The sequence below is a fragment of the Anas platyrhynchos genome, chromosome 1 (genome assembly GCF_047663525.1).
Source record: "Anas platyrhynchos isolate ZD024472 breed Pekin duck chromosome 1, IASCAAS_PekinDuck_T2T, whole genome shotgun sequence".
NCBI lineage: Eukaryota > Metazoa > Chordata > Aves > Anseriformes > Anatidae > Anas > Anas platyrhynchos.
Genome location: NC_092587.1, coordinates 192,145,603 through 192,433,960, shown reverse-complemented (window position 1 = coordinate 192,433,960; position 288,358 = coordinate 192,145,603). Strand labels below are relative to the sequence as shown.

Here is a 288,358-nt window from a genome sequence, read left to right as displayed (position 1 = left end):
AATAACATTCAAAATGTCATGCATTTACCTGTATGTCAAATTTGTTTTTGACCACTTGAGTTTTCTAGGGAAAAAGTTATATTCTCCCACATCTGGGACACCACATCTTGGTTTCCGCATGAGCTCATATGTTTCTTCATCTAATTTTCCTGTCACCTCCAAGCCAAAAAAAGCCTGCATTTCTCGAAGTTTAGATGCCACTGTGTTGGCACTCTTCTTCATTATGCCAGTGGGATTCAGACGGAGATCATAGTGAGTCCTGAGGTAGCGCTAAGAAGGGAAAAAAAAGTAAGAAGCCTGATTTCCAAACAGCTGTAACTACAAAAGTATTTCTAAAAAATGTAAATTAATTATTTTATACTGTACCTCTGCAAACTGAAGGTCTTCCTCTGTGAATTCATGACTATCTTCAAGAGGAATAGGGATTGTCAGACAAAATGACAAACCCAGCAAGAAAAAGAAGACAGCTGAAAGCCTTGACTGCATCATGTTGGATTTGTGAAGTCTGAAGCCCTGATGTTTTAGAGAGCAGTTACCTTTACTTTTATAGTCTTACCCCAGTGAGTCACCACTTAGGGACAAGTTAGAACTTCCTTGTCACTGAAAGTAAACATGCTTAGATAACTACTTTTTCTTTCCTCCCCAGTGCTGTGGTTTAGGCATCTGTTGTCCCACTGAGGTCTCTGAAACAGTATCTTCACATAAACACAGTCTCAGAATATTTACATGGGTTGTGGGAATAAATGGGCAGAAGAAAACAGCAATTTTTGATTATTTTGCAATAACGCACACTGGCTTATTTCTCCTCTCTGCAGGAGTGATTGCTACTATTCTACTATTTGATAGAAAATAGCAGAGTTTTACAAAATTTTAAGTAATTCTGCAACTTTTCAGTAGTTACACAGAAGCACTTCTATTTTTAATAAATGCTGCTTTGGCTGATGAGAAATAACATCATGGAGTTTATAATAGGACACCACATTTCCTTACTTCTGTAAAGAAATATAACTCTAAAGCATTAATAATAATTTTACTTCAGGGATCCTTAAAGTGACTTTGTGTCTATCTTTCAAATTAATTTAGTTTGAGAAAAAAAAAATAAAAATGAGAGATGTTAAATATCAGGAAATAGCTTTGAATATTTAAAAGTGTTTTTGATTAGTAGTAAAGCAGGTCATGTAAAGTGACTACTTCATACAATCTATCTTCCTTAAAAACATGAATTTAATTTACTACATGAAGGGAGAATAGCTGTAGATCAATGAGATGGCTACTGCTCTGAGAGAGGGAATTTAACAGCTATGGCAGGCAGGCAATGAATCTGTGTGTCTAGAATGACAGAAATATGTGATTTTGAGTTATGAGGTGGAAAATAGGATAAATATGGCATTATGACATACATGAGTATTACTATGCTTAAAAGTTCAGTGATGACTTCTGCCTTCCCAGGGTCACTCCAACCTTAGCTGCTACTTGTATCACAACATGTGCCCATGAGTGTGGATGCCAAGTGGAGGTCCTGTTCCATCTGAATTCACTCTACTCTTTCGTGGAGGCTATTCTGGCATGGAAATCCTCAAGCAGGTTTCTGGTAGACATAGGTATACACTTTCTGGTACACACTACCCTGGAAATGATGTTGCCTTGATGACAAAACAGGAAACAGATAAAAATCAGTGTAGCTGACAGTTAAAAAGCTCAATTTGTTACTCAAACAGTATTAGGAACTATTTCCTGAGACTTTGTGAAGTTGTGAGCATCAACATATGTCAGAAATGTAATAAATAAAATGAAAAACTTTAAACTGCACAGTTAAAATTCTTGTGAACTTCAAATTCCCTGAAATTAGCTTTCTTTCATCTAAGGGAGAGTAATTGTATACCAGAATTTGTATATCACTGCCCTTTGCCAAGTTTTACTAAAAGTGTTTTACCCTTATACCACTTTTCTTTATCAACTGTGACATTGGGACCTTTGCTTCTGAAATATAAGAATTTAACTTAGAAGAAAATTGTTACTGTAAAAATGTGATCAGTCCATCGTTCTTTATGGCAAAATGACCCCAAATTATTCCTAAGTGTTTTCAGGATTGCATTAATAAATATAGGTTAGCTAACTGGAAAAAAGGCAGCTTTTCTCAAAACAATTTCTTTTTAGATTTGTGTAAGAAGAGATGCATAAAGCTGGGCCTTTACCTATTATAAGACAATGAAACAAGCAAAACCACAGCCCAATGTTTTCAGCAGATTCTGCATAGGAGTAGAAAACATTCAAAGTGAAAAAATGTAAGGACTCTGTAATTATTTTGTTGCCCAGAGTAAACAAAAATTGTAAGACAGAAATTGATTTCTGAAACAAAGTGTAATGAGTCTTCTGTGCACGGACTGTTGCTGCATTGTGTTTTCTGCACATTGTTGATTCCTTTGGGAGCCTGCACCATGCAAATATACATGATCCAATATTTCTTGCACATTTTATTTCTATTGCTATTTATAGTACACTAGTGGCAAGAGGCCCATATAGAGGCATAGATTTTGTTTGTTCCCTGTACACAAAATGAAGAGACACTGACAAAGCACTGTGCAAACAAGCATACTGAAGTGGCAGTGAAAATCAACAGTATTCCCCCTTTTCAGAAAAAGTATCACAGCCGTAGTGTGTGATTTCTTATTTTTTTTCTTTAAGGGTAGACAAAAAACTTTGACAGAGTTGAGAACTAAGTACAGAACCCTGAATTTGCTCTGTGTTACTTTAGTGCATTGACCCTAAAGCCTTTTCTAGGAAGTGGAGATTTTAAAGTTGTCAAGGACATATGGCAACTTCAAAGCCTGCCAGTCTTGGGCAATGTAAGATATTCAAGTTATTGCTCAGGCTCAAGTGATGACACTGTCCGAGTTTAAAAATTAGGGAAAAAAAATGGAGCTAAAACTGTGAAGAGAGATGTAAATAGAGATAAAAGCAGTCAGCAGTAGCTCATAGACCTTGTGCTGACCCCACTGCAAACAAGCAAGCACAAAAAAGTTACATTTTGCTAACACTGAAACCCACAAAACTGCTGAATACTATGATTTCAATAAGCACTGCAAAATTTCTGCAGTCCTGGCGTCTTGTGGGTGTGGGTAAAGTTAGCTGTGCTGATGGTAATTTTCACAGGCACAGCAGAGACTGGAATAAGCACGCCGGTTTTTCCCCCCAAAGAAAAAAATGAATAAAGAGGAATGGGAGAAGTGGCAAAAAGAAATGAAGTACGTCAAACCAACATTAAAGTACTAATTATTTGAAAACAAAATTTGTGCCAACCATATATCTTCAACATGCATTTTGTGACCGCAGATAATTGAAAGGTGTCATGTTTTGATTTACACCCTGTGTTTGGTGCTCAAAATAGTACTGGGGAGCGAACCTGGTGAATGCTTTCTAACTCTGAAACAGCAGACACTTCACTCAAGACAAATAAACTAAAACAAATAAAGTCAATGGGTCAATTTGTTAATGTTTCTTACCACAAGTTGTATTCCAAATTGGAACATCTCCAGTGCCTAGGGTTACACCATCATGTTTAAATCAGCTTCCTCTGAGAAGAAGGAAGGCATTCTGAGATTCATGGTGCAGCTGGATAAATTAAGTCCCAGAGTGGTTAAAAACACATGCCCCAACTCTACTTCTGCAGGTTTGACTCCATCTGCAGGATCTGTTACAAGAGGGGGCCAATGACATGGGCATGGCTTCCACAGGCAGGTCTTCAGCTGAGATGGCAAAGGATATTGCACCAGCCTGACTCCTTTTAAAATCAAACAGTGGCATCCCTCTGCCATTTACTGGCCAAAAGATGCAATTGGGGTGCTTGGGTGTGTTCAGCAGGGGCTAGCACCAGACGCAAAAAACATACACATTTTTGAAAAGGCAATGACTCGTGATCAAATGAGTCCCTGCAGACCCTGTGAACCACTTTGTCCTACAGAGGCTAATTATTTGGATGGGCTATCTTTCTGCTTGCCTTCATAGCAAAGCAACTTGCAACACAGCACCTGCCCAAGCTTGGCAGGACCTGGGTGCTGCCACCACACTGGGAGCTGCTGATCAGCAGCACCTTCTGTATTCATTAAGCTCCAAGGAAAGACTCAGCTGTAGAAGAAAAAAGAACTAAAATTAAAACAAACAAACAAACAAACAAAAAACACTAAATTCGTGTATTTCCTGGGTGCTGTGTCTCTAAACATTCATTGTAAATGATGAAAAGTTGGTCAATACACTTGCTAAACTCTAGAGAGCATTTCAGCTTTCTCTGAGGTAGGCACCTAGGGCTTGTAGTTGTTGACACAAACATACAATGTTGTTTGAAGGACAAACAGCTCTAGTCATTCCTTCACCATATCTGACAGTTTCATGCAAATATCTTGGGTTCCCTCCTGCATCTCAAATGCCACTGGATGCCTCTCTTGAAGGTGATGTGCTGACCCCTCACAGTTGGGCACTGCTGACTGTAATGACCCAACAGCCACCATCTGTAGAGGAGCCCCACCACCCAACACACACACATATACACAACGCAGGTGACTCATTCTGAACAAACAACTCCTGGCCTGTCAGAAACTCAACAGATATGGGAAATGGGCCCCAGAGAAGTGCAGGTACCCCAGTTAGCTACTCCATGCAAGGCAGTAGCTGCAAACTCCCCATGGTCAGACCATGCTCTGCTCCTCCTTACCACTCTGAGCACTCACCAGGACCACAGCTGCCATACAGTTCTGCTGGAATGTCAATTTTTGTACTTATGTAGTGGTATGTCACAAGGTACTGACCTGCTCAAGAACTGGTTCATTTGTTGTGCTTCTCACTGCAATCAGAATAGTGCTCCTGTATCCAAACTGCACTAACAGTTTGAGGAAGACACTTTTAGCAGTTGCTGTAATAGAATTTCATTGATTTTTGAAAGAAATAGATGGAACTTTTTTTAAAAAAAGAGATAATTATTTGAAGAATGACATCAGTCATTGTGTGCTAAGCTTGTAGAAATATTTTATTCTTTCATTGAGGTTACTTTATTTCTTTGTAAAATGTAGTACCTGGTTGTCCAAGTCCAATAAACTCTGACTGGTCTCTTTTGGATGTTCCACAAGTAGGGTTTAATGTTTAATACAAAGTTTACTTACTTGATTTTTTTTTTTTTTTGTTACATGGAATTTTGATTTAGCACAGTGATGTAGCAATACACTCAAATCACAATAAATGATAGTTACAAAGTGCAATTACAAATTACAGTTACAGAGTACAATTGCAACATTCAGCTGAATCACAATACAAATGTGATCCTTATTACCAGTCTCTGTTATACACTCACTGTAATGCCACTGGGTGTCCACTGTTCCCATAAAGTAGTACATAGGCTGAAATCAGCTCACTCTTTGCTCTCTTCAGAGTTCTTTATTTTTTTATACTTGGTGTGGTGTTGAGCCACATACACAATCCTCATGCAGGTCTGGCTAACTCAGGAATACATTTTGCACTCTTCTGATTAATTCAGGGACAAACATTTACAAAGCTGGTTGATCCACTGAGTTAGCTGGCTGATCCGCTCAGCAGATGTAACCTCCAGTCCCATTTGCATTGGGAAAAGGTCAGATTTCTTTGCAACACCCCTCATTAGTTGTGCTCTGCATTCTTCCCTGACCTACACAAGCACATCACCTTTCCCCATCTCCTCTGAGCCTGCTTCCATTAAAGGGGTTCGTTGACTGGTCACACCAATGTGCAAGTACAAAATATCCTGTTATTCCTATTGCTAGTAGACTGCAAGAAAGCAATATTTTTTTTTCTCTAGCTAACATAATTTTGCTCCTAATGGGAAGGAACTGGTTAACAATAAAAATAATGGAAAATAAAAACCCAGTAATCCAGTTCAAAAGTAAAATCTTAATTTCTATATTTGTCTTTTTGAGACATCCAACGCCTTATATTTCTATTTTTAAAATCCTACTGTTTACATTTGCTAACACTAAATCTATTCAAAGACTACCTCTATAGCACTGTGGGTCTCTGACATTCATAATTAGATCTTGGTTAAGTTTGATGTATTTTATTCCTTGTGTCAACGAAGAAATGCATATAATATATAATTAAAACATTTTAATTTTAGTTCTTCCATCATGGCAAAATATTTTCCCTGTCTGTAAACTGTTTTAGTAACATGTAACTTTATTCTCAAACCTTAAAAAATCCACTATGTATGGATAACTATTGTTCATAGAAATTCACAGTTAGTTGTAGGTGTAGTATAAATCAGCAGTACAAAAAAACAAATGGCTTGATGATTTATTTATATAGTGTTCCAACAGTTACTTCTAAAAGTTTGGACAACCAGGGTTTAAATAAATTGTTTGAATGAAACAGATATTTCACAGGATTGATGTCCAAGTGGAGTTTGAACTTCAATTTTGTGAATTCTATACCGTCAGGAAGGACAGATGGCTCTTTTAGAAATATGAAATTAAAAATGTAATATACTCTGAAAGGTTTTGGTTCAGGCAACATTTTTGTAAAATTGGAGATAGCAGCCTAGCAGAACCACACACGTCCTTCTGTCTCCACAAGGTCTTTTCCCTGATGTGTGTTAACACATTTACTATCAATAATGAGGACTTCCTATGATTTCTGACTCAGCTTTCTACTGATTGGTAATTAAGAAGAGCACTGTACCTTCTGTACCTCCCATGTAATAACAAACTAGAACAACAACAAGCATTACTGAATAGATACTGGTATTTCAAACCAATGCTGCTTCTTGCACTTAACCCCGTGGACAACTTTGTCATCCTAGGTACTGTAAGAAGAAATGTCACAGAGGAAGAGGGCAGGTAATTATGTGGATTTTGAGGAGGGGAGAGAAACCCTCTCTTTAGTGCCAGTTAAAAATATGAAAGATGTGGCTGCTGTTCACAAAATGATAATATATGCTGACTGAGGTATTACAAAACTCTTTTCAGATCCATCAGTCATTAAAAGTACAGCCTAGTTGAACCATATTCTTGAAGCCTGTTCTTTTTCCAAGTCAATACCCAATTTCCACCTGAACATTTATCTCAGATTTCTGTTCAAGATCAAAGCCTCCCATATATACAAGCAAATAATTCAACATAATGTGAAATGAATGGGAAAAAATAAATTGAAAATAAGAAAAAGAGGTAGCATCACAAATGCTAAGGACTGTTGCTTGTCCTCCACAGAAGTGTATAAAGACCCTCTTTAAGCGAAGCTTACTGTACATTTTTGATTTGTAAGCAGTTTTAGGAGCAAGCCATACATTTTAAAAACACTTACAAAAGGAAGTATGATTTTTACAGCCCTGGCTTTCGCTTGCCAACCACACTCATGTTTATACAGCTGGGCTTGTTAAAAAGCACTTTCTCAACTCTATTGCAAAAGCTCTTGAGAAGAAGGGAGGAAAACTAGATGTCTGATGCATACAGTTTTATAGGAAGTGCTACTGGCAAATGGTGAGGTCAAAATTATGGTTTGAATTACTAGTAAAATTACTGAAAGGGAATTCTTAGTGCTACCTAACAAAGTGCAGTTTTCCACTATAATGGAGAGCAGCACAGAAATAAACATCCCATTTTTATACTACAAAGAAGCACAATGTAAAGGTTTTGGTACATGTAATTAAAAATTCATCCCCCCCATATGGTCTGAGTTTAGGGGAGGCCACCAAGATGGTGAGAGGCGTATTCAAGTTCCATACATCACAGAATTTTGGGTATGAATTACTCTTGGTGTTTTGCTGCATCTGAAGTCAGAAAAAGATGGGTTTGGAAAAAAAAAAAAAAAAAAAAGGTTCCCAAATAGCTTCCCAAATGTTAGCTGGCATTCAAAATCTATCTTTAGTGGACTCTCCTGTAGTTTACACTGTGTTTTTCAATTGTTAAAATTTATTGATGCATATTTTCATGATATTAGTGGATCTTCTGTAACTGTGAAATACTGGTCAGAACCTGATATAGAAAAAGTAACCAACCAACATGGCTTGCAAATGCAAATGAAATTTAATGTGATTCAGACTTAACTTCTCTAGATAAGTAATTTTAATAATTCAAACATACTTTATTAGCCTATCCACTGTCATAACATACCTTGCATACTACAGTGCTCTATACAGATAATGTTACCAGCATTTTCAGCGATTATTACAGATCTCCTCATTCCTTCTTCTGGCATTCTCTGTCATTCTGCCCCTTTTACCCCAGCTTCTGTTGTATAGATGTCCTCCTGTATTCACTTGCACAAAAAGATAACAGATTCTATTCCTCTTTTTCACAAGACCTACAGATAAGGTAATACAAACACATGATGACCAGCATTCAACAGCAAATACATGGGATGAGGAAAAGATGATGAAGTTTTCTCCCACAGAGTCTCTGGTAAAATGTTCTCAATTTTCCTGATTAAAGTCATGCAGCTTTAAACACTAAAAACATTTTGAACAAGGTAGTTGTGGGAAGAAATTAGGATGAAAGAGATGAATTTCTACAGCATCTTTTAGCAGGCCTTAGAAATTATTTTTTTTTCCATGTGTCTCTGTTCTGAGAAGTTACCTGCTGAAAAGTTCCAGTCATGTTCTTCCTAGCTCTGGACTTCAACTTTTTTTTCCTGTACCAGCAAATACCAAAAAGTGGCATATTTCACTTGTTCATCTCTCCTCAGTAGGCAGCACTCTCTCATTCACTGCAGTGATAAAGAGCATCTGCCATTAATTCACACTGGTTACTGAGGTTAAGGGATTATAGAAAAGTAAAATTAGAAATACATCAGTTAACAGAAGATTTGCCAAGGCTGTGACATTTATCACAAATGTTTGTTCATATTGATGCTGAAATACCACAATGTCATTGTCAGAGAGACCATGTCAGTGTTACACTATGTGGAGGTTACACAGATGCTCAATGAAGAGCCAAATTTATAAGAGCAATCAAATGGAAGCTGCAAAACTGTAAAGGCAAATGAATTAGGGAAAGTAGCTCAGCTTACATTTGTGAGTAGACAAAGAAGGAGCTTTCAGCTTTCTAATCTGGCACTCCCATCTTCCTTTCCTTAAGATACCTCCTTTTCACTGCTCCTCCAGACTTATATTTTCCTGGCCAGCAGCAGGATCAGCAGCAGCTGCGAGGGTGGGTGTATTCCCACCCTCTGCCATTGCTTTGGGTCCGGGCCCCAACCCTTCTCTCAAAGCAAATTTGTATTCATGTTAAAGTACAACCATCCTCTAAAATATTTCTCTTGGCAGGCATAAAGACCATTCCGGTACTGAAAGAGGTCTCACCAGGTTTCTCACTTGTGTGTGTGTAGACACCTGTGTTGTGTCACGTATAATGGAATAACTGCAGTGTTTCTTTTTTATGTCTTCCTGTGGTGGTTTTACCTTCTAGGCAGCTGAACTCTACCACAACCGCTTTCTCACTCTTACTCCTCAGAAAAAGAGGGGAAGAAGGAAAGAAAACAAACAACTCATGGGTTGAGATAAGGATAAAGGGAAAATAATTATTAAGGTAAAATTATTATTAAGGGAAAATTAAATAATTTGGCAGAATTTGGGGCAGAAGCCATTGAGATTTCTCTGGTGATCGGAGTCACAAACATACTTCTCAGACCAGTCCCTAGTGTACAGTTTTATGAAAGGCAGTATACTTAATTGCTCCAAGCCTTACTTTAGCATTGCTGTAGAAAGATAGTTGAACACATCTTACATATATGTTACTGTTTTCTATTGGATGAATTCAGTACTTCTCAGATATACACACAATTTTGCACTGATTTCTTTTTAAATCTAGATCAGATAGGCCATCTGCACAAACCCTTGTGGTAGAGGGGATCTGATGTTACATTGCTCTGCAAAATTTCCCTTCAAATTGTCTGGGATCAGATAGGCTGCAGACTGAAATCTAGGATTTAAATCTTTCACTATCAAGCTTTCACCCATAAGTGGAAATAGCTTACCTGAAAGATGGTAAGAAATCCTTGGGCATAAAGACTTCTCATCTGATTGTCTCAGAGGAGACCATGTAAGACAGAAGTAAATTTATGAGATTCTTCCTTCCTTCATCTCACAGAATGACAGAATGGCTGAAGCTGGAATAGACCTCTGGAATTCATCTGGTCCAACCCCCTGTTCAAGCAGGGACACCTAGAGCACCTTGTCCACCATCATGTCCAGAGGTTTTTTGAAGATCTCCAAGTAGGAGACTGTACAACCTCTTCAGGCAACATGTGCCAGTGCTCTGTCATCTGCACAGCAAAAGAAATGTTTCCTGATATTCAGACAGAACCTCAAGTGTTCCAGTTTGTGCCCATTGCCTCTTGTCCAAGCACTGGGCACCACTGAGAAGAGCCTGGCTCTGTCCACATTGCGCCCTCCCTTTGGATATTTGCATACATTGATAAGAACCCCTCTCAGCCTTCTGGAAGGTGAAGAGTCGGTCCCAGCTCTCTCAGCCTTCCCTCACAGCAGAAATGCTCCAGTCCCTTCATAGTTTCTGTTGCCTTTTGTTGGACTCTCTCCAGTATGTCCATGTCCCTCTTGTACTTGGGAGCCTGGAACCAGACAGTACTCCAGGTGTGGACTCATCAGTGTTGAATAATCTCATTATGGAGCTTCTTATTTCACAGTGTTCCAGTACTATTAAAAAAGTTATGTAAGTTGTTTACTTCATTCCTTCTTGCTCTCTGACACTTTTTGTTTGTCTATATGTTTGTATGGTTTTTTTAGAATGTTTGCCAAATATATGGATAAAAATGCTTCTTTTTTATTGTCAATACATGCAGAAACATTATATATCAATCCAGAATTAGTTTTCAGCTAGATACATGTTGTAATCTGCAATTTCCCAAGATGTAAAGTAACCATTAAATTCTTTGTACTCTTCTTATGCCCAATAAGATAAGCAAGTACTTCTCCTCCTACAAAGCACCAGAAGAAAACAAATCTCAGACTGATATTTTTCCCTTGCTGAAAACATTTCTAGTTGTAAGTCAATACCTGTATAAGGAATCTTACAAAATTTACACATGTAAAACACATAAGGAAAATACAGCTCAGAAGTAATTGCTCTTTCTAGAGTATTTAAAACATCACAGCAACAAAAACTAGTTTGTTACAGACATTAGATTCATGTTCTTTAATTTCCTGTAGTCCATTACAGTTGACTTCCATGTAAACTTTATCTGTCTGAAGATTGCATACAGTGGCTTATTGAGTTTATTTAATTGTCCTAATGAATATTAAATACGAAGGCAGTATATTTATTACCTAAGGACTGAGCTAAATCAGTCAGAAGGCTTTATCTAAGATCTAGTACAGATGTCTAGTTTTTGCTCATCTCTGTAGTACATTCAGGCATCTCACAAACACTAGGCATATTAAACAGCTGCTTCTAATCACTACTACTGTGATAACTACATATACATCCTGAGAGGTGCTTACCACTCAATGACTTTTACCAGCAATTAACCTCCCAGTTAAGGCTCAGAGCTGTTCAATCATTGTAAATTTCCTACTGTCTTTCCTAGCACTTGAGGACACCTGAGCAGTAGGCTAGAGACTACTGGAAGTCATCAGCACATACTTCCAGGTGAAGCATGGTTCAGTTTACTGGAAGTCTTAGAAAAATAATTAAATGTTTCATGTGTAAGAGAAGAATACAGACAAAATGTAAGCAATCTCATAAATGAGACTTCCTGTACTATGGTTCATACTTGCAGATTCATAAACATAAAAAAGTTTACTAAGATGACACAAGGCTTAAGTCAGAATAGATTCTGAGTAGCAAGTTTGTAGACTTCCTAAAATGGTTAGAAAACCTTCTCTTAACCAGGTCTTCTGTTGAAATTGATCATGATACCAGAAGGACCACAAGACAGTCAGGAAAATGTTTTAGAAAGATTTCAAGTTGTATCATTCTCATTTTTCAGTTCTGTCTAGTTTGTTTAGTCACTTTTTGCTGGTGTGTGGTATATTATATAAGCAGGATATAAAATACCTTTCTGAAATTCTGTCAGAATATTTCAAGTTAATAAAAAACCTGGAGCTATATGTCTTTTGGTTCCCCAGGTATATAAAATGAAAATTCCTAAATGAAAGCAAACTATGACAAATGTTCACTGGAAGTTTCATAGAGCTTATGAATTTTGTTTTGTTATTGCTTTATTTATTTTCAGTGAAAAATAATTTATAAAACATTTTCCAAAATGACATGGAAAATTCTAACTATACAAAATATATCTACTATTATCAAATAAAAAGCCTATTTAAATTCCAGGCTTGGATAAATGGTTCCAAATAAGGCTTGCATATTTTTATTTTCTTTTAGTCCTGGATGAGGAAAGAGTAACAGTGTAACCTTTCAGCTTTGTTTTAAAAACAGCAAAATATTAAGAAACATCGATATTTTCTCCAAAGATTGCTTTTCTATAAAGAATTATTTGAAGCTATTCAACTAACTCTACATTAAACATTTTTCTACTTGTGTTTAGGAAGTGTCATAATTTAACTTCTGACTTGCTCCTGGACTGAAAGAATAAGTGTTGTTTCTGTGCGGTATTAATCCAGTTGATTCTCAGGAACTGAAAGTCTTCCAACTGAAGAGGACTTTGCAACATGACAGATCTTGTTTAAAGTGAATAACTTTTGGTTATTAGAGAATTTGAATAGGAAATATAATTTCAAATCCATGTAGTTAGCAAAGTAGGAATTTGAGTCTGGGTTCACCCAGACCCCAGAATACCCATGTTGCTGTAGAATCATAGAATCATTTAGGTTGGAAAAGACACTTAAGATCATCAGGTTCAACCATCATCCTAACACTGCCAAGTCCACCACTAAACCATCTCCCTAAGTGCCCTACTCACACATTGCTTAAAAGCTGTCAGGAATGGTGACTCCATCACCTCCCTGAGAACCCTGTTCCAATGCATAACTGTTCTTCCTTGAAGAAATTCTACCTGATATCCAATCTAAACCTGCCCTGGTGCAATCTGAGGCCCATTTCCTCCTGTCCTATCACTTGCCACCTGAGAAAAGAGACTGACACCCACCTCACTACAACCTCCTTTCAGGTAGTCATAGGAAGCAATGTCTCCCTTCAGCCTCCTTTTCTCAAGATTAAACAACTCCAGTTCCCTCAGCTGTTTCTCATCTGTCTTGTTTTCTAGTCCCTTCACCAGCTTCATTTCTCTTCTCTGAATGCATTCCAGCAACTCAGTACCTTTCTTGTATGAGGGGCCCAAAACTGAACACAGTACTTGAAATGCAGTCACACCACTGACAACTACAGAGGGACAATCATTTCCCTGGTGCTGCTGGCCAGACTATTTCTGATGTAAGCCAGGGTGTTATCAGATTTCTTAGCCACCTAGGCACACTGCTGGCTCATCTTCAGCCAGCTGTTGACCAGCACTCTCAGGTACTTTTCTACTGGGACGCTTTCCAGCCACTCTTCCTCAAGCCTGTATTGTTGCATACAGTTGTGTCCCAAGTGCAGCACCTGGCACTTACCCTTGCTGAATGCCTTACAAGTGGACATGGACCATTGATCCAGCCTATCCAGATCCCTCTGCAAAACCTTCCTAAACTCAAGCAGATCAACACTCCTTTCCACCTTGGTATCATCTACAAACTTACCGAAGGTGCACTTGATCCCCTCATCAAGACCACTGATAAAAATATTAAACAAAACTGGCCCCAGTACTGTGCTCTGGGAAGCACCACTTGTGACCAGCTGGCAGCCAGGATTAACTCCATTCACAGTGAGCCTTTGGGCCTGGCCATCCAGCCAGTTTTTTTTACCAAGTGAACAATAATTGATCCAAGGAATGAGTAGCCAGTTTCTCCAGGAGAACACTGTGAGAAACAGCATCAAATGCTTTGCTAAAATCCAAGTAAATAAGTCCTTTCCCTTGTCCACTAAGTGAGTCATCTGATCATAGAAGGAGATCAGGTTAGTAAAGGGATGTACCAAAGGGATGAATCTGTTCATCCTACCTTTGGTTGTGTGAAAGTAAATTAATTCAGTTTTTGACTCTACTTCCTGGAGCACCTAATTCCCAAAGCACAAAACCCTGATTGTACAATTAAGTACAGATACTTTTATTTAGTTTTGATGAATTGCTTCAGTTTCTCCATTTAACATATAAATGCATAACTGATCAATCTAGCTCAGTATTCTGTCACTTAGCAATGGTAATAGGAGATTACATCTAGGGAGAATATGAGCCTGATGAGTTTTTGACTGATGCTGTCTGCTTTAACAATATTCTGATAGCAAGCTCCAGACCAGATATTCACTTACCACTCTGCAAGAGACGTTTTCATTTCTGTGTCTTAAACCAGACTCCTACAAGCCTTTCTGAATGCCCCATAGTTAGAATACTGTACAGTTTAGAACACAACAGCTTTGCATTCAGCTTATGATTCACCTTCAAGATTTTGCAGATCTTAATTACACCAAGTTCTTGATCTCATATTCTCCAAATTCCTCATTTGGTAGGTGGTCCATTCATTTAATCATTTTAATTTCCCTTCTGGTTACTTTCTTCAATGTCATTACATTGTCACACATAAGGAGAACAAAACTGGAGAACTCAAGAACTGGACACAAGAATGTGTCCAAAATGAGTCCAGACACATTCCAAAGGACGTGTCCAGTGGCAAAACTATGCCCTTCATTGTGTTCTCAGCACTTATCCTGATGATGCTTTGTTGACTTCTTTCGACTGCCAGAGCATGTTGACCCAGTGGTTTCTGATTTATTCTTGTAGAGTTCACTTTTGCTCTTATACTGCAACTTTACCTTTCAAATACAAAAGACAGAAAGAATGTTACTTACAGAAATAAATCTGACATGATTTTAGATTTTTGCTACCACTGTCTTAGTGTTACCAAAAAAAAAAACAAAAAAAAAAACAAAAAACAAAAAACGCAAAAAAACACCAACTCTAGAAGTGCATACTGTCCTCTAACATTATCAAAACACAAGGATTGTATTACCTTCTTGTGCAATTTTAGTTGCACTGCTTCATTGTCATTTACAGGAAAAGAATAAATAACAGGAAGATCAATTTCCCATTCAAAGCTGACATGACAAAAAAAATGTGGCTAAGTGAAGTGTAACTTAAATTATAGGATATATGATGTGCTGTGCAGCAGATAAATGTGTGTGTGTTTTTTTTTCTTTTTTTTTTTTTCTTTTTCTCAAAGCTGTGTGAATAACTGATTTCCATGTTCAGTCAGAAGGAAGAAAAAAAAAAGAATGATTTTATTTGAAAGTTTTTGTATTTGTCTTTCTTGTCAGTGAATAAAGGACTTGACTTAATACCTTTCAAGTATTTTTAATGAGAGCTAAGGTCTAAACAAAACCAGTTTAAAACATATGGTTTGCATTAGCAAACATAGCTATCAGGTGCAGGGAATTGATCCTCCCCTCTTCTATTTGACCCTAGTGAGAGCATATCTGAAATTTGGGCCAGTTTGGGCCTCCCTAGTAAATAGAAAAGAGTATGAAGATGGTCAGGGGTTGGAGCACAGGACATACAAGGAAAGGCTGAGAAAGCTGGTTTTTTTGTTGTTGTTGTTTATTTGTGTGTTTGTTTTTACAGCTGGGTTTCTTACAGCATTGGTGGGTAGGGAAAGAGCAACTGATGTCTTCTACCTGGACTTGTGCAAAGCATTTAACACAATCTCCCCCAGTATCCTGGTATCTAAGTTAGGGAGATGTGGATTTGATGGATGGATTGCTTGGTGGGTAAGGAATTGGCTGGATGGTGGCACTCAAAGGGTTGGGGTCAATGGCTCAATGTCCAGGTGGAGATCAGTAACAAGTGGTGTTCCTCAGGGGTCAGAATTGGGAGCAGTACTATTAAACATCTTTGTTGGTGACAGGGACAGTGAAATTGAGTACACTCTCAGCAAGTTTGTGAATGACACCAAGCTGTGTGATGTAATCAACATGCTGGAGGGAAGGGATGCTATCCAGAGGGACCTGGACAGGCTCGAGAGGTGGGTATATGCAAACATCATGAGGTTCAATAAGGCCAAGTGCAAGGTCCTGCACCTGCGTCAGGGCAATACCAAGCACAAATTCAGGCTTGATGGATAATGGATTGAGAGCAGCGCTGAGGAGAAGGACTTTGAGGTGTTGGTTGATGAGAACCTCAACATGAGCCAGCAAAGTGAGCTTGCAGCCCAGAAAGTCAGCCACATCATGGGCTGCATCAAAAGCAGTGTGGACAGCAGAATGAAGGAGGTGATTTTCCCTTTCTTCTCTGCTTTTGTGAGACCTCACCTGGAGTACTGCATTCAGTTCTGGGGCACCCAACATAAGAAAGACTTATTGGAATGAGTCCAGAGGAGTGCATGAGGGTGCTCAGTGGGCTGGAGCACCTCTCTTATGAAGGCAGTTTGAGGGAGTTGAGGTTTTTCAGCCTGGAGCAGAGGAGGCTCAAGGGAGACCATAAAGTGGGCCTACAGGAAAGATAGGGAGAGACTTTAACAGAGAGTGTAGGGATAGGACAGAGAGTAACAGTCTTAAACTAAAAGAGGGTAGACATTAGGAAGAAATTCTTAATTATGAGAATGGTGAGGCACTGGAAGAGACTGCCCAGAGAAGCTGTGAATGCCCCATCCCTGGAGGTGTTCAAGACTGGGTTGGATGGGACTTTAAGCATCTTGGTCTAGTGGAAGGTATCCCTGCACATGTCAGGGGTGTTGGAACTAGGTGATCTTTAAGGTCCTTTCCTACTCAAACTCATTTGATGATTGTATGATTTCTCATCCTGGAGAAAAGAAGGTGAAGGGGAGACCTTAATGCTATCTACAGCTACCTGACGAGAAAATGCAAAGAATATGGAGACATAATCTTCTTTGAAATGCACAGAGATAACAAAAGAGACAATGAGCACAAATTAGAATATGGGAAATTCTTGTTAGATATTAGAAACATTTCTTTTTCTTGAGTGAAGTTAAATATTTGAACAGGCTGCCCAGAGAGGTTTCAAATCTTCATCCTAGGAGATGTTCAAGATTTGAATGGGGTCAAGTCCCTAGCAGTATAGGCTAATTAAACTTGTATTGAATGATGGGTTACACTTTGATCTCTGGAGGTCCCTTCTAACCTAAATTAAGTTATGTTTCTGTGATTGATTGGTAAGATGGATGTTATCAACCTAGTAGGTCATTGCAAGGTCTTTCAGAAGGAATCTAAGTCTTTTAAGACCTGAGATGGTGAGAATGCAGTGCACTGCACTTCCTTTGCTGATTTTTGTGGTCCTAATCTGAATTATGTTTCTTCTGCCCACTTCCAGTTCATGAACATTTTCAGGTGCACTGGAACTGTATCTTCCAGTGAACAAAATATTTACCTAAAAATTTGTTTATCTCTGAGTTTTCTTGGATTTGACAGTAATGAACAAGAAAAAAAAAGTGAACATTTGTCTTCTAGATTCAAAGTGCTTCACAAGCATTAAATAATTAATCCTCACACATATATTTATGTTACCTAACTAAGCAGTTTTTCTTGCAGTGTACATAGTAATATTGAGAAAGATTGGTCCCAGATTTAAGTAATCTGTTAATTTCAGTACACTTATTTCTAGTAGTTTTTTAAACACCTCATTTTAGTCCTCAAATTCATGCCAGTGAAAATAGAAAGGTATCTGCATAAAGGAGGAACATAAAAATATTAGTGAAATCACCAAGCAATGTTAATTTACAGATCAGTAATACCAGCAAACACGTTAAATATAGTCACAGATTTGAAAGACCAACTTTCTCGATTTTATCTTTCAATATTTCTCATGCACTACGCTTAACTGAAGTTTTTAATTTAATTCTTCAGACAATCTGATAGAATAGTATCTACTGCTAATTGTTTCCCAATCCAATCTCTATATAATCACAGTGTATTGGTATCTCAGCTCCAACCAAATAACAAGTTGACCACCCAAAATAGATTTACTATTGGTAGGTTTCTCTGTTTAAATTCTATGCCAGACACTCTATTGATTCATAGAGTGAGTGAGTAAACACCATATTTATGAGAGATGTCTGGAAAAATAAAATGAATTGTTACATTGCCAAGCCTAATAACAAACTGTACAGGAATAATTTTTACCATGCCCACTTTAACCTAAGAGAATTGAAACTAATCTCCTGTGATTTGATAAGATTCAATTGATGGTTATTGACTTAAGTCTATGACTCAAGCCTGAGGCTGAAAGTCAGACAGTATTTTTAGATTATTAAAAAACTGTGAGACAATTGAGACAGGGAACTCCCCTGTCTTGTTTACCTAAGCAATGAAGAGTAAGGTATTTTGCAGACTTTTGAAAACAGAGGTCTTTTCTGTGAGTCATGAGTGGATTTTCCACAACTGTTAATAAATAATTACTAGAAGCATGATAGCAAACTGCAGAACTCTTAAATGAACTACATACCAAAGAAGGCTCAAATTAAACTCTTCAAAGTTCAGTCTTTTTGAAGCAATACAGAACTAAACTTTGCCCAGATACAACGGTGTGTTGGCATTTTTTCACCTCAAATCCTTTAGCCAAGTGATCCATTTGACATGATGTTACTTTATGCTTCAGTCTGCTTTATCAAGTCTTTGTAGATAGGCAGTGCTCTAAACAACTTCTAAATCACTTGCAAAGAGTCAATAAACAGTTTTAAAAGATGTATCTGAAATATATAATTAATTTATTCATATTAGTATTTTCAAACAACTTATATTGAACATATATGTCCAATAAAATGCAATCAACTTTCCTGCTGTTTACCAGAATTGGTGTAGAGTGCTAGGACTTTGTAACTCAAATAATTTTGTGATTAAATAAAAGGTGTATTTCCAAACACAGTCCTACACAGACAGCATTCCCAATATATATGTATTGGAATATATAGATATATATTCAGGACTATCTTGTTAAGAATGTTGGATCCCTCTCTCATTGATACTGGTTCTCTGAACCAGTCCATACAGACACTGAAAATGTGTCATAGGGAAAATTCTGCTCAGTTAGCACAAAATACTCTCTCTCTGTCTCTCTTTTTTTTTTTTTTTTTTTTTTTTCTCTTGGAACATACTGTTTATGGAAAACATTTTCTGTTTCTACAACATGCTCTCAGTGCTCTTACTCTTATCCAAACAATCTAATTCACAGGTGACACAACAGAATTAACATTCTTTGCTGATACCAATGAAGCTACAGATACGTTGATTTCTCTGAGTAGCTGCCAAGTATCAGGAGCAACTTGTTAAAAAAGCTTGAGTATTATCTGACTCAGACTGAAACCAAACCAATCCAGACCAAAGCAAAGTCCTCACAAGTGGTAACTTTACTTGTCAGTCAGATTTATAGAGCAGGCTGTTAGATTCCAGTGTGATGACACATATCTTAACTAACAAGGGCCAGTCTTCCAGTATCAAAATACTGAACCTGTACAGATCTAGGTTATAACAAGATGCTAGAACAAATCCACCTACAGTTAGACAAAGAGTACATAATATACCCTGAAATTATATTTTTCAACTCAACCTGAGTTCATTAAATTTTCAACAGAGGTATCCGTAAAAGGAGGTCAATCCTGTTTTCTTACGAAGAAAAGCCAATAACCCAAGAGATGCTATGTAAAGCTGCATGCTAAACTTGGATTTCAAAATAAATACATTTGTTGGAGTGTCCCCCTTGATACCTCGCTTGTATTCGTTGCAGAAAGACCATCTTATCCTTCCTGTTAATCACCTGCACTTCAGGACTCCTAATAAGAATGATGTATTTCTACTGCCAAAGCACTTCCTGTCCTCCTTATTTGTTACCTTAAATCAGCTCTTAAATCAAATCTTCCCCTACTTTGAAGCAGCCTATTATGCTGTCAGTACTCCACTTACCACATGCTAGATCACCTTGAGAACTTTAATGCCTTCTCTAAGCCAATGCTTATGACTACAAAACTTTTCCCATACATATCAAAATTGCCTCAGTGTTTACCTTCACAGTTCCCTTTGCTATGGTATTGACAAAAAAAAAAAAACAAAAAAAAACAAAAAAAAAAAAACAAAAAACAAGAATTAGGCCATTAATCTATCTGTTAAAAGTGATGCTTACCAAGACTGGCATTTTCTTACTTAAACACATTTACATGTCCACTGTTGTCTTTTTTCTTACATAATAAGGCCTTTGGGGACAAATTCAGTTATTGTTCCATGATTCCAATGCCTATGTATTATTTTGTGGAAAACTTTGTGGATACAATTGAAAAAGAGGTATTGAACATAGTTTTTTATTTCATCTCCACTGCTATTTTATTCCAATATATCTCTAAAGCTCACCGAAATTAGGGAATATATAAAGTATTAGAAATTAAGCATAAAAAATCACACTAGGTCATGCAGAAGTGTTCCCAATAGTCTAACTAGAGGTTCTGTGCTCTGAGAATCTTCAGCATATTCAGATAATAAATCATCACAATTTCCCCATATCCGCCTAAAGAGCCACTGCTAGGAAATCTTTGTCTGGTATTAAACTAAAGCAACTGACCCTGCATTCTTTTCATCTGTATGCTGAATACAGAAACCAAGAACTGAAAGAAGAAAAATAAAAAATCAGAAGACACATTAAAATGTCCCATTTTAATATCTCAGCATTATAGCATAAACCTTGTGATTATGTGCATTGATTTTATTGATTCTGTGGGATCTGACTCAGCTGTGGTATGTTTGTGTCAGCAATCTGCAAAGTTCTCTCAAAGGGCGTTGCACTTCTGGAGCCTCTGTCTCAGAAATCAGAGTGTGATCTACCTCATCACCACATCTACCTCATTACCACGTCTACCTCTCGTCATTGAGATCTGAACGACATGACAGATTTCCAAGACTCAAATTCATTATCAGTTTACTACTATGTACAGTCTGAGAAAGAAGGCATTTTTTTTTTCCCCCAGTCAGCCAGCAAGCATTGCACCACCAGAATCACTACAAAAACAAATCTCTCTGTCCTAAATTTATTTCTGCTGCTGCCAGTATCGGGATCTCTGCAAAATATCTGCTCTAATGACAGGTAGCTTATCTGTTTTTTCTTCTCATCGATAGGATAGAGCAGAGCTGGCACCAGCATGGATCAGGCAGCCAGATTTGTCACTTTGGCACTCAGTTCCTCACATCCAGTAAAGGCAATATACTCACAATAGCCATACACTTTGTAATCAGGCCTTAGAGTGATCAGGAGCTAGATTTTATATTCATCTCAACGTGTCTACTCTAGCCAATTTGTTTATATTTTTGAATGGATTTTCTGTATATAGATCTGTGTACTGAAGACAGGAGCCACGTGAAGGAATCAAAGGGCTCATCCTAATCTTTCTGATGACATGAGTACACATAAAAGAGGCATTAATGATGAGAGCTTTCTGAGTCTAAATGTACAGCAAGATCAAACTAATACTTTAATGCAAGGTTCTGATATTTTTAATTCAAGCTATCTCTAGATTTTTTACAAAAAACAAAAGTCAAATAAGTCCAAATACAGTGCAGAGGAGATAGGTTAGCAGAAACAGGTCAGGGAGAAACAGCTTTTCCTACCCAGAAAAACAAAACAACATGAAATAGCAGTATGAGATAGCGAAACACAAAGTCAGCCTTTGAATAGGTAACCACTAAAACAAGAGACAGACCACTCATTAAATAAAATAATTCAGATTGCAAATATTTATTGAAAAAAGTCTTTAGACTGTAAGGTCTGATTATATGGTTAGTTGAGCAGACAAAGAACTTTCTTATGTACATTTATCTGCCTCCCACACCATACTTATAAATATATAAAGTCTACAAAATATATATGTATCAAATATATGAAGTCTTCTAATGCAGAACAAAGTTTTCAAGACTACATTTTACATTAGCCGGGTTGCTAGACAGGCCTGAGGTATGAAAATGTACAAGAGAGAATGTGTTTTCAAACTATACTATATTCTATGATTTGGGTATTAAGAACATAGGGCAATCGGAAGATGAAGAATTGCGAAACAGACAGGATAACAGTGTATTCTATTCATAAATGGACTAGATTAATTAATTTGGGATGATGATTGTCATTAGACCAAGAGAGAAAGATCTGATGGAATTACTTCTTCATGTTCAGGTGAAAGAGACTACAAGTTGTCCCAAGTATAGTCCTAGACTTCTGCAGAGTTAATCAAGCAGCAGTCTTGCTAGTGGATTTAGTTATGGATTTATTTTTTTCACAACAGGGAGACAAAGAAAGAAAGCTGATTTATGGCTTGAAATCTTTTCCCCACATGTTCATGTTTTCCTCTCTATATTTCTCTTGAAGAACTGGTTCTAGTTATATGAAATTGTGCATGTTCTAGTTGTAATTCACAGCAGAAGAGCATGTTAAAAGTGAGAGGTTTTTCTGAGAAAGATTTGTCTCATAAATTATTCTTAGTTAGATATATCGGAGTAGCTTCATAATTAATTACTGGCATAAAATAACTTTATAATAGATATAAATAAAACAATCAGAACAAAATACAGTGTAATTGTGCTTTCTATTTGAAGTCTCCACCAAGAACAACAAATAAAGATTAACAGCGTGAAGCCATTAATATTAAAGAGGAAGCATAGTGATGGCAGAGGAGACTACAGCCCCAAATTTGGAAAGGTGAAATATCTGTAATCTCAGATGTCCTGGATTATGGTCTGCATTGTGTCACAAAATGAAATAAAAAGACTGGTAAACACAACACATGATTCATATCCTGGTAATGAACTCAAAATACCTATAAATAAAAAAAAAATAAAAATAACTGATGAAACATCAGACCTTGCTTTCTGAGATACCTTGAACTTTCTTTGTTTTGTCCTCCACTGGAAATATTTTTTGCATTCCAAGAAGGAAATATTTACGGTCTATTAGAAAACAAGAACATTAAAAAAAAAATGGATATGAAAACCCCATATCTCACATGCGTCACTAGTCATCAGAAATTAATGATAAAGAAAGGAACAGACAGTTTTAAAGCAGCAAAGCAGCTGTTAAACTCTACTCAGCAGTTCCTACGTTGTCAAGCCAGTTACTTACCTCAGCACAGGTTATGAGCAGTCGTAAGTCCAGATGTTGCTCTTTTCAGGTCTGTAGCTTATGAAGGAGCTTGAAAACCATCTGAAGCAGGGATTCAGGTCCAGCGTACAGAGTCCATAGTTAAAATCCAAGTATGCAAAACTGAATGCCCATTTAAAACAATTTACTTATAAATATAGGTATTTGAGCAGCGTAAATACTGACCGCAAGGATGAGCTTTTGCAGCCACAGGGAATATAAAACTACTGACTCAGGGTGGTATGCTGTCCTCAGCCTGTAGCAGCTGGGCCACAAATACAGGTTAATCATCCCACAGATACTTTGGCTAACAGAAGTTGACATTTTAGATAAATCACAAGTTTTTGTCTGAGGCTACAAATGTTCCAGGATGGATACCCATGGCCATTTACCAATTCAGACATACAATGACTCAAACTTCTGTTCTTTAACAGAATCCAAAATGTGATGGAGTTAAAAGACTGTATTAAATGATAATAACTATTGCAATGCTTTAGGACTAATGATACTAGCAAGAACAAAGATTTCAAAGATTTCTTTTTCCCTATTTGATTACCTGATGATTTAAAAACTACATTATATTTCGAGTCACTGGACTGTAATTACCGAGGGTTATAGATGACATTTAATTATTCTGTGTACCAGAGGTGATATCTATTTTCAGCAAAAGATAATACATGAACATAAAATTACTGATATTTGTGCTGTTCTAAATCAGTCAATAACAGAAGGCCATAAAGAATTAAACACATTAGAGTTTACTAATCACATTAGTGATAACACTAATGCCCTTATACATCTGAGTTACAGGGCAAGGTCTTGTATGATTTCAATAGGTATTATGAAAACTTAAAATTGGAAAAAAAAATTCTGAAATAGGAGGAAGATTTTGCAGAGGGGTGAAGTTCTACAGAGAATTAGGGTCAACAGATGTGCAAGAGGGCCTTTATTGGATATTAAACACCTTCTCTTTAGATTGGTATTTTATCTATTGAACATCAATAAAAATATATTTGTACATAAATAATCATAAATTTCTGTCCTATCACAGTTCACTACTATAAGGAATCTACATAGTTATTAGAGATATATAATCTTTTTGACTAACATGGTTTATCAGTCTTTTTCTCTTTCATCTCCTGTTTGCAGATATAATATCTAAAATGGGATTGAGAACTACATTTTCAGATTGGAAAGAAGATATAAGATGAAAAACAGACAATTTACAAACTTGTTTTTGTAGTCTGCTGAAACAAAATTGAGTAATTCCATCAGTCTGCTTGTAATTTCATTAATTTATTTGTAATAACTTCTTTATAGTCATAACAGGGGAATATCTTTCCCAATACATACTAGGGATTTATTTTTTCTAGAACAAAAGGAAAGACCACGATTGTAAACCCTGAACAAAGAATTGTCATGAGACTTTTAAGGCTCATTCACTCCCAGTGTAATTCCATGGTTTGCTACTGGGTGGCACCACTGTGTTTCCTTGTGACTTGGGTTTACTGTGTGTGGTTGTGGAGTGTGGTGAGAATGGGAACTCATCCAGTTAAAAAAAAAAAAGTGTTTTGACAGGAAGGGGACAATTCAGGAGCTATGTAGTCTTGGCAGAAAATGAGGCTAAAGTTATGGCCAATTGTAGGAAAACTCAGGCCTGTGCATACAAAAGGATTACATCTGGATCACACTCGGTCTTGTCAATTGTATTTTTAAAATATTAACAATAAAGAAAGATAATGGTCTGAGATCAGGAGGAAGCATTTTCAGCAGGGCTGGGACAGAATTGACTGAGACCAACAGATTTTCAGATTTTTTAGATAATTTTAGATTATCTGTTCTTTGAAGGACAGATAATGCAGGATATCAGCAGTTTTGCATGAGTAAGCGAAAGACAGGCTTTGCTGTCATCCATAAACATTGGAAATGGAGATGGAGCCTGCAAAGTGGCAGGAGCTGAAGGGGCCTCATGGCTTCCTGCAAGGATGGGCTGTGGTGGCCTCAGGGCCCACAGCAAGTGAGGTCAGGGTGGCTCAGGCCCCACAGAAAGAAAGATCAGGGTGACATGGGCCCTTTTGTGAGGAGAGTCGAGGTGGCTCAGTCTCACAGTGAGGATGGCTGAGGTGGCTCAGCCCCTGGCAGGCCCTGCATGGTCTCACAGAAGCATCCAGAAAATGCTGCAGCCAAATCCGAGCCAAACCATAAGTGTTTCCTGGCTGGCCTGTTTGGAAATTTGTGAACCTACTTCTTACAACACCACAACACATAAATGTACGTCTCTACCTGAATTATTCTGAGGAAGCATGGTTTACAATTCTTTTTTTCTTGATTTTCCCTTTGCTTTCCTGTCTCATGCTGTTCAGGCTAAGGACCACTCTGAAGTGACTCTTCCTCCCCAGCTTGGCTGATCTCCATCTCAAACGCAGTGTAAGTAAAGTCAGCTTTCTCACAATTAGAAGTAGGACGAATATATTCCACTCCTAGATCTGTTTATCACTCACCCAAATGCATTTCAATATTTATAGTCATACATTTCCCGCAGCAGCACTTTCCCCCAAGCCCAGCTCCCCACAGCAGGACCCAACAGGATTTCTTTATGGCAGCCTTTTTCTACTTGTACACATAGGAACAAAAGACACCTTCTTCTGAACAGCCTGCAACTGAGAGAGAAACCCAGGGGTGAAGGCACACGTTAGTGCCAGGGCTGCAGCAAAACCCTTTGTCCTGGGTTCCTCCACCACAGCTACCGAGGTGCTCATGAGGCAGAGCTCAACAGGGGCAGAACAAAAGAAGTTTACCATTGTTTTATTACTTGAATGTTGTCTGAGAATAAAAACCGGCAAATACAGAGTTCTGTAACAACAGTTAATTGCTCCATTTTTTTGTAGTAGAATCACTGGATTACTTACAGGTAAATCTTGAAATGAAACATTATTGTCTGCAGACCTGAGCACACAGTATAACAAAACATGAACCCTACTACCTGATTGTAGTGAAAGCCATGCAAAATAAAAACATGAAACTGTGAGTGCTATTTTTTCATGTAAAGAACCAGGGGAAAATGTAGTAAACAAGAGAAGTAAATTTCCTATGAAATGGATGCTGAGGATGCTGGATATTCATTTCCTATGAAAATTGCTGAGGTCTCTACTCTGTTTTGTGGTCTCCAAGCATAATTTGACTCTCAATAGCAGCCTGCAGTCCCAACTCAAGCCAACTTCTGATTAAGCATTTTACCAGACAATTGACGTAAGAGAATAAAACAATAATAAAAAGTGCCTCAAGGTTCCTCTCAGCTCCAAAATCACAATTACAGTTAGGTCCTGCATGATGTGGGATAACCCTTAGCAAAGGCATAAACATAATCATTTGGCACTGAAACTCATGAAGTGAACGTACTGGAGCACATGAGGGACAGGACTGGTGGAGTTGTGCTACTGTGTGGGCACATCTGTGTTGTGTGCTGCTCAGTAGGAGGGGAGCAGACATGCCATTATGAGCTGTGTTAGTGGAGATGTGAGGCTTTCTTGCATTTTTCTGTGCCCTTTGGGAGTAGTCTGCTTGTATATGAAGGTGCACAGTAGACAAATAGGAAAACTATGGTCTGGAATCACATATTCTGAAGTCTCAAGTTGCACAAGGGGAAGTTTAGGTTGGATATTAGGAAGAATTCATTCATGAAGAGGGTGTTTAAGAATTGGAACAGCTGCCTGGGTAAGTGGTGGAGTCCCCATCCACACAGGAGTTTAAGAGACGTATGAAAATGGCACTAAGGCATATGGTTTAGTGATGGGACTCTGTAGGTCAGGTTGATGGTTGGTCTTAATGACCTTATAGGTTTTTTCCAACCTAAATGATTCCATCACTTATTGGGGTTCATCAGAAAAGAATGGGAGAGGTAGAGAAAACAGCAGTGATTGCAGGTTTGAGAAGGCTGGCTTGAAGAAGAGAGCATGGGATGGAAGGAAATGCAGTGGCAGCATGCTCTGGCCTGCGACCATTTAACTGAAGTCTTTCATAATCTGCTGTCTCACTGTAATTTCACATCCTGTTCTAACTCATCTGCCCTGAGCCTGGGCCACACCTCTCCAGGAAATAATTTGAGAATCACATCCCATGCTCTTTCTTGTCTCACTGCTGACTGACATCACAAAATATCATTCCACACTCTAAAGTTAGTACTGTAGCTTGCTGCAAGATCAATTCCAACTCTGTACAGGGCATCTAAAAACTCATTTTTTATGCTGAGCTGGCAGAGATAGGGATGGAGCACTAGGCCTCGTAAATGTTTTTTCGCTGACATTAGGCCCCATAAATTTTGTTTGTATTCTTAGGAATCATGTAGTGCATCAGCAGATTTTTGAGTGGCAGTATTTCTTCATTGGTTTAAAATCTATGCATTATGGATGCTGTAATACAAACTCCTGAGTGGCTATCACTGCTCTTTCCCATTTTCCAAGCAGAGTTTTTGTTCCTAGAAGCATTGCTTTTGCCAAGAAGGATAACCACAAAATTGCTGTTTACATCACAAACTTGTAGGGGACAGACAGCAAGTCTCTTTCTTGTCAGAGTAGAGAAGAAAAGAAGCTTGAGGCCCCATGTTACCTTAGAGGGGAGGTGACCGGCCATCTGAGCTAGTGTGGGAAGCATCCACCACAAGGAACATGACACTAGAAGTGGTTTTATTGCTGCCAGGAAGGATTGCAGAATGCCCTGGAGGACAGCATTTCTTGGCCTTCCTTTGTTGTTATACACTAAGGTTTAATTGAAAAATACCACCCTCCTCAACAAACTTTTCCCAGTTTGAGCATCACAGAGATTATAAGCAGCAGAATTGACAGTAGTTACTGACAGTAACCTGAACCAATAACAAAGAAGCCAGCTTTGTGGGAAAGAAGCAGCATGCCAGTACACAAAAGCAAGAGAAATCAGCACATGCTTCTAAATATGTCATTAAATTTGTGTCATTCTCTGTTCTGTTTAAGATATGCAATACTACTGAGGAGAAAGCAGGTTTGTACAAATACTTCATTGTGGGTTCAGTCCTGCCATGGTGCTGAGCAGTGGAGCTTGCAGGGTTTCAGTGGGTACAGATGCCAGGTGTGGGACCACAGTATTCATCGCTGCAGAACTGAGCCATGTGCTTGAAAAAACTCTCTGACAATGCTGGTGAGACTCATTTCCAGGCAATTGTAATTTGTTTCTTTATCTATTGTAATAAAGCTGAAGGATGCAACTACATTGTAATACTAAATCAGCAAAGCACATTTTAATCCTTCAGCTTTCCATGACGTGTAAATCGCAGCTCTTGCAGTTTCTTTCTTCTTTTCTTTTTAATTTAGTTGAGATCTTCAGAACTGGATTTGCCTGTGATAATTAAAGATCCTGTGAGAGCCTTCATGAAAATACAGGTTACTTTTGGTTTTCTTGCCCAAAATATTTATTTCATTGCTTTGAGAGTGTATCACTCAGGTACCTCATCTGACCTCTACATTCCAAGAATTTCTTTGTGCATTGATTTCATCCCTTTAATATTTTGAATCTGCTGTTTAGCATTTAGCATTCTGTAAAAGGAGTTCAATTATTTAATAAAAATCCCTGGTTGTTTTTCAAATGAGCTTTAAAGTATCCCTCTGATGTTTTTCATTCAGATTTAAATAAATAATTATGTATCTACATCTCAGATTTATTAATTTCATGGTTTCTCATCCCCACTACATTTGACAATGTTCTTCTGTCTATCTTTAAATGTTTTAGAGATCGTAGAATCATAAAATTGTTATGGTTGGAAAAGGCCTCTAAGATCATTTAGTCCAACCTTCCATCTACCACCAATACTGCACACTAAACCATGTCCCTAAGTACCACATCTACCCTTTCCTTAAGCCTCAAGGGACGGTGACTCCACCATCTGTGCAACCTGTTCCAATGAAGATCCTTGGAAGTAAAAATAAAACACCATGATTATAAACATCAAGAGAAATTAATGATAATACTTTGTTTCATCCTCTTATGCATACCTGAAAATGAATATGAAAGAAAACCTTCAGATTAAAAGAACGCTAGAAAATTACTCACAGATCTGATTACCCATCTAGGTCATTACCTAGCAACTGTAGTGACTTGTATTGTTTGCTACAGCTTTCTTTCCATTTTGCTGTATAAATGAAGTTTGCTCTTGGAAAGAAAGAATAGATGAGAGCAGCTGGAATAAGAATCATTGGTTTCAGGAAAGCAGACCACAACAAAATAAGGCAAATGGTAGATTATTACTTTTGAGAAAATAATCTACATCTAAGAAAATAGTTTAAGAGTGTAGGACAGAAAATAATTTAAGAGTGTAGGACATAAATTCTGTAAAGCAAACTCTTGAACAAGAGAAGGGTTAAAAGAAGATACCACTGTACTTTAAAATACCTGAAAATATGAAGGAATTGAATATAACGTGAAAATACTATCAAGTATGAGTGTAAAGTAATAGCAGTATTACGTGGACTCAGAACAAGAAAGATTAAGACATGAAATCACATTTGATTTTTGAGGGACACAAAGGGCAAATAAATGTTTTGGATGGTTTTATCCGTCAAAGGACTGAAACATCTTTTTCTGTTTTTCTTTTTTATTATTATTATTATTTTTTTTTTTTTTTTTTTTTTTAAGATGTATTTCTTTGCTCTTAAAGGTGCAGAAGGCAACATACTAAAAATGAGGTGCTGCAGAATTTGGCAAATTGGCAAAAAAACGAGAGAAGCAACCAACAAACAAGTTTTAATTTTATAAGTGACTGTATGCTTCCAATACCCGTTAATCCCAGTCAGGCTCAAAAAATATTTACATTCAGATGATAATACTGGGCTAGATACATAGTATAGAGCAGCTGAACTGAAAGCAGGTCTGTAGTAGGTCACACCAGCTAATGACCATGTTGGAATATTGGAAAGGTGGAAAGACAGGACGGCTGTGCCCTGTACACTGCTCCAACCACAGGTCTGAAGCCAAGTATATTACTGAATCTTTCAGTATATTACAGATGATGAAAATTCCCTTATTTTGCAATTTATGAATATTCCAAAAGTGATTTTTTTTTTTCTTGGAGGGGGGGGGGGGAGGTCTTTTGAAATAATGTGAAAATACTTTGATTTCTTAGATTTCTTACAACTTCAGCAGACCAGACTGCTGTCCGTGTTCTTTAAGATCGTAAGCTCTCGCTTCACTCAGGAATATGTGGTTACTTATTGTGCCAGAATAAACTAATGACTACATGAAATGATTGCTCTCAGAAACTCCCATTCATGGTGAAATGAAGACATTTTGGATCCAGGATCTTTGCATTTGTAAAAATAGCTATTGGCTTTTGTTTTCTGGCATGCTGAGTGGCATTTGCAACTCAGCTCTATTACATGATGACTTCAGCATTCTCTCATTGTGCTATGGAAGTTGCTGGTGCTCAATTTTCTTTTTTATTTATGTAGATACTACATTATAGCTAATATACAAGCAAAAAAAAAAGAGTGTAGCTTCCTTTGAGGATAAATTTCTTTACCCAGATGGAACAGAAAATGCAAATATTTATGTAAGTCTGACTAGTAACAGTAGTACTTGTCAATGTTTTTGGCTAAAAAATATATCACACACAAAAACACTGACCAAGTCTTTCTAGAATTTCTGATTATATTCAGTGCCATAATTCATAGGCACTACCTCAGATTTGTGAGATAATCAAATTGACAGCAATGTTGTTAAGATGAAGGATTGCTAAGGCACACGGGTTTGTGCAATAGCTTTGCCTATTATCCTTATAGTGTATTTTATGATGAATGCTGCATACAAAATATAACATGGATCCAAAAGTCAATCCTTAATTCACCTTCTTACGTGCACTGTGATTAAAAGTAATGAATACCGAGGACAGAAATGCAAGAGGGAGTGTTTTTCTCCTCAGTTATTCACCTATAGCACTCCAATAAATGAGACTCATTCTGAACACTTCAGATTTAGCAGTGGATACTGCAAACCTTAGTTCTAGCCTATCTCTGCTGAAAGCTTCCATTGTTCTACTTTTTCTCTAAAATCTTTTCTCAGTGCATACATTTGAAACAAGTCCAGGGTTTGTATTAGAAAAAAAACATTTATTAAATTCTGATTTAAGAATAACCATAAAAGTATTAAAATGTGTGTTTATTAATGTCTTTAGAGCTGCCCAGTGGTGCTGCTATTCAGTAACTGCTGTGCTTTGGGAAGCTCTGAAGGATTTGCTGTCATACTTCTAGATGAAAATGAACATAATTTTGGTCTCAGCTCTTCTCAGAGTTAAGAGACTTCAGATCAGGTAGTGCTTGATGCAATGCCAGCCTCTGAAAAAAACAATAAATATTATTAATGTATTTCCAGGAGAGATTTGTGTTATCACAGCTATATGGTTCTGCAAAAAGGTGCGATCCTTCTCCCTGAGCTTCACAAATTCAAAGTCTGATCCTGTCATTCATAGTACTTGGAGAATCCATGCTAATATGATTTGCAGTTCCCAGTCTGGAGAGGACAAACAAGCAAAGGATGAAGAGACAGAAAATAATACAAAGTAGTGAAAATGATGATAGAAGTAATTTATTTATTTTATATGTTCAATTCAAGTTACAAGAAAAGTGATACTACATCCGAGAAAAAAAAAAAAAAAAGGAATGGGGAGTAAAATGAGCAATAAGTCTTGAATTCTAACTGTTTTTCCCTAAACAGAGAGCTGTGACTTCGCAACTCCTTGGAATTCAGAAGAAAAGTATTTTTCCAGTTACAGAAGGACAGACAAAACTGTTATTAAGCACTGCTATAAACATTTGGAAATGAATTGCAAAGCAATAACTGACATTCAAACTGGAGTGTTATCACATGAACTTGTGCCAAACTGAACAATACAAAGCAGGAATTAGTTTAACCTGAATCACTGATTAGGCCCTATTACTCAACACAGAAATAGAATAATCTGACTGTAGTCCTGACTGGCCTTTTACAGTACAGAGCTAATTTTGTCTGTTCATTGCCCTGTTCAGTGCTCCAGATCACCACCAGTTCTAAAAGCAGAAAGAAAACAGGAGATACGGTGGTTGCAAATTAGGAAAGCTCTTGGTGGAGTGACTGAACAGTAAACAAGGGACTAGACAAACTCCCAGGCTGTAAACCAAAGCCTAGCCCTGCTGCCCGCCACAAGAGGGTGAGTGGTTTTGGTTTTCCTTCACCTTGCTTGTGCTAAACCATTCTGTTTATAGAGTACCTAGAGGTACAGGAAGATACAGGAATTTGGATCCAATATTCTGCTCTTCTCTGCCAACAAAAAGCAGCCCTCTGCCAGAATCATAATGAAAATCATAGAAACAAGAAATGTGGAGGCCTGTTGTCAACAAGTCATCTAATCATACTTCCTGCCAACACAGGATTGTTACCTACTGTGCCCAAACTAGAGTTTTGTGCCAAGTAACTTTTAGGAATCCTGAGCTCAGGTTTGTAGACTTTTCCCTGGAAAAAATCAAATTTACTTACTTTGTAGCTTAAGTTTTCAACTTTGTCATGTCATTGTCAATTCATCCTAGGGTGATTGCTTGTAAAATGTCCAAATATCCTCAGTCTTCTCAATGGTTAGGTTAGAGGTTGGACTCGATGATCTTGAGGTCTCTTCCAACCTAGAAATTCTGTGATTCTGTGATTCTGTGGTATGAAAATAAACTCCTCAAGAACTGATTAGCCAGCTCTCACCAGGACTTGTACTCTTGGTTGTATGCTCCAGGCCCCAAGATACTGAGCTGATAGGGATAAGAATAAGCACTGACATTTGTGACATTTGTGTTAAAAACTTTTGTTCTTTGGAAGGATTGGGCTTAATCAACATGGCTCAATGTCCTTTCATTTATTTATTTATCACTTACAGGAGAATTAGTCACTTCAGCAAATGTACCTAGCAATTCAGACATCCATCTAACTAGATTTTCAGAAATATGGAGTCAGCAAGGGGTGCTGGGTATTCAGGTTCTCTACATATTTAACACCAAGTCGCAAGGTAAGCACTGGCATGTTTTTAAGACATGGTCAACAACTCAATTACCAGCTTAAGACAACTACTGAATTGGAACTTCCAGGAAAAACATATTTCTTGCTAGAATGTCTGTATGAAAATACAGTGGCTTTTAAAGTCTGCACTTATATTTCTTTTTATGTTATGAAGGCTATTATAGCTGTTATTGACTTCAGCAGGAACAGGCTCTGCATTATGCCTTTCTTGCTCCCTGAATACCCAGTTAGTCCAAGAATGCCCAGCTAGACTAATTTGTAACATTCCATGGTCTTTATGCTTAACTGACAGTTCTCTAACAGTTCTCTAGCTTTGTAAGAATAAGTCTCCTACATGATATTGTCATATTGTTATGACAATAACAGAGAATATATGAATTTTTCTTTTTTTTTTTTTTTCTTTTTCTTTTTTTTCTTTTTCTTTTCTTTTATTTTTTGAGGAAACCATTGCAGGAATATGAGACCAAATCAACAAATAGGCATGACTTGTTGCCTGACTTAGTGACTAACTGTCTATAAAGGTAGATAGAATACAGCAAGAATGGTAATCACAGAAACCAGCCTTTAAAACACGTTATTAAATTTCTAGTCCCTTTTATTGTTAAGATAATTGGGATTTCTTTGTGTAAGTTTTCTATTATACTTTTTTCATGCTATTTTAAAATGTTGCAAAGTTGCTTCTGCTACTCTCTTTGGAAAACTGTAAAATAAATCTCACATCCAAAACATTTTTACTATTATGCCTTGCAATAACATAGTTCTTTTGTCTCCACCAAAAATCAAATCAAAATCAACAAACACAAAACACCAAAAAGTATCATTTTTATTCATGGTTATCATTAAGTTATAGGTAAAAATTGGTATTAACTTCCACCCTAAGCCTTATTTTCAACTTTTTAGTTAGTTTCTTTGTTTGTTTTGTTCTAGGGCAAAATTTGCAAATGTTTTAAGAATTTTGATACCAAGATGCTTTGAGAAACATCCACTTTTGTGTTGTGTTGCTCTAAATACTTTGGATCACTGAAGATTACTTTCTGTTGACTTTCAGATGAGGCTGCTATGCACTCAAAATAGCAAAAATAAGACCTTATCCATATCCTTGAGTAACCCAGAAGAGCCCTAAAGCTGGTTTATCTAGTGAGAGCTATCAGAATCAGATACTTTAATATGTTTCTGAATTCCATGTGTCTAGATTACATTTCAAAATGAGACTTAATCAAGTAACTCATTGACGTGTTGTAGTGACGCTTGTCCTACAGATAAACATTATTTAAAATTCTGTTTTTATTCATTTTATCCTTATGAAATAAATACCCCACCAAATATAGACAGAAATATCTAGATGTGTAGTCTTGCTATGTGCTACGCTTTTATTTCCTGTTTAGACTAGAACTAAAAGGGGAAAAAATAGTGACTTACAAAAAAAAAATAAATAACAATAAGGTTACCTGGGCTCATTGACGCCATCTCCCGGCACTGAGAGAGTTCAGTTAGAGCTGAATTACGTGGTAGTCAAATTTGGTCTGCTCTCTAGGGTTGAGTCTGAACTCTGAAGTCCAGGAGACCCCTAGTGGTAGCATCTTTGTTAAAATGTCGTTAATGAAACAAATTGTCATGAGTGGGCTCCTTGCACACTGCTACTTGTTAGTTTGGGGAGGAACAAGGCTGTTTTAGTTTCTTTCACAGGGCACTAATTTTACGCTAATGTTACAATGTTATTGTTATTACAATTGAAAAATTAATTTATTGAAAATATTCACAGAACTTCAACACTGCTCCAATATCAAAAATTCAAGATCAGATGTTACCCTTGAAGAACTAGGTAAAATAATATTTACATCCATAGCAAGAATCACTAGAGAAAACTCTACTACCATGCTGCCAGTGTCATCGAGAGGATAAAACTAAGTAATCATTTTGTTTCAAATGGAGATTTTAGACAGATGAAAGCAGACAGCAATGGATTTTAGGAAGGAGGCATAGACACTTGGAAAAATATGTCAGGGTATATTTTGGTAGGTCATATTTTTTTGGTGTAGAGTACCATACATCAGCGTTTTACTTTGAAATAAAACCACCAAATAGATATAGAATAGTTCTATATTTGCTTAGGTTTGCAACTATATTCTTTAGCACTACTCTTCAAACAACAACATTACACATGCTTAGTGCATTTGTAGTACTAACAGATTTAGAAGTGGACTTTGAGAATATTGCCCCACGTGTATTCCTGTATCGGTCATTTTAGGAATTTCTGCTTCTCTGCATAAAGATAACATTCCCAGGTCTCTTTGAAAAATTGTATTTAAATTTTTAGCATTGCTGGTAAGTCTCTAACTGTGGCTCCTTGGAGTTTGTAGCAGGACTCTGCTAGTCATCACTCATTTTTTTCTAGGATGTTTTTTGCAAGAAGACAAACGTGAAGGCTTTTGTCCCATTAAGAAATTAGATTGATGAGAATCTAGGTTACGCTGTTATTAAAAATAATCTGATTGTTAATGAAAGCAGACAATTTTAAAAATGCAGACAGGCAAATGTCCTTCAGTAAGTGCAAGATGTTTGTTTAATGCATATTATTTAATCAGCAGATGATTGTTCACCGCAACTTCTCTGGTTAGATCTACCTAAAATTTGATTTGCTCTGTTGTATTGTTTAAAATTCCACATTCTCCCTCTTTGTTAAAACTGAAAAGAACCTGTTATATTTCACTGTTCCAAAGAATTTCACACACTTCTCTTTGAAGACATAAATAGGACAGAGAATGGTGATGACAATTTCTAATTTAGTCACAATAATAGCTTGCCTTGATAGCAGAAATAATAAAACCCATTGTAGAAAGCAAGATAGTTGCATTAGACCTAATTATTCTCTTAACACACTGAGATTTAAAAAAAAAAAAAGTTAATTGGACAAATTTTGAATTTATGGTTTAAAAAGAAGGAAAAATATTATTTCAGAACAAAAATATAAAATATATTTTAACCTATCTCAATTCATTTTTAAAAATAAATGTGAAATGTTTGTCCAAAGTCAAAATAATGCCACTGGTGGAAGCATGAAGTACTGTAAAAAATTTATAGCATAAAGAATTAGTAAAGATTTTTTGTGGATTTTTTTTTTTACTTGCTTTAGCTAAAAAAAAACAATTGTAATATTCCTCCAAATACCAATTAAAACCATCCCTGCTCTCAGACTCCTGCATCAGATCGCTTTACTTGAATTGTATCTATCAGATTTTCACATTTATATTCAATCATACTGCTTAGGTGAGAAACCATTCTTTCTTGTTTTTACAACATACTTTCCTCAGATTGCTTATGCAAGGGAAAATTGGGAAAGACCAGATCCATGGTGCAATTTCTGATGAAACAAAAAAACTCATTCTTTGCTTTGATAACAGTAGAATTCAAACAAAACAAAACAAACAAACAAACAAAAACAAACTTGAAAGATGAGATCCACTAATATCTGTTACTAAAACAGTGAAGCAAAATATAATTTTAATATTAACTGCGAGCAACCTAATCTCGTGGAAGATGTCCGTGCCCATGGCAGGGGTGATCCTTCCAACCCAAACCATTCTGTGTAACTTCACCCAGATGTTTACAACACCCAGCAATGCTATGCATTGTGATACTGTAACTGTAGTTCATTACACTTTGTTTCTGAAGCTTAGCTTCCAAACTTGTAGTCTTTCAAGCAAAGTATTCAGTAAAATGATAAATAAAATAAAACTCTCTAGTCTAGTCTAATTACTTTTGTGTTTATTTCAGCCTTCTGAAAATTTTCTTGAGGATTTTTCCATTCTATGGAAGCTATACACGAGAAAGATGCATGATTGTGGGGGTGAAGAACCAGAAAGGAAAGGAAAAAAGGACAGAGGATTTATTGTTGTTTATGTGTAAATTCGTGTTTAAAATAGTTATATATATATATATATATATATATATATATATAAATATATAAAACTTATTGCTTATTCACTATGTTTTGGCTATAAACAGCAAATACTGGCAATGTTTATACCAGTAAGGAACATTTAGTAACAACTGTAAGCACATACATGCAGTATATTTTGCCCCCAAATCTTACGATTTAAAGCCTCTCTGCTTGTTGAGAAGGTAAGTGAATAAACAAATTCCTAACCATAATTGCTTCTCTATTTTATTTCCTTAGGCACCGTTATGTGAAGTGGTGCTGAAAGTTACAGAATTAATAGATGTACACATGCAGAACAAATTCCACCTGTATGGCTGGATCAAAGTCCCTCCATTTCACTTTCCTGCAAGCATAAAGCCAATGAAACTTTGACAGGATGGTAAAGGTTCGTTAAGCAGGTGATATGCCAGTGACTTGCCCTATGACCTCTGGCACAGCACAGTCTATTAAATGCCAAATAATTTTGTAGCTACAATACTGTGAGCAGTAAGGTTCCACTCATTAATGATTATAAAGTGCTTTCATATCAGTACATGACAGGCATTCTGTAAGTGCTTATCTAAATGCAAAATAAAATAGCCTTTAGCAGAAACCTGTTTTATTTTCTTCTGTGTATATAAAGTTGTATCTTATATAAGCAGAAAATGTATGCATTTAGATGAAGAAACCCATTTTACCTCATTGCATTTAGTAGTTGTATAGAACTTTTGGCTACATTTAACAAGTTTATTAGTGCAAGGCTTTCAAACTGAGTATATTCTGGTATTGATGTGCTTAGTTAACATTTAAATACATCTGGTATTGATGTGCTTAGCTAACATTTAAAAGTCACCTAATGTCTCTGGAATAAGAACAAAAAAGTGAGATAAAGTGATAAAGCAATCTGTGTTTTATCAGGAACTAATTCATAAATCCTTTTGAAATGGAAACGACTGAGGCATCTCTGGGCTGCAGCGACTGTGACCACAGCATAGTGTAGACAAACTCAAATTACGTTCCACGAAAGGGCTGAGACCTTTAGCTGTTTGGCCGTGATTGCCTGCACTTATGCATGCCACAAAGCCTGAGCAAGTCACTAGAACGACTCGGTTACTTAGCCTGCAGCAAGCTCTCCATTGCTGCACTCCTGGCACTATTTCCATGAGCACTGATAATACAGCCAGCTTTACCATTAACAATGGCAAAGCAGGAGAAAACAGTTACATGGGAATTTCTGTGTCTGTGTACAAAATTCTGCTCTAACATTTCAGTTAGTATCAGTTGCTCCCCTTCTGTGTGTTGGTGTTGACTCATTGATTTCATGGGACCTACCTGTGCAACTCTGGTTTGTGTTGATGAGCAAAAAGTGAATTTAATGGAGTGATGTAAAAATGACTTCTAAAACCAGATTAGCACCATTCAATAAATCAACTATGTAAGCTGCCCTCTGACAACAAAAGTAGTTCTGGATGTAAAACCATGTCTACCTATTCTTCAGCTATATTTTACTGACACCGCACCACGATGGAAAACCATGATCAATTCCTTGTTTACAAAATCTGTTGTATATTCGTTGGAAATATTTCCAGCTGAAAACCCACAGAGCTAACTCTGTAAAAATTTGGAACTTTCTGAACTACAAAAATGCAACTTCAGTCCACAAACAAACTGAAACACACTATTGCTGGTTAAATCTAGTTCTGCTTCATTTAGATTTGAAATGGGTATTTGAATGTTCTTGCTTTTAGATTAGCTACAGAGCGTTGTCATGTCACATTTCCACAGCACACAGGCGTTTCAGGAAACTTCTGTTGGGTGCGTCACTCACCGACTCCTTTCTCCAGATCAGATCTGTCAGAAGCTCACTGTCTCTGGGTCACACGTGGCTAGGGACAGCCAAAGTGCATCTACCTCAAATATCCAACATGACATTTCTAACAAATGTGCAAGTGAAGAGGAACGGGATTCCAGTGGTCCTATGTCCCCCGTGGGCTCTGCCATATTTGGGAAACTGTAAGCAATTAAATGGTTACCTTTTCCTTGCAGTCACCAGAATGCTATTAAGGGGCTACATGAGTGCAAAGGAAAAGTGCCATGATTTTTGATACCCAGACCTTAAAAACAGGCCCTCTGTGTAGCATTTTAGGCATCTGCATTAGGAAACATCCAAAACCTAAAAATTTATACCAGATGATTTTGTTTGCATAATGCACTATACCAGCCAAAAGTTAAGCATCTCATACACTGCCTGACACTTCTGTATGCTTCCTTCTATTTCTCTATGTCCCACCATTTCTAAACCTAAGAGTTTGAAAAATGTAGCATGGCAATCTTTATTTGTTTCTGAAACATATATATATATATAAATATATATATAAATATATAAAGCACAACAGAAATACAACCAATTCCACACCCATTTCAAATTGTAGCTCAAAGCGACGCACATATGAACCTGGCCAGCAATTCAACCTGAATGTGAGCACTCCCTGTGTGCTGGGAACCTGGCATTCCAAAGTAGTTTACAAAACTAGCATTTATTCCTTCTGTAGTAGTTATAAGGTGGCCACAATTTGAAACTTAATTATTTTACTCATAGCTACTGACTTTTATGTGATTTCAGAAACCAGTGATTCATTGAGCTATGTATCATCTTCCATACATATCAAAAATACATAAACCATAACAAACTAACTCTGTATCTTTAAACCTGTAAGCATTTCAAATTGTACACTGATGAACTTCAGTACTCAGTTGTACAGCATAGGTAAAATAATACCCTTGCAAAATTTAATACCTCGCCCAAAATCACAGCTCCATAAACAACCTAAACCAGAAACAGGCTAAGGGTAGGTCTTGGCACGTAAGTATCCTGGTGGTTCACTCAAGTGTCAGCAACAATTACTGTCTTCCACCAAACACTGTTATGCTTGGCATCTCCATTTCTATGAGGGCATTTTTCCACAGCAGGCTGTTCATTCCTTATACAATGGATCACCATCCCATGGGGAAGGGGGAAAAAAGAAAACAAAAAAGGTAACATGAAAGTAAATGGGTCTTAACAAGCTTCTGTTGGAAGATTCAGGAAGGGTGCAGCATTTCACTATCAAAACTTTAAACTAACTCTGAGGTCAGACCCCTCAGAAGACATTTGGGATTTGCTTAGGTCAGAAAGGTAACCAGCCCCATCCTGCAGCCCCCAAATATATATATATATGCTATAGGAAAGCATGAGGAGAATGAAACCTTTTCTATTTCTCCTTCTCCTAGGTCAAACACCAGATGGAACACTTTTTTTTAATATAAAATCTTGTGTATACAGACTAAACTCTGAAACAGGAACAAAGCATTCCCCTGGTTACACAAACAGAAATGGAAATGATTGGAAAAGTGGTAGAATATGACCATATTTTATTTTCAAGTGTTTCCTATTCTTTCCCTTGCATGCCAGAGAGATTTGTATCTTACATCAAAGATCAGTGTCATGACTCATGCCCAGCCCTTGGCACTCCAGTACTGCTATGTTTCATATAACAGCTCCAGCCCTTATGCAAAAAAACAAATGCATGTGAGGGAACTTGCTGCATTTTGTAGATCTATGCAGGTAGGACCAGTACTCCAAATTACACAAGAGTAACTCAGAAGCAAGTGCCAGATACACAGAGGACCTATTCCTTATGTACTTGTTACTTTCTACTATTACATACTATCAGATGATTTATTTCAGATGTGTTCTGAATTATGCAGGTGTCTTGACCAACAATTTCACATGCTCAAATTATTTTGGCTGGATAGATATGATATTAGCTGTTAAAAGTTTAATCATATTTCTTTTAAAAATGATTATGCAGAGGCATTGCATCATAGGGTAATATTTCAGCTTTCAAAGAAGGATTTGGAGGTAACAGATTTTAGATGCAATTACTGTAACAGGCAATTAAAAATACTGCAATAGTAAACATTTCTGAAGTATTAAATATTAAAAAAACTAAATCACCTGACTAGTATACCAATCACTTAAACTAACTGGAAATACTGTTTTGTAGCCCTTAAATTTGTTATAATAAGACACACAGTGCAAATAGAACTTACATAATTATTTCTATATGCTTTTCAGAATTAAGTTCTGTATTATTTAGAATTTAAATCAGCCAGAAATACCTTTAGATGTTTTTGTTATCAGCACTAATTCACTATCAAGCTGATAAAAATTACATATCAATATACTGCACAATGATGTTGGCTAGTGCCTTTTTTTTAAAACAAAACAAAACAACAAAGAAAACACTTAGAAAAATGAAGTTAGTTTTACAGATTTGTGTACCACTTAATTTAAACTGCAAAATGTAATCTTGTTCATGTTTTTAGGCTAATTAGAGTACAGCATTCCCTATAGGTTAGGGTCTCCCTCTTAGTTTTTCTTTTCCAGGTGAAAGTTATTCTTGAAAAGTAACTCACAACCATAACAGTGGCAGGAGGTGTAAGTTAAGGAATGTTTGATAGGCCTCAGTAGTAGACAGAATTTTATCTCAATGATCTGAGTACGATTTCTTCATCCCTGTGTTATTAAAATATTGTAGTTGTCTTCTTCTACATGCCCATTGTCCTAGCACAAAACATAAACAGAAGATCCAAGACAAGGGGGGGGGGGCGGGGGAGGGGGGAGAAAGAACTTCATCCTCTTCATTCACATGCATTTTAACAGGCTGTTGGAACAGGGCTGATCCAATGCAAAATTCATGGCAGTTATTTATCAAGACCCTCACCTTCTATCAATAGATACTAACATGGATATAACCAAGGATGGTGTATGTTGTTTCCAATTCAGGGATAGTTCAGGTTCTAGTATCTGCAGGTGCACATAGCAGTGAAGAAAGCATTCAGGTTTAGTCTAGAAATTAGACTATTTCTAATTAGAAATTAGACTATTCCATTTTGCTGGAATTAAGTCTCTCAACAATCAAGAACAGATACATACACAACAGAAAAAAAGAAGAGGCAGCATGACAAAACTTTTCTGCCCTATTACATAACACTTTTATTCATCATACTTAACAAAACTAAACCTGTACAAGTTTGTACACATTGCATTGAAAGAACTGTTCACCAGCTTAAAAAAATTCAGAACATCAGAAACATTAGTCTTATGGTCCCTTTCGCAACTTTTTTCAGTCAATATCAATATATCTGCTCAAAGCTTCGAAAGATATGAAAAAAATTAACTGAAATATAGACTACAGGGTCCCCTTTTGGGGGATCTGTGATTGGTACCAAGTTTGTATCTACATCTCAAATGCAAAATCCTAATTCCACTATATAGAAATGTGAAATTACAGCCATTAGTAAAGAATTAGATGTTTAAACAGTAAAGATAAACTGGATCAAAACTACAGTTACAGTTAAAGACACAGGTAAATGTACATGACTGTTTAATTCAAAATCACATTTTTACATAGAAGAAATATTACATTCTGATCTACCAGTATGGCTTTTTCCACAAACAGCTGGGTGTTTTCAGATTAAAAAACCAGAACTGTTAGTTGTCTAAGAACTTAAAAAAAAATTTAGTATGTTAGGGAGAATTAGTACCAAGAAATGAAAGTGAGATTAAAGCGAAGTTTTTAACATCAAAGTAGACACCACTATGATTTATTTTTGGAAGACATTTCACCTTCGCTTTTATTATTTGTCTTAGCTATGGCAGCATTTCTCACCTGTGAACTTTCATCATAAGAAACGGAAAATAAGGTGTTATTTTTGATAGACTAAAATGCACCTGAACAAAGCAAAATTAAAATTGAAAGGCTAAAGAAAGCATTTAACTGAAGCCAGTTTTGGCTTGTGGATGTGCATGAAATAAAACAAAAATGACAGTTTTTGGCACGTATCCACATTAAGCTGTAAGGTGATTTAATAAAAGATAGCTAATAAAAGTGACCAGCTCACAATGAAACTGTACAAGCCATTAGTTCACATTTAAACAATAAATCTGATTGCAGTTTAGAGCACAAGAACATAACTTAAAATCCTATTTTATTCAAATTTGAAAAACTATATTGATTTTAAGTAGTTTAAATACATTCATTCCCAGTCAAAGTCTTACAGTAACTGATGATTTTCAATCACACACACAACCAAGTTATAAATCCCTGAAACATGGATTTATTATAGGAATACTGATAAAACCTTAACAGAGATACAAATGATACATCACATAGTGTCTTACACCTTAATGGTAAGTACTTGACTATGTTGAATTGGTAGATGCATCACTCCTACTGTTAGACACTAATACCATCCTCTAGAACCAACTGGTTTAAATTGAATTCACAACAGTTTGCAATTACCTAAAAAAAAAAAAAAAAGAATCATTTCTCCCCGTTCCCCCCATCACACTATAAAATGTTCAATTTCTAACCTTTATTTCAACGCTGGGAAAGAGAATCGCCCAGTTATGACAGGAACATACTAAGCAAGGAAAGCCATTGAAGTGAATTTTAGAAAGTCATTTCAGAATCAGTGTCCTTGCGGAGATTTAATATATAGCAGGACTTCTCTAGAAATAAGTCAATTGGCGTATCTTTATCCTGTGCATCTTAGGGCTTTACCCTATCAGTTGATCTCAGGATTCTTGAGGTTTCTCTCATTCTGGCACTGAGTTTCTGTAGATTAGGGCAACTTCCAAATGAAAGGCACTCTGTTATGGGTGAAATCAGAATTATCAACAATGCAAATGGACAACCTGTAACATACTTAAGAGAACTGTTGTAGTCTACATGAGGTTTAAAATTAAGTACTTTCCTTAAAAAAGGTGGAAAGATATTTAGATCGGCTATAGAGCATGTGTCTGCATGCACAGACACTAGCCACTGTACAAGCACAGTGATCTGCCAGTATCTCAACTGTTCCTCCCCATCTTCCCTCCCCTCTCTTTGTCTTCCCAAAGCTTTTTTGGATTGGGCAAAACCAAAAGCTTACAAAGTTCAACTGCACCATCAGGTGACTTGCAGAATGGCTCAGGGAACACCACTGACCAGCGCTACCACCTGCAGCAAGCAGCTTTGGAGAGTAAGTAGCAAAGGTGATCCCCTAGTAGAATGAGAGCATGGGCACACAATTACTTTGTCCCACTCCTTTCTGCTATTTCTTCCCTTCTCATTACCCTTCCCCCCCAAGTCCCACTGTAAAAAAAATCCATCATCTTGGGAATAAAGCTTTCCTTAGTGATAGGAAAACTCATGCTTGTTAGTCTGAGTAAGGGATGTGCAAAACAGAAGTCATTTCCCTGAGGCAAAGATCTTCAAGTCATGCCTATCTTACATTGTCTATTCTTATTTCAAGCTGCTGAAGTATTTGGCACAATGAGGCCTTGATCACTGACTGGAGTCTCATGGCATTATCACAGTCTAAATAATATAATTATACAGTAAAGTAGAAGATACAAATGTTTCATTCTCTCCTTCTATTTTGGTTTCTCACATTTACTTATTAAAATCCCTTTCCTTCTTAAGGATGGCATTCAGTTCCCTGTGCAGAAAGGTTAAGTGACAAACTTCAACTGTATTTAAAGGTTACCACAAATACTGAGTGCCTAAAAGGGGCAATCACAATAGTTATTGGACTCAGTACATGAATAACAGGGTAAAAGTTACTAGCCTGTTATATACAGGTCAAAATTGGATGATTTAATAGTCTCTTACATCATGGAAAAACTTCCAGGGAGATAAAAAAAAAAAGTCATGCTGTGAATGCTTCCGGTCTAAAACACGTAAGAAGCAAAGCCTGAAGCCAAGTCTTTCCAGATTTCCCTTTTAAAATATAAATTGCACTTCTTATACAAAGCAATCCGAAGTCTAAACTGCAGTAAAAATTTGAAGCTGCTTTTCTGTACCACAGAGTACCTCTTTGTCATTTGAAGTACAGGCAACTTGTTTTCAGCTGTTCTGCTTGTAGAGCCATATGCCCTACACCTTTCTGCTTAAAAAGTGTCTGCTGTTGAACGCCATGCCACTGGGTGGGTACTGAACAAAACAAAAGAGTTTAAGGCCTTTATCTCCACAAGGAGCTGAAAGTTGTGGTACAACCCATGACCAATACTTAATATACAGCACACCCCCACCCAGGGCTCAAATAATTAGTCATTCTTTCTAACATTTGTTGCACAAGACAATCATACCAATCAGCAAGCAACAGTGCCAGTTAAGCATTTTTAAGGTCTCAACAATCCATAGCAAAGGGCACTTCCGAGAAAAATAATCTTAAAGATTTGGTTTTAAAAATAGACACCACACTCACATTCAAGGGACATTCTTCACTTTTAGGCCTTTGTCACCAATTTTATTGTTCTGAAATAAATGCTATAAACATAAGACTTAAAACAAGAACTCCAGCTTTCAGTCTCAGAAGAGGTGTTGTTCAATGCCCATATCACATGTAACAAGAAAACTTCCTTAAAAAAGGAAAAAAATTACTGTAAAGTCTTTCATAAGAATGAAAATGCAATCCTTTTTTCTCATTAGTTTGTGTACAGGCGGGCACCAAAAAACTTGCATTTTCTTTTAAATTCTTGCTATGACGCTTGACGAACTTTTTGCCATTCAACAAATTCATCCAGAAGCACAGGCCCTGCAAATAGACAAAACCTGGTGTTATATTTACCAGTGTCTTTCAAACATTTCCTCTTAATGTATGATAGTTAAAACCATTAGTCTAGGTAACATCCATGTCAACCACTATAGCTAAATACTTACGAAGACTCAAATACGCCTGCAATCACTGTCGTCCAAATTTCAGAATTGCACATAATTAAAAACAAAGAACACAATGGGACGCCTAAAGCAATTCAGTCATAGTAGGACTGACTATCAGCTAAGTGGAGATTCATCCTCATAAGTCATTTGTCACATATTAGTAGCTAGAGGACTTTATAATTTAACAAGAATTTAATACATATATAGCAAAATACAAGTTGATGTTTATAGTTTTGTTTCCAAGTCTACAGTTTCACCTAGCAAGTCTCTACACTAGATCTTTGAACTGGATACAAGTGCACTCTGCCACTGCCCTATGAGCAAAATTAATATCTGCAGTTTGAAAGCATGTGATTATTAGGACAGTTTCTCTATGTATTGTTGAAGCATTATTTTATATCTTACAATATTGTTTCCGTTACAGGAATTGAATGTACTCATGTTACATGCCAACTGAAAATACTAAAAATAACAGTTGAATGAACAAAGTTATTAATACTTACATGCACCATCTTCATCGTAATTGCTAAGATCTGCATGGACAGTTCTGCTGAACTCTAGCACGTTGTACCACTGATCCTTGTTCATAACTCTATACTTCGATTGCTAGGGAAAACAATTTAATTTTACAAAACTGAAAGTGTCAAATGACATCTGACAATACTGTATATTATTTCTAGCTTCTCTCATTTTGTTTTCTGTCAGTTCCTAATAGACAATTCAGTGGATGACAATGGCTACTATTCCCTTGTTTGTCCAACCTTTTCACTACACAGTACATATTTGGTAGTTCTAGAACAACATAAAATAGGTTCTCAAAAGAAGATCTGAGCAAGATTGAAATACCAGGAAATCGATTCAGTGCTCTGATGCTTTAAAAATTGGCAGATTGCCATTTTGCCCTGAAGTAGGGTGTACTTAGTGAAGACATTTCTAGAATGAATAACTACAGAAATCTCCAGAGTACATATAGCATGGTCATAAAGACACACACTTTCCAATGTTAATATTGATTTGAAGCCAGGGAATAGTATCAAGCCAAGCATGCTCCTCAATGTATGCACATCCACACTACCAAGTTGCTTATTGCTGAGCAAAATCTTCCAGAGCTACCCACAGCTTTAGTCACCTACATATCACACAAAAAGCAAACTTTAAGTTCAGCACAGGTGTAGTCACAGTCACAGGTGTAGACCTGTTGACAAACAGGTCAACAAGCATGCCATCATCCAAAAAAGTCAAGGAAATGTGTACCTCCAGGTATTGATAAAATACTGAAAACAGTGGCCAAGTTCTTCCAAGCAAAAGAGCTAACATGGATTTTGCAGTATCAATATCAAGACTTCGCTGGTCTTTATCCTAAGGTCAAATAAAGAAAGCACAAAAAACACTGAAGTACAAGTTCATTAAGTAATTTAAATTAGAAGTTCTTTAACATTCCAGTAGTCTTACCCTTGCAAAATCAAAGGCATATCTGTAGATATTCTTAAACGATGAAATGTCATTCAACTGTGACCGCAAGAAATCAAATTTACTCTGTAACTTTTCTGTACAGTCACACCTTAAAATAAAGAAAAATGTGTTAGAATTTCAAAGCAAAACATTTCAACCATTCCAGAAAGTGTAAATCAATTAAAATCACCAAAATACAATCATCAGGCTTACAGTAGTAATACCTTGAAAGTGACTGGAACGCTGAACATGTTCAGTATTTTACTGACACGATGAATGCTGTGGTTCAATACTATAAGCAAGTTTAAAAAATAATTTATCAGCATCATGATACAGTCTCAACTTTACTTCTCAAATAGTCTTTCTATGCCATACTCTGCAGTTTATATTAATATCCAGAACTATTTTATCTTTTAATCATTTTGAAAGTTTGCAGACAAGAATATTCAATGTACATTAAGGTGATACACAAAATCCTTATTTATAGCTGGATTTCCTGTCATATTTCTCTGAAAAAAACAGTAGAAAACACTTCAAATCTGTGCATGTTTATGCCTGGTGGACTGAGGAAGCACTCTGCAAAAACTTAGAGGTCTGTGAGTGGTTTATGACTGATAAATTCAAGCTCTGATAAGCCTATCACCTGGACTAGCCAGTAGCTATTCAACAGAAAACTCACGGTTGTACTACAATTTACAGGTCTGCTAGTTGGCATGAAAATCCTTTGCCAAAATATTGCCCTTTTTGGGCCCAGAAATTATTTCTAATCCCAGAAATAAAGGTCTTCACGTATTTTTATTTAGCAATGACTTCTGTTTCCAAATAAAAAAAAAACCTGTTAACTTCACCAACACTGGCACTGGAGAACATAACTTACACATGTAAATCCTCCAGGAAAGGCTCACTCAAAAGAAGAGGTATTATACTATGACCACATTTTATTTTTATAAGATAATGGATGCTTTGAGTAAAAAAAATTAACTTCCACCTTGTCCTGTGTGACAGAAACAATGCTTTCAGTAACACAGGGGAGATGCAAACATGCCTATGTATTTACTTTGGTGCACATGTCCCTCTGCTGGCAGCTTGCCTCTCTGAGAACACTGCATCTTTCACAGCTCCTTCTGGACTTGCAACACAAACCCACAGCCAAGGGCACTTCAGGAGTACTGCAGCACATTGCTAAGATGTTGCACTTCTGCTGTGCTTCCTGCTCCTCAGTTCTGCTAGCCTGTGCATGCACCTATGGCTGTCTCTATCAGAAGAGCTGCAAGGAGAGTGTTTAGCAATTTGAGCTGGTGGGGCCTTTTTGTTATTGACTCTAGCAGCACTAAGTCCAAACTAAGGTCAGTGTTAAATAAATAAGGCTATTAGCTAATTAGGCTGCCTAGTTAAATGACAAGAGCTAACATTTTACAATAAGAATATATTAAATTAAGAACAGTTCAAAAAAAAAACTTAGGTAAAATTGAAGGCATTTTCCCTGTCTTCAACTCAAACGAGGGTGGAAAGGCCTTGCAGAGGGATCTGGATAGGTTGGAGAGCTGGGCGATCACCAACCACATGAAGTTCAATACGAGCAAGTGCCGGGTCCTGCACCTGGGACGGGGAAACCCTGGCTGCATGTACAGACTGGGCGATGAGACGCTGGAGAGCAGCCTAGAAGAGAGGGATCTGGGGGTCGTGGTAGACAGCAAGTTGAATATGAGCCAGCAGTGTGCCCTGGCAGCCAGGAGGGCCAACCGTGTCCTGGGGTGCATCAAGCACGGCATCGCTAGTAGGTCAAGGGAGGTGATTGTCCCGCTCTACTCTGCGCTGGTGCGGCCTCACCTCGAGTACTGTGTGCAGTTCTGGGCACCACAGTATAAAAAGGACATGAAACTGTTGGAGAGTGTCCAGAGGAGGGCTACGAAGATGGTGAAAGGCCTGGAGGGGAAGACGTACGAGGAACGGCTGAGGGCACTGGGCCTGTTCAGCCTGGAGAAGAGGAGGCTGAGGGGAGACCTCATCGCAGTCTACAACTTCCTTGTAAGGGGGTGTCGAGAGGCAGGAGACCTGTAAGTAAAACTTACTGTCTACTGTACTACTGGTAATATGTGTTATAACAAATGATTTTCTTGACATAATTAGTGTGAAAGTGTGCTAATTACCATGTCTCAAGACTCTTGAGCTGTTGTCAACCTATTTAAAGCTGATCAGTTAAACTGATCATATTCAGACATGCACTACTCTCAGGACAAATCTCTTAAAGCCACTTAAGGCACTCCCACACCCAGGCAGTGATTTTCTTTACACCAGTGCACTAAGGAATAGTCTATCTTTTTTTTTTTTTTATACAGCAATTTGGGTGGCTGCACCATGAACAAGATGACCGAGATCACCCAGAATCATATTCATAACTTAAAAAAAGCCACAACGGCCTTTTACTTAGCATAAGTAAAGTGACAGCAAACTAATGTACAGAGACATGAAAAATACATGAGTTCTCAAACTTGCTTTGATGGAAAACGGCATTAAAAGCCACCTCAAGAACAACACAATGACACTAGCTTACCGTATTCTCTTCACACCCCTATATAGTATTTATAACACAGAACTTAAATTAGCATCACAAAGCAGTCCTATTTTCGCTTCTATTGAGGTAGAGAGCTCATCTGAGGCATAGCTGACATGGGCAGAGTAAAGGTAGAGAATCTCCTACTCAAATATTCCCACATTTATTCACACATACTTGTCTTTTGTTCAATTAGGAAGAAAAATTAAGAGGAATGCAATCATTAAACTAAAAGCATCTAGTAATGGTAATGTATAAGTAGTTTGAACGGTCTATTAGTCTACAAGCCATTCCCCCTCTCTCCCTGAAAGACATTCAGCCCTCCTAGGAGAGGAAAGGAATTAACGAATCATCTTGCCTATCTGTTCTTCATGTTCTGACACAGGATCTTCTGAAATTTAGGTTTTACATAGTAACTGAAGCACAGAGAAGCCCAAGGAAGTATCATCTTAAAGAGCAAGGGTGCATTTTTTCCCCCCATGTCCTGACAATGCCAAAATTTTGTTATGTAAACTGATCTATAGGTCTGGAGACCAGAAATCAGACTAAAGCATACACTAAGTAAGTATTTACATGATGCTTTGCGTTAGCACAGCAACAAAGAAAAAGGCAATAGCTACAAAAATTCAAAAGCCAAAAATGAGCTGGTATTAGGTTTTCAAGAAAAAAAACAACCCAGGTAAGTTTTTACTAATAATTGCAAACAGACAAATTATAAACCTGGCTTTCCTACGCTGTGCACCCCCCTCCCACTGCCCGTTGACTTCTCTCAGAAGAGTTTCTCTCAGAAGAGTTTGAGACAACCAGTTCTCATATATATGTACAGGACAGTGCTACCAACACAACACACTAGAATCCTCACTGATGTACTCAAGTCTAATAAGCTGCCATTTACTGCTTGAGCCACCTTCATTTTTGATGGTATATCACATACTTATTTTTCCTACTCTCTGAAGTGGAAGTCTCATCAGCATATCAGAAAGCTACAGGTTAAAAAACACGAATTTTGGTGGTCACTAAGATTCAGGCACCCAATGTTGGCATCTAAACGTAGGTAAGACTTCAGATTTAGGTGTTGCCATTCACAGAGCTCTAGTGAAGAAACCCTTAAAAGCAATTTGGGTGACCAGTCACTAGGCCTTAGCATACACTGAATACCTCCCTAGGCTCTGCTACACTGACTGGATCTCCAAAGTCTGCAAAAAGAGCTTAAGAAATCCAGCTCTTGCATACAAACCACACTTGTTAATCTGGAACTGAATTCCATCCAGCACTGTTCATGCACTTGCATTATGCGGAATTCCATGTGTTTTAGAATAAGGATTCTGTAATATAAGTCAGACTTAGAACACACACGGGGCTTTTAATGCATTCTAATGTCATTTCTTCAGGCAAAACTGAAACAATGCTGTGCAAGAATGTAATAATACTCTACTGCTTTAAGCATAAATCCTTCTCTCTGAAAAGATTTGTCAAATCTATCACAGGAAAATAGATTCCCTCCCCTTCCCCCCCATACAATATTAAACGATTCAAGCCTACATATTTATGCTCTTTTTAAGATACTCAGTCTTCAGTTCCCTCATATGAAGGTCACAGCTTTATCCAGATGCTTAGTCTACAAACCTATGACTAGCACAACCTGTATTGTTTTGCTCCCCCGAGTAACTGTTTAGGCTTAGCAGTTGCTCTGATTACATGTCCGTTTATGTAAGAGCGCACATCAGTACTGCATTTTCTCACTTAAACACATTAAATGTGAAGCATGACAAGCTCTGTCTTGAAATGAATATTCCTAGCTACGGCAGATTATTAGATAGAAATACAATCTACAATATTGGCTCTGAAGAGCTGCCAGACTTCATGCATTTTTGTGCTTACCTTCTTGCTAGCCTGTCTGACTTTTGAAGCCTTCTAGTTGGGTGAAAAACTAAGTACTTCAGAGAAGTGACTCAATCATATCCATTTACACACTGCATCCAAAAATTCATGCATCCAAGTTTACTTGAATGCAGTATCATAACAAGTCACCCTTAAAACCACTTGTGTATCATAAGTTTCATGAAAAACAGACAAAATGTGATGGCTGAACCAAGCCTCACCAAAGCAGATCAGTTTCATTAATCATGCTCTTTAGCCAGAACATTATCTCACCAAGAATTCCTACTCACTGAATGATGTGAGGAGTGTATTTATAAACCAAAAGTGTTATTTTACCTATGTATTAAGCATTGCTTCTGACCTGTATCTAATAAATAACAGTAATGATCAAAGATTATCATCAACAGTCCTTATCTATACAGCTTGGAAATCGGTAACAAACTTCTCAGAATACCAATGCTGAGATGTTCACGGACATATCCAGATCTGCTTACATGTGTCTGATAACCAGCCTGGTATTGTGACATACCTTTTCCTAATAAGATGTCGCCAAAGCCTGATTTAATTAACATTAGACAAAACTCTTGAGTGAATGCATTGGATTCACAATCTGATGAAACACACCAGTTATTTCCAGTTGGTGACTGAGACCGGACCCCAAACCAAGAGGTTCTGTGTCTTATTGCCAATGTACACAAGACTGAGGGCAAGAATCATTAAGCTACAAAGAAAAATTGAACACACACATGCAAAAAAGCCAAAACCACTTACTGTAACGAAGTCATCCCCTTTAACCATTCTTCCTTGGTAAAGAACCCCATGCTTTCAGCCTCTAGCTTCCAGGCTAAAACCAACATAATAATCTGGAGGGGAAAAAAATGAGTTAATATGTAAGACTGATTTCTAGACGCCAATGAAGAAAATTCCAAGCATTTAAACACTCCAGCAATTGTACATGCTTGCACTTTACTTGCTAGTAATAAATTAATAATTCAGCCATGTGCAATCATGCCCTTAAATTTAAATTTTTCTGAAGATGAAAGTGCTGCTACAATAAAATAAACAAACAACAGCTGCACATAATTGATGTATTCAGACAAAATCTTAGAACAACTCCTGAACGCAGATACATGACGCTTTGCTTAATGAAGTTAAGATTTGTATACAGAACTAAATCTACTAATGCAGTAACTCCTTTTAAAGGGTTGCTAGTATCGTAGAAACATACATTTTCAGGCTCAACACCGATGTCTTCACAAAACTTTTCCATTCCTTCAGGCCCCACAACTTCATCAGGACCTTCAAAACAAAAGGAACCAGACAAATATAAGTAACATTCAATGAAATGCAAGTAACATTTGAATTGCATCATTGCAAAGGTTACACACAAGAATTAAACTACATTTCATATAAGCTATCTGTAAAAACAATTAATTATTCTATGAAGTAACTATTGCGTTAGAACCATTACGTCATCTACGACTTGGAGGTGAGTACATTACCTATGAAATAACAATATGGACTATAAGGAAAACTGAAATAGAACTGTTGTGAACTACCTCCCTAGAACAGCAAACATTTTGCTTATGTGAGTTTTCATAAGCCTCCAGTGAGCTTCACATTGACACAGCAAAACTCAGTGAGTATCTCTGCTCTAAAAATAACATTCTTCAAATAGTTATACTGACAACAACAAAAACCTCTATTTCTGTCTGAGTTACTGATACGGATATTACGCTTTCAACAGTGTTAGCATTATAGGTTTACATTAACACAGCAGAGGATGAATCTAACAATAATTATGTTAAATTCTTTATGATGCTAAATTATATAGGGAGAGGAGTAAATCTGAAAAATGCTATGCATCTTAACCACGTATAAAGCAGAAAAAATCTTGACTATATTGAAATTACCTTGACTGGGGCCACAACAGTTAGAATGCTGTCACTTTTCCCTTTTAATACAGAGAATACTTCCAAAAAGCAGTGATACAGCATATTTAAAGAGCACATACGGACATGGTGTACAATTCAGTTTTATCTCTGAATCCCTCTTGTTTCAGTTAGTTCTGTTAAGCCTGTTGCAAAATGACTCCTGCTCAGCATCCAAGTATTATCAAAAGGTTTGCTGACATTCTATTTTGATATATTTTGGATCATTATGTTAACATGGTTTTAGTGAATACGAACCCATGTAAAAGTTAAAGGCTATATGTTCCACACCAAAATACCATTTTGTGATACTTTTGGCAAATGTTGCTACTTAACAGAAAACCCTATTTTATTTTATTTTTTAAACTTGATATCTGTCTCCCCTTCATCTGCATCTGCTGTTACTCTAAGCAGAACTCTTCAGGAGTTTGGACAATATACTTGGAATAATAATTCACTACAAGATAAGAACATGCTAAATAAAAAGTTATTGAGAATGACTAGTATTGCAGGAAAATAAAACAACTGACATTTAAGATCACGAACCCTTACCTCTTCAGAAACATTGCACAACTTTTTTTTAACCTAGCTAATAAAGCCCTTATATAGAACATGTTAAACAGCCTGCAAGTTTAAGGTATGACGTACTTATGAATTATTACACACACAGAGGAGTTCTCTGGTAAGGACGTCAAAATATGAATCAGTTTTCTGGCACAGAAATCATGTATACAATTCAGACATTATGCACTGTATGTACACACAGAGGTACACTCAATACAAAGATTTGATTTCTCTACTTGCTGAGTATATGGAAATATATATATTTAACTGTATAATTTCACTAGAAACCCATTTTATGCTAAAAATGTTAGTTAATTGATAATCTAAATATGTCATATGTATAATTTTGTATACTCAGTTCTTAATTCAACGAGAATATTTATAGGCATTAAAAACTATGTGCAGGTAACTCAATACCTACAAACTTTAAATGAAGAAAATCAACAAAACAGAAAGGAAAGTTTTCCTAGGAAGGACTGATTCCAAAAGAGCATACCTCAAATGCAAATTAGAAAGCAGATTACTAGAACCAGCAGTAGTTCATTACACTGGAAAGACTGCCAGCAAGGTATCAGTTCCGATTCACATATCTAAACTAATTCCTGGCAGATAAATCATTTCATACTAAGAACTGGTCAATAATGAGTTTTAGCCTCCAATTAGGTATGGTGAACTTCAACTAGTGACTAGACAAGAAACTCTTAACAGTTCACAGATCTAGAATTTCTAAGCATATAGTTAAATGGAGTAACAGTTTAGTAAGTAAACTGCAGTATACACTGGATGTTTACTGAAGGCAACTTATGCCCCAACTCTCTCATTGTCCTTTTAAAATCAGAAGCAGAATCATTCAGTTCAAGTGTAATACCAGTTATTTCATTTTGAAAAACACCATAGGAAATTATAAAGCACAGAGGAAAGAAGAAAAAAAATATAGAAAAACAAATACTGAGAATTACTATAGCTTTTACTAACAATTTAAGTGCATTTTATAAGGAATTGAATATGGACATACCTTTTGGGCCTACATGAGCACAAAAGTGCAAATAATATGTTGTGTTAATTCGTTTTAGACAAAGCCGTATCAGTTTAATTACCAATACACTATGTTATTACCTGCATATTCATAAAACCAAGCTAGGCACTTCTTGCTTGAAAAGTGTTCCTCTCCACTCATTACTTTACCAGGGGCTTGTGATCTGCAATAGCTTAGAGAAACACAAGGGTAATAAGTGTTATCTTGAGAAATGGGAAATAAAATTAAATTCTAAGTGTTTATTATTAGTTCAAACTAGGTAAACTGTTTCACAAAGTCAATATACATAAAAAGCTGAATTTGTTAAGAGACAACTGTCAGTCATCCTATTTCAACATTTGTTGAAACAGAAAGTTACCCTGAAATGCAACCTTCTCATAGTCCAACTTACTGCAAATATTACTTTTCCTGAACTGCCAGAATATTGTCACCTTGTAGATATTAAGCCAAAATCCCCACATGCAGATATTTAAAACATCACTGCTCAGTAATTCAAATGCTCCATTATCTACTTATATTAATATATACAGGCATTTAAAGTCAGGTCTCTAATAAGCAGCATGATCTTCAAGGGTGCTGAATATGCACAGATCCAATTTAGGTCAACAGGAGCTGCAGAGTTTGACATACATAAAAGTCAGGCTATTTATATTTAGGCATCCAAATTTGGAAAGAAAATTCAGTCAGTTTATTTACATTAAACATGTAACTAAATCTCCAAATTCTATAGCTGTTTGGTACACATACCGGAATAGCAATATGCAATCTATGGAAAGACCAAAACTGCTCTGCAAAGGCAGCTCCCACCCCCCACATTATTTTCCTTATGTGACATACAATCCCATTTTCCTAGGAAGTGATTTTTTGTTGTTGTTATTCTTTGAAAGAATAGAGAAAATAACTGATTTCTTCCAGTAAAACACTGACTCATGAAAGCATCTTTGTTCAGTAAGGAGTTACAGCACCTTTACAACATACTCTCCTCTCAATACAAATTACATACTTTTACAGCATGCTAAAATTTCTAAGAATGAGGTGAAAATTAACACTTCCCATGTATTGTTTTAAGCTTTGCTAGAAGGAAAAGCAACACTTTCTAAGATGAAGCCATATGTGCTGAAACCTGCAATTAAACATGTACTACAGACAACCATCCATTAAACTGCCATTAAAAACACAAGTCACTAGAAAGAAAGAGAGCCATACTTTTGCTTGATGCTTTCACCCAGTATATAACCATGTATACCCATCTGTAATCAGTTTTTATTTTAAAAAAACATTATATAGTTATATAAAAATGTTATATTAAAAATGCTTCTATCTTTAATATTTTGTTATTAGCTAAAAGAGACTTATTTACTTCATAGTTTTTGCCCCATGACTACTACTTTCATGTAAAGCTTTTTATTAAAAAAAAACAAAAAACATTTTGTAGAGTCAAAAGAAGTCTGAATAAAGTTCTGGTCAGCAACAGTCAAGAAAGATGAACTGAAACTGGAACAGCTGCAGAGAAGGGCTAGGATGGCCAAGGAAACTGAAAATCTCTTAGAAACCAGAAGAATTTGGCTTAATTTAAAAAAAAAAAAAAAAAAAGCAAGCAAGCACTCCCTGCAAACTCACATGGAGGCAGAACCATGAGGAAGAAGGATTAGATATAGGATGACTCAGTGATCCTGGGGATCTGCTTCAACTTGGAATACTCAGTGATTCCATAATAATGTTGACACAAGAATGGTTACCAAGCACTGGCTGTGAATAACCTTAAACTGAAACTACAAGCTCATTAACAAGTGCAAAAAGTGAGCTCCGGAACAGTTACCCAAAGTAATCAGTCATAACTAGATAAATGCCTAGGGACTTCTAACCTCAACCTCTAAGGTCAACCTATGAGGAAGGGCACACGCCACAGCTTCTTGCAATAGCCATTCCCACAGCATTGATTTCGTAAGTCTTCTGTATTCTTATGTCCTCAGGATGTTTGTCGTAACCACTATTTCACTGACATACTTGGAAAGGTCTAATAGATTAAGGAGGCAACAGTTCCTGAGGAAAGCCCTGCTGGAAGCTCCTGCTACACCGTGCCAATGCTTTATCATGCTAATGGCCATTTCAGGTGCAGAAACACAGAATCATCTAGATTGGAAGAGACCTCAAGATCACCAAGTCCAACCTCTGACCTAACACTAACAAGTCCTCCGCTAAACCATATCCCTAAGCACTACATCTAAACGTCTTTTAAAGACCTCCAGGGATGGTGACTCCACCACCTCCCTGGGCAGCCTGTTCCAGTGCCTCACAACCCTTTCAGTAAAGAAGTTCTTCCTAACATCCAACCTAAATCTCCCCGGTGTAACTGTAGCCCATTCCCCCTCGTCCTGCCACCAGGCACGTGGAAGAACAAACCAACCCCCACCTTGCTACTGCCTCCTTCGAGGTATCTGTAGAGTGCCACAATTACCATGATATTAATAAAAACGCTGCAGATATTAACGGCCTTCCTACGCATTTTAATCAACGAAAAGCTTCGAGATGCTTCGGGCTGTGGAATTTATTAACGAAGAACGCCTTGATTTTGTTTTGAGGCGTGCTGAGGGCCACGAGCGGCCGCCCCGGCCCGCCCCGCCGGTACCTGCCGAGTTTACACTTCTTGAAGCCGGCCTCGTCCTGCGCCGCCGCCGCCCCCGCCCCTGCCGCGGCTTTCCTCTTCTTCTTCACCGGCATCGTCCTGCCTCGGGGCGGGGGCCGCCCCGCTGCCGGGGGCCGCGGCCGGGGCCCCACCGGGCTCAGCGCTGCGGCGGCCGAGTGCGGAGAGAGGAGCCCCGCGCCGCGCCGCTGCTGCTGCTGCTGCCCCCTTCCCTCCCTCCCCCCGGGCCGCGCAGGCCCCACGGGCCGGGAGCGAGGAACCGAGCGGCGGTCGTTGAGGGAACGGTGCGCGGCCCGGACACAGCCACCGCTGGGCAGGAAGTGACGGCACCGCCGGGGCGGGGCATCTCCCCTTTCGCCCCGCCCTCAGCCTCGCGGCCTCTCCCCGGCACGGCACCAAGGGGGCGGGGTCTAATCTAGGCCACGCCCCCAACGTGCGGGGCATCGGGGCGCCCGGTGCCGCCATTTGCCGTTACCATAGCAACGGGGCCTGGCAACGGCTGAACCGCCGCCAGGCTCGGCCTGCAACATGGCGGCGCCGGGAGACCCCCGGCAGCGCTTCCTCGCCGCCACCGCCGCCAACTACTTCGGCCTCAAGCCCGCCGCCGCCGCCGCCGCCCTCCGCGGCCGCCCCGAGGTGGCCGGCTTCCTCGACGACGGCAGCCAGGAGCTGCTGGCCCTGCGCCGCTCCGACGGCGGCCTCAGCGCGGCCACCAAGGTAACGGCGGCGCCCGCTGCGCCCCGCGGAGGGCTCTGAGGCGTGGGGTGGTGCCGCGCAGCTGTGGGGCGAGGAGCGGTTGTAGGGTGCGGCGTGGTTTTAGGGTGAGGCGGAGTTTTAGGGTGATGCTCGGTTGTAGGGCGATGCTCCGTTGTGTGGTGACGAGCAGTTTTATAGTGCTCTATAGTTTTAGGGTAATACCGCGTATGTTTAGGGTAGTAATAACGTTCAGGGTAATACTGATGTGTAGTTTTAGGGTAATATTCAGTTATAGGGTGATGCACAGTTTTAGGGTGCTGGGTAGTTTTAGGGTGATACACAGTTGTAGGGCAATGCACAGTTTTAGGGTGCTGGGTAGTTTAAGGGCGATGCACAGTTGTAGGGCAATGCACAGTTGTAGGGTGACAAGCAGTTTTAGGGTGCTGCCTAGCTTTAGGGTGCTGCATAGTTTTAGGGTGACAAGCAGTTTTAGGGTGCTGCCTAGCTTTAGGGTGCTGCATAGTTTTAGGGTAATAGTTGCAGGGTGATGCACAGTTGTAATGCAATGCTCACTGGTAGGTTGATACACAGTTTTAGTGTGCTGGGTAGTTTTAGGGCGATACTCAGTTTTGGGGTGCTGTGCAGTTGTAGGACAATGTGCAGCTTCAAGACGACGAGTGGTTTTAGGGTGCTGCATTGTTGTAGGGTGCTGTACAGTTGTAGGGCGATACACAGTTGTAGGGCGATGCTCACTTGTAAGGCGTTGCGTAGTTTTAGGGTGCTGTGCGGTTGTAGGGTGATGTGCAGTTGTTTGGTGCTGCGCAGTTGTAGGGTGATAGATAGTTTTAGGGTGCTGCGTATGGCGGCCTGTGGGATGGCTTGTTGTCTCGCAGGTGCCAGGGGAAGCCTGATGCACAGCTCGTTTGCAGGTGACCCTGCAGGTAGGTGACAGGAAGAAAGACCACATTGCCAGTACCCATGCAGCACACACAGCCCAAAATGCGGCACCTGAGCTTCACCGTGCAGAGTGACCTGTGCTGGGTGCCAGATGAGTTCTGTGTCCCATCATTCTGCGGTGAGAGCAGGGCCATGGTGGCTGCTGCCTCAGTGACACTTCCTCGTGTAGTGGCAGGTGGTGTCAGGAGTTGGTAACAAGTGAACTGCTCTGTGGACCAGTGGCTTGCATATGGCTGGTGTCAGCACCTCTTCAGACTTTGAGGTCTAGTGCACACTACGTTCATGCAGGGGATGTGTACGTATAACAGCTTGGAGCGTGCTACTTAGCCACTGTCTAATGTACAAAGCCACTGTCAGCAGCTGTGGAAGGTACAACATCAGGTGTGTACAGAGGCCACAACATTCAACTGTTGTCCCACTCAAATGATGTTTGTAGAGTATGGGGAAAAGACATGGCGTTGGACCTTAAAAGTCATTTAAGGACCTGATAAGAAGGTAAGCCTGGCACTGTCTGGTCAAACTGAAAGCTGTTCTTGCTAGCTTTCCACTTCTTTTAAAAGAAAAAAAAAAAAAGTTCACAAGTGTTTGCAATTCCACAGAATTTGGGATTTCACCTACTGTATCATTTGCTAATTTTTTTATCACCTTAATAATGTTCTTTTGTTTCATGGATTCTTCTTTGCCCCAAATAATTTCTGCACTTGATTTTAAGGTAACGTTTAAAATTTTGTCCACAAGTAGGACTGTGAAAGTAACAAGAGTTCTGACATCTGCAGATTTTACTGGTGAACAAGCCTTTCTCTTTCCCTATATAGTCAATGAATTACAGTAGAGCTCTGTATCTGCAGACTTACAAGGTCAATATTGAATACTGAGAAAGTTATTTCCAAAGTAATGCTGTATAAAAATGCAGTAAGAAAGTTTACATTCTTCACATTTATTCTTCTCAAGGCACGCGAGTTTCTGTTTTGTCCTCACAAAGCAGTAAGCAAAGCTTTCAAAATAGAATAAGTAACTTTGGTGTTTGTGGATGGTTTATGATGAAAAAGGCATTACATATTCAATGTTGTAAATTACATATCAGGTTCCTGTCAACTCAAGAATGAGTGTAATAAAAGTTTTGATTTTCTGTGCAAATCAGGTACTACCAGAATGTTATCAGAACACACATGGAATAATGTGGTAATTTATCATTTTTTCTTGATGTAAATTGTTTGTGTAAATGGTAATTTAGTGTAATATGCAGTCAATCACAGTTTTATAGAAAAATAATTTTTTTTTTTTGATTTTATTATTGCAGATTGAAGCTACCGATTCAAAGAATAATGTGTTGGTATTCTTTAAGCTGCGACCTGATGTAATTACCGAAGATAATCTTCACAGTAATATCCTTGTGTCATCTATGCTAGATTCACCAATTAACACCCTTTATCAAGCTGTTCGACAAGTTTTTGCACCAGTATTACTGAAGGTGAGCAATATACTGATTTAAATGGTCTATAGATTTAAATTGAAAAATTAGAGTTCCACTGTCTGTATTACTTATTCTGACAAAATATTTTATATTATAAAAATAAAGTATTTTAAGTTCTTAAATAATGCAAGATATTTCTAATTTCTGAGTTAAAGAAGGTGCTTTATCATATCATCTCACTGAGGATAACAGGAGGGTTCTGGATATGCGTGTGCCAGACTAGAAACATGGAATACACAGTGCTGTGGTTTTTGGAGACAAGGGCTCCTTACCTCCCTTTCCACCAGTAATTCTGATTTTGTATATTTTTTCTGTTTTAGATGTTTTATATTTTATCTAAAATGCGTATGTCAGTATCACGCAAAGTATGATTCCTACAGAATGTCAGATAGGTGAACACCTGGCCTCTGGATTAGTTTGTACAACTGCAGTTTTCATAGATCTGATATTTTAAAATGTTCTTAAGCTTTTGCTTCATTTCCATTAAAGAACATGTTTCTTTTGTGGACTTTTTTTGTCAAAAACAATTATCATGTCTATATTTCATTATCTTTACAAGCAGAATTTCAGCAGTTGCATGTTTTTAATTTCTTGCACATTACAACATTAATAAAGTAATTTTAGGAAAACACAACTTTCAATATTTGATTATAGCAATTTGCAGATTCTTGTCTAGAATTAGATTTGGAATTCATTCTTCGTAACAGACAATTATTAAAGAATTCTGAACATGCTCAAAGTCCTTTTATAAATCCAACAACTGACTTATGAATTTGTGATTAAAAAAATTACACTGTATTATTCTGATCTGAGAAGTAAAAAGCAGAAAACGTTTTTCCTTGGCCTTAAGAAAAATATTATGGTGTCCCATCATGTGGGTAACTGGCACTAATACGTGTGTGTGTGTATTTAGATTAATGGAAGGAAAATAGTAATGGTTCAGTCATGTGAGTCATATTTTTTGAAATCTTCATTGCAGGATGAGACATGGAGTAAAACATTTGATCCGAAACTCCAGAAGCTTCTAAGTGAGCTTGAGACTGGTTTGAGTACTGTTCTCAGAAGATCAGATCCTAATTGCATGGGAGAAAAGTTCAGTGAAGATGACGTGCAAGGTTTGTTTGGCAGTTATGTTTTTATAACAATCAACCTTATAAATTATATTACTATAATCAATTAATTTTAAATTAGGAGTAAATCAGTGTTTTATAAGTTGAATTTCCAGTCTTTGTGATCCCAGTGCCTGCAGAGTGTGAAATACAACAGCTTGTGTTGAGTAGACTCAGCTTGTGCTGAGTAGACTGGGCCTGGTGATGATCGTCTCTGGTCTCTTCAAGTATGAACTTGATACTACGTTTAGTTTGAGTCAGAAGTCGAAGGGCAATCACATAATCGGAAGGCAAAAAATTGCTTTAGAAAGTATGTTCCACCTGTAAATATTTTGTTACCTTTCATGTGTTTTATATGTCAACATTTTCTGTTCTTATTTGCAGCTATACTCACACCAACAGATGAATTTCAGTTCTGGATAGAATGTGCTCGGCATGGAACGAAATTGTATAGTAAAGAGAGAGCTTCTCATTTTAAAGACCTATTTGAGGACATTGCAAAAGTATATTTTCTTCTGTGTAATAAGTGATGTATTTGTAGGCTTTAAAAAAAAACAAATTCTGTCCTTTTGAAATCAGTATATGTCCTTATGAATATCAGTATATGTACATGCTTTTTTAAATACATGAATATATAGCTATTTTATAGCAAAATTTTACTTTAAATGACATGTAAGTAGTTCCTAGTGACAATGATATGGGGGAGTGCCATAAATTAATGGGGAACAGATTTGACCATTTAATCCTAAGAGCTGCTGTGGAAATGTATGCTACAGTTTGTTCCTGCTAATCATGAATTTGTTAAAAGGGAAATTGAAAACGCAGAGGATAAGAACTGACTCTGTTGTGCAAAATTTTAGGCATGTGGACAGCACTTGCTTGAATAGCACTACAGATATCAATGCATTCCTCACATGAATAAAGTTAATATTTAACATTTTTTGAGAGGATTCCTCCATATTCTTTTAAGCAATAAAACAAGGATACATAGCAATTGCTAGCTTCCATGAAGTATCGTTGTTTCTACAATATGAGTTGCAAAGTGATTGTATTAATTTTTTTTTCTAGGATTATTGTAACTTGGATAGTCTCTCTTTGTTTGAAGTTGTGGATTTAGTGGAGACTACCAGGGATACTGTTGACAGTGTGTGGAGACAAACGGAACATGATCCTTATCCACAGCCACGCATGCATAATCTCTTGGATGTAATAGGTAAAGCTTGATGCAGTCTTTATTAAATGAACATTTGAAAAAAAGTAAAATGAATCCTGGAGCAGAGACTTTTCTCTTTTCTCCTCTAAAAGACTTTGTTGATAGCCTCCAGCATTAAAGTACTTGCTTGTTGTAATTATGATCCGTTAATACTGCTTGCTCTGGGGTGTCCTGCAATTCAGACAGTTCAGGTCGATGCCTTCAGGCATGCCTGGGAGGACGATAGGTAACACCAAGGTGGAGTTTGATACATTTTGAACCTGTGGATTAGATTTGTTTCACTTCTTATCTTTTTCCTAGAGGAGAATGGTTATTTGCATAAAAACCCATTTGAAAGTGAATTTAGTTTGTATGGAAGAGAGCAGGACGTACAGAGAGACTGCTTCCCTCATTCTCATTACAGCAGTCCTGTGTTCTGGGACAGACATAGGACAGCGGAGCTTTCTATCTGCTGTCAGATTTCTGTGTGCACGAGGAGGACGGCTGTTTGTATCAGGATGGCTGGGGGCAGACAGCTGCCATCACTGCTGATACAGATCATGCTTGTGCGTGGATTCCAGATTCAAAATCCATCAGTTTCTGACACCAAGCCAACCTCCAGTTGGACTAACTTGGAGATGTTTAAGAGATTTGTTGAAGCTGAAACAATGTGAACAGTTGCTGACATATTTGTGTTGTTTTAAATAATAATTTTATAATAGTTTTTCAAAAATATTGTTGGGACTTGGTGTGGAGTTTAAATAAAAATATTTTGAACAAACTGTATACTGTTTTCATATACATTTTTGCATTCTAGGGAGCTGTCTAGGTAGATTTGTTCAGAGAAAATTAGCAGCTTTGAACCTATGGGAGGATGCTTTTCACCTTGTTAAAGAAAATCTGAAGGCTGGCATTTTGATTTGCGAGCAATGGGCATCAGCTTGTGAGTACTTAACTGGACAACTGTGGCAGCGTTATACTCTGCATCAGTGGAAAAATGAAAAGTATTTCCCTGAATCTTTAGTCAAACTTGGAAAACGTCTTGATGAGGTATTATTCACATTCATTATTTATTTATCATGTATTACTATTATTGAATAATAATTACTATTTATTGTTATTTATTTTTATCTATTTCATTAAACAGAATTAAGCACCGTTATTTAAAAGGAAATAAAAATAAAGTCATAAAAGGAAAGTAAAAACACTTTTTATAGCCTTTTTAGAGTGAGCATTCTGTAATTCAAATGCTTGCCTGAAACTTTCAAAAACTTTCTGTAAAAAGTAGAGGGGTGTCATGTGCTGATTGTGCTTTTTGCTTTTAAATGTAAGTTTTATGTAAAAGCATGTTGACATATCATATTTTCTTTTATAGGTCTTAACTGTTAGAACACTACATGAAAAACTCACATTCTTTTTGCCATCTGGAGAACAAAATGCTTTACATGTTGCCCAGGTGTTTGAGCCCTTTGCTGGCCTAAATCCTGTACACTATAATCCTTACACAGAGGTATAATGCTTATTTTTAATTTATTGATACTCCCTGTGTGACTTTTTAGTATTTAGATGAGCAGTCCTAAAGTAACATGTATATGCTGATTGTCTTCTAGCCATTATGGAAAGCAGCAATTTCTCAGTTTGAAAGAATTATTGCACCAGCAGAAAAAAAGGTGGCAAGCAAACTAAAGAAATTTATTTCAGACATTCAAGACAGCCCTCAACAGGTACAGGCATTTTTACAGTCTGAAAACTTACTGATGGGAAAAAGTTACTGAGTACTTAAGTAGTCAGTTTTGAGTAAAGGGATAAATACTTACAGGTGAAGACTATTTATGAACAGCCATAAAGAATGGTATCAGAATATGTTTCATTTTTTTCATTGTTTTAACTTCATATTCTAGCTTCTTCAGACATTTCAGAAACACAAGGAACTGATAAAACATCCAAATATAAGCAAAGAATTACTTTTAGAAAGGGAAACATTGCTAGCAAGACTTCAAGATTATGTCAAAGGTAAAAATTGTTTAACTGTTCAACCACTTCAGTATTTTTGCAAATAATATAACTGTTTATTTACTTTAGAATTATGTCATTATACCTACTATGTTTTTATAACTATAATAATACATTTAAGCTTGTTCAGTTAGGTTTCTGGTCTAACATGAATCTTTTTCTCGTGTTAGATTATCAGACAGACTTTGAAACTCGATGCCACGGTGCTCCTGGTGATGTTTCTGGACCTCTGTCTGGCAAAAACCTTTCTGAAGTTGTCAATAATATTGTATGGGTGCGGCAGCTGGAGCTGAAGGTAACAGCTTCCATTACAAACAGAATTCATTCCTAGTTATATATAGTGTTATTATATGAACATAAATCATACATAAGAGATTGTGGAGATAAAAGCTGTAAGAGAGGGTGGAGAAAAATAATATTAAAAAAATCATGGACTTCCGGAGTTATAGAATCGGGATTCCCTATCTGTGGTGCCATATGCTATGTTGAATTTTATTAACTGACACAATAAACAGTCTTTTCATAATAAACAGTCTTTTCATAATAAACTGAAACCTTTTTTAATGACTTGCTGTTTTCTGGCAAAACAAAACAAAGCAGAAAAAAATTCTGAATGGAGATGACTTTTAAATTTTATCCTCCAGTTTGCATTTTAAAGTTCTATTTAAGATTTACATATAGCTAGATTCTGATATCGTAATTCTTATTTATTATTAGCCTCTGCAGTGTCCCATTGAAACCAAAGGGATTTCTTGGTAATACTTTTTTGAGTCAGTGTCTGACAGGGAATTTACATTGCTAAATTAAGGACTGCAGTTTATTTCTGTGTAGTAGAGGTAAATGGCAAGCAATTCTCTGTTCTCTTACCACAGAATGAGTTTAAGACATACTTGATTCTGTCTTAGCTTCTGTTATTTTAATCCATTTGTATTAAAACTTCAGTTGGAAACTCTGGACCTTTGTTTTGGAAAAGTGTGAGCTGATTAAAAGCAAAATGTTTCCTGTAAACTTAAGAGCCATTGACAAAAACTACGTATTTGAATGAGAATAGCTGTTATCCATTCCCAAATAACAATTAGTACATTTTTTTGGGTCACCTATGATTTGCAGAAACTCAAGGGCCCATTTCAGCTGAGTGTGGCAGAAGTGGAGGTCTTAAGTATCTTTTTTTGTGCCTGTGTGTGTGTGCGCGCGCGCGTCCTCCAGCGGGAAAAGCATCAGATCAGGTTTCACAATGATTTCTTCTGCCTGGTCTGCTAAAGCATCTCAGAGGGCAACTCAGCTGATCTGTGTGAGTTGTGTGTCTACCTTAAGCTGAGCTGAATTTTTGAATTCCTCTCATGCCTTCACTGATTCAATCGACTAGGGTCTTGATTCATTTGTCCACACATAGGTGTGAAATCCTATTTGAAATGCCCTTGAGCATTGGCACGAACCTTAAGGATACAGCACACGATGTGTTGTCATTTGATAGGAGACCTGAAACTGTATGGAAAGTGAACAAAAGACCACGTGGGATACCCCAGGATATCCAAGATACCCCAGGATATCTGTCTACCACAAGTGGTAGACACTTGTGGTGGACATCTTACTCAAGCCAACTATTTCAATTTACTGTAATGGGAATTTTAATACATAGGACCCAATTCAGTATGCACTTGTTTTTTCTAATCTGTTTTTGAATCCCACTAGGATGTGTTATAGGACTGATTTATATTGTGGTGATTCTTCTTTTCTAATTTAATAGCATTTAAGTTTCCTTTCTTTGTGATTGTATTCAAGGTGGATAATGCTATCAAGCTTGCAGAAGCTCTCCTCTCTGACTTGTCTGGATTTCAAAGTTTTCATCAAAGTGCAGATTCTTTTCTGGAACAGTTAAAAGTATATGAACAAGAACAATTTGATGACTGGTCTAGGGATATCCAGTCAGAATTATCAAATCCCAAGTCAGGACTTTGGTAAGCATTGAAATTTTCATTTGAATAATGCTAATGCTGAAATCTGTACTGTAGGCAGTTTGACTGATTAGAGAAGTACAGATTTTCCTGAATGAATGCAGAAATAAAGAGAAGCAGTTCATGATCATTTCATCATTCTGCCAGGGTTGGTTGTTAAGATGAAGCACACAGGACAATGCTAATGGCTAATCTTGCAGTTTCTACTGACACCTGGAATGAAGTATGTTTGTTTGGCTTATTGTCACTATATGTTATCCATAGTGTTAAAATGTCTACAAACCAGATGAGACAGGAATATAACTGTTGATATACAGATCACACAAGTAGAGTTACAAATAAATTGCTATTCACAAGAAATTCTGTGGTCTAAATTGAGCAGATGAAAGAAGGGTAGGAAAACCAGTTTAAATCTCATAAGTTGTAATCAACCAAAATAATGAAATTCAAATATAGTTTTTTTTTTTTTTTTTTTTTTAATTTACTGGTTTTTGTTTGTTTGTTTGTTTGTTTGCTTTTTAATTGGGCACATAGCTTCTGTCTGCATCCAAGTATTGCAAAGTGCTCGCCAGGGAAGGTTTTGGTTGGATATTAGGAAAAACCAATGATTCTCTGATTCTGTGAAACTTCTTTTGAATGAAGTGAGGGTTTGTCCATAGTTCCACTGGACACAAGTGTTGTTACTGCTGTGCCAAATTTTATTTTATGAAAAAAAAATCATGTAACAAATTAGCAGATTCAGAACTGCAGTACATAGAAATGACATTATTGATTAGTACCATAAAAATTTGTTTTTGTGAGAATTTTTTTAAAAATATTTTTTTAGCTTTCTGTAAAGAGATTAATTGAAAGGAAGAGAAAGGAGGTAGCTCACTGTAAAAGGGAATGCAGTAGATATGTGAACTAGAGAAAGGTAAGAAAAAAAAATGAAAAAAATGAGTAAAGCAGAAGTGTTTATGAAGGAATCCTAGGAGGATGATGGTAGAAGCATTACTGTAGTCAAAAAAATAATTGGAGTAAAATCTAATGATAGTGATGTTTTTTGTTAGAATTGTTTATTAGATTATTATACAGTGCACCTAAGAAAGGACCAATATCAAATTGTGTTCATGAATATGCTTAATTTGATTTTGACTTAGCATCCAAGCTAATAGTCCAGTAATGGAGTTGGATCATGTCTTTGGAACATTAAACATACTCTATTCAGACCGTTTGGTGACTCTCCTAAGAGAAGTACGTCAGCTGTCGGCACTTGGTTTTGCTATACCAGCTAAAATACAGCAAGCTGCAAACACTGCACAAAAGTTCTATAAGCAGGCGGTCATCCTCAAACAGGTATAATATTTAATGTAGTAACAGGTAATTCATTGATACTGTGTTTTATTTTTAAATAAAATGCCATTGATATCTGAGATGTTTGCACAGCTAGGGCAGAGGTGGCACAGCACCTACAAGATACCCATGCATCTGGATCATTGACAGGTGTTCAATTGGAAACCTTAGGCATTTTAAAAGGTATTAGCAGTCTATGCGTCAGCAGCTGAAGCAAGTTGTAGGATATCCCTGTTAGTCCAGCTGTCAATGTATAAGGAAATAAATTGGTTTTAGGTCTTTTATTGTGTCCATGCAGGATGTCATGGATACTTGAAGGCATCTGAAATGGTACTAGATGCCTACGTTTGCATAAAACAGTGGTATTGTTCCACTTGCAATAAACTAGAGACTGAAGCCATTGCACTTAAGGTGAGGTATAATTGCAGACATGTAAGTAGTAGGGTTTTTTAGCTATTAGAATTCATCACTAGAAGAAGATATGATGACATTACCACTGAGTATGTACATTATTTTGGTGAACATTTTACTATTATGGTTAATTCTAATTTCTTAGTTGCATTAATTTCACATTATGTTCAGAAATACTCTGTGAATGTTAAATGTACTGATATACAAGAACCGATTACATTATTTACAAGTTTAATTTGTTCATTTTTACAGGTGGCACATTTTTATAATTCTATTCATCAACAAATGATTGAGAGTCAGAAGCCAATGATGTTACAGTCTGCCCTAGCATTTGAACAGTTAATTAAGGTGAAAGAATTCCCCTCCTTGTATTTGGAATTTCAGTGGTATCTGCATATTCTGTGATGCTTTTTCTGTGTTTTTACTGCACTTTTTAAGTACAGTATTCCAATACAAGCAACACCATCCATTTCATTAGCATTTGTTGAAATCAGCAGGCCTTTCTTTTTGAAATCATGAATTACAGTTTCAAGCACTCTAACCTCTTTCAACACTCTGTGATGTGAAAATGGCTGGAGAATTATAACATTCCCACAAACTCTATTGGGCAAGAAAATGTCTCCAGAGAAAGCATTGCAAAAACTGTTGGAAACATGCTCCTGAGAACCATTTTGCAAAACAGAATACATTTGTTTCTGAAGGTAGAACAGAAGTTTGGGGTTGGGGTTATTTCATACAAAATGGTGTAGACCAAACTGTAGGTTCAGAAATATTCTGGAAAAGTTTTGCAAACTTTTTCCTTGGTTGGGCTGCTGATCGTGCCACAATATTCACAATATTTTTTTAGTGTGCAGACCATAAGCTTGTGATTGTGCAGAAGTGTTCTGAGCCACAACATAGTCTTCTCCCTGGCATGATTTCTGTGCTGTATCTTTTAGGAATGGGTCCAGCTGTGGAATTTTAAATGCTTTTGTGTTACTATTTTCTACTGTAAACTGCAAAATACCTTTAAAAAAAACAACCAAACAAACAAAAAAAAACAACCAACCAAAAAAAAAATATAATATTGATTAAAAAACAAATGAAAAGGAGCTCCCCAAAGCTGTAATTTTTGCTTTTGAGTCAGTGGAATTTTACAGCGGAAATATTATTTTTACTGATAAATAAATGCGTTTTTCAAGCATTCAAAGTCTGGTCCTGGAGGAGAAGCTCAAATGACATGGGATAATCCCAGGGAATTGGAAGCTTATATCCAAAAACTCCAAGCTGCTGCTGAGCGACTTTCCACTGAAAACAGGAAACTGAGAAAGTGGCACACAAACTTCATTGAAAAGGTATGTTTTCCAGGTGAAATTACAGTTGTGTTTTTTAGACTTACTTTACTCTTTTTTTAACATTTATGAGCATGTTTATTATCCTTTACAATTTTTTTAACAGGTTGTATCTCTTATGAATATTGATCTACTCCGGCAGCAGCAGCGTTGGAAAGATGGACTCCAGGAACTCAGAACTGGTTTTGCAAGCCTCGAGTCACAGGCAGGGTTTCATTGTCATATTCCAAGCAGCAAACATCTGATTTTTCAATGCTTATCAAGATTTAAAACTCAAACATACTATGATTTAATTAATTTTTATTAATGAGTTAATAGCTCATTACTCAAGATAATAACATACAGGTGTCAATTTGTTAAAATTTTTCACTTTTATCTAAAACCTGTATTTGTAATTGTCTTAAGATTTAATTGAGACAATTTCAAGTTTCCTTTGTTTCTGAAACACTTCTGTTGGAAGAGTTCCATTGGGCAGTCTCAAATTGCTGGACAGACCTTAAATGTATGGCTTCCTTAGCAGCCTTAGTCTGACTCCAAAGCCCTGACTGAAAATTACTGTCCAAATAAATAAGAGAAACTGTTAAATTGAAAGATGTTTCCAATTTCTTTTTTGGCTTGTATTGCCATTTTGAAAATGCTTGGGTGGCTTACCAGTGACCATTTACAGACTTAAGTGTATGGTACTGCTTTGCACATTCCATTAAGAATGTTCAGTGTAGCACATTCCAAGGAAATTTTAATTTAAGATAAAAGTCTTGTATTGACTTATTAGTTAATACTTATCTGTGGAAACACACAAGAATTTTTTTTCTGAAATACAGGGTTAGAAGGTAGCTTATGTATCACAGGGAAGTAAAAGGTGTGATACATATTTAGATCTCTCATTCAGCCATCCTTGCATCTTATTTCTAGCAGAATTCCATTATTTTAGGGTAATCGTGAAGAATCTTGTAATAGACTAATAAAGTTGGTGAAGTTCTTATCCTGAAGTACAGACTATGTACTATCCTGAAGCAGACACTGCTTTGATAAGGCCTTTCTTTTTTTATTCCTATGTTCATCTGAAATACATTCTGTATCTTCTTAATAGTCAAACACAATATTGCTTTGCATTTTAGTACGATCACTATCTTCAATCTCAGTTTCACTTAATTACAGTTTGAGGAGAAAGATTACGTAAAATAACAAAATAAATGTTATATTTTAGGGTTTCAAATCATGTGATATGAAAGCTTGGAGACAACACTGGAATCATCAGCTTTACAAAGCTCTGGAGCATCAGTATCAGATGGGCTTAGAAGCACTTAATGAGAATTTACCAGAAATAAATATAGATCTAATATTCAAGTAAGATTTTTTTTTTCCTAAAAATAAAATATTCTGGCTCAAATTGTATTCAAATATTTATTTTTTGTATTATTTGTTCCACTTTTCAGGCAAGGCCAGTTGCAATTCAGACCTCCTTTTGAAGAAGTACGAGCTAGATATTACAGAGAAATGAAGAGATTCATCTCCATTCCAAATCGGTTTAGGGGAGTAAGTGAAACAGAGGAAGAGTCTATCTTCACAGTTATGACTGAAAGAAATGCAAATGGACTTCTGACTGCTTTTAGTAAAGCAGAGGATTTGTTCAGAAGGCTGGCAGAAGTTTCTAATCAATTCAAGGTATTTTCAGTATTGGACCCATACTTTTTCCTGTAGATTTTTATCTTATTAGGCTTCAGACATTGTAGAAGTAACTGAGCAATGAAACCTGTGCATTATTGTCCTTTTCTGCATGGTATGTAAGCAAAAGTTTATTAATTCTATCCATATTAAGCCAACTACTCAAGCACATGCCTAGCTTGAAGCATGCATACAGTTTCTATTGAAATCTCTATATTACAGCAGTCTTATTACCCTTGCTCAAAATGTGTTTTGGTCTTCCTTAAATGAGTGGATACATCAAACCATTCTGTACCTCCTGGATTTTGTATTAAGTGAATCTGTAGGTAATTGAAGGAGCATAATGGTTAAAGAAAATGCAGCTTGAAAACATTATTAAAATATTTTAATATTATTGAGAAACAGAGTTTTTTAATCTACTAAATATTTCTTTTCCATGAAATATAAAACAATGTTGAAAAGGAATGGATTGTAATTGGGCAAGTAGATATGGAATCTCTGGTGATGACGCATCTTTCTAGCAAACAAGATTGGGAAAAAAATTTCAAAGCATTAAAAGTGAGAGGCAAAGAAGCAGAACGGCTTCCAAGGTACAGTGCAACTGTGTTCCTTTGTTTCAATAATGGATTCCATCAGATAATAAAGGTAGTAATAAAATAGAAATACTGTTTTTATGTAGAGATACAAACAGAATTTCAAATGTTATTTAAATTCAGTTGTACTTTTTAAAGGTTTAGATTTTTGTTCTTTGGTTTTATTTTTAGACATTTACTCCCTTTTATCCATGGAGCCCTCTCAAAAAGCTTTTAATGACTTCCTTTGTTATGACAGGAACCTCCCTCTAAATTCAGGGCTGGTTCTGAGGTACTGCTAAACAGGGATATTTTAACAATTCTTTAAGCTAAATCATGTATACCTACAGTATATGTGGCCATTGGAAACTGACTTAGCAGATGTTTATACATTACATAATTAATGTATTTAAGCACTTGATTAAATCCTGCAAGTAAGGTAGGCTAGTTTAGGCTTTTATTCTTAAATGCATTCACACAGGATTCTGTGTGCTGCATGGTTAGTGTTATCAAATGATACTGGAGGGAAGCAAGTTCAGAGCAAGTAGTCATGTTTCATGCAGGTGGATGTTCTGGTGGAAGTTGCTGGCAAAATTATATTCTCAGTAGTAAACATTTACACACATTTGAGGATAGACAGGGTGAGTAGAAGAGAAATCAGGTGATGGATCTTATAGCCAGAAAGCACATGGCTACGCAGTGGCATGAGACAAAAAATAATTGGTGTTGAGGCAGGATACTCAGGAAAGTATAAAGTAAGGTACACTTACAGTTTGATAGTGTCCTTTAGTCTTCTGCTTATGGTCACTGTTGGAGATAAGATGCAGGGCCTTGATATAGCTCAGTGTGGCTTTTCTTATTTGTATAGGACTATTAAAGCCTGGGTTAGTAAATTCTCATGGAAATTAGAGGCTTAAGGACATGACTGCGCAAATAATTTTTCTTTTTTTCCTTTTTTCTTTTTTTTCTTTTTTTCTTTTTTTCTTTTTTTCTTTTTTTCTTTTTTTCTTTTTTTTCTTTTTTCTTTTTTCCTTTTTTCCTTTTTTCCTTTTTTTCTTTTTCAGTATAAAAATAGCCCTTTTGAATTTAGTGACATTAATTATATAAAATCAAGTGATTTTCTAACTATTTGGAAGACTGAAGCATTAGACCTTAGTCTCTGTAAAATTGGGTGTTTATGCCTAACGGTTAATATGCCTTTCAGTATTATGAGTAACACAATTATTTGTCCAATAAGCTGCAACTTTTACTTGTAGAATTATGTGGGATTTTTTTTCCCATTAGGCTGTAAAATCAGGGTAAGCTGTAGACATGCATTGATATTAGAGCTGTTGAGACATATATATATACTTCTGAATATTTGCTATTTTTTAAATCTTTTGTCTTGAAGCACCATCAAGATAGATTGTTTAACTGTTAATTGCAACCCTGTGAAAACTGCAATTGATGATTTTATCCAGAAGTTCTACGATGTTCTTGTCATTTCTTTGAGAAAATCTATACAAGGTAAATAACTTCGATGAATAGTAGTTTTTTTTTAATTTCTGCTGTGGGCATTAGTGTTACTGTATTTATTAAATACTTTTTATTTTAGAAATATTTTATTCTTGAACATAGTGAATTGCAGAAATCACAGTGGAATAAAAATAATCTCTCAACAATTTTTCACTACATGCCTAATCTCAGACCCTTTGGTATCCATATGCATCTGTTCCATTCACTTGTTTTGACAGTATCTGTTCCAGATGTTAACAGAATAAACAGGATACATATGGATATTCTTTTGATTGTTTCTTTTATGTGGAGAATAATTTCTTAGTTGTTTGAATTTAATTGAAGTAAGCACCGCAAAATGTTGCATTCAAAAATAGCATTTGTTTTTTCTTTTAAAAATTTAAATACTTCACCAGGAGTCTTAAATAACCTAGGCTTATTCTGTAAAATTACTTGTCAGTTAGATTGTCAAAATGCAGAGTATCTAAGAGTGCAAAATATTTCCCCATTTTTTTGTGATCTGGGTACAGATGATGAGCAATACCAGTGTTTTATGCTTTAAATGTACCAATCAGCACAGGAAACTTAGAACAGGGGTCATGCAGAGAGTGAATTAGTTCTGTAGCCTGGAAGTCGAATTGTTTCCTGGAAGATGCATTATTTCCTGCAATTGTGCATTTCCTTGCTAGGTGCTGTGCTTTTGCTGTTAGGAAAATGCGATGTTATAGCTCAGTCAGGCTTTTGTTTGTGAATCTTTTCACTGTTTAATGCAAGGTGCTTTATTTAGTTAATTTCTTTTAAAACAAACCAAAACTCCCAAATTAAAAACAATTTTCACGTGTTTTTCTCTTTTTGCCATGAAAAGACATGCATATTTTGAAAGTGTACAAATAAATGCACTGGGTCTTAATGTTTCATTCTCAGAAGAGACTGATACCTACATTATAAATCATACTCTGAAAGTAGTGGATTAAATTTAAAAATCTATGTGTAAGCACAAACATGCAATCTTTGTTGAAGCAGCATGTAATATTGGGGTCAGCAATTTTTAAAATTAATACCTTGTGTGCAATATCATAAATTATGATAGTGTTGTATCACAGTACATTTGTCTGACTGATATTTATTACTACAAGTATTTTTTTACATAATAACTTCATGTTCCACCTTTCTTTATATAGCTCACCTACACGATGTTTCTTCATTTCTTACTGATGCCATGGAAACACTAGTGGTTAGACCTCAGACTGTAGAGGAAATATCAGAAGACAACTTAAAATACTTAAAGCTACATGAACAAAAAGGAGGGGTAAGATCCTATTTTATCATATCCAATACAAAAACTACCAAAAAATGTAATTGGTTTCTGGTCTGGAAACTTATATTTAATATAACTAGTTTAGAACATGCAGTGGCATTATAGGGTCAGGGCGGTGGTCCATATAGCACAGTATTTTGTCTGGGGCAATAGAATAAAGTGACTATGTAGGGAAAAAATACAAAATCAGGACAGCGTGTATGATGCATTCCCAGACTTCTAGCCCTTAACCAGAATGTTTTAGAGCTTTATGTGGTTCCTCTCTGTATAGTAACACTCAGGATTTCTCTTCCACAGCCTTACCTAGTCTCCTCTTGATAGCAAACACACCCTTTACATCCAAAATATCCCCTAAAAAAGTGTAGGTTGGTCACCCTAATACATGACACCTCCTTTTATTATTATTTTTTTTCACCTGCCATCTGTTAAATTCATACCATTCATGTCTTACGTTAGAAGAGATATGGAGCAATCATTCCATATTCTTACTTTTCAGGACACACAATTGTATTGTTCTTTATTGTATACTGTATTAGCCATCTGTTATCTAGATGGAAGAGTTTTAGTTTATCTCATCTTAAACATAAGCATATTCATAGCTTTCATCATCCTTGTTACTCTTTGGTATGCCTTTCCCAGTTTTGCCATAATATTTTTGTGTGGCGCCAGAAGAGTTTTGCACTTTTGTAAGATGCAGACAACCATAGATTTATATGATGATATAACAATATGATATCTTTTATTCTTTTTTTTTGTTCCTTACTGACTCCTAAAATTTGATTTACTTCCTACTGGTCAGAGTAAGCTGGTGTTTTTTAAAACTGCCTGTTGTAGACCGAAGATATCAATCTTGCACAGGTGTTAACTCAGAACACAACTTGTCTATGTGAAATTAGGATTGCTTTTTCATATATGTATCACTTCATGATATTGCCACTGGTATTGTCAGTCACTATTTCTTCTAAGATCATTTTCCTGTTCTTCACGTGTACTGGTTTAATGCCTTAAATAACACAGTTGTCATCAATAAACATTATAATTTTACGAATGTGTCTTTTTTCAACTCATAAACACTTGGAGCAGTCCAACACTGGACAATTTTTTTCAATCACAGGAACTACCCATTTCCTCCCATCTCTGCTTTCTATCTTTTACCCAATTATTTACCTGTGGGTGGACCTTTTCTCTCATGTTGAGATTAATGTGTTTCCTTAAATGCCTTTGGAGAGGGATTGTGTTACCAGATTTTTGGAAATCCAATATGATTTTAATCTCCTTTATCCATACCCTTACTAATGCCTTTAAAAAACTCTTGTAGAATTCCACAGTTTTGCCATATTTGCACTTCCCAACTGGACAATGTATGTCCGTAATAGAATTCAGTTCTAAATTAATGCATCTTGAATGTAGGTGTCTCTGTGCTTGTGGTCATAGTGCATGCACTATTAATGCACATCGTGGAACCCTGGTTTAGTTGTCCACAGGTACAGTTTTAAGAGTTACTTGAGATGCGTATTCAATATCTGCGCTAGACTGGCTGACATAACAGAAAAGCACTTGGAGGCTTTACCTTTCTATAGTTAGAGCTGGAGGCCACGCAGGTGTTCTTGGGTATCTCAAATGGCCCTAAACGTGTATATGCGAAACTGAATCAAGTCCCTGGCAAATGCAGCCAATCCATTTGTAGAGAGCAATCAATTTCACCTTAAAATAGACACCTTGTGGTTGATTTCCCAAATTGATTTATTAGCACCGTTAAGAGCAGTTGTTCAGGCATACATGTAGGTGCCTACTGTTTTGAGGATGTCCTGGCATATCTGAGAGTTTTGTATGTGGCTGGGAGACATATGGAATACCCATAACTTTTGTGGCAGCAACTTTAAAGCAGATGGGATAGAGTAGGGAACCTCAGGTAGTGCTGCCAACCTCTGTCATTAAATGAGGCAGTCTTGATTTCAATGATCTTCATTAGCAATAATGAGATTTTTATGCCTACTTAACTAGTCCATATACTGACATATAATTTTAGCCCAATCTTTATCTTGGATGCAGTTTGACCTTTTGGATGTTACTTAACTCAGTGAAGTCTGCGTTAAGTTGAGTGTAAGTATTTTGATTTTATAGCAGCTCTCAGGGAGAACTGTTGGATATTGAAGAGAATTAATTTTCTGTAATTTATAAAACAGTATTGACCCTTAGCATTAGGGCTTGTTGTCACCACTTAATTTTTAAAGGAAAGCAGTTATAACAGGACATTTTGGAAAATATATAAAAAAACTATGCATTCATTTAATTTTCTTCCAACTTTTAAAAGTTTAATTTTTGTTCTTTAAATTTGGTTGGCTCTTATCATGTGGAAAAAGAATTGATTTTTTATTTTCTACTATCAGAGAAAAAAAATATCTCTCTTTTATATGAAGATAGTATCTGTTTATTCAAAGTGTCTCCGTTCTAGCTTTTTGTTCTTCCAAATTGTAGTAGGTTAACTTTGGTAGGCAGCTAAACAACACACAATCCACTCACTGTTCGTTTACTTCTCCCCCGACCCACTGGGATGAGGAAAGAGGAAAGGAGGAGTAAAAGCAAGAAAACACGTGGGTTGAAATCAAAACAGTTAATAAAGGAAAAGTGGAAGCAGAAAGAAAGAAGTGATGCAAAGGCAATCACTCACCACCTCTCTTGGGTAGAGCAGTGCCCAACCAGTTCCCATACAAAAGATAACTAACCTCCCTAACTTCCCAGCTGCTCTCTTATTGCTGAGCAGGATGTTATATGGTATGGAATATTATTGGTTTAGTTTGCGTCATCTGCCTGCTTGTGTCCCTTCTCAACCGTGTGTACACCCCAAATACATTCACTGGGGAGGCAGAGTTAGAACCAGAAAATGCCTTGATGCTGTTCAAACACTGTTCAGCAATAGATGAAACATTAGCTTGTTAAGTGTATTGTTTTGCTCACAAATCTAAACCATAGCACCATACAGCTGCCATGGCAAAAATTAACTCCTCAGCCAGACCCAGTACATGTATCTATTTACTGAATTTCTGTTGCTCTGATACTGCTCTTGAATCTGGTTGATAGGATATCTGCAAAAAAATAAACAGCATTTATCTGTTTCATGGTAAGCACTTACTTCTGTGTATCACGTCTCAGGATCAAGATTTTCTTTAAATACATTGGATACCATTTTCCTAGTGCTTTACTGTTATTATATAAACAGTATTAAAAATCAGATGCATTTAGACAAATAATCTGGGTGTACACAAGCCATGATTCTTATGTTTTTATCCATTGTTTGGATAAACAGATTTTACTGAATTTTTATGTGTACACATAAGTATTTTTAATCCATTTGAATTTAGGTTTTTCTCCTGTTGCAAGAAGCTGAAGGTAAAAACAAACTTTTGCGAACTGTGGCTGGTGCAGGTTTGGACACCATCAGAAACCTGAGAGCTACATGGGATAAATTTGAATTAATGATGGAAAGCCACCAGCTTATGATAACAGAGCAGGTAACAATGAAAGTTTAGTATTTTATGTAAAAATTCTGAACTTAGAGTAAATAAGTTTGGAGAAATACTTTTTCTTGAATTATATAAAATCCATAAATATTCTCAGTTCAGTGTTTACACCAACATTAATGACTTGGGTGTCAGCCTTTATGGGAAGAATACTGTTTAAACAATAGCTATGTGAAATTTCTATAGAAGCTATGCGAAAGTGAATATTACCCTGTCCTTCTGTCTCAAAGAGCTACCTAAAGACAGAGATGGCTTAGTGAATGCAATGGTTAACTGAAGAAAACAGAATAATAGTTAAAAAACTAACATCTATTATTTAATCATGCTTTTAGTACTGATGCTAGGTGTTTTTTTATTTTATTTTTATTTTTATTCCCACAACTTGGCTAAACTGTGTGCAGCCCTGTAAGTGCCAGTCCATTGGCATACCACTGAACTCATTTGTTGTATTACTGAAGATACCAATATGTGATAGAAATACAGCAGTTTTTGTGTGTCCAGGCTAAATAGGCAGTATAGGCCAAATACATAGTTCTTAAATACCAGCATAAAAAGTACCACTTTTTTGAAACAAAACCAGAAGAATAAAGCTGACCTATCTTAGAGTATTACAAAAGAAATTGAAACAATGCGATTACTTTGATTTTGATTGGATACTTCATGTAGTTCAGACCCATTGAAGGAATTCCATTTTAACACTTGCTTTACAGATTGAAATTATGAAGGGAAATGTGATGTCACATATTAATATATATCTCCAAGATCTGGAAAAATTTAAAGCTCGTTGGGATCAACTAAAGCCAAATGATGATGTCATTGAAACAGGTGATCATGATACACTTGAGAAAAGTGCTCAGATCATAAAGGAAAAAAAGAAAGAATTTGATGAACTTGAAACCACAAAGGAAAAACTCATGTATGTTTATTTCCCTGTATATGCTATTTATTAATGTGTGGAACTTTTGCAGTAATTGTATTTCAGAAAATATCTAAATTTTGTCACAACAAATAATATAGGTAATTGAATTTTTTTTCTTATTACATGTTTTTGTTCTTCTTTTTTCTAGGGTTCAGTTTGTTTGTTATATAACAGGAATTTCTTGAGTTGAAGTTTTTTTTTGTTTTTTTTTTTTGAAATGAAAAGATTGAGAAGTGTAGTAGGCTTCCAGTTAAACGAATGTGTAAAGCAAAGGGTGGATTCTGACTTTCAAACTTCTCACCAAGAGGAGGTTTGCCATATTGGCCCAAGAAGGGGGAGATATTGCTTCGGTCCACTTATAACTTTAGTGGGCTAGAGCCCACCTGTCTCATTTCTTGAGCACGTGTCTTAACCACTAGACTGTTGTGCAAAAGGAAAGATTTTTTTTTCTGAGTGCCTACTTTTCAGTAAGTTCATCATTGGATATCCTGAGTGGACAAAGTTTTCTATTTAAATTCTTAGCTTGGTATTTAAATATGTAGAAAATAAAATTATCATGTTCTTTCTATCTAAAAGGAAGAAACAATCCATTCAAACTCATTTTATTTTAACCTTTTTGTGGGGGACACAAAGTAATTAATTTCATAAATAAAGAAATTAAATTTTATGGAAAATAATTGTGAATATAGAAAAGATTGCTGTGTAAGAAGGTTATCCCTATTATTGCTTTATAAACATGTATAATGGAATAACATAGTGTATGTTGCAATTATTTTTTTATTCAGTGAAGAATGCCATCATTTTAAATTGGAAGAGCCTGACTTCTCATTGTCAAAAGTTGTATGTCAGGATATTAACAGTTGTGCACGAATCTGGGCTTTGTATGAGGAGTTTTATCAAGGTTTGCATGAGAAAGCCAAAGAAGACTGGATAACTTTTAGGTATGATCTTGCTACTTTATTTTTCATGGACGCTTATGTGTGGTTATAATGCTGTGTTATTATGACTGTTTCTGTATTTGATTTTAATGCAGGAGTAAAACAAACCTATTTGAAGAATTTTTGTTTAACTGGAATGAAAAAATTAGGAAAATGGAAGAACATACTGTAATGACAGTAAAGCTGCAAAAAGAAGTGGACAGATATAAGGTAAGATGCTAACTATAAAAAAGTATATAAAAATAATAAAAATATTATTGTATTATTGGGTAGCATACTTCAACGTGTTGTTCATTAAAAGCTTTAAACTTAGAGGTTTGGATTAGATAAAAAAGAAATTCTTTACTATGAGGATTACAATTTACATGAGCACACACTTTACAATGAGTTTTCTTGAGCAAATTCATAAAAATTAAACCTAGGAATTGTAAGGGTAAAAAAGAAGTGCTTTAGTTGAAGAATGGTTACTGAGTGAGAATAAAATTAACAATTTGCATAAACACAAGACAGATTTACATATGAATTTTTCCTATAGATGATAATTCCAATCCTAAAATACATTAGAGGAGAACATCTTTCTCCAGACCATTGGCTGGATCTCTTTCGCCTTTTGGGTCTTCCGCGAGGTACTACACTTGAGGGGTTGCTGTTCGGAGATCTGCTTAAAGTGACTGATGCCATTATAGAAAAAGCAATGGAACTTAAGGTAGGAATAATGACATGTAAAGGCACTGTATTTTTAATTTAAATTTTATCTAGTGGTCTTTTGTAAATGCAACAGCATCTTTTAATGGAATATCTTGTTCTATACGCATATTTATATTTTTCTCTGACTGTAGAAATAGAATTTATCCTTTATTTTTGAATGAAAAGTTTATTGCAAGCTCTGTAGTTTAAAATTAAATGTATTTGTGCTTATAAATAGGATTTGAATTGTCGGGCCCAAGGAGAAGTTACAATCAGAGAAGCATTACGTGAACTTGAACTCTGGGGAGTTGGAGCTGTCTTTACGTTAACAGATTATGAAGATAGCCAAGGCAAGACAATCAGGCTTATTAAGGACTGGAAAGACATAGTCAACCAAGTTGGAGATCATCGCTGTCTTTTACAGTCCGTCAAGGATTCTCCGTATTATAAAGGTTTTGAAGATAAAGTGTCCATCTGGGAGAAAAAAATGGCTGATTTGGATGAGTTTTTGCAGAATTTAAACCTAATTCAGAGGAAATGGGTGTATTTAGAACCCATATTCGGTCGTGGAGCTCTACCCAAAGAACAGGCTCGTTTTAACAGAGTTGATGAAGACTTTAGGTTAGTGATATGCAATGCAGCTCATTTTCTACAGTATCTTTTGCACTATGCAGGCTACAGTGTTCTTCATGGTGAAAATATAAGGAACATCTGTAATTATATGGCGAAGAAATTCAGGGACAAATTCAGGAGGTATAGATGCATGACAGTGCGTAAGTCTGAACAGAAGGGGTAAGACAGATTTTGTTTAGTGGAGTATGGGTTTCACATATAAAGGATTTGCGTGAAACATCAAAGATCTTGAACAAGGCATGCAAACAAAAGATTAGCCTTGTGAAATGAAGCAGAAGTGATGTAAATTGTTTTTCAAGAATCATTTCTTGCTGAAAATAAACGTTTTCTTTATTTGCTAAGAAAGTACACAGATGGGCAAAATAGGTGAAACAGAAAGCTTATTTGTTTTGAACAACTCATGAAGATAAGTAAGGAAGAGATTTTAGAAATGTAAAAAGATGTGTACCATTACTTGTTCTGGGTTAAAATGACTTCATAGAAGGAGATAAAAGTCAAACATTTAATTTTCTTGGTTTTGGATGGAGATATTTTAACAAAATACAGTTGTTTACATTGATGTAAATTCTGAAGTATTTCATCATAGATAGTGAAAACTGAAAGTTGTGTCGGATATTTGTACAGCTTACCTTTGCTTTAATTTTTATTAAATAATTCAGTGCATACTCTATTCAGATTAAAACTGAATATAAAACTGGTAGTTTTATGAATTAATATTTTTTTTTCTTTTTTTTCCTTTTTTTTTCTGTCAAGATCTGTTATGTCAGATATCAAAAGGGATAATAGAATAATATCACTGAATGCCCGGACAGGATTAAGAAGTACCTTAATCGCCCTGCTTGACCAGCTTCAGAGGTGTCAGAGATCTTTGAATGAGTTTTTGGAGGTAAAGCTCACATTAATAAAGTTTTCTGTAGAGAAAGTAAGTTTGAATTTAAATCAACAGCAACAAAAAATCTTTTGTTTTTATACAGGAAAAGCGCTCAGCTTTTCCAAGATTCTACTTCATTGGAGATGATGATTTATTAGAAATTTTAGGACAATCCATGAATCCTTCGGTTATCCAGTCTCATCTCAAGAAACTTTTTGCTGGTAATGCAGTTACTCTTCATTTGTGAAATGCACTTATTTAGAAATAAGTTTCTTCAAAAAACTATAAGTTTCTTCAAAACTAATTTCTTGCAGATTTTTTTCTCCCTTAATTAGACTTTAAGGAATTAATGTTTAAGACCTTAATGATATATGACTTCATTGCCATTTTCTAATTAATAGGCATTAATAGTGTGAGCTTTGATGAAGAATTTAAATACATAGTTGCCATGAAGTCAGTAGAAGGAGAAACTGTGCCACTTAGAAATAAAGTTCTTCTGTCAAGTGATGTGGAGGTAAGAAAATTTGATCCAGGTATATTTCTTGGAATCTTTGAGAAGTTAATTTGTTATGTAACTAGAGCTTCTTTTTTATCTTTTTCTCAGGTGTGGCTAAATGGTTTGGCTTTGGAGATGAAGGAGACCCTAAAAAAAATGTTACTTGACTGTATTGATGCTGGAAAAAAATCACAAGGTTCAATTGATCCATCACTCTTTCCTTCCCAGGTAGTAGATGATCCAATAGCACCATTGTGTAGTCTTAGATACGCCAAATAAGTTATTTTTGAAGGCTTATAAGGAAGTATACATATGGATTTGGAGGAAAACTCAAAAAAATCCCAAATTCTATTTATTCATATAGAGAAATTCTTTAAAATATTCCTTCTTACAATTCTTTTGTAAACATTTGAAATTCTGAAGTCTTTTACATGGCACTTGACTTAACATCCAATTTATTAAATTTTATGTAAATCTTGATCATAGTTAGATGTGGAGCTACTAAGATGTTGTAATGTTAAAAAGAAACCACTTTTTGAGTGTAAGTATAGTATACTTTCTAAATATTACCCGTATAAACAAAAGTAGTCATGAAAATGGACTTGTTTTATGCTTGTTTGGACCAGCAGCACATGTAACTTAGTTACTGTTACAAATCTTCCAACTGATATAATTGGTGGAATTTTGTGATACAGTTCTTTCCAGTTCCAAGTTTGACTGAATCTTTATAGCTCTCACAGTGTTTTTCCAGTGAACTTAAAGTACTTGAAACATAAGTGGTGCGTAGAAACCAAAAGACAAAATAGTTGTGTTAGCTGGCCAGTAATACAGGAAGTCAGAGGTGCTCCTGAGCCTGTTGACTGTGGCCTCAGTGTGTCTAAAAAGTGTTAGTTTCTGTATTGCACATCAGTTGTTGGGAATTGAAGCTTTTGACAGTTTTGGTGCTGTGTGTTGTGCAACAGCTAAGGAACTTGCTACATTAGATTACATTGCAAGGTTTTGCTAAATTCTGTCAAGTTTTTAAAGGTGGCTGTATTTGTTCTTAAGAACATAGCAAATTTATCACTTCATTTAAAAATGTGGTAAAATACTTCAAACATTGATAATATTTTTATAATAAGCAATAATAAGCAAACTGAAACACTTTTTTCCTTTTTGTCTTCTGTATTATAAAATATAATTTGAACTTTTTCTTTGGAAGATTCTTTCCTTGGCAGAGCAAATTCAGTTCACTGAAGATGTTGAAAGTGCTATCAGAGACCACAATCTGCAACAATTAGAGTTAGAACTCATGGCTAAACTGGAACATTATACTAGCATCGATACTAGTATGGAAGATAGTGGCAATACAGGTACAAAAATGATCTCTAACATATAATACCTGATAATGGCTTTATAGTTCATTAGCATTTAGCATCCTGTTTATTTAAACAGGAAATTACAAGTTATCCACCTATTTTTGCCAAGATTATGTATTTAATATTTCAGCAAACAATGGATTTTCATTTAGATGAAAAACTATCTTGGAGCTTTTTCATATTTGCTAACGTAGTTAATTTATATAATAAAAATGAATATATATATATCAGCTAAATATAAAAATTAATATATCTGTATATACAGAGAGCGCTCCTTCTCTCCTTCCTGCAATCCTGCTCTTCTGAGGTGAAGGCTCAGATGCATCAGTTTTCAGAGACTCAGCATATCACTTAACAGATTATGCTCACTGGTTACTAAAGAGGACATAGCTGAAAACGCTTCTGGAATAAACTGCTTTCTGGAAAAGCTTCTATTTCTGTTGAGCTTAGAGGCAGACAAAAATCATGTGGATTAGGATAGTCACCTGTCTATCAAGTGAAGTCATATGATGATTCTCTTCTTCTGTCAGGATCTCATTTTATGCTGATTAATAATCTTTCTATGTATAATTGAAACAAGATCTGAATAAAATCAGTTGATAATAGAAAGCAGCCCAATGCACTTGAGAATGCCTAATGTATCTTCCTTAGTACACTGTTATGATTTTTTTTTTCCTTTTTTTGTGGTTGTTGGCAGAATCGTGGATCCTTGAGCTCAAGCTGAAAGCTTTAATTCTTGATATTATTCGTAACATTGATTTGGTGAAGCAGCTAAATCAAGCTCAGGTTCACAGTGCTGAAGACTGGGCTTGGAAAAAACAGCTGAGATTTTATATGAAAGACCAAAAATGTTATGTACAAATGGTAGATGCTGAACTCCAATATACGTACGAATATCAGGTGTGGTATTCTTAATTTTTGTTTGGTGGCTTTTAAATAGGTACCACACACTTTCTCATTTCACACATGCTGCTAGTTGCCTTCCAACTGTTGCCATATTTGTTTCAACTTTGTTGTATCCATAGTGTCCATTTTTAGCTCTTGATATTGATGGGATAAATGTAATGGTGGTGTGAAAAGCATTTCCAATACAATATCATGTAAATACTTTGTAATATGCTTGCTACTTTGATTAAAGGGCAGATACATAGATACATTTGATTTGACCCATTTTTCATCCTCTTTTAAATACACTTTCTGTAATTCTTAAAAAAAAAAAAAAGCATAATGCTTTGGCATTTTATATAATGTCAGGAGAACTTCATAACTGTGAACAAATGCATATACTTAGAATATATTTAGAGATAATCTTGGCAATTGTGCTATCTGTTTATCTGTTTTCAAATTATTTTTTTAACGGATGTAATTAATGAAATTACATCTTAACTAAATTCTGTGCACCAATCCATATAATTTTTTTTGTTTTTGCAGGGTAATTCCCCAAAACTTGTTTATACACCTTTGACAGATAAATGTTACCTAACTCTTACTCAGGCCATGAAGATGGGCCTTGGAGGAAATCCTTATGGTCCAGCTGGAACTGGAAAGACAGAATCAGTAAAGGCCTTGGGTGGACTTCTTGGAAGACAAGTATTAGTCTTTAATTGTGATGAGGTGAATATAGTCCTGCATGATTTACTAAATGGATATCTATTCATGTACTTCATAGTACAATATTACATTCTAAAAATAATAATTTGTCAGGTTCCTTTTGACTCTTTTTTTAATAGTTGGGAGAACAGTCTTCTATTACTTTTTTGTTATTTAAATTTTAATAGTATTCTTTTTAATTTTAAGGGCATTGATGTGAAGTCAATGGGGCGCATATTTGTGGGTTTAGTGAAGTGTGGAGCCTGGGGCTGTTTTGATGAATTCAATAGACTTGAAGAAGCTGTACTATCTGCAGTATCCATGCAGATTCAGACAATTCAACATGCCTTGAAGAAACATAGTCCTTCATGTGAATTGCTTGGCAAAAAGGTACATCAAAACTTATTGTTTTCTTATAAAAACAGTCTTTAAGGAACTGGGTCTCTACTAACCTAAAGATGGCTACCATAACTAAACATAGTACACCCAACATTTCTCAATGCTTTCTTGTGACAATATACTACTACGTTTGCATGTCTAATGCCAGGTTGAAATGGATCATAATTCTGGAATTTTTATCACTATGAATCCTGCTGGAAAAGGTTATGGAGGAAGACAAAAACTGCCTGATAACCTCAAACAACTTTTTAGGCCAGTAGCTATGACTCATCCAGACAACGAACTCATAGCAGAAGTGATTTTGTATTCAGAGGGCTTTAAGGATGCTAAAACACTTGGTAGAAAATTAGTGGCTATTTTTAATCTAGCAAGGTAAGCGTGTTTTATTTTTTTTTTCTTAGCATGTTTGTAGTTCTGTTCCATGCTGCTTTTATTTTTGCATCAGTCGTTATGGCTATTTTCTTAAAATGCTGTTTCTTCTCTGTGCAGTATATGCCAAATTATGAATGTAGGGATACAATCTACACATATTTATTTTATTTTCTGTAATATTTTATGACTTAGAAATTGTGGAAAGCTATGTGTCAAAAACAAAGCTAGCCATAGAAGTGCAGGTTTGGAATCATATGAACTTTTACTTTCAATACAGCCCTTAAATCTGAGTGGTGTTCCATGCAAAGCTCTGTCGCTACTACTTTAAAAGACTTTTAGAGTAAAAATATTGCAATATATTGGGAATTCAGGTACGAAAATAGCATTTTAAATGGACTTTTAAATAGTATTAAAATCTCAATGCATAAAAATCTCAAGGTGACAAAGTACTGATTCCCTATTCCCCTCATGAAATATGAATATAAGCACATGACTGCATGATTAAGTGTTGTGTATTTTGATTATTGAGGTAGTTGAAATGCACGTGACTATTTGGTTATAAGTATGCACATTAGAGAGAACATATTTATAAACTACTGGAGGTTTTAGTTAATGCGGTTAGAAATAATAATACATTAGCTGCTAAATATGCTCTCTCTGAAGATTTAAGGGTAACATTACTTACATGTATATCTCTGAAATGCATTACAGATAGTGCTACAGATATTCATTTATTTTTCTTTTGCCCAAAACCATGTTGTGAGCATAGTAATTGGCCATAAAAGAAAATACTCCAGTGCTGTTGCCTAATGATTGTTACAACGTTTATGTTTTTAAATTTAGGGAGCTTCTGACACCACAGCAACACTATGATTGGGGTTTACGAGCACTGAAGACTGTTCTGAGAGGCTGTGGCAGTCTTCTTCGTCAGCTGAAGAAAAGTGAAGTAAAGCAAGAAAGTAAGATTGACCATGTCAAACTTACAATTATTTAGGATGTTGTACAGATACCACTCTCTATATCTTTCTTAATCACTGAAGTTTTGAGAAGTCATGGCTTGGATCTAGAAGGATTTAGCAAGGAAAAAAACACCTATGAAAGTCTTTCTTTGTCAGGAGATTACAAAAGACTGATGTCATATTCTAGATTGAGCTTTTATTTGAGAAGGATATAGTTAGATAATTTTTTTTTCTGGGATGATTCTAAATAATTCTCAGAAACTGTTGTTTTCACTTTGCTTAGGTCAGGAGTGTTGATCCTCTGATGCTGTCATTATTCATTAGTCATCGGACCATTCTGATTTTATTTGAGGTTAGCTGTAATTGTCACATGGCAAAAAATAAGGATCATATTACTTGGGTGCAGATTGGTAGACAGTAGTAGATACAAGGACAGATAGAAATAGCAGAAAGTATTTGTTATAAATGGCAATATCTATAAAAGATTATTATAAGATTATTATAATTAGCTTCTGGGGTCCAGTCCCTCCTACTGGAGCATGCGCATCAGTCTCCTCTGGGGGTCTCTAGGGGTCTTTCATGCTGAAGGCTCGTAGTCTTCCTCTCACCCTTTGTACTCACTCGGCACTATTCCAAGTTTATGGAACACTCTCTGTACACTCTCCACAGGTCTTGTCTCCCAACCGTCCTTCAGCTTCTTTTTTCTCCCTCTTAATCTCTTGGCCCCCCTGGCCAGATACCAAGGATCCTCATAGTATCCCATAACAGTCACTAGTTGTTATCAGTTGTTCTGAAACTCCCAAACAGGTTGACGACTCACGAACAATTAAAACATTCTTTCCCAGCTATTTACAGTCATCTACATAACATCTATAGCAGTGTTAAATCAATCTCGAAGAAGACAGAAAAAAAACCTGTAACTGTTAGAACTAGAAGTCAGGAATAACAAAAGCAAACAGGTTCATAAATTTAAGGAGTGTTTTCTGAAGACGTGATAAATTGACTAGAATGAGGGGGAGACTGGGGCACACTGCATCTGTGGTTCAAGAATTAAATTGCCAGTGCAGGGCCCAGAGGCAGACAGGATTCAAACAGAATTATTCTTTATGGACACAAATTTATGGACACGAATTGGAATTGTTAAACCATTCCTCACAGTATTGGATTAGACTGTAACATTGTATATTTTTTAGATTTTTTTGTTGTTTATTGTTGTTTGGGTATTAAATGTGTGGTAATTAAGAATGTAAGGTGGATGAGCATTTTACAGAATCACAGAATCATCTAGGTTGGAAGACACCTCCAAGATCACCTAGTCCAACCTCTGACCTAACACTAACAAGTCCTCCACTAAACCATATCCCTAAGCGCTACATCTAAACATATTTTAAAGACCTCCAGGGATGGTGACTCAACCACTTCCCTGGGCAGCCCATTCCAATGCCTAACAACCTTTTCAGTAAAGAAGTTCTTCCTAATATCCAACCTAAACCTCCCCTGGCGTAACTTAAGCCCATTCCCCCTCGTCCTGTCACCAGGCACGTGGGAGAATAGACCAATCCCCACCTTGCTACAGCCTCCTTTAAGGTACCTGTAGAGAGCGATAAGGTCGCCCCTGAGCTTCCTCCAGGCTGAACAACCCCAACTTCCTTGGCCACTCCTCATAAGACTTGTTCTCCAGACCTCTCACCAGCTTTGTTTTTTTTTCTTTATGCTTACTTGTGTTGTTCAGCCAGAATCATTTAACATATCAGAATCTTGGCCATGCCCTTAAGCATTGCTTAAATTTTGTACTGCTTGCTTTGCTGTCTTTCCCCAAAATGTTCCGGAGTCTGAGAACTAGTATATTCTTCCAGGATTTGGAAGTTCAAGCTTCTTCATCCTGGACAACATTTTTATTGCAAATATTTCTATAGGCAAATTTTCTAAATACTGTGATAAATAAAAAAAATCTTGACATTAAGAACTTAAGAAAATTTGCCTATTTCCGGAACATTTTGGGGAAAGACACAGAGGAAAGGGATATTAGGGAACAGACACTTTCTGTCCCTTGGGTTGAGTTTAGGTTAGAGTGCATTCTTTTTTTAGGGCAATCATGCTTTCAGAAGGAGGACAGAAACAAAGGGTGACTTTCACCTGTATTTTCTAATCCCACTCTCTACAAAGAGACATTTTACATGAGATAGTAATTTCATTAGAAAAGCAAAAAACAGAGGTGAGAGCCCTTTGCCTTTCCTGTTATGAAAATCGTTATTTTTCTGGCAGAATAAAGCTTTCTTGTGGCTGTTCTTCTAGTCCCAAAACATTTACATGTCCATGGTACTTCATATTTGAGAGGAGTTGTGGAGAGTGTTCAGTTCTGGAGTATTTGTAGGTAATTAGGATGCACTTGAGAGATGTGACTTCAAACTGCCTCTGGCAGAGGAAGATCTAAAATCCAGGTCCTTCATTTCTTACATGAATCCTTCAACAAGTAGGCTATTGTGCACTGCTGTTCTTAGTGCTGCTTTAATTATTATGTAATATCTAGGCAGTATCATAACCATCTCCTGTCTGCACAGAATGCACTTGTCAGCATATGATACTTATGATGCTTACTCACTCATTTAACTTTCATGTAGAGTGTTACAAAGACTGGATTGTAGTCTCCACTGTGATTTTGCCTTCAGTGTGTTAGCTGTACGGATTCAAACACTGATACGTTGAAAGCAAACAAACAAACAAAAAGCTGTTTAAATTAATCTGACTTATTTCTTTTTATTTCCAGTTAATGAAAGTCACATGGTGGTTCAAGCTTTGCGGCTTAATACCATGTCAAAGCTTACGTTTGCAGACTGTGCACGATTTGATGCACTGGTTAAAGACGTCTTCCCTGGCATTGACTTCAAAGATGTGGAGTATGTCAAGTTAACTACAGCTTTGAAACAAGTCTTTGAAGAAGCACACCTGGAAATTATAAACACTCAGGTAAACATCAACCACAACAGCAAAACAAAACTAGTTATTCAGAATTAGGACTAATGAATATTACATTTGTTTAATTTCTTTCTACTTTTGAATGAAATCTTTTATTAAAAAAAGCAAAAAGAATAACTGAAAGTTAAATTGTTTTTAACTGTATAAATCAGATCTGTATGGTTGAAGAATGGGATTTGTTGTGTAACTGAATGAAAAACAGTGCAAGAAAACTTAAAGATGTAAACATGTGATACACAGTTTTGTTCAAGCCACATAGAAATTCCTATGAATGTTTTGGACAATGAAAGAATTAAATATGTGAACAATTTTTTAACAGTCATTTCTTTATCTCAGCTATATTTATTTATCTATTTATTTAAAGCTAGCTAAAGTTTTGTGAAAGTTTTTTTTTTCAGGAAAAATTAGTATCCAAACAGTGCTGATATTTTCATATTAGTAATTCAGTGAAATGCTTCTAATGTTAAAAGTAAGTTTCTTGCTGCTTTTAGGTATCAGAATTTGAACTACTCCCATGAATACCTATTATTTCAAGATTATAGAAAAAAAGTGACTGCAAAATATATTGGATTGGTTTAGCTATACTACTTTACATAACCTTTATTTCTTTTATTATCTAGATCAAGAAGGCTTTGGAATTATATGAACAACTACGTCAAAGAATGGGTGTAGTTATTGTAGGTCCAAGTGGTGCAGGTAAATCAACACTTTGGCGGATGTTAAAGACAGCACTTGGTAAAATCGGCAAAGTAGTGAAACAGTATACTATGAATCCGAAAGCTATGCCTCGTCATCAGTTGCTAGGCCATATTGATGTGGATACAAGGGAGTGGTCTGATGGTGTGCTCACAAATAGTGCTCGACAAGTGGTACGAGAACCCCGAGGTATGTTTATGAGGGAGTATATGGATCATTGTGCTTAATTTACTGAAATTGTTTGTTTATTTTCAGTTAAATTTTTACAATATGTTATTAATAATTTGTGGATGTTGTAAGTTAAGTAAAACTTTTGGTGACAGTTGTACTGGAGAACAGACACTGGTGTGCGCTTTCTAGTTTTTATGACAAGAAAGCAAAATTAGACATCAGAAGGTAATGTGAGGAATATCTTTAAAGAGCTTAAAGTTATAATGAAGGAAGAGTAAGAAATAATGTTAGAATAGCTGGGGCAGTATTCCCTAAGAATTTTTCTTGGGTTTGATATTTTATTTTTGTGTCTGGAAATAGATACTACTTCATGGATAATTTGTGATGGTGATATTGATCCTGAATGGATTGAATCCTTGAATTCTGTTTTGGATGACAACAAATTGTTGACTATGCCTAGTGGGGAAAGAATTCAGTTTGGCTCAAATGTCAACTTTGTATTTGAGACTCATGATCTTAGCTGTGCTTCTCCTGCTACAATATCTCGAATGGGAATGATCTTTCTAAGGTAAGTTACAGAGTATTGCATACTCTTAAAGTAAACAAATATTCTTAATTTTTATAGAAAGGTAGTCTAAATGGTATGGAATAATTGAATTACTCCTGTGCACTTAAAAGCAAATCACTGGGAGAATTTGTTTTAGGTTGCATGTCCCTTCTAAGCTGTGCTGTTAAAACATTTTGGCTAATAAATCATACTTGTTGAATGAGAAACACTGTGTGTGACCCTTGGAAAGCCAAAATATTGGTTGGAAGTTTTCCTTTTCTGAACTTTTCCTGGAATTTTGTTGTTCCATTTGAACCTGTCTATGTGAAGATGTGGAAATACTGTGTTGGTTTAAATCTTCTTTTTTTGCTTGGATTTAGTGATGAAGATATAGATCTTAATTCTCTCATAAAGTCTTGGCTAAGAAGTCAGCCTGAAGAATACAGATACAATCTTGAAAACTGGATTGGAGACTATTTTGAAAAGGCTTTAAACTGGGTTGTGAAGCAGGTTGGTAACTGAATGCTTGATCATTTTTCAACTTTTGTTAAGGTGATACATCTATGAAGTTTAATGCTGACAAGATCATTCATATTCTTAAATATAAAGTTAAAAAAAAAAAAACAAACACAACAGTGCTTTTTTGCTGTCTGTTTTCTTAATAAGATTAGTACTGTAACCATTCTAGTCTCTGTGAGTTTCTAACACCTGATTGTCGTATTTAAATTTTTGAAATGTTTAATACAACTTTAACTGGTTAAATTCATGTATTCCTGTGAAACTTAAATATTTGTCTTCAGATTTCTGCATCGGACTTTTATTTGTATGTTTTCAAATATATGAAAGATATGAATGTCTAAAGTAAAAAAGAAAAATCTTAAAGAATTTTTTTATAAACTTGTCTGTCACAACAACAACAACAACAAAACCTAAAATTTGAAACATTGCATAGCATAGAGCTATGGATTAGGGGACAATATAAAGTTAGACACCTAAAAAGATTGATAGAGGGATATCTAAAAAAGTAGTCTGATTGTTCAGAATGCTGTATCTTCACAGCTCCCAATAACCTGTCCTGCATTTAAGTATATAACATCAGCTCTCTAAAATTCTACTCAAAACTTTGACTGGAAGAGGTTTTAATAGGCAGAAGGTAATTTGCAATTACAGTGTAAACAAGGATTTTCCTTAAGGGTATATTTAATTTGATTTTGTCCAAAACCTTGTACATTATCTGGCTTCTGTGATGCGAGGACATGCACCAGGATAATTGTTCTGTATGTGCTATATTTTTTTCTAAAGAGTCTAGATCCTTCCCTGCCTCCCCTTCATATTAAGGAGTTGTATTTGTATTGATCAAATGTTGTATGGTGCACACGGTATTATTAAGGAGAAATCCCCACTGTTGTAGCCAATAATCTGGTATTTGGGACACCTGCATTATGTCATCTTAGGGAACATAGATGGTCCTGTTGTTTTTTAAATACTACTTTCCCTCTAGGTTCTTTCACCCATGGATGTTTTTCTACTTTAAAGGTATCTTCAGCTGGATACCAACAAAAAACATTATATTGATCTTGAGGCTGCAAATCCTGTGGTGCTAAATAACAAAATCCATAAAGAATGTATTCATGAGAGAGATTTCTGGTATACAGTTATATTGGTTTCTTATAGAGTCTCAAAATCCATAGGAAAATTCTGATTAGTATATTACATCAATACATAATTAAATATGGAATTAAATATGGAATTAAAATTTACAAATCTGTGTTTAAAAGTAATTTCACATCAGGTGAATTCTCTAGAAGAGCAGGGTTGGGATCATTTCTGGAAGAGTCATTGGGCAATGAGGGGTAGTTTGACAGTAAAACATCTCCTATTTATTAATAGGAGTATGCTTAAATGTACTACAACTCTCTATTTACAGAATGACTTCGTGGTAGAAACAAGTTTGGTTGGAACTGTGATGAATGGACTTTCTCATCTTCGTGGGTGTACTGATCATGGACAGTTTATCATTAACTTGTTACGGGGTCTTGGTGGCAATCTCAACATGAGGTCACGGCAAGAATTTGCAAAAGAGGTAATCTTTTTCAGCAAGTTTATCAAAAAATTCTCAGTACAGTTAAAAGGAATAGTGATTTTCTGTCTGCTGACAATGAAAATTTGTAATAATAGAATATCTATGCTCTAATTTCTTTGCAGTCTGTGTTGTTTACAGGGAAGTAGCTCAGAAGTAATTAAATGTTTTGTGTGTCCTTGCTAAGTGCACCAAGCCCAGACAGCAATCCTTTGGTGCAGCACCAAGTCATACAGAACAGTCTCTTCTATACTGTCTTGTGCAAGAACCGTCTAGGGTCCACATTGTGTTTACTGCATCTCTAACACATATATTTTGTGTTTTGTGTGTGTGTGTGTGCTCATGATATGTGAAATAATAACATGGGGGCTTTGCACCTTAACAGGGATGTGCTCTTACAAGCATTACTTTGAGATTATATGCACTGGGGTATGGTTCTGTCTCTGCACACTTGAGGGCACAGGTGCTGGAAAACTATGTGGCATACTGGTCCATAGTGCTGACATAAGGCTGTCTCCGGAGAGAGTTATATCCACAACCACACTTGGATTTTGTGTTGGAAAGAACAAAATACTTATTTCCAAATGACAGCTTGTAATTTACATGCAGGGCAGATGGTCAAGGATGGACTCAGCTTCTGGAATTAGCTGTTCCTGCATGGGAATGAATTATCTTGTTTTTTATCTTATTATTATGAATATTGCCTAATAAGCAGATGTCACCAAGTTAGGTGCAGATGACACCAGGTTAGGTGCATGTGTTGATCTGCTCAAGGGTAGGAAGGCTCTGCAGGAGCATCTGGATAGGCTGGACTGATGGGCTGAGGCCAACTGTATGAAGTTCATCAAGGCCAAGTGCTGGGTCCTGCACCTGGAGAGCAATAACCCCAAGCAGAGCTACAGGCTGGGAGAGAGTGGTTGGAGAGCTGCCAGGCAGAGAAGGACCTGGGAGTGATGGTGGATAGTCGGCTGAATATGAGCCAGCAGTGTGCTCAGGTGGCCAAGAAGGCCAACAGCATCCTGGCTTGTATAAGAAGCAGTGTGGCCAGCAGGGCTAGGGAAGTGATTGTTCCCCTGTACTTGGCTCTGGTGAGGCTGCACCTTGAGTACTGTGTTCAGTTTTGGGCCCCTTGGTACAAGAAGGACATGGAGGTCCAAGAAGGATGATGAAGCTAGTGAGGGGTCTGGAGAACAAGTCCTATGAGGAGCAGCTGAGGGAGCTGGGCTTGTTCAGCCTGGGGAAAAGGAGGCTCAGGGGCAACCTTATTGCTCTTTATAAGTACATTAAAGGAGGCTGTAGCGAGATCAGGGTTGGTCTACATGTATTCTCCCATGTGCCTGGTGACAGGACGAGGGGGAACAGGCTAAAGTTGTGCCAGGGGAGTTTTAGGTTGGATATTAGGAAGAACTTCTGTACTGAAAGGGTTGTTAGGCATTGGAATGGGCTGCCCAGGGAAGTGGTGGAGTCACCATCCCTGAAGGTCTTTAAAGGACGTTTAGATGTTGAACTTAGCGATATAGTTTAGTGGAGGACTTGTTAGTGTTAGGTCAGAGGTTGGACTCGATGATCTTGAGGTCTCTTCCAACCTAGACAATTCTGCGATTCTGTGATAATAATAATAAAAAGTTTATATAAAGGTTTGCTAAATACACTTTATTTTATATCTTTAGATTTCAATGAGTTGATGATTCTTTATATTTCCAAAAAAAGAAATATGTGGAAGAGAATATATTACTGTTTCATTAAGGTCTTCATTATAAAGCATGGATAATATGATTGAATTCAGTTTCAAAAACAGCCTTAAAATTATAAAATGGATTAATGAAACGCTTGTTTTTATACAATTATTATTCATACGTTCTTTATATGAATTTCAATTCATTGCTCTTGTCATTTGGAATATGGAATTAACAGAAACCTTATTTTACTTTATTTTATTTTATTTAAAGATCTTCACTTGGGCACAAGAATCTCCTCCAAATCCAAGAAAGCCCCTGGACACGTATTATGACACCAACACTGGACAACTAATGCTATATCAGCTGAAGAAATATGAAAATTTAACAGCTGATAATTTCAGTAATCTTCAAACACTTCCTGTCATCCAAACCCCTGACATGCAGAGGGGGTTAGATTACTTTAGACCCTGGCTAGACTTGAACAATAAGGAACCATTTCTTCTTGTCGGTCCGGAAGGATGTGGAAAGGGGTAAAAAAAAATTGCTATTTTAAGAAAAATATTCTACTACCTGTTTGAAAAAGTTTGTAATATGTTGTATTAATGGGTTTATCATGCTGTATATGTTGTATTAATGGCTTTAATTATTTAATTTTTTGTTATTCATTAATTATTTTTATTACTTAGTTATTAATGGTTTATCATGTTTGTATGCTGTATTAATGGTTTTGTCGATATGTTGTGTTTTTTTTCTATTTTTTAGTTACAGAATATCATTTATTTATCATTTATCAATGGAATGAAATCTTCTATCGTGGCAAATAGATAAATTCAGGGAAAGCTCAAGCTGCCACTGTGTAGCTAAGACATCTGCATGAGACTTCTAAATGTGAAACAGGACCTTTTGAAACACCTGTAACATCATGGGGCAACAACTGAAAAGCACATGAGATAACCTGGTCTCATCTAGGTGCCTGTGTGTAGGCAACTGAATTGAACTCATTATGTTGCCTATTTTAGGTTTCTTATTTAGATGGGTTGGATCAATATATACAAGGTATTTAGACTAGATATTTATTTTGTGTAGCTGTATATTCTGCTTTAATTTAGTTTTCTTGAATGGAAAATTATACCATTTAAAAGGTAAGAATATTTAATTCAGCAAACCTCATGCAGCACCTCTAATATTAATATAGTATGCAGTATATTCATTTTAATTCAAAAGCTGTAAACTATCTTTGGTTACCCAGTATTTTAATGCATTTATGTATTATTTATGCTTACATGTATGTACATATTTGTTATTTTAGGATGCTGCTTCGTTATGCATTTTCTCAACTCCGATCCACTCAGATTGCTACCATTCACTGCAGTGCACAAACTACCTCTCAACATCTTGTACAAAAACTCAGTCAAACTTGCATTGTAATCAGTACAAACACTGGACGAGTATTCAGACCAAAGGACTGTGAAAGGCTTGTTTTGTATTTAAAGGATATCAATCTACCCAAACCTGATAAATGGGGAACTATAACTCTCGTGGCTTTTCTGCAGCAGGTAAACCCTTTGGTCTTTGTTATTTATTAAGAGACTTAGGTATACTGTAAATAGTTTAATGTAGGTACCTACATTGATTATTTTCAGAGTTAGCATCCTGCATCTGTATTGACGTTATTTTTATTTGTACATGGATAGAATATGTATATATCAGCAGGAAATAGAATACCATTTATGTTGGGCTTATGCGTAAACAATACAGTGCTTACCTCAGCAAGTTATAACATAAGCAATGCTCAACAATTTAAGTTTATTATGTGACATACTACTTTGGTCAGGATAAAGTGGAAGTTCAAATGAAACATTTAAAACCAATTTTATCTGGATTTTTATATCTTTTCCTGCTTATCACATTCCCTTTCTTTTCCTCCACATTTCTTTGAATGCCTAGTTTGGAATAACCCATGTGTGTCATCCATTTCCTTTCTGGATATGTTTCTTTCTAGTATACTTTTAGACATAAAACCTTCCAATACTGAAGATCTGGAGTAAGTTAATGCCTTCTTACCACCAATAAACTTTCTAATCTCCTACTAAAGACAGAAAACCTATATTTGTACCTTATTGTCGATGCTTTTCTCTATGGAGAGTTACCAAGTAATTATGGACAATTTTAGCCAATACTGACTTTTCCCTTGACCTCACAGCACGTGACTCATTTTTCTCTACAGGATTTTATAATTGGTTAAGAATTTACATTTCAGACTCTATTATCGAAAAAGATGACAGTACTGAACATACCACTGACAGTTAAGAATGTAATAATGTAATAACAATGGTATACTTGTCACTAAGTATTTTTTGTAAGTTATGCTGTTGACTTTCTTTTAATAAAATGCTTATGTAATTATGAAAGGTTCTGACATATCAAGGATTCTACGATGAAAATCTGGAATGGGTTGGTTTAGAAAACATCCAGATTGTGGGTTCCATGACTGCTGGAGGGACATTAGGAAGAAATAAACTTACCTCCAGATTTACTTCTATAGTTCGTCTTTGTGCAGTTGAGTAAGTATGAGAAAGTAGGTTTTACTCTCAGAACTTAGATACAATCTCTGTTCACGGGGCCTTGCTGAATTTACTCTTTATGAAGATGTGGCTGTTCTAGTCTTTTCTAACATTTTGGGTTCTTCATAGTTTGAAGAAGGTGACTCTCTCCATCTACTCTGCTATTGCGAGACTCTACTTGGAGAACTGCATTGAGCTCTGGGGTCCTCGATATAAGAAAGACATGGACCTGTTAAAGCAGGTCCAGAGGAGAGTCACTGAGATGATGAGAGGTCTGGAGTACCTCCAAAGACAGGCTGAGAGTTGGGATTATTAAGCTTTGAGAAGAGAAAGCTCCAGGGATACCTTATAGCAGCCTTCCGATATTTAAAGAGGGCCTAGACTAAAAAAGATTTAGATTAGATATAAGGAAGATATTCATTAGTCAGAGGGTGGTAAGGCACCCTCTGTGCAATCCGGAACAGATTGCACAGAGAAGTGTTGAAGGCCAGGTTGTATGGGGTCCCTGCCCATGGCAGGGGGGTTGCAATTAGATGATCTTTAAGGCCCCTTCCAACCCAAACCATTCTGTGATTCTATGATTTGGTGTTGTTTGGTATCTCTGCATTAGAAACCACTTAAGGAGCAATCTGTAGCTACCTGTTGGTAGTGAAATGATTAAAATATGTTTCCTATCAGATTATCTTACTTTTCTAAACTGCTTTCTGCATCTTTCAAAGTGCTTTCTACATCTATCAAAGTGCTTTTTGGCTACAGAGTTACAGAAATTGATTTTTTTTTTTTTTTGTATGAACACATTTATAGGTGTGTTTATAAAAATCTAAGGGTAGCAATAATGTTACTTAGCTGCTGGATGGAGATCTTATTTATTGAAATATATCCATAACAGTGGGTATAATTTTCAATCTTTTTAATAAAGAAAATAAAAATGATAGTGAATAGCAATTCTTTTTTTTTTTTTTTTAATCTCCGTGTAGCTATCCAGAGAGAGACCAACTGCAAACTATTTATAGTGCCTATTTGGAACCTGTACTACAGAAAAGCCTAAATAATCACCCTGTTTGGGGTTCTTTACCAAAAGTACATCAGCTAGCAGGATCTATGGTTCAAGTATATGAACAGGTATGGAAATTTAAATTTGTTTTTCATAGAGATGGAGAAATCAGAAATATATTTTTTAATAATCAGGTTTTTAACAAGAGAATAAAAAGGTTGATAAGTATTAAAATCTAAATTTTTATCTTTTTCATGAAATACCAATTTTAGAGCTACTTTTTGGAAGAGATTTGTAGGTACTAGAGGCAAACAGAGTAAGTGGTAAGAGCTCTTGCTTTGTATGACTTCGGTAAGTATTTATCCTATCTACACTTTCAGTTCCTGATTTATAAAATGTGGATAATACTATTTTCCTACTCACTGGATCAAGAGATAATGTTCTTTAACAGACAAGTTCATTACAAGCTTTAAGAATGCTAATAGGAGATGTGACGGTGGAGTCCCTTACACACATCAAGTGTGTATTTATCATCTGTCTTTGGCTGTATAAACTGTTTTTTAGGCACACAAGTTTATTTTATCCTCCCAGTTAAATTTTTAGGATCTTCTGTCTAGGAAAACATTTAAGTAGTTCTTTTTCTTAATCATGTGCATAGCCTAACTAGGGAAGGTAGGGGAGGAATGTAAATGCTCATTGTATGTTCCAAGAATGTATGCATGCCCCTATCTAGACAGAACCATTAAACAAAGCCTATCTTTATGACTGGAATGTAGATATAGTCACTGGCTGGCATGCACCAGTTGACATGATTTTCATATAATATTACTGATGAATTCTAAGAAATCTAAATCTAAATTTCATCATACTGGCACCAAATAAGTGATGATCGCAGTTATTCTTTGCATTAAAGATACAGTTGTAAACTTAAATACACCTTCTGGGTGAAGAGACAGTATTTCTGTAAGACATAATTTCTATTGCTGTTATTCATAAATATTAATATAATAATAAGATATCTGAATATGTAGCCATAATAGACTAATTTCCCTGGTATTTTAGAAAAATTGAAAAATATGTTTCCAAGTGCTTTAAATTTTAAAATATCACTTTCTTTTAATGACTTCTTTTTTTTTTTAGGTACGAGCAAAATTCACGGTTGATGATCACAGTCATTACCTTTTTACACCATGTATTCTTACTCAGTGGGTACTTGGTTTATTCAGATACAGTTTAACAGATGGTAAGGCATTTACTTGATTTTCATTGATACAGCAGTTCTAAAATAGCCTAAAATATTACTGATGTTAGTCTTACTGTTGACTTCATTTGCAACTTGTAAACCTGTGGTACTTTTTCTAAACTGTAAATTCTGTTATTCAGTAGAGAGGAAAAATGTCTAACGGTTCATTCTGTAACATAGTACGGATTTTTATTTTTTTTTAAAGTATGATGTATTAAAATACATATGGCATCTATATGTAGATTAAGGGAAGTAAGCAGCATGGGGTTGCATTTTCTTCTGAAGGATCTTATAGTGTCCCTCCTATTCCCCACTTATTTATATTTTTTTTTCTGAGACTACATCTTGTCTTATGAATTCCCATAGGCTTGCCTCCCATGCTTTTCTTTTTATAGCTGGTTGTGTAGAACTAGTGATGTCACTGGAACTACAGCTGCTACACGCCATCTATGACCTACTTAATAAGTGAATAAAAGCACCCTTAAACATATTTAAAACTGTATCATTTATATGAAAACTTACAAGTATCAATATAAAAGCCTAAATATTATCACAATTTGTGAATGCTTGATAATTACAGTCCAGTCTCAAAGTTCTTTTTTTTTTTTTTTTTTTTTTTCTAATTGGAAAGCGTGAAATTTTGAAAGGTATTCAATTTTGTGTGCTGTTCCAAATAGCCAGCCTGAGCTTCTTATTAGTCTCATCTTTGTCTTTCCTTTGAAATAACCATTATTACTAGGTTATGAGCAGTTCCTCCTTACTGTAGTTTAGCTCTTACCTTAATTAAAGTAAAGATTTACATAAAGGGCTTGCTTAAAGAATATAAAAGAGCTAAGAATGTTATATTTGTGTTCTGTTTATTTTATTTGATCATCAAATGGTATAAATGGAGCTTGGATGAAGTCAGAAAAGCTACACCGGTAGGAAGGAATGGGTAATCTCAGCCTCTTAAAAACTACATTGTTGTATCTGAAGGTGACAAATGCTGATGCTTTTTCAGTGATGAACAATACGGCATGTAATTTACTATACCACATCTCACCTTCCTTCTTCTGTGAAGATCTTTGTATTCTCTGGTGGTATTTTATAATACAAACAATTTGGGGGATTTATTTTTATTTTAGTGTGTGTTATCAGTCTTTCCCTTTAAAAGTCTCTCTATCTTTTTTTTTTTTTTTAATTACCTGGAATTTTATCTTTTACTTTGTGTGCAACACATTGTTTGTTTTAATGAGAATGGTGGCACTAAACTGGAGAACTTTCTTTAATAAAATATTTTTCATTTTATCTTGTAATGACACACAAAAATTTTATTTAAAAACACTTTCTAACGTGTTTACTCTTTCTCTTATTTCTTCCTTACTGATGCTCTCCTGCTGGTATGTAATTTCACTTACTCATTTTCAATCTCATATTTTGAAATGGGAGTTAGAGAAATGTAAAATTATTTTAAAAAATATAAAATCAAATCTCTCATTATCTAAATTTTGTAGGACCATCTACACAAACTGCAGACTATGTATTGGAAATCGTTGCTTATGAAGCATGCCGTTTGTTCCGTGACAAGCTTGTAGGCATGAAAGATCTACATGTATTTAATAATATTTTGATGAAAGTGTTTCAAAATGACTGGGACTCAGACGTTCTAGACAATATGGCAGGTAAAGCATTTGAGGTATATTACATGAGCTTGAAATATTAAATAAGAAATTGCCTAATAAAATTACCTTAATCAAGTTAGATAGTGCATCAGTTGAGGATCTGACGTTTTAAGCGTGTTTCATTTTATTTTCACAGATATCTTCTATGTAACTTGGGGAGCTTGTCAAGAGGCATTCACTACTCCAGGACAAGCACTACCACCACACGGGAGACCACTTGGCAGACTAAACTCAACAGACCTGAAAGATACTATTAAAAAAGTGAGACAAGATTAAAGAATGTACACAGCAATGATTCATAGCAGTGATTCCAAGATGGTTTTTTTTTTTTTTCAGGATTAAATACATAAGCTTACATAAGATTTAGGGTGGATTCTGCTTGGGTGAAGACTTGGTTAAGGAATTATTTCTGACATTTGGTCAAGTGAGGGAAAGTCTGTGATGCTATCTGGGAGGTAGCAGTAGTATCTTATAACAAGGTTGTTTTAAGAAATGGCTGTCAGTCACATTTGCTGTCCGTTAGGATTTACAGCAGTCTAATAGACAACATTTTGAGAAACACTGATGTACACTTAAGTTTGTTTGAGTACTAAAGTGTTTTATTAAATGTTTTCTTTATGAATTTGTGATTTGCAAACATAATTTCTATTTGAAGAAATACAAATACATTGTTTGGATATTTCACATGTTTTTAAACAGTAAAGTATAAAAAATAAAACTGATGAGGACATGCAAACATGTTACCTCTGCTAGGTTGATTGATTTTTCATAAGACCCTTGAGGTCATCTGCCCCGTATTAGTAGTGTTTGATGGACTGGTCTTCTAGATGGGAAGCTGCTCCCTCTCCTTAATGGCCAACTTGTGACCAATAGACTATATAGGAAATGATGACGTTCAGTAGCCATAGTAATCAAAGGTTTTTTTTTTTATTTGTGTGTGTGTTTTTTTTTAAATCCAATTCCACAAATACGTTGAAGATAAAGTTTTGCTGAGTATAATGAGGCCTGAATTTAATCTTAGGATCCATTATTAAATGTATTTGAGTAGAAAATTTCATAATCTGCAATTACACAGCAATTAGCTGCCTAAAGCACCGTTCTGTGTTTTGCTAATATTCATCTGTAGTCAGAGACACAGATCAGACTTTATTCTGACCCATTATTTAATTCTAATGAATTCAGTGGTAGATTTCTGTTCCAATACATGAAAGAATACTAGGAGATAGCATTGCAGGGGGTGTTGCATGATACCCTTGCTAAGGTAATGGGATCTACTCATTGCTGGAAAAGGGCAAACAAGGTATATAAATTCTATCATATAAATAATTTTTTTGTAATAAATGCTAGTGTGGCCTCTTAGGCCTTCTTCTCTAAACTTTTAAATATTGGATGCTTTCATATCTTACTGGTTGTATTTATTATCAATTAATTCATTTCTTTCTTTTTTTTTTTTTTTAATGTTCTCAATAGGGTGTTATTCATTATGGGCGAGACAAAAAAGAGATAGAGGTCTTACTGTTCCAAGAAGTCCTCAATTATATGTCTAGAGTGGACAGAGTGCTAAGTTTTCCTGGAGGATCACTTCTTTTGGCAGGACGGAGTGGTGTAGGTCGTCGAACAGTTACCTCTTTAGTTAGTCATATGCATGGAGCTGTTCTAATTACTCCCAAAATTTCCAGAGGCTATGAGCTGAAGCATTTCAAAAATGATCTTAAATACGTAAGTCACTCAATGTCTTACAAGTTGAAGGTTTGTAAGTGTGTATTTAGAAAAGAATATGGGAATTTTGAGGGACACAGGAGTGTTGTGTGAGAGCGAGATTTTAGGAAAAGCATAATGTCAATGGTCTAAATGTAAGAGATTTTTAGAAGGTCTTAGTGTTTAGAATGCATGCTGTTCTTCATAGCACTTTCCTGAGACTCTACTGTTTTGAATACTACAGCAGTTTTTCTGAGTGTTGTGAACATAATAATTCTAGGCTTATGCGAATGTTGGATTTTATTTTTATTTTTTCAAAGAACACCTAAATCCAACCCCCTGCCATTGGCAGGGACACCTCCCAAAAGACCAGGTTGCTCAAAGCTCCATTCAGCCTGGCCTTGAACACTTCCAGGGATGGGGCATCCACAGCTTCCCTGGGCAACTTTTTTGCCAGTGCCTCACCACCTTCATAGTAAAACATTTCCTCCTTATATCTAATCTAAAACTACCTTCTTTTAGTTTAAAACCATCACTCTTTGTCCTATCACTCCACTCCCTGACAAAGAGTCCCTCCCCAGCTTTCCTGTAGGCCCCCTTTAGGTACTGGAATGCTGCTGTAAGGTTTCCCCAGAGCCTTTTCATACTCTGCTTGTTCATAAGAGAGTAGCTGAATCAAGTGTTATTTTAATGATTGATGAAAGGATGCACACTGTTTAAAAATAAATGCACCTTGAAACAGGAGCTCAGAACTGCTAAAGAAAACTTTACAGATAAGCCCCCACAAAAAGTGATGCAACTCTAGAAATGAGTCACATCTAGGGCATAAATATACCCTACAAAAAAGTCTGTTTTGTTTTCATATTACCAAGTTGTACGTCTAGGGTAGACTGTTCTTTATATTTGATCTCATATAACTGAACAACGTAGTAATCTTTTGTAAATGTATCACAGTTTAGATGCTGTGGAAAAAACACAAAACAAAACAAAACTGTGATTTATAGCCATTCTGTTATTAACAAGATATACTCTGTATACTGAGATTAAAATACCTTCTCTGCTTGTAGGTGATGGAGCTTGCTGGCATCGAAGCACAGCAAGTGGTTTTGCTCCTCGAAGACTATCAGTTTGTTCATTCCACATTCCTTGAGATGATCAACAGTTTACTGTCTTCAGGTGAGATGAATCCAAAAAGATTTGGTTCTGCTTTTAACACAGAGTTGGTTCAATAAGGCAGAATTAGATGATGTTTTCCACCTTTATTTCCATACCAGATAGCTGATTAGCTTTCAGGTCAGGCTTGGCTAGAGTGAGGAAATGATTTGAAGTTTGCTTTGCTATCCTTTAGCCTACCCTGCAATATGAGTGCTTTTGACTCAACATTGCAAATTAAGCAACTTATTTCAAAGCATTTTTTTGAATAATATAATAACAAAATAATAATGTATTCAGCTCTATAATTTCCCTTTTTCTAATCAAATTCAAAATTGAGAGGTGTCCTAATGTTTTGCTAGATTGTACAGAGTAATTCACTTAGACTAACATCAGCAAAGCCCCCTTTTCTAAAAGTAACAATGTGATAAATAATAACAAATAACAAGAGTGACTTTACTTTGTTATCTAGCTTTGTTCCTTGATCAGAGGAACACTTAATTTGATTTATATGTAGTATTGAATCACTGTCTTTGGGTAAGCTTGAATGACTTGTAGAAGTATATTTCATTAATATTAACAAAGTAGGCTGTTTAAGTTAAATGGAATTACTATCATTTAATTGGTCATTTTCATGATATGAAAAGGATAGAATTCATGTGATGAAAATCATGAAAAAATGGTGGTAAATACTGCCATACTAAAATTTTGTATGCAAGCTGTTCAAATGAATTTGAATAATTCTAGTGTGTTTGATCTGACGTTTTAAATTCATTCTTCTAATAGGAGAAGTTCCTGGATTGTATAAAATAGAAGAATTAGAACCATTGCTATCTCCTCTAAAGGATCAAGCTTCACAAGATGGATTTACAGGACCAATTTTCAACTATTTCACATATAGTAAGAGAACAGAATTATAATTTATTACAAGGTTACAAAAGCGATATAATGGAAAAATAATTACTAAGTCTTTTTTGTGTATATTTTGAACAGCCAAGTAATTATTAAAAACCAGGCAGGAATAATGATTACAGTGTGATATGTGAGGATACAGAACTCTTAGCTTAAAATTCATTCCTCTATCTGATTTTTTTTTTCCATGAATGTTCTACAAAGGTATTGCAAATTCTGCCGTTGAAAATAATTAGAAGGAAGAAAGCTTTTGTCTCCATTGTTTTCTGGTTTGATTAGGTTATGTAAATCATAACAGAGTTTCCTTCTATTTGTCAATTTTACCTACAACTCTCTTTGGATTTTGAGTACTTACAAGTAAGTTCATAGATAGGTTTTTTAATTATTTGTATTTCTTCTTGGACCAACAAGAAGATAAAGTAGTTTACAAATAAATAAATTAATGTGACTGAAAGAATACAGAAATTGTCAGTCATAGTCAAGGGCCTTGGAACTAGTTCTAATTGTTTTTGTACTGATTGGAATGTAAACTGGTGGTATCCATTTAAATACTGTCAGCTCTTCTAAATGAAAAAATACTCTAATATGCATAATGAGAATATATAATCCTATATTAAGTTATTTAAATTCCATTTGTAAACATTCCTGCCCTACTGTGTTGTAGTGCGATAGTGTCTTTTTTTCAGAAATTGTTTTCTGGTAAGTATATGAAGGACAGTTGTATTGGAAGTAAATCTGTCATGTAGTCAGATTGATAGTTATTATATATGTTGCATTTCCTTAGGGATCCAACAGAATCTGCATGTTGTACTGATCATGGATTCTACCAATTTAAATTTTACAATAAATTGTGAAAGTAACCCAGCACTGTACAAGAAATGTCATGTTTTGTGGATGGAAACCTGGTCCGAAAACAGTATGAAAAAGGTAAAGATTTAAAAGTGTAATGTTTTTAAAGACTTAGACTAAGGCATTGTTTAATTTTTAGTAATTGTTTAATTCTGGACACCTTTAAACCACAACAGTTGTATTTAAGCTACTCTATAATTTCTGTTGTGTAGCTTTTTACATCTTTGAAATTTGTGCTGTTGTAGGTGTCTGAGAATTAATTGTTCTTTCTTACAGCCAACAAAACTCTTCTGCCAGACATAACAGGAAGTCATGTATTGCAGGCAATTGTAGAATTGATCTATAGAAGGCTCTAAATATTCTATAAATCCCTTATTCTGAATACATTTCTAATTTTCAGTCTTTTTAGGTTAACAACTAAATTGATTTTTTTTTTTAATTTTAATTCAAATTTTAATTTTATGTAACGTCATACAAAAAATCATTTTGATTTTCTTAGATACCTGAAATGCTTTTGTATGATTCAGATGAACAAGAGAAGACTGGAAAAGCACATAAAGAACTTAAGAAAAAACATTCAGGTAATATTTTGGTGGATCAGCTATTTGTTACAACTTTTTATTATTCACTTACTCAGGTCTTTGTCGGCCATAGACAATAGCATAGGTACTTTGAGTAGGATTTTGCCAGCATATTCATAAACTTCAGTATTGTCCACATGGGAGGCATTTTTCATATAGGAATATTAACTTGGAGAGAGCATTCTGAGTCACCAAACGTAGTCTCCTCTTTCACAAGAAACCACTCTGTATACTCAATTTTATAAACTGATTAAACTATAACTTGCTATGTTTTGCATCTTCCTTCTGTGTGGATGGTATTTCAAAGCCTCAAATTTTGAGGCATTTTGAAAGCTTTTATACTTTGTGGTCTATATGTTTTCATTTTTTCATTAGCATAGACATGCTTTCAGACGTTCATTATATTTTAATAATTATTTTCCTTTCAGAATACTTAGCAGTGGAGAGGTTTATAGAGCTGAAAAGATACCATCCTCTCAATCTTTGTGATTCCGGGCCAAACAAGTCAAGTTTTAAACTCTACTGTTCTGTTTATTTTAATGGCTTTCTTGTGAGCCTTGGGAATAGTGGAGAAATGCACAGGTTTGTGCACAGTGAATTTCAGAAACAGTACCAAAGGTTACACTTTGGTGGCAAAACTAGGGAAGGAAAAGTTAATGATGGTGCTAATACTGGTGATAGAATGGAGAATTAAGTGGTTCCTCAGAGAACAATTCAGATAGGATAAGTGTTCCCCTTGATGATGGGAAGAAGTTACTAATGCACAGGAAAAAAAAAACACAGGACAAAAATATATTCTTATAAGGGAGGGTGCAATGTTTAAACCATATTACTGTGGTCACTCATAAAAGACAAAAGCAATTTACCAAATTTTACCAAACCCATTTCAGACATATATGTTATTAATTATAAATGGAGATAAGGTAGAATATTGAAGGATTAAAAAGTTGGTGAAATACTATTTTAGGATTGGAATTTAGAGAGAAGTGTTCAGATTTTAAACATGTTGAAGGAATAGGAATGTCAGTGAGAATCTGGTTGCTGACAATAAATGGAAACGAGTTAGAAGAAAAGGCATGGTGTCGTAGATACCTTTGCAGAACATAAGAAGGGAAAAATATATAGGAAGAGAGAAGGAAACAGTTTTTGTGTATTGAATTCATGAATATAGTAGAACGTCCAGAATCATTTATCAAAAGGTGAGAAACATTAGACTTTACCATCAAACAGCAACTTTTGTGAAGAGGTAAGTTTTTAATTTGTCACTATGTATAATTGGAAGTTGCATTTTTATAGGCTTGAGATGAATAAATCAGGGAACTGCCTTTATGCACAGTGACAGAAGATGAAGTAAAAGAAATCTCCCCTGTACTCCACACCAAGTGGAGTATAGCAAATAATTAGAACTTCAGATAAGGATTTAAACTAGTATCTTTGGGCAGTAGTCGCCATGTACTCTCCATTCAGACAGTGTGATAATAAGCTCCTTATTCATCAAGAGTGGGATTTTTGATTTTTTGGTTTTCACCCACCTTTAACCACCTTTATGCTTAGAATTTGAATTTATAAGGCAGATCACATGTGATACCATTTAAATTCTTTCCAGTTTTCTGGTGAGTTGAGGTGCTACTTTATCAACCTTCTGACTACCCAACTAACTACTGTTTTTCTTTCTTTCTCTGAGAGTCAGTAATTTCTTAATAATTCATTCAAAAGCAACCTTTAATTTCTTTTATGGCAGATATTACTTTTATTTGTATAGATTTCAGTGCTCACTGTAGCCTATGGTACTGTCCAAGCTGTGGTGCCATTTTCTGGAATTAATTTTTTCACTTCTGAAAATCAGATCATGTGGAAAAAGCCCAGTCTTTTTCCTCTGGAGGAGACATTGTTACAAATCTAAGATTTGAGCCCTAAAGGGATCTGTGTAATACTGACTCTTCCCATTAGAGAGGCTGTTTTCCTTTGACTATGATAGTGCTTAGGTTAAGAATTGTTCTGTATCTTTTTCATCTGGAAGCCTATTCTGGCTGCTGCAAACTGCTTTCATGGAAAGACTCTCTGTCATATTTGGAATGTTGTTAATTCATATCTCAAACCCTTCTGTTACTCATCCCTACTTTAATATGAGGTAAGAATGATTATATTATCTGTATGACACTTTCTCTTGTACAGGTGATTCAGATTTTTTTAAGTCATTTCTGGCAATCCATGAATCATGTAAAATGTATGGAGCAACACCTAGCAGATATATGACATTCCTTCACATATACAGTTCAATCAATAACAGTAAAAGAAGAGAGCTAATAAAAAGGCAGAATCACTTGCAGGTATGTATTTAAAACATTTTTAACAAGCAGTCTTTCAATATACCATTTGGAAATACCTTGTGTATTATGAGCTGTAGCTACTAACACAGTTGTGTGGGGTGACTCCTGTTTGCCTGTACTCATGCTGTGGCTCTAAAAGAGGAATAAAATGAATCTTAATGGAAATCTCTGTTCAGAAGTTCTAGGGTTTAGAATTGTTACTTGTTTTCATTAATATTTTATCTCAAGCATGTATCAGAATGGGTATGTTTTCTTGTAAAAGTAAAAAGGACTTACAAGCACTTTAAATTTATTCACAATTTTATGGAATTGTGTTGCAAACAACACATCCATCTTTTGATCAATTTATATCTCTGCTTGTATACTTTTCCTTCCCTGTAGCTACCTACTCCATCCCTTTCTTTATATCTCTACAACAACTTAATTTGTGTGATTCTTGCATCTTCCTAGTTTAATAAGCTGTAAACTCTGTAATTTTGTGGTTACTTCTGTAGCTTTGGCCAAAATTCCCTTTTTTGTGTTTTTCCCTCATTTAATGTTTTGGAATTGATTTCAAACTTTTCCACACATCAAAACTTTTATGCAACCCTAGACCAAATACAGTTCACCCAAAGATGTTACTTTAATACTGTTCTTGATGAGTAACTTGCTTATTTTTTAAAAATTATTTGCTATCTTTTCATTAATGCTTTCTTCTTTGTTTGCTTGTTTTTCCCTTTTCTTTTTCCCTCATAATATTCCCTCCCATCTTTTAGGACATAATACTTTTGGCTTTTCCCTTTCCCCTTCACTTTCAGCTCCTTTTCCTAGTAATCCCTGGTACTATTCTGAAATCACACTTGCAACTTCTTGCCTTGAATTCTATATTCTTTTTATTCTGTCTGCTAATATTTTTTTTCCCATAGCTTACAAATTGCATAGTAAGCATATTAACAAAGAATTTAAGTTTGTAGTGATAGAAATTACTTTTGTATTTATAGAAAGATAGGAAGTTTTTTTCTTAACTTTTGTTTTAAGGAAGTAGCACTGATTTGTTTGTAACAAACACACATTTACTTTATTTACTAGTTGAATTCATTGGGTAGAGAAAAGTAATCATCTACATGTCCATGTTACATCAAATATTTATTTTATCTTTAATATTTTTTCAGATGTGTTGAAATAATTCTGTTTTCTTTAAGTACATAATTTAGAAAGTGTGAATAAAGAAAATAAACATAATTGGTTGAGGCTTTGTTTTATGTTCATCTAAGTTCTTTAGAGAACATACAAATATGTAGAAATAGGATAATATAGTTCGTTTCAATTTGTTTAATTACTGTAGATTTGCTATTATAGGAAATAAAAGTGTGTGGAGTTAATATAAGTCAACCAAAATGTTATTGAATTTATTAAAAAAAAAAAAAAGGGTTCAAGTTGCTGATTCTTCAAAACTTAGTTGTTTTGACGATTTCATTTTCAACTTTCGGATGTAGTAAAATACCTTAAACTGACGCATCTAGGATTGTCAACTCTCCTTTTAGAGTTAATTAATACCAGGAAAATGTAAACAATAGTGAGATGATGTGGAATATAAATTTTATGAAAAGTTGAACATGACAAATGAACCTAAAATCTGTTGAATTTTTTATTGACATAATTAAAAAGTAAATCATGTTTTTTGAGAACATGAGAGAGAATGGGTTATTTGTGACTCAAAGTTTACAGGTGAGAAGTAAACACATCTTTTTATAAAGAAATTAAAAATGAACTACGTTAGTCTACATCACTTTTAGTCTGTATGTATTATTTCTAACCAAAATTCATTTAAATCCACTTAAAATTCCTTGCTAAGCAATTGCATTTTATAAACTTTTATAGGCAGGTGTTTCAAAGCTGAATGAAGCTAAAGCCCTTGTAGATGAACTGAACAGAAAAGCCGGAGAACAAAGCATTCTACTCAAAACTAAGCAGGATGAGGCTGATGCTGCCCTTCAGGAAATTACAGTATCTATGCAGGTAGGATCATATAAAAAGTGAAAAAAAGAAATGCTTTTCTGTTTTCCATCTCCATAGCTGCCTGTGCTTGGTGTTCTTTTCAAGAAGTGCTAAACATGATGCTTTTACAAGAAGTTGCCTAAGGGACTGCATGAGCCTTGGGGTATGAATAAATTTGCAACAACAGAACAAAGGACCTTAAATCAGGTCTGAACTGATTGAGTAGGAAGAGAACACTACCACTTCCTGAGTAGCATTTACTGCTGTAGATCAGTCTGTAAGGTTTCCTGGAAGATCATAAATCCAAACTGATAGGTTTTTTGATGCTTTTTAAAAATAGGAACTTTCAAGAAAACACTGACAAGTAGCACTAATTATGTAAAAAATCCTGTTGAATTTGTAGACTATGATAAAGTATGTATTTCATGAGGTTCAGTCTTACAAAGTTAACCTCAGATAAAGTTAAGTAATTGTGTAGTGTTTTTCACTCCTTGAAATTTTTATCCTTCAGCTCAAGGGTAGACCTTTTCTTTGAGGAGGTGATTTTGTTTAGTAGTACATTCTCAGTTAAATACACTAACTGTGTAGAAAGTAGATCTCTACATTGATACTTCCAGAAATAATAAATGTAGGTGAAGCCATAATGAATCTGATCTCATTGCACTGTGTTTGTTTTAGCATTGGTTTAGTCTTGTCAGTCTGAAACAAGCTTAAATAAATAAGCTCAAAGAAGAGGTATTTTGATAGATATGCAGAGATATGAAAGAGATATGCAGTAAAGTAAATGCCTGTTCTTTCAAACCATTTGTTCTACAAGGTGCATTACTTTCCATTTTTACAAGCCTACTTCCTGTTAGCAATTTTTAAATATTTTTAGCCTCTGGCTGTTTACTGTATATGTGTTTGAATAGTGATGATTGGCTTGGTATATATTCACTGCTGGCCTCAAAGAATTTTTGTGCCATTTCTCATGACTTCTCTTTTAAACCTGTATCTGCTTTTGTTCAGTAGAGGAATCTGCTACCCATGCACATCTATTACGCTGTGGAACAAAAGTGAGGATTAAGCCAAAAGCAATGAAACATGATGGGTGATGGGCCTGTGGATATCAGAAAAATTATGATAGAATTGTGGCTCAGATTAGCATAAAGTACAGGTGCCCTCTGACATATTAATGTCACTTCAAATGTTCCAATTTGTGTAAGAGATAGGTCTTTAATACATAGGCACTTTTTATCTTCTTTCAGAGCAAGGCTTTTGACCTACAACTGAATTTTAAGGTTTTCTTACTCAGAGCTATCAGTCCATGTACGTTTGCATGAAATATCTAAGCTAGTTTTATGTAGTTAATGTTCTCTGGATAAGAATGACATACTTTTATGGATTTCAGTGACATACTGTCTATAGCTTAGGTTAAGCACTCAGAAAGATTATTATTAATCTCAGTGTTTTCTCTGCTTTTATACATTTCTTACTTTATGCTCAAGTTCAACTCAGATCAACAACTGCTGGTTAAAATACTGTATTGCATACAGGAAAATATATAAAAATATGAACTATGGGCTTCGATGTCTTGCATCTGTTAGTTGAATTAAGCCTAGAATATTACACTTTAATGCATTTATTTTATTTATTATTTATTTTTATTATATATATATATATATCAATTATTTTTATTATATATTTATTTTATGCATTTATCCTCCATTATTTGTTTTATGACTGTTTTTGGTAGTTCCTGTTTTTATGTTTACTGCAGGCTGTAAACTTTTTTTTTTTTAGTTTATATATTGGGTATTTATTTTTGCTTAGGAGTTCTGGAGTTGGCTAATGGTTGCTATCCCTCTGTGGTAGGCACAATACAAATTCAGGAAAACAGAAAAGATATAAACCTAAACAGCTTATAATATATGTGTAGGATGTCAGGCAAATATCCTTACAAACAAATAAATGAAACTTTACAAGTAAATCTTGCAATAGTATTTTTGGCTAACAGGCTGTAGCATGAACAGAACAATTGCTGCTTTTATGAATGTCACAGAGAAGGAGAGTTTCAGTGGTGTCATGAAAGAAGTAGAAATTTGAGCAGCTACAAAAATAAAGACAGGATGATGCTACTCCCAAATGCATTAAGTATGTTAGAGGCTGCCAGTCTTAAACTTTTAAAGAAGGTCTAACATCTTCATATGGAATGAAGAATCATAGGCAAGGGGACAAAGGTATAATAAGCATAAAAAACAGGTACAGATCTTGTCTGTGGTACAGTAAAGAAGGAGATGCAGTAAAAGTAAAAGGTGCTTATTCTGTATCATTTAGTTACATGAATATAAGCTTAATACTTATGCTTATTAATATTTAATGCTTATGTATGTATTTAAAGCTTATGTATGTTTTTGAAACTACCTCTCTCTTATCAAATAGTTTCAGATACTATTTGTGACTGGTATTATGGTATTATAATGAAGACTAAAAGAAAGGAGAACAAAATGTAGGATAAGATCTGTGTAAATTTGAAAAGTAAAGATATTTTTTACAGAGCGCTAGTGAGCAAAAAACAGAAATGGAAAAAATAAAACAAAGGATAGCAGAAGAGGCTGCAGAAATAGAAGAAAGAAAAAGAAAAATTGAAGATGAACTAAAGGAGGTTCAGGTAAGAACTAATACAGAAAAGTAATATTTTGTGGTGAGATTTTATTTGGCTTATTTAAGTTCTGCCACGCAAAATGATTCTGTACAATTTATCCTAATATTTCTTAAATTTTGCGTTAAATTATTTGAATATAAAAACCTTTTGGTATTAGAAAAAAGTTAATTTTGTGTGTCAGAATGCAGATTGTCACTTTGGCATTTAAATTGGCATTATATTTGATCTTAATTGAAGAAAGACTTTTCAGGTCAACTCCAGTTGCTATTTCTGTGGTGCCATGGTGTACTACAGCTGATCTCTGCAGACCTAATGGAATATTTTTGAATTACTAATCTATTCTTTAGACCTACTGTATTTATTCTCCTTGATGAAGCTGGTAATATCACAAAGCTTACACTATGAGCTGAAGGGAAATGGTTTAATGAGGGAGTTTCCAGTTACTACTTAATTCTAACAATTATATGTACTATATATAGATATATATATATATAAAATCCTATATCTCCTTTACCTGGAATACTGCATTCAGCTCTGGGACCCCCAGCACAAGAAGGACATGGACATATTAGAATGAGTTCAGAGGAAGGCCATGAAGATGGTAAAGGGTGGTCTTCTATGTAGGCAGGCTGAGGGAGCTGGGGTTGTTCAGCCTGGAGAAGAGAAGGCTCTGGGGAAACCTTACAGTACCTAAAGGGGCCTGCAGGAAAGCTGGGGAGGGACTCTTTGTCAGGTAGTGTAGTGATAGGACAAGGAGTAATGGCTTTAAACTAAAAGAGGATAGATGTAGATTAGTTATGAGAAAGAAATTGTTTACTCAGATTGGTGAGGCACTGGCACAACTTGCCACAGAAACGCTGTGGATGCCCCATCCCTGGAGGTGTTCAAGGCCAGGTTGGGTTAGGCTCTGAGCAACCTGATTTAGTGGGTGGCACCCCTGCCCACGGCAAGGTTATTGGAACTAGATGATCTTTAAGGTCCCTTCCAACACAAACCATTCTGTGATTCTGTTGCATACTGTTCTTCAAGAGACTTTACAGCTTTTATGCATCAGTTTTTTGGTAGAGGTATGTGTCTCGAGCCATTGATTTTAGTCTCTATTTTTCATCCCATCCATTTTAAAATTGTACTAAAGAATAAGAAAAAAGTACAGCAAATTATTTTTCTTTACTTTTGAATATCATAGGTACCAAGGGATCACATCTTTGCAGTGAAAGTACAAGTCTGTGGAGCCTGATGCCACACATCTTGGGTCCTGAGGGAACTGTCTGATGTAGTTGCTAAGCCTCCCTCCATCATATTTGAAAAGTTGTGGCAGTTGAGGTCCCTGGTGACTAGAAAAATGGAAACATCACTCCACTTTTTAAAAAGGGTAAAAAGGAGGAGCCAAGGAGCTACAGACCAATGATCCCCTCCTCTGTGCCTGAGAAGAGGGGTTGGAACTAGATGATCTTTAAGATTCCTTCCAACCCAAGCCATTCTGTGATCCTATGATTCTATTAAAGTAACATAGAACTAAAGGGTTTGGTTAAAACCCTTTTTCTAGACTTTGATAAATATGCAAGATGTGCAGGGTGTGCACAATCTTTAATAATTCCTTAACTTCTGTTTCCTCATTATTTTTTGGCTTTGTTGGTAAGGGTAAAAGGTGCCTGGATTTGCTTAGCTACTGAAAAGAGCAAGCTCTTGTGACTGTACTTCTTGTACATAGATATTCTTAGGTGCTTTTGCAAACAGTAATTGACATCGTTATTAAACCATACCAACAACACAATGAACTTTTAAGCAGTGGAAGAACAAATATAATTAATGGTATTATATACAAATATTTATGAAATACGGTGTTGAATGTAAATTTAGAGAATGCTAGGATTGAAGTGTGTTTTATATGGAACCGTACTTATCACAGGTAGCATTTTTGTTTTAGTAACTTTTGTACATGAATACATATCAACAGTATTTGGTTAGGTAATGAAATATTTAACGCTAACATGAAAATGTATGAAAGCCAAAACGGCAAACTTTCGGTTTCTCGTATCTTCATACATTTTTTGATATGTTTTTATGTTTTAAGCCACTGGTTAATGAAGCTAAGTTAGCAGTTGGAAATATAAAACCAGAGTCTTTGTCAGAAATTCGGTCATTACGGATGCCCCCTGACATAATCAGAGACATCCTAGAAGGAGTTTTACAGCTGATGGGGATTTTTGATACATCATGGGTGAGCATGAAGAGGTGAGGATTTTATTTAAGCTTCAACCTTAGACAGTAATTTGCAATATGAAATGCTTTCTGTTATATTCAGGAATTATGTGTGTGCAGAATTCTTTATATTTCATATGGAAAAAATCTTTTGAACGTTTGTATTTTCTTTACTTTTTACAGTTTCTTGGCCAAAAGAGGAGTGAGGGAGGACATAGCAACCTTTGATGCCCGTAACATTCCAAAAGAAATCCGAGAGAGTGTTGAAGAACTTCTTTACAAAAACAGATCATCTTTTGATCCTAAGGTAATTCTTTATTGCATTACATAAAATGAAATAAACAAACAAAAAAATACAACAAAAACAACCACCATCACCAAAAAAACTCTTAAGTCTTAACATTACATGCAGTTTGTTTTTTTTTTTTAAAAAGGTGAGCTAATGACAATTAATATATTGGTGATCTTTGAGAACAAATTTGGGAGTAGCTATATGGAATTCACTAGCTAGTAGAATTCTTAAATACTAGTTCCTTAGTTTTAAGAGGACAGTTGTTCCCTGGGAAGGAACACAATGAGTTTGCACTCATTTAGAACTTCCTTATCTCCTGTGGAGCTTCACAGTTGTAAAGATACACATTATTTTCTTTACACAGATTGATGGCCTACAATATAATCTCTTAGTAACAATATAAAAGATAAGTTTAAGAGAGGAGTTGGCTAACTGGCATATTAAAGTTGATAAGTGGTAAATCTGTTGCAATTATTTATCTTGTATTTCTCATGTACATCATATTTAAAGGACTTGCTTTTTACTGTTACTGATTTTTTTTCAGAATGCTAAACGAGCCAGTGCTGCAGCTGCTCCATTGGCTGCTTGGGTAAATGCCAATGTCCAGTATTCCCATGTCCTAGAGCGAATTCAACCTTTGGAAAAAGAAAAGGCTGGCTTGGAAGTGTGAGTTAGACACTATTTCAGGATAAATGTTCTCAATTCCAGTGTTGACAGGAGAGACTTAAGAGGACTCAAGTTGGTTAAAAATAAGAAACTGTAGCTCAATAACAAGTATTAAAATATTCATGCTGAGACAGTAAAAAGTGTGTAACATATATATATTTCTTGCCAATCACTAGTTACCAGTCTATGCTGAAATACGTCTGTGAGATGTGAACATTGCAGATATGCTTAAAAAGTACTCTGTCAATGAAAGCTGTGCTATAAGAAGTGTGGTTCCTCTCTCTTTTTTTTTTTTTTTTCCCTCAGGCATCACTAATCAGTGTCGGTTTCTCCTTGTAATTACAAAGATATGAAATATTCTTACGACCATCTGTAATTTGAGAAATATATACCGATTGTCTTAAAATAAAATATTGGAAGAATTTGATCTGATCTTTAAGAATACACTTGCATGTGGTTGGTTTGCATTTCTAAAGATATGTGATAAGAATTACTCAAAGCTTTTAAACATGAAAACAGATTTTTATTAATACAAATCACAAGAATTATCTCTGGACTATCTGTATATAAACAATTTTTCTGCTACAGTCCCCACCCTTTTTTTTTTTTTTTTCGAGATGCATATTCTTAAAATAAGCATTATATCTTTCAGTAATCTCAAGAAAACTGAAAGCAGAAAACAAAAGTTGGAAGATCTTCTGAACTCTGTTGGTCAAAAAGTATCAGAACTGAAAGATAAGTATGTTGTGTTTGTTTATTTCAAGATATAAATAAAAACATTGATGAATTTACAGTATGAATAATGATATTTATTATAAATAAATGGGAGAGGTGCAGAGTTCTGCACCTGAGGAGAAATGACCCCAGGCACCAGTACATGCAGGAGGCTACTCAGCAGGAAAGCAGCTCTGTAGAAAAGGACCTGGGAGTCCTGTTGGACACCAAGTTGAACATGAGTCAGCAACATGCTTGGCTGCATTAGACAAAGTGTTGTCAGCAGATTGACAAGTGTGATACTTCCCCTCTGCTCAGCACTGGTGAGGCCACACTGTGTCCAGTTATTGGCCTCCTTACAGGAAAGACAGACATACTGGAAACAGTCCAGCAGAGGGCCACCAAGATGATGAAGGGAGTGGAGCACCACTGAGGGGCTGAGGGAAGGCTCAGAGAGCTGGGACTGTTCAGCCTGGACAAGAGGAGGCTCTGCGAAGCATCTTGCCAATGTCAATATATACCTGAAGGGAGGGTGCAAAGAAGACTGAGACAGGCTCTTGTAAGTCGTGCCCAGTGCTAGGACAACAGGAACAAACTGGAACACGAGGTACTGTCTGAACACCAGGAAGCACTTCTGTGCTGTTCAGGTGATGGAGCACTGGCATAGAGGCTGTGGAGTCTCCTCCTTTGAGATCTTAAAAAGCCACCTGGATGTGGTCCTGAGATATTGGCTATGGGTGTCCCTGCTTGAACAGGGGTTGAACCAGATGGCCTCCAGAGGTCCCTTCCAACCTAAAACAGTCTATGATTCTCTGGTTCTATGAAATGCACCTCTCTGCACTGTGAGATGTATAAATCAGAAGAAGCCATACTTAGGCTATCTGCAGCAGGTCATCTCATTGATCAGATGGAATGCTCTTTCAAAGTACTTGTTTCTTACTACTGAGTTGGAAGCCTCCAGTGTAGACACAGCAGATATCAAAAATAGAGTGGTGTGTGTCTCACCTTTTAAATCTGAGATGACTTCAATGTCTTCTTAGGACTAGACTAGTCCATCTCAAGAAGGCTCTGGGGAGACCTTAGAGTGGCCTTCCAGTACCAAAAAGGAGCCTAACAAGAAAGGTGGGGAGAGACTCAGGAAGTGTAGTGATAGGACAAGGAGTGATGGTTTTAAACTACAAAAGGGGAGATTTAGGTTAGATATTAGGAAGAAATTCTCTTCTCAGAGAGTGGTGAGGCCCTGGCACAGGCTGCCCAGAGAAGCTATGGATGCCCCATCCCTGGAAGTGTTCAAGGCCAGGCTGGATGGGGCTTTGAGCAACCTGGTCTGATGGGAGATGTCCCTGGACATGGCAGGGGTGTTGGGAGAAGGTGATCTTTAAGGTCCCTTCCAACCCAAACAATTCTTCTTGTCATTCAACTATATAATGATGTCTCAGATGCTGTATCTATTTATAATTAAATACATTAATTTTAAAAGCTTTGATTATGTGTTAAATGCATTAGTTATCCTAATGTAAATAAGTATTAAATTATTAAGGTGTTAAATGTTACAACATAATATCCAAACCTTGCTTGTTGTGTGGGGCATATTGCTGTTTTAGAGTTGTTCACAAAATAGAGTACTGTGTATTGGACTTTAAATTTAACAGTTAAACAATATTCTCCTTTAGAGGAGAATATTTACCAAAGAGTTACAGATTTGTAGCATGTTGTTGAGTTTGCTATTGTCCTGACTATGTGCGGAACAAAATATCAACCACTAAAATAAAGTCATGCTGTTTAAGTAGATGAAGGAATGATTTTCAGACCTTATAGTCTATACCTGTGTATCTAAATTTTGTTAGTGGAAAGTCTAACAAGCTCATTTACCAAAGAGTAGAAGACGGTATAAAGAACAATTGTTGTTGTATTCTTCATGAACCATAAGTGAGGGATTCACAAGTTCAGTCAATTAAGCTGCCTTTGAAGTAACTGTCCATAAATTTAGTAGTTCGTGACAGCAATTTTAAACAGTAATTGTTTTACAGGTTCCAGTGTAGAACAACTGAAGCATCAAAACTTGAAGCAGAACTAAGTAAAGCTCAGAAAACATTGAAAGCTGCAGAGGTACTGATAAATCAACTTGATAGGGAACACAAAAGATGGAGCACCCAGGTTAGTGAAAATTTTCATAGCATACTTCTTATAGCTGATATGTTGATAACTCTATTTTAAAGTGAAATCATGTTATATTTGGGAGAAATTGGCAACTGTTTGGACACAACTCTTCAGTCAGAAGCAGAAAAGGAAAACTCCAAGATACATATAAGCTGAAAATAGCTGCCACCTCCAGAAAGTGATACCTAGCTTTCTTTGGTACTTTAAGATGGGATAAATATCCCTGCTGAGAGACAGTTGCCTGTCTCTTCATAGACATTAGAAAAAGCATAAACAATTAGCTTAGGTTGAATGCCTTCATTTTGAAGAACTAGAGTTAGTATTGGATGAATACTCTCACAGGATGACCAGCAGGATTGAAGGAAAAGGAAGATCTTCCTTTGCAAGTAGCCTTTTAGATACTCCATCTGCTGCAGTAGGGTATGGGCATATTCGAACCTGAGTTCTAAAAATGACCCTTCACATTTTTCACCCTGGTACATTATCCCTCTCTTTAGAAGTATACCCTGCTCTATTAATGGTATGGTGTAGATATATTAGCATACCTAGCAGAATAGTGGGTGGTAGTCAGGTAGTCATTCTATGTTGAAGATGGTGCTTTATTTAGTGCTGAAAATGCTGTGTTCATCTCCCTTTAAAGTAAGGAGATAGTAGTAAAAAGTTTCTTGTGTGTGTAAGCCTTTTTTTTTTATTATTTTTAAGGTCAGTTTGATTAGACGCAAAGGTGACATTACTTTTTCAAGGCAATTATGGCAGTCTTCTATGTTGTTTTGCTATGCTGTATTTTTATTCCAAAATACTAGAAGAGTTCAAAGCATAGGCGGTAAATTGCAGGTAGCTTATTCAAAGATACATGTTAAATGTATTTTATCTTGTGAGTCTTCAGTGAATCAAATTTCTGAGTACGGTATTTGGTATGTACATACGTATTATGACTAGCATTCACTAGCTGATACTATAAGATCACATATTCTTATTTTTCTTATAATGTTATGATTTATCCAGTTGCTCACAAGTGACAACCTGAAGCGTTCATCAAATCCATAGTTTGTAGGAGCTAAATTCTTAGAAACATCTGTCCACATTGTAGTTGAGAGTTAAAAATCTTTCCTCACATTTTCACTTATATTTTCACTTATATTTTGCAGTGAGTTAGCTAAATACAGATACTTTAAATGCAAGGAGAGAAACTCATTCTCAGTTGTATTCTTAATGGCAGACAATGTAACTCTGACTACTAAATGAATTATGAGAAATATTAACATAGTTTTTATTTATAATACAGATTTTGTAATTTTTCTTTTTTTTTGAAGGTGTCAGAGATAACAGATGAACTGTCTACGTTGCCTAAGAGAGCTCAGTTAGCAGCTGCATTTATTACCTATCTTTCTGCTGCTCCTGAGGATCAGAGGAAAACCAGATTGGATGAATGGACCAAATCAGCAGGCCTTGAAAGTAATTTGTGTGGGTGTGGGTGTGTAAGTCAGCTTGACTGAGAAAGTGAGAAATGCCAGTGAGTTCTGATGAACAGACTCCTTTGTCTTGGTGTTCCCGTATGAAAAATGACAACATTAATTTTTATTCAAGAAGTAGTTATACATACAGATACAACTATTTCTTAGGATTGTTCTGTTATTTCTTAAGATTATAACTACTTATATATATATATTTAAGATTTTGTTCCATAGCCCTTGCTTAAAAAGTAAAGTTTATATGAATGAAAGTATTCACATTAAATGTTGGAAATTTGCCTATGGGTTCTGAATGCTTCTTGTTTTTCAGTAATCATTTTTATCTGTGTTAACAGCATCATTTTTTTTGGAAACATCAGATAGAAAATAGCAGTACACTCAAGAAATAATGTAAGGGCAATTAACAGACCTGCACTGATTTAAGGCAGACTCTCCACTGTATATAAAGTGATGAAGGCTTAAAATGTGCAAGCTATAAATATTAGCACAAACTTATGATCTTTCATTTATCAGAGTTTGATTTACGGCGGTTCCTGTGCACAGAAAGTGAGGAGTTAGTTTGGAAAAGTGAAGGCTTACCTTCAGATGACCTTTCAATAGAAAATGCTCTTGTTATCTTGCAGGTAAACTTGCTTTTCTATCTTATCTTAGAAGTATTTCAATTTCTACAAATTTCAGTAACATGATAGCTTTCTGGAATTTTGAACAATTTCATTTTCATTGTTTTATTAGCACCATAAAACATGCACAGAGAAACAAATATTTATCTAACTCTGGGTACTCCGTACCAAAAGGAAAATATATAGTGAAAGAACATCCTTTTTATTTTTCTGCTTTTATGGTTTTCTTCCAGATGTTGAACAGACAAGACCTGCTATTAGTCTATTACTAATCATAAACACTAATACAAGGAAGATTATGTCCTATAAGTGTGCACTTGACGTATCATTTCTCATACTTTTTTGGTCTTGAAAAAGTAAAAAGCTATATGCAGATGCCTTTCAAAATATCTAGATCTGAAATCTTTAAAGCTAATCATTAGCTTATCTCTGTGATATAGGACCTAAAATGTCATTCACTTAAGGCCAGTTGCTAATACCAGATAGAATAATTATAATAAATTATAATACTGTACTTATAACCATGATTCAGTATTACCACATAATAGCATATAGATATATATGACAATAAATGTACATATTACGCAATTGCACATTTATATAACATAATACTGCAGTTATAATGTAGTTATTTCTTCTATCTGATAGAAAATAAAAATGTAATACCATTTAGGAGAGGAGAATTTACATTTGCCACTGGTTGTTTGCTTGGATGATTAATAATTCGCACAGACCAGTTACAGCTTTTTTCCAATTTAAATAAGTCTTGCTTTATCATCTTGATATTAGATCTAGCTATTACTTTCTCACTTTGATTAAAAAGCTCTTCAACAAATATGATTTTTTACTCTCAAAAGTACTTATATGCTGTAATCAAATCTTATTTTCATCTTTTTCTTAGTTAAATAGATTGAGCTCCTAAAAATCTCATTGTGCATTAAGAACTTTTTCAAGCCCTTCCTCAGCTCAAATCCTTTTGCTTGTGCATGTATTTTGTTCAGCATCTTTTAAACTGGAATTAAACACAATATTTTACAAAATAAAAAAAAAAAAGGGCAAGAAAATAATGTTCTTACACTGTTCTTATACTGTTGTTGTTTACTGTCATTTTGTTGTTAGGTCATTAGTGTTTCTTTAAACAGTTTGTTAATGAAAAAATATTAAAATGCGCATAACATCAGTTTGGGGAAATAAAAGAGGACTTAATTCATTGTGCAGTATTCATTTGTTTTACCCATTCAATTTAATTCTTAAAATAGATTTATGTAATTTTCTAATTTTTTTCTTAGAGTAAAGTTTGCCCATTTCTGATAGACCCTTCTTTCCGGGCTACAGAATGGTTGAAGACACATTTGAAGGAATCACGTTTGGAAGTTGTTAACCAGCAGGTCCAGTATTTACTCTTGGTCTTACAATATTTTTCTGCTTGTTACCCTCAGTTCCAGACTTTAGAGAGCAGTTTATTTGTTGTGAAAGCTATCACCAAATATGAGGTCATATTTCATGAAGCATTAAATTTCTCACAGTTTTTGTTTATGGTGATTCTATCAGATGCTACTGATAATGTATTTACTCAAGAAGGAAATCAGAGTATTTAAAGTTGAGGGTCAGCATTATTGTAGTTTTATTTCTACAAGCTTGTCCCTTTGTGCTGCCCTTTTCAAGAGTATCAGTATTCCCTGCTGGGAGAGAGATAGTAAAAGATTTCTAAAAATAGATTATTTATGTATTTATTTATATTTTTTTTTATTTGTTGCAGTTCATAGGATTTCGGGAGTATGTATATGCTTCTTCCTTGTGATTTTTGTGTTTTATTATCTACATTGGAAGTACTTGGATAGGTTTCAGTTCAAGATTAAGACACCATGTCAGTTTACATGAGTGGCTAGGCTTGTTTCATTTGCACAAACATAGACGAACTTGTGGTGCCATTCTAAAGTCCCTTATTGGATCCCATCTGGCCTCAGAGTATTGCTTCAGCAGAATGTGTGTCTTCTAGAGATCTGTGCCAGCCATATATAGGCACTTTGGATACTCACAGAATGTACTAGTTAAGAGTTGAATACTTAACCTGCTAGCAGGTTGGCTTGATTAACTTTTGGGCTTGTTGACTGCATTATCCAGGATCACCACTGACTTTAATGGAATCTTAAAAAACAAGTGTGTGTTTAGATACCTACAGGCAAAAGCCTGCATTTAGGTATCTTAGTATCTGTGAATCCTGGCTTTAGGTCTTGATTCCCTTTTGAGGCACAGCTACCTATTAATATTTGAGATGTACTAACTAGCCAGGTACACCTGACAGACATGACACAAGACCTGTTGCAGACCTGCTTTTTTCTGATGTAGCACAAGGAGAGCTAGGCATGTTAAATTGGTTGCTTGTATGCCAGTAGCTGAAGCAATCCTTTAGTTGCATCAAACGAATTTAAATTAAATACTTGTGGCTACCATATGATGCATGTAGTAGAATTCTTTGGTTATACTACTGATATTTATGTTCAGATTCCTGGTATAATGACTTACTGTTCATTCCTAAAATGAATTAAAAGTGTCTATAGAGTTTTCACTCTTTAACACTGCTGTCAAAGTGTTGGTATTTCAAAATAACATGAATCAAATAAATTTGTTTTCATTTGCATAGGACACCAACTTCCTAACATCTCTTGAGCTGGCAGTGAGGTTTGGGAAAACACTTATTATACAGGAAATGGATGGAGTGGAACCTGTACTCTATCCGTTGCTAAGAAAAGATCTTGTAGTCCAAGGTAAAAAACCAAAATCTTTAAAAATGCTTGTTCAAGCCTTGTGAAGGTTAGATCCATATACATCATATAATACCTGATTTTTCTGAAACCATGAGTATTCCGTTGTCTTTTCCTCTTTAATATGCAGCTACTATACATGCTGCTAACACTTCAGTGCATTAGTTATGTTGGAGTTATGCTCTTGTTTGCTAAATTGAAAAATACTGAGAAGTATTTAAAGATTTTTTGCAACTGGAATTAGAATAAAACGTCTTTATGAATTCTTGCAGAGTTTAAATTTTAACTTAATTTCTAATGGCAATTTCAAACACATGGTCTTTCTTAGGAATTTTGACAATGAATAGACCAGAAATTACACTACTGATTATGCAGTTAGAAATCAGAATTATAGAAAGTTGATGTTGCCTTTTGTCTTTTGTTTGTCTGAAGACTAAAGAAGATGCTCAGATCTATCCCTGATGTGACTTTGGAATGGGAGTGTAAGGGGTCATAGAATTCAGTGAAATACGTCCCCTTTACTGATGCAGTGAAGCAGAATAAAAATATTTGTGGAGTTCTTAGATGTAGTTATCCCCTATACGGGGACAGGTCTGTAAAATAACAAGTTGTTAGTTTAGATCATTCTTCCATTACAGATGTGCTTACTTTTTTTTTCTCCTCAGTAAGAGTTGAGAGCACTACCTGAGTGGCGACTTCAAGGTTCTGTAGGAGACAGATAGAAAATCTTGACAACTGTTTTATTTCACTAGCTTCTGCTGAATTTTGGAAAGCAGAGATACAGTATTATCAGAGATACATCTCAAAAGGAATCAAATTAAGAGATAAATGTGTTTGCAGAACTGTGGAGAAAGCAGATTAAATCAAAAATGCAAGTTTATTCAGGGAAATTGCTCATAATACCTCAGGCAGCCTCTTCCATATGAACTCCGTTAACTCTAGATCTGTGCAAGTCCAAACCAGGGAGCTGTGTTTAGAAATGGGTGAGCTGGTCATTCTTTGGGAGAGCTGGTCATTCTTTGAGTCATTTCAGTCATTTGGCTATGAAGCGCACAATTGTCAAAATGTGGAAGTGGTAGTGGAGGCCTCTCTGTATTATTTTGCTTGTGATGACTGCATCTTTTCACTACTTGGAATGAAATGAAGTTAAGAAAAAATGTGAATTTATATACTGCAGTTACTTTGTCCTTGTACAGCTTCCATTTTCTATTTGACATTTTTACAACATAAGCCTCAAATTTATTCTGATCCTTGGCACAGAAGCAAAATTGGTATGTGCTTTTCATCTGTACCAGTGTTTTAGCAAGAGATTTATACTTGGAACATTTCTGATCTTCTGCTCCTAGTGCTAATAATAGAGAAGTACCTAACTGCCACCTCAGAAATTTCTCTGGAAGAGAAATTTTCACTTTGAAACTTTTAATGTTCCATTTCTTTCTTCCTTCTGTTTAGTATCAGGAGGCAAAAATCTTATTCTAGTCGTGACGGTTAAACTTTATTATTTTCTGACATGGCTGTAATGGAAATTTTCTGTGGTGGAAGGAGAGTGGTGAGAAGCCATATATATGGTTTAATTTTGTGAGAAGTGTATTGAGAAATGTCAGAATCTCAATAGTATAAAAATAGATTGAATACATGACAACAAAAATGAATAAATTATTTTTTTCCCACTGTGAGTAAATTAAGTGTATTTATAGTAATTAATGAATTTACATTATTTCTTAATGGAACAGTTTTCTTTTAATCTAATAACTAGATATTCCAACATCTTCAGTTTTATAGTCTGTCTTTCTCCATAACAATATCACAGAAAATAGTATTTTAATGGAATTACGATTGTAGAGAAGCATCACATTTCTGCAAGTAAATGTAACAGATTCAGAAATAAAGACTGATGTTTTGGTGTTGCATTCAGAAAATATTGCACCATCTTAGTTAGCCTATATGTATTTATGGCAAATGTGATTTTATAGAGTGGTATACCTATATGGCAAATTAAATGAATATGTTTAAATAATGACAGGATTCTTAGACAAAAGCAGAATTATCTAGTGTGTCTTCTGTGATGTTTTGTCTCCTGCCATTGCTAGAAGATTTCAAATATTCATTCATATTACTTTTACATCAAGTCCATTTTTTGCCATTTGTGCGTTTTTATTGGGGGTGATAATTAAATGAAACTCGTTAATTTTCACCATATAACTTTCACACACTGTTGTTACACTATTGCATTTTTCTGTCTAGCAATGCAGAATAGCTTATGTTTCTTACGTTTTTATTTATTATTCTTTATAAAAATAATTTATAAATTATTTGTAAAGTATCTTTTAACCTATTGGTATAAAGTATAACACAAATACCATTATTTTCAGATAATTCTAGAACGATTAGAATCTCAAATCAGAGTGACTATAATACATATATTTTTTTTATCTACAGGACCCCGCTATGCTATACAAATAGGTGAAAAAATTATAGATTATAATGAAGAGTTCCGTCTTTTTCTATCAACGAGGAACCCAAATCCCTTCATTCCACCTGATGCTTCTTCTATCGTTACGGAAGTAAACTTTACGACAACAGGAAGTGGCTTAAGAGGTCAGGTATGCATTTAGAGTAAAAATAATATAGGTATTTATAGATACATCCAGCCTGTGGTAGAAGCCCCATGGTGCAGTTTGTGTTAATGGTCACAGAGATGTTTTACAGGACACAACTATAAATGGAAAAATCAACGCTATACTAATCAACGCTGATACTAAATTAAAATTTTAGAAGATTGTTTTTATGCACTTTGGAACCAAAGAGCAAGTCCAATAATGAAAATAGAAACTCATTGATTTGAGTTACACGAGATTAATTGCTACACTCCTGTTCTCTGTTCAAACCCTCAGAAGTCTACTTTCAAAAGTAGACTATAAACTGGTATACAGTGAATGCTATATGATTAATTGATATATATTATGAAATATTAAAATATCTTCTACTACATTAAACAATCTCCTTTCTTTTTAGCTTTTGGCTTTAACAATTCAGCATGAAAAGCCCAATTTGGAAGAGCAGAAGACAAAGCTGTTGCAACAAGAAGAAGATAAGAAGATACAACTAGCTAAGCTGGAGGAATCTCTTTTGGAGGTAAAAATAAATTTACCTGCTGTATCTGTTAGGTCAATAAGATAAATTTGATATTTTATATGTTTCAATGTAAAAAGAAAGTACCGAAATCATGACCCCTCAGAATTTTTGATTTGAGAAAATAAAAGTATTATTTACTTGGGGATGTTGGTAAGAAAGAAATATAAATATGTACATCAGTCACCTTTACTAGATGGCTCCCTTAGTACTTGTACCAAGATGATCCTGTCCTACTCTTTTCAACTAGATAACCTAGTGCGTTCTTCTATTCTAGCTGGTGAATCTCTGCATCCAAATATCCTGATGTGCTGTCCTAGGAAGTATTGGTTTGACTTCTCAAAACATGCCAGGATATACAACCTGTAAACCAGCTGTACAAAATAATCCATCACATTTTGCTCAATACTGATTTTGACTTAAAATATGGAAATAGGGAATACAGTTTGCAGTCAGTTAAGCAGATCTGGAATACAGTTTGCAGACAGTTAAGCAGATCTGAACCTTTGATGTGGTGTCTAAAGTGCATTGCTTTCTGATTTTTTTTTTTAACTATATAGTAACTATTTTAATTTTAAAATACTAGGTGTGTGTTGCATTAAGATGAGGAAAGCTCATGGCTCTTTTTTTTTTCCCTTGTCTGTCTTTACAAATCTTGCATATTAAGGTATTTTCATAGCCTAGTAAGTTAATATAGTTGCAGGTATATTTTTATTTTTATTTTTTAAAGATAAAACTTTAAATTAACTGTCTACTGTGTTTAAAACCCATTTAGTTTTCACTTTCAGATGAAACCTGAGAGTAAAAATTAACCAAAAAAAAGCCAATTTTGTGTTGTTGTCTGACCACAAAATGAAATGTGTTTACCGAGAGCTAGTTTAAAAAAAAAGCAAACCTTCAATGCCAGGGAATCACTCATTTTCCCTCTTCCTATTAAAAGTGAAAGTATTTGTACAGGAGAACTCAGGAAAGAGGTGGGGCAATCAAAAGCATTTTGAAGGGATCTCTGATTACAAAACTTGGAATGTTGTAATCATTAATATTTATCTCTCAGTTGGAAATGAGGACAAAATTGTATGGGAATGTTGGATTTTACTGTTTCAAGGGAAAACAAATTTATGATTGATCAGGTACAGCAAGTTACTGCAAGAAGCCAATTTCAGGCTAAATTGGTAGTGAAATTGAAAAAAAAAATCTGATTTGTATTTGCTGTTGGGATGTTAGTGCAGAAGAATCTGATCATACAAATCATTCTGAAAGGCTTAATGACAGCATGTTTCAGAATTTGTCAATCAGGATTCTGAGAGCTTGGTCCTGAGTTTTATTTTCCAACCTTCATTAATACATCATCTGAGTTTTTGGAATAAACCACCTGCATTCACTATTCAGAAATATGCATGTCAGCTTCTAAAATGCTTACTTCACAGTTGTTGTTTTTTTTTAAATGTAACATAGGTGACCTTTTTTTTCTTTTTTTTTTTTTTCTGCAGACACTTGCAACATCACAAGGCAACATACTAGAAAATAAAGATCTGATTGAATCTTTGAATCAGACTAAAGCAAGTAGTGCCCTCATCCAAGAATCACTTGCTGAATCTCACAGACTTCAGAGTTCCCTTGATCAGGTAGACAAAAAAAAGATCTTTTATTGCTGCTCTTTTCCTGCTGAGAAAAGTTATCTTGTGTGTGTAAATAGAGTATATGTACATCTGCAGGAGAGAAAGATCAGTAACATACTGAATTCATCTTTTGAAGTAAGAGATACTTGCATAATGCAAGTACAGAAAGCATTTTCAGTACTTAAATGTCTTTAATTTGCATTTGGTGAATGTTACACAATTTAAAGCCTGCCAGTTTGAGTTCAATTTTGTTTTTTTCCCAAGGACCTATCGGCGGGTATTAGGTTTTGACTTTGTTTTTTTACTTTAACCATCAGCTATTGCATATGACTGATTTTCAAGGCTCAAATGGACATTCTTGTTTAATAAATCCCTCGCTATTGCAAAAAAAAATAAATTAATTGGTGGTGTTATTCATCTGGCATGGCTGGGTTTTGTAACACTTTACAAATTTTTCTCCTGTGTCCTATTTGTTATGTTTTGAATTTGCTGCTGAGTTATGGGAAGTGCTTTGTGGTGGGAGGAGACCTCAGTGCCCTTAGAATTAATTTCCAAGGTGTTCTGCATAACTTAAAAAGCTTTTCACCTAACTGTTTTCTGCCAAGTTTAAAACCTAAAGATAGTGTTGAAGTCTTGAGTACATGGCCGTCAGTTTGAAAAGTTGGAAGGGATTGTGTTTTTTCAAGCAGTAGTGGGACTCATCTGAATTTTTCAATAGGGTGAAAAAATGTTTGTGTAGTATCCAGTAGATGGCAGCAATGTACTGTTTTGATTTACACACACACACACACACACACACACACACAGAGATATATATATATATACACAACATATATATGCTTTTTTTTTTCTTTATCCACAGGAGAGGGATGCCTATCTCCCTTTAGCTGAGAGTGCTAGCAAGATGTATTTTATTATCTCTGACTTGTCCAAAATTAATAATATGTACCGTTTTAGTTTGGCGGCCTTCCTACGGCTTTTTCAAAGGGCCCTGCAAAGCGAACAGGTATTTTCTCTTCTTCTAAAGCTGTGAGTGCTGCAGATGAATCACTCTGTTTTGATCTTCTGAATTTTTTAGTTGCTCTGAACATTTTTAGGGAATAACGTATAATAAGTAGTGATGCTGAACTGTTGTGCTTTACATATTCAGAATATATACACATGGATTTTTTTTTTTTTTTGCCATTTACATTACATATAAATTGTAAAATCGCTAAGCCATCTAAATCCAAAGTTGCTCTTATTTGTTATTTCAGGCTTGCGCCTTGTCTGAGGTAAATGAATTAGGACATGCAAGTTTGACTATAACTTCAGCTCATTACTGCAGGCTTTATTTAAAGAATATCCAATTAATTCTAGCAACAAGGGTTAGAATAAGAAAAGAGCTATATTTCTACATGGTTCAGTTATTGGAAGGAAGATCAAAAAACTATCTTGATACAGTTTGTAAGCATGCATGTCTTAGGAAAATGTCACTTTTACTTTTCTGTATTCTCACGGCCATTACATTTTTCTTACCGAAGTGCAGAATTATGGATTTATCCTTTGTCACCTCACTCTTTAGACATAAAAAACCCACTCTGACTAATGATGTGCTTTTTTTTTTTTATTGAGCATCTCCAAAATTCATCTTTTTTTTCTTTCCTGTTTGTTCCCACTTCAAAAATGAATTCACATGCCTTTTATCATGTCACTTTGGATTGCCCTTTATTCTCATGTCCATGCTTACAAGATTCCTTCAGCTCCAATCACTCGCAGAAATGTCCTTCCAACTATGCAAACTTGCCTTCTTTAAGGTTTTTTACCTACTCCTTCTTTTCCACAACATGAAATTTCTAACTTCTTGTTCTTACTTTCACAACTTTTCATAATTTCTTCCTTCCTTCCTATTATGATAACCTATTTAAAACTCAACTTCTGTCTTTGCTATTCATGTCCTTCTTTACTTTCTTCCTTTTTATTCCTCCTTTATACACTTCTGCATTTTTCCTACACTGTCTTTCAGACTTAGGGAAGGGGTTAATGAAATCAGCTTGTGAATCCACATTACCCTCTTTTATAATCTCCAGAAAGGTAGAAAGGAATTTTTTTTTCAGATAAATGTCACAGTACCTTTGAACCCCCTTGTAAACCTCCTTTTTATATCCTCCTGACACCTTTATTCCCTCCTGTTTCTCTTCCTCCTCTCTCTCCACCCCACCCCCCCTTTATTTCCCCTGGTGAAATTCACTCGATAATAAAAGTGTTTTTACTTCCACATGAATTTTAGAAATCCAAACTTTATTTTTAGGATTCAAGTAATACTGAAGAAAGAATCAAGCTGCTTATTGATGCATTGAAACATACAGTGTATGAATATGTTTGTCGCTGTTTGTTTAAGGTAAGATTGTAGTGCACTGGGTTTGAAAGTATTCTTTCAGCAACCAACACTGATCTAGTTCAGATAAGCAGTATTGTGTCAGTACAAATGCAATACATATAAAAAACTTGCACTTGTAATATTTAGCATAAAAAAATGAGGACAGAAATTTAGACTACGACAAAATTAAGCTTGCTTATGCACATTTTTTCCACAGAGCAGTGTTCTAATGGGTGAAGCTATTCTCAGTGCAGTCATATTTCTGCTTTACCTCCGGTTTCTCATCTCTCTATCATTCTGTCCACATAGCCAGTTCCAGGCTACTCAGTATTTAGAGTACTCTTCATTCTGTTCAGTTTTATGTCTAGCATTTCCAAAGTATGAGTGTTTGACTTAGCTGTTGTGGTAAGGTTGTGTATGATCTTTGCTACTTTTTTTTAAAAAGGAAGCAAAAACAAACAAACAACAAAAATAAAAAATAATTGTAATATTTTCTTTCCTCTTTTCACCTCATGACCCAAATCTCTATTGGATAGCTTGTTTGTTTTTCCATTTCTCTCCTCTTTCTCCATACAATGTTCTTAATGTATTTATTGTTTGTTCTGCATCTCTGTCAGATGGCTTTTCTCTTATTGCTTTCTTGGTGAAAACCTAGGATAGATAGGCTCTTCACTTCCACTTTTCATTTTCACTTTCACAAGGAGCAATTATAACAGGAGGTCTCATAGTACTAGGATGAAGATGACACAGTAGGTCTGCATAGACCATATGAGCAGTAGTAGAAATTATGCAAGACTGAAGTTTGGTAAGTGAAAAAAAATGGATAAATCTTGGAAGATTTTACCCCTTCAAAATCTAGCAACAGTACATTGAGGATGCAGAAGTGGCAACGTTTCTAAGGATTTTGATTTATCAAAGTTCAGCTGGACTCTTATGTAATATTCTCATAATAATTTAATGTCTGTGTTTGAAGTGGTGACTCTGTGAAGTCTTCCAGTAAGTCATCACATCTTTTCAATGTTGGAAGGCAAGCTATTTTTATATGTCAGAAAAGATGAAAGATTTCAAAAACAAGGTGCAGATAGATTTCTAGTAGGAAAGATTTTCACCATGAATGATCAGGCTAAGGTTTAGAAGATACTGGAAGTGTAAGAGTTACGATGCAGCTTCAGACTAATGATGCATCCTGCTTAGTATCCTGCTCTGATACTGGATTTAGAGAAATAATAAGCTCCTCATGCCATCGGCAATCTACTACTAATTCAGCCTTTTATTCACATTTTTAAAGACTACTGTGGCACTGAGGCTGTACTAGAGTTTTCATACATTGCATAGCTGATAAAATTTTTACATCTGTATCTGACATGATGTATCAGGCTAATAAAAAAAGAATCTGGATGAGAAAACAGTAATAATGAAAACAAAAATAGTTCGGCCCTCTTGCGTAATTTTGAACCTAAAAATGTAACAGACATTAAAATGAGGAAGACAGTATCAGTCAAGTAGTTCGTCTTATACCTCATAGTAATGTAGTTATATTTCCCAGACTATGCTTTAGTAATATTTCCCAGACTATGCTTTCTCAAATTTAGTCCTGTCTCTTCTGATGTCTCATGCAATTCATTTTTCAGTAGTAGTCTTGGGAACCTAATATTCTTTGGAGTTGTAAGTCTCATTGCTATTAAACTATTTTCTGATACTTAAATAAGAAATCATTTTAGATTTTTGTCTTCAAGTTTCAGCCTAATGTTGTTCACTTATTTAAACAAATAATTTTACATTCTGCAATGTATTGATAGATAAGATACACAAAAAAAGAATGCAGTTTTCAGAATCACAGAGTGGTTTAGGTTGGAAGGCACCTCTAGAGGCCATCTGGTCCAACCCCCTGCTCAAGCAGAGCAGCTTGCCCAGAACCATGTCTGGGTGACTTTTTAAGATCTCCAAGAAGGGAGACTCCTTGAGATGGATCCCCTGATAATCATGGTGACCATCAGGCAAACTCTTCAGTTTATCAACATCTTTCTTGTACTGAGGGACTAAAACTGAATGCAGCATTCTAGAGATGAGGTCTAGCATCTGTTGAGTGAAGAGTGGATAATTAGTTCCATTACTTCCAGTTTCCTATCTCAAGACCCTGTATCATTACAAGGGCTTCTTCCTTCTCAGGGACAGGACTTTACACTTGTTGAATTTTGCAAAGTTCCTGTCAGCCACTTTCTGCAACATGTCCAGGTCCCTTAGAATGGCAGCCCTGCCTTAAATGTATTCACTGGTCCCCCCAGTTTGATGTCATTTACAAACGTGGTGAGTTGTTACAGATTGCAGAGGCTGGTTCATTTGCTGACATCACTATCAGAATTTCTGTCATCTGAAATACTTGCTATTATTTCTTCCCCTAATATAATATGATGAAGTGGTCTGCTCCTTCAGCCTTACAAAGCGGAATATGATGTGGTTTAACCTTACAGACCGGTTTCTTCAGTTGTGGGGAGGCATCATAGTGGATTTTCTGTTCAATTCATGTATTCAGGCATCTTTTTTTTTTTCTCAAAACCAGCGTGCAAGAGTGGTAAATGTTTAAGGCACTCTCTGATATGCAGACAAGACATGACTAGTGTGCACCTCTGGGTCCAGGGTAGCAGTGTTTCTGGTGTGTCTAGATCCCTTGTGGGATCTGAGTGCCAGGTGTCCACCAAGTGGCAGAGCCATCACAAGATGCAGGTAACCATTCCTGTTCAGGAATCTGTGAGATTTGGTTTTACAGCTCAACAGCAAAAGACTCCAGAGGTGTTGAGTATACACTATTGCCCTATTGTTTTAAGGACTACATGGAGAAAGTAAGAGGATTCTTATGTAGATGCCCTTGAGCTAAGGACAATGAAGCTGTCATTTTGAGGTACACATAAGGCATGGTATGTGGGAAACCACACTATGGAAAATTCAAACAGCATTGTTTAGAAGTCAAGAACAGAATTAATTTGTACAGGAGTGCAGGGGTGTTGTGTTTATCCGCTGAGACTGCTAAGTTCTGCAGCTTTAATACAATGCTATGCGTTGTTTTCTGTTTCCTTCTCTTGTTCTTTCCTGTCACCTCTGCTTTGTATTTTTAATTACATTTCACCTTATTAAAATGAAAAGAAGTATCAGCTTCAATATGCTTCATGCTAACTTACATTCTAATGAAAGAAAATATGTGTATCTTCTACTGTCTGGTAAAATACATCTTCCAGGTTACAGGACAGTCCTTGGAAATTTGAGGCCTCAATCTAGGTTTCTGGGTGCTCCTGATTTTAAAGAGTATTTACTTTCAGTGTTTCACATCAACTTCACTATGTGGTAATCTGTGCTTAACAGTACCGCTTTGGAAAAACTGATCTTTTTGTGAATGTTTCTGTCTATGGACATAAGAATCCCAGTTTTAATAAGCCAAGATTATTTTCATAAATATTGTTTTAAGTGTTTGTGTGGTGTATCCAAAAGTTCCAAAGGATCCTTATTCCTGGTTTATTGCTCCAGTGCTCAAAACTGGCAGAAATTTAAGTGATGCAACAGATCTAGGATTTTTTTTTTTTCCAAATTTCTGTCTTCTCTGGCAGTTTTGAAGCCTTTACTGTCTATGGTTTCAAAAATAATGTACTCTGTTTAGTATGATTGCTTTGTTACAAATACCTGTTTTTTCTTCTTCCCTTGAATTTTAGATGTAGTTTGATACAGGTTTCAGGTCAGTGTTTGTCTCTAAGTTGCGGAAATAATTAGCAGTTTGGAATTAAGAGGTGTAATTAAGTCTCTGCTATAGAATTAGAGGTGTTTATTAATAAAATGTTCTTACGTTATAAATAAGAAAGCATAAAGGTAATGTCTGATGAACATACAAATGCAATTTTTTCTGCTTTTGTTTCAGGCTGATCAACTAATGTTTGCTCTGCATTTTGTACGAGGAATGCACCCTGAATTATTTCAAGAGAATGTAAGTGCTAGAGAAGAAAAGCCCCCAGTTCCCTCAGCTGCTCTTCCTAAGACCTGCATGTTCCTCTCCTTGGGTGTTAGATTAACGCTGATGGCTGATTAGCACAAGTCAACATTTAATTATCCAAAATACCTATGCAGAAAGGAGATACAGAGCGTACAGGACATCCATGGCTTTTTATAGTAGAAGCTGAAGGCCAGAAGGAGTACAAAATGTTAGTAGATACCAACTTGCTAGAGAGTCAACTCAGTAAAGGGAGGAATGTAAACACCAGATAATACGTTTGAAGCAAGTTATGGAACTTTGTTATGTGAAGTATGTGGATGTAATTAGCAAGGTTGAAACTTTTTGATGTTATGAATGCAGTCTAGTTTTATTGAAGGTGTATGGATTGACCAAGTGAAATCCCATAGTCTGTGGGATTCATTTCCTCAGTGAAGCTGCCTGATAAAATTAACTGGAATTTGTCATGTTGGTGGTAGTTGTGGTTTTTATTATTAGGACTTTCCTAATTCATATACATTACTTGTCTTCAGCTTCTGAAAATACTGGTTTATCTTCCTAATCCTTGACTTTATAAAGTCATGAAGGCAACAATTTGCAAGTAGTTTTCTGACTAAACTAAAGCTTGACTGCCTAGACTTCTTAAGTGTTGTAGATACTGATTTTTTTTGTTGATTGCTGTTGTTGAGCATGTATTTCCATCAACTGTTAGAGTTCTTAACCCACTTGATACAGATTACATGTAACGCACATTCCTGAGTACTCAAGTATCCAAGTATCTCAGTACTCAGAAGTCAAAACAAATAATATCAATAATCCTCTTACTTCACTGAAAGGTAGAAATTATTTTCATTAAAATTGCTAAGAAAAGAGTTCTTGTGCAAAATATTTATTGAGGAAAATTAAGGTGAAATTCTTCCTAGATACTTCTTCGAAAGCTTTTAATGTGATGAGAACAGAAGTCTCTTAACTGTGCTGCTAGGTGTGCCTCACCTGACATTACCCCTTTCTTAATGTAACCAAGGGGTTCATAATACCAATCTATTTTACTAAGTATTCCTTTTGTTCTAGTAACTGCATCGTTTGGTTGCAATAACATGAAACAATACTGAAACATGAGGCCCATATTTATGGGCCTGACGATAACCAGTCAGGCAGTACGTGTCCTTGTAAGCCAGGCATGTTACTCCTCGAGAGTCTGTACATGGATGATCTGGGTGGAGGCTGTGGGTCTTGGAAACAATAAGGTTTCTCCTTTGGTTTATTTGCTTGTAAAGCACTGCAGTCCCTTAGCTTGAATTCTGCAAAAGGGGCATACTGTTACTATTATGTGGAGTTTAAAAAAGGCTGTATAACTCTTTCAGAATCTAGGTTTTAATTGCTTATCCTCTGAATTATTTCTGTTTTGCCTACATGCTACTATGCATTACTTTTTTATTCTTGAAGATGTCTGGTCATTTATCTGAGTCGTTCGTTTATTCCCCCTAGGAATGGGAGACTTTTACAGGTGTGATCATTGGAGATACCATAAGAAAATCAGTAAGCTACTTTTTTCTGTGTTTTTTTGAAAAAAGTAACATCTAATTAAATCCAGAGAAGTTAAGATTATGTGCTTTCTACATTGTTTTATTAATTGTATTAATACTTGAAAGGAACAGATAACCTTTGAGGTAGTAATATTATAAACCTATCTGAATATGGCAACTTGTTTTCTATCCATATCTTTTTTGTCTTTGCTGCCTTTTTTTTCTTTTTATTACTGTTAGCATGATTACTATTCATTTTATTCAATTGTGTATTTAAAAAGGTTTTAAACCCTCTTCTATAACTAAAATAAGTGTTTCTTTATCCCTCTTTTCTACAGGGTTATACATGAGTTGTAGTCTTTGCATGGGTTAATGCAATTGTCCACACTTTACTACGTTTGATTAGCTTTTTTCCAGAGCTTCAGTTTCGCATCTGGAGATATACTTACCTACACCTAGTTTACATAAGCTAGAAGCATCTGTTTCTTGCCTGAATAATTATTCTACAGTTATTAAGCGTCTTTCAATTCTACAGAAGCTGTATATTTTCAAAATAACCTTCATTAGAAAATGGTAGAGAAACGGAAAAGCTAGCACTTCCTAGACTTAACCATTATAGACATTCTTTGAACCAGATATTCTCGCAGTTTTGAAAGGGGTGTGAAGAAACTAGAGATTGGTCTTCGCCTCTGCTGCTGCTAATCTCTTTTCTTTTGCTTGGGGTCAGGCTAGCTTATTTCTATCAGTCTTGGCTTCAGTTTTCATTACTCCCAATTACTTTTAACCTTTAATCTTGTTTACATATGAGGACTATGCAGCTAGTTATTAACAGGAATTGTACCATAACTTTCCTTATCATTTTTTTTTTTTTTTTTTTTGCATCTGGTTCTGATGTATACTTTTGGAGATCTGTGGGATCAGGTGACAGGGTACAGTAGTGACTCATATGGTGGCATTGTCCTTTAGTGAATAAAGAGCCTCCTGATGAAAGAGATTCCACTGCAGCTTAGACTATATTGTGGTTCATCCTTAACATTTCCTTCATCGCCAACAACTAAGAAATAGAAACATAAAGCTGTGGCCAAACTTTACTAGTGCAGAGTTGTCCAAAATGATACTTTGCATGGTGAATTACCCCAGAATTGCCCTTTGTGTGAAGAGCCATCCTTTTCATGACTGTGAATAAATGTAATTAAGTTATTTTTTGAAGTCAGTTGATTGGAGTGCATATGCAAATAGTCAGTCATTTGGGTCACTTGTCTTTATACAAAAGAAAACTACTTAGGGTTGAGCAGGACTTACAGATACACTAAATAATTATATTTTCATGCTCAAGCAGTTAAGCAAAACTTGATGTGATCAGTGTATCTCTAAACTGGTAGCTTTTATTTCCTTATGCCATTTATGATTTTAGCAACAGCCCACAGAAAGACTCCTGTTAGGAGCAAAATTTTTTATTAAAAGTGTGTTTTTTGCAGTCTTGCTACTGAATATGGTGTTTCACAAAAAAAAAAAAAAAAAAGTGTAACTTATTTGTCCAATGTAACTTGTCTCAATAAGGATTCACAAAGAAGTGCTCGTGACCAGATTCCTTCTTGGATAGAACAGGAGAGAGCCTGGGCAGTAGCAACTTTGAAGGTATACATCACATAGCAGTTTGAATTTACCTTAAATGTCTTTGCTTTTAGCAAATGTAATTTGGACTTGAGTACTCATGTATGCATTTGTCAAATGGAAGCATTTTGTTATATTAAATTGTTACATCTTACAGAAATTGTGATATATCTCTTTGAACAAAATTCTAAATTGATTTGCTATTTCATTTGTTCTGAAATCTTTTGTGTGCATCTCTACCCAATTTCACAATGAAATATATGAGTGAACATATCATCTTAGATTAGAAAATATTTTAAGCCTACCCAAAATATTATAATTTGTAAAAATAGAAAATTATACAAAGGAAAAATTGCAAAGAATACTTATGTTACAGGTTTCTCTTGTATAATGTCTTTTCAGAAACCACTTTATATTGTATTAAAATCCATAGGTCTTTAATTGGGAAACTAGTTTTGTAGTTACCAAATTTTCATGCAAACATTTAGACGTATTTCACAGTTTGTAATTGCTCAGATCAAGTAATTTCGTATTAAAACAACACAACACCTTCTTGGCTTTGATTCATCCTGCAATGGTCGTTGTTGAAATCCCTTCATCTAAGGACAATTAAATGAAAATATTAGTCCCTGAAATTCTGTTCTAGTATGCAAGGACTTTTGGTGCTAAATCTACAGATGATTATTTTTCAGTTCTGTTCACCAGACTCAAAACAATTACAATAACAGTGTGGCAAGCATGATTGGTGCTCACTGTTTTTTTTTTTAAACCCTAACTAGGTCAATCAATAACATGCACTAATAGAAAAAGAACCTTGTCATGATGAAAGGAAGGAATAAATTTAGGTAGGGCCCAAAGTTTGAAGTTGAGCCTAGAAGTTTAAAAACTGAAATACAGAGCAAATACAGACTTAGCATTCGCAGAAACTAGGTAAACAAATGGTTAATTTTAAGTTCTAACCTTTTGTTTTTGAACTCCAAGATTAAAATTGAATGGAGTTATGTGATATGCACAGTTATTTACAGGTTTAGGATCACAGTCATATTTGTGAATGACTTAAAATATATGATGTCTAAATGACTATTCTTTATTGTTAAATATTCATTATTTGTTCTGTAGACATCTCTCCCAGGTCTCTATCAGACACTTTGCCTTGAAGATGAAGGTCTATGGCATACTTTTTCTCAGAGCTCTGTTTGCGAGCAAGAATTTCCATCTACTATTGTAAAAAGAATTTCTTTATTTCAGCAGGTAATATACCATATTAAATTATTTAAAAATAATTGTGATTTCAGCATTGAATGTAAGTTTTACATCTCAGAAATTTAGGCTTCAGACCTGGATGAATTATAAGCAGTGATAATATCTATGCTGTTTTATAGCTCAAATAGTTTATTTAATCTAAGGATTTATTTCTACAATATATATCTAGTTCTCTCATATCTAAGTCTAATTTTTTTTTGTGTTAGTGTATTGGCTGCAGCTGAGCATACCCTGCAGGGTAACAAGATCTTTGTTAATACACACAGAATTGATTTTATGAATAGGTATTGAAATTATTTCATAGTTGCTTTGTTACTGCAAAATTTCTCAGCTTGTTGAGCATCATTAATTTAGATTGTCATTAAATGCAAACTTAGTCACCTGACTGAAACCCATAAAATGCTGTAGCAGCCACTGCTTATTAGAAAAGTAGTCTTGAAATACTACTCTTCCTTGATTAAAAAACTCACCTAGAATGTTGGAGAGACAGGTTCCTTACTCCCTTGTAGGATCCTTCTTCCCAGGAAGGCAAAAATGTTATCCCTCTTGCGTTTATGAAAGAAAGGGCGTTGCTAATTATTTTCAAAATTAAGTAATTTTCTTACAGTCATTTTTCTATTGAAGAAACTCCATGTAGAATGATTGCCCTTCTCAATCTGAAGAAAGGATGGGGGTACAAGACAACGCATTTTCATGTCGGCTAGCTATTGAAAGCTCTCTGTTTGGTCATTTTTGTGGAGGAAACAGAGAATTTTTAAAATACTGTACACAGAATGTAGGAAGAATCATTTTGCAAAGGTTCTTGTCTGAGCCATGTTTGATTTGATGAAGTGCAAAACAGTTAGTCTTTTGTGTGCAATGTACCGTCATTGAAGTTCTACATACAGGAAAATAAGTCTGGAATGATTGACATAGTATATATCTAGTTCCTTGCATAGGATGCATTAAGAAAGTTTGTCATGATGAAGTCTACTGAAACAACCTAGTACAGATTTATGTGCAACTTATAAGTTATTTTCTTCCAAACTGTATGTTGAACACTCAGCATAGTTTCAAGCTTAAAAAGTAGTGCTTTCCTAAAAATTTAACAAAATGTATGTTTTCCTTCAAAACCAACAAGAGGTATTCCAAATTTTGAAACTGGAATATGATGGCTGGGTCAGAATTGTGGTTTTGTGTACAAGTCTGTGGATAAGTAAAGGGGTGGGAGAAGGGGTGGTGATTTTAACAAATCATTTCCACTGAAGTGTTGCCTGTACTGATGGAAGTTGCTGAAAAAGAGGTAGCTAGTGGGGAAACTGCTAATTTAATTTTATCCAAATTGTTTAGGTGTTCGTGTTTTGTAGTCTTTTGAAGAACATAAGAAAAACATTGAACCCATTTGTTCTTTTTGAACCCAATGTTCTTTTGAAGAACTTTGAACCTCCCTTTGGCAGGGGGTTGGACGCGAGGTCCCTTGATGTTCCAACCCCTACAATTCTGTGATTCTGTGATAAGCATCTGCCTAAGTAGGAGGTTTGCAAGTCTGAGTATCTCAGTAAGTTAAAAGAAATATAAAGCTCTAAAGCTGCTCTTAAACAAAAGAAATTATTTCAAAATTAATTATTTTACTCTATTACAGCACTAAAATCAGAAACATTGATGTTCCATTTAAGGATTTACTTTGTAAATATATGTATAAAATTATAGTTTAGAAGAGCTGTATAAAGTCAAGTTGTCAAGTTTGGTTTTTGTTGTTCCTGCTACCCACATGGTGTATACCTTTATTCTAAAACATGATATAAAAAGTTCCAGCTTACAAATAGGCATTTGATGTAGAACTATCCTCCAGTTCCATTCAGAAGACAAACTGCTTACAAAGGATGTTTGTATTAGGTTATATTGGAAAGGAATGATTGGATAGCTATACATGTATATAGAAAGAGAAAATAACTTAGTTCTAGAGTGAAGTTAAAGTTTTCTTTGAAGAGTCTTGCTTTTTTAGTTGTTACAGTGTATTTTTATAAAAAAATTTCTCCTGAATATATTTTATTTTAAGGTACTTGTGGTCCAGGCTGTTAGACCAGATAGACTACAGAGTGCTATGGCTCTTTTTGCATGTAAAACCCTAGGTAAGTTCATTTTTCACCAGGGTGCCTCCACGCAGCAATTAAATACTGTGGTTATTTTGGTCATACATTTTATTTTATAGTTCTTACAGAAGTTTTATAATTTAAAAATAGGTTGTAAATGGAATTTCTGTTTCTGTTTTTGTAAAGTGTTGTTGCAAAGTACTTGTAAAATTGTTTTTTGCTGCATTGTGATTTTAAGAATCTGTGAGATGAATTTATTTTTGAACACTAAGCTAAAGCATAGTGTTCTAAATGTTGTGTCCAACTTTCTAAAACCCAAACTTTTTAATGGAAGAATACTTAGGCAATTTATTTTCATAAGTGGTGCATCTCAAAAGTGCTACAACATATTCGGCTAAGCAGTTACTCATTTACAAGGCACCTCTTTTAAATTATCACCATTTCCATAAATGTGGAATACATTAATATTACGTAATAACATAAGCTGCAGGTGTGCAGATTCCAGTCCATTGCCCAATCATGGCTTTTTATGCTATTCCTCTGTTAATGCAAGGCCAAGTTTTAGTCTCCAGTTAAATAAAATTATGTAAGATATCAAAACTTATCAATGAAGCTTTTCAGGAATCTGGGTGCATCTGCTTGCACTGCTAAAAATAGTAGCACTGCCATTAACTTCTGGTTTGTTTTGGCTGTATTATATTCTGTGCATCTGTTTATAGAAGCTAAGCAGTTTTAGGAATAAGAACTTAAGGATGATTGAACAAATGAAGAAGAGTGGTTGGTCTAGCATGTTACCATCTTTGGCAATGACAAAAGATAAATGCCAAGGAAAGAGTATAAGAACATCACACACCAGTAGTGAAACCTTTTGCAGTGACCATTGTTTTCTGAAAATGCATCCATATTTCTAAACTCTTAAAGAACAACTTTAGCAACATCAGGATGTTTTGGAGCAATTTTTTTTTTTCCCTTGCAAGTAATGTAATTCCTCAATTTAAAGCTTGTATATGTGCTTGTATTTTGAAAGTTTCGGATTGTCCTCACTCAGATCCTGATAATTGAATTATTTGAGTATGTACACATGTATATTACTGTTTAACCATACTAAAGTAATAGATTATTAATGGAATTTTAGAACCAAAATTTTGGCCTGTGGATTCGTGGCATGCCAGGATCTATAATAATAATACCTAATTATGTGTCATACTGCAGTTTAATTTTTTGATAGTCAATTAATATTCTCATTTGTATACCAAAAGGGTCTTTTTTTATGAATTGTAAATCAAGTAAAAAACAAAGCAGAAACAGTACAAGTCTTAGAGCTTCGAAGAAATCTGACTTAATTCCAGCAATTTGCTAGCTGATTTTATTTGAATAGTAGAAAAAGTCTTTTGAAGAGCACTCCATCCTGTGTAGTCACTTTATATTCATAATATTTCTGATTACAGGAATAAAAGAATTATCTCCTTCACCTCTGAATCTGAAACGTCTGTATAAAGAGACTCTAGAAATTGAGCCCATATTGATTATTATTTCTCCTGGTGCTGATCCTTCTCAAGAGCTGCAAGAACTTGCCAGTGTTGAAAGAGATACTGAATGCTACCACCAGGTCAGACTTAGATGAGAATAAACGGGAGAAATGATTAAAAAACACAATGTGTAATGTAAAATTTTACAGTAGTAATATCTGTTTTACATTCCCTCCCCAATTTATTATGTAAAATCATAGTTTGATGTCTGTGTGTTTGTTATTTCTGCCTTCTGAATCCATTGGCCAAATAGGGTAGAGAAAAGAAATGCCGTCAGAGATACTCAGAGAAACAGAATCCACATCAGAGGCATTTCTCTGGCTTGGAGAAGGGAAACGTGAGAAGGTAGATGGAAGAGAACAAAAGAGAATCTTTAGTGTGGAATAATCGAACCATGAAACAAAATCCACTCAAAACAAGACTTCATAATTTCCTTATAGAACCTATGTATTTTTTCTTCGACAGAAAACATACATGTAAATAAGACGTCAAGTATTTGTGAATATCTTGGTATTTTGTGAAATTCTGGAAAATATTTTGAGGAACTTTGGAAGTAAATGTTAACCAATTAAATTGATGGGAGTTCCTGAACAGAACTCTTACATTTCATGTCTGTTGAAAAACATGTTTAAGGTTGACCATCCAGGAAACAATTTCTAAGAGGAAGCCTTATAGTACTGGCCTGTACTTAACGAGATCTTCCTCCATCTTATCCCTCATGAAGACTGACGTAACATTTGCTTTTTTATCAGGAAACACCCAAATCAACATGACCTTTAGAAGATGATACCAAGTAGTCTTGCAATGACATTAGCTGGCCCCCCAGCACTTTTTGATGCATCTCATCTTTTCCTGAGGACCTGTGTATTTCTAAGTGTGTAGAGTGACTCCTAAATCTCTGTCTCTACTGTGGGCAGTGCTTCACTCTGCTAGTAAGCTTGGGAAACCTGAGAGGCCTGGGAACAGGACCTACCTGTGAAAACTCAGGCTAAAAAGCCATTGAGTATCTCAACCTTTTCCGTGTGCCTTGTCACTAAGTGTCATGCCGGCTGAGCAATGGGCTCACAATGCTCCTTAGCTTTCCTTAGCTGAAAGGAACTGAACAAAACTCAACAAGAAGGACGAGCAAAGTCCTGGCCTCGACAGTAAGAACCCTTTGCAGTGATATTGGCAGTGACCTGAATGGTTGGAGAGCCACTCTACTTAAAAAGATCTGGAGGGTTTTTGTAGGCAGGAGGCCGGACATAAGCCAGCACTGTGCCTTGGCAGCAGAAAATCTTTGTGGTGACCTAATTACAGTCTTTCAATACTTGCAAAGGAGGTCACTGAGAAAATGCATTCAGACTTTCTGCAGTAAGGCATGATGGGAAGGCAAGGAGCATTGAGCATAAATTGTAACGACTGGTTCTGACTTCATGTAAGGAGAAATGTTTTCAGTCAGGAAAAAATGACAGTCAGATTGTCTGGTTCAGCCCTTGGAATTTTCCTTAAGCCTTAAGGCCGGTCCTGGTCTTATCACTCATTGCTGATCCTGCTTTGAGCAGGAGGTTGGACCTTCCAAGATCCATTCCAACTTGAATGTATACCTGTCAATAAAACATTCTTTCCTTCTTTCATTTGAAATACTCGTGGGAGGGGAGTTACCTAGCTGATCACTGGTTAGTATAGAAATAGGAAGTTTAATGTTGCTTTTAGATACTTGTAATTGTTCTTTTCCTGGAAAGTGCATAGATGAAAAATACGTTTTTACCGTCAAATAGTAAAGATTTACATCTTACTGCCATTGGGTCTAGTTTTGTGAGTGTTTAAGAATGCATGTTTCTTACTTTGCCACACAAGTCTTTGTGTTTATGTCTAAATGTCCTTTACATATTCAACATGTAAAATGTAACATGGTACAGTATTTGATTAAGGAGGGGTACTCAAAGGGGTACTCATCTGAAAGTTTTCCTATTAATGAGAATATTTTGGTGGTGGTATTTTTTTCCTGTACTTTCTCATGCATTTTGAATAGAATGTATAGTATCTGATTTTTATTTTTATTTTTTATTTATTTATTTTTTTCTCTCTGGAATAATGTCTCTTATGGTATAAAGAACAGACACCTAAATTTGTGTGGTACACAAATCTGGTGACTTTATTCTTTCAGTTATCTTCTTTTATCTATTTAAAGTGATTTCAAGATACTCAGTTTTGTGTAGGCAGAGTACATGCCTGTATCAACATGTAAAGCTAAAGCCACAAACTTCTTTGATTCAGTGGAGTTATTTGATAAAAAGATGTAATGGATTTATTGTTAAGATATTTGGTAAAGTTATATTAATCATAACGGTTCTATTTTGTTATAGCAGTAATGCCAATTCAAGATTTTTCATATCACTTAAAGCCACTTTCTTTTCAACCTGTTTCATTCAGGGTTTTTTGTTATGTACAGCTTCCAGTTAAATTCTAGGGGAGAATTAAGGTGAACAGGTGAACATACTATTAGTCCAACATTAATTGTTGCAGTAATTGTGCTGCAAAACAAATCTTTTTATTATTTCCAGTTTTCACTGATTTCTCTTAAAATTCAGTTTTGAATCTTTGTCTTTCCATTTGATTTCCAAATGTATTCTAGCAGCAATATGGTGCTATAAAAAATATGAAGAAAAGACTTCTTGCTAAGTTATTCATATCTCCCAGCTGGAAAGAGAAAAACCTTAGTTTTTCAGTCATGTCAATATGAAATTGATAGTTTCTCTTCAAAGGAAGTACTCCTAACTTAAAGTCAAAAGGAAATTTGTTCCCATTTATCTTTCATTTTTATCATATCAGCAGTTCTACAGTAATATAGTTCAGTCACTGATATTTAAATTACTTCTGAGTTCCCAGGGAACGCCATCACTGTCACTGAGTGATGTATGTATTTTTCCGTAAAACGGTTAGGTAATGTTGTTTCTTAAGAAGCTCTGGTTAGATATGCTGCAAAGAAAAAACTACACTTTCATCAATCTTTTCCCTACTTTAGTACCCTATTAACATTAGAGAAAATTTTGGTTATGGTTAAATCATTTTTTTAATTTTTATTTTTTTTTTTACATATACAGTATATATACATACACATACTTGGAAAAACTGTTTTGTATTTAGCTGTGAAATGAGTCATGATAAATTCCCGATACAATTTTTTTTTTTTTTTCTGTTTCAGATTGCAATGGGCCAAGGTCAAGCTGACCTAGCTATTCACACTTTAAAAGAATGTGCACGCAATGGAGAATGGCTGTGTTTAAAGAACCTGCATCTTGTTATACCTTGGCTTCCTGTATTGGAAAAGGTAATTGTGGCTAGACAAGAATGTTTTGGAAACAAGACAAAATTAGGAGGCAATTTTGAAACAATCATGCATTTCCATGGTGATGCTTAGAATTCCAGCAATTGAAAAATAAACCTTTGCAGGTTTCTCAGTCATGAATAAGGTGAAATGCTTCATATCTAAGCAACTGCTTTTTTTGTGTGATTGCTTTAATCTTCATACAACATAGAGTATTTCTGCCACAGTGAGTGTAAAAATGCTTCTGTTAGGATTTCTGATACTTTACAGGATGCAGCCTGTGTTTGCTGAATGATGAATCCTTGTATACTTGATTATTTTTTTCTTTATATAGTAAAATTTATAAATTTATACATATATTTACGCTTCAGTTCTAGAGCTATCTTATTAGTTCTTTTCTTGTTATTTTTAAATATAGCTTGTTTCTCAGTCACTAAGAGGTGTTTGCAAATTTGAAATTAAACTATTTTTTTTTATAAAAACGCACTTACTGACTCAAAAGTGCATTGACTTGCTAGCTTTACCTATATGTCTAAAATCCAAAGAGATAGAACAAAAAAAGAGGTTTCTTATCAACAATTACTACAATCTTACTTGTCCTATTTCTAACAGTTGTTCATAAAGTGTACTCCATGCACATCAGCTACAAGTCTCTTTGTGTCCAGTGAGAACCATGTAATGTGCAAGTACCTTTAACATTCTTATAATCCATTATGAAAAAATGGACAGGCAAAGCAAGATAATGTTGATGTGTGTTAATCTAATTTGAATATGGTAATGAATTGCAAGGAAGTGTTTGTAAGCCTCTTACTAATTATAAGAGTAAAATTTTAAATCTTATAACTACATATGGTTATAAATCAAAAATTATTCCTTCCACAAGAACAAAATTCTGAAGGTGTTAAAGTTTCTGCTGAACTTAATATAGACTGAGATTCATTGAGGTTTGACTCAGCACAGCCACTTTTCTGTTCTGCATGCCGTTAACAAAGTGAGGCTATCTTATTCATATATTTGAACATTTTAAGAGAGATCTGCCTATTTGTAATTCATTTCCATCCAAGTACTTAAATTTAGTTCTCACAGCCTTTCCCTTGGAGCAGATGAAATATATCTTCTAACACACTGGTCAATGTGAGCTTTATCAATATGAAGGTTAAAGTCTCACTGCTAACAGCTGACCGCCCTCAGCTGTCTTCTAGCTAAACACGGTATACCAGAGGATATATGCAGCTGACAATTTCACTTAAACCAGCGTATAAATCTCTCCCCCCCCGCCTCCCCCCTCCCCCCCCCCTTTTTCTTAAATGCTTTCTTTCCTGCTTCCAAGGCTGTGGATCATTTTCATATCTTAGTTTGTCTCCCATAACATCCTCATAGTCAAGATGATGAAAATACAGTTGTACCACAGCAAGGTAGATTGAAAAGTAGCTGAACTATGGGGCTCAAGGGGCTTTCTGTCAGCAGCACACAGTTCAGCTGGAGGCCAGTCACCAATGGTGCCCTCCTGAGATGGATAGTGCAGCCAACATTGTTTAACATCTTCATTAATTACATTAATAATAGGACAGAGAGCATCCTCAGTAAGCACAGGTAATACAAAACTGGGAGGAGGCATTGAGAAGGACCTTGATAGGCTGGAGAAGCAGGCTGACAGGAACATCATGAATTTAGCAAAGAGAAGTGAGTCAAGTGCTTCTACTGGGGCATAAAAATCCTAAACCACCTGGACAGCTGGAGGGGGGAGTCCTGGCAGGTAGGAATCTGACTATGAGCCAACAGTTGCAATTGTAGCAAAGAAGGCCAACAGCCTCTGGTGCTGCCTAGCACAACAGAAACAGTGGACATACTGGAGTGAGTCTTGCAAAGGGCCCTGAAGGCAATGAAGGGACTAGAGTGTACCTAGAGGTATTTAAGAGATGTGGATGCAGCACTAGAGGACATGATTTAGTGATGGGACTAAGTAGTTTGGGACTAAGTAGTTGAGGTTGAGGTTGATGGTTGATGGTTGAACTTGATGATCTTGAAGGTCTTCTCCAACCTAGATGATTCTATGATTGCATTATAAATGTGTCATCTGAGGAGAGGTTACAAGCTATGGGACTGTTTAGGCAGGAGAAGAGAGGTTTGGGGGAATCTTATCAGTGTGTGTATCAGAGAGACATTGAAGGAGACAGACAGACTTCTCACTGGTGTTCCATGACAGGACAAGAGGCAATGGGCACAAACTGAAATACAGAAGTAGTACAGGAATTTCTGTTTAAACATGAGATATTTTTTTAATTTTTTTTTTTTTTTATTGTGAGGATAGTGAAACACTGAAACGGGTCACCCAGAGATGTGGAGGTGTCTTTGGAGATATTGGAAACCTGACTGGACACAGTTCTGGGCAACCTGTTGTAGGTGACCCTGCTTTGAGCAGCGTTTGGGCTAGACAATCTCCAGAGGTTCCTTTTGACATTCAGTATACCAGATAGAGGTGTTTTTGTTTTGCCTAAAGAGAAGAATGATTAATGGGTTAAGAGAATATTCTTTGCTAAAACTACTGAATACAAAACAGTTATGTCCTAGAGATTACCAAAATGAAGGGATTTTAAGCAAATCTGCTAGTGTTTATTGAGATATGAATCTCCTAAGGCACACGCACAGAACTGTTGCCTTTGTTCTCAAGGCATTCGTCAAGCAACTTTGCTGGCTTCATACATAACGCATCTGTGATTCGCAGTTTTCTGTGAATCATAATACATGAAGTATGCATATAACATAAACACTTAAACAACAACCAAAATTAATATAGGTGGAGAGTTACTGAAATTAATTGAGATCTGTGGTTGATACGCAACCGACAGTCCAAGCCTTCTTTTGAGACCTAGCGTTTTGGTGTTCTTTACTGAAGAGAAGTAAAGAACTGATATATATATTTTATGCTCTGAATTTAGAATCTAGGATGGAGTTGCAAATATTTTGACACAGCTAGGATGAACTTTGAACTTGAGAATAGCAAGCACATAAATTATGTGGAGACACACCTTGAACTGTAGTCTTTTAAGTAACCTTTACTTATAAAAAACAAATAAGTAATTTTTAGACAAGCATAACTTTTTAATTCAAAATATCATTTTGTAAATGCTTTTCTGTGTATTAAAAGAAAAACAAAGTACAAAACCTACCTCAATATATAATGTTATCTTTGACAGGAACTGAATACATTACAGCCTCAACCAAATTTTCGCCTTTGGCTTACTACTGAAGTTCATCCAGAATTTACTCCAGTTTTGCTTCAATCAAGTCTGAAAATAACCTATGAAGTAAGATCTGTTTGGAAAGCTTGTATTGGATGTTTAAAAAGAATAAATTTTAATGCATAGTAAGCTATATATTCAGATAGACTGAAGTTTGGATAATGTGGTCTATTTACAAACCAAAAAGAAAAAAACATCTTTATAAACAAGAAAATGTGATTTAAATCTCTAAAAACACTACCTAATATTAAGTCAGAAGACCAACATTTTATCATATTTATCTACCATATGCTAGCTAGCAGAGAGCTGTGATGGCATAAGGCTCTGGTCACAAAAATAGTAATTGGTAGTTGAGTTTGTAAAACAGAAGAAAGATTCCTGTGCATGGGAAAAAAAAGAATTAATATTTAAATTTACATATTTTGGTACATTACTATTCCTTCTACTAAGTTGTTTTACTGTAGTTCAGTCCTCCTAACAATTGGTTCTGGTTATAATTTAGTTGAGTATGCTTACATTATTTTCAGTATAAGATTCTGTTGTTAGGTGATTTATTATAGGCAGTTGTTTATCTTGAATTTTGTTTGATTAAGTACTACTTGTCATATCATTAAGTTATAATTTATAACTTGGAGTTTAAGAAAATAAAACATAAAAGCATAATTTTTTTATTAGAACAAAGTGTTTTTATCTCCTTTGCAGGCACCTCCAGGCCTTAAAAAGAACCTCTTGCGAACCTATGAATCTTGGACACCAGAGCAAATTAACAGAAAGGGAAATTTGTCTCGAGCCCATTCTCTCTTTTGTTTAGCATGGTTTCATGCTGTGTGCCAAGAAAGAAGAAATTACATTCCTCAGGTAATATTTTTTTTTGATGGCTTTTTAAAAATTTACCCCATTTACTGCTTTTTATATCGAGAAGTGTTTTTCATCTTGTATATGTTGGATCATGCTCAGAGATGAGAAAAACTTGGATACTTCTGGTGCCTGCTTTTATTATTGTCTTTGAATTAATTTCAGAATAACATCTTAGTAGCCTAAATTCCTGTTCCTCTGAAAATTGCCACTGTCTGCATGGAACTATTGTGTGATTTGTATACTAATGGATGCTGAGGAGTGAGGTCACATTGGAAATATCCTGTGAATCTTTTTTGCTTGGAATAGAAAAAATATTTGGAAACAAACAAATGAATGAAAGTCATAAGAAAAGAGACACTTCAGTGGAAAGGAGGATGCAATGTTTTCTACTCTTTATGCACACAAATCCTATTCAGAGCAAAGGAAGAACAAGGGAATTTGCTTAGATTTTTTTTTTAAACAAACATTTTTTTTTTGTTCACACTTAAGCTAAACAGGGGAAAAAAAAAAAAGAACAAATATACCCAGCAAACTATTCTATGTCTTGTTTATTTTATTTAGACTAGTGATGAAAGTAATCTGTCATTCAAAAGACTCAGTCTGACAGAGCCTGGAATGTTTAAGAGTTTGGGCTTTTTTGTTTGTTTTAACTTTATGAATTATAGAGCTGTCTGCCTCTTGCAGGAACAGGCTTTGAACATAGTGTTTAAAGAAGAATAGATGAAAATACTTAAAGTAGTGATCTGTTATATGATCTCGTTGTCTTTGTTCAAATTAATGTTAATTTACCACAAGCTTTCCAATTGACACAAGATAGGGTTAGTTCTCTTTCCATAATGTATAACTATGTTTGCTTCATTCAGACTTAGTGATGATTTTATCATTTATTTTATTTTATTTTTTCCCCCTAAGATTACCAGTTTGTTTTGGGTTCATATACAGATCTGTCAAATCAAATGTGATAAAAATATTGAGAGACTGCAGCATCTTGGCAGTTTATGACCTTTAGGGTGATTGGCTGATAGCTAAACTGTGATGTGTGGTGCAGCTGAAGTCTTGACCTGAGACTGAATTCATCTCACTGCATATGTGCGTGTTACCTGATGTATTAGAACCTTTCTCATCATAAGTCATACACACCTGTTCCTAAGATCAATATGCAAAAGTACAACCATAAGAAGGTACAGCAACAGGAGATGCCTTTGAGATCTGGACTTCCTAAGTTCTTTGTTATATACCAATATTTATGTGTAGTTATCCATTCACATTGCAAGACTTTTGTCAGAATTACACTGTACACGGTAATGCTATATAAAGAATAATGCCACCAAGAACCAAAAGAAGTATGAACTGACAGTGATCAAAATATGCATGCAGTGGTCAGCATTCTTGCTGTAATAGTAGCAGTAATTGTTTTTGTCCTTACAATATTTTCTGTCAGTAGAGAAGTGATGTGAAATATGGAGTAAGATGATTAAAGTATAATATAGACTGTATTTGAGGAATCAGACCTCTTTATTGAAATCTAAATGAAACTGAAATAAAAAGAAGTCTTCAGAAATAAAATAAAGACATAATTCAGTGAGTGACCTAGATAAAGCTGTCAGCAGGTTTGAACTGCATTAAGTACTGTTAGGAAAGAAAAGAATCCTAAGTTTACCTTCCTTATTCTTCATGGATTCTAGTAAAATTAAATGAAATAGTAGCATTATCTTATTTTCTTTTTTCTTTTTTCTTTTTTTTTTTAAATAACTTAATGTTCTAAAGATGCACTTTATAAGACCTAGGTTCTCTCCTTTTTTCACTTAGCACTAAGCATTATACAGTATTCAGAAGCCATATCATGTCTGCATTTTACTTTATGATCATCATTGTGTGACTAACTGATTCTTAATATTTCTTTTTAAATGGCAGGGTTGGACAAAGTTTTATGAATTTTCTTTATCTGATCTCCGTGCTGGTTTTGACATTATTGATGGACTCTTTGAGGGTGAGTCACTTATTAAGGAAAGTTTTCTCACCTTTCTAGCCTAACCTTTCTGAATGTCTCTCATTTAGAGTTCTTTATAATGTGAAAATTTTTCACAGTAATTTTTATAGATTGGCTTCTTTGTACGATTGTTTTGTTTGGAGTGGTGTTTTTCTGCTTAAAGGCTGTTTTGGAAGTATTTAAATTTTGCATTTGAATCTTCACTGGAACACTTGTGGACCATTTCAAAAATATAAACACCCAGAACTATTCACTAAATTTCCCAAGTCCAAAGGAATAAGTAGGAAATGCATAGATGAAGTCATCTGTCTCCATCCCTTCCCAGTATGAGCTCCTCCATACATTGAATGAGTGTAAATTGAGTGAGCATGAACTCCTTTGTAATGAAATTCATTCTTTAATGGAACCCAAGTCATTTATCTGTTAAGTAGCTTAGTAATTCTTCATTATAGTTAATGATTAATATTTAGTTTTTATATAATTTCAAAAAAAATAGTTAGGAACTGATATTTAGAGAAAGTTTACAATCTTTGACTTAAATGAGATTTATGGATGATTAGTAATTCTGGAATTGGACCTTAGCTACACAGACTTGAAATGTACAATGCTATAAAAAGCTTGAATCATTAACTATCAATGATAATCATTAATCTAATCATTAACTATTGCTGAGAAGATATGGTTTCCTATAAAGGAATGATCAAAGTGCTTGTAGTAGTACACCAGTCACCACCACCACCACAAGAACAAAAAAAAAAACACAACACCAAAAAACACTTAAAATAATAATTATTTTTTTTTTCTGGAGATTTTGAGAAGTACCTTTCTGATCAAGCTTTCATATTAGAAAGCTATAGTGTATAGATGTAGTTATTTTTCCTTCTTTTTATCACAGTTGTCCAAAATAAGTTATTCTGAAGTTGGGAGATACAGCTATGCCTGAAAAATGTAATTGCAACAGAAGTTTGACCAGAAAATTAATTACAACATGGTTAGTTTTATGTACTATGTGGTATGATTTATAATGATATAAAAAGTACCTAACCTGAACCTTTTTTGTTTGAAAGATGACATCTCCAACAATGCGATCTATTTAACACATGATCTGGGTTTGGTTCAATGAGCTTATTTTATGAGATCAATGTGTAGAAATTTTGAAGAAAATATATTATTTACAGCAAAGGAGCACATAATTAAAACTTGAATAGCATAATCTCTGAAATGAATAAATCAATTTTTTTATTGTGTATTTTATTGTGTATTGTTTATCATTTATTGTGTTGCGCATTATAAGAAAAAACACTGCAAGAATTATGTAATATTTCTAGTATGTTTTGAAACATAGCAAATGTTATATCAATTACAAATATTGACAAACTTATTGAAGCTTCTGCAACTTTTATTATTTGGCAATGGAGATGAAGAACAATTAGAAATGAAATGTTACATGTTTTTGTAGTTTTTTTTCACTGAATAACTACAATGTCAGAAAGAAGTATTTATAAGGCCATTCTAATTGATACCAAACTAATATTGATATATTTATAGGTTCCAAAGATTTTCAGTGGGAATTTGTGCACGGTTTGTTTGAAAATGCAATTTATGGAGGCCGTGTAGACAATTACTTTGATATGAGAGTTCTTCGGTCCTACTTGGAGCAGCTTTTCAATTCAAGAGTCATTGGCAGTTTAAATGCTAGAGGCAAGAAGATTAGTTTCCTACATTCAATCTCTTTACCAAATTCCTGCAGTATTTTGGTATGTATACATCTTCTGTTATCTTATATATGCATTGAAGTAAGTTGTTTTCAAGAACCATTGTATTTGCAAAGAAGGACAGACATATGATATATATGATATATTCTCCAGTTATTTGAGATTCTTTTGCACATATCAGTAGTTCCTAAGTTGTCAGGACTATTCTGCTAGTCTATTCAATCAGACTTTTTTATGATACCTGATTGGACTGTGGTGCAAAGCAGCATAGCTATGGAGAACTAAATAAAAGAAATTGGGTCATCTTATGACAAAGAAGGACCTCAGTAAATTTATTATATAAATTTATATAACTTTTTATATAGCTTGTACGGACTGTTAGGCATTCCTACAACTTCTGAATGAAACAGGAAAATAGTAATGTATCTCCTTATTTACAAAATATATCAACATTCTGACATAATTTGTTGGCATGCTGTGGACAACGTATGACATTTTATTTGGAGATAAAAATAAGTTTTTATGCAGTATTCTGGAGGTCAAATTATTTCACTTTATATGAATGATAATATCTTCACAGAGATTTAAATAGAAGTGTGTTCTTCATTGTATAAATATTTTTATAGGCTATTCAAACTCCAAATGCTGAAATCTTTCTTTCTGTTTTATATTGACATTAATCTTGCTCTTAATTGCTTTTTAAATGCTTAAATTCTTGTTGCTCTTTTAGAAAAAGAAACACTGTTAAAAAAAATTTTTTTAATAAACGAAAAAAAATCCAAGATACCTGGGTTACATGCACTTTAATCTTTGCGTCATGCAGCACTTAACAAAATTCTTGTTAACGTACACTGTTAATTTCATTAAATGAAAAAAACAATATCCTCAGTTATGTTTATTCTGTTATTTCAAATGTAGGATTATCGTCATATTATTGAAAGCCTTCCAGAAGATGATAAACCAGATTTTTTTGGCCTGCCTGCTAATATTGCACGTTCATCACAACGTATGATCAGTTCCCAGGTAAAATTATGTTTTTCATCTACCTCTGATTTTTTTCTGCCTTTAATGTAAACTAGAGAATCCAATCACCTGTTCATAAACGTGGATTTCCATAGGAAAGACTAAACGGAGGGATTATGTATTTAAGACATAAATATATAGGAGCTCCTAGATACGACACAGGACCCAAGGGAATACATTTACTTGTACCAGCAGTGGGAAGTCAAGGCCAAAATGGCAGTAATAGCTAGTGTTCAAGCATCTGATTCCCACTACTAGGGTACCATAATGCAGTAGAGCATGGATCTTCCGCAGGTCCTGTGTTTTATCTGCCTATCCGCACCATTTTCTTGGACAACATACAGAGACTCGAATGGCAGTATGTGTAACAGTTGGATTAAGCCACTAAGGCCTTTAGTTTTGGGAGGAGTTTGACTAACAGTGGCTGTACCTCAGTCTGAGTTGAAGTTAGGCAATACTTATAGGCAGATCAAATTAATGTTGTCCATCCTTTGCTTATTCTGGTATGCTGGAAATTCCAGTAATATTCAGCTCCAATATGGAAAAAGTTTTGCACTTTGAGACGAAGCTTTAATTTTTTGTTCTATAATTTTTGTTTTCATTGCTTTTCTGTTGAAGAAAATATGGATGAGAGCATACAATTACTGCATAAGTACAAATCGTCAGTGATTAGAGTATTTTATTTGCCCGGTAAATGAATTATGTCAGGTAACATTGAAAATTGATTGAATTGTGAATCTTATTATCAGAGCTGTGAAGAGACCTGGTCTGTATATCAAGACTCACTTTAATTTTCTGCATATCCATAGCATGTTGTCTTTTATAGGGAAAAGTTACAGGGAAATAAAAAAAAGATTAAATTAATTGGAAGTACAGTGCATCCCCTATTATTTAAAGATTTAAAGTTACTTTGTTATATATAAAAAATGTTTGCTCGCATTTGCTTAAAATTGCTATGAGACCTTTTAACTGTAAAATAAGTAAATAAATCTTGCCTTTGAGTATTGCATTTCTTGAATACCAAATATATCACTGATAAATTTGTTTAAATGTGTTCATGGAAAGCTATGTTTTCAAATGATTTGTTTTATTATTAGGATATGGTACTGTAAAGCTTCACAAAGATATCAGTACAATCAGGGTGCATAGGATAATACATTGAGCTCAAGGACTCCTCCTCTGTTAACAAAGCCAAAACTTGCACAGAGTCTCAATGTACCTCAGTGCTTTGTCTTTATCTGATAGAAAGTGTTATGACTTCAAAATGCTATCTTGTATAATACCCATTTCACATATCTGTGTTCTTTGAAATCGTATTTAACATTTCCTCAGTTAGAAAAATGCCTTCATACCAGATGGAACACAGACCACAAAATACAGTGGTTTTTAATGCAATTTGAAAACACGTGAAAATATTTTCCTTATATCCTGGATTATTCTATACCTATGCTAGCATTAAATCGATTCTGAGAGGCTTATTCAATATCACTTCAATATGTCTCTTTGAGTATTTCTATTGATAGCTTTGCATCCTAAGCCTTTAGATGCAATTTCAGAGTGCCTATGCTATGTAGTGGAAGCACTGAATTTATGGAATTTAAAACATTTGCCCCTCTTAAAAAAAAAAAAAAAAAGTGAGAAAATGTACTGGTTATTCAACTGCTTATCTGCTTATTAAATTAAGAACAATTTTTTTTACACCTTATTTCTAAACACACTGAATCCAAGAACTACTGCTATTGACAAGCCCTTGACAAGAGTGAGTTGAAAGGCTCTTTTATACACAAAACCAGTTACAGTATCTATTTTTTTGCTGCATCACTACAAAGTGGACAAATATTAAATATTTACTTAGAACATCAAGAAAGTTTCTTGATGTAGCTGCTCTCCTAGATTCTAATGCAGTGTATTGAAAATGAAGTGGTTGGTAATCTTCACTACAGAAGACAATGTGGTAGCAAAAATGCTGTCAAATTGAAAAACTGACTAAATGTTCTAAATATTTCTTCTTTTGTATTTAACAGTGAATAGATTTTGTTTTAAAAGCTTCTTAAAATCATTTACATAGACATCAACTTCGAATACTGTCAGATACGCTATAAACTGTTGATTTTTTAATATGTTGCAGCTATGCTTATATAACTTGTTAAACTTCTCAGTTGTTAAACATGCTGGTATTTGAAAATAAATCCTTAGTAAACCTCCACAAAATCAGAATACATTCAGAGTTACTGTGTGAAGGGAAATAGAAGGCAAACTTCTCCCTTACATCCAAATTTGTACTCTACTGAACTGTTCTGTTGAAGCATGGATTATAATTTATAAATTCTGGATTGTAATCTTGAAAATATGAGATTGTTGATGTAGATAAAATGAGAGATTTTCTCATCCTTCCAATAATAGTTTGTTGTATTTCTTTAAGCCTTATGCAATTTAAGTAACAAAACTGGGAGATATTTTTTATAAACTGAGTTTCTATAAAACTGTCATTGTACCGCCATTCCATTTCTGGTAGTTTGGTAGTCCTAGGTCCACAGATGATTCCATGGCACACAATGTAAAATTGGATGATTGCCTTCTAAAACCTGGTTGGTTGATGGTTGGTTTCTTTTTGGTCAGCAAGCCAGAGCAGAGAAAAGCTGAATGAATTACAGAAGTGAGAAATAAATTGGCACCAGCCCAAACAATCACCCTGTTACTAACACCAGAAAGACTGAATTTAATACCTTCTGTGTCCTGTGCTTCACCAAATCCATGCTAAATATGTGGTGTATTCTCTTATAATTTATATCTACTATCCCATATAGGTTCTCATCTACAAGACATTATCCTATCTCAGTCTATATTTTTACTAACATCTTCTTCCTTATGTGGAGATGCACGGAGTTGTACTGTCTGTCCTACTGAGCTGGAGATTATAGAAGGCAGTTTTATTTAAACAGACATACTTTGAAGTCATTTGTCTAAACCAACTGACAGCAATTGTGACTTCCTCATCTAAGTGTTTACTTCAAACCTCAGAGACTATTCAGATGTACACTGTTTTTAAGTCAATTGCATTTAGCAGTCTTATATTGTTTCAAAATATTTCAAAATAAATATTAAAATACTTAACACTGATATATGTTACTAACTGTGAAGTTGTACTAATGCAATTCTTTGATAAGAAATCTAATTTCTTTTTATCATTTTTTTCACTACACAGGACAGAGAGCTTAGATAATAGACATGTACATTTGCCATAGACTTTCTATGAATATTATTTATGTTTCGTGCATATGAATGATAACTTGTGTTGCTACAGCATCACATTTTTCTGCTGTAGTAGAAATTTGCTGCAGCACAGTGCAGCATTTTGCAGTTATGCAGAGATCTCCTACTGCACTGCTAGTGTTTGGGTAAGCCTAAACCATAGCATTAAAAAGAAATGGACTTTTTTCAGCAATATAAAACACAATTATTAACACAATTATTGAATATATTTATAGCTTTTGTTTTGTTTTGTTTTTCCAACAAGAAACTTCAATTCTAACTTAAGACCAGAATAACACTAGCTATATTATTTTAATATTGCTCATTACTCATTTAATTGTTAGAAATTATGTCTTAAAATGTTCTGTTCTGCTCAATTCAGAGCATATTAATACTGCAAGCATCCTGGTAAGAGCCATTTTCTTTTTAGAAAATATTTGACTTAAGTATATATATGATCTTTTCAGCAGCATGACTTAAAATGTTTTTCTAGATTTTGTGCTTAATTGCTTTCTGTAGATAGAGCCAAGTTAATTTTTAGTGGCTGTATTTCTATAGTTCACTGTGTCTCTTTGGTTCTGCCTCACGTACTGTTACAAGACACAGCATCCCATAGGTTGGATATGACTGCGAGTAATCTCCTGTCTCTTGTGATGTTTTCCCTGCAGAACAGTGCAGGCAAAATAGAAAACAGCTCAACTGACAATGCAGCTACAACAGTCATCATAGCTCATCCTGTTTTGTTTCAGGCAGAGACTTCAGGCACAGCTGCAACTCTAGTTCCCTCACGCTCACCAGGAGTAGTTACCACTAGGTTACTGTCATGCTCCTTTCTTGTGATCTGATGAACACTGTATTTTTGCCTGTGTATTGGCCTGTATTCAGATGGTTTAATCTCCCAGTCTAACCTATAATGTCTAACCTATAACTAATGATTACAGCAGTCTATTAAACTATGTGAAGGTCTGCTTAGTATAAGGTCCCATAATTTGGATCTTTCTTTAGTCACCTTCTTACAGAGCTGACTCTTGACTCCATTGTAGTCTCTTATTTTGGGACTATATTTCTCATTTTTATGAATCCTTATGAACCTATTTAATTCTTTATTGTAATTTTAATAGAATAATAATGAAGTGCATTCAACAAAACACCATTTATTGTTTGAGATAAATAGAATTTCTCCATACTGAAATGTACAGGCCTCTGTGCGTATTTTTACACCTTGGAAAAGCAATTAAGAGCTACCTTGTTCAGTGCAGGACTTAGCAAACAAGTGTGAATTATCACCACTAAACACCATGGGCAGATGAAATGAAAATGCAGAGACATTGTTCTGTCTCCTTCCCTTCTTTGGACAGCAGACTTTACTCGTTACAGGCACTTAGGAGAAAGTCTTCTGTTGCGTGAGTCCATCAAATCCTGTCAAATGGCTATGCTTGCAAATGAATATAGCCTACACAGTAGCTATATATGGTCAGCTGAGCGGTTAATCAAAATACTCTTTAATAATATAGTAAATCACTTTGTCAAAAAGGCACATCCAGTAGCCAGCAGGTTATCCAAGACTCCTCAGATATGACTGCCAATAATAATCAACACAGCTAGCATTTAGTTTACTTACTATTAATTTTTTCATAGAATACTGTATATAATAATAATATCTCTGTATCAGGAGTTGATGAATGGTGATTCTTTTACATGTGTAGATTCATTATGCTTCACAGAAATAAGTTAGGCTTTATCATAGAACCATGGAAAGCTTTGGATGTGAAGGGACCTTACAGATGATCTAGTTCCAGCCCCCTGTCATGGGCAGGGACACCTCCCACCAGACAGACCAGGTTGCTCAAAGCCCCATCCAACCTGGCCTTGAACACTTCCAGGGATAGGGCATCCACAGCTTCTCTGGGCAACCTGTGCCAGTGCCTCAACACCCTTGTAGTGAAGAATTTCTTCCTACACTGTCACTACAAACCCTGATAGAGTCCCTCCCTTTAAGTACTGGAAGACTGCTATAAGGTCTCCTCAGAGCCTTCTTTAGGTTAAATAACTTCAAATCTCTCAGCCTTTCTTCATAGGAGGAGGTGCTCCAGCCCTCTGATTGTCCTAGTGGCCCTCCTCTGGACTCTCGCCGACAGGACCATGCTGCTGTTCATATGTTGGAGGCCCCAGAGCTGGATGCAGTACTCTAGGTGATGTCTCACGGTAGTGGAGTAGAGGGGGAGAATCCCCTCCCTCGACCTGCTGGCCATGCTTCCTTTGATGTAGCCCAAGACATGGTTGGCTTTCTGGGCTGCAGCTGCAGCCTTCTGGCTCATGTTTGTTTTTTTATTCACCAAAATTTCGTATCCATCATATCTCATGAGACAGGTCTCAGTGAGGTTGAAGAACATATTTTCATGGACAAGTGAGTACACTTTTCTTACACATATCATACAAGGAGAAAGAATAATTACAGTCTCTCCATATACACTAGTACAGCATCTTGAATCTTCTGTATTCGCCATCTCAGAAACAGCAAATGGAGGACAAGTCAGTGGCTTTGCAGTTCAATTTTTACGAACTTTAGTGAGCAGGGTTGGGAGGGCTGTATATGCATAATTGACTTCTTAAAGTTCTTCAAAGTGCTTAAGGTCTTTATAAAATTAAACAATCTTTTGAGCTTCAAATTGTTGAAGAGTCCAGAGACTGTAGTTTCTTGCCAACTTTGCAATGAAATACTATAAAATTATTTGACACTTTATATACCAATTAAAAATGTTGAGCTGTGAATACTTAAAACTTCAAATAATTGGGTTCTGATTTATTTAAACTGACATTGCTGGAAGTCTTTCACCTGCTATTTTTGTACTTCTTCATTTTACGGGCTTTGAACCTAGCCAATGATTTTGCAATAGCTTTGCAATAGCTTGCTTCAACAACCAGTTTCAGAAAAATATTGTAGTCTTACATAGCGTCCAAATCTGACTAGCATTTTCTGTGGTAAGGTAGAGAATATAAGATAATTTAATTTCCCCAGATGCATTTCTCTCAAGCCCAGCTTTAGATTTGTCTTACCTATTTTGTTTCAGAGAGAGTGATGCGAATCACTCTCACTGCTCCCAGTTAGCCACTCCATTATTTTTATTATCTGAAGGTGTTTGCAGAAGGATGGTTCCTTGAGATACTCCTTTTTCTTTTAATCAGAGATACTTATCTCAGCTCCTTTGGTAATTATTGATTCTGCCTTAATGTCCCATCTAAATAACCTCAGAATGTCTTCATGAATCCATTTGGTATTCATGAAGACACCATTAAAAAGGGTTGAGTTGAACAATTCCTGTCATTTTAATGTGCTTTTTTCTATTGTTAACAAAAGAGACAAATTTACATTTGACATATCTAAAGGAATGTCTCTCCCATCATGTTATTCTCTGAGTGCTTTCTTCTGGCATTCTCTTTGGACTTCGGTTGTTGCTGCCTACAAACCTAGTTAATTATTAGGTTAACAAGCCTTCTGGAAACATCCCAGCTGTGCAAACAGGTATTGTGACTCGTGGGATGCTGCATCCACTCCTGATATGAATATCCCTATGGCCAGTTTGGGTCAGCTGTCTTGGTTCTGTCCCCATCTAGCTTCTTGTGCACCCCCAGATATCTCGCTGGCAAGGCAACACAAGAAACAGAAAAGTCCCCTGTGTGAGCATTGCTCTGCAGCAACTAAAACATTGGTGTGTTGTAAGCATTATTTTTGTCCTAAATCCAGCACCATACAGCACCATACCAGCAACTAGGAGGAAAATTAATTCTATCCCAGCCAAGACCAGGACAAACTACCAAAGCAAGTGACTGGTTCACTCAACTAATTGTGGCATCCTTAGGCAAGGCCATCATTCACATTGTCGAAAGAGAATAGGCCTTTGAGACTGACCTGATGATACCTGTCCACTGTCAGGAACTTTTCTAGAGTGAAGTTTAAGATTGACACATTTTTTCCAAAACTTTATTTCAAAATGTAAATGACACTTTAATTTGAAATTGATGCATGAGAAACAGGGAAAGCCATGCATGCCGATATAAAATGGCATGAAAGGTTGGAGTCTGGGATAGAAAGTTTTTTAGATCATGTAATCAGAGAAATTTGTTTAGAAGGGACCTCTGGAGTTTATGTAGTCCAATCTCCTTCCCTTAGTGGACCTGTTGCCAACACTGACCATAGCTTTGTCTAGGCACATCTCGGAGGACCTCTGAGGAAGGAGCTTCCACGGCCTTTCTGGGCAGTCTGTGCCAGTGCTACACTTCACAGATTGTGAACACTTCTTCATGTCCTGTTTGAACCTCCCAAGCCACAGCTTATAGCCATTGTCTTTTTTTATGTAGTCTGAAACTAGTAAGACGAGATTTTCTCCACAGGCTTTGCAGTTTCCCTGCAAATAGTTTTAGGCAACTATCATGTTATAAATGAGAATCCTCTTTGCTAGAATAAACAGGCCTTTCAGCTTCTCCAAGTTCACATGTAGTAGGATCCTGACTATTTTGATAGTTCTGCTACAGACTATTTCCAGATTTTTAACATACCTTTTGAATGAGGGATCCCCAAAGTGAACAATGGTTTTCAGATGTTGCCTGTATAAGTAGAAATGGATAATATCCTCAGCCTTCCATTTTATGAAGGATATCATCAAAAGATTGGCACCACCTGATTTTAAAGCTCTCAATTTATTGTATTGTGCACTCCTGCTAATTTAGTGTAATCCACTGATTTGTCGAATATTTACTGTATGCCATCGTCCAGGTTGTTCATGGAGAAATTGAACAATGTGGGCTCAAGTATCAGCCTGCACATTTCCTTCTCACTAACTGCAAGCCAGATGCCAACCCTTGATTCCTTCCAGCATTCCAGCCAGCTTTAAACCCAGTCCATTCTTTGAAATCATGCTTCAAGCCTGTGCTTCCTCAGCTTCCAAATAGAAACATGGTAGGAGAGGATGTCATCAGCTTTATTAGTGTTATCCCTCACTCTTCTCATTCACATAGTCAGTCACTTCATCACAAGAGGCATTTCAGTTGATCAAACATCCTATGCTCTTGGTTAATCCATGTTTGACTGTTCCTTATTCTCTTCTTTTTCCCTCTGGTGTTTGGAAGTGGATTCCACATGGATGTTCTCCTTGATCTCTCAAGGGACAAAGATAAGGTGAAATAAGCTGTTGTTGCATGAATTCTCCTTCCAATTTCTTGAGTTGGGCATGTTACCCATCTTACCATGAGTAAGGATTTTCCCTGATTGTCATGACTTTTCATGTGCAGTACAGAGCAGCCTTTCCATCACTTTGGTCAGCAGCCATAGACAAATCTCATCTAGATTTCATCGATTTGAATACATTCATGATTCCTAAGTATTGTTTCTCTTCCAGTATTTGCTATCCATTTCTTTCCATGCAAGGAGGCCATTGAATACCTTCAGACCCTCCCTCACTTATGGTCTCTTCCATTCATGAAAAGCCCAATGTTTTCTTTGAATTTTTGCATATGTGTTGAAACACACCTTACCATTAAAGTTACTTGCTAGCCACAGACAGGCTTTGTTTTTTCTTATTTCATCCTAAAGTGCTCTAGTAGTACTTCTATCTTCCTGCTTTGTCTGTCTTTGATTTTGGTTCTTGTCTGTTACCTTTTTAGTATTTATTCCAGTGAGAAGCTCCCAAGAATCCATTAAGACTTCTGAAAATCCAGGTCTTTCTGCACATTGAGATGGTTTGCTCTGAGTCTTGCTCAGAAAAACTTGCATTTTCCTCCTTTTTAATCAGCTGAAAGTCATGTGTTGTCCACTAGGCTGTCTCTGATTTTACTTCTCCCTTATGTTTACTTCCCAGGTGATCTTGATAGCAATTTCTTGAATAGACTGGTGCCAGCTTTCTTAAAGTCCAAAATCTTAACTCTGCAGTTTACCTTATGCCCATTGTTAATATGTATAAAAAAGTAAATAATTCATGTCCGTATTTGCAAAGTTGTCTGTTAACTAGGGCTTTAGAAATTTCCTTTAATGATGTCATAATGAATAGAGTACAATAAGCAGCTTTTTCACTTTGAAATGTAAGGATACACATTTACAAGTGATGGTATTAAAAAGGCTTCTCTGACTGAAAGGTAACTCTTAATTCAAGTTAAAATTGAATACGATTGCAGGTCTCCTGTGAATTTTATTCAGGCTTTTAAGATATGATTCCCATAAAAGAATTGTTGATGCGATTCTTTGACATAATATAAAGCTTGTGTTTTATTTCTCAGTAAAAATCTCATCTTGCAGATCACTGCCATAAATATCAATTTAGATATGTACTGTAGTAGAACGCACATTGTTATAGGGAGTATTTAAAAGTGTGTAGAAATGACCTATCTCTGTATTTCACACTTATTTTCATATATTCATATCATGACATTTCATACTTAGCAGGAGTGGCAGCTGAATCACTTGAAAATTTAAGAGCTTGTTCTAGAAGAAACTCAACATACCAAAATAGCATTCACATATTATATCAGAATGACTTAAGTAAATTATGGTATCTGAACAAAGTCAGATTCACGAATTCTGGCAAAAAAGTGTCTTGCCTGTGTACTCCAGAGAAATTACACAATCATAGAGACCTCACACTGAATGCATTGTAGAAGAGATTGCTTAAAAAGAAACAATTTAACAAGATCAGTTAGAAGCCTAGAGGAGTAGTCTGGTGGTTTACCAGTGGTAGGTAGCTCAGCACCACTCTTTCATTCCATCTTCTTGAAAGGACAAGGGCAAAAATATGACTAAAAAAAGTTGTAGACTGAGATAAGGACAGGGAGATCTTCACGGATTGATAGAATCATTCAGGTTCGAAAAGACCTCTAAGATCATCTAGTCCAACCTTTAACCTAGTACTGACAAGTCCAGGGATGGTGACACAACCACTTACTTCCCTGGGCAGCCTATTCCGATACCACACAACCCTTTCAGTAAAATTTCTCCCAGTATCCAACCTAAACCTCCCCTGGTGCAAATTGAGTTGATTTCCCCTTGTCTTATCACTTGGTGCTTGGGAGAAGAGACTGATCACTCACCAAATACTGTCACGGACAACACAGACTCACTGGAAGGGAGATTAATGTAATTTATTACACACTGCTATCAGACTAGACCAGTGAGAACTGAAAACAAACTAAAACCACCCTCCCCCCCCCATCCACTGACCGTTGCCTTCTCCCCCTGAGCAGTGCAGGGGAACAGGAAATGGGGGCTGCGGTCAGTCCCTGGCGCTTCGTCTCTGCTGCTCCCTCGCAGTCCCTCTCTGCCCCTGCTCCCCGTGGGGTCCCTCCCATGGATGCCGTCCTTCCCAAACTGAGCCTGCGGGTGCTGCCCACAGGCTGCAGCTCTTCAGGAACTGCTCCCACACGGCTCCGTCCCACGGGGTCCATCCCCCAGGAGCAAACTGCTCCAGCACGGGTCCCCCACGGGTGGGCAGCAGCTCCCCCCAGACCCCCTGCTCCTGCGTGGGCTCCTCTCAACGGGCTGCAGCGTGGAGATCTGCTCCATGTGGGACCCATGGGCTGCAGGGGGACAGCCTGCTCCACCAGGGGCCTCTCCACGGGCCGCAGAGGAACTTGTGCTGCCTTGTGCCTGGAGCACCTCCTGCCCTCCTGCTGCACTCCCCTTGGGGTCTGCAGGGCTGCTTCTCTCTCAGCTCTCACCCCTCTCTCCCAGCTGCTGTAGCACAGCAGAGTTCCCCTTCCTTCAATCTGCTCTTCCAGAGGCCCAACCAGCGTCGCTCATGGCTCAGTTCTGGCCAGCAGCGGGTCTGTTTGGAGATGTCTGGAGCTGGCTCTGATCTGACCTGGGGCAGCTGCTGGGCTGTGCTCACAGAGGCCACCCCTGCAGCTCCTTGCCAAAATCTTGTCCTGTAAACCCAAACCAAATAGCAACTTAGATAACTGCAAAATATAATACTCATTTAAAATAATTACTGTTGCTATTCAGCCTGTGCTTGAAAATTAGAAGTTTTGTTGAAAAACTCTATAACCTTTTGTTATAGCTATTTTTTATTTTATAGAGAATACTTGTGGAGTTAAAATGAATGGTAAACTAATAATGGAAAACAGTGCAAAAGCAATCTAGTAAGATAAGCAAGTATGAACCAGGGTCAGGAAACATGAAGTGTATCTTGTCTCATTAAATGTAGTTGCAATAATCTCCCTGACTTCAGGAAAACAACATTTTATCCTTTAGTTCTTTTCTTTTTTTTTTTTTTTTTTCTGCCCTGCTCTCATTTTTAGCAAGTCACTGACTGATCCTATACCTCATCTCACGATTCTTTATAAACCTTGTGGCTTACATTCTAACTTCTTGGTATCTTCCTAAATTGCAGTCAGTTTCATGATGGTAGCACAGATTCAGTGCTGGTTTTTACCTTACGAATGACAGCAGCAGAAACAACATGGTTAGTGGAGGGTGGACAAGGCCACCTGGAACTCTGAGACTGCTAGGTCATGCTCGAGGTTAAGATGAATACATCCACCCAGTACTAAGTTATACATACAACTGCAGTGTTTTTACTATATATAGAATACTGGGGCTGTGGGTTGTGGTTATTTTTCAAGATGCAATTGTAATATAACGATAGCTGTAGCTTCTTGTCTGTTCATCAGCAGACTACATTTTCCTTTTCAAACTCTGGATCTTTAAAGGGTTTGAGAGCATTAGTACTTAACTTTTTATCTACTACACCCCCATAATTCTAATCATGGTACATAGAGTAATATGAGTGTAATTACTGTAAAGCATGTAATTGAAATTATTCTGAACTTATTATGTTATTGCTATTGATGTCAGGATGAACATAAAGCTGTTTTCTTAAAATAATTTTGTGTTATATAATTTTTGTATCAACTGTGCAGAGCATATAATTATTGACATTTATTAAATGCATCCCACATCACAAATATATGACTAATAGGCTCTAGCAGAAATTGATGAGTAATTCCAAACTCTATTTATTATTACCCTGTAATTGAGCAATTTGAGTACTTAACTAGAATTCTTAAAATATGGGAAGTATTTTATATATATCAATGGTGCTGCATAAAAGATGTGCTGTGCCAAATAATGGAATGGAACCCACAATGCTGTGCTCCAGTGGAAAACACAGCCCTTTGTCATTGTAGTTTAACAATGCAGTACTTCAGTTAACCTTATTAATTCCACAGCATTGGCACTGTGTATATGAGAATATATTTGTACCCTGTATATGAAAAGTTTGTTCTTTTCTAAGAACAGGCTGCAGCTTTCCGGATTTCTTATTTTTTTTCAGGGTACGTAATGAGCTGAGGTCATCCACCTCTTCTAGCCTTCCTTTTAGTTATGTATATTTTCCAGGTAACAACGTATCCTGGAGGCCTCTACAACTTCAAACACCAGTCAGATTACAAGGAACAATATCGAAGCATATAGTTTTGTCAGAAGCTGTATCAAACTGGAGTGTATTCCTGCCTTGATACACTATGATCAATGAAAAAATAGTCACATTGCCCTGAGTTATTACTTTGCCAGTATTTATCAAGGTGACTGTTATAACTTCCTATTTTAATTTAAGCTGTAAAGTCTTATAAAAATCTAAATATCTCATTGAACAAGTCTTACTCAGGTTTGATCAGGTTTTATTCAGAGAAATTAAAGGTATAAGTGGTTTCATTGCTAAGACTACATCCTTTTAAAGCTGGTAGATGGCAGTAGAGTATCTATTTTGATATTTTCTATATATTTATGGAGAGTTTGTTAGCTTTTTGTTCAAGAATAAAACTGTTTTTATCTGTTCTGTAGTCTTGGAGAAAAATAAAACAAAACAAAAAAAAACAGAACAAGTAGCTATCTGACTGGCAAATCCTTTCTGCTTTGTATTCTTAGAGCTGTTAACATATTAAGTTCAGAAGTGATGTGTCCTAGAATTTTTTTATTTTTCTAATTTATTGACATGGAATTTCACACTCCCTGCCCATGGCAGGGGGTTTGGAACTAGATGATCTTCAAGGTCCCTTCCGACCTGAGCCATTCTGTGATTCCACTCTAATATGTTTTAGGTTTTAACTCATTTGTCTTTTGCAAATTATAAAACCACATGTAAAATTTGACTTTGTAGTATAATTTTTTGAGTGAATTGCTTATGAAAAAATACAAGACTTAGATATAAGCCTGGTTTTTATTATTTATTGAATTTGTGGTAGCAGTTTTTGCAGTAGCTGTGAATTACTGAAGCCAAGACTTTCTTCATGTTGTGCATGAGTAAAGAACCGAAACAGATTTTGTGTTGCTGGAATTCTGTTTTCCTGGAATTCTGTTTTTATCAAGATTAAAAGAAGGAAATGTTAAAATCTTGACATCACCTCATTTTTATTTTTCAATCACATTTTTATTATTTGTTTTCAAGTCTGACATGACTTTCTTGTCATTTCATTTGAAGGTACATGGGGATCATTCATTATCTTTATTGTTTTCCATTCTGTTCATTCTCTCTCTTAATTTCTCTAAATGTGTTTTCTTTTACTATAATACAGCGGTCAATATTAGAACAGCCTATATCCAGAGAAACCCATAAAGGGTGAAATAGATGTAAAAACTGAGTTGGTCAATTAGTTTTAATAACCGGGTCAATAAATATTGACATTTTAATCTTACTACCCCACCTTTACTAATATATGCAATTTACATTTTCCCATGCTGACAATGCAAGAAAGCATACAGTGCATGAATTTTCCACTAAGAAGGCCAAAAGTATTAGGTAATAGTTTCTGTGTACTGCCCATAGTTATTAGATGCTCTGTTCACAAATAAATTACTCTATTGAATTTTTAAATATAAATAGTTTTATGATTAGTTTACCTTACGTAAAACAGGCAGTTTCTGCGAAGATTGATTTTTCTGAGTAATCTTCTCACCTCTCTTTAAGCAGACAATTATTTGTGATTGCTTTTATTTTTTGATTATATTTATTTCCATCCCTCTCATATTTTCAGTCATGGTATTGCTCTCCTCTTTATGGTGGATTTCTCCCCCACCCCCTTATTCATTTATTCAAAACATTTAGATTGTATTTGGACTGCACTAGAACAACATACAAGAGCTTTTAATGTAAAATATATTAAAAGAATATGTTGAGATAACAAAGGTAAGCATTGAAAGGTATTGTAAAAGTACTGGGATTTTGAGTACCCTGTTTTATACAAATATGATTAGATTTTCACATTGCTTAGTATTGTAAGTACATCTGTAACTGCTTGGTAACTTTCCAAAATAGAGTACAAAGGATATGATTCAACAGACCTAGATGTCTATATCTGGGTCTTGTCACTTTGTGGTCATAGAAGTATCATTTTTAAAGTATGATTAATCTTGTTGTATTTAAAGTATGATTAATCTGAAGTTGATTGTAAAGCAAGCTGAGCTAACTGCCTCACTTATTATTATAATACAGCTAGAGGAGCTGAGTTCTGCTTGAGGTTTGAAGTTAGGTTTCCAGGAAATAAAAACCATTCTAATTTCTACAACATAGACCCATCTGTCTGAGATACTTAGGTAAGGAACTTAGTCTTCCTATGTACACACTAGGAAGGACTTTTGAAGGACAGTTTAGCCCACTTAATATCTGTCTGTTCGTTATGTAGGGAGACAAAGGTGGTAATCTTTGCAATTTAGATGCTTTTAGTAAGTTCCTAAAAGTAGCTAGGATAAATTTGAATTTGCACTTGTCTGCTCTAAGTTCAATTTAAATGTCTATACACAGTGACCTCTCACAGCACAAAAATTATTTCTTATCTGTAAGTATGGATTCCTAATCACATTCCCTTTTGCAACTGAGTCAAGGTCTCATGCTAGGTACTCATTTCTGTCCTGCCACATCGTAGACCCATTTTTGTCTTTCATATGACTCCCACACAAGAGACAAAACTTACTTGTTTTGCCTTGAGATGGAAACAGTTCCTGTGCAGGAGCTGCAAACATACCATGTAACCTGGAAGGCTTTTGTGATATACCTTGTAATACTAATACAGAAATAGATTTAACTCCTAGTTTTTGTCAGGTCATTCCCAATCTTAATACATTGTGAGTATTATTGGTATATAATACCAATGTGAGTATTTGACCCTCTTGTTTGTACAGAACCTAAATTGAAAAGAGAAAGATCCAGTTTAGATATTAGGGGAAACTTTTTCATCGTTAGAACAGTAAAGCAGTGTGGAACAATCTCTCTCTCTTCGGGAGAGACTGTGCAGTCTCTGTACTGGGGATTTTTCAAGATCAGACTGGATATAGCAGTGAGCATCCTGGTCCGATCCTAGAGCTCACCCTGCTTCAAGAGGACAGACCTTTTGAGGTCCTTTCCAGACTGATTTATTCTATGACACTGTAAAAACTCAATTTGTCTTTTCATTTGCGTAACATTCAGAAAGAGACTGATTTGAAAGCACTGAGGAAACCTTCTCACAGGCTTTGGTTTCATGGGTGCAAAAAAATGGCACACTAAACAATGTCCATCATATTTAGTCCCTTACCAAAAGTTTGGACTGTTGGAGCATTTCAATGAGAAGGTCAACCTGAGTTGTTTGACACCCATAAAACATTTTCATTTACCTCTTGAAGATGAATGACTGTTCTAAGGTACATTTTTCAGAAAGTATTCAGGCTGAAAGAGCCACCTGTACACAAAGTTGCAGCACAGCCCATTATTTTTTAAAAATTTCAAGTAAGTAAGTTATGCTACCATCATACCTGTTACACTTGAGAGAAGAAATGAGAAGGAATGGAAAAAGTTTAGACTTTTATAGCTTAATTAAAAGCTTTTTTTTGTTTGTTTCAAACTTATTGTAAAAATTGGTTTGTATATTTTACAGGTAGATTTGTATATATTTATAGTTTATATATATATATATATCTTTTGGTTTATGTCTTGTAAAACATTTAACATAAGAATCAATTATAGTAAATGTTATAAAAGTTAGAATAACAGTTCAGTGTACTGTCATCTTGTAGTGCTTCATAGTCCCTATCAAAGCTGATAAACAAAAGCTGTTTGCTTCAGCTAAAGAAAATGAAAACAATTTATGAGAAAAAGAAAAGCAAACATTTGCATATCTTTCAATAATAGAAAGTAAGTCCAAACTTAGCAGAAACAACTTGACGTCAAGTGCCTGATTCTGGCTAACAGTTCTGAAAGACTAATGAATTTTTTGTTACCAAGTTTTATAAGTTAAGCAAAAGAGAATCAAATTAATAAATCTTTCTCTAAAATTTATTGTAAATAATGTTCTGTGAAAATTAACTAAAATTTTACCTAAAATAGCTAAGATGCTTAATGGACATTTTCATAGAATTTTTTACTGAAGTATTATTTCTGTATAAATATATATATATATATGTATGCATATGACCAGTTTGTGTGGAGTTATCAGGGTTGCTAAGAAGAAAAGGCAGTTGAATCTGATGAGCTGGGCACTCCTCTTCTTCATGAGAGTTTTGCAGTTATTCTTTTAATTGGTTTCTTTCTTTCTTTAAGTGAATAAATATACATTTAAGTAATTTGAGCTAGCATGAGTAGCTAAGTAAAAAAGAGATCCATGGGAGAATTCTCTTGGTGTTTTGATGCCTGATAAGTACTGTGTATTTAGTAACACACTCTGTTGTTTTATTGACTTTTTAAAAAAAATATTTTTATGTAGATTTTGTGGAAAATAAGATTTTTAATGAATTATACACCTCATTAGTTTTCAAATTATAGTTGAACAGAGACAATTAAAGTGATAAGAAAAGTATGGACTTATTATGAGTGAGGCTCTAGTAAGTATCTGAATATGGGTATTGCTTGTGTTTCAAATAGATCATGATTAGTAATTAAGCATGCAGAAAAGTGTGGTCCATAGATAAATTAAGAGTATTTGCTGTTTGCATTCTTGTATATTTTTGTTTATCCTTCTTCAAGCTTTGCTTTTGTATTCCCATCACTCAGGTCATTTCACAGCTTCGGATCCTGAGCAGGTCAGTAAGTGCTGGCTGCAAGTTTGACAGAGAAATATGGTCAACTGAACTTTCTCCTGTTCTCAATCTATGGAAGAAACTTAATCAGGTAGGAAAGTAGTTTATTTGAAAAGACAACTATTTTTTTCCCCCAGCAACTACATTAAAAGTAATCTTTAAGAAATTATCTTGAATATTGAAACATAGGGAGTTAAAAGGTCAATGAAATGCATTTGAGATGGGAAGTATAATGTTACATGTATGTAATTAAATATGAAGTGTACTTGTGGGGTAATAGCTTACACTTTCTCCTTCATATGGAAGTGAAACCACACGCACAAGATATGACTAGCATCTTGTATCTGTTTACAAAAAGAACAGTAATATATTAGCCTTTAACTTAGTCTTTTCATTTCTCTGATATTCACAAAGCAATGTTTAATGATTTTAAATATTGAATTATTTCTTCTATGATATTGAAATATGTACATTACCCTTAGATTGATGATTCATTGTGACCAGAAACGTCATGACCTAAAAACATATCTTTTACACAAAACATTAGAATGAGAAAAAACCTTCCTTTTAACTGCATAAAAAAAGTGACACAAAAAAGTTACACATTAAAATTCACAATTACATTTTGTAATTGCTCACTACATTCTTCTTTATTACACGCTAAGTGTATGATAAATCAACTTTTTGTTAAAATAATCTCTTGTTACTAAATAACTTTGTGATGAATCTGCCGCCCCTGAAATGGGCTGTTGTTAACCAGGTCTGTCATCCTATAAAGAAAAGGAATATATTTCAATGTGACACTTTCCGTTATACTTTAGTAACTACACATTTAAGTCTACAATCCTTCCGTACAAGAGCTCTGATGAAACAGTTTCATATATGTATACACAAACAATCAGAAAATTAGAGATTTTTGATTATAGTGTTTGGAAGATTGATAAATGAGACTAGTTTTAAACTGTACAACATAAATATACATTAACAGCACCCATAGCTAACGATTAGTTCCATGGTGTTGCTAGTCATTAGCACTACATTAGCACTTGTACTTTATAACTTGTGTCATAAATTAGCTGTGACCATACAGTACCAGGAAGCTGAAGCCACATATTTGGTGCTGATTGCTATGGTCCTTGATGATCTTAGTCACAGACATGGGGGTAATCGAGCCTTAATGTTCCTTGACAAGGAAAGCTGGTCCTGAACCACGTTTTGCCCATTGGCCTCAAATCTGCGATCTCCTTTTGTAAGAGTTTTCACTCTCAGGAGGGCTCTTAGCCTTTTTACCCTTGTTCCTGGACTACGGACTGCACAGTGCTGTGGTGAGCTATAGGTGGTACCTTACTTTATGACTTAGATGTTTATCTTTCTTGCTTAACTGCATCTTCTTGTCTTAAAGCAAAAGTCTTGTCAGATCTTAACATTGCCGTTCCCCAGTGACTAGTAGGTAACCATCAGCTAGTTGTTCATACGTCTCAGACCACTCTTCTTAACCTGTGCACAATACTTTCATAGCCTTTACTGTTATCCCATGCTTCAACTTCACATCATATCAGGAGACCTGGTACTGAATTCCACGTCAAACAGCAAGCTCTCTTAACGGGTTGATTACCAAGACTAGAAGGCCAGTACTGGGGCCTCACACAGTTATTAACATAAAGCCTAGTTAGTGTGGCCTGTTCCTAGCAACAGCAAGTTTATTTGTGCAGGACTACAGGGTACAAAATGTTACAATTGTTTGCAATCTTACTATATTCTCTTTGAGTTCAGAAAAAACAAACAAATAAATAAATATTGATTAAATCTTGTGCTTAGTGTGCTTCTATGGATGCAGGAAACCTTTGGTTTAGCTAGAGAACCATTCTGTTCACTAAGGATTAGCTTCAACCTTACTGATTTACACAGTCTGTAAGATCTCTTATCACTGACCATCCTGCCATTCTTAAGTTTTCCCGTGTGAAAACTTAACTTTACCATATAGCTTGTCTAGTTCAGAGAACTGAGCAGATAGTTTCTCTCTGACATTTGGGTTTACTGATATTCTGTTCTTGTTACACTGCACCTGAGAACTTTTAAGAAATGCAAAATGCTCTCTGTGATCTGTGCTGTAATAAGGGCTCAGTTTAGTTACCTAAAAATGAGGCTTCCAGTACTATTTCAGAAACCATCAAATATTTATGGCCTGGCAGGTATAACACAGAAACTGTAGGAGACCTGTGATCTGCTGGAGTAGCATCTAGAGGCAGAGTGAAACATCCCAGATGTCACTAGATGACTGCCTGAATCAAGCCTGTAGTGCTTATCTGTCCTTCTGTGTCATTTTAAATAGATGCACCATATGCATCTAGAAAGGAATCTGTATTTGACCTACATTTTTATTGCTCATAATATTTTTTGGGAAAAAAAAAAAAAGACTCCTGTATCATCTGGAACTTTTTTCTTTTTATAACGTTTTTATGCTGTTAGCAGATTCTCTCTCTCTCTTTTTTTTTTTTTTTTTATATATATATATATATCATTTGTAGATCTCATTTAGAATAGGATGGCCTCTGACTTGATGTAGCATTTTTGGAGAGAACTTCTGACTAAGTTTCAAAAATATAAATAAATATGCCCTTCATCAAAAGTTGCTTTCATAGGCTGTTTACTTTAAGCTTTGAAAAGGCTGGACATGTATAAAAATTCTACATATATTCCATACAGATTTACATTCTAATTCTTTATTCATTGCTCGAAGAAGGCATCACCTTTGTTTTCAGAATTTTTAAATAAAGTCCTAGAAATCAAAATAAAATCGTTGAATTGCTACTCAAGTTAACATCCACACATTATTTTATTTATGCATGAATAGGTACAGAATATGAGCTAAAATGATCTCCCAATTACAATGAAGTAAAATCAGAAATAACTTTTTATTCCTGAAACCTGTAAATTTATTTTTTTTGTATTCTCAATTCTGGAAGCATATCATTTATGTGTAGCTGCAGACTATTATCATTTTTCTTTTATCTCTTGGATACAGATAATATTAAAGTAGAAGCAGATGGGATAGATGCTGAAAAGACCTTCTATTCCATTTACAAAAAGCAAATGTTAGTCTTCTACCTGTCAAATGTAATTATTACCAGCAGTAGTTGTGAATAATGATTAACTATCTGTTTCAAACTGTCTGAAGCTCAGGAAGTGTCCAGTATAGATCTGAATTGATTCTAGCTAATGTATTTATAAATTCAAAGCCGTTTTTAAAATCAGCTACTTTTTATTCCAAAGGGCAAAAGAGCTACAGAAGCTTGTTAGAATTAATATGTAGACAAAGATTAACTATGTTTTAAACATTTTTATTCCAGTGCAGAGAATATAAAACAAGGATTAATTCAAAAAAGTTTTTCTTACAAATGCCTTGAAAATAGTTATTCAGCACTTAAGTGCTGATGATTCTGAAGCATAACAAAAATATCCACTTCACAAAGGTTTGACCTATAGAATTTCTGCTGAAATAATTTGTCATAGTCTTCAAGTGTGGACATATGTTTGTCCGTCCACTCTTAATATAATGTAGTGATCACTTCTGTATGTGGTGACACACTGTCCAAGTTTAGGTGGTACCATGGACAGCAATTGACTGCATATTTCTCTAAACTGAACATCAATGCTTCATCCTATAAAAATTGACATAGAATATATAAGAAAGACAAATTGAAAGAATGCCTGTGACAGAATGATAGAATTTATGCAGTCAGTGAATTTGAGAAATCAATCAAAAAACACACATTATACCTGATACTGGCTAATGCAGTGGTTTTACGCTGATGGCTGGCTAAGCTCCACCATGCTGCTTTCTCGCTCCCCCTCCTGAGCAGTCCAAGGGAAGAAAATATGACTGAAAAAAAACCCTCATGGGTTGAGATAAGGACAGGGAAATCACTCAGCAAGTGCTGTCATGGACAAAACAGGCTCAATGTAAGTGAGATTAATGTAATTTATTGCTTACTGCTAACAGACTAGAGCAGCGAGAACTAAAAGTAAACTAAAAATATCTTCCCCCCATCCACCCTCTTCCACCTCCTCCCTCTGAGCAGCACGGGGGAAAGAGGAATAGGGCTGTGGTCAGTCCCTGACGCTTTGTGCCTGCCACTCCTTCACGGTCCCTCTCTGCCCCTGCTCCCTGTGGGGTCCCTCCCACGGGATGCTGTCCTTCCCAAACTGAGCCTGCAGGGGCTGCCCACAGGCTGCAGCTCTTCAAGAACTGTTCCCACACAGCTCCGTACCATGAGGTCCATCCGTCCCCCAGGAGCAAACAGTTCCAGCATGGGTTCCCCACGGGCAGTAGCACCCTCAGGATTACAACCCTGCTTCAGGAAAGTAGACCTTGGACAGTTTAGTGGTCTACTTGGAGGAATCCCATGGGACACTGTTCTGGAGAGTAGTCCTGCAGAGCTGACTGCTTTTCAAGGTTCACTTCATAGAATCATAGAATATCCTGAGTTGGAAGGGACCCATAAAGATCATCAAGTCCAACCTCCTCCAAGCTCAGTGGTCAATCTCAACAAGCAGAAAACCAATGGCAGCAGGAGGCCTCCATGGGTGAGCAAGGAGATCCTTGGAAAACTCAAGCATTAATAAAAGTGTAGAAGAGGTGGAAGCAGGGACAGCTGGCATGGGAGGAAATGCTGACACAGAGGTGCTGTCTTGAGCATGCAAGGATGAGGCTAGGGAAGCCAAAGCGTATCCTGAGCTGAATCTGTTGAGGGATATAAAAAGCTGTACTAGGTATGGCTGCCATGGAGTTAACTTTCCAGCCCATAACCTTAGCAGCAGTAATGGTGCTGTCAACCCACCACAAGACCAACAAGAAAGGTTTTACAGGTATATCAGCAATAAAATGAAGATTAGGGAAAGTATCAGCCCACTGCTTGAGTGGGAATGAGGGCCTGGCCACAAAGGACAAGGAGAAGGCTGAAGTACTGACTGTCTTCTTTGCCTCTGTTTACTAGTAAGATCAGCCTTCAGCGATCCCAGGTGCCCAAAAGTGATGGGAAAGTACAGGGCAAGGAGGACTTACCCTTTGTAGAGGAGGATCGGGTTAGGGAATGTTCAGACCAACTGCATATAAACAAGTCCGCAGACCCTGATGAGATGCGCTCATGAGTGCCGAGGGAGCTGGCTGCCTCCACTGTGAAACCACTCTTGGTTTTCTTTGAAAGATCAGGGTGACTATTGCAAGTTTCTGAAGACTGAAAGAAAGGAAATTTTACTCTTGTGAAGGAATGGACAAAAAGGAGAATCTGGAGAATGATAGGCCAGTTAGTCTTACTTTGATCCCTGTGAAGGTGTTTGAGCAAATAACCCAGGAAACCATTTCCACGGGTTTCCTGGGACCATGAAGGTGATTAAGGATCTCTGTGATAGGAGGAGCAGATGAGAGCCTGGATTGTTCAGCCTTGGGGATGAGAAGGTTTAGGGAGATTTTATCAGATTGTGTATTTGCTATTGGGAGGGAGCAAAGAAGATAGAGTCAGACTCTTCTGAGTGATGCCCACTGACAGCAAGAGGCAATAGGAACAAATTGAAATAGGGGAAATGCCATTTAAACACAAGACAAAACTTTTGTACTGTGAGGATGATCAAACACTGGAACAAGCTTCTCAAAGAGGCTGTGGAGTCTCCATCCTTGGAGATACTCAAAATCTGACTGGACACGGTTTCGGGCAGCCTGCTGTAGCTGACTGTGCTTTGAAGTTGAACTAGATAATGTCCAGAGGTTTCTTGAAGCTCAGATATTTTGTGATTCTGTGAATAGCAACCCTTCCTGCTCAGTTTTCAGAGCTATCTCACACAAACTGAGCAAAATGGGAAATATGGTTTGAACCTTTTAGATATTTTGGAATAGGAAATCATTATTATATATTAATACAGCAATGAGATCTTAAATGCTTTAGCGTTTCCAAAAATATTTCTGGAAACTTGAAGGGCTGTTTTTCCCGTTAGTGCCATACATTTCACAAAGACCAGTTAAATGTAACTGCCACTTATTCAGACAATCTGCAACTGTTGAGATGGGGAGTTTATTATTTTTAGTCTATCCATAGCAACAGAATCATTGAAGTTGCCTCTCTTTCATAATGGTTTATTAATCTATCCAGGATGAAGACTCTGTAATTAATTTTTCATTGATTTTTACTTCAAATTAAGTAGGTACTTATAATTGGGTGCAAATCAATACATCAATGTGTTCAAAGTTACACAAGTTAACTTTCCCTTTCTATTTAGCTGTTTGGGACTAATGCAGAATCTCTTGACACTTTCATTTATGTTAGCGTCATTTGAAAATACACTTTTTTATTCTTGCTGTTGGAGAATATCCTGGTAATAAATGCAGTCCTAAAACTGCTTCTGCAGTGCCTTTCAGCATGATTTAATAACAGTTTAATACTAATCAAATTAATTATACTCTCATGAACCTGCCATTAAGTTAAAAACAAACAAACAAACAAACAAAAACAAGAAAAACCCACAAAACACTCAGATGCTCAGTATAAGCTTGCATTCAAGATTATTTACTGAATAAAATGAAGGCATCGCTAAATAGCTTGCCAAGCAGTTGTTACACAAAATTTAAAACAAATCTTCCTTGATGTTGAAGGATCATAGAATCATAGAATGGTTTGGGTTGGACCTTAAAGATCATCCAGTTCCCATCCCCCTGCCATGAGCAGGGCATCTCCCAAGATCAACAAGTTGCCCAAAGCCCATCCAGCCTTGAACACCTCCAGGGATGGGTTACCAACAGCTTCTCTGGGCAAGCTATGAGAATCCTCTGACAGAAGAACTTCCTCCTAACATTGAATCTAAATCTCCCCTGTTTTAGTTTAAAAACATTCACCCTTGTCCTGTCATTACCTGACTGACCAAAAAATCACACCATCTTTATTATAAGCCACCTTTAAGTACTGAAAAGCTGCAATGAGTTCTCCCTGGAGCCTTCTCTTTTTCCAGGCTGAACATCCCTTGTTCGGTTCATATGGGCCCACTTTTCTACCTTGTTCTGGTCCCTTTGGATGCCGCACCACTTGGTGCAGACTGCTTGGTGTCATCTGCAAACTTGCTGAGGGTGCCCTCGATGCCATTGTCTATGTCACTGATAAAGACATTGAACAGTACTGGTCCCAAAACTGATAGGGCGATGCCCCATTAGAGCGTGTTCGCCAGTTCAGGGCCATCAGAGTAGTTCAGCAACCTTGTGTCCTGGAGTCCGTTCTCTTCCCACACAACCTTCTGCCATGACAGTGTAGACCAGGCCCCATATAAGCACTTAATTGTCACATAACTGAATGTGCATCACTGTCCAACATAATGCAGGCACCATATTTTAGTTTTCAGGGAAGCACAAACATTTTGGGCTGCATCTGGGGCTGCGTAAGTGTTCCATCATGTCCAAATGGCTGTTATGAACAGAGAGAGACAGAAGGAAGGGCTGTAATTTGTTTGCAAGGTGGATGCATTTTCTGCCTTGTTTCAGGGAAATTTTTATGTGCCTTAATGAAAGATAAAAGGCCCACTCATGCTAAAAGTGTTGAAACTGTTTCAAAATGATATTTGCTGAATAGAAGATCACAGGCTGTCATGATTGCCAAAATCATCATCTGTTCTGCCTTATCATCTGTTGTGTTTGTAAATTGAAGGTTAATCAATTATTTTCATAAAGTTGCATAATGCTGAAAGACAATTGCAGAAGTTTTCAAAATCAACAGGTTGCTGCTGTTTTATCTAAAAAATTAGGAACCTCACCTTTAGCAAAAGAGCAACCTTTTTTTTCACTGAAGAAAATCAGTAAAATGGGAGTATAGGGTCATTTTTGGGGGGGGGATTTTCAGCAAAGGAAGGAAGAATCAGAATAGGTGTATCAAAAGACCAGTGGCATATTCCAAAACCAAAAAACAACAAAACAGAATTTTAGAATCAAACACAGAACTAACCAAATGCAGAAAATATATTTTCATTATATTTCATTTCTGAGGAGCAGTTTTCAGAACATACAGGAGTTTGAAACAGTTGTTTATGAAAGTAATGAAGAAAAGCTTAGAGCAGCTTAGGTGAGGCTATATGAAAACTAAAATTGTACAGACATAGTAACAAGTACAGAAGTCAAAAAGGGAAAATGATCAAAGTTTCAAAATAGATCTAATTTAATATTGGTAATATAATACAATTTTTAATGTTAAAGATTAGAATCTATATTCAAGTTTCTTATGATTAGGAAGAGCACTCTACTTCAGAAGTTCTTCATCTTAATTTTCAGGCAGGTCACGAGAATGTTTTTAAAGCTGATGTGAGTTATATACGTAATGGATTTTAGGGGAATGTAATAGAATATTAAATGTATAAGATGATATTGGTATTCATGTTTAATTTTGCTATAAAAACAACAGATTGGTTGTTTTAACAAATTCCCAGGAGAAATCATTAAAAAGCGTTATGAAATGAATATGCAGTTCATAAGAGACTTATGTGAAGGGCAGTACTGAGGAACTTACAGGACTCCTCCTTTAGTAAGCTTTTCATGAATGAAGACAGTATATGTGAAAGACTGAGCAAAGCATGTAAGTTGCAATGTCTTTTTTTTCTGTCCTTTTTATGCAATTAAATACTCCAACAAGAACTAATCAACTAGATTGTGCCACAGAAACAAGAAGGAATTGATATCAAATATGATCTGGATCCCAGATGAGTTAATTACATTTTTATATACTGAAACTATGGTCTCAGAAAATACTGAAGTGCAATTGGTCCTGTGATTTCAGGGTGCATACAAAGACAAAATTCAAAACATTACTTTTATAAATGCGATGTATGTATTTTATACTTTGAATCATGTTTGTTGTATACCTTTTTCATAGTGCAGGAAGGAAGACTTATTTTTCACTTTTCTGTGAGTCGCAAAGGAAAGTATCTTTATTAATCTTTCATTTAGCTTTTCTCAATTTTTTGTTTGGTAGTTGGGTGCAGCATAAGCTGGAAATGAAAAGCACATGAAGGTTCTGACAAACTTAGAGTGCCTGTGATGTTGCAGGTAAACATCCCTTGTGTTCTGGAAAGCAAGATATTCAGTTACAATTCAGAAGTTCATCTGAATAAAAGTGAAAAACAGTAAGTTTTAAGAGAAAGAATCTGATTTTATCATTAATAAATTATTATTGATCTTTAATAAATTACTATCTAATATAAATTGCTATTACTAAAAATTGAAATGGCAAAACACTTTTTCCCCAGGGTTAAGATTTTTTTTTTTTCAATTTGTGACTTGCAGACTTTTTCAATAAAGATTTAAATTCCATGGAATTCAGTGCAGCCTCTTTTCACATCTAGCTGGCAGTTTCAGAATACATACTAAAATATATTTTTGTAATCTGCATATGAATTAACATTTGCAAAATGGTATCATGCTTTTGAATTAATGAGTAAATTTAGATTTTCAATGGCTCTAATGGAATATTAGTAAGTAATAACAAATGGCAGTGAAAATGAGAGCAGCAGTACCTCTCAGAGTCTTAGTTACTCGGTCACTCAGGATTTATACATAATACTGTATCAGAAGTATTTGCAGTTTGTGTGGAAGCTAGGTTTGAAAATGTTTGTCTTCTAAACAAAAGCTAATTAAATTTGACTATGTAAGATTTGTTCCATAAAATACTTAAAATATTTCAATATAATGCAATAAACTGATTATGTCCATTGTTTCATAGTGTAAACCATGAAACTCTATCCATTGAAGTCCTCATCACCGCTCTGTTTGGTTGTGCTTGAGGAAAGTTTAACTGTTTCAAGATTGATTAAGTTCTTTAGTCACTCAGTACAGTTTTTTTTGTTTGTTTTGTTTTTAAGTGCATTTTTTTTCAGATAGTGGGTATTTGATTTTGGAGATTCAGTAAAATTTGCTATATTTTATTTTTAGTGAAATAGATGTGTGTTCTAAAGCTATTATGTACCATATTAGCTTGTTAAAATACCTGCTGTTACTCCGTAACTACGGATAAGACAACACATTCCAACTGATACTGAACTTTCTACATTGCTATTCCCACTTTTTAGTATTGTTTTTGCTAGTGCTGTGGTTTCACTGCACAGTTAAAGAAAAAACATCAACAAGACATTTAGAAAACTGTAGCAGAGTAATTTCTGCTACTACGTTCACTTAACAATAATTTGCTAAATTACAAGTTTAAGAAAATATAGTATTAAGGAGGAATAATTCTTAAATTATAGGATAAAACCCATCCACTCACCCACAAAGGAGCACAGAGAGACAACAGCAAGTAGCGGAGCTCAAATTTTACCCTGCCTATTAGTAGTATTGTTAGTAGTACCCTACTATTCCCAGGCCCATCGCAGAAGCCTGTCAAAGGCACATCACAACCCCATAGGAGTCCAAGGGCTCAGCGGCAGGTGGGAACCCAGATTAAAGACTGAGAGGAAGGGACACCCTCTCCAGGCAGTCCCCCTACAGCAGCACAGGTTCAACTGTGTGAATCACAGAAAAGCTGTATTGAACTGAGATTCCTCTGCACAGCTCCTGTCCATCAGTTGTTTTGAGTGTGTGGTGTCTTTTTTTTTTTTCCCCATCTGTTAATGTTTGATAAATAACTTGCTAGATGGCATTTCTTAAAATTGCTGATCAGTTAGTATCAGTGGATCTGTTTTTGTCACATGAGATGGGATTTGTCTTGAAGTGTAACTGAAGTTTCCACTTCTCTCATGTAGATATGTTAATCATAGAAACAATTGCTTCCATTTTCCTGTTACCATATGTAATTTTCTAAGTAAAACATTTCCTTCTATCTCTAGATAATAAATGTCAGGTGTAGAGACTAAATGAACATGAAAAGAAAAAGAAATATATAGACTGTATATACCTAAAATAAAGTACTATATGGCTGTGTATATATCTTGTATATACAAGTTATATATACAGCCATATATATATATCTTGTATATATATATATATATATCTTGTATATCTTGTATATATCTTGTATATACAAGATATATATATTTATATTTCATTGTATATATAGAGATACAATGATCCAATTAACCAGTTTTGGAAGGAAGTGTGTGAGTTCTTTGCTTTACGTGTCATAATTTATACAATCAATGTGTAGTCTCATCAAAGGGAAAGCTATGATGTATAGTACCCAATGCAGTCATATTATGCTGAGTACACTACTGATAATTATATTGAAATATTACTACACAGTAATTACTACACTATATTACTACACAGTATTACTTCAGTACTAAAAGCAGTGATTCAGCTAAATGAAGAATTTTCAGGAATCCCAGTACTTTTAAAGTAATAGGGTAGACAGAGTTGTCTGAGAAGCATGGTGCCTTTGCTGAACATCTCAGGGACAGTATTGAAAGCATTATTACAGTTTTGATCCAAAAAAAGAGTTATGTCTGAACTACTTTGAAGACAACATAAAGTCATTTGAAGTATTATGAATTAACAAAGAATATGTGGCATATAATGTAATAGTTTCTCTGAGTTTATTAACTGGTTATCACATGTGTTTTTTAGAACTCTAACCTGATTCATCGGAAGGTTTCTCTTCCTGTGGAGCAGCAAGGATCTCCAATCTCATCATTCATTACTCTTGAACAATTCAGTGCCATTCGCCTCGTGCAAAGTGTCCATCAGTCACTTGCTTCTTTAAGTAAAGTTATTAGAGGTACCTCATTACTGAGTCCTGAAGTACAAAAACTAGCGAATGCTCTGCTAAATCAGAAGGTAAGTAATTTTTAATGAATTTATATTATAAGCAATGAAAAAAATAAACAACAAGAAAATATAACAAAATTCTGGTACATAATTTCATGTCACCATTTGCTCTAAATTCCTTTACTGATAGTCACTGTAAAATGAATTAGTGAGTTCCAGAGGTTCTTGTTCTTTTATGGATCTTCCAGGTGGTGATTATAATCAGTTCAAAACTGATTCTCAGATGTACCATGAGGAATCATTACAGTCTGAAGATATTCAACGTTTTTTGTACAGAGCAGGTTATTTCTGTCTTCTTTAACGAATGACTGTCTGCATTACAAACAGCTATTATTAAGCAGTCATAAGCAACTTCAAAAATTTAAACAAAGCTGTTTTACAGATTTGGAGTTTAGGCATATGTGCTGTGCAGCTTTTATGGTTGACAAGTTGCTGCTCGATAAGCTACATGTTGTTTGGAGCTAAGTAAATTCATTATCTGGAAACCTTCTAGATGACATTGAGTTTTCAGAATGCTTTTTTGATATTAAAAAAAAAAGGATTATCCATTAAACAAGCCCTCATTTAACTGTATATATAAAGGTTGCTTATATATATGTGTGTGAAAGGTTTATATATATAAATATATTTAATGTACTTACTAACAGAACCATTATTTTGAATTAAACACAGAAGAATATTGCTTCAAGTATTTGCAGAAGCTTCTGAGTCTATTATACTTTCATCAAGCTTTCTCTTAAGAACAAATCCGATAAGATTAGAAGTTGCTAAATAGTATTTCCATTTCAAATACCAAATTGGGCTAGATAAGTTGAATATATTAGCCAGTAAAACATGTAAATCTGTCCCTTTTCTCTACTTTTAATGTTTCTTAAAATGTAAGTTGTACTGCAGTCATAATCACTATTTGCACTCTGCATTTATTCAATATGGATTATTGCCATATCACACCAGACAAGTTGCAGCCATCATATCAAATATAATCTCACCCTATATTCTTCATATTAGAAAAATATCAAAAATTTACACATTTTCTCCATGTTTTCTGGTATCAAACTGGTTATGTTTATAAGCAAGTACAATTAGTGAATGCAAATATTCACACACTGTCATTAATAGAAAAATAATTGGAATGAATCCAAAGATAGTCAAACATTTATGTGAAACTCAGTGTTTTTTTTCACCTGCAGCAGTTTGTCAGTTGCTAATGCATAGATAGTGAGACTGCCCCTACAATGAAAAGTAGTCCCTACTAACATATTTTGTTTATCTTCATGAGCGGAACAAGTACTGTATCAAGTATTGTTATGTATTTGTTGATCTGTCAAATTTCTAATTAAAACAATAATTAAATTCTTTGTCTTTTTAGATCAGCAAGATAGCATTTGTGAGCAAAATTGCAATACAATTTGAACAAATTAACATTTTTGTGTTAGCAATCTCATTGCCTTTTTAAACACGTTTTGACTGTGTAGTAGAAATTGGTGCTACAGATAAGTCACAGTGAATGCAAATGATACATGTAATGGCTGTTTTTTAGTATTTACAGTCACATTTGTTGCTACTGAGCAAGAGTATGGCTTCCTTGTGTGCTTAAGTTATACACTTATATTGGAAGCAGCAGGAACCATGAAGCCAATCACTGTCACAAAAATGTACTTAAAAATTCTGTGTTTTTATTCCTCTTGAATATGAATTCAGTGCTTCCTGATATAATGAACAAAGTGTTTCATCTGCATACTTACCCATTTACCTTGACACAGATCACTTTGTTGGATTTTGATCATAAAGCAACCTTTTCAGCAGCCCTCCAGAGAGACTAATTTTAGTTTCATATAACCATGGCAGATAGACCTCAGTAAATTTATCATCTTAAAGTGATTTGTTTAATGTATTTTCTATACACAGTTCTTGTTTCATTTAATGCGGTCATGCATTGGTTAATAAAGGACTATTTACAAAAAAATAAATTTTGAAAGAACCACGATTGCAGTTCTTTTAAGATTATAGCACCTGAAGAAGCTGCTAGAATATGAATGAAAGTTTGAAACTCAATAAATGTATGATTTCTAATGGTTTCAACAATGTTCTTTATTTATGCATTTATTTATGTTAATGTATATCTCAAATATGCTTCCATACTAATAATTAGCTAAGCTCTTTTAAACTTAGAGTAACTTGGAGTGGTATATTAGCAATCTAAGTTGAATGCCTTCTAAATGACAGATAGAGGAGCTGCCTGTAAATATCTAGCAAGAGTCTGCAAAAATTGAAAGATAGTGCTTACTATTCTGAAAAATCATAGTTTTGCAAAAAAGTTTGCAGCTAACCTACTTTATCTACTTTTTCCGTATGTATTCTAGTTTATCAATTCATTATTATTGTTCATAGATATTTTCATAGATGTGAAAGATTGTTTGGAAGATATATTTTTTATGAACTTCTGTGGTCAGATTTTGAAAATCTGTTCAGCACATACGCAGTTACATTGGGAACCTCCTTGAAAATGCAGCTGCAAATTTAACCAGTATAAACTGAGACATTCAACATCTTGAGTATTGTGCAGTATTCACCAAGTAATGATTTACACTAATTCTCTTTTAAGTAGAAGAATCTTGCAGCGTTAATTTCGGTGTGCTTTACAGATGCCTGTGGAGTTGGTATAATTAATGCTTTTGTTCTTCTAACTGAACAATGCTGCAAGGTTTTCTTTTTAAGTCAATTAGAAATTTGTATGTTGAAATCTTTCAGGATTTTGTTCTTGGGTCATTTTCTACAAGCTCTTTAAGATCATAAATAAGTTATCATGTAGAGGAATTGTATGAAGATTCACTTTACCAGAGCCACACACCTGCATATTCTTGTATGAGAAGGCAGCAGCAAAGGAATGGGAATGTGTGACTGCAGCTGAAAAGATCATATTATGGCTTCAGAGAAATGATAAATTTAGGCCTTTTTGAAGTGTTTGTGCAATCTGCTGATGTTTCTTTTTTGAATAGTAGAGTGTCTTGTAAGTTTTCCATCAGCAGTGTGTCTTTGTGGGCCACATAAAGAATTTGCAAAAATAAGAGCTTCCTATTAGTGGTTATATGCTTTAATCAATTATTGCTTGTATTGCTTTTTTTTCTTTATAGAAATATTTTACTTCCAGATTATTTGGTTTCCTTCAGATTGCTAGATTAAAATTAAATAATTTTGGAAGTACTTTCAGTAAGTATATTTTTTTATTTCAGTGTCCCCTCGCATGGCAAAGCAAGTGGGAAGGTCCAGAAGATCCTTTACAGTATCTCAGAAGCCTTGTAGCTCGAGCACTTGCTGTACAGGTAATTTGAAAGAGTCATTTTACTTCTGTATACTGCTGTTCAGTGACACTGTATATTATGTTATGGACGTTGCATTACAATAGGCCTTTCCAAACTTGAATCGGAAAGAGTTTTCGAAGCTGTGTGAAAAGGCATGTTGAAATGTGAAGATGGATGATATATGTGGAGACAGCAGACAAATCAATTTGAAGTCATTAACTTTACACACAAACAGTTTACCAGATAGAGTAATGGTGTTGTTTACTTCACAATAGACTTGCACTTTAGATTTTAGTCATTAGTCTTTCTGATGAACTGTGGGACAAGAAGATACTTGAGTGTATCTAAGTAAAGACACACTCTTCGGTCTGCTGGAGAAACGTGTATAAAGAAAAGCAATTCCAATAGAGGTAATGTACAAATTAAGAAAAAACTAGTTTTCAAAGCAAATAAAGATAACATCTGCATCCCCCAGTTTTACAAGGGGATATAACAGACAGTGCAGAGTCTGACAACTTTATCAGTCAAGAATCTGACAATGAAGAAGACGATTTTGAGAATTTAGAGTTTAGAATAGTTCACATGGAAGAGATCTTCAGAGATCATTGAGTCCAACTGGCTGACTACTTCATCAGGGCTAACCAAAAATTAAAGCATAATAATAAGGGCATTATCCAAATGCCTCTTGAACCCTGATAGGCATGGGGAATCAATCACCTTACTAGGAAGCCTGTTCCAGTGTTTGAGCAACCTCACAGTAAAGAAATTTTTCCTCGTGTCCAGTCTGAACCTCCCGTGGTGCAGCTTTGTGCCATTTCCACACATCCTGACAGTGGTTCCCAGGGAGCAGAGAACGGCACTTCCTTCTGTGCTTCCCCACCTCAGGGAGCTGCAGGGAGCAGCAAGGCTGCCTCTTAGCCTCTTCTCCAGACTGGACACCCCAAGGATCCTCAGCCTGTTCTCGCAGGACATGCCTTCCTGCCCTTTGACCAGTTTTGTGGCCCTCTGCGTGCTTTGAAGCACCTTAACATACTTTTTATTGTGGAGCCCAGAACTGCACACAGTATTCAAGGTGAGGCTACACCAATGCTAAATATGGTATGAGAATTACCTCTTCTGACTGGTTGTGTTCTTCTGACATGCTGTGTTCAATGCATCCCACAATGCGGTTTGCCCTCTTGGCTGCCAGGGCAGCCCTTTCTTCTTTCTTCTTACAATCCCTTTCTTCTGAGCTGTTCTCCATCCTCATCTCCCAGTCTATATCTGTCTGGCACCACTCTGTTCCAGCTGCAGAACATGGCATTTACCTTTGTTGTTGCACTTCATGCCATTGATGATTGTCCAATGTTCCAGTCTATCTAGATCCCTCTGTGAGGCCTCTCATACCTCTAGAGAGACAGCAGCACCTTGCAGCTTAGTATCATCAGCAGACTTGCTGAGGATGCATTCCACTCATGCATCCAGATCACTGATAAAAGTGTTGAACAGGACTGGGCCTAGAATTAAGCCCTGGGGAGCACCGATAGTGATCGGCTGCCAGCCAGATTTGTAAGGTGAACCTTGGGCAAGTTATCCAGAAGAATGCCATGAGGGGTGGTGTCAAAGGAAACGTATTTCAGTATTGTGGATATATAGATAGAGGAAAGTTTTTTCAGGAGTGAAAGTATTACCTCCAGGTGAAAAATAGAAAGCAGTTGTTAGACCTTTAGTAATACAGTATGAATACTGTACAATATTCATATTGTATATAATACAATATGAAACATATTTCTGTGAACATTAATGTTGACTGTCATATTTAGAAGGAAGATTAGAGGGGAACATGTTTTCTAGGCCTTATGTTTTTCTAAAGAAATTATTGATTTGGATGTTTCCAAAGTATTCATAAGATTCTTGTTATGCAAACCATTTCATTTGGCTTTACTTTTTTAAAATCTTTTCCTCAGGCTCAAAAAGGCTCAAATTACAAACAATAAAGTGTAAAAAATTATAGCAATAAGTAATAGTGCATGTTCAGGTGTTACTTGGTCGTACATTCAAACTGGGACATAGTCCCCTAGGCCTTTTGATTGATTTTTATATTCATTATTATTAAAGAAAAAAAAAAAAAGGCATCACTTGTTGCTGTTTCTGACTCTGATTGATGCTCATAATCCTTCAAAAGTACCTCACAGTTAATGACTTCTAGCTTTATTTGGTTGTGACCAAGTAGCATGAGATTTTCTTTACCTCTGTGAGTTTTCTTTAAGTAGAAACCTAAGATTAGAGCACAAGCTTGTGTGTGGAGTACACCTCCCCGTACAAAGTGCAGATAATGTAGCACAGTGTAACAGAATGAAATTACTGGTAAGCAACAGCAATAGATGGTTTTCAAGCAAGCATATTCCAAAATTTTGCCTGTATTACTCCAGCCAACTATTAACAAATGCACTGTATTTTATTACCATGATAGTAATATTTCTTTCTTATTGTTCAAAATGCTGACAATGTTGGGCATTTGAATTACTTGTTTTTCTGTAAAGCTGTTATGATTAAATTGTTTACAATTTTTAAACACCTATTTACTGTTAAGGGAGGGACAGATTATTAAGGCAGACTTTTACAGTAGATATTTAATTGTATTCATAAGCAGTGAATTATGGTTTTTTTTTTGTTTGTTTTTTTGTTAGCAACAACAGAAAATAGTGGCGGATGAACGGATACTGACTATTATCTTTTTGATATGATTTTATGATGTCAAATATATAATACTGTTTTATTTGAAGCATTTCTTAACCAGGCTGTTTTGCTTCTCAAGCTTCTAGTCAGATCTCATCTAAATTTCTGTGTTTTTATTTTTGCTGAATTTTACCAGAGAATGTAGATTATTTCTAATTAAGCATTTAAGTTGAATAATCTTTTTCCTTAAATGTTATTCCAATTCATTTTTATGCATATTACACCAAGATTTTGAATAGCCTTAATCATTTTTTAATTAGCTTTCCTTTTTTTCCCCTGACTTTTCATTATTAATTTTATAACTGTAATTAATCATTTTTTAACTATAACTTTAGTTTTTCAGGAATTTAATAAAGAGAAATAGATGTTCTCACCAATCTGAAAATCATCTTCAGATTTATATTACAATGAAGGCCCCATTTTTTGGATTGGTTTAGTTTTATACGACCAACTCCATCATTACATTTTTCTTCATAGTTACTCATACCTTGCTCTATTTTATTCACTGTAAGATAATGACTTCTACCTTCACTATTTGATACAGTTTGATTTAGTACTTCAAGAGGTAAAAGGAGACATGGAAACATGAAAGTGGTACTGAACATCTGCATCTGCTAAGGATGCAGTAAGTCTATACTTAGGGCATTAGTTAAAGGCTGCCTTGTCAAGACGTTTGCTGCCAGTGTGGAAAATAAAAGCATCTGCTTTGTTACAGAAATTGAACGGGGATGGGGAGGAACCCAAAATATAGAGCAGATGGTAGAATAGTTATAGCAGAATTTATAGAAGTGTAGAGATGTTCTGAGAGCATTATATAACAACAGGCAGAAAAATAGCAGGTGTTTCATTTTCTCAGATCTGAATTCACTCAGTAAAATATTTTTATTTTTTATTTTTTAAAGGAAATTTTCCCATATAAACAAATGAACAAATTGGTATATACAAAATGCTACATAGGCATATTTGCATTGTATTATTCTTTGGTGACTGAGCTGATGGAAATAGATGATTTTTAGCATTTGGAGGTTCAATATTTGGATGTTAGCTTTTCCTCTAAATTAGAGCAGAAATTTTGTGTATTGAATATTTATTCTTGTAAAATGAAGTGTTCTGAATAATTAAAACCAGCAAAGCTGACATTGAAAAAAATTCTGTTTCAGCTTGTCTGTCTACAGTGATTTATTTGTGGTCCTTATAGTTCTAGTTTCCTCATAGTGGCATCTTTAATATATTCTGTGGTTTGCCTCTCTCATGGTACGTGGTTGTAGCTAAGCAATAATATATATCAGTGTACAATGGAAATGAAGTCTATCCCAGTCTTAAGATAGCATCTTTTCATGGCTATAGATATCAGCAGAAGAGAAAAGAGTGAAGACACTCAGAAGTACAGATACTATGAGGCAAAACACAGTCCCATGCAAATGTGAGAAGAATGTCAACATTTAAAAAAAACACAAACATTTCAGGTCAACAAATTGAAACATACTTTTTGTTTCTTGAACAGCTAAATACAGAGCTTAATTTCACTTCTTCTGAAAACAAAACAAAGAAAAAAAAAAACACAGCAAAAAAAAAAAAGGACACAGGATTCTTCTTTCACACCCAAGGCATCTAGGCAAAGAGGTTCAATTTTCATTCACCAGTAACAGGCAGAAAATCTGTTCTTAGAAAGCTGAAGAAGTCAAGTCATTTCCATTTTCACTGAGTTAAAGAACTCAGGACCAGCCTATAAATCAGGCTTAATGCAGTAGTAGATGATATGCACATAAACTCTGAGGAATAGAATGGGGAGAAAAATAGGTTTCTTTTATATCTAGTTAAATATCTTGGTTTCTTTGAGAAGATGTTTTAAAATTTGGAGAGGCTGCTAGTGATAGCTTCCTGGAAAAGCTTAATTTGTTAGAAAAAAGTGAGATAAAGTGAGCATCAAAGGCTTTTTTGAAACACAAGGTAAATCTAAACTGACATGGGAATTCCCAGTGGAAGATGTTTTGAAATCATTATTCACTGCATTTGTTGCTGTTGGATCCATAAATTTTTCTCCAATCTTATAAAAATTCTAGGAATCTAGTACTAAATAGCTAAATTAGGATTAAAGCATATATTATTCTGTATCTTACAAATTGTCAGTTTGAATAAATATTACAGCTGTAAGCTTAAATTTACACAACGAATGAATTTGGTTAACAACATTTTGTTTTTATTGCAACACCTTACTTATCTGTCTTTCTTGTGGTGACTTGTCATCTTAGAAATTTCTATAGCACAGTTTTGCACTGTTCACAATGGTGATACATGGGCTGGTCTGCTATTATTTTTGTTCATTATATACTAGTCTTCCATTTTAGTTCAAGAGGCCCTGGTTTTCTGTGATGTGACCTACTAAAAGATATGAGGGAGGAAAAAATATATATATGGGTCTGTTTGAACAGCTGTTGCCATAACAGCAAAACAAATGTAAGAGAAGGGAAAGTAAGGGAATGCCGCTTCAAAGCAAAAAACACCCTATGGCTGAACAGTAATTCATTGCACATGAATAACATCTCTGTTAATACGTTACATTATTAGAGACTGTATCTTTGAAAAGGATTCTGAGCTGGTGCCTTGGTGTGTGGTTCAGGACATTGGAAGGGAGAGCAGAATCCTTTAAACATGTTCTGTTGTGTTGAGTTTATGTGGCAAGGGTTTGGTAGCGGGGGGGGCCTGCAGGGATAGCCTCTGTGAGCAGAAGGAGGGCAGGAGGTGCTCCCAGACCTCTCATCCTATTTACTGGCTGGTATGGCTTGAAGTTTATTAGTGGGTTCCCTCTCTGCAAACAGAAAATACACTTGCAGAAAAAATAATTAAGTTAGAGCATAAGATAGGACAGGTCAGGACAGGGTAGGATAGGATAGAATAGGATAGGATAGGATAGGACAGGACAAACTCTGGTGATCCCATTCTTTTTCATTCGTTATCCACTCTGATTGCCCCTTTTCCACATCTTTTCTCCTACCCCTAAGTATCTTGTAATAAATCCTGTACAATATCAGAACTGTTGTGTTACCCAAATTCACCTACCCTGGCACTCCATAAGTCCTATACCCCTTTAAGTATCCTGCTTAGTTTGCATAGCATTTCAGAGTTTCTTCTGATAAATTGCCTTAGTGGATTTTGCAGCAGGGACAATAGTTTAATGTCTTAATAGTTTACCTTTTACAATCTTAGGAGTAGCTGATTCTGATGGGTTATATTGGCTGCATTCCCCACCTCATCATTGTTCCTCTCATCACTCACTAATTGAACAGCTGGTTTCCAGGTATCTATACAGTGCAGAATACTTCAGATTTAGTATTTAATATTCAAATGCAAAAACTCATAGAAATATTGTTTTAAATCCACTCATTCCATTATTTTAAATCAAAGTTCAAAATGCTGCGAAGAGTCCACTTTATTCTGGAGAATTAACATTTTCCTGTTCTTTCTCTTGACTTCTTTTCAATTGTCACAAAAACAAAAATACAACCACAGGCATTTACAACATTATCTGCTAAGAAACCGAGCCTTAATTGGTTCCCACAGCTCTCATCATGTTTCAGTAATGTATTTTTTTCATTTTGTTCAGAATTTATCAGACAGGGTTCAGCTTTAAAGGACTTTTTTTTTTTTTTTTTTTTCTGAATTCTATCTGCTTGGTAAAAATTGGAAATAGCATCACAATAAAAATGTAGATGTTTCCTTTCTCTCTCATGAAGTAGCCAAATTTGAAGCTCCAATAGATCCTACTGTTGTGTCGTCCTATCCCTTTTCAATCCCTGGCTCAGTTAGATTAGTAGCAGACTGTATAGAGTAGTAGTGATTTGTCCAAACTGGAGGTCTGAAGGCTGCAGTGAATTGCCTCACATACATGTAATGTAGGATGAAAGTATCAAATTATTACAAGTCAGAGGAAGTTGTCCACTGGAATAAGGTCCAGCTTCCAAGGAAGCTGAAGCGTTTTTTTATGTTCAGAGAGTTCATATCCTCACAGATCATGTATTGGTGCCTGAGGTGGAAGGGTTCCTTAATTTTTTTATTTGTTTGTTTGTTTTTTTGCTCTGTGCACTAGTTGCAGGCTTTATTTTCCGGAGATATCTGAAATCACTGTTTCTTCTAATTAAACTTTTCTTGCAGACTACTTTGACTTTTTGACACTAAATCTACAAACAATGCAGTTTTAAATGGAAATATTTTTTTTGTTTGTCAATGAGCAAGGATTATCCCAAGTTTGGGAAAAAATATTGGTCTTATGCATGGGAAAACAGTTTTTAAAAAGCAGCATTGGAAAAGATATCTCAACTTGCATGCTGTTTGCTTTCATTGTGAGTCGTTGAAACTCAATTGTAATGAAATGTAGACCCTCTGTTAAGTGAGACTTTCACAAGTTATGAGCTTTTCTCTGAACTTCAGCCTTAAATGTTTTGAAATGTAGTCTGTTTCAATAGAATTCAACTCATGTTGATTAAGTTCTCAATTCTAAGCATGCTTTATGAGAATGGCTATTCTTTTTTCATTATTAAATACTACCTTGTAAGCAGAAGTTTGAACAGCATCCTTTATCATACCACTAAACAGTAGTTCAGCTCTCTGACTGTAGAAGATCGATTGCAAAAGGTGATCACTCATAAAAAGACTTGTGTGTTGCATAAAAAAGAAAACGGCAAGTTATTGTTTCTATGCACATTCTAAGAAATTAAATGTTGTTTTTATTTTTCCTTTTTTAAATGTCTCAGTTTAAATAACCCCCTAGATTTAGTGTTTTTATTTTTTTTCCAACCTATAGGTGCAAGTTACTCTTTATATATTCCATAATTTACAAGAAACTGAGTCATATATATGTATATGATTTAAAGATGTAGTTTATGTACTTTATTAAATCTAATAAAATAAACAGCATTTACTGATTTTTCTCTTTAAGATGCAAGATACATTTCCACAATACAGGAAAAAATGCGAACAGATTAAACGATAAATATAAATAAACTATATGCATTTAAACCGATAGAAATTAAAGTGTAGATTGTTCAATTTTGAATAACTTGTTTTTCACTATATCTGCTTCCTTCATCATGGACAAAACTGAGCTGCAAAATACAAAGAAGAGAATAAAATGGATAGACTAGTCTAACAAAATATCAAACAAAAAAAATGTTAATTATAATACAAGTGGAAGAAGAAGAGGTTATTATCATTTGCATGTGAAAATGATTCTCTCTCCAATGCTGCCAAAATATTGGTAATATTAAATTCTGGCCATTAGTAAATGAGAAACCTGCAATACATGCTAATAGATCAATTTGCAGGTACATTCCCTAAATCTGCTTTGCTTTCTTCTAGGCAATTCAGTTGCAGTAACTTGTTGTTCTGATTACCACCCTATTGCCACACATATTGGGTCTACTAGTATTTAGCAATCTATTCAAAATCCTCTGTTGCTTAATTTATAATCTTGATTTCATAGTCATACATACACAGAAATATTTTTCTTACTGTAATGACAGCTTTGAAACTAAAAAGTAGTTAGATTTGTTCATGGCAGTTTGGTGAAATAAACAAAATATTTCATTTCTTAATTTGAGATTTTAATCCATCAGGATCATTGGTAACATGATATAACTACTACTCAAATAGCATTTGTATATATATATTTATATATGTATATATACATTTATCTAACATAAGCCAGTTTTCTAAGACAAACATTGCCATTCCACAAGCAAACATCATCCTTAAATAGCAGAAATGTAGCTATATGTTAACCCATCTTTCTTTTTGAAGGCTATTCCATGTAAGTGAATTTGAAATGATAGCAAAGTTTCATATTGTATTCCTATAGAAATATAAAAAATGATTTAAAGTTTCAGAGCTGCCATTTGGAATTTAGCTGCTGAAATAAAAGCAGAATTTCATGGGAGTCATTTTTGTCTAAATCATTGTTTATCTGTTGTGCGTGCAGTAGTTTTACTCTAGAGAATTCATTTTCAAATGAAGCAACCGGTGCAAGTTTTAGGTGTATTTAGCCACACTGTTATCATCTGTATGTTTTAAAACATGGATAAACACAAAGGCATTCCTTTGTACCTTTGCATTTTCTTTCCTGTCTTCTATTTTTTTTATATTTTTTTTTTGGTCTTAGTAGTGTTCTTCTTTGTGTGGCCTGTGTCACTGAATGTTCAGCAAGGTACATAATCGAGGAAAAAAGACAAAAGACAAAAGACAAAAGACAAAAGATTGAGTCAAAGGAAAAGAGTTCTTAAGTCTGATGGGAAGGTTAGAATCCCATGTTAGGCATTAAGAGATGCTTACAGGCAGGAAGGATAAAACCCTTGATGGTCTTTAGTAGGGAGTGTAGTATTCAGTCTATTCATCAGAATAATATAATTAGCAAATAATTTAGAATGTTTGCCCTTCCTGGAGGAGAATGAGTAAGAGCACATTTGCAGGCAGTAATATTTTTGTATTTTTAATTCCACATAGTCACCTCTGAACTAGGATTTATGATCCACTGAGGAATCTGTTTTCTACATCTAGGCTTGAGTTTCAAAATTCCCATCAGGTCTGTAGCATTGTATATGATTTTCCTTATAGGGACAATGTATTTTATTGCAGGCCCTCTGTAATTACCATTTTCAACACCATGTCTAATATTTCATGATCCTGTATGATAAATTTAATCAACTGAAATTATCCACATAGTTGGTAAAATGCAGTAAATAATTCAAAATTAAAACAAATACTGTTCGTTATTCAGATATGTAACTTATCAAGCTAGAAAAAAAAAAAAAAGATTTATTCGGTTATGTGTATTTGTGTATTTCATTCTCATCAGACTGAGAAAGTAAAAATTGATGGTTTGAATATATTAACAGAAGAAGCCATCAAGTAAAACATATTAGAATAATAGAAATAGAATTATGTATTGCTTATTAGCCATACATTTATTAAAAATATGCACCATCCTTGATATCATGATATCATAGAAATGCAAAATTCTTAAGGAACCTGTTAAAGGTCAAGGACAGTTATTAGTTTTTCCTATTCTACACTTTTGAAACCACATCTGAAGAATTTGACCAGTTTTTGGCTGTTCAGTATATAAAAAGAAACGTTGTTGTCCTTGGAAATATATGGAACTAGAGTAGACATTGCCCTGAGCAATCTACTGTGACATTGAAGTTGGCCCTGCTTTGAGCAGGGGTTTGATCTGATGACTTTCAGCAGCCCCTTCCAACTTAAATTCTGATGCAATTTTAAAATTTAGAACCTCTCCACTATGCCTTTTAAGAGATCTTACGCATTTCATTTAAAAATTATTTTTAACTGCAACACCAACAAATCTTGCACAAGGTACTGTTTTTTTTTTGTTGTTGTTGTTTTTTTTTCAGTACTGTGATGTGATCTGTTTTTGAAGGGGTAATCTAATCAGTGCCTCAAAGAAGATTGTCTAATGAATCAGCTAAGTTCTTAATTCTGTCAAATCTGTTCTAAGGAATATACACTTGATTTGTACCACTTCAATATTGCATGTCTCTCATAAATGTTAAATATTCAATAGTGGTATAGCTAGTTATATGCCCTGAAAATTTAAAATTTCTCACGTATTGCTTAGACATACATAGTGGCACTTAGTAAGATCAGCCATGATAAAATGGACAGAATTTGCAGAAAGGGAAACTCTGGTTAAGCATTTGAAAGAAAGAAGTTGTGGTGAGGGTGGTCAGACACTGGAACAGGTAAGCCAGAGAAGATGGCAGAATTTCTGTCATTGGAGATATTTAAAATATCACTGATAAAGCCTGTGAGCAGCCCAGTGCTTCTTTCAGGGTGGGCAGTTGGACCAGAAAATTACTGGGGTCTTCCAACTCTAATTATTCTTGATTCTGTGATACTGTAAAAAAATATAAAAATCTTAATCACTGTGTTTACACAAAGTTATTTTTGGTTAAACAGATGTCTTGATAGTCTGAGCAGGAATCCCAGGTTGCAGAGCTCTGCTCAGTGGAGTGTGGGCAGCATTAACATGAGCTGACGTGGTGCATCGCAGGACGCAGTGTCACAACATGACTGTGCTACCACGTGGTTCCTTTCTTAACACTAGAGCTGCATCTGACACAGCTTCTGTTCTGTGATCTCCTTTTCTTTGTAGAAAAATATATTTCTTTGTTTGCTTTTACACTGTTGTGTGTTTTGGGGTATGCACCCCACACAGTTAAACAATTTCTGATTAGGTTGCTTTAGTATGTCTGATAATCCTACTGTACATACATGAGAGTATGGTCAGGCTTAATAGTTACTAATACAGAAGAGTTCCATTACACAGGCATGGTCAAGAGATTTTATTTGAATTTTGGCAGCCTCCAGAGAGGGTGTTAACAAAACAAATGACTCTGGTAAACACATAGAAAAAAAATCCAAGGGAATGATGACTGCAGCCCAAGGAGTTGTTATTTCTGAAGAGGAACAAGGACTGTGAGGGACATGCTTAATGGAGAATCTGTATCTCATGAGATGTTCACCAGAGAAAATGAACTGGAGCAAAGGAAGCATCTCTCTGTTGGCTCTCTTTATCATAACATAGCCTTTAAGGTGGTACTATAAAAGTTACTGCTGTGCATCCCATCACTGACAGTGCCAAGTACACGGAGTATTCTGTACAGCCATGCTATTACCATCAAAACTGCATACACTTCAGCATCCCTACTCCAGAGCTCTGCAAGGGAATTAAGACTCACCTTGTGGTCTTGCACTATGGTAGGCAGACTTGTCTGTTATCTGCAAATAAACGTTATGTGTGACCGTCTCCTGTGTCCTGCAACTTCTTATCAGTGAAGATAAGAAGTAGGACCATAGTCTGTGTTTAGTGATCATGTAGGACATAGCTGCCAGTAGGTATTTTGGGCATATGTTGATCATCAACTTGTTAGAATGATGTCCCAGCCCTTATGCAGGGCAATCATTTTGGTATTCCTTTTTTATGTAGGAATCTGCAACTTGCTGGAAAGTTAAGTTCCTGTTTTGATAAAAATTAATTAATACAGTAACTAGAATGAGTTTGCCTTTGCTAATGTTTCCCTCAGCCATGCCTTGGTGCACATCTGCTTCTGGCACATTGTTAGCTCGCATGTTGATGCTAATGGACTCAGAAATTTTATGCTCTACACTGTGCTGCTGTGTTAGCATTCAGACTCCCTGAACAAACATGGAGCTTCTGAGGCATGTCAAACTGAAATGAAGAAATAGTATTTAAAGCAAAACAGCAATTTTGGTCGGTATGCTCCAAAATAGCATATTGAAATCCAAAACCAAAATAAATTAAGTCTCCAAACTAAATTCCGTTGTGATTTACCATTCAAAATGTAGTGTGTGCCAACACCTTAACATATACCTGAAATTCTGCAGTGTTCATGTGTTCAATTAATAAAGAATAATTACAACAGCTCAAGGATTTCAAATACAAAAAAATTACCTCAAGGGGACAAATTGTATGCCACTTACTCAAGAGTTACTCAACATCGTTTGCTGTCAAACTAATCCATAGTGCTGCATTTTTTCCCTAGTAACTTTGAATCTAAAACTTTCCCTCTAAAGCTAGCGGAAAAACAGAATTGTACTATATGCAGTTCCTGGCTAATACTGGATACAATTTTCTGCTTAGGCACAAAAAATGAAATCACTTCTGTAGTGATTTATATTATTTTCTCTTTCCAAATAAAAAAAAAAAATCTCTTCTGGGATCACAGCAAGGGAAAAATAGTGTGGAAGAGAATATAATCAGAATGAATTAAAACAGGTGAAGGAGAAGTACTTGATTCATTGTTGAGGAGTACTGTGATGAGCCTAAAATTGCATAAACGATAATGTGAAAATCCATCAGCCTCTTTATTCCTTCCAGTGCTCAGTAAGAAGTGCTCAGTTTGCTTTGGGATTATAGAAGATAAGGAAGACTTCTTCCTGAAAATGGAATAGATATTGGATGTCAAGTTACGTGAAAAAAATAGTATTTGAACCACCTGAGACTGTGCATACAGATTTATTGTGGCAAAATAAATAAATAAATAAATTCCTTTTATTATACAAAACAGAAACTCAACTGAAATATTGAAACATTCTGATACGAATTGCTTTGCAAAGCTTTTTGGGTACTGTTGATAAACTTTGATACTATATTTCTAATCATCGTATCCTATATTAATCTGTTGTGGACAGCTCAAACTTAAATTCTCACTTAATGTAACAGTAACATTTCGAGAAACATTTGGGAAATATTAAAATAGTGTTAATTTAACAGTTAAAAAGAAGAGTGTATTATAGATTTTTTTTGTATGTGCATGTGATATAAATGCTTTTGGTGTTAGGATCTTCAGACTTCTAGACCACATTACTGGAATACAGGAAATTATTGATATAATGGGAATTTACTTTTAAAAATAACTTATATACCATTCCCAAGACAGACTCGGGATTCATTTAATTTAGTTTCATAGCTAAATGCTGTTTATCAATAGTGCTTTGATTTCAGCTTTCATATGCGTTTTCCCAGACTTTATTAACTGTCAGATATAACACAGTGAACAAAAGCTGTATTGTTAATTCATATGGTGAATACTGTGTTCAGTGAATTTAGATCTTGGCTATTAACTGCTCTGAAGATGAAAACTAAATCCTCAGTTGCAGCAAACCCGCTATAGACCATACTATGGGCAGTGGGAGGGAGGAGGCAGTTGGGAGATCATGGCCTGAACCATAAAGGGGTGATTAGCTAAATTTTACACCATGTTGGCGCTGATGATAGTGTTGTTGTAATCCAGCTGGCAAGTGACAAATGCATTATTTTGGCCTACCTGGCATGAAAAGCAAGGTTTTCTGCTGAATGGTGATAGAAGAGGTGATAGAAGAAGGCACCTCAGACTGAAATGGTACATGGCCATCCAAGATCAATAAGAAGTCAATCTGACAAATGAAGACAATGTGTATTTTTGTTGCAGTGGGGGTAGGAGAGGGAAATGAAGATATAGCTAAATAGTTAAGGAGTTCTCCTTTTCAAGAAACTTTACTTCAGTCTTTCCACAGCTCAGCCTAAGCTTCTTCCCCTTCAAAACCTGATCATTTTTATTGCATTTAACACTCTTTTTGACTGGTATAGAGTTATATTCTTTCTATTAGCTAGTTCGCTGCTCTGTTTTAGATTTCATATTAAAATAGTGGTGACAACACGCCAATGGTTTAGTTGTTGCTGAGCAGTGCTTACATGAGTCAAGAACCTTTTTGCTTCTTCTGCTGCTCTGCCAGTGAGTAGATGGGAGGAGACACAGCGAGGACAGCAGACCCATACTGACCAAAGGGATGTCCCATACCATATGGCATTGTGCTCAGCAATAACAGCTGGAGGAAAGAAGGAGGAAGATGGCATGGTCAGATTTATGGTGTTTGTCTTCAGAAGTAACTATTAAGTGTAGTGAGCCCTGCTTTCCTGGAAACTGCTGAACAACTGCCTGCCAATGGCAAGTAGTGGATGAATTCGTTACCTTACGCTGCCTGCACATGCAGCTTTTGCTCTACCTATTAAAAGTGCCTTTAACTCAACTCATGAGTTTTTTCCCTTATACCCTCCTCATTCTCTTCCTCATCCCACTGGGGGGGAGGGAGAAAGTGGCTTTGTGGTGCTGAGATGCCTATGGGAGTTAAACCACAACACATTTAAATCTTAAATATTTAAATATTTGTCTTAAATATTTATTAAACAATGTGAATGAGTTATGTCTTCTGCTTTATGTAGACCATTTCAAGTAGCAATTATAGACTTTGCTTTTGTGATCTAATGAGAGTTTTTGCTATTGTGAGTTTCCTAGTGCTACTTAATTATATGAGTTCAGAATTAATATCTCCCATACTGGTCTTTTAATTGGATGGAACATAGGCACGTATGTTCCTGATGGTGTTTCTCTTTAGCAATTACATTAAAAGTTTATTTGATGACAGCAGTAGAATGATTATATTAAATACAAGTTGAAATAGTTGTGTCTACTTGTATTATACAAAACAATTTACAAAATATGCCCTAACCTGATAGCAGATTTACTGCTATACAATAAAAGAGATTGTTGTTATAAAAACTCATTGAAAAATCAGGCAGATGAACCATTAACTGTGTACATTTAGCTAATGAAAATGGAAAGCAAGAATCTCCTAACTGATTCATAATCATTTGAGTTGAAGGCTCATAAGCTGTGATGTGATAGATAAAAAGGTCACCAATTAAGTTTTTGTGCATGGTGGAAAAATTATGGAGATGTGTTTGACATAGTGACAAAAAAAACAACTCACCACCACCACCAAAAACAACAAAGCCCACAACACAATGCTTGTGTGATATTCACTTGTATTTTGGATGATTTTTTCAGTCTGAGGTGCTTCTATTAAATTAGGTTATCAGCAGTTCAAAGAGTATAGTAAAGTAGTTTTCAAATGAGACATGAATGCGTGGTAGGTACTTTGTGTAATGAGAGCATAGCCTCACTAATATGCAGTAACTAGAGTAGTTTCATAATCTTCTAGTAACTGATAATTTAGAGAAGAGCGTTTTATCTTTCTCTGTTCAGTGATAGCACATGGAAACTTAGTATCTGAGTATTTTTTGCCTTAGTATGAAGTGTTAACCTGTGCAGAAGCATATGACTTGCTGGAACTCAGGGAGGCAATTTAATGTTTATCCTACAGTACCACAGTTATACCATGCTGTATACTCTGTAAAGAAATTGTACCAAGCATATACAATACATGTATATGACTCAAAACTTTCAAAACATCAGATTTTGGGTGTGGACTGTTATGTAACCACTTGTGGTTACATACCACTTGTGTACATAAATAACTGGTCTGAACAAATTCTTTAGTCTGAGATTGTTAGTGTTTAGAGGATTAAACTTTAAAAAAAAAATAAAAAAAAAATAGAGAATAAGAGTGCCAAATGTGAGAAAACAGTAGGTAGTGCTAATTTTTTTCAAGTTGAAAACCAAATCCAGGGATTTTAAAGTAAATGAAAATTAATAAATAAAATTTAATGATTTGACTATATACATTGGTAATTTTTTTAGAGCTTACTGTTTGCATATTTACAGGAGTGGGAAAATAACATGTCCTTAGTGCAAACACAGATGACCATTGGAATTTTCTTCACAAGACAGTAAAGCACATAGTCCTCCCTGATGAAAAGTTACCTGTTTATGTATACTGAGCTATTTGAGTTTTTTTTTGGTTGAGGTTCCTTCCCATCCTCCTAGCTTTCTGGATTTGGGAAAGAATTTCATATAGACTGTTTAAAATGGGAGTAGATCTTCCACATCCCACCTGGTCTACAAGAAGGCTGCGAAACAGACTTTGGCAAACTTTGCTTCTTTAGTTTGGAAGACGGTGGATTGTTACAAGACTTATAGAAACAGAGTGCATCCTTGACAAAGTGATAGAAAATGTGGGAGTTAGCAGTTGAGGTTTCATTTATTAATACACATGGTTTATCGAGATTGCAAAGTAAGGTACAATGTGTGTCTTCTTCTCTCAATGGCACAAAAGGTAATGTTGTTGATGGGAAGTTTCAGGCTTGCTGTTTGTAGTGACAGGCTACATAGCTGTGTGAAAAAGTAGGCTGGGGCAACATGTTTGGTAAGGATAAATGATACTAGTTATTCCCTCCACTCCTGTTATTTTCATTTACAACCAGCTGTAAAAGAGGTCAGTTTTTACCTTATCAGAAATTCTGTGAATTCATGTCTTCAACTAGTACATCTGAAACATCCTTTGAAAGTTCACCCACTAAAAATGACAGTGTCAGCTCAATACTGAGAGATTTCAAAAAAAATTGTTGGCTATTACTTACAAAAACTTTTGCTGCAGATTGAAAACTAAGTGCTTCTTGAATTTAATATGTAGTTTACACAAAAGAGAAGGACAGTCTTAAAGCATGCTTGAAAGGAACTCAATTATTTGTCTGAACTCATTAAAGCAAAGACGGTAATGATAACCATTTTTATGGAAAACATGAACTTGCTTTTTAGTAAAGGTGAAATAGCATTTCAACAGACTATTAGGAACTTGGTAAAAGTTTCATCATACAAAGTAAGCTGCAGTGCACAAAGAATGGAAAAGAAGCTTATTTATTTAGAATAGGTGAGTCACATTGCACATTACACAACTGCTAGCTTTCTTTCAAACTGTGTTAATTTTCTGTTTGCCAGTTTGAAGTAATGGAAATCAATATTCATCTTTGACATTACAGTATATTTACATAATAATTTGTCATTAATCATACCATTCGACAAATCCACATCAACTCAAAATGATGAAAAATCAGGCAATAACTTCAAGATTAATTTTTCCTTTTTTTTTTTTTCTTTTTCTCTTTTAGAACTGGGTAGAAAAATCAAAGAGACAGAAACTACTGTCAGATACCCTTGACCTTTCAGAGCTATTTCATCCAGACACATTTCTCAATGCCTTACGCCAGGAGACTGCAAGGTGAGGGAAAAATAATCTACCTACTTATGTGTACAAATGTGCCATTACTCCACATCATGAGGATGGTTACCTTATTTTCAGGACACATACCCAATAAATCATGTCAATTACTGTCATTAGTCATCTCTATTTTATCACTTGCACTGAAGTAGAATAGTTAAGAGTTTCTTGTTTAAGTGCTTATTATTATTATTATTTTTAAATAGATAAAATTCATAATGTATTTTTCTTCAGAGTAATCCATGATATGGTACACACTGAAAATACATTGGTTTTGTTTTGTATTTTATTTTCTGTGGTTATATGTCTCTAAGATTTACTGTATATGTGTTTCCCTTGCAGAGTAATGAGCTGTTCAGTAGACAGTCTTAAATTTACAGCATCATGGAAAGGGCGAATACAGGAAGGCAAACTCCAAGTGAAGGTATTGTGTTTAGCAGTATTTATCTTTTTCATTTGCTCCTAAATGTTTTGCATATAATAATAATTAAAAAAAAAAAAAGATTATTAGAGGTATTGTATTACTGAGATATTTTATTAGTAGTCCAAGTTGTAGTCGTAGTCCTAGTCCAAGTCATCTGTCTATAAACTTTCTGGAAGAGTGAACTATAAATATATAGCGATATAGTGGTGTATCAGGAATACAAAGGCTTGTTAATTGTAGACAGCTACAAAAATGGTAGTACAAAAATTCTGTAGTAAATTCTGCAGAGAAGAAAGGGGGTTATATTTTTATCCCTCCTTAGTCAGATTGCTTATTTAAAATTTCAGAATTAAAATTATTCTTGCTCCATTATCTTCACCGGCCTCTTATATAAAATTGAAGGTGATACTACATTAGCTAATATCTGTTGTCCGGAAAGTAGTTAAAAGAGTTGTGGCACATAGCAACGGGAAATACATATAGAAGTTTAAGTCAAAGGCCATGTCTCAGCAACTCTTGAATCACTGAAATGAGACTTTTCAGGAAGTAAACAGAACAAAGTGAACTATGATATGACTAGCTTTAGATATGACAAAGTTCCAACGATTTGTTAATGAACACTTAAGGCTACAGCCAGCAGCTATAAAGTCATTACTGATTGCATAGACAGCAAGGTACAGATGAATCCTCAAATGATTAGTTTAGCTTCTTAGCATTTCAGATGTCACTGTCATTTTGGCTAAATCCAAATCTCTTTGCACCTGTTTTATGCTTAAATTTGTAGGGAATTTTGAGTATTGATTCCAGTGGATATGTTGGGCCCATGATAATACCGCTCAAAGAGATATGTTCAGCACAGAATCATAGAATCAATCACAGAATGGTTTGGGCTGGAAGAGACCTTAAAGATCATTCAGTTCCAACCCTCCTGCCATGGGCAGGGACACCTCCCACCAGACCAGGTTGCTCAAAGCCCCATCCAGCCTGGCCTTGAACACGTCCACAGATGGGGCATCCACAGCTTCTCTGGGCAACCTATGCTGGTGCCTCACCACCCTCCAAGTCAAGAATTTCTTTTTATATCTAATATAAATTTACCCTCTTTTAGTTTAAAACCATCACTCCTTGTCCTATCACTACACTCCCTGACAAAGAGTCCCTCCCCAGCTTTGGTGTAGGCCCCTTTTAGCTACTGGAAGGCTGCTGTAAGGTCTTCCTGGAGCTTTCTCTTCTCCAGGCTGAACAACCCCGACTCCCTCAGCCTGTCTTCATAGGGGAGGTTCTCCAGCCCCATGATCATCTTCATGATCCTCCTCTGGATTTGTTTTAATACATCCATGTCCTTCTTCTTCTGGAGGTCCCAGAGCTGAATGATGTACTCCAGGTGGGGCCTCGTGAGAGCAGACTAGAGGGGGAGAAGCAAGTCCCTTGACCTGATGGCCATGCTTCCTTTGATGCAGCCCAGGATACAGTTGGCTTTCGGGCTGCCATTATACATTACTGGCTCACATAGTGCTTTTCATGAACCACAACCCCAGGTCCTTCTCCTCAGAAATGCTCTCCGTCCATTCTCCACCCAGCCTGTATTTGTGCTTGGGATTGCCCTGACAGATGCAGGACCTTGCACTTGGCCTTGTTGAACTCATGCCTCTCAAGCCTGTCCAGGTTCCTCTGGATGGCATCCCTTCCCTCCAGCATGTCGACAGCACCACACAGTTTGGTGTTACCAGCAAACTTGCGGAGGGTGCACTCGATCCCATTGTCCATGTCACCAACAAAAATGTTAAACAGCACCAGTCACAATACTGACCCCTGAGAAACCCCACTTGTTGGTGAACTGATGTTCACTTGGACACTGAGACCACAACTCTTTGAGTGCAACCATCCAGCCAATTCTTTACCCACCAAGTGATCCATCCATCAAATCCATGTCTTTTCAACACAGAGACAAGGATATTGTGGGGGACAGTGTCAAATGCTTTGCACAAGTCCAGGTAAATGATGTCCATTGCTCTTCCTCTATCCACGAATGCTGTAACCCCATTGTAGAAGTCCTCCAGATTTGCTCCACACAATATGCACGACAAAAATAAAAGAAACACAAAAGCTACAGCTGCATTCTTTTCAGAAAGATGAGTGAATAATGCAGGACTCTCATCTTGTGACTATGTACTGATGTACTGCTACAGCAGAGTTCTGTGGGATTAGGAGAGAGAAAGCAAGTGGCAGGACTCCTTGTCTAGTCTGATAATGCAGGCAGATGCAAGACTGTGGGAGATATCAGAGTTCTCAGTCAGCTGCTGACACTATACAGAATTATTAATACAAAATGCATGAGAATTTCATGTTTCTAAAATATTAAGGGATTGTACATCCAGCAAAGATAACTGTAATTATCTAATCTGTCCTTTATCCAGTACAGTCTTTTCAACATTTTCAAATTATTTCCTGTTGACACTGGGAAATATCACTTAGAAAATGAATCATTGCTTTAGTAATAATAATGGTTGTTTACCTCATTTAATGAGAATCAAACAGGCACCTACAACTTGTGGATAAATAAACCAAGAGACTTTCAGGGTACTCTATCTCCCTATAAGTCTGACAGCCTTCCAATCACATGTTTTGCAGTTCCACATTCACCCAAGACTTCTAAGTCCATAGAAGTGAGCAAAAATTGAATTTTGTTTTTCAGACCATTTATTCTAGGTTAATTTACAACTGCAGATCCCAGAAGCTTGGACTTTTTCAAAATCATCCTTCCACCTTTGACAAATGTCAGAAGTCAATGTCAACAACATTCATATCTAGGTGTATTGAAGGTTATCATTTTTTTAATGTGTAAATTTATATGGCACTTTTTTAGAAATACTAGTAAAGTAAGAATCCTGTCAGTGTTGCTTGTTCTGAGTATTTTCCTTTCCCCAGTAAGAGCTATGTTCATTGAATCTGTACTATTATGTATTCATCAATATCTTCACTGCTACATCGAATCTTTGATGTACAAAAGGGTGTTGGGACCCTTTGCCATGCTGAACATTCCTTTCCATGAATCTTTTCTCACATGGACATGAAAAACTGGGAACAAACTTTTGCATTAGTAAAGCTAAATTCTAAGCATCTTATTTATTTAAAGTGTGCTGTAATGAAGGCAGAAGAATGTCAGTGATACAGAAAAATCATCCTCTGAAACGTGTCTCCTTTGCTAAGGATCCTCTGAATTACACATTAAGCTTGGTTCACATAAGCAATATGAATTTTAATCCTTCTAAAATTAGTGTTGTTTATACAGTTTCAAGATTTCAGGCTAATCTTACAGAATGGGAAGCTCTATTTTGGAACATGGACTCAAAAAGTACAATTCAGACAGCAGAATACATCAGTCCTTGAACACATGCTGTAGTGCGGTAGCTGGGGCCCTATTATATCCCATCCGTTTAGATGCTTAAATCAGAAATTTTAATTTATCAGCTGTATTTTGTCAAGGAAAGGACGTGTACCAATTCAGGTCTTAGAGTAGCTAAACCACTTTCATGAAATAACCATCTTTCTCCTCCGACAGGAAAAAGAATGCAATTGTGGTGGTCCTGCCACAGTAATTTTGGTCATTTGCCTGAAATTAAATTTTTTTTTTTTTTTTAAATCCCTGCCACATTTTGGAAGTTTAAGTAAACAGGTATCAAGGAGACATAGGGTTTAGGAAAGAGCTATTTTAAGACTTTCCAGACTTAAGCTTATACATTGTTGTTATTAGAAGCACAATTTAGCTACTTTAATAAAGATTATATCACTGTATAAAAGCAACAGTGCTGATTAAGATGATCTCTTCTAGTACACAGGACTTTAATGTAGTAAGAAAAGGTGTAACAAAATAGCAGGAATGGTTTTTCAGGAAATTCCAACTAGAATAAATGTACAGCTTTTTACAGAGCGCAATTCACCAATACAAACATTTACATAGGACTCAAATAGAATAAAACGTGCAATCACAACAGGATGTTTTGTCCTGTGAAGGCAAGGTGGAAAGTGTTAGCAAAAAGTGGTGTCTACTTTTGCTAGCTTAGGCTATGTATGGTCTAGTTAAATACATGTGATCCTCAATGGATCCCCAAAATGGGCCACAAATTTGACACTGTGTATCTCAGCCATACACTTTACTGTTATTCCCTCATTTGATAGCCTTCTTACCACAGACAGGACTGCTAAGAATTTTATCCCATTTAGAAAATTCAGTTAATAAGCAAAAGAAAATCTGTTTCCATTTTGGCTCCGTGCAGAATATAAAAAATAAATGCAAAATGTTTCCTGGCATCCTATAGTGTATGCATCTATAAATGTAAATAGTTAATAGTGTATGGACATAGACATACTTTCATGTCTGCATAAAAAAATGTTTTTTGTTACCTTTGGGAATTTTCCTCTCATTCTGATTTACCATTTCAGTTCAGAACCTGCCTGATTATACAGCTGTCTGTCTGTAAGATAAACGCAGATATACCCAATCCTGCTGTTTTTCTTCCTCTTGGTACCTGTCAGATGTTCAGATGATACTATTGAAGTAGTATGAACTCGAATTTGTTTCTCTTTCTTAAGTCATTCTATTATATGAAAATATAAACCAGGAAGGCTGGTTAATACTCAAGGATCCCCTCCTCCAAACTCAGGAGTGATGTGTCCCAGCAAAGAGGAAGTTGGTGTGGTGGTTTTACTGTGCTGGGCAGCTAAACACCACAACCGCTCTCTCACTCCCCCTCCTTTAGATGAGGAGGGGGAGAAGTAAAGCAAAGAACAACTCACGGGTTGAGATAAGGATAATTTAATTAAATGGAAATAATAATAATAATTAAAGAGAGATTATTATGAACTAAACAATTTAACTAAAGGGAAAAAAAGGGAAAGGAGAAAAGGGAGGGGGAAAGGGAAAAAAAGAAAAAAGGGAGGAAAATAAACAAATAAAACAAATAAAACAAGTGAAGGCTATGTGGAAGTGCAGAGGAAAGAAATTACTCTCTACTTCCCACAAATGAGCGATGATTGACCACGTCCTTGAAGCAGGGCCTCAACGCACATAGCTGGCGTTTGGGAGGAGGACCAACGTTTTCACGAGAGCCCACCCCTCCCCTCTTCTTCCTGTTTCCACCTTTTATTGCTGAGTGTGACATCATATGGTATTGAATATCCCTTTGGTTGGTTTAGGTCAGCTGCCCTGGTGATGTTTCTATTCTCACTTTTTGCCCACCCCCTAGGAGGTTTAGAGAGAGGCCCGATGCTGTGCCAGCACTGCTCAGCAGTAGACACAACACTGGTGTGATAACACTGCTGTTCCAGCTACAAGTGCTGAGCTCAGCACTGTATGGGCTGCTGCAGGGAAAGTTAACATTCCAGCCAGACCCAGTACAGTTGGGCAAAAATACCAGGAGACCTGCATGGATGAACAAGGAGCTCCTGACCAAGCTTAAACTGAAAAAGAAGGCCTGTAGACAGTGGAAGCATGGACAGATAGCCTGGGATGGATACAGAGACAATGCCCAAGTAGCCAGGAATCAGGTTAGGAAAGCCAAAGCCCGTTTAGAGTTGAATTTGGCCAGGAACATCAAGGGCAATAAGAAAGTGTTCTATAGGTACATTGGTGATAAAAGACTGAGGAAATTGTGCGCCCTCCCTGGAAGGAAATGGGAGACCTGGTCACCTGAGACATAGAGAAGGCTGAGGTAATTAATGACTATTTTGCTTCAGTCTTCACTGGCTAGAGCTCCAGCCGCATGGCGTGGACCCCAGAAGGCAAAGGCAGGGACTGGAAGAATGATGAACCACCCAGAGTAGAAGGTCAGGCTCAAAACATGCTAAGGAACCTGAAGGTGCACAAGTTGACAGGACCTCATTAGACACCTCTGTGGGTCCTAAAGGAACTGGTGGGTGTAGTTGTCAAGCCACCGTCCATGATATATGAGAAGTCATGGCAGTCTGGTGAAGTTCCTGCTGTCTGGAAATGGGGACCCCCCCCTTTTTAAAAAGGGAAAAAAGGAAGACACAGGGAACTACAGGCTTTTATTGTCTTCAATTATAAAAATTTTTGTGGCCTGAAATTTGTCTTGATTAGGAAAAGAAGGTGGAAATCTCACTACGATCTGTTGTATTGGGCTTTCATGGCAAGGTTTTGGTAGCAGGTTGGCTGCAGAGGTGGCCTCTGTGAGCAGAGCCCAGCAGTTGCCCCAGATCAGATCAGAGCCAGCTCCAGATGGCTCCAAAAGGGACCTGACACTGGCCAGAGCAGAGCCATGAGCAACACTGGATGGGCCTCTGGGAGAGCAGATAGAAGGAAGGGGAAATCTGCTGTGCTACAGCAACTGGAAGAGAGGGGTGAGAGCTGAGAGAGCAGCAGCCCTGCAGCCCCCAAGGGGAGTGCAGCAGGAGGGCAGGAGGTGCTCCAGGCACAAGGCAGCACAAGTTCCCTTGCGGCCCGTGGAGAGGCCCCTGGTGGAGCAGGCTGTCCCCCTGCAGCCCATGGGTCCCACATGGAGCGGATCTCCACGCTGCAGCCCCCCCATGGGTGGAGGAGCCCCTGGTGGAGCAGGTGGATGTGGCCTGGAGGAGGCTGTGGCCCATGGAGAGCCCCCGCAGGAGCAGGCCCCGGGCCGGAGCTGCAGCCCGTGGAGAGGAGCCCACGCAGGAGCAGGGGGTCTGGGGGGAGCTGCCGCCCACCCGTGGGGGACCCGTGCTGGAGCAGTTTGGGACTGGGGGATGGACCCTGTGGTACAGAACCATGTGGGAGCAGTTCTTGAAGAGCTGCAGCCTGTGGGCAGCCCCCGCAGGCTCAGTTCAGGAAGGACGGCATCCATGGGAGGGACCCCATGGGGAGCAGGGGCAGAGAGAGACCGTGAGGGAATGGTGGAGACGAAGCGCCAGGGACTGACCGCAGCCCTATTGCCCGTTCTTCTGTGCTACCTGGGGGGAGGAGGTAGAAAAGGATGGATGGAGGAAAGGTGTTTTTAGTTTGCTTTTAGTTTCTAACTGCTCTAGTAATCTGACAGACTAATATATCAAACCTGATATTAATGTATCGGTATTAATTTAGATGATAGTTTAGAGGTATGATGCAGAGTAGATCCCTCTTAGTAGGATGTGCTGAATATTTTATTTAGAATCATCTGCATGAAATTACACCTTCTTTAACATCACTTATGGTTACTTTAACAAAAGGTACTGAGAATGTGTATCTGTTCCAGTATAATTGATGTGCAAATACCTCTTTTATTTTCTGTGTGCACTGATTGCTCTATCGTACAAAAGCAGGTATTCATTCCTTTTGATACTAGAATCTCATTTTCTGTCATTGTGAAAAAAAATGAAAGAAAAAAGACACATGATAAAAGACTTTCTGGGTAGTAAATGCTAGGAGCTCGGATATGGATTAATATAAATAATGAAAAACAAAAATGCGTTGTGAGAATACCATATTCAAATACATAACATCAGCATTAATATCAAAGCTGTGCTCTTAGCAATTGTCAGAAATACTATTACAGGGCTTCCTGAGAGGTCTTTTTTTACAGTATACCTCCATCTGGAATATCAGGAAATTCATGATACAAGCCTGGAGAGGTAATGGACTAAAAATATGACTTCCTGAACTCTGCAGTAGTCTGTATAATTTCATGGGAATTTGCGGCATTAAATATTAAGGAAAAAAATAATTTTGTGGAATTTGAAGTTTTTGAAACTTTGTATCAGCACACTTTCTACAAATGTATTTTAAAGAATTATCTGTTTCATGTAACAGCCTGATTCAAAACTAAACTAGCACTAATAGTTGCAAATGCCAATTACGTTATCTTTTTGAGAATTAAAACTTTTAAAATCATGGTCAACTCTAAGCCATTGCTCCAAACTGGACTGCAAAAATACTACGCATGCTAATTGTAGATACTGCGAAATCCAGGTACTTCATAGTAGTTGTAGTTTCTCTACACCATTTATCATAGAAAAGGGAACGTGACTATGGGTGTACTCAGCCAACCGGTATCTGAAAATGCATTGTTCCAGTATTTTTTCTTTCCGATAGCTTTTAATATTGAATCAAAGTCAAAGTTTTGGTCTTCAGCTTCAAAGGAGTTTCTATGATTGGTTGAAACTTTCCAAGAGATCAAGCTGTGTTATTTTACATAACTACAATGTCAAAGGAACTGCCAATATCAAGAGAAGAAATGTGTGTGCTACAGAAAGAGATTTTTCAATAGGCGACCCAATTCTACAGAAATCTCTTTTAGAGATGTTCAGGATGACCAGACCTTTGAACACACTAACAATAAATTGTAAAACCTCTTCATCAGACCATTCTTCCCTCAATAACTGCCAAACACACATATTTATCAAACTAACGTCCATAACCAAACTTCCTGCAGAATGCATGAAGGACAGAAAGAAAAAACATGAGAGATGAATCTTTCTAATACTTTTATGATAGGGATAAATAAGTGCTTTGAAAGCAGTCAATCAGAAGTGTAGTTAGATAAAGCGTATTCTAGGAATTGTGCATATGATAAAGTGAGGCCTTAGGTATCAAGGTTAACAACAGGGAGCAGTAGGAAGAAGTCTGTGGCAAATCTCAGTATAATCATTAGTACAATATTGTTCCTTTTGTGCCTTTATAATGTTTTCCTTCATGTTCTTTGTCCTTGCAACACAGAAGAGGTTGTACTGGAATGTACATAGGCTATCATTAAAGACTATTGACACCCAAACTGCCTTTTTTTCTAGATAAAGGCAGCCTTTTCCAGCCTTTCTGCGTGGAGAGGTTTTGATTTTGAAAGGAAATGGTACAAAATACCAAATGTTAACACTACCTTAAAAGTGACAGACCTGAAAATCTTAGGGAAGATTCAAAGGAAAGGTCACAAGGAACTTGGCAGGAGAAGGGAGAGGAGAGTCACACTTTCACGAAGAAGAAAAGATCTTAAGCTTTTGACAAGAGGTTGAAGGGAGGAAAAAATGTTTTTGCAGTTCCAAACAGAATGTCTGAAAAATTGAATTCATTTCAGTGAGGCCTTGTTATAACACTCGTAGAAGTTAATGAAGATAGAGAAGAAGTCATACTGCTGTGGGCTTGCCTCTTGTGATTCTTAAGAGTCAGGTTTGCCACAGTTTTGAAAGCTTTACTGTGAATCTTATTCCGTGTGTAGCGCATGTTACTTCAAAGGATGTTACTGCAGTCACTATCTTGCCCAAGGACCAAACAAAGCTTTTTTTCCTATTGCTTTTTTAAATGCATTTGCAAATGTTAGAATATGTATATACATGTGTATATATCCTGTACATTGTAAGGAAGAGCCCTCGGCCCAGAGTTAAAACACAAGTTTAAAGAAGCAAGTTTCTGAAGTAAAGACTGCATTAGTCTAACTACCATCAAGAGAACAACTATTTATTAAAAATGCAGAATGTATTCTTAGTTACTGTACAGTTAGTAGAGTATTGACATAAAACAAAACCAAGAAATAACACCCATCACTTGGGAGGAAGACATTGCCTTTGAAGCATGACAGTTAACCCTCATTGTATTACTGTTTATCTGCAATTTCTGTGTCGAATAAATAATTTTAGAACACCGTAGTTACCTAACTAAAGTATTTTCACTGCATCTTGTCTACTCCTGGCTTTCATTGTAACATCACACATCTGTGCCATGTACACTTCTAAAAATTCTAGCAGGGGAAAATGGATTAGAAAATGATAGTTTTCTCTATTTCTTGTCTGTTGTTTTGGTTATACAGTGACTCATCCAGTTTCCAATAGCATTGTATAGCCTAGTTCCAGCACCACTTCATGATCGTTGTATTTGGTGAAAGCCTGCTTCATTTTTATTTTTTATTTTTTATTGTATTTAATACAGGACTTTAATATGATATTACAAAAGACAAGCAATTTTCAGATGTAGGTTCCATTAGACATATGCTCTAGTTTTAGGTTTAGCTTTTTGAAAAGCTGCATGAAAGTTATTACTGAGTTAAATCTTACTAGTACTAAAATTGAAGTTACCACATTAGCAGGCCAAAATGATTATTACTGTTATTTATACTGGCAAACTATTATTATTTGTACTAGCAAAATAAAATGGTGAACAGGTATGGTTTTTTTGTTTATTTTTTTTAAGAAATCCAAAATAGATATCATTGTCATTAATTTATTCAGGACTTCAGTTAAAAAAAAAAAAAAGAATTAGTTCAGAGTCTGAAAATACTTGTTTATTAAAAGTAAGCACTTTAAAATCTTTAAAATATGTTACATTTAAAGCATTGCACAGTTACTTATATAAATGTTTCTTAATTATTTCTTTTTTTCAATTAATGCTTTAACTAAGAAATCTTGAATTGTAATAAATAACATTTTCTCTCATATTATTTGAATATTATTTATTTCCCTCTGCAAAACTGTGCAATAGTTCATTGCATTCTTTGAAAGCTGTGCTCAGACTTCCAAGCAGGAAGTCATGCTTATTTCAGTGATTGTTCTTTTCTTATTCTTAACATGGTAATAATTGTGGACTTGGCTGTTGCTATCATATTTCCATTAATCTAATGCCAGGCTACTGCAGTTTCATAAGTGATGACATTTACAGGTATTTTTCTCTAGCATTTCAAAGAATGTGAATCCAAATCAGAGGAAGTTCACACCGAAGCATGATGCAGATTGAGCCTTTAAATCATGTTTCCTATTCTCACACATGACGTTACAATAATTGCCTTCCTGTTATTTAAAAATTTGGTCACAGTAAAAAGGATTGTTGTTTATTGAAGCACAGTGTAATCATTACTAACGTTTCAAGTCTTTTATATATGTTTCAATATTTCATATTTCCATGGCAGATCAGTGGCTTACAAATGGAAGGCTGCAGTTTCGATGGAAATCGACTTTCAGAAAATCTGCATGATTCTCCCAGTGTGTCATCTGTTCTCCCTTGTTACATGGCCTGGATTCCACAGGTACTAAATTATTAAAAGCCCTAAACTTTCAAGACCCATAATTTGCTTTTCTCTGTGTAGTAGCTTTTTAGAATGACATTGCTGACCTGTTTTTTCCCTCATCCTAAAATAAAAATCTGTATATTTAATAAGTTACTTCTTTTATGTAAAACAAGAACTTATTACCACTTTGTCAATATTTTTTATTTTTATTGTGCAGATTAAAACAAAACTTTATTTCAGTCATACTTTTTTCTTTTTAAAGAATTTTAACATTTTCAAAAATGTATTTACTAAATGTATACGTGAGTTTGGGAGAGTATATCTAGGTAGAGTATATTTTCTTAGCATTTTAAACATAGTACTAAGACATAACAGCAATAAAGAGTCAGAGAACAGAATGTGGTCTGTAACCAAAGAAAGCCTTTCCCCTGTTTACACTGATATAAAAAAATGCAAACACTTGGAGGACTATGTAAGATGAAAATTAAGCAATCCAAACAGTAAAAGTTGTTACTGCTTCTATTCTCTAATTATAATAGCAGTCTTCAATAAATAAAGGAAAAAGTTATGTAGAACTTCTTCAAGAATATATAGCATTACAATTTCATATACTTACATTCTTAAAAGAAAACTTTTTGTAGAATTCATCTCATCTATACTTAGAGAATCACAGAATGGTTGAGGTGGGAAGGGACCTCTGGAGGCCTTCTGTTCCAACCCCTGCGCCATCAGGGACACCCAGAGCAGGTTGCCCAGGACCATGTCCAGGCAGATTTTGATGATCTCCAAGGAGGGGACCCTGCAGCCTCTCTGGGCAACTTGTGCCAGGGCTCCCTCACCCACACAACTGTGTAAAAGTTACTTACCCATGTGACTTAGTTACCTTAGGCTCCTGTTTGGTCTCAGAAAAAGACGGGCATCACAGGAAGTTCATTCTATCATAAAGTACCTGGGATGAATCTCATTAGATGATAATGCTAGGTTTGGTCAGAATGTTAAATAAAAAAGCTCACTGGACTCCAGTAGTTGACTTTTCAGTTAGAATTAGCTTGGTAATTATAAAAAAAAAAATGATGATGATATTGAGATTTATAGTATCTAGTAATAGATATGTAGGGAGCTCCATTGCTAGTACACTGCTGTATCTCTACAATTATTTTTTTTTTTTGTTCTCACTGTTATTTCCAGCACTGTAAACACGGCATTCCTTGCTAGTACAGCATTGGAAGTATAACAGTCAAGATTTAGCCTGAGAACACACAAGTAGATACTAGCCAACGTCTGCATTACTGCTTCCAGCTTTGATGGCAAAGACTGGATTTTTTTTTTGTTGTTTGTTTTGTTTTGTTTTTTTTTTAAAAAAAGAAACACACACAGACAAAAACCAGCAACCTGACTCAGTGATGGGAGGGAGAAGATGGCAATATACTTTAAGTGGTAACAGCAAATGTTTATCTTATGCTCACTGAAGATGAGGATTATAAGTAACCCTATCTTTTTTTTTTTTTTTGAAAAGCATTTAGCTTCTGTTAGAGATAAAACAGATTCCTAAAGTGTTTTTCTGAATAAAAGTCAATATTCTTCAGACTTCAAAGGTATTATGTGGCAGTAACAGAGATCTGCCTGTAACGATGTACAAGTGAGATCAGTAATTAGAGAATGATGCTGCTTCCAATGTACTTCATACTTGAAAAGAATAGCAGCTGAAGTTTTTGTGTTGGAAAAAAATGTTTGATTTTTTTTTTTTTACAACAGAAGCCAATACTTGTCAACTGCCCGGATTTTAAATATAATGTGTCTCTAAGGAAAGTATTTCTGATTTCTATGCCCTTTAGTTGTTTTGCTATAGGCTTCGCAGTAGGAATTGACCATGATCAAACATCATGCTTTCAAACAGAAAGGTAGATCTGGGGCATCATTCTGTACTTCCCCTGATCTCATTATCCTCTCCATAGGAGAAGAGTATGAAGTAGAACATGCTATCTTATGGTTTGTTCCCCATATGGAATTCTCTTATGGAATCTAGTGAGCAAAAATCTGTGTATTTATAAAGCAACACTTTCAGATCATTTTCAACCAAACTAAAACAATGTGAACTGTCTGAAATAATAAAATAAAAATAATGGTCTGCAGGATTTCTCTGATATACCTCTCCAGAAAAAGGCTCAAAATGCTAAAATGTTAAAAACGGAGTATTTTAAGCAATAACATAATACTTATTAAATTGTGAGGGCCTTTTCTGGTTTTAATTCATGGATTGATCCCAAGCTGTAATGGACTAAATAGGATAAAAATGTGTGAGGCAGTCTAGACAAAGCACATTTTGGAGTGTATGTAAGGAAAGGACATATGGATTTGTGGTTCATAAAGCCTTTCACAGAATGGCTTTAACCCTCAAATAATGTGATTCTGTAAAACATCAGTGGAATTGAGAAAAGCGTGTGAGCAGCTACTTCAACACAAAAAGGGTGTAAAAAGAAGTCTTGCCAACTTCGGGCTTCCCAGCTTTGGCTGTACTTAAAGACCATTCTCTGGCTGACATTTTCTTCTCAAATTTGCCAGTATTTTGTCTTTCTCTGTAGTGTTAACCAAGGGATAAATGTGGTAAGGTTTTAAACACTAGTGTTCAAAAGACAAGGGAACTTGATTTTCAAAAGGAACAACAAAACCCTTCAGAAATGGCTTAACACTTAACATGCAAGGCAAAGTGCTCGAAACAGTCATTGTTTGCATGTCTCCTTTTTCTGTTTCTAGTTATTTTCTAATAATAGAGCTTAACTAACTTGCATTTGATGTAATTTGCATTAAAAAAAGCAACTAATTTTTATGTCAGATTCCTTTATGAGACATGTGCTACTTTATTGATCGATTCTTGAAAACATTTTCACAATTTCCTGTTGACAAGAAGGGAAATCTTGATTGTTGAGGAAAACATGCTTAATATATATGAATTGAATGAAACCTTGCATTACTTATACAAAATAAGTGCATGATGGGTTGAAACCTGAGTTACATGCTGTAGGAAGTCTAGTCAGTCTTTGAACTCAGTTCTATAATCATGCAGAGGTACAATGACCTATGCAAAGCCTGAGGAGGAAATTACGTCCAAGGTGCACACACTTCGTAGTACAGAAAGTGGAGAGGAACTGGAATTGTTCTCAGGAGTGCAGTATCAGGGTACAGACTGAGAGGTAACACTGTGGCTCCAACTGATGTCCTTCCAAAAGTAGTGTTTACAGCATAGCTGTAGTCTCTGTAGCAGCAGTGCTGTTAATACTGTGCAGTAGTAAAGTACATGCACAGGAGAATACAAAATTATAAATGAACTCAGCCAAAATGTTCAAATCTGAATGCTTAAATTTAACTTGAAAATTTCCTGTTTAGTCACTTAATGGATACAACCTGTTCCCCAGAAGTGCCAAAGAACCCCAGCTGCAACTGTGATCAGTGTTGGTATGAAAGGAATTAAAAAAAAAAAAGAGAGAAATTTCTACACATGCATCTGTGTCTTGAAGAGCAAAAATTATATGGAAAGGATTGGGGAATTGGTGCTTTTTATTTTTATTTAAAGTCCTTGTCTGACTGAATCGTGGTTAATACTTTTAGTTTCCCTCTGAGGCTCTGATGTAAGGTACAGTAGCTCTGTATCAGATGATAATTTCTTTTTATGTGGATTATTTTTTTTTAAAAATCATTTTTAAACACGGAAGGTAGCTTGGGAAGACTGGCTTAAGATTTTTTTGGTGCAGCTCTTGAAGTATCCCACTTGAAGTAGCTTAGGTGTAGATCACACCTGGGGCTGCATTGCAGGAGGAGCAGCAGGGCTTGCCAAGACCACTGGTGCCCCAGAACTGCCCCGGCAGTACAGCACTGGTGCTGCTGAGCAGCTTCTACCCCCTGGAAACTGTTCCCTTGTCTCTGCTTTGCAGAAGCTTATGACATGTAATTTTTCTTTTATTTTTTATTTTTGGCTGAATGAAGATTTTGATATGCAATTTAAAATATCACTCCTGTTAGATACATTCTTCTGTTTTCAGTTTAATGAACTGGAGAGCAAACTTAAGAGGCTTAGTTACAGAGTAGTCTAGTGAATTTTCTAGTCTCTGCTTTGTTAATAATCCTTCTCCTTTGTAGCCTGGACCAAGGGTTGTGTATCAAAGGCTGCTGTGTCTAGACTTTATCTTAGGATCCAACTTTGGATACCACATCACTGAAAATTACTCTTTTCTCATGTTTTGTTCTCCAAGTGATAACTAAGTGCTGGTTTATTGACAGGATGCATACGGTCCATATTCTCCTGAGGAATGTATAACTTTACCAGTCTACACTAGCATGGAGAGAGACCGTGTGGTGACAAATATTGATGTACCTTGTGGAGGAAACCAAGACAGGTGGATTCAATGTGGAGCTGCTTTATTCTTAAAAAATCAGTAATCTGAATATGCATTAAAGTAACTCTTGAAGTTAAGAATTGTTTAAACATTTCAGTTGTTTGTTTTTAAAAAAATCCTTTAGTTACATTGCTTATAGATTTTTAAAGCAACAGTTCATAAAACTCTACTTGAATGGAATGTCATTGTATCTTTATGAGATATTGTAAATATTAAAACAGCACTACTAAGCAAGCTGTTAATTTGGTTTATTTCTTTAGACTGCAATGTAATGTATTTCTTTCTCAGAATTGTTGTAATCTGCACTGTTTTACCCGGTACAGTCCCATAAATATTTTATATAAATGCAAAGCCAGTGTTTTTGATCATTTTTTCATGATACTTTCTGAACTGTTATTATTCTTACCAACCTGTAATAATTCTTAAACCCCATTTAATAAAAGCATATGATAAAACTTACCTGTTCTAATTGAAATTGAATGTTTTACTTGAATATAAAAATGAGAATAAATATTTCATTCTGTTTTAATGGTGTTTTACTTCTAATGCTATTTCTTTGTGTTGGTAGTAAATAACAGAGGCTTCATAAACTTTATGTGAAGTTACAGACTCAGATTATCATCATGGGTGTTATCTAGGAGTTATTGAAAAAAAAAAAATCGTTTTATGAAACTGCACTAAGTTCCAGTAAGAATGTGCACATAAATTAACAAGTTAGGCAATGCCATCGATGATCAAAAGAGGTTTTCACTCAGTTGTTAGGTGATTAACAGAGGGATATAATCATGCTCTTGGTTTGTGATGTGAAAGACCCCTGAAGAATGGTAAAGTCTCAACATAAGAATAGAAGGTGTCTAATTTTTAACTGCAGCTACAGAATGATTTCATGAAGATACTTTTGGAAGGCAATAACATGAAAACACTTTTTTATTTTGCTTGGAAAACAAAATATATGTCTTGGCTCTGACACTTCTGATTTTGTATTTTGTTTTTTATGTAGCATTTAAATTAAAACTGTATTTCACTTGCATGCTATCTTTCACTAGTGGTTTGAAGGAGGGAGAAGGAAGGCAGTGAAAGAGTTGGCTGTATGTCCAGGTTAGCTTCCCAAAGAAAGTCTTTTTCTCTGTCTATTCTATTGTTTTTCCCTTAAATTTGGTCTTTTTTCTCCTAATTGAAGATCAATTAATCTGATGCCCAATTTAACTCTCCTCCAAATAAAAAGATGTTCTAAAATAATTTGTTACAAGTGCACATACATTTCTAAAATTTAATCCAATCTAACAACAGAATAGATTTCCTTGCAGCTTTTCAGATAATTCTTTTGATTATTGAATATAGATAAATTGAATATGAAGAATAAAATGTAGCAAATTTAGAAAATACTTGTCTGTTAAGAAAATTTTGGAAAAAAATGATGATGTTTCCAACAGATCAGAAATCACTCTATTTTTTGGAGCGTGTACCTGCCCCGAAAATTCTGTCGTACTAAGTTTTCTTGGTAAAACATCACTGGGAGAGGAAATAAGTTTTAGTGAGGGAGACTGTGCTTTCAATTCACTTAAAGCTGAGGATCTATTGGCTGTTGCTAGTGTTTTTTTTTTTGTTTGTTTGTTTGTTTTTGTTTTGTTTTGTTTTGTTTGTTTGTTTGTTTTTTTACAGATTGAGAAATACTGCTATTCAGATAACTACCTAACATATGGCAAAGATGTCTGGAAAATAAAAGTCAATGATTTAAGCTACCTAGCAGAGAAAGTGGAGATCAGAAATGTAGTAGGTGGTTTTGATAACCTCTCTTGCTTGTTATAGGAAAGAAAATATACTGTGGTGGGATGTAGAAACCCTGAAAGAAAAACATCAGTAGGATATTCTGGGGAATTATTATTATTATTCCTATATGCAGCTGTACATGTTATTTAGACACGCTTGTTTCAAGTCTCCTTGTTTTATATATTTAGTCAGGAAAACTTTTATTAGTATATAGATAACTGATCCTGTCACATAAAGCAGATAGAAAAGAAGCTCTTCTAGGCCTACCACACTATTTATATTTTGTGATGACAAACTAATTGAGTTTCTTGCCGTTAACTGACCAGTATCCTACCTCCTTAGAACTGGCCTGCTCTTTACCTGTTATATCTATGAGCACCTACTGCACAAGATTTAGAACTACAGAATGTTTCTCAGCTCACACCAAGACTTTTCAGAGACAATCATCAATGCCCTTCTGTCAGTGACCTCTTTCTGTGAGCAGAAAATACTGTTAGTCACCTTGATTAAATCTCCTTTTGATTTCTTCACATCTTGTTTTTGAGCTCTTTGATATTACCTAAACAAACTGTTTACTTGCTTATGCTCATTCTGAGTCTTTCCGTGAGTGACAGGAGATAAATTCTTAATGTAGACACACTGTCTAAGTCACAGAAGGCAAAGGCAGGGACTGGGAGATTGAAGAACTGCATGGTGTAGGAGAAGATCAGGTTCAAGACTGTCTAAGGCACCTGAAGGTGCACAAGTTCACAGGACCTGATGAGATGCATCCGAGGGTCATGAGGGAACTGGCGGATTAAGTTGTATCCTGGTTTTGGCTAGGATAGAGTCATTTTTCCTCCTGGTAGCTAGCATGGTGCTGTGTTTTGGATTTAATATGAGAATAATGCTGATGACACAGGGATGTTTCAGTTGTTACAGAGCAGTGCCCACACAGAACCAAGGACTGTTCAGCTCCTGGTGCTGCCCTGCCAGTGAGGTACTTGGGGGTGCACAGGGAGCTGGGAGGGGACACAGCCAGGAGCTGACCCAAACTGGCCAAAGGGATGCCCCATACCACATGGCATCATGCTAAACAATTAATATAGTGTGGCTGGCCAGGCTGCGGAGGACCACTCCTCTGGGATAGGATGGGCATCGGCCAGCAGGTGGTAAGCATTTGCATTGTGCATCCCTTGCTTTGTACAGCCTATTGTCATCATCATCATCATCATCCAGTTCTTTTTCTGTACTATTAAACTGTCTTTATCTCAACCCATGAGCTTTTACTTTTATTATTATTATTTTTTTCCTCCCAATTCTGTCCCCCATCCCACTGGTGGGGAGGGAGTGTGGCTATGTGGTGCTGGGCTGCCTACTGGGTTAAACCACAACAAGCTGCTAAACTGCTGTCCATCATATTCGAGAAGTTGGGGCACTCCAGTGAAGTTCTCAACAGACTGGAAAAAGTGGAAACACAACCCCCACTGTTTAAAAGGTGGAAAAAAAAAAAAAAAAAAGGAAAACCCGGGTACTACAGGCCAGTCAGTCCCACCTCTGTGCCTGGAAAGATCACGGTGCAGATCCTCCTGGAAACCATGCCAAGGAACCAAAAAATAAGGAGGTGACTGGTGGCAGCCAACATAGCTTCACTAAAGGCAGATTGTGCCTGGCAAACCTGGTGGCCTTCTACTATGGGGTTACAGTATTGGTAAAGGGGAAGAGAACAAAAACTAGAGGGTGGATGTTGCGCTGGGTCATGTAGCAAGGTTTTGTTACTGGAGGGTGGCAAGGGTGGCTTCTGTGAGAAGAATCCAGCAGCTGGTAGATGTTAGATAAGGGCCAGTTTCAGCTGGCTTCAAAGGGACCTGCTGCTGGCTAGAGCTGAGCCAATACGTGATGATGTATGAGCCTCTGAAAGAGCAGATTGAAGAAAGGGAAAAAAAACCTGCAGCTGAGGGAGTGAGGAGTGAGAACCATCCATGCAGCCCCCAAGGTGAGTGCAGCAGGAGGGCAGGAGGTGCTCCAGGCACAAGGCAGCACAAGTTCCCCTGCGGCCCGTGGAGAGGCCCCTGGTGGAGCAGGCTGTCCCCCTGCAGCCCATGGGTCCCACATGGAGCAGATCTCCACGCTGCAGCCCCCCCATGGGTGGAGGAGCCCCCGGTGGAGCAGGTGGATGTGGCCTGGAGGAGGCTGCGGCCCATGGAGAGCCCCCGCAGGAGCAGGCCCTGGGCCGGAGCTGCAGCCCGTGGAGAGGAGCCCCCGCAGGAGCAGGGGGTCTGGGGGGAGCTGCCGCCCACCCGTGGGGGACCCGTGCTGGAGCAGTTTGCTCCTGGGGGATGGACCCCGTGGGACAAGCCGTGTGGGAGCAGTTCCTGAAGAGCTGCAGCCTGTGGGCAGCCCCCGCAGGCTCAGTTCGGGAAGGACGGCATCCATGGGAGGGACCCCACGGGGAGCAGGGGCAGAGAGGGACCATGAGGAAGCAGCAGAGACGGAAGCGCCATGGACTGACCGCAGCCCCCATTGCCGTTCTCCTGTGCTGCTCCCATGTGCTGCTTGGGGGGAGGAGGTGGAAGAGGGTGGATTGGGAGAAAGGTTTATTTAGTTTAGTTTGGTTGGTTGTTTTTTGTTTCTTACTGCTCTAGCTTGTTAGTTCCCTTCCAACCCAAACCATTCTATGATTCTAATGCTTAGCTATGGCTAAATCCCTGAATTCTATTTTTATTTGGATAGAAGTCCTTTGGGAGCTCATCTTGACAGGCTGGTGTTACAAGTAGAAAAGACTTTCTCTTATTAGATGCTTTTTTATTTCATTCTTTGATGTGTCATTTTTTAGTACAGGACAAAATGCTGAGTTAAGTAAATCTCAAGATAGTCTGGCAGCTTGAAATCTAGTAAATTTTTTGTGATATTATCATCACAGAAAAAATAAATAAATTAGACCTGTATGTTTTCAAGATCATACAGTTACAGTGTATTAAGCAGTAGGTTTTATATCTATTTCGACTAATTCACTGATTTCATTTGCAGTACTCTAGACATAATCCTGATGTTTGGGATGTCTCCCAGGTGACCTAAGGAGGAAAAAGAGATTATTTATCAAGTGTTCTTTGATATTTATTTTCTGTAAAGATCGTATGATGTGCTTTCTTTCTACACAATGTTGTAGTCTAAATGAAAGATACTTTAGGTAGCTATAGCTACTAAGTGAGAGGGATTGCATTTTTGGTAGTAAAAGACAGAACTGTGGAATATTTATGAGTGCCAAAGTGCACCTGGATCAGAAACACAGGCCAGTCAGAAATATGAGTCAGGAAACATAAGAAATAAAAACATCAGAAAAGCCTTAATGGTCTCGCTAGTGTTCCCACTAGCCTGCTGCTTTTCAGTTTCAAGGGTAAAGGAACTTGTAAGCCTAAAATAGAGAGATCTCAGAAAACACAAATTTCTGCTCTGCAAACACCCTCTTTTGAAGACTTGAAATAGAGGCATATCTTAAGTAAATGCAAATTGTTACCATTAGGAATCAAAGTTACAAAATGCAAAGTGAAGAAGCCTTCATCGAGTAAATACAAAATCTGTGAAAATAATGAAGATTCTGCTGTAATATTGCTTTAAAAATACACACATATATTACAAATTTATTTCTCTTATATTTAAAAGGAAACAGTTTCCTCCTTTTACACTTCATAGCAGTCAAGTGTTTGTCAAGTATTGGTGCTGTCATCTGTCAGAAGACAAGCTGTTTGGTGCACTTAGCAAGTTAACAACAAGTCTACTGTCACAGGGCACGCTATGTTCCCAAACAGAAGGCACATTTGTTGAAGAGTCAAACTCTAGTCTTTTTTTCTTGTTGTTGTTTGAGATAAACTGCTTCTCAGAAACAAGAAGCACATTTTAGCTGTTCTCAAATTCTCTGTAGTTTACAAAAGATGAAAAATACTTACTTTTTGTAATTCTTTTCACAGCCTGTAAGTCTTAACGTTAGATACTGAACTCCCAGTGAAAGGTTTCAGAAACAGAAAAGTAATTGAGTGGATTGCCTGGTTAATGGCATGCATGCTAATTTTATCAAGTGAGTGACCTATGGTTACGATAGAATACCTCAAATTGCTGTAGTGCTAAGGTTGATTTAAGATTTTTTTTCCAGAATATTTTTAGATTTTCACTGAAATCTAAAAACTGCTGTGGAAGGGAAGTTATGTAAGTTATGCCAAGTACAAATAGAAACGATCATGCAAAATAGCTGTTCCCTCCTATTTCCTTATTTCAGCTTTCAGAGAACAGTGTTCAGAAGAGCAGCAATTTCTCCCAAAACAGCAATATAATGATTAGAGCTGGAGGGAAAAAAATGAACTATGCTCAAAAGGATCACTTATGAATCATTTTATGACCTCTTAAACTGATGTAGCATCTTTCAGCAACAAAAGTGGGTTTACATAAAATATACATAATACTGGTTGCCATACTAAAAATATGCAGGCTTAATTAGGGCTAGAAATCCTTATGTGAAGTTTTACATTTATATTTGAATCCTTTTAATTTTTACATTTTGTAATCATTTGAAAACAAAAGCTGTGAAAGAGAAAATAGGTATAGAAGAGTCTGAAGACAAAGTCTGAGTCACAGCTGACAAAATAAGCTCACCCTCTATGAGTCCTTAAGCTACATTCTCCTCTGAGGGGTACAACATCATGACTGTGCTTGACTTCATCATGTGTAAATAACTTTCTTGGAAACTCAGCCAGTTTTATCCTTTTTCACCTCAGCTCATGGACTACTGTGTGTGAGGCCTCAGCTCAGCGCTGCTTCCTGTGTCCTCGTTTCATTTTAGCCACGGAAATTGCTTATAGCAGAACTCAACTGATGTACTTCACGGAATGCCTCTCTTGAAAGTCTGGGGTTTTTGTTTCTAATTCTCATGACCTCTATGTAAGATGCTTAAAAAGCAACAGAACCTTTTATTTTTCACTTTCAGTAGGTTTGATATAGAAAGCCTTTTCACTAATGTGTTTTAGAGGAATAAAATCTGTGTTACTTATTTGAACAGCTTCATGACAATCACTGAGTCACAGAATGGTGAAGCTGGAAGGGACCTCTGAGTCCATCTGGTCCCACCCCTGCTCAAGCAGGGACACCCAGAGCAGGCTGCCCAGGACCATGTCCAGGCAGATTTTGAAGATCTCCAAGGAGGGAGATTCCTTAAATAATGCCTTACAATGACTACTGTTTGCATGGACGGCAGTTTGCCTGAGGAATAGTTCCTAGGTTACAGATTTAAATACCAATGAATTGTCCTCTCCTCTCCTCTCCTCTCCTCTCCTCTCCTCTCCTCTCCTCTCCTCTCCTCTCCTCTCCTCTCCTCTCCTCTCCTCTCCTCTCCTCTCCTCTCCTCTCCTCTCCTCTCCTCTCCTCTCCTCTCCTCTCCTCTCCTCTCCTCTCCTCTCCTCTCCTCTCCTCTCCTCTCCTCTCCTCTCCTCTCCTCTCCTCTCCTCTCCTCTCCTCTCCTCTCCTCTCCTCTCCTCTCCTCTCCTCTCCTCTCCTCTCCTCAGCACAATAACATGTAAGGAATTGCTGCAGAATTTCATGAAAGCTTTGCAGTCTGATCCTAGAATGGCACTCTAGGTATGAAGATGCTATTTTAAGAGTCTAGTCAATACAAAAAATGTGTACTCAAGTGGTGTTACATTACATTGCTATTATACTTTTGGTAATCAAAACCATCCGTGTTCTCATTCAATACATAAGTTAACTGAAAGCACATATAATTTGAGCACAGAGTAAACATACTTTCATTCATTCTAAGTTGATGATCCTGTAAAGGACGTTACCTAAATAGCAATATCCAGATGCCTAAGATGAGTATCAGGTATATAAGTTCTCTAACAGAGCTGTTTCTAAATATGAGTATGTCAGAAGTGCTACTGGCTTTTCATCTCAGGAGAAAGCAAGCCCCCCAGGTTGTCCTGTGACAAGGAATCTCAGAGTTGTTCCTCATATCTATATCTACTGTTAGATTGACTTAATTTTGTGTATATTTTTCAGATCAGCAAAGAAGAATCTTAACAGGTCATCTTGAAGAAAAGTAATTAGTAATTGTGCTTATGAAATCTACTGGATAGGTAATTTGATCGTCATGGCTCTCTAACTCATCTCACTCACTGACAAGGTGAGTTCTTTTCACACTATCTCACATGGTACTATTTCCAGGCAGAAGATGTTTCCTATTATCTCTCTACTGAGATTGCCAAGAAATGTCAATAGTTAAGGGCTTTTTTTTTTTTTTTTTTTTTTTTTTTTTTTGTTATGGGTAAGGTCATATCAACGCCTACCACTAGATGGTACTGTGGCATAGACCCTCGTAAGAGAGAGTCAAACAAAGTTGGGGTTTGGAAGGTAAAGACAATTTATAGGATACATAACATTACATCAACAGCCTGTTCCAAAGGAAATTTTCTTATCAGCACTGCTGAATAAGCAGCTGTGTCTTAAAAAATGCTTATACTTAGTTGTGATGTAGTTCTTTGTAGAAATAAAAAAGAAGTGTTTCACTAAGTGAATTTCTCAGTACTGAAAGACACCTTGGTTGTGGGAGTGGATAAGGCACTGACTGTCCACTTTGGCCTCTTTGTGGCTATTTCTGCAGGTCTTCAGCATCCACATGGGAAGAAGGAACAGTGAGGAGACATTTGCCCCTGCAGCATGGAAGACCAACAGCCTCCTTATCTGCATGAGACAGAGCATTGCCAGCAGGTCATGGGAGGTGATCCTTCCCCTCTACTCAGCCCTGGTGAGGCACACCTGGAGTTCTGGGTCCAGCACTGGGCTCCAAAGTACAAGAAAGAGACATGGACACACTCTGAAGTGAGTCCAGAGAAGGGCTATAAAGGTCACTAAGGAACTAGACATGTGAGGAGAGGCTTCAGGAGCTGGGACTGTTCAGGCTAAAGAAAAGAAGTCTTGAGCAGCTTCTGATGAGGGACAGGTGGAACTAGGCTTTTCTCATTGGTGCCCAGGGAAAGAAAAAGTGGCAATGGACACAAAATGAAATGCATAGAAATTAATTTAACATCATAAAAAACTTTTATTTTTTTATATACTTTTTATTTTTTTATTTTTTTTTTACACTTAAGGGTGAACAGCCACTGGCAGAGATTGTCCAGAGGTTATGGGGTTCTGGAGTCTCCCTCCTTGGAGACTTTCAAAAGCCGCTTCGAGCTGGTCTTTGATAACCTGCTCTGGATGTCCTTGCTTTGAGTATGAGGTGCTTTCCAACCTCAGCTCTTCTGTGATTCTGTAATTGCAGTGCAATAGCTGGAAACAGGGAGGAGGCATGTAAGCTACTGGTATCAGGAACACTGTGACTTGAGAACAGGAAACACCTTTTAGTGAGACGAGTGCAAAAATACTGAGCCTTCCAGTTTTTGTATGCAGGTTTCTGAAGTGATGCTTCCATCTTTTGGGTACTAAGGATGGGATGAGTGAAAATCCCAATATAATCTACTGTTACCCCCCTGCCCACTCAATTTTTTAATTTATTTTTTCACAGTGATTTTTTTCTTTGTGATTTTCATTACAAAATTCCATATCAAAACTAAGAGAACTTAGTAAACTAGAATTTAAAAGTGTGCTTGGAATCCAGCACATTTCTAACAAAATAACAAATACCTCACTTATACTGTGAAGACAGCACTTTAATTAGGTATACAATTTGTGTATCTCACTAATATTTAGCATCTATAAAAATAATTTCTGCAAATCATGAGAAGACTGTATGTCAAAGAAAATGTCAGAAAACAAGAAGTCAAAAGCCAGCCTATATTTACTCCAATTTCAGCATTTTCAAGGTGTACTCAAGAGTAGATACTTGTACTTGAAATTGTTTCACTGTGAGCTCTCTCCATTGGAAGGAACTGTGTCAGGCCTTGGGAAAACATGAAATGTCCCTTGTAAAAGCACTCCTGGTTTTCCTCCATTCAGAAACATTTTTTGTTCATCACCTTGAACATGAGTGATGACACATTGGGACATCTAGCCAATGTCCTCTGAAGGAAAATTTCACCTATGGTTACACTGATGTTGGGAAATAGTCTTCAGAAAAGACAAAGAGGGGATGAGACACAGAGGGATACGAAGGAGTCAAAGTCAAACCTATCATAAAGATTTGTGTGATCTGTTACTTTCTCAGTGGAGTTTAAATGAAAACAGATGCTGGCAAATTATGTTCCAGTGTCACCTTTATGAGACCATCTCTTCTTTTCCAGCTTTTTGCTTCTATTTTTTTCTTTCTCCTCTTTGTAGAGGTTGAAGAAGCTTTTCCCTCAAGGACTTGCTCTAGGGTTTACTTCACAGGGCTTCCTGAAGCACCATCCTCCCCAGGTTCTGCCTGAGGAAGAGAGATTACACTTTTCCTTTTGGCATGAGAGGATAAATGATATAATTTGTTGTTGATAAAGACATTTGCACTAAAGAAACATCTTCTCACACAAATAATTCCCTTTGTTGTCAGAATTCCATGAAGTATGATCAGCAGGAACAAGTAAGACCCTAAGTAAATGTGTTAATTGTTTTTGTGCCTTTGATAATAAAAGGGAAACACAAACACATCAGTAGGATTGTCAAGGGAAGGTACTTCATTTCTGGTAGTCACACATTAAAGTTAGGTACCCATGATTAAATTTTTTAAATAAAAGCAGGAAACAATGACATGGTTGCCTCTCAAAGCAGTACAAGGATATTAATAAGAAGCTAACATCCTGTTTTGACTGATTCATTAGACCTTTTGGAGTTGTACTTTCAGCATCTGCAAACAGGGATTGTGAATTACAGTCCCCACTCCCCTTCACATCATATGGATTGCACCTACACCGTATGGCAACCCAACATCCAGGTTCCTTGCTCTTTTCTGTAGAAATCAGCATGCAAGAGTGCCAGATGCTCACTGCTAGGGAATGGGAATGTGTACACAGTAATAAGGGCACACTCCTAGCTTCCCTGACCTAGGCACAGATCTATTTCACAGATCCCATTTTTGGCTAAGGCTGTGGGATACTTAGAATCTGCAGTGGGAGAAATGGAACTGCATTCAGACACTAAAAATTATGGCTTACTGTTGAGAGGGAGTGGTGGAAGCCAGCAGCTTGCAGGGGAAACACAGGAATGCTTAGCCCAAGAAAGACTGGACTGTTCTAAGTTCCTCCAATACAAGGTAGACAATGAAAAACTTGAGGCAGTTCAGTGGAGGCCACTAGGGTGCTTAAGGAACCCACTTTGTTCAGACCTGAGGAGAGAGAGGTTTGTGATGAAGGATAAGGGTTGTTACGATTGTATAGGGAGAAATACTTTCACCATGAGGACAGTCAGGCAGTGGCACAGGTTGTCTAGAGAAGCTGTGCAGTCACCACCCTTGAAGATTTTGGAAACCTGGCTGGATAAAAAGCTGAACAACCTGGTCTGATCTCAGAGGTGATCCTGCTATTGGGGATCTCCCAAGGTGCACTTCAGCCTAAATTATACTGTGCTTCTGTCTCTTAACAAAAGAGTGTTGGGTTAGTTACATGTTCATCATTCTAAGCAAAGTATATAAATCACAGAACATAACGCCACTCTATTCTTTCCACCTTGTGCTCCATATAGAAATGACCTACAAGTCCTTCAGTTTTACTGCTGCTTCATAAGCTATCAAAAAGTTCAGGGGTAAGTCAATGGAAAACAAAGCAGTTCACAGAATAAATGGATGAATGAAATGTAAAACCATAACAGGGCAGGCCAAAAGCAATTTAGATGAACTACTCACTTAAGGCATAAAAATAATAATAATAATAAAAAGTAATAAAAAAATAAATGTTCTGAACACTTCAGAAGCAGGATGTCTGCCAAGATGAGTATTGGGTTATTAGAGTACTGAGGTGTAAAAGTAATACTGGAGAGGATACCGCAATACAAAACTAAATTCTTTAAATCAGTATTCATTCCAGAAAGGATAAGGGAAGCTCTCACACTGATTTTTTTATTTTATTTTCTTACAGGGGATTACATACAACTCAAATGTTCAAGAGACATTGACGTACTGGGAAAAGTCCAGTGGAGGGCCACCAGGATGATGAAAGGACTGGAGCATCTCTCCTGTGAGATAGCTGGGGCTGCTCAGCCTGGAGAAGAGGAGGCTCAGGGGGATCTCATCCTTGTCTGTAAATCCCTGAAGGGAGGGTGCAGAGAGGACAGAGCCAGACTCTGCCCAGTGGTGCCCAGTTCCAGGACAGGAGGCCATGGGCACAGCCGGGCACCCAGGAGGCTCCCTCTGAGCACCAGGCAGCACTGCTGTGCTGGGCGGGTGACGGAGCCCTGGCACAGGCTGCCCAGAGGGGCTGTGGGGTCTCCTCCTTGGGGATTTCTATAAGCTGCCTGGATGTGGTACTGGCCAGCCTGCTCTGGATGTCCCTGCTTGAGCAGGGGTTGGACCAGATGGATCCAGAAGTCCCTTCCTACCTCAACAGTTCTGTGATTCTGTGAAATTGTCCTGTCAATTTAGAAGAAATTCTAAAAGAAACGGATAAAATGATTAGTAAGAAACAAGTTGTTAGTGCCAGATACTCTTCATCTAAGAGTCCTGAAGGAACTCAAGGAACTCACATATACTGTTAACTCACTACTCAACATGCCGTTTTACCCATCATTTATGCGGGTTGTGGTTGTAGAGGAATGAAAGATTCACTTTCTTTAACAGTCCTTTATAAAGACATCTTACTATTTTTACAAAATGTATTGAAACTGTATAACAATTAAACTGCATACTCAACGATTTTAAAATGAAGAAAGGCCAACATGGATTTTAGGTCGATACTGAGATTAACTGTTTGCTAACTTTTGGAAAAAAAAGAAGAAAAAAAAAGCTTTAAGCTTCTTTGAAGGAATCAAGAAAATTATTTTTATAGCATGTGCAGGGAATTGCAAAATGTAGGAGATGCTGGAAAAAAAAAAAAAAAACAAAAAACAAAAAACAACTAAGTTGCATAACAAGAAGAAGGGGGTAGAGGTGGGGTTGGGAGGGAGAAAGTGGTGGTGTGACATTTTCCACCAGCTGAGGATGTCAATTTCTTACTCGTTCTTTGCCAAAGCAGGAATCCCAGGCCACAATATTTAATGTCCCTCTTCAGTACAATGGCATACTTCTCAAGGAGAAGTCTGCATTAATTTGGCTGTTTTTGCTATGTTCAGCCACACCATCCCCAAGGGTAGGTTATCTTTTAACCCAAGTACCCTCTGTGCCTCTCCCTCAAACACTGTATAATTAATCATCCTGAAAGGTGGCTAAGAGGTAAACAACCAATTTCTGTATTGCAGATGCTGCTGCTTTGTCAAATAATCGGTGCAAAGACATGTTAACAGTACGAAGGGAGATTCACGTCTTTGTTCATTCATTCATTTCACTAAGCTGTCCATTATTGGTTGTCCAGTAAGGTAAGTGAAAATGAGGGAAAAGCTACCCAAAATAAGTGTTAGGAGAGAATGAAGGATCTTTCTTTTATCATGGCATCTGTGATTCAGCTTGTATAAAAACAATAGGCTGGATCACACCCGCTTCTAGGGATTGCTTGGAGCAGAAACAAAGTAATTATTAGAATTAATATGAACAAAAGTATCCTGGCTGATCTTCCTGATGGACTCCTGAAGTAATAAGAAACAGACCTGAAGGTTTCAAGCTGGTCACTTCCTAGCACAAAGCTGCTTTTGGGAGCGAACTGATGAGATGTGAAATTTGTATTGCCACAGGCAAGGCAGAATTACCCTGCCATGTGTCTGTGATGCTAATGTAATTAATCCCAGTAAAGCTCATTTTTAAATAGCTTAAACTAGAAGTTTAAATTTATTTTATTCTGCTACTCATTGAATGCATTCTGATACATTGAATGGAAATGGAAAGGTCCAAACTGGTGAAACTGGAAACCCGTCTAAACTGAAGTACAAGATGGTCGTACCCTTCAAACAAACAAGTGAAAATTGATAATTCCCAAATTAATGAAAATTTGTCAGTAAAACTGAATCAGATTTAAAAACTGAAAGCTAAAAATGAAATGAAAGTATAAAGTCATTGAAGAATCCTGAATAATGAATCTGCCCTGATTTTTGAGGAATGCTGGAGGGTGCCTCACTACTTGAATCTGATGCAGTTACTGAAGACCCAGTCAGCCACTGGCATGGTGCCTGCTGCCATGAAGAATGGAATTTAAAAAAATTTGGAGTGTAAAAACATGGAGTGTAAAAACATTGACTTGATGAAAAATTCTGTGCCTTTCCACACAGACAATACTTGTGCAGTAGAATAATGTAGAATTTCCTAAAAAATCATGGTCTTCCAAAGTCTCTTGATGAATAAAATTTGCTATTTTCTGGCTTATCATCTCCAACTTACTCTGAACGATCTGAATGATCTCTCTCTCTCTCTCTCTCTTTTTTTTTTATTTTTTTTAATCTTCTTTTTTTTTTTTTTAATTTATTTAATTTGATATCCATACATTCAAGGAAATTGCCTCCATACACATTTCACATTCTGTTAAACAAGGCTATTTCAGTGCTCCTTCATTCCTTCATTGACAAGATAAACCAATTATTGTAACAGCAGAGGTTATTATGTTTCATTAGACTAGGAGAGGTTGCCAAGTTCTGTTAGGTTAATACTTTCTTAGTTTTCACAATTTTACTTTAAAGCACCTTACTTTTTTTTTTTTTTTTTTTTTAATACCTTTTTATTTTAAAGCTATTTTAGATCACATTTCATTCCCAACTATAGATGGAACTGCTTCAGAGGTAGGTGATGTCATTCTTAATTTCTCTGCAAAAATTACTCTGAATTAAATTCTTAATTATTTTGTGATTGAACTGCATAGTTTTCTTTGGATCTCTCACGGGAACTGGCTTTCCTTCAAAGCCAGAGGCATGCTTCTGAGGCCTGGGCTTTCCTCTGCTCATTGCAGAGCTTGCCATATATCTGGTGGTGTTGCAAGTTCCCTGTCCTCTGTCTGCTTTGTCTGCCTTGTTCTCCAGAAGTTCCCAGCAGCTACAAATCTTTGGTTATTTCCAAGGCAGAAGGTCCCCTCCATTTTCCAGTGGTTCCAGCTTTCAGCGCTGGCAGACAACTTTTCCCACTGCTGCCAGGCCCCAGCCTTTTAACAGAAAACAAACAAAGACAAACAGCAGATACACTTTCTGTCTGCATTTTTTTTTCAATTCTTAGTGTTTTATACATAATCATTTTTAAACATTATAATAAAAATACTTTAAACATTATTTTAACATTATATTTAACATACAATTTAACATAATATATTTAATATTTCGAAAGCATAGGAAAAGCCTTTGGGTGGTTTTCATGGAGGTCCAAGAAAGAAGCAATCCTCTGTTGAAGGACCATCTTTGCTCTCATCTTAAGGAATCTGCTGATAATTGTTGCTGGAGACAGAAGACTGTGAGGTGGGTCTTTGGCCTGACCCATTATGTGGGTTGTTCAGTCCATGTAGGATTTTATAGTAGATCTCATATCAAAGAATTTGCTAGCTGTCTTCCAATACGACCATCTTGAAAACCTATCTAGGGAAGCATCATTCACATTAACCATCAGAAGGATCCTAGTAAAGGATCATGGAAAAACTGAGAAATCAGTTACATGAACATGCTCAGCAAGCCTGAATCAACATAGCTCTGTTGGCTTCAGGGAGATTGTGCTGGTTCACACCTGCTGATCAAATGTCTCACTGTATTAATTTAATCTTAAATGGCACTGTGTACTAGGCCATGGTTACGGTGAACAGCAGAAGCTATTGGCCTGGGTATTTTTCATGGGGCTGTTTAAGAAACTGGTGATGATATATATATATAAATATAAATATAAATATAAATATAAATATATATATATATATATATATATATATATATATATATATATAATATATATATATTTTATATATTTTTATATATATATTTTTAATATATATATATTTTATATATATATATAAATTTATATATATATATATATTTTTTCCCATTGGAAAATGATAGTTCAATGCTTTCCTGAGAAAGAAAGTATATTGAAGCCAGTCCGAAATGAAATAATAAAAAACAAAAGATTTTTAACACTTTAAAGAGTCCCACTAACTTAGCTGCAATAAAAAAGGTGTTACTCAGTTCTAAGCAATTTTCTGTTTCAAAATCTGAATGTATTTCTTCATGTCTGAGAGGCTATGCAAATGTTTAAGAACTTAGTACCAAAATAATTAATAATTAAGTGAAATGTCTAGGATGAACCTGATCCAGTTCTTTTACGTGTTACCCAATCATAAAATAAAGTGTCTTCAATCAACTAATGACAAAATTATATGTCAAGAGAATTAATTTGTTTTGTAAATGGGACGTGGTTCCATTCAAGACACATGAATATATTTTTGTGGACTTCAGGGACCCACTTCTGATGTTGGAGAACTTGGCTTCCAGAATCTGGGCAAACTGAATATATGAAGCATAACCTTTCATCCAAAATGTCACTAAAATTTTATTTTATATTTTTCTGGAAAAATTATCTGTCTGATTAAGATTCCAAAGCCTGTGGTATCTGAAACTCTTTGCCCAGACTCTTTTAGCACAGGTAGCACTGCACAGTGAAATAGGCCTTTGATATGAGATTGTATTCACTGTTTGTTAGGTCACGTGCCCTGTTCTTTTCGTAATATATTGTTCCTACAGTTTACTGCGTTTGTTCTGGGTGCTGGAACAAATTTTTAAGAATATATATTTTCAGAAAGACAAGGAGCCTACTAAAAAATTTAAATTTAGCTACTAAATGAATATGTCCGACAGTGTAAAATACAATGGGTTATGCTGAAACCATAGACACTAGCATTTTCCCTCAGAATTCAGAATATGGTATATGATGTTTTGATAATTATAAACAGGGCTTTTAGGAATACCTCAGGCTCAAAAATCCCGTGGAATTAAGAACCTTTTGAAAAATCTTGTGCTGTGCTTTTAAGGTTTTCATGAGGATTTGGTGCTCAGCAAAATGCTGATCTTCCGTGTTTTTGCTGCACTATCAACATAAGCTTTTACTTATGAGTAATACCAGGGTATTTTTCTTTACATAGAATTACTCTCATCTGTATGTCTGAGTTTTCCATTAAAGTTATCTGGTCCAACCTAGGAGCAGATAAGGCTCTCACTTTGCCTGGCAAGTCACAATATGACTTGAAATCCTAGTTGCAGCTATCAGTCCAGAGAACCTTACACCGTTCCCCTGTCCTCCCCATAGCCAGGATGCTACCCCTTGACCAACATACAGGTCTTACTGACCATGACCCTGCTTTTCCAAGTTGCTTCTCCAGGATCTGTACATGAGTGGTGGATGGCAGACCCATAGCCCAGACCTTCAGCCATGCCACGTCAGAGCTGCGGACACTGCACCCAAGTCAACACCCTGGGCACTGAGAACAGGATTCAACACAGTACAAGGCTGGTAGGAAAAATATAAGCCACTGGGTACCAAATACTTTTTCAAAAACTAATTCTGAGCATTACCATAGCTAAAGATTTATTCCCTCTGCTCTGTCTGAATTTTCCCTTTTTCATACATATTTTGTTACCACTCACATCTGAGAATACTCTGACATAGAATGCAGGAAAACAGATTTCTGTTTCTTTGTCTATTGACATCATTTGTTACTTTTTCTTGCTCCTATGAACTACATCAGTTAGTAATCAGCTTCCAAGCAACCACTTGTGAGAGTTTCTCATGAAGCAGAATAGAAAAATATTTTACCATTTTTATTTGTCTCACTTCATATAACTCTAGCTGTTTCAGAATTAGGAATGGACAGAGAGAGCGAGAGAGAGACCAAAAGCCCACAAAAACAACCCTTCAGCAGTCCTTTCATCTACAATAAAATTAGTATGTGAAGTAGGTGGAATGAACCATCTCATGAATTTATAAATATTTTCCTCTGTGAAGTCTTCAGTTAAAGGTCTCTTTGCAATCTGGAGAGATGCCTCTTTCTCTCCAATTGCTTCAGATAAAGTCTACATGACCAGCCATGATATTTTGACACCTAACTTTGTGAGCAATAATTTATGTAAAATGAATCACATCCTTGGTGACAAAAGGCATTTGCTACTTCAACTGAGACACTTTTGCAGGGACTGCTGCACAAAGGAAGTGAGTTTTCACCTTAGAGGTGTGTTGAGCAAGATAACCAATGCATTGGGAATTGTAGAAAATGTGCTCTTCTATTGCTTTTTTTCTGTATTAACTAAATAAGTAAAGTATAAAATCACAAAATTTGCATAGAGCTTAAGTAGACAAATACACAAATTATTTAAAAACTCTTTAAAAAGGGATGAAGATTCAAGACAAAAGTATAGCTTAAACTGAGTAAGGTAGCAACATTCAGCAGTTGAAGAAAGCTGTCCCCAGAGCTCAGGCTCCACAAAAGTAGGAGGCTGGGCCCTGAAATATTAGAAAATTCTGTCATATTAGAAAATATCTTAAAAATCACTGAAGACTGGTGTATTGGAAATATTAGATTATTCTCAGAAGTAGTGAATTAAAGCCTTTGGTAGCTCAAAGTGTGTGAGATTTTTCCTCTTTTCCCTTTTTTCACTCTCTCCAGTTCCATTTAATGGTTAGCATACTTTTCTGTAAAGCCAGACTGACTGTTAAAAGCAAATGGATCACGCCTATCAAGCTTTGGTTGTAGGAGACACAGACCTTTTAATGTCTTTTAAATCCCAACATAGGCAAAATTAATTGGCTTTGGAATGTTTTGGTATTGTTTTCTCTAATGCTTTAAGTCTAACCTCAAACTTGGAGATCCCCATTGTGATAAAAGAAGGATTTCAGCCACAGCTCATCAATTTCACCAGGCTCTGTTGGGCACAGAGGGGCATTCTGCCAGAAATAGTTGTAAAAGGCACTGTCCCCATAAAGGGCAGTGGAAATTGTGTTTTCAAAAACCTTCAGTTGTGACCAATGCGTCCTAAAGACCTCTTGGGGGTTTCCTCAGAGAGAACAGCTTAAGGGATGTACAGAGGCAGTAAACACTTGCATTTAAGCATTGTAAATACATCAGGTTGCAGAACCACACCAGCAGCAAAGCCCCACTAACACTCCTGGACCATAAATTTTGATTGGAGTCCTGCACAGCTTAGAAATCGTAAATGGTACAGGAGAGGGTGTGGGCAGTAAGTGCTACCATTAGCCACCACAGTGAAAAGGAGTAAAAAGAGGATGAAAGGCTTCTCTGAAACTTGTGCAGTGAGAAATGCAAAACATGGCAGATAAAACCCACTGCATGCTATTCCTGCCTTGTCCCTCTCTCTCCAGGACTATCATAGCGTGAAGATGACTTGCCTTAACAAATTGCTCTATTGTGATGGTTTATGTTGTATTGAGTTAGATTTTATGCTCTGTTTAACTGAACTAAAATAATAGATTAGAGGTTTCCTGTACACAAAAAATAATTGAAGGAGATGGCATTCCTACAAATAAAATCTTCTTAACACCAACAGAGAGAGGAGTCTCAAGATACTGCGGTGTAAAAATATAATATTTTTAAAATCACACATAGCTCTGGGTGAAACCTTCATTGTGATTTTATTGGAGGAAATGAATAGCAGCTGGGAAGAGTGTGTTTAAGAATACAGTAGATCAGACCTGTATTTACCTGAATCATCAGGTAAATCCATCACCTCAAAGAGACAAATTAGGTCAAGTAAAAGGAAGTGAAAGCCTGTAAGGTACAGACAGAGTACCACCTTGCCTGCATGACTGGACTGTTGGGTTAACTCCTATAGCCAACATAGTTATGCTACAAAAATGAGATCAGACATTGGGTTTGAAAAGTTTCTATGCAGTGCATGGAGCCATACCCTAACTAACATGAGTCAGAAAAACCCTGAAGTTAAGCAGTCTGGTTTTTGCCAGCATAGAATTTGACCCACTGACTGTGAATGAAAACTTCATGAAAATTAAGGACTGTAATAACAGCTCTGGTACTTGGGAAAACAAAACTGCAGCCTTTAAAATTAAAGCAAAAAAAAAAAAAAAAAAAAAATCCAGCAAGGCACCATGGAACCATATTTGTGCCTTTCTATATTGAGTTTTCTATTATAAGTCTGCCCTCGTTCCTACAGTGTCACTTTACTTTTTGTATGCAAGCAGAGCAGAACAGAAATTGTATAACCTGTTATGTTTGTCCATGATTAAGTTAATGGCTCCCCATATTGGTGGCTGTCTAGGCACTGCTTTAGTAAACAACATTATTACAAGAAGAGCAGGATTCACTGTTTCTATTCTCTTGTAGGTTTGGGAATACATAATTTGCTGTATATTTGTTTGCCTTGCTAAGGTTGTATCTATTCATCTTTGCATGTTGTGATCTAAATGCTCATCTTCCTAGAGATTGTTAAATCTTCATCTGTGTCTGGATGATTCAATTATATTCAAGTCACCCTTTAAAACAGCAGAAGTTACCTTCTTCTTGCAGGAACTTGATACCTGAGACAAAAATATTCATGAGCACAACTCCATATGGATGTGCTTGGTGGAGAAATATTTTTATCTTGTTAAGGAAAAAGCATTAATGCAAATGTGAATACAAGAAGTTATAAACATTAAAGGTAATTCCATCTCAAAGCTACTTACAGAGACAGAAAATATTACACGGTCTTTATAATGTTGTAAATTATGTCTGATTTGAACTTCATTTTAAACTCCATAGTGAAAGAGAAATCAGAATTTCCAGTTAAATACAAAAGCTTAAATGAGAATTCAGCACACAGGAGACAGCAGGCTGACAATATACAATCTCACTGAAGCTTGAGTGTGCATAGACTAGCACAGTTAATCAAAAACTCTACTCATCTGCCAACTCTTTATGCATTCATCAAAGCTCAGCAGAGTTATCAGCATAGAAGATTCATACATCAAGGCTTCAGCTCCAGCTTCTTTGACGTCCCAAGCAGATTAGTCTGTGACAGATTTCTGTAGCGCAGCAAGCATCCCAAAGTGAAGCTACAATGGAGATGACAAGCAAATCCTAGGCATCTGATGTCATCTCCACTTGTTCCATCAAAGCCAAACAGGCTCCACTAAGGTTATTGAAGTCACACAGGTTTAGGACCTGTATTTTGATTTAGACAATGTGACAGGACAAGTCCTTGGTGGCTCAATGCAGAAGCTATCTCGTGATTCTCTTAGAGATCATATGAATAAATAAATCCCATTTAGGCTGCTTTCAAAACAGCAATGTGTCTCCCATGCAAACAGACCAAAGGATGGCTGGCTCACAAATAACTTAAAAAATGCTCTTTCTGCCCTGACAAGATATTCTGAAGGGAATCACTGGTCACAGAATCACTGTGCCACACGGAAGCTACAGCAGAGCAAACATCTCTACACTTGTCTGTGTGCCTCACATAGCTGATGCTGGGCACATTCTGGATGAATGCAGATCATTTGATCATGGTTTGTAGCCAGCCATTAAGGAGCTTGTTGCCCGTGTTGATCCCACAGTCTATCTACATAGGAGGTCACACTGTCTTTTCAGCATAGGACCAGGGTCTGGCGTTGAAGAAAGGACCATTTGGACCTAGGGATATCAGGTAGGCTTTGGGCAGCAACAGGTAAACCTGTCTTGCTCAGTATGTGAAAACCCCCATCCAATTCATTTTGTTTCTCCAAGCAAGACTCTAGCATCTGTGTCTGCAAAGACACTATCGTACCTCATTACTTTGCACCACAGGCATCCATTGGCACCACCATCTCTCCACTGGGAAGTCAGAAATCTCTGCCTCTGTAGTAACAGCTGCAGTTATGAAGGTGTGGAAACACCTGTGTTTTCTCAGGGTTTTCAGGAAACACTTCACTGTGTGGGTGAAAGAACACTGGCACAGGATGCCTAGAGAAGTTGTGAGGTCTCCCTCCTTGGAGCTGTTCAAAAGCTACTTGGACATGGTCCTGTCTGAGCAGTGGGGTTGACCTCCAGAGGTCTCTTTAAACCTCATGATTCTGTGATTTACTGAGGTCATGCTGTCTGCCTAAACATTCACCTGTCCATTTTCTGTCCCACACTACAGTATCAATTTTGGAAAGTATTTGATTTCATTAAAATTTTTTAGAGGGGAAGAGGGTTCTGAGATAGTAAATTCAGCATAATTTAATCAACATCTTTGGAGATTATTTTTTGAGTAAAGAAGAGAGATAATATTCGTGTATGTGGTGGTAGAGAGATCAAAATGTTAAAGAATCTTTCATCTCCTCCTGGATCTGACTAAACTCAACCCAGGTGTTTGGTCATGCATCCTGTCCAGTCTCAAATTTGTTTCAGTTTCCCTTCCTCTCTCCATACACCCTCTGAGTTTTTAACTCTGCCACTAAAAAAAAGCCTGTAACTTCTCTCTTAATAAAGTGGAAGAAAGGAGGAGCAAAGAGCCACTGTGACTTTTGAGACAAGAAGGACTTCTCTGTGTTGGTGTGGCCTTATCTTGAATACTGTGTGCAGTTTTGAGCAACACAGTATTAAAAGGACATAAAATTATTGGAGAGTGTCCAAAGAAGGGCAACAAGGATGGTGAAGTGTCCAGAGGGGAAGATGTATGAGGAGCGGCTGAGGTCCCTTGGTTTGTTCAGCCCAGAGCAGAGCAGGCTGAGGGGAGGCCTCATGGCGGCCTGCAGCTCCCTCACGAGGGGAGCGGAGGGGCAGGCACTGAGCTTTGCTCTCTGGGGACAGTGACAGGACCCGAGGGAACAGCATGGAGCTGGGGTAGGGGAGGGTCAGGCTGGGGGTTAGGGAAAGGTTCTGCACCCAGAGGACATGGGAACAGGACCCCCAGCAAAGCGGTCATGACACCTAGCCTGCTGGAGTTCAGGAACTGTTTGGACTGTGCTCTCAGACATGTGGTTTACTTTTGGGGTGGTCCTGTGTGGAGCCAGGAGTGGGACTTATCTAGGGACTTATCCTTGTGGGTCCCTTCCAACTCAGGATATTCTATGGTTCTATGGTTCTATGATTCTTTTTTTTGGCACCTGTAGACTGCAACTGCTTGTTACTCGGGAGTGTCTTGCTGGGGCTTTGGCACATCTATTTCCACTTTTGAGACAATGTAATTCTGCTTACTTACTTTTTCAAGCAAATAAACGTTTTTCTTCAGCATTTGAAACAGCATGATGTAGAAAACAGAATTTTAATAAGCAAGTGGTGTGCTTGTACTCTTGGCCTCATCTAATCTTATCTCTTATGGCCAGATACAAAACCCAGGTCAGCTTAGACAGGTTTTTCTCTTCAGTTACAAGAGCAGGGACAGCCTGCTTCTGTTCAGGCAGTGAATAACCTTCTTTGTGGTTTTATTTGAATTTTCTTGTTCATAGTGGTTTGGATGCTGCTCAAAGGATGAGACTAGAACCATATTCATTTTGGTATTGTCTTATAAGGCTCATTAAGTGTAAGCTGTCAGACAGCTATTAGAAAAGGATGATAGATCAAGGTATTTTAAGAATCTATACAACAATAGCTTCCTTATGCAGTTGACTGACCAAGCATCTCCACATACAAAAAGGAGAGGTTTCTATGTCCTGTTGCTTCCTGCAACACAGCAAGAAAGAAGTCTGGATTACATGAATTGCAGCAGTCACATCAATCACTCACCTCACATAAAAGAAAAATACAAGTAAATTCTACAGAACTGATATACAACTTGTACTAAACACACAGTGCACAAAGAAATACTTCAAACCCAGGGAGATTTTAGTCTTCCATTCGTACAGGTGAAATGATCAATACCTAATCAATGACTTTATCAATGCTTTTTGTATGTACACTTAGATTTACTGTAAATGCTGTAAATATAAAGAGACATCGTTCCCTTTAAAAACAAAACAAAACAAAACAAAACAAAACAAAACAAAACAAAACAAAACAAAACAAAACAAAACAAAAAAACTAATAGAATAGATAAACTGAAACCTCCAGGTTGCTATGGATTGTTTTTAAAGACAACCTTAGAAAATGTCAGTTCCAAATAGACATAAATACCCTATAGAAATTCATGCAAGAACAAGCATAAACCCTCAAGGCTCTCAACAGATTTTTTTTCCCTATCGATACTCTGCAACAGACACTTTTTATGTGTTTTTTCTCCCTGGAGATAGCTGTCCTTCAAGGGCCTTAGATTTTTGAAGCCCATTCAAAATAGAATTTAAATGTACACACAATTAATGTAGAGAAAATGGTTTCCTGATAGTGTGAAGATAGATGTATTAAAAAAAAAATAAAATTATCCTGGAACCTTCTCTATTTGCAAGGAAAAGTCTAATTGCTACACATATTAACAAGCTCACTAATTTAGCTAAAAATGGAAATGTAACAAGGTCTAGGATTACTTTGGTTCCCATTAGGAATGCAAAGGGCCTTAAGAACATATTTTACTTCCCTAGCTCACGGGAACCTGATCATAAGAAGAATGGTAGCTGTTGAAACTAGCAATAAATTACTGAAGCCAAGAATATGAGTCAACTAGGCCGATAATCTGATTGCCAGAAAATGGATTTTAATGCTCTGAAAACTCAAGTAAATTTTCTTTATGTTTTATTTTATACACACATGCATATATAGTTGCATGCATACATATTTCACTTGCAAATGAATTATTTTAATGAATTTCCTTCATCCACATGAAGGCTGAATATATGCTAGCATTTGTAACCTTCAGGTAGTCATTTTTATGACCAGAGATCACTCAGGATTATTGCAGATGTCCCTATGTTTCTAGCTACTGAGCAAGCATGGGCCTCAGTAGCAATTACACAAAATGGGGTACATGGCCAGTAGTGATACCCAAGTGATTCCTTTATGAGCCTGTGAGCAAGGAGCTGTCATCGGTTGGATCCAGGCGATATCTGGATACAGAAAAATTGGCCTTCTAGTTCTTGTCCTGAAGACATAATTGTATTATGACATCTCTACAGGCAAGTGGCTTGAGTCAACATAAACTTGGTGCGCATCTCTCACAGGCTGAATTAAAGCAGAGGTGTAGGTGAAGGATCTGGCTCCATGATTAAAAGCAAGTCAAGGGGCAGACAGTCTGATCTGGGAGGACAGCAGCAATCCTGACGGAGGTAACAAGGAGTCCTGTGCTCCTTTGACAGGTCCAGACAAATCAAACGAAAGGTGTAAGCAGCACCCACTGTCTTGGATGGTCTGCTTTGCCTTGCTTTCTCACCAGGGAAAGGTTAGATGCAGCTGGGGCATGGAAACCTCCTAGAGACGTTTGTATCCCACCTTTGGGCAACAACTTGTGTTTCAAGGAAAGACCAAGCACTCTGGTAACATACGTCTGCATTTGTTCTGGGCTCTTCAGGCAGCTGGCAGGGAGATAAATTTTTGCTGTGCACCCCAGAGGCACTCAGCTGGTGCCCTCAAGCAAGGAATTTGGTTACCTACATTGTGTCTTCACATGCCCACCTGCAAAAGCTGAAGTTGTAATATTTTCCAGCCTTTCTAAAAACCTGTTGACAGGCTGTGCTTCACTGAGCTCCTACAGCTATGAACAAGCAAATCATCTGCCTCTGCTTTTCTGTGGCTCGCACCCAGGCTACGCTTTCAGCCAGGAGGAGAGGGTGACTCTGCATGGTTAGAATTTGCTGTAAGAGCACCTCTCTGAAAAAGGAATTATGTATTTTTTATAACTATAAAATAGCACTGAACAATTATATCACTGGGAATACTAAAATATGATCAGATATTTTATGCAGCTATTATTAAATAGTCATTAAACATTTCTGGAAATTATACTCCTAGGGGAACTGACATTGAAGAAAGAGACTCTCAAAGCCCAGTCTGAGCTGTGATTTTTAAAAGTATAAACCTGACAAATGCTTGTCTTCATCATAAATTATCTCTGAATTCAATGATTTTCCACTTACTGTTCAGAATTTGGTCTAGGGCATCTGCTTCTGCAGCACTAAACACCCCATCCCCACACCATCCTGGAAAGTTTGTGTCCTGTAGGAGTACTCAGCACAGGTCTTTGAAACAATGGAAGAGGCTGCAAAAAAGACCACAATAAGACCATTTCTCTGAGGATCTCATCTCATATTTGGATTTAATGATAAGGTGGTGGCTTTATCTCACTGAATTTCAGATCTCTAAAAGCATGCTCCCATGCCTGTGTTAGGAGGGAGTGTTTGGGAGCTAAAGGTGCTGGAGAGACACACATCATGTAGGAGCACTGATCATCTGATGTGTCAGACGTACTACGTGATAGGTTGACATTTGCTTTGGTGCTGACTATTCGTTAGCTAATTATTAAGGCCACGATCTCATGCAACTCATTCAGATGACCAGACTTTTTGACTACCAGACTGTCTCATTTAGAGACCTGGATTCCTTTTCTTCTTCTCCAAAGCATAACTGCAAATTCCCAGAAGTGGTTTAAAGTTTCTTCCTTGGATTTCAGTGTTTTATCCTGGATACTGATAAAGATTATAAATTGTTGTGTGCCTCTTTCACATTTATTCTCTCCCAGATGTAATGTTCTCCAGGTTACAGCTGAGAAGAGTGCACAGTAGATCCTTCTATTTTCACCTGATTTTTATATGGCTTTAGGAGAAAATCTAATGCTTCCTGCTGTCCCTTTGAACTCTGCAGGGACTCTGCAAGGAAAATCCCCCACTTACTGAGCAGTCCAGACTGTCATAGCATGGAAAATCCCATTCCCAGTGGCAGAGATTTGGCTCACTTATAACCAGGCTGTTCACCTGATTCCACTGGAAGTTTTGGTTCTTTGCTCTTCTGCAGACTGTTCTGCTAAAGATGCTAAGAGAACAATTCTCCTTCTTAAATTCTCCTTTGTAATGAATGAAAAAATAAAAAAAAAATCCACACTCACAAGTCTCTCAGTTGGTTAGTTGAAATCCTTTACTGGTGGCATACAAGAGCAAGAATAATGGCTTGATTAATCCCCTCTACTGATCTAAACCAAACCCTGTGCCATTTTGTCACATTGCAGTGACAGAGTCATCATAAAACAATACAGCTTGAAATGGTCCTTGCAGATTCAGAAGGTTATAACGGTATCCCCACTGACCAAAAATATCTGGAGGCATGTTAATTTTTCCTCTGCTGAAATGAGCGGGAGACTGATTTTAAGATTTCATTGTTATGGAAATATATTCTGCTTGGGACAATTACATTTGTCTTTTTTTTTTTTTTTTTTCCTCCCCACAGAAGCATCAAGAATATTTAATATGCTATCCTGATTAAGAGTGTAAGTCTCCTGTTACTGGGGTAATTCGTCTAGGTAATATATGCGTTGAGGTTGTGGTAGAAGAAAAACTACAGCATTTCACTATTGATCCTGTTATCAAAATCACCTGAGAGAGCCCTACTTTTCTGTTGGAGGGATCCCATGGCATGAGTAACAATAGCTTTATCACTTTTGGGCTCTGTTTGATGACAGTGATGCTTCTCAGCTACCCTAGCCTGTGGAGACACTCGTGCTAAGAGCAGACCTTGAACTGTGTGGTAGGATGGAAGCCTGAATGTAAATTATCCATGGAAAACTTCAAAGATCTCCTCCCAACCTTTGGATGTTCTTAGGTCATCGTATTCAACATAATGCCTTAGGGAAGAGAACTGGATTGCTATTAAAGACACTGTGCTTAAGATTGCATAAGAAATGGAACAGTTACTTCACTGGTGGCATATTTATAAGATCTGGAAGGGTTTTTTTGAAAAAATACATCAGTAACTGCTTACTCAGATCTATCTATCTGAAGCCACAGACAACTCTTTTTGTTTATTCTGAGCCATCTGCTCCGGTGGTGCAACTGTATTCTGCTGACTTTGCTGCAGCCACTGCTGTTCCCCAGCTCTAGGTTCCTGTTCTGTTTTTCCTACTGATTTCAGCAGCACAGAAGTATGAGGATGTTCACAAATGTTCACAAAATCTTCTTTAACTATTTTTAATGTACTGATTTGGGTAATATGTTTACCATCTAAAGGATAAACATGCATGACATGCATCATGAAATATGAATCAGTTTGTCTTTTGTATGGCTTTGCATATTCTGTGTTAAGACTAAATCCTAATTCGCTTTAAAAATGAAAGAAAAAATTTCAAACCCCTTGGGTTTCTAAACAGTTTCCATAACTGTGTCTCTAAAACCATATATAAAGTGCATATATATGTATAGATATATATCATTCATATTTCATCCTGAGATGAAGATCAGTGTATGCCTCTATGTGAGTTTTCACAACTGCATTTCCCACCCCAAAGCTGTATATTGCATTGTGTTAGTCTCTTTACCTCTGTCATTATTGTGCTTTCAAATATCTTCCCAGAAAGTAAAAACCTATAGTACATGTATTTAAGGAAAATGGAAGGGGTAGCCTGAGCAACTCTACCCTGTCGGTTTCACATCAGCAACATGCAAAATTAAAACAAAAGCAAAAACAAACTGAAAACAAACAAATAAAGTGCAAAGAAAACAAACAAACAAACAAACAAACAAACACCACTACTTCTGAATGAGAAAAAGACTGAATGCAGGAGAAAACAGGGTAGGAGAAAGCATCATAATATGCAACTTGCAGTAACAGAGTTTGTCACAGTAAACTGTTGCCATTTTTTTTTCGGTAAAAAATTGCAGATTTTCAGACGTAGGAAATTGGTCTGTCACATCTATCTAGCTTTTTTTTTTTTTTTTGTGACAAATCTGTTTCTGTAGCTCGCAGACACAGATTAGTTAAACGGGAAAAAGTAGGCACTTTTAAGAAAAATTGTAGGATGTGTAAGGAAATGACCAGAGGCAATAAAACTTAGTGCTGAAAATGGAAGCATCAAGCAGGAGGGAACTTAACAACTTTTTTCTTTTTTTTTTTTCTTTTTCTTTTTTTCTCAGAAAACCATTTTAGGACTAAGACTTGTTAGGGCAATAGGAGGGAAGGATAAGCAAGAGCAGAGATCTGAATGAACAAATAGCAACCTGTGGCTATAAGATCAGACAGAAAAGTGTTGGGTTTCTGACTGTGAGAACCAGGGGTTGCTGGAACAGCTTTCCTCTACAACGGGAGCATCCTACAACATTTCAGGATGGAGTGAAATTGTGTAGGAAGTGGAATTACATGATGCAACCTCACGGGGGTTGTTACCAACTGGTGTCAGTGACCCAGAAGGTCACTCCAAGTCCTGTGCCACCAGATGTGCACCCTTCCTTTGCTGGTCCTCTGCCATCTACCATTCCCTCCTTCCTGCTACCTGGGCATTTTGTTGCCTCTTCTCAAAGTACAACATTTTCAGACAGGTTTCCCGCTTCTGTTCTCTTGAGAAAATGACAAAGAAGAGGCAATCTTTTACATTTCCTCATCTCACTCACCTCTGCATACCCACATATTTCCTGCTCATTTTTCTTGGCCACACCAGTGCGGCTGGTGGGATGATGGGAAGACAACCCAAACTAGGTCTGGGCTGGCTCATAAGTGGGGAATTTTTAAATTCCCCATGCCCAGCATGGTGTGATCTGTTTAACCATCCATCCTTCAGAGCTTCTTATATGAACTCTGTGCTAAACATGTATGAAGTGCTGCAAACTGGAAAGACCAGGGAAGCTTAGTGACCCCAAACACCCAAGAGCTGTACAACAATTTCTGTCACTCTTCCAGGAGCAGATTGCTTTAACCACACTGTAATAGTTCTTGTTTCTTCCTCCCTGTTTTGATACAGATGTTGAGTAAAGAGCTAGAATGGAAAACACATAATTGATGACTTCTTACGTAGCTTGAATTTCTTTGAAATGCATGGGCCTAAAAGTCTGCAGTTTTTTACTCAAAAAGAGGAAAACTCCACATTTCAGTGTATGTAAAATGTCTGTTCAGTGAAAGTCTAAAGACTGCATCCTTTTGGATATGTATGTACATCACTACATTGACAGCAATCCAGACATTTAATTTTTTCCTTTCAAAAACTACAGACCTGGTTGGATTTATATACCTTCTCCATGAACACAGTTCCCCAACTGCATTTCTTGCATTCTGTCTGAATTTGTTGCTGTTTTGGCCTCATTCAGTGTTTGCTGGGGAGTCACAGCCTAGCAAGGGTTACATGCACCCTTGATGCTATTCCCGTTGGAGTTGTAGTGAGCTTGCTGCTCCTTCTTCTGGTGTGTCTGGTGGATTTATTTATTCTGTTTGGGGGTGAAGCACAAACACGCAACTGTTGCCTTTTTTCCCTGCTCTCTATTCCTCTCCCTCAACCTTCCCTCCCCAGTGTCAATAAATTGTAAGAGCTATGAAGAAACAAAGCACACTTCTGCCTAAGGGCACAGATAGACACACTGTTTATTTAGAACAGCTGTGAAATACCAGCCAGCCGCCTGCACACGTATATCGGGTTACTCTGTAGTTGTAGCACTAGCTGCGATGTGCTAGCTGTTCTCGTAGCACCAAGGAGTGCTTTCTGCTTTGAGAGCTCACAGCACTAGGGATAAATAGAGAAGGAGACAGCGACTCCCAGAAGTTTACAATTTAGTTTCTTCCTTTGCAGAAGGGGCTGATGATGGCTCAGTGGCTTTGAAGCCATCTCTGGTCTCCGCTGTAGCTCTGGCCTGCTGTGCTCTCCTTCCTCTGCCCTTCCTTCTCCCCATTGCTCTGCTTAGATCACAGGACCTTTGTGGCTCTGTGGCTGCACAGAGGGGAAGGTGGTCATGCTGGAGTTGCTGGGAAATTTTTTCAGGAAGAACAATGACTTGGGCAAAATTGAACTCATTCAGAGCAGCCTGTCCAGACAGGGCAGAGATTTCCATGTTGGACAGGGCATGACAGGCTGCAGGGTGCTCCTGTGCACCCAAAATCATGGGAAGGGTCTGGGCCTGGTTGTCTGGGAGGCTGCTGCTGGGATGAGCAATGCAGGGCCCGTATATACATGGCTGTGGGTCCAAATAGACCTGTCCTACAAAGCCAGCCCTTGCTGCCTAGATGGATGACAATCCCTGTTAGCCAATGCATAGGGATTATTCTCTGCAGGACTCAAGGAGTCCGATTCATTATAGCAAGGCCTATTTTTTTATTTTTATTTTTTTTCCTTTTTCCACTCCAGTGGAGCATAAATGACCCGAATAAATCCTACTCCTTTGGCACATGTAATGCACGGAATGTGTTCCCAGTGCTGTATCAGGATTTATCTCTTGGTGCATGTTGTGAACACACATTTCTTTCCAGTCAGTAGAATTGTTATAGCTATAGAGCTTGATTATTGAAAGGGGAGCTGGTTGGTGGAAGGAAGATATATAAATGTGATATACACAGTACACGTCAGCCACACCAGCTGGAAAAATCCATTTATTTCCGCTGACTGAATAACTCACTTTTGATTCCAGTTTATACAGGTAGGAACATAATTACTCAGTGCCTGTCTTCAATAACTCAGCTTGTGTAGAGCTTTGTTTAGTGTCTGTGGCTGGAGAGAACTCCTCTCCCAAGCCCTGCACCTGCAATCCCAGCAGTGTTTGGGGTGGGTGACGATATGGACCTGCCCTTCTCCAGCTGTGACATGCATCCCAGGGCAGGTGACAAGAGCTTGTGTCCACTAGCTGTAAAGAACTAGAGGTAATAAAGGTAGAAGAAGTGGACAGGGGTGTAAATGCACTCACCTTATACTTCCAGCTGCACCAGATGTGTGTGCTGAGCTAGAGATTGTGCCACAGAAAAAGAGAAATGCCCTTTAAGGCATCAGAAAATGAGGCAGCCAAAAGGACCAGTCAACTGTGCAAATGTCCACCAAAAGGTCCCTTGCCTGGTGCTATGAACAGAAAGGAACCACTAAAAGCCTAAAAATCTCCACCTCAATGCATCAGTGACCCCAGCCTCCTTAGAGGAAGAGCTCTGCCATTTGCATTTTGATTTTTGTGGGCATCTGGATTGGTGCTGTGGCTGCCTTGAGCAGTGATGGGTCACCCAACGGCCCATGGGGCACCAGGCTGGCTTCTCATTTCCAAACTGAGAGCTGAAATCTTGTGAACCCCATTGCTCACCACCACTGTGCCTCTGTCCAGATGGTCTGTTATGTTCTGAAGTTGTTTTCACATCCTTTCATCCTTTTCCCATCTTACCTTTCCTCCCTGACTAAAAAGTGACCTCCAACTGCCTTTCTCCACCAAGGCAGAGATGCCTCCCAAATGCTAATAACTCTAATCATGGTGATTTCCAGACAGCTGCTCCTCTGTCGAGCCCCAGGGAGTGGTAAGGGTAGAGCATCTATGTTTTACCAATAGAAAAGCTTGTGCACAGCAGGTGAAAATCCTCATAAGGATTTTTAGCCCGGCAATCATAGGGCCAGGTGCCTCGTTACTGTGTATAATGAAATAGTATCCCAAGGAGGGGGAAAAGATAAACATATGTCATTCAAAACTCCCCTGATTACAGGAAGTGTCCACCAACAGGGCGCCCAATTAGTCTGTGCAGCTTTATATTTTTCCCATCTGTTTTTACTAATCTGGCCTCAAGTGTGCAGTTTAGTGCTGTAAACCTTGGGTCAGGACTGTTTTATTAAACTCTGTGGCTTGTGGCATCTGCCTCCAGCTACAAGAACGGTTTTGAAAGCTTTCCAAATTGCAGCACTGGTAGTTATATTTTCTGTGCTCCAAACAAACACACTTCTGTCCTGGTTTGTGCCTTATTTTCAGGGAAAGGACATCTGCAGATACCTCCATGTTCTCTCAGAAAGAGGGAGCCTGCTTTATAATTTCCGTGCACTGGGCTCTCTCAGCTCAGCTCAGCCCTCTGTGCTGGTGGGGACCTGAGCAGAGCAGAGCCAGCAGCTCCCCAGGCCACGCATACTCTGCCCAGACACCACCACACACCCTCCTGACATGTTTTGGCTGCACATGGAGGAGCTTCCAGACAGCACCTCTTGCTGCTTCATCTTCAGCAGCCTCCCTGTTGACACCACGACCACAGCTGCCTCCACTCTTGGGCTAATGGCTAGTCCTGGTCTCTGTGAATGCTCACTCATGTGTCTCCTCTCAGCTTTTCCCCTTCTGCTTCTACCGAGTGTGAATGACTTCTCAGTCCCCCCTTTTTCTCTTACTATCTTTCTCTTGTAGGTGTTCTTATCACATTTCTCCTGTCCAGGAATGGGCCTGGGGTGGTATATTGTTTTGGGATATACCTTACCATATATATTTTGCTAAATTAAACCACGTATGTCTGATATATTCTAAGTATCTTCAAAAGATATTGATACTACGCTAAAGCCTTGGGTCAACAGCAGTCAGCTGGAGGTTTGCCGTGATTCCAGCAAGAGTCATGATTTCAATTACAGCAGTTTTGTTGACATGCTACTGTCTGGACTGTGCTGCATTGGCACGGTCTGTTCCTTTACCTCCCTTTCTCCATCATTTCTGCCTTAGTGTGTCTCCAAGCATGATAATACAAAGGATTCTACAAGATGAGCAACAAAGCTACTCTCATTTTTGAAAACTCCTATGACCTTTTTGATCCTGCAATCCAATTTGAAGTCTTTGCAGTAAGGAATTTCACCAATTCACCTCCGTGCTCTGCACACACAGCACAATAACCAGATGGTCTTTGCAGCAGAAAGGTTAATTGCATGTGTTATTCCTGTCGACCTCCCATGGGGGTGAGCTATGACCTGTTACTGTGTGTGGCCAGAAGTCCCAGTTAGGGAACAAGCCCTCCTGTAATGTCCTGGACTGGTGTAGCTGGGTGCTGGGATTAAGCCACTGTTAAGGCAGAAGCTGTAGACTGAGATGAGGGAATTAAGATAGGCAGCGATCCAGACAGCAGGGTAGAAGCATGGCTGGAAGCTAAGCCAAGGATCAGGAAACCAAAATGGCAGTGAAGAATGAGGAGAGGAATAAGAAGCACACAAGATGCTGAGAAAAATGCCGCAGCTGAGACTGCAAAAAAGAATAAGGTCTACAAAATGCTTATAGGCACAGCACTGTGAAACACTGACCTTCACCTGCTTGGCAAGGCCTGCTGGAGGAGCCAGTCATCAGCTTCCTCTTTGTGTCTCTAGTAGGCACCCAACCTGCGGCACTCTGCTATTGGACCATCATCTGGCAAGACTGTGAGTTAATTTACCATTTTGCTAAATTCTGTACACAAAACCAGAAGACAATGATGATCTGCATGTACAAAGAGCAATGTGAAATAGCGTTGCATGATGAAGCTGTGAAACTATATTGATCAGAATCACTGCACAGACACGACCATTACTTTATTTTCTGTAGTCATTTTCTTCTATGGGGAGCATATAGGATGTCAATGACGAGGAGTGTTTATGACTGGTTAAATGGAGGTTTTTGTAATTCTGAGGGCATGTTTGGACAAAATCTGACAGCTGAGGCAGAAAGGCTGCTAACTTGGGTTGTCAGATGCAGAAACCAACTTCTTGATATGAAGGACATTTTCTTATGCTTTTCTGTTTTTACTGCGCTTAGAGTAGCAGTTATTCTTTGCTGTCAAAGTGAGATGGACACTCCCACAGGCTTGTTAATTTGGCCATCTGGGAAAGAAATACTGTATTGCTTTAGATAAACACTGTTCCTTTCTTTGTAAGGGAAAACCCATCAAGCAGGAGCTCTGCAGGTACTTCTTTGAGGCAGCTTGCTTTGAGATGCAATTGGGATATCAGCTTTGACACATTCATCACAGTTAGGTGTAGCACAGAGATGCAACTGAAATCAATGTCCACTGCTGGAGCCTTTTGGAGCTAGAAGAGCTCTTCTTCAGGAGACAGAAAGCATCTGCCTAAGTGAAAAGTCTGCTGAAGAGTCACATTTGTGCAAGCTCTCAGTAGTTTTCATAGTGCTTGCATTTCTTCTCTCCTCCTCTCAAGTAATTTAAATTTTTATAATATACTTGGTGAAACATGGTGTCATATAAAAGATTTAAAATCAAATGTATCTTTCCTATCAGGGAGCATATTAAAAGGAGTTTGCACATTTCTTCTTATGGCATTGGGAAAGAAATTGGGCACAAATGCTGAAGTCTGCCTGGTGGATTACAAGGTAGATGCTCCAATTGAGATTTGCTCCAGGAAGTATCCCAGAAAGAGCTTCCTGGACTATAGCTTTGCACCAAGAAGGGCGTCAGCCTTTGTGCTGCTTGTCAGTCTCAGCTCTGTGCCAGGGACCAGCAGCAGATACTGTGACAGCTGGCAGGAAAGCAACATGTGTCGGTGAGTTGTCTTCATATGGCTCATGTTGTCAACAGACAGCAGGAACTGCATAACCCCTGAATGGGTGTTTGTGAACAGTACTCTGCAATATTTGCTTGTTCCCAGCCTGGACACAGATGTTATGGACATAATTGTCCATGCTGAAATACTTCCCAGCACTCACAATAATTGGGGCAATAGGAAATATTTCTGCATGGAGCAAAGAGGATTATGCCTTGTGGCATATATGCATAACACGTGTTCATATGCTTTTATTAGCTGTCACCCGTGCTTAAGGCCAAATGAGGCATGCTGTTTTGCTAATGGACACCTGTCGTGGGAGGGAATTGTTCATTCAGTGCTCAAGGATGTGAATAAACGTCTTAGACCAGCATCTAGGAATTTAAGGGACGAGTTCTGATAGTGCACCCAGACAGATGTCAGTTTGGATTATTCAGCTGTACTTGTCTCAGAGACCACTGCAGGCTTGGCATATTATACACACAGGAGAATTTCAGTCTGATAACCTTTGTGATCACTGTCTACTGGGGAATGGATACAAGGTACATTGTCTTTTCTGTCAATTCATAATTATTAATTTATTTTTGCAGTACTCTTTCTTATACGTTAAAAAGATTTAGCTTTCTTCAATCAATAGTTCCCAAAATATTTTATGACAATAACTCACTTATTAGATGATAAATACTCAAAGTCTCTGACAGTGTTGTCTTAGAAGGAAGAAAGCCATTCACAGTAAGAGAGATGTCCACAGCAGGCCCCCCAGTCATTTAACCACGAGGGCAGCCTTTCTGCAAATTAAGCATGCTGCCATAATAAAAGTTCACCAACCATGTGGAGATTATGGTAATAACTGTTTGGCAGAATTTGTAAATCAATGGAATCTGAGCATGACCACAATCTGCACAATACAAAATGGTTTCCTTTTAATTTGTGGTTGAATTGTACAAATGTACTCTCCACTGTCAATTTTAGTAAAAAATATTTGTCTAGAAAAAAAAATAAAAAATAGCTTGACTTGCTCTGCCTGGAATATTACAATGTTTGACTAAAGAGAATATCAAAACAACCATTTCTTTCTCATGAAATAGGATTCCTCATGAATGGAACACCTAGAAATGAATATATAAAACTGGGATTTATCAGAATTTGCACTGATATCCCTTCCATATCTGAATTCCCTGCAAGATCCTCTCTTGCTCTGTCCATACTCCTGAGACTGACGAGGAGGAAGAGCATTTGTTGTAGGTGGCCCATGACATTGCCATGTTTTGCAAACAGAAAAAAAAAAACAAACACACAATTTGAAAGTATCAGTTTAAGGCAAGGAGTAAAGAACCCAATTAAAAAGTTTCCCCATACAGTCAAGTTTCAGAAAGGGCTGATCAGGCTTTCTTGGAACATATATGGATCTAAGCAAAGTCGGAATGAGGTAAAATAAATAGAATTTGTTCTGGATTTTAGGTTTTTGACTGATGCCTAAATGTTAATGGGATGGGCTCATTAAATGTTCATAGCTAGAAAATTTAACCAGAGTTCTTGGAGAAGGAATCTACTCAAAGCAGAAAGGATATTTTATTCAGAAAGGTTTGTATGCTAAGGTATTTTCTCCCAGCCAAATAAGATGTGACTGAGAATTTGCTTTTAATTAATACAAGTAAAACTAGTGAACAGGGAAATTAAATTCCTCCAGAAGTAATTTTGCAGACTCGTTTAGCCTTCGGTTAAAGCTTCAGCTGAGGAAAGAGGAAGCAGAGGGCATCTATTACTGTCCACGCTCTGTGAGAATCTTGGTGGAACCCATATTTCCTGTTTTATAATAAATGATCTATTCCTACTTAGCCACTGGCCGAGGGCATGGCTCAGTATACTTCATGTGAGAGCTGGTTTGGACTGAGCAGCAAAGCAGAAACCAGAAAACCTCCAACCCATGCTTGAAACATTCCTATGTAGATCATCAACAGTCCTATCACAGTTCTTGTTCAGAAAAATATTCCAGAATGTGAAAATGAATCATTTTATTTGGTGCAAAATTTGTATTGGTGTTGCAGCCATTGGCTATGTTTTCTCTGTCAGTTCGGACTACTCCTCATTTCATTCCAAGATTCTGTTGACCATGGTCTGCATGTTATATTACCCCAAATTTTTTTCTGAGGATGGAAGAAAGGTAGATAAAAGTGTGTGGTTTGGTTGTTGGACTTGTATAGAGATTGCTGTACCTTGGCAATAGGGGTGGGACTGTATCACGTCCTGGTATTTTTGGCTTAGACTGGTCCTTAGAGACTATCCCAGGAAACCTTTCTTTTTGTGCTCATGCAGTGTCACTATTTCACCATCAGTATTATATTGTAGAGGTAATAAACATGGCAAGTTGCCACCAAGTCAGTTCTCTCACTGTTTCATAAAGCAATATGAGCTTCTAAAACATCTTTAGTGACAACTTCTCTGTGACTCAAAGAGAAGCCTCAAAAGGAATGAAACATGTCCTGAGTTGTTGCTGATGAGGGGAAGGGCTCATGGTGGCAGGCAGCTGAACACCACACAGCTGTTCACTCACTGCCTACCACCCCCAGTGGGATGGGGGAGAGAATCAAAGAAGAAAAAAAGATTAAAGCTTGTGAGTTGAGATAAAGACAGTTTAATAGGACAGAAAAACAAATGAAAATAATAATAATAATAATGATAAAGGAATATACAAAATAAGTGATGTACAATTCAATTGCTCACCACCTGCTGACCAATACCCAGTCAGACCCCTGCAGCAGCACCCGATCTGGCCAGTTCTCATTCAGCCCAGATTTATCATTCAACATGATACCACATGGTATGGGACATCCCTTTGGTAAGTCTGGGTCCATTGTCCTGACTGTGTCCTCTCCCAGCTCCTTGTACACCCCCAAGTACCTCGCTGGCAGGGCAGCACAAGGGGCTGAAATGTCCTTGTGCTCTCAGCTCCTTAGCACGAAGAGCTGAAATGGCTCTGTGTGAGCATCACTCAGAAAAAAATAAAACATTGGTATGTTATCAGCATTACTATCATCCTAAATCCAAAACACAGCACCATTTCAGCTACGAGGAAGAAAATTTACTCTATCCCATCTGAAACTGGGACAGCAACACATGCAGAGCATCTTCCAGATGCACTACAAAATGGTGCAGTCAGTCTGTCTTCAACAGCAGTGTGGATGCAAGCCACCACATGCTATTCGGCCCTAAAAGCAGGACCCTGGAAGCAAATCAAAATGACAGTAGAGAAGGAGCCATCTGCATCCCTGTCAATCCTTACACTGTCATTTGAATGTGGCTCTGAACCTCTTCTCAAGCCTGGACTATCTCTTTCCTGCTTTCCTGTGCTCCAGGGCAGGCTTAGAAGATCTCAAGGGCTCTTCCTGAAGAAGATCAAGCATTAGCACAGCACAGGTCATCAGTGCATCTGGTCTGCACTGAGCATTCTTCCTGAACCATTCCTGGGCTCTTCCTAAACATAGTATGGAGGAGCTTTAAGCCTGACCTACATGATGTAAAACCGAGCAAATGAGCAGCATGCGTATAGAGCCAGCACGTGTAAGGTCACACTTTGTCCCAAGGATCATCTAGTGATGTTTGCCATGGGATGGTGAAGAGGCTGCCCAGGAGTCATCAGCAGGAAGAAATCATCTTGCACAGCCACAACGAAAGGCTTCTTACTAGTGGACAGGAGTGTCCTAAGTGCTATGCTGTTCAGCTGAAGCACACACACTGTATCTGAAAGAGATCCTGGCATGAACATGTACTTCACAGCTGACCTGTATTCCCAATGGTCACTTAGTGAGGTTTCCAAACAACTGGCAGCTTGGGCTATGGGTCATCAACAGGAGGAATGGGGCAGAACACTGCTAAAAGGGAAAATCTACTAAGAAAATCAGTGGAGCAGAAAGTTGTGCCAATGGAGAACCACCTGACTCTTCCCATGGGGTCCATCTGTACAGGAAGGTCATACTCTGTGTGCTACCACTTAGGGCTGCCCCTAGCTAATGCATCCATCATCTTAACTTGTAGACTACTGTGTGACAATATTCAAGCCCCCTTTTTTTTTTTTTTTTTTCCCTACAGTTTTAGAATTATAAATCACACATGCTGCAAGATAACACAGGCAGGCTATAGTCCTACCTACTGCTTGGTGTTACATTAAATGGAGAAGCTGTAGATTCTTGTTTCTATGTGGAGGCTTTGGAATATAATTCTGTGACATTTTTTTTTTTCCTTAAAATGCTTACATTTCACTCAGAACACTTACTTATCTTATAGACCATAAGGATTCAAGTTTAATGTTGACATCACTCTTGCAGTATTGGTCTATATTTAGGAAAAAATAGAACAGTGAAGTAATTTCATCATATAAGGAATTATGTAAATGTCAAATGCCACTGCCAAAATTCAAACTTTGGTAAATAAATACCACAATCATCTAAATGCATTCAGAGCCATCATTTTTGAGTGGGTAAATGTTCTCCCTTATAATTTAATATTGACATTTATCTCAAAAGATTCAATAACCCTTGCTGCATTTCGGTTTAGATGCGTATTAAAAGCATCAATTCAGGAAAAGCTTTGTGTGGGAAGAAAGCACCTCCTGCTTTTTCTCCAAAGGGTTAAATGCCTTGAGAAGAATGTCTGTGGCCTTTATTCTGTACAGACTTGCCATTTATGTTTAAAAAGGCTTTGTGGGGAAGTGAACATTTTTCTGAGGGGAAAAGACTGGTCAGAAGAAGAACAAGTAAAAAATAAAGGAAAGGGAGAAGAAACACAACTCGGCGAGTTCTCTCCAAGGATCACATTCCTGAGGACATCATTCCTAAAAATATAGTGTGGTAGTTTCACCCCGATGGGCAGCAAAGCTCCACCATACCAGTCTCTCACTCCTCCTACTCAAAGTAACTGGGAGAAAATACAATAAAAAATGACTCAAGTTCTACAGTCGAGAAAAGGACAAGCAGATCACTTAACAATTATTGTAACAGGCAAAACAGACTCAATGTAGGGAGAAGAATAAAATTTATTACCTACTGCTCTCAGACTAGACCAGTGAGAACTGAAAACAAACTAAAACCACCTTCCCCCCCATCCACTGACCCTTGCCTTCTCCCCCTGAGCAGTGCAGGGGAACAGGGAATGGGGGCTGCGGTCAGTCCCTGGCGCTTCGTCTCTGCTGCTCCCTCGCAGTCCCTCTCTGCCCCTGCTCCTCATGGGGTCCCTCCCATGGATGCCGTCCTTCCCAAACTGAGCCTGTGGGGGCTGCCCACAGGCTGCAGCTCTTCAGGAACTGTTCCCACACGGCTCCATACCACGGGGTCCATCCCCCAGGAGCAAACTGCTCCAGCACGGGTCCCCCACGGGTGGGCGGCAGCTCCCCCCAGACCCCCTGCTCCTGCGTGGGCTCCTCTCCATGGGCTGCAGCTCTGGCCCGGGGCCTGCTCCTGCGGGGGCTCTCCATGGGCAGCAGCCTCCTGCAGGCCACATCCACCTGCTCCACCGGGGGCTCCTCCACCCATGGGGCGGCTGCAGCGTGGAGATCTGCTCCATGTGGGACTCATGGGCTGCAGGGGGACAGCCTGCTCCACCAGGGGCCCCTCCACGGGCTGCAGGGGGACTTGTGCTGCCTTGTGCCTGGAGCACCTCCTGCCCTCCTGCTGCACTCCCCTTGGGGGCTGCAGGGCTGCTGCTCTCTCAGCTCTCTCCCCTCTCTCCCAGCTGCTGTAGCACAGCAGATTTCCCCTTCCTTCAATCTGCTCTCCCAGAGGCCCTCCCAGTGTTGCTCATGGCTCGGCTCTGGCCAGCAGCAGGTCCCTTTTGGAGCCATCTGGAGCTGGCTCTGATCTGACATGGGGCAGCTGCTGGGCTCTGCTCACAGAGGCCACCCCTGCAGCCTCCTCAAAACCTTACGCTGTTAATGCAATATATACGATATTGTCCCTGTGAGGATCTCTGCTGGGTGAATGCCTGGGCAGTGTTTTCCATGGAAGGTAGTCCACCAGGGCCCTCTCCACTCCCTTTTCTTCCTGCCAAACCCCAGCAGTACTGCCCCTCACCCCAGTTCCTGACCCTGCAAGCTACAGCTCAGTCCTCTTCAGTGGCTCCGCTATATCTAGCCCTGGCACAACCCACCCTTCTTTTGGGAAACAGCCCAACTTTGTGATTATTTTCTTGCGTAGTCCCAAGCCGAAATCAAAAACTCCTTGGCTGCCCTCAAACTGTATTTGTTCAGATGTTTCCTACATTGCTAAATGTGGTCTTCCCCTTGCCCAGCCCTCATGCTTCTGCTTTGTTACCACTTCAGTCTGCCCAATAACCACATGTAAATCAGTTGGTTGCATTATTTAACCCTTAGCGTTGATCCAGAAGGAGCCAGCACCAGATCGACCCCGTTAAGCAGCATGACCTTGGAGGAATTACGTAAATAAGTCTGGTACAGGAGAGATGTTTTAACTTTTCTGATTAGAAAAGCTAAAAAAAAAAGCTAAAAAAAAAAAAAAGCTATTCTTATTTCACTCTTACAAGACAGACTGATATAGATTCATCATTTGAAGGTTAATTACCTGTGAAGTGCTATATTAATAATTTTTGACCAAAGCTTTGTTTTGAGATTTAGAAGCAGTTTCCAATGAGTGAGAGAGAATGTGATATTTTGTGACTTAGTCTATGTCATGTAATCCTTTAAACAAAAGATTTTTTTTTCCTAAAAGTTTCTTGTTATTGACAGATTGAAAATTTAACTAAGACCTTCATCTACCGTTATCCAAGAAAGATCATGAGGTTCACTTCTCACTTTATTTCAGAAAGATGCGTGCCGGAGGATATTTCGTTTTACATAACAAGTATAAGCCTTTTCAAGGTCTGAATCTTTCTTTGATACAGTAAGCAAAATGTTGGAGACCTCAGCAGGTGTAAAATAATGAGGCAGTACATGCAAATGAGTCTTTGATGTGCACTATAGCATTGTTCTCCCTGTGTTGGAAGAAAAAAAAAAGGAAGTGACTTTATATACATACATTTGATGAGTGAAGCATCCGTCTACACCAACAGATTGCAGTTAACTTATTAGTATCAGAAAACTGTACTCTACTATAAAAGTCAGATTATGTTTTCTTGCAAGCCCAGCAGTCCTACAGGTGACTTATGCTGTTTGTTTTCATAAAGATCTCACCAAAATAGAATATCTATGCTTTATTTTTATTTTTATTTTTATTTTTATTTTTATTTTTATTTTTATTTTTATTTTCTTCTCTCTGTAAGGATGTTTTCAAATGTAAATGATTTATATTGGTCTGTTCATATTCCCATGTGCATTCATCTTATTTGCTCGAAACTATAAACATAAAAAATTGTGGACACCAAAGTCCAACTGATTTCACTTTGGCGTCAGCTATTGCTGAAATTACGGATTTCAACAATAGGATTCCTGGCGCACTTAGATGGCTGCATGGGAGCTTGATATGTTGCCATTGCTGGAGGCTAGACCTGAAATGATCCTGCTTATTGCCAGTGCCACTGCTGGCAGGGCTTCAGGGGACTGCCTCATTCGGCTGAAAAAATATCTGAAAATTTCAGAATGTCTGAAAGATGGTGGTGAAACATCAAGCCAGGTGTTTCTGGAGGCTTCAGCACTACTAAGCTGCTACCAAATTATTTCGATGGAGCACTTAATCTCAACTAATTACCAAATTCTGTAATTCAGTATCCTCATACTCTTTTTTTTTTTTTTTTTTTTTTTTTTTTTCCCTTCCCTAATCAGTCCTACAAAGTCTGTCTCTTAATATAATTTGAGCACCACAAGTAGAAATTCAGGACAGTTTTAGTTTTGGTAAGTATCTATGGTGTGTACTCGGCCTTAAGTTGTGAACTGTAGCCTGTGCTATGCAGCAAATCATAAGAGCTAATCAGATCTCTTTTTTATGACCTCTACACTATACAGAAATGATTGACAATTAATTTTAAATTAATTAAAATAATTAATTTAATTAATTTAGGGCTACTGCTTGTTACAATATATATTCTTTCTATAAATCTCTGTCTTCTGTAGGAAATGGGCACACTGTCAAGTGTCACAGAATTATAACAGACCTTATTATCCAAGTTAGTGTTTAAGTTTGAGTGGACAAGCAAACCATGTTTTTAGGGGGTCAGACCTTAGCTTCAGAAGTATAGCACATAGAAAAGAGGTCACTACATTATGCAGGGGTTTCTGTTGTGCTGTAAAATAAAATCTGCATATTACTAACATCCAAATACTTTGCTTTTCTGTATTATTAGGTGTTGTACAAAAAAGCTACTACAGGAAATAAAGATATGCTATTTCACTTGGACTGTATTGTTCCAAAGGAAATTAATTACATTAGCGCTTTCCTGCCTTTGCTCTCAATGGAATTCAGTCACTGCTAGTCACAGATTAAACTGGCATTATCTCTCAGCTCCATGGCTTTCCTGGTTCCATTGAACCACAATCACAGTATGGCTATGCTGAAAAATGTTCATTTTTTCCCCACAGTACAAATATTCTGCTAGCAGTGCAAAATTGGGTATTGTTAACCTTCATGCTCTTCAATATTTCTAATGCCTACCCCCCACTTTGCGTGCAAATGTACTCTAAGTAAAAATGAATTCATTTTATATTATCTTGATTGTTCAATTCATTTGGAAAAAATATGCTGATTGTCACCTAAAAGCTACCACTTTTAATGCTGAGTGGCTGATAGCAGTTTGTCAGGAAAGTGAATTTGCTCGGCTATACCTTAGGAAAAGAAAAGAGATGTGCAATGAGAGAGGCCAGTATTCACAAAGTACTTCTGGATGTACTTTTGGATGTATAGACATAGTTCTCGGTTGTTCATTTTTGCACAACAGCTTGCAATAGGATCTTTCCACCAACCTACTGAAAAACATCAGCTGGCAGTGGTCTGTGGGCTCAGAGCCCACAGGCAGGTGTTGGCTGCTCTCAGTCCCAGCCCAAATGCCTCTCAGGAGGCTGGAGAATAAAAGTGGCAAAGCCAGTGTTCAGCAATTAGTGCTGCTACAGCAAGTCTTCCCACTTTTTGCTAATAGTGAAAACTGAAGGTTTTGTGTGGTACTCAGGTGATGACAAAGCATCGTATATTCTCAGTAACTGTGCCTCTCTCATACAAAGACTTTTCTTCAAGGAATATCTTTTCAGGTGATACACAAGTGTGGAAGATGTCTGGTAGTATTTTCTAATTCTTTGCTCACAACCCCCTCCAACCTCCCTTCCCCCCCAACCCCTTTTCAGGATCTGGTCACAGATTGGGACTTTTTTTTTCTTGTGAGAACCGACAATGAGTGTAAACGTGATTTGCATGTCTGGAAAGAATACTCAATAGGCTACAGGGCAGGTCTGCCATTCAGAGGGACCTGGATAGTCTGGATAAATGGTCTGACAGGAGCCTTATGTAATTCAGAAAAGGGAAATTTTCCTAGGAAGGAATAACACTGAGCACCTGGACACACTGGGGCTGACCAGCTGGGAAACAGCTTTGCAGAGAAGCACCTGAGGGTCCCGATGGACCACAAGCTAAACAGGAGTCAGCAATATACCCTGACAGCAACCATGCACTGAGCTGTATCAGCAAGAGCATTGCCGCAGGTTGAGGGAGGTGATCCTTCCCCTCTGCTCAGCCCTGGTGAGACACACCTGGAGTGCTGTGCCCAGTTCTGGGCTCCCCTAGTGCAAGAGAGACATGGACATACTAGAGCAAGTGCAGTGGGGTGCCATGAAGACAGTGAAGAGACTGGAGCATCTGACATACAAGGGGAGGCTGAGAGAGCTGGGACTGTTCAGGATGGAGACAAAAAGGCTCAGAGGAATCTTACTGGTGTCTATAGCTCCCCAGTCAACTAGTGTCTCCCCGATCCAAGGATGCACAGAAGCCAGACTCTTTGTGGAGGTGCTGTCTATGAAAACTTAGAAATAAGGAAGATATTTTTTACAGCAGTAGTAGTAAAGCATTGGCACAGGTTGCCTCAAGAGGCTGTGCGTCTCCCTCCTTGGAGATACTCAGACCTTGGCTGGCCAACAGCCCCAGACAACCTGACCTACATCAGTTATCTCTGCCTAATGGGAGGGCTGGACCAGATGACTTCCAGACTTACGTTCCAGCCTACATTCTTCTGTGATTTTAAGGTTCTGTGAGGTCAGTTACCAGATGTGAAGCTCGAGATATTAAGTAATTTATAAGCTGAGTGTTTTGTTTTTCCTGAAAAGATTTTTCAAGCTGATAAACCTTGTTTATCATGTCAGGAGGCTGAGTGATAAAACTTGAATCAATCAATATGTTTAGCAGCGTGTTCCCTAGAAAGATGGCTTTGGTCTAGAAATGTAAGTGGTATAAAGCAGGAATGAATAGTCTTTATTAATCATACTTAGGTCCCTAGAAATGACAAGGAACATACTTCATGGGATCCATCTTCTATTTGTGCCAAAGCTATGTCCATAAACTACAAATTTTGCAATTGTCTTGTATAAAGAGATACACAACATCAGTGGCCTTTGGCATGCTCTCTCTTGCTGAAGTGACCTATGGAAGTCTATTTGAGTAGAACTTTGATTAGTTTTGTTTTGCTAAGGATACTTTACTTTTCATGCTGCATCCATCCCTCCAAGACCCATCATACACGTATCACAGCACTGAATGATTTCTGTGGGTCTGAGAGAGCTCCATTATTTTTTTCTTCCTATGGCTTCACAACATGATCTCTGTTCAGTGGAGAGTAGCACAATATATGCTTGGGACCATGTTGACAATAATCAATATGATCTCTTCTAGGGTGTCTGCCTTCTCATGGCTCTTGACAAACCTCTACCACTTTCTGCTCAGATGCTGTGTGTGAACAAAGCAACATATTCCTCCCACCCCCTGGGATATGCCTGTGAGACACACGGAGCTGACGACACTAGCAGGGAACACAGCCAGGCATGCCAGAGGAGGAAAACAGACAGGCACTGAGCATTTTTGTCATCTTGCTGAAGGACTCTAGGCTATTGTCACCTGCTTCCAGGTTTGCTAATCCATTCACCTAACTTAAGCCTTTGACATATTATAAACTATTGTATCTAAACACTGTGAACCTTGATAAATAACCTGAAAATAACCATTACCCCTGCTGTATGTGGTCAGCATGCCCTTATGCTAAATACAGCATACTGCAGTGCTAACCTCTCTCTCATGTAGCTGATGCAGTTCTTCATAGCCTATTAATTTTGGGCTTTGATTTTGTTTTCATGTTATAAGATAGTATAAAAAAGTTGCTCATGTAAGATTTTCAAAAGGAAACCTAATCAAATCACTCTGTGCTCTGCATCCAAAGTCACAGTCAAGATATTTTAGCACTGCTGTGACTCAGGATAAAGACTGATGTCTGCAAAATACTCCCATCATGCTAATGGCAAAAGGATAGCTTGTGTAACTAGAGGAAAACTAAATGCTGAAGGATGTGAATGGAATTTAAAGTGACAAAATCTTCTTTGAAAACACTAAGGGCAAATCTGAATCCAAGATACTTCTTGTGGCTTTTAGGTTTAGAGGAGAAATGTTTTCTTTCTTCTTTCCTTTTATTTATTTACTTATTTATTTTTAAATTGTCTTGTGAGAGCAGAAGAGAACTTATGTCTTTTTCTGTGTTTGCTGGCTTTTTCCAAATAACAATCAAGAAGTTGGGAAAATAATTAACTTGATTGCAATAACCCTGCACCTGGAGACTGAGAGAAAGAAAGAAATATGTTTCTCCTTTGCTTTTTATTTCAAAGTCGAACTTTACAGTTACTTAGATTTTATCTTGCTTATGGTATTAGCCTTACACAAACAACAGGCCAAATGAAACAAATCCCAAAGCATATAGTGTTACTTCTCACAGGCAGATGTAATTTACAGAAACAGTAGGCACACTTCAGGAGTTCACTGTGGTTGTAGAAGCATTTCCAATTCCAGTTATATTTCCCACACTTAAATTGGGGCTCTGGTAATATCTCAGTAGCCAGAATTAACTTTGCAAGTGCCTACATACCACAGAGCAGCAAACTTAGTACAAGCAGCAATTTGGCTGTAGTGAGGTGGAAAGACCCCACTGGGAGCCTGGCACAATGGAAGTTAAAGCCTGGTTAAAGACTTTTCTTTTCTTTTCTTTTCTTTTCTTTTCTTTTCTTTTCTTTTCTTTTCTTTTCTTTTCTTTTCTTTTCTTTTCTTTTCTTTTCTTTTCTTTTCTTTTCTTTTCTTTTCTTTTCTTTTCTTTTCTTTTCTTTTCTTTTCTTTTCTTTTCTTTTCTTTTCTTTTCTCTTCTCTTCTCTTCTCTTCTCTTCTCTTCTCTTCTCTTCTCTTCTCTTCTCTTCTCTTCTCTTCTCTTCTCTTCTCTTCTCTTCTCTTCTCTTCTCTTCTCTTCTCTTCTCTTCTCTTCTCTTCTCTTCTCTTCTCTTCTCTTCTCTTCTCTTCTCTTCTCTTCTCTTCTCTTCTCTTCTCTTCTCTTCTCTTCTCTTCTCTTCTCTTCTCTTCTCTTCTCTTCTCTTCTCTTCTCTTCTCTTCTCTTCTCTTCTCTTCTCTTCTCTTCTCTTCTCTTCTCTTCTCTTCTCTTCTCTTCTCTTCTCTTCTCTTCTCTTCTCTTCTCTTCTCTTCTCTCTCTTCTCTTCTCTTCTTCTCTTCATCAGAGATTTACTGAGTTCTCCAGAAAAGAATGGAATGCATCTGTGTGGTGGAGTGCATGTACACACAAAGCATATATTATGTGCTGTGGTAAAGATTTCTGGAAGATACTGGCACAGGACAGTTTCCTTCAGAAAACGTGGTGAATAATTTCTCTGAACAAATCCAAATTTTGATGATTAAAAAAAATATCTGATGAGGAATGCAAAAAAGGATAAATTGGAGCCAACATTTAAAAAATGAATAAGTCACAGGAACACACCATCCATTTGTCAGGTTCAAATTGATTTTCTTTCTGCAAATGGAATACTTTAATTTGTATTGAAAATGTCAACATTTGTAGTTTTGACATTTCCCATTTTTAATGGAAGCACTCATCTTTCCATATATTTTTACATTCATTATAAGCAATCTAGTTCAGAGCAGAAACTTCTTTCAAAATATCTCACACAAAGAAAATATTGTTTCTCTCTAAACCATCTCCAGTGAAAAATATTTTTCCAGGGTTTTGTAAGATGAGAAGTATTTTCCTGTGGTGGCAGATCATAGATGCCTTGTCTGGTGCAAGTCTTAAGTGTCCTTCCAAAGAAAAGCCTCCACAACTGCTTTTCACTGTTCTTTGGAAATTCCTGTTGACTTAGTGAATATAGCAGGAACCTGAATTTCTTAAAATGTATAAACTGAGCTAAAAAAACATGATTTATTTCCTGCTGTTTGCATTAACCAGTGTTCTGTGGTCCATTTCCTGTTCCAGGCCCAAGACAAACAGCAGTCAATTGCTCTGTACCAACTTTGATGATGTCCCAGGTCAAGGAAGAGACGGAATGGAGGCAAGTCAGAGAACAATCTTCCACAGAAGCTCTCAGATGCGGGGATGTTTTCTCCAGATGAACCATGTTTATGGAAGAAGGATAAAGGCACAGGGAAGGAGGAACTTTGAATCTGTTCTTCCTGGTCTCCTAAACATCCACTTTAGCTTGTGTGAACAAGAGTTAAATTATCCAGAAGAAATGAAGCTGGAAGGTGGAATGAAACAAGGAGTTTAGATTCATGGAAATTTAATTATTATGTCTTTGCCAGCCCCAACAGAAATGACCACAAGCATGTTCCAAAATGTAAAAGTATGAATACAATCACAATAGAATGAACAAAAGTGCTAAGTCACAATGAAGTTTTTTCCCGTGAAATTGATTATATGGCAAAGATGATGTCCTTTATTCTGCTAATTTTGAAATAAAGATCCATGTTTTCATGAGAAACAAAAGAACATCAGACAAGAGTATTTATTGAATGAAGTTTTGAAATAATGTCAGACTTTCTATTGCCCCTAGATATTGTCCTCTTTAACAGTGGTACATGATGGAGATGGCTGGTGTTTCATAACTGTTTTTCTCTCTGTCAAGGATCAAACTCAACATCTGAAATATCAGCTAGCCTTCTGAGAGTGCCAATACAATAAATTGATACCAGAACAGGAAGCAAATGGTAATTTTGTCTCTGCTGGATGGCATGCAGTACAAGAGTACAATAGCTTTGCCTTCTAATTCTCATCTTCAGGGAGTGATTGCCTTCATGCTACTGAGGAAAGAATTTCATGTGAACATCAACCTTGGTGGTCTGCAGAGTCTGTTTTTTATTTTTTCCTTTTTTTCTATATATGATGTATTTAAAGCTCCTGCAGTAATTTCATAGATTTCCCAGCCTACATTCATTCAAGTTGTTCATTTGTGATTCATTCAGTTCATAGTGGGGAGGGATAGTCTATCAGTGAGCCAGAAGGACTCCCCAGTGTGAGCTCTTTCTCTTTGGCTTCGGGGAATACTGTTGAATAGGTTAGTCTTACTCCCTTGTTGTGAACATCAACTCTGTGACCAGCACACAGTCTTCTTCAGCTATATCACAAAACACCATGACTGTCTCCACTGGAAAAGTGAAGATTCAGCTGGCTTGATTTAATACATTGTTAAAATGTCCTCCTTGTCATTTAAATCCTTTTGGTCATCTCTGCAAGTGCAAATCACAGAATCACAGAATGGTTAAGGTAGGAAGGGACCTCTGGGTCCATCTGGTTCCACCCCTGCTCAAGCAGGGACACCCAGAGCAGGCTGCCCAGGACCATGGCCAGGTGGCTTTTGAAGATCTCCAAGGAGGAGACCCTTCATCATCTTGGTAGCCCTCCACTGGACTCAAAAAGCAGAGCAGGATTTGTTTTAACAATGGTAGAACAGTTTAATTTTGGTGTCAAAAAGAAAAGATGCTCGGTGCAGTTACTTGCCATTCCCTAATCAGGATTTGGTTCCTGGTTTCACCAGAGACATTCACTAGTCTGAAAGAGAATATGGATTTATTTTGTATGATCATGGTCAAATCACCCAGAAACTAATCACAAAGTAATTTGGTGTCCACAGTCAACATCTCTCTGAAAAACACATTATTTTTTTTTTAATGTTTCTGAAATGATAAACCTCCAAAATGGAGGAAATAAGAAGCATTTGGTACATTTGAAAGTTTTGTGCAGTGTTGCTTTAGAGAGTGGATTTAAAGAATGGTGATGTTTTAAAGGTTTTTTATATCCAGTGCATATCTGAGCATATCTTGGTACTAAGAGGAAGTAGGGTGAGAGAGCTCTGGAGCAGGTGAACATGACAGTTTTAGGAAAATCATATGTTAAGAAACATCTGGGTTAATACAACAGTTCCTACAGCTTCCACAGGATCAACATACAAAGGCACAGACAGTTTTCTTCTGGCTGGAGAAGCAGCATAAATTGATCTTAAAGCTTTCAAGAAGAAAAATGGTAAAAGTAGCTAATTTACCTGATTTATGTGAGCCATTAACAATGTACTACTGTGTTCTGATTCAACTTGGGTTGTAAATTTCACATGACAAAGAAGACAATTAAGGAAAAACGGGTAAGAAAATGAGCAAATCGTTATTTTACTAATTTCTACTTAAGGAAGATTCCACAGTCCACCACCCACCCCAACCCCTTTTGACCAAAGACTCCTTCAAGGCAGCTTGAATCACTATCTGAATGTGTGTCTTGGTATCTCTGGCTTCAGCTGATAGAATGAAAATCCCTAGCCTCTGGAAGTGATTTTAAGTTTCTTTTTTATGCTACAAAATATCATTATCTACCTATTTTTGTACCAGATCATTCTGCCATGTATATAACTGAACTAGTTTCTAGTTATCATTCAGAAAAACTGCTTCTTCTTTCTCTACCGCTTGGATGCTGGTCCAGCATTAATCAGAAGCTGTGTTACCTTGTATCTTTGGGAAGGCACCATATATCTTTTGCAGCACTGTGTAGTAAAACACAAGAAAGAATCGAGGGGGCGGAGGTGTAAAGTCTGCTATTCCAATCTACATTCTGTCCATACAGGTAAACTGAGCTAGGATTTGGACTCCAAAATATGAATGGCATCCTTTAATGACAAGGGAAATTGTGTTGCTCAGCTGATGTGATGGTGCTGTGCTGTCTTCTTCTGAATGCCTGTGAGAAGTACCAACATGCAGAGTAGCAGACAAGGCCCACAGCAATTCGGTTATTCTGGATGGCTGAAAGGGTTTCTAGATGGGTGAATCAGTGGTGAATGTTAGTTACATTCACCATTATTTTGCACTTCACTGTCCAGTGCACAAAAATATTCACAAAACTTCAGTTCCAGGTGTAACAACTCATCACATTGTTATGGAGAGCTTTGCAGGCTCTCCTGGAGGACTCCAGAAGCACCGTGCACAGACAGGGCAGGCCAAGCAGGTATAGCCTGTGTCTGCATCTCTGTCATACTCCTGTACAGCCTTCTCCTGAGCCTGGCCAGTTGGAGTTTATAAACTGTGAGTTTATAAATGGCTGAACTTTCAAGCCATGCCTCTATCTTAAGTGACGTCTGATGCTTGCCTATAACCAAAGATTAAAAAAAAAAAGAACTCTCCCTTTTGCTTCCTCTCTTTCCATCAACAAGGGCAAATTTGCACTCACAGTTTGTTGCTTGCTTTGATCTCAGAATGAGTTGGTCTCCAGGAAACTGAAGATGGTGACTGTGTACCATCTTCTGAATATCATTGTTAGTCCTCACTCTGAGGCAGATAATACCTTAAAAGGAAACCTGAGTAAGACTATATCCATCTTCTTATTCTTATAGACTTTCCAACACTTTTTTGTTCTAGTAACCACTCCGTTCTAACTATCAACATTCACTGTAAGAGTTTATAAACAGATAGAGGAAATGATAGCACCTACTCTATTTATTTTATTTTATTTTATTTTATTTTATTTTATTTTATTTTATTTTATTTTATTTTATTTATTTTATTTTATTTTATTTTATTTTATTTTATTTTATTTTATTTTATTTTATTTTATTTTATTATTTTATTTTATTTTATTTTATTTTATTATTTTATTTTATTTTATTTTATTTTATTTTATTTTATTTTATTTTATTTTATTTTATTTTATTTTATTTTATTTTTTATTTTTTAATGGTAGTACATTTTCCAGCAACTTTGGTGGCAGTAAGCTGTCTCACTCTGCAATAACTTTGCTGTAGTGAGTACCTATCTCTCTTGGTCAGGTTCAGGAGCAGCCCTTGAGTACAGAGTGGAAGCTGGAAGAAGAAGAGAATTAAATTAATTCTAGACTTGGTGGATCTTTAACTACGTTTCTTTTTATATGGTATTTCTTTATGATTTTTCAGTTTTTCTTACTTTTATGGAATTCTGAAAGGAATTTCTCCACAGGCACCAGATGTTTTCTCAACAGACTTTCCCTTTATCCGTGTCTTCTGTTTAAATTGTGTTACATGTGAAGTGATAAGGGAGAACAGAAGGTATGATATTCTTTTCCAAGATAAGCTTTAAAGGATGATAAATATTTGCCTAAGCAGAGCATCTAAGCCATATGCAAATTTGCATAGTGGCACTCCAGGTGATACAACGCATGGTAATTACTTGTAACCTGATAAAACTGAGAAATTCAGGAATATTTTGATGACTGAAAATGTTCTTCTGAGAAAAAACAACACCATCTCTTCACTCCTTAATAAGGCAATTCTGGGGGAAAAGACAAGTGTTTAGGGAATGACATGAAGGACATGTCCAGCTGGACACAAAGGACATCTCTTTGCCATCCTCCAGACTTCCGATCATAATATGAATCTCTTCACTTCCTGAGCACAGCCATGACTTTCAGTTGTTCAGCTTGCATCAATTCCTTAAAAGCTCAAAGATACTCATCATCCCCCATGATTGCACATATTGGCCTGACTATTCCAGCTCCCACATGAAAGTGCATTGTGTTGTAATCACCTATTCTCAATTAACAGCGCTTGCATTGTTAAGGGGACAGGGAACACATTGGATGTACTTGCCCACAGGCAATTAAATTGAACAAACAGCACATTGATACTTAAGACATGGCAGGGTCAATAGTTTGGAGTAAATGTACTACTGGATTTTAACAGTTCAAAAATGAATAATTAGATTTCAATGCATGCATTGAAGTGCAGAATGGAAGCAGGAAAGGACAGGAGGACTTAAAATGGGAAACACGGTCATCTTAACTTTATCATGTCTTTACATTGCTAGGAAAAACAAATCAAGATCTAGGAAAAGAAGAGTCATAGTATCACAGAATCATAGTACATCTTGGGTTGGAAGAGGCCTTAAAGATCACCAAGTTCCAATCCCCCTGCCATGGGCAGGGATGCCACCCACTAGATAGGTTGCCCAGGAATTCATCCAAACTGGCCTTGAATATCTCCAGGGGTGGGGTATCCACAACTTCTGTGGGACACCTCTTCCAGTACCTCACTACCCTCTGAGTGAAGAACTTCCTCCTGACATGCTATCTATATTTCCCCTTTTTTGTTTTAAAACCATTTATCCTTGCCCTGTTGCTGAGCTTTTCATTCACCAGAGTCCCCAAGTCCTTCTCCACAGGGCTGCTCTCAGTGAGAGCAATGATTAAAGGGCTATAGGACTCCTTCCTCCTGTCGATTCTATCCCTGTTCAGAAGTTTTAAATTAGCTGGCTTGTGTTTGTGTCATTAAACCTTTTTATCTGTATGCTATAGACTATCTGGCATGTGCATGGAGTAATCGTGTGCTTGATGTGTTTCTACAGCCCTTGGACAACAAGAGATGTGCTACTGAGATTCACAAAGTCCTAGAGACAATCCTTCATATCCTGTCCCCAAACCCTTTCTTCTCTACCTTCTGCTCTCTTCTACTTCACATATATCATCACTTAAGCACCTCAAAATGTCTCCTTCTTGCTGTGCAAGCTGAGAGCAGGGTCCCTGTGGTCTGATTACACAAGTTTTTTCTCTCTCTTTCTTTCTTTCTTTCTTTCTTTCTTTCTTGGGCAGCAGGAATCCCAAAACAGCTCTTTTGCATCCTTCCAGTGATGGCCTTCTTGTCTGTCATTATCTTATCTTGCCAGGCTCTGGTGAATGCTTTCTTACTGGAGAGTAGCACAGAGCTAAATTACTTCCACTCAGCTGAAGCCGTAGTAAAAAACAAAACCAAAAATGTAATGGAAACCCATGCAGTTATCCAGAAAAGTGTCTCTCTCAGACAGAGCTACCCACTGCTAGTATCTACAGCAGTGTGTCTTCAGTCATTCAGTGCTTGGGCATGATTCAAAGAAAAGTTTGGATCAGCTTGGATAAGAGACTGTGTACATAGGGACTAAGCTGGAATCTGTGCTGCTGTGGTTATTGTGTGGGTCTACATGGGCTGGAATATCATCTCCTTAATTGAGCATGAGTCTTCCCGAGACTGAACTCTGCTCTTAGTAGCATGCACCACAAGCCTCCCAAGCCACCCCAACCATTCAGTTGTGGTTGGGGAAGCAGGAGGAAAGATGTGTTTGTTTTTAAAAAGGAAATGTTGTGTTGGACTCAAGCTGTTATGCCTGCAACATGGTTACTGTCATCTGATGCTTACACCTGCTATTGCCAGATGGTTTTTGTATGGAGGGACTGATGCATTAAATGTAGAAAGTCTACTGAGTGACAGGGAGGGCTCCTGGCCACAGCAAGCAACGTCAGTGCATCCTACAAAGTGAGCAGGATCAAGAAAGTCAAACGAGATCTGCTCTCTATTTGCACTACTTACAAACATGAAATATCTCTGTGCTAGAACAATGCAGGATATTATTATCTTGAACACTGGTGCAGCTGCTGGAGTTTTTCTAAGTGAAGCTGTACCATCTCCTCCTAGGGAAAGTACCTAATGGAGTGCTAGTGTCATAGTCTTAGGTTCCTTTCTCTGTGCTGTGCTCTATGCTTATTCTTTTTGATATGTCTTATAAGTGGGATTAATGGAGCCATCAGATGTAGCACACAATGGAAAGTTCTGAGTATTCCTAATAAACAAGACAGAAGAACTGTTAACAGCAGACATGGAGAAGGCTGTTGTACGCAGCCACCCCTTTGCCTCAGTCTTCACTGGCAGTCAGGCTTCCCATGTCTCTCAAGACCCTCTAGGTGGGAGCTGGGGGAGCAAAGATGTCATCTACTGGGACTTCTGTAAGGCCTCCAACATTGTCCCAAATGATATCTTGATCTACAAATTGAAGAGAGGTGGGTTTGAAACATAGACCATTAGGTGGATGAGGAATTGGCTAGATGGCCAATAAGCTAGAAAAGTGGGCCCACATGAATCTAATGAGGTTCACTAAGTCCAAGTGCAAGGTGCTGCACCTGGATCTGGGCAATCCCAGACAGGAACACAGACTGGGAGCAGCCCTGCAGAAGGGGACTTGGGGGTTCTGGTGGAGCCATCAGTTTGCACCTGCAGCCCAAAAGGCCAACTGCATCCTGGGCTGTGTGAACAGCCTCTTGTCTTAAGATCCTAAGACAAGAGGAGATGGTCTTAAGTTGTGTTGTGTTGTGGCGATGAGGGGGTGTTAGGTTGCATAGTAGGAAAAATCTCTTCACTGAAAGGGTTGTGAAGTATTAGAACTGGCTTCCTAGGGAAGTTGTTGAGTCCCCATCCTTGGAGGTCTTCAAAAATGTGTAAAAATGTATAGATATATAGCTTAGTGACATAGTTTAATGGTGGACTTGGCAGTGCTAAGTTGAAGGTTGGACTTGATGATCTTTGATGTCTTTTCCAACCTAAATGATTCTGTGATTCTGTGAACAGTCGTGGGCTGTAGGTGGAGGGAGGTGATTGTCCCTGTCTACTCTGCCCTTTTGAGGCCCCACCTGGAGTGCTGCATCCAGGTCTGGGGTCCCCAGCTCAAGAAGGATGTGGAACTGTTAGAGTGGAAACAGAGGAGGACCACAGAGATGACCAGAGGGCTGGAGCACCTCCCCTATGCAGAAAGGCTGAGAGAGATGGGGATGTTCAGCCTGGAGAAGTCTTCATGGAGACTTCATTGCAGCTTTTCAGTACTTAAAGGGGGCTAATAAAATGCATGGAGAGCAACTTTTTACATGGAAAAATAATGGCAGGACAAGGGGATCAGTTTTAAACTAAAAGATGGGAGATGTTAGGAGGTAATTCTTCATTGTAAGAGTGGTGAGGCCCTGGAACACGTTGCCCAGAGAAGCTGTGGATGCCCCATCCCTGGAGGTGTTCAAAGCCAGGCTGGATGGGGCTTTGGGCAACCTACTGTAGTGGGAGATGTCCCTGCTGATGGCAGGGGAGTTGGAGCTGGGTGGGCTTTAAGGTCCCTTCCAACCCAAACCATTCTATTATTCCTATTATAGCTGTGAAAGAAAATCTTGACTACACAGAAACACATATATACAAATATTTCTAATATGAAGATATGATTTAAAAACACAGAGGATGTCACACTGGCCATAAATATAGAAGGCTAGCTATGGACATTGTTGCTGTGTGCAGCTAGAAGCTGGAGCATTGCATGTCTCATTTTAAAACTTCAGTGAAAACAGAGAAGAAAACATCAAAAAAGGAAACAGCAAAGAGTAACCCATGGAAAATGATCATGAAATAATCAGAAATGCCAATAATCATCAGGAATGAGGATTCTGTGAAAAAAAAATATAGGTGAATAACTAAACAAGATTTTTTATTTTTATTTTTTTTATTACTTTAATATACGGACATCTGTCAGTGCTTCAACTTACTTAATAATTCCCATTTTAAAATGTTTCTGAGAACTTTTGTAAGAAGCTTTCATAAGTCTATTTTTTTTTTTTTGTTTATTTTTTATTTTTAACAAACAGCAGAAAAAGGGCAGGATGCGTGCTGGGGGCCAAGGATGTGCCTTTTGCTGGTTTCATATTATTTGAATTTTGGTCTTATTTTTCCATTTCCTTTTTTTTTTTTTTTCTTTCCTCTCTGCTATTTGTTTGCCCCAGGGGTGAGAAGAACTCCCTCCTGCCTTGTTATAAGCGCAGTAAGAATAGAGCTTCATTTGAAACTCCAGTTTGCTACAAATTTAGCCAAAATTAAATTCACCAAGTCAGTGTTGCATTTATGTGGGGTTTGGCAGAGGAGGAGATGTTCTAGAAAGTAGGGTCTGGAATCCATTTTTGGACTTATTTTCACAGTAACTGATTTGGTGAATACATTAGCATACATAAAGGTTGTCTATGAGGGAGTAGGACATTTGCTGTCCTTATATGATACCAGTTTCTGTTGGCATCAGGTTATGTAACCTGAATGGCAGGAACCCCACAACCCCTCCTCTTCTAGTTGCAGTAAAAATATTTATTTTATTTTAATTTTTTTTTGAAAAGGAGAATGATACTTGTCTCCTATTTTCACTTTCCCAAATTTATCCTAGTTCTCTGGTAGATTTTTTTTTTTCCTTTATATTCAGTGAGAGGGACATATCTGTGTGATGTGTTAAGAGGTCTGTAGATAAGGACTTGACACTGTCACTGACAGAGGCAGATCCAGCTGATCTTTCTATTCCCTCTGTTTTCCTGCTGCTGCCAGGCACAGGCTGTAGAAATTCTGACTGTGAAGCAGATTTTTTTTATTTATTTTTTTTTAAGTTTTTAATAATTTAGATGTTATGGTGAAAGATTAAAATCTAAGATTTTCAGACAGAAATTGTTTACTTTCCTGTAATTTTTTAAGCATCTTACTTGCCTACTCCTTAAACAGCCATAACTGCTATCTGCAGTGCAATTACCCAGGTAGCTCTGAGTATGCTTCGTCTTGCTGTTCCAGTAATTGATGGATAACAGGAAGCACCCGAACATGGATGTTAAATTATATTCACTGTGGGAATAGATTGCATTGCCGCCACTGTTGCTATATTTACTTAAACCAGTAATCATTGTTGCCATTTCATGTGCCCTCAGGAATTGGAGGCTGCCACACTGGCCCAGCATGCGTCTCCTTCCGGAGACATAAAACATGGATGGGGCAATGGATCGAAGCAATTGCACAAAGAAGAGACTTCAAGATTTGTCCACTGTTTTCATGACAGTGCAAACTATGAATAGACTGGTCAAGCACAAAAGTGTATGCTCAGGTAAAAATGGAAATAACACCAAGCCTTTGAAATTAAATGAATTAATATGAATGTCTGCTTACAAACTCAGCATGCGTCTGGCCAGCAGGACATACCAGTTGTCAAGGCACACGAGGCAGAGCTCACTGTTGTGTCTTGCTCATGCTGCTGATGTCATAAGATTGTTTCCCATGCCTTATATTTTGGGAAATTCTGTCTATTAAGAGTAAAATGTTCAGCAGCAGGGCATCTTGGTGGAGGATCAAAGACTTAACTTGATCATGGGTCTTAGACATGACTTCTTGGGAGAGAAGGATTTAGCAAGAATGAAAATAAAGACCTTTTTTTCCTCATCATTCTTACATGATTTTTCATAAATCTGTGCCCAGGAAGCCACCTGCAATCTCTGAGGTGTGTGAGTTTTCTCAGTTTTGGTCATCCTTACCAGAGTGTTCTGACCACAGTGTAAGCCAACTAGAGAAGGATGGCATGTTGAGGTGTGTAAAATAGCATGGCTATAAAGAGAGATCAAATTGACAAGGACTCATTGGTTTAGAAAAGAGAAGACCAGTACAGATGCATACAAATATAAATCACTTATAAAAAAGAGTAAGAAGTTATTGGGTTTCAAGTGGAACCATCTGCAGGAATGAAGAAAGGAGCCCCACTGCTCCAAGATTTAAAGGAGCAGAAGGAAATTCTGGATCATGAAGCCCCCAACTGAGTTTGCTAGAATTGGGAGGATGAACTGCAGGAAGTATCACTCAGTATTTGCCCTGTTCTTATATTCTTGTCTTGCCCACCATGGGCCTGTGTCAAAGGCAAGGTGCCAGGCTGGTTGGGCCTTTCTGTACAGCCCTTGTTGTGATTTAACAGGCACTACATTTTTAGAGCATCTCTTGAAAGTACAAATAGCATTAGAAATAACTAGACCAGTCCTCTCCGTATCCTTTTATGTACTATGGGGATTTCAAACACATGCATTTAGGGTATATTCTGCAGTACTCTTGCTTTATATAAATTATAGTCATCGTGCCATATGTCTACCATGAGAGTCATGTTTTTGCTCTGATCCTGGGGGAAGAAGAGGCTGCATTTCAAGGTCAATGTACCCACAGTCATGCCACTTAAACTATTTCAACATAGGAAATGATATAATTAAGACCTGTTGTCCCAATTGTAGAAACAGGATAGAAGTAGCCTGTATTATTAAATATGCCCATCTTGTGAGAGTTAAGTGCATTCAGAATATTTGTTTGCAAACTGATTAGAGAGCTAATGATATAAAATGATGTATAAATCATAAACAGAGTCTCTCATAAGACTTTCCTATATGCACAATGGGTTTATAACCTGTTTCTCTGGTCTTACTCCTGCATGGAAGGTCTGGTGAGAATATAATATTAACCCTGAAATGACCTTTAATTAGGACAGGGCTGGATTTCCTCTGTGATAGTGATACTTCCTATGAGTAGCTGTTAATGAAATTATCACACCTATATTTGTAAATCTATTGGATTTTCACTTTGAGTGAAGGTAACATTGCAAGATTAGCCTGAGTAAGAAAACTAGGACTGTTCTCTTTCATTCCTCCTAAAATCCTCAGAGAGATGAGGCAAGCTGTATTTTGCAGAGACTTTTATTGTGGAGTTTTCAGATCTTTCTACCATTAATAAAACCAGTTGCCAGCAATTACTCAACTTGATGAATTTTAATTGCTGTATTAATCCACTTCATTATTGTGAACACTGCAACTGATATTTCTTTATAAATCTTTCCCACTGACTTTTTGTTTATAGTATCACAGATTAAAATGACTTGTCTGCTCCTTTTCCATCTTTATTAATCTAAAACAAAAATGAAGTAAAAGTAAAAATAAGAATAAATTGCTGCTCCCCTGTGATCCTATGAGCAGAATCTGACCAAGAATGTTAACCTTTGTATAAAAGGACATATTCTCAACTCATAAAACATCAAATTGTTCTCACTTCTGCTATCTGTGATATGTAGGAGTAACTTAGTATAGGAAGTTTCTAGGTTGGTTACCTGCTGACTACTAAACGAAGTCTTGCAGTACATCTCCACTACACTATTTCTTTCCTAAACTCATCCATGTGTGTCCATGGAAAACATACTGCAAAACTGTTTGTGTGCAGGCAACCCAGGCAGCCATCCTGCAGTGACCTGGCTTCCAGGAAGCTGGATTCTTTCAGATATTCATCAAAATGCTGTCGGCTGGAACATTTTCTAAATATCTTTAAAAAATATTGAGAAAGTGGATGCCTGGGGCTCTTGGACTTTTTTCCTGAAGGTCTTTTGTCTTTACTGGACTCCTAGATGAGCACCTCTGCTATTACCAAAATACTTTTTCCAGTGCACCCTATGACTCTCTGGCTTTCGCAGTGCATCACATAACTATGTATGGGAGTGGCAGAGCTTCCCCAGGGCCATCACAGACCTGGCTTGGATGGGACGCAGTTGCCAATACTGAAGTTTGTGAGCCGCTCTAAGTAGAGATGCAGGAGATGCAAGAATCTGTGAAAGCTTATTTCTGGAGACAAAGCTGATCATGGGCAATCACATTTGAGATGTCCACAGCTGCTAATCACTGTATAAGAATCTTTGTCAGCATTTCAATTAAATCACTACAATTACAGTGAGATTTCAGTTTGCTGTCTGCTTTCAACCTACTAAGGTTGTTCCTCAGGTACTGAATAGTTAATTCAAAGCCACTTTCATTCTAAGCTAATTCAAAGTCTCCTGTTCTTGATTTTTTTCCCCTACTGAGCTGATCCAAATGTAGCAAATTACATCTCCTTTTGCCTGAAATTATTGTCATTTTGTTTGGTTTAGTAACTGAGTTTCAGCTGTGGTCCTGGAGTCCATTTTCCATGAACAAAGCTCCAGCCACTGGAATGTCTATAAAATCTATCGAGAAAGAGAAGACAGAAAGCATGGAAATGGCATGCTGCTGAGAAGCTTCTCTTTGATCACAGCTGTTTCTCTATCATTGAGCTCTGGCTCAAGCAGTGTGCTGATGGAGAAGGCTGGACTAACAGTGGCTGCTGTAGGGGAACCTACAGGTTTTCCTGAGGTTTCTAGGCAGAGTTAAGCCAGTGTCTAAATGCCAAAGCAGCACTGGTGGACCTAGGTAAGAAACAAACAGTAAGTACCTCTGTATTGTTGATACATGCTGCACTGGGCTGGATTATTTTACCTGTTAATAGTGCCCTGTGGACAGCCGGAGGTAAACAGAGGTAATCAGGGCAGGGTTTCAGGGTAGTAGGAAAATAAAATGATGAGGAGATACTGGCTCTTGTTTTCCAATTTCTTTCTTTCTTTTCATAACTCCTTTCACAGAGGATTTCCCAATGTCCTTGCTTCTCTGTTGGCTCCACCTCTCCCCTCTCTGTAGAGCTGGCTGACACCAATGTGGGCTCAGTCTCTGGCTTGGCCTTAGGGGTAGCATGGAGATGCCACATACAGGTAGATGAATCAGCACCAGAGTTTATCTAGCAGTTTGTGACAAGCTGAGCAGGGCTGGAAAAGTGGGACACAGACTGGGGTTTACAAACCTGGTGAGGCCATCATAGCAAATGATGGCAATAGCTTGTACATGTACTAGATACTACCTGACTATTTGATTAAATAGATGAGTGAAAACAAATGAACATTTACAGAAAGCTGGCTTTAAATTTGCAGTGGCTAAGATGTCCCAACAGCCTCTCTCTCTGTCTCTCTCTTCTGTGCTGTTTTTTCAGACATATATTGTTGTGGGTACATCAATAAAAGCAGCAGTTATGGCTCATTGCTCACCTATCCATTTGGATTCATTTTAGCAACCTCAGAAATCTATGATGTGTATATTTGCATATACTTTGTGCTTTGAGAAACACAAGGGCATTTGTAACGTTCAATGATGTCCACATTCTCCAAGACCAGCAGCCGACGGCCAGGTGGGCCATCACAATTTCACAAGACATCTAGATGTGGAGAGCAGGATCAAGGCTTTAAAATTAGCAAAATGGATTGTGCTTGTGGTTGTGCAGGGATGGATCTTGAAGGTATACTTATATCCATCCCATAGCCAAACTCCCTTGCTAAGGACACTGGTTATTCTGGGCAGGAATGCTGACGTTATGTGATCAAGGTGTTTACAGGTAGTATGTGGGGATGGGACTCAGTTATAGTTACAACAAAGTTTAGCTGAATATGTGAATCTGTTTACCTCCTGAAGGCACCTACATTAACTCTTGTCATGCCCAGCTGTCTTCTCATGTTAAATGTGTGAATCCTCCTCACCATGGACCAGCAATATGTGTCAGTGAATTTCTTATTAAGATGAAATTATTTTTCTCTTTTGGTATCTTTTTCTGAAATTTTCTATTAAAGATAAGAATTTTCAATTTTCTTTAAATTAGGTCAGTCTTATGTAAAATACATTTCCCTTGGTTAAACAAGGCAATTTCATGGAGTAATGACAGATGAAAATATTGCATTGTGCCTGGAGTGATGTTTGTGGACTTTCTCATTGCTCAGCAGGTTAACCAAACCTATGGCAATGCACTTGAGGTACTTGTATCTGATTTCCCTGTCCCTTACATGAAGTTTGGAGAGCCATGTTTCTCCAACAGGGATCTGGGTGGACTCCAGGGGTTTATAGGCTTCAAAGCCCTTGGATATGTAGGCCGAATCTTACCATGTTCTGAGATGTGGGAATAAGTATTTAGGAACCCCCTCTGCATCAGGCTGTGATGGGGCTGTGGCGGATGAGCTCTGTCCAGATACAAAGCTTGGGAGCCGTTGGTCCTGTGAACCACCTCCAGGACCAGACACTCAAGATTGGGCCATTTGACAAAGCAGAAGGGATGTCTTTATTTTGAAAAAAATGAGATGGACTGAGAGATATTCAGAGGTGACAATACTTCTACCTTTCCTACCAAATAGTACTATCTGTTTTACCATCCCACCATTTTAGATGATTGATATCTGGAAAGAATTTAGAAAACAAAACAAAAAAAAAAAAACAAAAAAAGTGTCTGAATTGGACCGAAACTGAATTATAGAAGACTGAAATTCCTAGTGAACTGGAAAACCTGCTCTTCATCCAGACTTATTTGTTCAACTAATAAACTATCCTAGAAGAGTGCAAATAATTTTTAGATGCACATAAAATTATCCAGTAATACAGATACTTATGGTCCTATTTGGTCACAGTGTCAAAATCTATTAGTAGAATGCTTTTGGTAAATGGCCTGGAAGGTGATGTAAATTACATTAAAGTCTGTCCATAGATTCAGCAGATCTGTGTCTGAATTTAGCATATTCTATCTACAGTGCTTCATCTCTCTTTTAATTTCAAGGGTAGCAAGAGATGGGTAGTCATTAACATATGTCATATTCATTGTTCCAGCTAAACTGATGGTTTTGCTCTAAGAGACTTGACTGTTTGTATGACACTATTGCAATAAATTTATGTATATATTATTTCTGGAATATCTCTTAGGTCTTATCTTTTGTTGCACTTCATTAAATGAGCTACACCCCTGCATTAAATCAACTATAGACCAATCATGGTCAACAAGACAAACTCTAGCCTTTGTTATTAAAGCATATGGACTATAATCTGATAGTGTTATTATATCTGACACATATAAATTTGTTAAATCAGAAGGCATGGGTCTTTGCTTCCTAAATCATCTTGTAGTCTTTCTTGCTGCTTTCCCTTTTTTCCAACAACAGTCAAATTATCCTTGCCTTGCATTAAGATATGGCATTTTCTTGTCTAAAGTAATCGTCTACTTTCCAAATTACTTTTCATCTGGAGATCATGAAGTGTTTTACTCCATGAAGCTTGCATGATCCACATTTTATAGAGAGATAAATAAGGAGAACTGGAAGGGACCCTGAGAAGTGATTGTTTGACTTGCCCAAAATAACCTCTGTTTTGACACAGAACTAAGGTACTATAGTCAGAAGAGTGCTGTATCATTTAGTCAGTTTTGCCTTTGCTTTTATTTTCCTCCTAGTGGTATTTTGAAATGCAATCATTAGCCATACATGATCACATCAGCTTAGACTGAAATTATTCTTAGTTGGATGATCCTGATGATGAGATTTCACCTACATTTTTGGCCCTAGGTAGCTGGGGTAGAAAGAATAACGGACATGAAATTGCAGCTTGCTTGTCATTTTGCCTTTTGGAAGAAATTGCTATCCTTTCAACCAAAATTTGCTCTCATTAACACACCAAGCTTGTTTGCTGTAGTTAGTGGGGTCATATGGAATATGGTTAAAAGCAGAATTTACTCTGTTACATTTACAGCGGCTTTACTACAAAGATTTGTTAAGATAAGATGCAGAGCTGTTCCTGGTCTCACCCATGGGAATTGCAGAACAGCTTTCAGACTGCACATTCCTGACTTCCTCTGAAATCCTTCTGCCTGAAATGCGCAGAGCTCAGCCTGTTGCATTCTCAGAGGCAGGGCTGAAAATATATCTTTCAGCATTAAGTTTTTACTGCTTATTTGGTTTTATGCTATGACTGTAAACTCTGTGTTTTATTTGCTGATCTGTTTTATTAAGTGCCTTCTGATGAACAACAAGAAGCGTGTAATAAAAACCGTCTGTGGTATGGTGACTACTCTTCTCTCAGTCACAGTCCTTAAACTACTCTCTGGTGTGCTGCTGTACACAACCCTGCTTTGTTTCTAATGCTTGTTACTGAAATGTTCATTGGGTGCTTGCTGGCTTTTTTGGGTGAATTTGCATTACATTCTGTTACAGGAGATCCTCCACTGGGATCTCTTTCTGGTTCATTTGTAGCTTCTTCTACACCAGACTATACATGACAGATCCTCACTGGAGTAAATATAATAGAGAGATAAATGCATGGAAGTATAAGACAATTTGTGTTTTGTAAGAATCTGCCCCTTCTACGACAGCAGCGGATGTTGAAGTTCTGATTTTATTTTTCCTCATTCAGCACATGTGTACCACACAGTGTTTTATTACAGTCAAGGCCCATTTAGTCATAGTTCTACCCCTTGCTGTAGAATTATCTACAGCAGCATACTGTGAAGTCAAATTTGAAATGGTAGGGTGTTTCTACTACTTGCAGTGAGACTCCTACCTGCTCTAATCTGAGGAGACTCAGCACCTCCCCTCACTTTGTGTTAGTTGAGACAAAACCCACAGAGTTTCTACTCATCCCTCTGGTAATGGTGTATTTGGTGTCCAGGTGTTAGGGACCGCATTCAGCCAGGCTGCCCGAAGACTCCCTGCTCCATCTACTAGGAAAGTAGTTGTATTTTCACAATACATTGTCAGTGAAGTGAAGCATTGCACAGGACTTCACTGGGGCAGTGTTTTTCTTGAAGGTCGCTTTGGCCTCTCCTAACATTGACAGTGCAGCAGGAAATGCTTTCCTTGATACTCCCAGGTCATGCGCACCTCTTACCAGTGTAGGATTTGCCCATAATGAGGCCATTGACATTGATGAACATAATCTCTTAAGCACAAGGACTGAAGATACAGAAACTGTTTGCAGGAACCTTCAGCAGGAGGTGTTTAATGAAGGGAGATTTAAATGTTGTTTAATAAGGGGCTTAATAAAAAAAAAGCTAAATATCTGGGCTTTACAAAGCTTTCAAATTTCAATGAAAACTTTCATCAGGAAACTATTGTTTTCTATACCTTCCTCTTCACAAGATAGTCCTTGCTTTATGGTTCAAATGTTATTTCAACTAAGTACTGACCCGATAAATGAAATGCTATTCTATGAAACTCCAAAATTAT

The 288,358-nt window shown here is 36.8% G+C and overlaps 3 protein-coding genes and 4 long non-coding RNA genes across 12 annotated transcripts in view; 4 read left to right on the top strand and 3 right to left on the bottom strand.

Annotated features, from left to right (window-relative positions):
- Positions 1–543, bottom strand: part of LOC101794528 (collagenase 3) — a 7,725-nt gene extending 7,182 nt beyond the window's left edge. The window contains exons 1-2 of the mRNA XM_005010500.6: positions 367–543; positions 29–270 (exon numbers count right to left, since the gene is read on the bottom strand). Coding sequence (XP_005010557.3) covers positions 29–270; positions 367–489 — 365 coding nt within the window. The 5' untranslated portion in view covers positions 490–543. The remainder of the gene's footprint in view (positions 1–28; positions 271–366) is intronic.
- A 4,508-nt stretch (positions 544–5,051) lies between these two features.
- Positions 5,052–9,173, bottom strand: LOC140001506 (uncharacterized). Its single transcript, XR_011806752.1, has 3 exons — positions 9,022–9,173; positions 8,589–8,718; positions 5,052–8,316 (listed from the first exon to the last, which is right to left on the bottom strand). It is a non-coding gene; the product is annotated as an uncharacterized lncRNA (long non-coding RNA).
- Positions 9,174–45,407: 36,234 nt separating this feature from the next.
- DCUN1D5 (defective in cullin neddylation 1 domain containing 5) lies at positions 45,408–58,231 on the bottom strand. 2 transcript variants are annotated; one of them, XM_027468103.3, is made up of 8 exons: positions 57,909–58,231; positions 55,360–55,451; positions 52,977–53,047; positions 52,520–52,611; positions 47,314–47,422; positions 47,116–47,220; positions 46,365–46,467; positions 45,408–45,736 (listed from the first exon to the last, which is right to left on the bottom strand). In XM_027468103.3, exons 1-8 carry the CDS (start codon positions 57,998–58,000, stop codon positions 45,681–45,683), a joined length of 720 nt encoding a protein of 239 aa, XP_027323904.1. In that variant the 5' UTR covers positions 58,001–58,231; the 3' UTR covers positions 45,408–45,680. The 2 variants fall into 2 exon arrangements, with proteins under 2 accessions (XP_027323904.1, XP_071888845.1); XM_072032744.1 differs by lacking the exon at positions 57,909–58,231 and adding an exon at positions 56,900–57,028.
- A 94-nt stretch (positions 58,232–58,325) lies between these two features.
- Positions 58,326–222,972, top strand: DYNC2H1 (dynein cytoplasmic 2 heavy chain 1). 5 transcript variants are annotated; one of them, XM_038175934.2, is made up of 89 exons: positions 58,329–58,640; positions 60,877–61,047; positions 62,030–62,165; positions 62,544–62,662; positions 63,228–63,372; positions 64,169–64,401; positions 64,727–64,861; positions 64,962–65,075; positions 65,253–65,364; positions 65,535–65,659; positions 67,147–67,322; positions 68,459–68,654; positions 69,315–69,410; positions 70,244–70,396; positions 70,500–70,598; positions 71,601–71,740; positions 71,830–72,058; positions 72,521–72,648; positions 74,021–74,136; positions 75,306–75,433; positions 78,805–78,954; positions 79,674–79,879; positions 80,668–80,823; positions 80,916–81,030; positions 81,356–81,526; positions 81,746–82,128; positions 82,894–83,026; positions 83,115–83,232; positions 83,413–83,525; positions 83,616–83,735; positions 84,709–84,859; positions 85,563–85,765; positions 86,297–86,479; positions 86,663–86,845; positions 87,003–87,226; positions 88,070–88,185; positions 90,953–91,152; positions 91,782–92,046; positions 92,389–92,596; positions 92,956–93,085; positions 94,503–94,658; positions 96,605–96,864; positions 97,644–97,890; positions 98,747–98,898; positions 99,876–100,020; positions 101,033–101,135; positions 102,650–102,796; positions 102,933–103,057; positions 104,267–104,515; positions 105,562–105,670; positions 106,433–106,546; positions 107,343–107,485; positions 107,907–107,988; positions 110,164–110,318; positions 112,179–112,316; positions 114,832–114,945; positions 117,014–117,174; positions 117,325–117,448; positions 117,978–118,099; positions 118,752–118,838; positions 120,844–120,970; positions 122,287–122,428; positions 122,959–123,068; positions 124,355–124,453; positions 125,710–125,833; positions 128,270–128,433; positions 128,846–128,965; positions 130,453–130,587; positions 131,444–131,587; positions 132,872–132,961; positions 136,845–136,910; positions 138,402–138,452; positions 140,000–140,077; positions 141,173–141,304; positions 143,355–143,427; positions 144,837–144,997; positions 148,105–148,230; positions 151,425–151,535; positions 152,172–152,327; positions 154,242–154,317; positions 155,866–156,074; positions 156,951–157,055; positions 174,314–174,430; positions 185,921–186,130; positions 189,355–189,444; positions 206,561–206,670; positions 207,013–207,094; positions 217,954–218,070; positions 222,328–222,972. In XM_038175934.2, exons 1-89 carry the CDS (start codon positions 58,452–58,454, stop codon positions 222,484–222,486), a joined length of 12,885 nt encoding a protein of 4,294 aa, XP_038031862.1. In that variant the 5' UTR covers positions 58,329–58,451; the 3' UTR covers positions 222,487–222,972. The 5 variants fall into 5 exon arrangements, 4 of the variants coding, with proteins under 4 accessions (XP_071888843.1, XP_071888844.1, XP_038031862.1 ...); XM_038175931.2 differs by having other exon boundaries at positions 102,629–102,796; XR_011806518.1 differs by lacking the exons at positions 185,921–186,130; positions 189,355–189,444; positions 206,561–206,670; ... (1 more) ...; positions 217,954–218,070; positions 222,328–222,972 and adding exons at positions 182,797–182,942; positions 183,339–183,476 and having other exon boundaries at positions 58,326–58,640; positions 102,629–102,796.
- Positions 222,973–230,024: 7,052 nt separating this feature from the next.
- On the top strand, positions 230,025–236,605 carry LOC119716305 (uncharacterized). Its single transcript, XR_005264128.2, has 3 exons — positions 230,025–230,361; positions 230,839–231,056; positions 234,221–236,605. It is a non-coding gene; the product is annotated as an uncharacterized lncRNA (long non-coding RNA).
- A 151-nt stretch (positions 236,606–236,756) lies between these two features.
- On the top strand, positions 236,757–239,688 carry LOC140001346 (uncharacterized). Its single transcript, XR_011806517.1, has 3 exons — positions 236,757–236,999; positions 237,535–237,662; positions 239,552–239,688. It is a non-coding gene; the product is annotated as an uncharacterized lncRNA (long non-coding RNA).
- A 15,336-nt stretch (positions 239,689–255,024) lies between these two features.
- LOC140001345 (uncharacterized) lies at positions 255,025–270,996 on the top strand. The gene is made up of 3 exons (XR_011806516.1): positions 255,025–257,977; positions 268,247–268,478; positions 270,867–270,996. It is a non-coding gene; the product is annotated as an uncharacterized lncRNA (long non-coding RNA).
- Positions 270,997–288,358: the final 17,362 nt, after the last annotated feature.

Excerpts from the sequence above, each read along its gene's own strand:
- DCUN1D5 (XM_027468103.3), bottom strand. The coding sequence starts at position 58,000 with ATGCCGGTGAAGAAGAAGAGGAAAGCCGCGGCAGGGGCGGGGGCGGCG. Across the intron at positions 55,452-57,908 it reads AAGAAGTGTAAACTCGGCAG|CTATTGCAGATCACAAGCCC; the intron begins GTACCGGCGGGG and ends TGTTTCTCTAAG. Across the intron at positions 46,468-47,115 it reads TATTTTATCAATACCTGGAG|CAATCGAAGTATAGAGTTAT; the intron begins GTACACATTTCC and ends TGTTTTCCCTAG.
- DYNC2H1 (XM_038175931.2), top strand. The coding sequence starts at position 58,452 with ATGGCGGCGCCGGGAGACCCCCGGCAGCGCTTCCTCGCCGCCACCGCC. Across the intron at positions 83,027-83,114 it reads CTTTGAATGAGTTTTTGGAG|GAAAAGCGCTCAGCTTTTCC; the intron begins GTAAAGCTCACA and ends GTTTTTATACAG. Across the intron at positions 103,058-104,266 it reads TGAAAGATACTATTAAAAAA|GGTGTTATTCATTATGGGCG; the intron begins GTGAGACAAGAT and ends TGTTCTCAATAG.